The 288,358-nt window shown below is 37.0% G+C and overlaps 5 protein-coding genes and 2 long non-coding RNA genes across 13 annotated transcripts in view; 3 read left to right on the forward strand and 4 right to left on the reverse strand.

Annotated features, from left to right (window-relative positions):
• Positions 1–1,556: 1,556 nt before the first annotated feature.
• Positions 1,557–7,165, reverse strand: si:cabz01093077.1 (C-C chemokine receptor type 4). Its single transcript, XM_056474981.1, has 2 exons — positions 7,079–7,165; positions 1,557–3,295 (listed from the first exon to the last, which is right to left on the reverse strand). The coding sequence occupies exons 1-2, from the start codon at positions 7,099–7,101 to the stop codon at positions 2,260–2,262; spliced, it is 1,059 nt and encodes a 352-aa protein (XP_056330956.1). The 5' UTR covers positions 7,102–7,165; the 3' UTR covers positions 1,557–2,259.
• Positions 7,166–40,647: 33,482 nt separating this feature from the next.
• Positions 40,648–43,587, reverse strand: LOC130242978 (C-C chemokine receptor type 5). Its single transcript, XM_056474980.1, has 2 exons — positions 43,528–43,587; positions 40,648–43,115 (listed from the first exon to the last, which is right to left on the reverse strand). Exons 1-2 carry the CDS (start codon positions 43,553–43,555, stop codon positions 42,070–42,072), a joined length of 1,074 nt encoding a protein of 357 aa, XP_056330955.1. The 5' UTR covers positions 43,556–43,587; the 3' UTR covers positions 40,648–42,069.
• Positions 43,588–46,907: 3,320 nt separating this feature from the next.
• LOC130243812 (C-C chemokine receptor type 2-like) lies at positions 46,908–48,391 on the reverse strand. Its single transcript, XM_056476109.1, has 2 exons — positions 48,370–48,391; positions 46,908–48,017 (listed from the first exon to the last, which is right to left on the reverse strand). The coding sequence occupies exons 1-2, from the start codon at positions 48,389–48,391 to the stop codon at positions 46,975–46,977; spliced, it is 1,065 nt and encodes a 354-aa protein (XP_056332084.1). The 3' UTR covers positions 46,908–46,974.
• A 5,549-nt stretch (positions 48,392–53,940) lies between these two features.
• Positions 53,941–201,486, forward strand: cobl (cordon-bleu WH2 repeat protein). 5 transcript variants are annotated; one of them, XM_056474974.1, is made up of 16 exons: positions 53,943–54,239; positions 54,573–54,708; positions 121,390–121,584; positions 124,783–124,993; positions 136,399–136,627; positions 139,504–139,548; positions 142,607–142,692; positions 142,964–143,041; positions 151,093–151,263; positions 164,100–164,637; positions 180,248–180,530; positions 188,730–188,848; positions 191,317–192,989; positions 193,148–193,267; positions 195,950–196,219; positions 199,771–201,486. In XM_056474974.1, exons 2-16 carry the CDS (start codon positions 54,671–54,673, stop codon positions 199,852–199,854), a joined length of 4,140 nt encoding a protein of 1,379 aa, XP_056330949.1. In that variant the 5' UTR covers positions 53,943–54,239; positions 54,573–54,670; the 3' UTR covers positions 199,855–201,486. The 5 variants fall into 5 exon arrangements, with proteins under 5 accessions (XP_056330951.1, XP_056330949.1, XP_056330950.1 ...); XM_056474975.1 differs by having other exon boundaries at positions 188,733–188,848; XM_056474976.1 differs by lacking the exon at positions 139,504–139,548 and having other exon boundaries at positions 53,941–54,239.
• A 12,535-nt stretch (positions 201,487–214,021) lies between these two features.
• LOC130243487 (uncharacterized) lies at positions 214,022–219,505 on the reverse strand. The gene is made up of 3 exons (XR_008839150.1): positions 219,428–219,505; positions 218,263–218,357; positions 214,022–214,282 (listed from the first exon to the last, which is right to left on the reverse strand). It is a non-coding gene; the product is annotated as an uncharacterized LOC130243487 (long non-coding RNA).
• An 819-nt stretch (positions 219,506–220,324) lies between these two features.
• Positions 220,325–224,594, forward strand: LOC130243783 (uncharacterized). The gene is made up of 3 exons (XR_008839168.1): positions 220,325–220,369; positions 223,060–223,114; positions 224,287–224,594. It is a non-coding gene; the product is annotated as an uncharacterized LOC130243783 (long non-coding RNA).
• A 6,288-nt stretch (positions 224,595–230,882) lies between these two features.
• Positions 230,883–288,358, forward strand: part of grb10b (growth factor receptor-bound protein 10b) — a 209,107-nt gene continuing 151,631 nt past the window's right edge. For 2 of the 3 annotated variants that reach the window (XM_056475182.1, XM_056475184.1), the window contains exon 1: positions 230,883–230,949. The gene's annotated coding sequence lies outside the window, so the exon portion shown is untranslated. Of the gene's footprint in view, positions 230,950–233,550; positions 233,682–288,358 lie in introns of those variants that run through there. The other variant, XM_056475183.1, reaches the window with a different exon arrangement.

Genomic DNA, 288,358 nt, shown 5'->3' on the forward strand with positions numbered 1-288,358 from the left:
ACTTCATTTATTCATTACTTGTACATTCATTACTTCTATTTCAAAGGTTGCCAAAGTGGAATGAACCGTCAACTATTCCACCATATGTTTTACACAGTGGATGCCCTTCCATCTGCAACCCAGTGCTGGCAAACACCCATACACACTCATTCACTATGGCCAATTTAGTTTATTCACTTCAACTACATCACAATTATTTGGACTGTGGGGGAAATCGGATCACCCGGAGGAAACCTATCACTGGGAAACACCCTTACACTCGTATTCACACACATACACTACAGACAACTTTATGGCCCGTTTCCACTGAGTGGTACGGTACGGTTCGGTTTGGTTTGGTACGCTTTTATGGCCGTTTCCACTGTCAAAAAGCGTACCGAACCGAACCGTACCGTACCACTTTGTCGGCACCCTTTCGAAAGGGTACCAAAGACGAGAAAGGGTACCAAAAGGCGGAGCCACACGCGCAGCTGAATGCTATTGGTTTACAGAGATACGTCATTCGCTTACGCAACAAGCCAGAATGAAAAAAAAAACCCGCCATGTTTGAAAAACACAGCAAGAGATTTTAGCAGAATTATAAATACATATAATAACGGGCCATGGTCGATCTGGGCTCAAACAAACCTTGTCGTCATTTTGATGGACAGCCACAAATCCAAGAAGAAGAGCAGATTTACCCTGTGGCCCGTAGTTTTTTACGAGCCGGTCTGAGGCGCGAGCGGTTTCGCTTTCTTGCTAGCGCTCGCGCGCGTCTAACATTATATCTGAAATAACAAACTTCTTGAGCTGATGATAATAACCTGCGCTTGATTATTGACGAGCTTTAGAAACCCGATCCTGTCAGACACTGACAAACGCGAGAGTGAAGCGTGAAGAAACAAAGGAGAAGCCGGAAAAAAAGGAGCACATTATTTTTCAGCAAACGCGAACAAAATTCCATGATTAACTAACTTATTATCTTCACCTTTTGGATTAATATGAACCGGGAATGACGGAATTACTCTCTAACAGAGGCTACATGTGCTGCTGAAGCTTACATACACAGATAAGAGGTTTTCACTGATTGTAGGCTATAATTTCTGTTGTTTTGAACCTAAATACGGGCGAAATGTCTGCTGTGTGTAGTTCTTCTGTATTTGGTAACATATCGGAGACTGTAAGGGGCTGTATGTGTTTATATGTTCATTTATTTAGTTATTTAATATAATTACAGACGTTACAGTCGGCTGTTTCACACGGTCATTGATCTGCAGTTATAATCAACTCATGTTCCTAGAAAAGTTAGTAATAAACATTTCTAAACAAGTATTCATGTGTGTAAAGCATCTGTTTTGTGAGAAGTGCTCCTCATATGATATGTGAATGACCTGTACAGCTTTACTGTAGACATTTCCTCGAGCTAGAATGACGTCGACTGATACTCTCTGTCGTACACCACGCCCACCAAAAGGGTACCCTTGTTAGTGGAAACGCAAGCCTGATAAAGGTGACCCGTACCAAACCGAACCGTACCGTACCGTACCGTACCAGTCAGTGGAAACGAGCTATTAGCTTACCCAATTCATCAGTACTGCATGTCTTTGGACTTGTGGGGGAAACCGGAGCACCCGGAGGAAACCCACGCGAACACAGGGAGAACATGCAAACTCCACACAGAAATGTCAACTGACCCAGCCAAAGCTCGAACCAAAAACCTTCTTGCTGTGAGGTAACAGCACTACCTACTGCACAACCGCGTCACCCACGTTCACAAATTCAGAAATAAGCTGTTTAACATGTGACATTGACCACATCCTCAGTTTCCTGTTTGGTTAAATAGAAAGAGAGAAACGCCAAAGATTTTAACAGAAGCCTAAATGTATTTAGTATGGGGTACAGGGATTCTTCTCCCTGTGATCACCTATAAGATAGCGTTTTGAATAGCTCATCCATGATCATGATTTCTGCAGTAGTCCTGTAGGATGTAATGAAGATGACAACTCCCATGATTCCACACTCAGTCACAGCATCATCAAACTTGGTTTTTGTTTGTTGTGAATATGTGCCCTCTAGTGGTGAAAACAACAGTATATGCCTTTCGAATGTTGCACTTGGATGTTGTTGCTCTTTAGTTAGTTCGATTTCTTCAGTTTCTTCTCATTTGGAAACTTCTTTGAATACAAGTGCCTACTGTGGGTTTAAATGTAATCACAGTATGTACAAAACACAAAATAACAATGCTAACACCAGCCATATCTGGAAATAGTATCAAAAAAGTTACACTTGCGTACTTTTCATGGGAGATGTAGAGAAAATAGCTGTGTTGGAAGTGTCGTTCTCTGAAATTCTGGATTGCGATGGAGTTGATTGGTAGGTTTTCAGGCAACGAAGATATTTCGAAAACACACTTGCTAAGTATTTCCTAAACTTTTCTCCAACGAAAGCGTAAATAAATGGATTTACACAGCAGTGTGTGAGAGCAATTGTCTGTGTCACATCCATGGCCATGCTGATTATCTTATAAGGCTCACAGCTCGATAACACTTCAAATTCGTACAAGATTTTCAGGAACACCACCACATTGTAGGGCACACAGAAGACCACAAACATGATAACAATGCCCAAGATGAGCTTTATGGCCCGATTCTTCTTAGAGTTTTTTGTCTTCTTTACAACCATCAGTACCCTTAAGTAGCAGTAAGCTATAATGGGCAAAGAGATGAACAGTCCAACTGCATTTTCACCAAAGTTTCGAAAAAGCTTCCACTTTCTGGCCGACTCACTGGAATAGTCTCTCTGACAACTGGTGGATTCGCCTTCCTTGACCATCCCTGCAAAGATGACCTCTGGAAGGGCTGCGCCAATGGAAACCATCCAAATAATGACACTTGCCACAATACCGTAGTGCAGCATCTTCGCTCCTAGCACTGCGACGGCGTGTACGATGACAAGATAGCGATCCACGCTCATGAGAGTCACAAAAAAGATCCCGCTGTAAAATCCCACTTGGTACGCACCCGCCATAGCTTTACACATTGCGTTGGCTTTCAGGTAGTGGCCTTGAGCATAGAGAGCCCAGAAGGGCAGTGAGAGTACCATTAATAGATCGGACAGGGCCAAATTCAGCAGGCAGAGGTTTGTCATATTTTTCACATGCATGCTTTTCAGGAGGACCCATAAGACGATGATGTTGCCAACAAGGCCGAGGACAAAAACCATGTATAAAATGGCAGCCTTGACATGTGGATTCAGGTATCCATCTTCTGTATTGCACATGTTCTCTTCATAATAGTAATCAGTTGAGGGTTCCATACTGTAAGAAACAATAAATGTAATTTAGTGACAAATTTTTAAACAAAATAAACTGCATGACATCCTGATTAATTGATTACACAGGTATTATTGCTGACTATGAGAGATTGCATTATACTGTTGCAAAAAAGCAGAGTTGAATATTATCATTATTAATTATGTAGAAAATTCTTTGAATTGTTTAATTTTAATATAATATCATAGATGGGAAGTAACGAAGTACAAATACTTTATTACTGTACTTAAGTAGATTTTTCTGGTATCAGTACTTTACTCCTCTATTTATTTTTCTGACATTATTTTTTTCTATTTTTCTCCTTACATTTTTACACAAATATCTGTACTTTCTACTCCTTACATTTTTAAATCTGTATCGTTACTTTCGTTTTCATGTGTTTAGTGGCACGATCTATATTATTTCTTGTCATTGCGCAAATTGAACGTCTTTTGTCAGTCACTATATTTGTCATTTCACACCTGCGCGCTGCAGTGCAAGGTTATTTCAACCTCTGATTACGTACCGTAGGCTTGTTTATTTAAGCTACCATAGGAATGGCTAACGTGGATGAGACAGAGTCTGCGATGTAAACATTACTGATTTCGGGCTCTATTTTAACGATCCAGGCGCAAAGTCTAAAGCGCATGGCACAAAAGCATTAGGGGGCATGTGACAATTCACTTTTGCTATTTTAAGGATGGAAAAATACGCTCTGCATTATAGGTGTGTTTTGAGAATAATATAATCAGAGTCTCATCTCCCATTGCCTTTAAGAGTCAGTTGCTTCGGCGCATTTTGTATTTACATGACGGACTTTGTAAGTGGAAAAACTGAACGCTTCAGTAGCGAGAAAACAGTTAAACAGAGCATCTGCAGCGGGAGGATATGGAATAAGCCTCCTCCAATCGGCCTTTACTTTCACTTTCACTCTTTCGTGGATTAGGAAATGTGTTGTACGCACACACATCCACTAGCCTACATAATTATTGTTCAGCACAAAGATTTGTTTCAAAACTATTTCTAATTTTCATTTTTTTTCAATTCACCTTTCTTTGTATAGCGCTTTTACAATTTACATTGTGTCAAAGCTGCTTCACATTAAAGATCATAGTGTTTAAGTTCAGTTCAGTTTAGCTCAGTTCAGTGTGGTTTAATAATCACTACTGAGAGTCCGAACACTGAAGAGCAAATCCATCGATGTGCAGCTCTACAGATCCCAAACCATGCAAGCTAGCGGCGACAGCGGCGAGGAAAAAAAAAAACTTCACCAGTTGGCGAAAGTGAAGAAAAAAACCTTCAGAGAAACCAGACTCAGTTGGGCACAACCATTTTAATTTCTCCGCTGGCCAATTGTCTTGTGCAGAGCTGCAGTCTCAATTTCAAAGTGACGCAAATAGATTTGCTATTTAAACAACATGGAAAACAGGAAAATTAAGGTTGCGCTGGTTTGAAAATAGCAACACGTCGGGGCAAACAGATCTTGCGCCTTATTGCGCCAGGTGTATGATAGGGTCCTTCTTGTTTATTTTTCATGTTTATACCGGTTAATAAGATGCAGGTCGCAGGATGCAGGTCGCAGGTAAACAAGACACATTCCTATTCAAATCTGGCATTTAAATGGGGTTAAAATCTATTGTCCACTTCTGACCATGATGTACTGTACTTCTCTGATCTTTTTATCTAATACAGCAGTAAAAAAAACTTTCAATCGTGCTTTTTTTGTTAACGTTTAGTACAGTTAGTACTAAAGCAATTAAAAACCTATGAACACGTTATGCAATGAGGTTTATTTCCTTTGTTTCCAACGAGTTCATATTTCTTAGTGCAGAATTTATCCTGTTTTATAGGTTTAACATGTATATTATATACACTGTATTCTTCATTTAAATTGGTTAGATTGTTAGATAAAAATATTTGGAACATCAAAAGTATTTATACTAGGTGATTTCTGAATAAAATATAATGAATTGATAACTTTATCTGCTAAATAAAATATTACACAATACTACATAACCAAACAAAACAAAATCAAATGAAATCATATGTGCTGTTTGAAGACAATAAAGCAGCTTTAGCATTATGCAAACAATTATTTGTAGTAAAATACATTCTGTTTTTTTATTTTAATCAAAATAAAAAAAGTATGTTTAGACAAAATGAAGTGTTAAAGTTAAGACATTTATTAGTTATACAGTAAATACAGTACAGTATATAGGCCGAAGAATTGCATTTTACAATATATGAATGAGTATGCCAGCTGTTGTTCTTAAGCACTATAAAGTTTTTTGTCCAGGTAATGATACACAGGCCAACGTTTTGAGCAGTGTTGTTGGACAACATTGTAGAGTGATGTTGCTTAGTTGCTTAGAGTGATGAAAAATTGGTAACAAAATATTTACAAAAAAAAAGAAATGTCCATTATTTTGTATAGATGTATACATGATGTGTGATGTAGTGAAACAAAAACAGGTAGTAGTAATTACTACTTTTTAATTTATTAATTATTTCAGGCCATACTTTTTTTTTTACTTTTACAAGAGTACAAAACTGTAGTCAGTACTTCAACTTTTACCAGTCGTTTTAAACATGAGTATCTGTACTTCTACTTGAGTAAAGGATGTGTGTACTTTTGCCACCTCTGTATAATATGAATTTGTTTGTTTTACTGCACAACTCATATTGTGAAAATTATTGTTGAATGGTTCTAATGCATTTAATGTATTAGCAAACCTTTATCATGGGCTCTTCACTCTAACATCAACAAAAATTGGTTGTTTTAACAAAACTTGCATTAAATATGAACAAACCTAACATGGAGTAAGTTTTTTAAATAAATAGTTTCATCCAGTATTTGAGTTTGTCTATATTTTACCCAAATTTACCTTGAAACAACCCAGCAGTTTTAGAGCGCTCTGTGTTTCTGGAAAAAGAGTCATTTATTTTTATGTACATGTTATACATAAATTATGCACAATAATTTGTTTAGTACACTCTAAAATGAAGCATTTTAAAACTCAAATATAGGTGAATTTAACCACTTGGTTATTTTTTAACATTTTAACTTAGCATAATATTTTTTTAACCCAGATGTTGGGTTTGTCCACATTACCTCAATTACATTTGACCCAAATTTACTTTAAAACAAGCCAGCATTTTTAGAGTGTTCTGTGTTTCTAGAAACTAAAAGTAAGAAACAAAGACGACGATTTACTTATACATTACATAAATTATGTATATTAATTTGTTAAGTATGCTCTATAAATTATGTTTTATTTTCAACCCAAATATAGATTAATCTAACCACTGGTTTATTTTGAAAACTGTAAACATTTTTAACCCAGATTTCGCAGAAAACATTGGGTTTGTCCATATTTAACTGACATTTGAGTTGAAACCACTGGCATTAAATAAATTCCTCTAATATTTCAATATATTTAAAATATGAGAGTACTCTCAAATATGAGAGTCAATACAGTTTAAAAGCACTGCTAAATCAAAGCTCAAAGCAGCCACATACAGACCTCTTACTTTCAAGGAGGTCGTAGTGATACTGAATAACCACAAAGCTCAGAAAGATCCCACCGCAATCCCACTATCATGCAATCGGTGTCTGTGATCTCATATACTGTTACAATTACAGTACTTGTACAGTACAATTATAAAGGAAGTTTTCATTTTACATGCGATTATAACCATAAAATGTAATATATTAAGCAGTTCAAAGAACATCTCCTGCTTTATTGATGGATCATAAACAATTAGAATATTAAAAAAGAATCTGTTTACCTGGTCGGATGCGCTTCAGTCATGATAACAAATTGCTGTCACTCTGGTTGTTGAGATCCTCAGACTTTGTTGGAGTACATTTCACCCCTTTCTGTACACTTGCCTTTGGCAAATTTCCTGTAAAATGAAGCATGTTCATGTGTGAGTGTGCTTTTCTGCATAACAGTATCTTGCAATGCGAAGCGAAGATCTGAACACGTTTCCTGTCACTGCACTGATGTTAGCGAGTTTGGATGCACAAAAGAAATTCCAGCGGAATAGACAAAACAATAAATCTTAGTCATTTGAGTCTTTGACGGCTACTGAATGAACGCTAATATCTCCCCCCACCCACTATTTTTAGATAATGTTTGAAAAACAGTGCCATCCCACACTGATGAATGTCTGGCATGCTGGAAATAGCAATATCTGTGCTCTTTTTACCTTTAGCGATGAGTCAGTTTACAGCAATATAAAAAATAAAAGTGAAACTGATGTATTTTAGAAAATTAAGTATGGCTGTCTTTCAGGAATTTGCCTCTTTTCAGTGCTTGCCATGATTTAAAACTCATCATTTGAATGTAAACATTTAGGCATTTTGTGCTCAAAGCAGTGTATTAAAAAATATTCACTTACGATATGTCAGAATCACTTATACCATGTTAGAAAATTTCCGATATTAATTAAGAATTTGTCATTTTCAAAAATGCTGCTAAAAACATTTTACTTTCAAAGTGATGTGTGTGTCTAAATTTTTCAGTTAGCCACAGAACATCATGTTCAGGCACTCAAGATTGTTGACTTCCTTCTTAACATGACATTTTAAATATTCCTTTAGTGTCTTTGGTTCCTTTAGATCCATGTTGTATGATGCAGTGCACTCATAGGTCAAGTATCGATCTTAGATATACTACATTCAGCCATGGATACCAGATTCTATCAGAAAATAGTCCACGTTTATAATATCCAAACAACCAGTCTTGCACTGCTTCACCTTTTTGTCTGAAGGAAGAAGGAATCTATGCTGCATAGAAAGTCTAAAGCATGGGTGCCGCTCAGGGGGGGGGGGGGGGGGGTGGATGGGGGGGTAGGACAATTCTACGGACCGTACCGACCACAACATGCCATATGACTAACAGGTAAATAAACAATCGTGTTTCATTTTTTAAAACATGTTTATTGTCATTTTAATCGAGATGCAAACAATCTCCACAATATCAGAATGTTATAACTTTTGACCTTTTGACTACAACAAGCAGTTCTGAAGAACCAAACAGGAAGACAAAATCCTCCAAATGTTATTTCAGCATCTGTTCTTTCATTTTTGCACACATATGCTATCAATAGGGCTGCAACTAACGATTATTTTAATAATTAATTAAACTGTCGATTATTTCTTTGATTAATCAATGAATCGGATTTTTAAAAAAAACAAGCATTCATTTCCAACCCTTTATTCAAAAAACCCCATCCCTAGGCTGTTATAATAATAATAATAATATTAATAATAATAATAATAAAACTAAGTAGTTTTGTCCTGTTTTCAATCCAAATATCTTAAAACATCTTAAATCAATATACATGCCCGACAGTTTTCTGTTTTCTGAATAATTTGCCACTGGGGTAAGAAAAATAATCTTAATGAGATATCTCAAACAAATGTTTTAAGCCTCACTTCATTTTATTATGCCATTTTTCTGTCTAGTCTTGATTTAAGATTTTTTACATATTTGGACTGAAAACGAGACAACATTACTAAGTAAGAAAAGCTTTTCTGTAGTGTAGCTATACATGACAACAGATAAAAAAATGAATGATCCAAAAATAAAGTGAGTGAATAAAAATGTGTCTTTAGTCTTGCAAAGTGCAAAGTAACTATACAACCACTGCTTTACTGCTATTGTTAACCCTTTTGCTGTTGGGTTAAAATATTCTGGAACCGGGAGTGAGTTTTTATTTTAGAACTTTCACCCTTAATATTTCCGTGGCGACGCGTCATGTTTGTCACTTAACACACCGCAGCCACAATTGCGCTGTATGACAGATGTATCCCTTTTATTTTTTTTTCAACATATTCACAGGCTTGCTGATCATGTCATCAACTACCCGATATTCCAATTCACATAAACGTGTAAGTGATCGATATCTATAACGTGAGATGGGTGTCGCCATGTTTACTTGCATTTACTTGCGAGCTTGCATGTATTTTGGGAGTAACTTATGAATTTACGCGCTGAATCCTGCGTGTTCTACTTTTATGAATGAGACAAACGGTCTCATTCATAAAAGTAGAACACGCAGGATTCAGTGCTTAAATTCATAAGTTACTCCCAAAATACATGCAAGTAATTGGCTGGTGAACTTAGAGGAGAATAGATTCAACTTTATAGTTTCTTTCACTCTATGTATCTGATATGAATAAAACACATCGGCAAATTATATTTGAATGGATTGTTAGACCTCCGTAGACTTTCTTATATGTTTTATGAACTCTAAATGTATTGTTTTACTAATACTTGTGTGTATTTAAATGTCTAAAACATAAAAAAGCATTAAGCGGTTAAAATGCTGCATAATTGTGATAATATGACATGTCTTTCTCTGGCTCAGCACCAGCAAACACATCAAAGCTCAGTTTTAATTTTTCAGTTGCCGCTCTAAAGGTAAACCAGCTAATGTTACCTTGTCATGCTTGTCAAGTTGGATAACGAGTAAAAACACCTGCACCAGGGACTTTACAGTCCTCACTTCAAAATGGAACAAAAGTAGGATTCTGTAGTGATTTACCCTGCTGTTAAACTCCCTTCCTCCCCATCCCTATCTATAAAGCTCCGAACTCTGTATCATTGCGCGAGAGACCGTGTTCACTCCGCTCCGTGCTGAACTAGTGTTTTTTAATAATCAAATGTCCCCGTGTCGCGTGACACAACAAATTGATTATGAAATTCGTTGCCAAGGCTTTTAGTAATCAATTTTTATTGATTTAATCGATTCGTTGTTGCAGCCTCAGCTATCAATATCCCCTTCTCACTTAGATATTACCCTTGATTTTTCATGTGTGAGAGCCAATCAAGCAATCTTCGTATAAAAGAAGTCTAAATTTGGGCTGTCAATGAAAATCTAATAAACGTCAAAAAAAATTTTATTCAATTTAATTCATGCGCTTTTACAATGTAGATTTAAATCAAAGTTGTAATATAGATGTTCCAGTACATTGAAATGGTGTCAGTCCAGTTTTCAGAGTTGAAGTACAGTTTAGTTCAGTTCAGTGTGGTTACATTTTCACTGCTGAAAGTCCAAACACTAAAGAGCAAATCCATCGATGCACAGCTCCACAAGTCCCAAACCAAGCAAGCCAGTGGTGACAGTGGCAAGAAACAAACTTCACCAATTAATGAAGTGAAGAAAAAAAAAAAAAAACAGAAACCAGGCTCTGTTGGGTATGACAATTTCTCCTCTGAGCAAACTTCTTGTGCAGAGTTGCAGCCTAGGCACTGGAGGCTGGAGATGGTCCCAAAAATATAGTCATCAAACAAACAGACTTTACATGTGTTGTCATTCATTCTTGTCCTTGACTTGTCCATTTTTGGACTGTTAGATGTCTATTAGGTTTACACTGAAAGCCTAAATAACCATACAATCATAATACTAAGAATCCACAAATTCTTCAACTCATAAGAAGAACAAATCTGATAAATGTTTAAAAGCATCATTAACAACTTTAAAATCAGTTTTAAACACTGAATAGAATTTTGTAGATGCTGTTTCATAACCTGCATTTGTCAAGATTAAACAGGATGTTGAATGCAATTGTCACTTCAAAAAACTGTGTTTGTACAGAACAGGGTTACGCCCTAATGGAGATTTTCCACTGCACAGTATGGCTTGGTTCATCTCAGTTTGCTTTTGCAGTATTGCTGGACATAGTGTTGCACTGCCTCTACTGCCATGGCAATCTGAATCGCCCCATTCAGCAATAGTGGCTGACTTAATTTCTAAGAGCGTTCATTTGCTCTAAATGTATGTGTATTTTTGGCTTGAGTCGTACACACCAACTATGAAGATATATGAGACTCTTAAGCCTCAAGTCTTTTCTTATTGCCTCACATCGGCAAATTATAAATACTTGGACAGTCATTTCACATGAAAGGAACATCTGCACCTCATCTACTTGATAATTTATTCAAGTGTATCATGTAGCAAATTCAATGATCCATTGGCCAAACAGTATCTGCAATGTTTACTTCACATTTTGATATCGGTATGGCTTGATTGGATCATCAGCCAAGGTGGTGATAAAAAAAGTGCAATGTACTGTAGACCCCCCAGTAGAAACCCCCCCTCCCTAAAAGTTAGATGTACTTAACCGAAAAGTAGCTACTGTTCAGTGGAGAAGCATCTTATGGCCGGGACACACCAAGCTAATGATCGGCTGTTAGGCTATAAATGGTGTCTGAATGGTAGCTACCAAACTGAGGCAGGTGTTGGTGCCCACCTCCAGCTGTCAGGGGATCATAAGCTTCCTGACAGACAGGCAGTGAAGCTTGGAAACTTCATATCAAACTCCCGCACCAAAAGCATCGGCGCCCCACAGGAATGCGTCCTCACTACTGCTCTTCTTCCTGTACACCAACAATTGTACAGCAGGGGACCCCCCTCTGTCAAGCTCCTGACATTTGCAGATGACACAAAAGACATCCAGGATGGTGGTGAGTCTGCTTACACACAGGAAGTGGAGCAGCCGGCTGTCTGGTGCAGTCATAACAGGCTAGAGTTGAATAAGCTGAAAACAGTGAAGATGGTTGCGGACTTCAGGAGAAACCCCCCTGCTCTCTCCTCACTCACCATCATGGGCAGCGCTGTGGAACCTGAAGTGGGACACTTCTTATGACCTGAAGTGGGACACTCACATTGACCCCTTGGTGAAAAAAAGACCCAGCAAAGATTGTACTTCCTTTAACAGCTGAGGAAATTCAACCTGCCACAGGAGCTTCTGACACAGTTTTACACGGCTGTCATTGAGTCAGTTCTGTGTTCGTCAATTACTTTCTGGTTTGGATAAGCCACCAAGTTAGATATAAGAAGGCTGCAGCAGACAGCCAAGACAGCTGAGAGGATTATTGCTGTTTACCTACCCAACCACCAGGACTTGTATATCTCCAGAATGAGGAAACAGGCAGGTAACATCATTTAAGTTCACTTGCTCACAGGCCACCTATTGTTCACACTTCTCCCCTCAGGCAGACGCTACAGATCTTTATGCACTACGACATCAAGGCAAACATTTTTTTTCCTCAGGCCATCTCCAACTTTAGTTGCTATCTATTTTCAAGTGGTCATAAACATACAGGACCCCTACTGTTTATGGCTTTTGTAACCAATAAAGGCACTTAATTGTAAATACAACCCCAAATCAGAAAAAGTTTGGACAGTATGGTAAACACAAATTTAAAAAATAGGGATTTCTACCTTTACTATGAGAATACAATAAACATTATTTACAGCGTTCCTCATGGTTTTTATCGTTTTGTTTTGTTTTCCAAAATAAACACGTATTCTAATTTTGGATCTTGCAACACATTTAAAAAAATGGGACAGGAGCAATTTAGGGCTAGTAATCAGGTAAATTGCTAAAATTATAATATGATTTTAAACAGGTGATGTCAACAGGTGATTGTAATTAGCACCCAAGAAAGGTGTTGTACTTTAGGACCATAGATACATACTTTGGCAACCTTTGTCAAGTACAATGATACATAGTTACATCCACAAATGCCAATGAAAACTGTACTGTGCCAAAGAAAGCCCCATGTTAACAATGCCATTGTCTTTTCTGGGATCAGAGGCACCTGAGATGGACCATCATACAGTGGAAACATGTACTGTGAACAGATGAATCAGTATTCCAGGTATTTTTTTGGGAGAAATGGACGCTGCGTGCTCCAGACCAAAGAAAAAAAGGATTATCTTGGCAGTTACCAGCAACAAGTACAAAAGCCAGGGTCTGTCATGGTCAAGTGCCCTTGGCAAAGGTAACTTGCACTTTAATGTTGGCACCATTAATGCTGAAAAGTACAGAGATTTTAGAGCACATATGCTTCCTTCAAAAAGACATCTGTTCCAGGGACGCCCCTGTATATTTCAACAAGACAATGCAAAACGCTACGGTTACTAAAGTAACCCTTCGTTCCCTGAGGGGGGGAACGGAAATGCTATGTGGAAACTTCCACTATGGGGATTTCGTCAGAATCCAATCATCTGAAAGAGTATAAAAACGGGCCAATGAAATGCCAATGAGTTGGCAGCGTCAGCGTGCACAGCTGGCGTCAATGACAATCAGTCATGCTATAAAGACGCAGCGAGTGCCATGCTCGACATCCTTTTCTAGCTGAAGAGACTTTTGCGCTCAACAGTTAAGGGACAATCGTTGTGGCGAAGGAACATAGCATTTCCGTTCCCCCCCTCGGGGAACGAAGGGTTACTTTAGTAACCGTAGCGTTCCCCTTCGGATGGGGAACTCCAATGCTATGTGGAAACTTCCACTATGGGGAAATCTATGGAAAACGCCACAACGAAAGAACCTTACTGCGCCCCTGGCGAAGGGTGTGCCATGCAGTAGAGCGAGCGCACCTACAACGCCCCGAGACACAGTCTTCCAACGTGTCCCCTGGCCCTCACTTACCTGTTCAGAAACGGTTATATTTTTCGGGGAGTCGCAATAACCCAGTAAAAAGGTTTTGATACGACAGTACGTTGGGAAAGCGTTCAGTCCCGATAGGGAGGACGCTGCGGAGCTCACCTGCTACCCAGAGGGGAGACCTGGTGACAATCTATGGACCAGCCCAGAGATGGGGGGGTCCTAGCATAAGGATGGTTAGCGGGGAGGGAAGACACGAGCCCGCCTAGAAGGGGGGACTAAACCGTGGCTGAGTGAGCGTATGGGATCGCCAGCGGGGATCACGCATAGCAGGCACCTATACCCAGAACGCGGGCTGACCAGCGGGCATGCCAACAACGTAACGGGCCAACACCTGACTCCTCCGCTGAGTCAAATGCTGGGGGCCTCGGAGGAACTCTGCAGGGTTCGCCAAATGGGGAACAGAACTGACAAAGCTGAAAAGGCGCACGTATCTCCGGGTTAGGGAAAAAAGGCGCAGCAAGCGTATTTCGACACCTCAACCGAATTGTTTCCTCAATCACCAAGGGTTACCTAATACCCTTGAGGAAACCGGCTCCACTCGCAGATTGTAAAACCTTGCAAATGTATTAGGTGTCACCCAACCCGCAGCTCTACAAATGTCCGTTAGAGAGGCGCCGCGTGCTAACGCCCAGGAGGATGCGATGCTCCGAGTGGAGTGCGCTCTCACCCCCGGGGGACACGGCTCACCCTGGCTCTGATAAGCGAGGGAGATGGCATCCACTATCCAGTGGGCCAACCTCTGTTTAGATACGGCACTTCCCTTCTGCCGACCACCGTAACAGACAAAGAGCTGGTCAGAGGATCTAAAGCTCTGAGTGCGGTCCACATACACTCGCAAAGCGCGAACAGGACACAATAATGAAAGGGTTGGGTCTGCCTCCTCCGCGGGCAGCGCTTGCAGGCTCACTACCTGATCCTTAAACGGCGTGGTAGGAACCTTGGGCACATAGCCGGGCCGGGGTCTCAGGATAACGTGAGAGTAGGCCGGCCCGAATTCTAGGCACGAGTCACTGACCGAAAATGCCTCCAGGTCCCCAACCCTCTTAATCGATGCCAACGCGACCAGCAGAGCTGTCTTCAAGGACAGAAATCTCAAGGATACTGAGTCAAGTGGCTCGAAGGGATCCCCACGTAGGCTCGTTAGCACTGCCGCGAGATCCCAAGAGGGCATGAGAGGGGGGCGGGGTGGAAACATCCGCCTCGCACCTCTGAGGAACCGGATGATGAGGTTATGCCTCCCCACGGTGCCGCCATCCACCGCATCATGATGAGCGGAGATGGCGGCCACGTAAACCTTCAGTGTGGAGGGCGACAGCCTCCGCTCCAACCTGTCCTGAAGGAAAGAAAGCACGACACTGATCTGGCAAGATCGGGGGTCTTCTCGGCGAGAAGCGCACCACTCAGTGAATAGACTCCACTTCAGGGCGTAGGCATGCCTCGTAGAGGGTGCTCTAGCCTGAGTGATGGTATTAACCACCGCCAACGGTAGGTTACCTAAGTCTTCCTCGATGCGTCTAGGGACCACACGTGGAGGTTCCACAGATCTGGGCGAGGGTGCCAGATGGTGCCCTGTCCCTGAGAGAGTAGGTTCTCTCTCAACGGGATCCGCCAGGGAGGGGCCGTCGCGAGGAGGGAAAGTTCTGATAACCAGGTCCGGTTGGGCCAGAGAGGCGCAACTAGCAAAACCTGCTCCTCGTCCTCCCTGACCTTGCACAGTAACTGCGCGAGTAGGCTCACTGGGGGGAACGCATATTTGCGCATGCCCCGAGGCCAGCTGTGGGCCAGTGCATCCGTGCCGAGGGAGCCCCCGGTCAGGGAAAAAAACCACTGGCAATGAGCGTTCTCGGCGGAAGCAAACAGGTCGACCTGGGCTTCCCCGAAGCGTGCCCATATCAGCTGAACAGACTCGGGATGGAGTCACCATTCTCCGGGGGTAAGGAGCTGCCGTGAGAGCCCATCGGCCGCACGGTTGAGCCCGCCCGGAATGTGAACAGCATGCAGTGACTTCAACCGTGTCTGACTCCAGAGGAGCAGACGGCGAGCGAGCTGAGACATGCGGCGGGAGCGTATACCCCCCATACGGTTGATATACGCTACCGTCGCCGTGCTGTCCGTCCTGACCAGCACGTCTTGCCCCCTCAGCACCGGTAAAAAGCGGCGCAGGGCGAGAAACACTGCCAACAGCTCCAGGCAGTTGATATGCCAATGCAGCTGGGTTCCCTTCCAAAGGTCCGCAGCAGCATGCCCGCGACACACGGCCCCCCAACCCGTACTGGAAGCATCTGTCGAAACGACAACATGCCTGGACGCCTGACCTAAGGGCACTCCGGCCCGTAGGAAAGAGGGGTCCCTCCAGGGGGTGAGGGCGCGGCGACACAGCGCAGTGACAGTCACTCGGTGTGTGCCCGCGTGCCATGCGCGTCTGGGGACCCGATCGTGAAGCCAATGCTGTAGTGGTCTCATATGGAGCAATCCGAGCGGCGTGACCGCGGCTGCGGATGCCATATGCCCCAGGAGCCTCTGAAATAATTTCAGGGGGACCACTCTTTTCCTGTCGAACTCTCTCAGACAGTTCAGCATTACCTCGGCGCGCTTCCGTGAGAGTCGCGCCTCCATAGTGATCGAGTCCAGCTCCAGCCCGAGAAAGGAGATGCTCTGCACGGGGGCGAGCCTGCTCTTTTCTCGGTTGACCTGAAACCCCAACAGGTGGAGGTGCCGGAGCACCTTGTCTCTGTGCACAATCAACTGCTCCCGAGTGTGGGCTAAAATCAGCCAGTCGTCGAGATAGTTGAGTATGCGGATGCCCGCGAGCCGAAGGGGGGCGAGGGCACCCTCCGCGAGCTTGGTGAAGACCCGCGGAGACAGAGAGAGCCCGAAAGGGAGGACCTTGTACTGCCATGCTCGACCTTCGAACGCAAACCGCAGAAACTGCCGGTGGCGTGGAAGTATGGAGATATGGAAATACGCGTCCTTCAGGTCTATTGCTGCAAACCAATCCTGAGGACGGACGCATCGGATGATGCGCTTCTGCGTAAGCATTGTGAAGCGCAGCTTGTGAAGGCAGCGGTTCAAAACGCGCAGATCTAGGATTGGCCGTAGCCCACCGCTCTTTTTGGGCACGATGAAGTACGGGCTGTAGAACCCGCTCTCCATCTCGGCTGGAGGGACTGGCTCGATTGCATCCTTCGCCAGGAGGACAGCAATCTCCCCTCGCAAGACAGGGGCGGACGCAGGGCTGACCCTGGTGTAATATACGCCCGTGAACCTGGGAGGCCGTTTCGCGAACTGAATCGCATAGCCGAGTCTGATCATACGGATGAGCCACCGCGATGGGCTGGCCCGCGCTAACCAGGCAGGCAGCGCCCTCGCAAGTGGTCCCCCCCGCGCGATCGCTGACGTGCCAGTGGTGGGGCAGCGTGGAGTGAGTGGGCTTGCCCGGGAAGCGCTGGGGTCCCACGGGAGAGCAGGAGACGAGAGACTCGCTCTCGTCTCGCACCCAAACTCCAGAGGAGGGGCTGAGAGGGGGAGAGAAAGGAGACCGTTCTCTCGCGCTCCGTGAGCCCTTGGCGAAATGCACCGATCCTGCGAGCTGGAAGGCATAGCGTCCCAGACTGGCAGTGTTCGGGCTGTCACATCCGGGGAAGGAGAAAAAAGCTCTTTCATTGGGTTTTGAGTGGCGTTGAAAAACGCCTTTGATGTTATTTGTTGAGCCCGGCCCCCCACCGGGGAAAGAGCAAGTTCTCTCTTCTCCGGATGGCCCGTCTCAGGGACGCTTCACGGTCCATTTACCGGACTTAACGGCGCCCTGGGGCGGGGGCGCTGGCTGCCTGCGGGATGCTCGGCGCGGCCGCTTGGCCGGAGGCGCGGGCGGGGGCACCGGAGCAGGTCTTGAAGCCGCAGGCGGGCGCCCTCGGCGAGGAGCAGCGGAGGTGGATGGCTCGGCGGGGGGAGCGGTCTTAAGTACCCGCCGATAGATGACTTTGCCCATCGCATCCGACTGCTCTCTCACCGCGGTGAACTCCTGGGTGAATTCACCCACGGTGTCGCCGAACAGGCCAGCCTGGGATATGGGCGAGTCAAGAAAGCGAACTTTGTCAACTTCGCGCATATCTGCCAGGTTAAGCCAGAGGTGGCGTTCCTGGACCACTAGTGTGGCCATCGACCTTCCCAGGGCACACGCCGCTGACTTGGTGGTACGCAGAGCATAGTCAGTTGCGGTGCGAAGCTCATGGAGCAGGCCTGGGTCGGAACCACCCTCGTGCAGCCTGGCCCGCCGCTTTGTAGGCTCTGGCTCCGAGGGAGGCAGAAGACCTGCATGCTTTGGACGGGAGCTGAGGCGGACCCCGCCAGGAAGAGGCGCCACGCGGACATAAATTGACCGCAATGGCGCGCTCGATCTGAGGAATCGCCTCATACCCCCTGGCTGCTCCACCATCGAGCGTGGTGAGGGCGGAGGCGCACGCAGATCGGGCAGAGAAAGGTGCCCTCCAAGACTGCGTGAGCCTACTGTGCACTTCCGGGAAGAAGGGGACGGGAGGTCTAGAAGGCTTCGCCCTCTTAGCATCCTCCACGTAGCACCCATCTAGTCGGTCCGGCCGCGGAGCTGGGGGATAAACCATCTCCAACCCCACGGCCGAAGCAGCCCGAGAAAGCACGGCTAGCATATCCGCTTCTGGATCCGTGACCGCGCTAGCCACCCCAGAGGGAGGGAGCGGGTCCGGATCCTCGTCGGATAGTGATAGCCCACCCTCCGATGCAATGATGGACATCTGGTCCTCGGTGTCATCAAGCGAGAGGGCGACCATCCCTGAGGATGGAGCGCTTCTCTCGCTCAAAGCTTGGATGGAGCGCGCTGAGGAGTGGGAGGTCCGCGAGCCCGAGGGTGGCGGATTTACTCCTACTGTGACCCTCAGATCTGCCCGAGTGCCAACCGCAGAGCGGGGGACAACTGGGGTGGGTCGCCCTTTTGCAAGGGCGAGCCGCGATCTTAGCTGCGCAACAGACATGACGTCGCAATGACGGCATGAACTGCCCGCGAGCACCGCATTGACGTGCTGGACCCCCAGACATGCCACACAGTGCTCGTGCCCATCATCCGGGGACAGGGAACCACCACATCCAGAAACGCACGGCCGGAACGACATCTTTAAAAAGACGCGCTGCTCGGCCGTGTTGCTCTTTTAGGAAACTTGTTTCCTTATACCAGCCGCTCTTTGAGGACCGGAGCCAAAGAACGCCAGGCAAGGGCGAAGAACCCAGCTCGACCGACTGCCGATGCGTATACACGCTCTGGACCGGGAGAACTGCGTCCCGAACTCTCTCTGCAGTACAGCTTGGAGAAACCCTCAGTAACTCTCTCAGAAACTCGCGAAAGGCTCTGAAAGCGAAAGGATGTCGAGCATGGCACTCGCTGCGTCTTTATAGCATGACTGATTGTCATTGACGCCAGCTGTGCACGCTGACGCTGCCAACTCATTGGCATTTCATTGGCCCGTTTTTATACTCTTTCAGATGATTGGATTCTGATGAAATCCCCATAGTGGAAGTTTCCACATAGCATTGGAGTTCCCCATCCGAAGGGGAACCACATTCTGCACACATTACAAAGTCCTGACTGCAGAGGAAGAGCATACAGCGACTTGACTGGCCTGTCTACAGTCTTGACCTGTCTCCAATAGAGAATTTGGAGGAGCAGGAGAGTTGAGGTGCACATGTAATCTTGCAGTGAGTTGTGCAGCTGTGGTTTAATGCTTTTTTGGATACAATCCGGGTTACCATCCAGACCTCCCTTTCGGACAGCTTCCTCTTGCTTTGCTGCACCAGTACACATGTTATAAGAAGGCAAACAGCTGCCTGCAGCTGGATATTATTGTGGGGATCTAGGGCCTGACCACACCAAACATGTTGTTATAAAGTTGTTTTCTTTAGATAATGAGCATTTTGCATGCTGCTTATGTGTCCCCGGGCCTCACATTTTTCCAAGCGTATTCGGAGCACCTGCACTTTTAGATGTATCCTGTGTAAGAAAAAACAGTCAATTCTGAGCAGAAAAGGTGGGTGAGCAAACCTGCCTATTCAGTGGTTCCCTGGCAACATGAAAAGTGCAGACATCAAAGTAAACCAAAAAGGCTGTGCGGCCTCAAGCTTTCATAACTCTGTTGCGGAACCGACAGTTCTATCCCAAAAATGATTACTCTGTCGGATGAAGAAGAGGCGGGGTCAGAGAGTCAATAAAACAAAGAATGATTCAAATTTTATCAAGCAGAAGCCAGCTTTAGCACTGTCACAGAGTTTGTATGCTGTTCTGCTCACAATCTCAAATTAACAACAATTATACTCTCACAAAACGTCATTAACTGTGTAATACATATAGATGTTTTAACCTGATTGGTTAAAACACAGATAGACAAATAGTAAAAATTTCCATGTGTGTGTGCATGCAATTCCAAACAATATCTTCCAACGAATTACAATGATCACACCTGAACAAGCTAATCAGTGACTTCAAGATCACTAGAAATCTATAGGCAGATGTGTTTGATTAGGGTTGGAGCTAAACGCTTTTATACAAAAACTTTGCTTAAAAAGAATTAACACATAAAATAGTAAATAACTTAGGAAACAGTTGTTTCCAATCCACCATGAGTCCAGTTCTACTTAAGAGGTCTCCATGAACTATGACCTGGCTTGGTAGATACTTGGTAGATAGGAAACAAATAATTTGGGATACAGAAAAAAGCAATGACACACATCTCAATCTAGTTGTACTCTGAAAAGGGATGATACTAATGTTTCATGAACCAGAGGTGACCCCACTCACTCAGTTATTGACAGAGGTGATGGTGACGATGGGTTGGCCATCATAAGCGAGGGTAGTGACAGGTGATTTGAGAGGTAAGATGGTTATTCCTATAAAATGAGCACAGTTCTCATTAATAAAAATTCCCTCTTCCCTATAGTCACACCTTTTGATTGCAAGAAGGACAGACACAACCAGATAAGCACTTGAACCCTGAGCTGGGGAGGTGAAGGCACTGCTCCAGAAGGCTCCCTGTCTACCTACGAGCATTTAAAGGACAGGCAATCTATGTCTGTCTTTAGCAGTCAGTCGATAGGTCTATTAGTTGGTTCCCAATATTACTTTTTAAATTTACCCAAACATTACCACAATTACCAAAAACTGAATCAGTGGTGGGTCAGCTTTTACTGAACTAATAGTGAAGTGAGGCATTATCTTTTTTTCTTTCTCTAAATGCGTAGAATCCACATTTGCTATCTGGAATTTATAAGCCCAGTCTCTGTGGTTGGATTACTGTCCTTCCTGAATATGTTTTGTATGCTATGTGAGCTTTGACAGTTTGAGCTGTCGATGGATCTACGGAGTGTTCCCCTCTTCTGTTCCCCACTTGCTGCTGAAGGTCTACATCCCCTCTAGGAGCCTCTGGTCCAGGTGTGAGCACCGCCTTGTGGTACCATCACAGAGAGGCTATAAGTAACATTCCAAAACCTTTTCATTCGAAGGAAATCAGAGGAGACAGGTAACAGGTGAGGTGAGGCATGCAAGAATAAAAAAAAAGCAGAGAAAGGAAAAAAAGGAGAAAGAGGGAGATCAAACGAGTGTCCTGATACTCTCTTTATTCTTGTTTTCTGCTTATTCAATTTATTCATTCATTTTCTGTTTGGCTTAGTCCCTATATTAATCTGGGGTTGCCACAGTGGAATGAATCGCCAACTTATCCAGCATATGTTTTTCGCAGCGGATGCCCGTCCAGCTCCAACCCGCCACTGGAAAACATCCATACACTCATTCACACACGGACAATTTAGCTTACCCTAGTCACCTACACAGCATGTCTTTGGACTGTGGGGGAAACTGGAGCCACGCCAAGAAACGGAAGAAACCCACGGCAACATGGGGAGAACATGCAAACGCCACACAGAAATGCCAGCTTGACCTTCTTGCTCTAAGGCAATCGTGCCACTGGCACTGCACCAACGTGACGCCTTATTCAATTCAAGTTTATTTGTAAAGCGCTTTTCACAAAAATTATTGTTACATAGCAGGTTTACAAAAGGTGCACATTACTGCATTACAATCAAAATCATAAAAGTTGTTTGTTACTTTAATTGTATTAGTTACTAATAACTTTAACAAATTAACAAATAGCTTATTGCTATTTTGCTTATTGCTTTATCAGCTAAAGTTATTACAAATAAATGTGGTTAACATGCAGTTATATAGTAAATAAGTGATGTCAATGTGTAGATGTCCAATGAAGTTGTAGAAGTCAATTTATTAGCCCAATGACAAAACTAACAGCATGCACGAAGGTTAAATGCATATAAGTCTTTTTTAGTGCTTCTGAAAAGAATTCTGTTATTTATTAGAATTTATTCATATTTGTCAGCTCCGAATTTTATCTGACTCCAATTTTAAGTGACAGTCAAATTTGTACTGTATTTCTAATTGTAAGAACAGATCACATTCATCATTTATGACTCAATATACGGTTTTGATTTATATCTGATCCCATACTCTTCAGTTATACGTTCATTAGGGACCAAACGCCGCTTAGAGTTCCACGCCCTGGGATTGCGTTTCTTCTCACGGACATTATCTCGACACTCTGAAGTTAGTCAGAGGATGTAATGTTAACTAATACTTAAATTGTCTGATGCCTCCTGTTCATTTATCCTAAAAGAGTAGTTAATTTAGTGATTTAAATACAACTTGCTAATATCAGTGATTAAATGATTAAATAGCATATTGTAGGTTAGACACCCCAGTGAGTCAATGTGTTTAAGAGTAAAGTAGGAACTAGATTTTCCTTAAAATATAGGTTAATGTTTATAATTAAGCCATCTGGAGTCTTTTTTAGTCATGGAAATTTACTTCCGCATCTGAAAAATCACCAGACCGGAAGTGACGTCGGATGAGGCAGATCGCGCATATACACAGTATAAAGACAACTGATCGCTTTGCGCGTTTGGTTGCCGAGATAAGATATTCTGAGAAATTCACACAAACGACAGACCACAGCCATACAGTTATGAGCTTGTGGAAAGACCAGCAGACAGAACAGCAGTCAGAGAAGTGTAATTAAGCAGTATTGAGTAGAGAACAGAGCAGGTTCTCAATGAGAGTCCAGTGTTAGCTTACAGATAGATATGTAAGATAACGAAATCTTATCTGGATATAGCAAAGCTAGTATTGATCATCTATAAGTGTTAATACTTTCCAGTAACAGAAACTAATGAGCATTTAACAGAGTTATGCCACGTTGACCCTATTTTTTTAATTGTAGATAAGTGAATACAAAACACAAATAACACAGAACATCTGGAATAATGCAGAAACATGTAAACAAGGTACTTGAAAATCTTTTTATTATACAAAAGGTTTTCAGAGCTTTTGTATTAAAATAAAAATACTAAAAACATCAAATATTAAAACAATTTAAATAAGTTTTTAAATATGTGTCTTTTTGTCAGTTTTTTTTCATTGGGTATAAGATGATCCGTATTGGATCGCATTTTGGCAAAAAATACAAGTACAGTTGTTACTGTATAAAATATTTACAAAGATTTGATCAACAGATCTGATCTGCATTTATGGTTAAATAAACTTTTCAACCCTAATTCAAATTCTAATTCAACTCAAGTTCAAGTTTAATTTATATAGCACAAAATCATAAGCAGTGCTAATACCCAGCATTTTTACTCTTTATATATGTATAAGTATCTGTGTGAGTGTGTATGAGTAGGTAACAAACATAATACTGAAAAAAGTATATATTATCTGACCCATTTAAAAGTAAACTTTATTAAAATTATTTTTTCAGTAAGTGGGCCAACATTTATGTGGGTGCCACACCATCATGTCTTTAATGAATGCTAAATTGTGAATGCTGTGTAAAAAGATGCCGACAGCTTCATCCTTGTAAACCCGCTGGAAGGATCTAGAAAGGAGAGCAAATGTAGTGGACAACTCTGCATTCTCGTCGAGCCTGTGATGACCTCCAGTATTTCACCATCAGAGACGCCGTAAGAGCTGATGCATATATGCAGGGAAAATAATGCAACAGTTTAAATAGAGAATATTAAAAAATATTCTAGTAATTATTTCCCCTTCTAGTTTTTGTTATCAAATAATACCATGTATAATTAATTCACAATAGGGGTCATAATAATTTACCCGATGACGAGGTGAAGGTCTGAGGTTACATTGAGGTAAAGTTGATTTTATATTTACACATTCTGACTTTCTCCCTATTAATATAATTTCAGAAAAGTATTCTTTGCTAATTCCTAATAATAACAATATCAAATTACAGCCAATGACTATCAAAGTACAACATTGTTCACTCTCAGTTTAATAGTGCTTGTGCTAAAGTCATATTTATGTGTGATTTCAGTCATTATATTCAACGTACCATGGTAAACAATACAGAGAGTGTGTCACAAGCTGTCACTAAACGAATATGCAAATATAAAATCAATTTTACCTTAGTTGAGGTTACTCTGTGAGCCAAAGTGAAGCACAGTTGAGCGAGAGACCCATGGAGAGAAAGCCTTCAGCTCCGGGTCAGCGTCACTGTCTCCCAGATAGAGGTAAAGTAGGTTTTATATTAGCACATTCATTCATTGAGCTAGCAGCAGTGTTATAGGTTACTCCAACATAAACACGTCGCGTTCAAATAACTCAAATAATAATGCTTACTGACTTCAAAGTTGACAATCATAAAAGAAAAATGAGTTGTCTCACCGTGTACAGTTCTCGTTTTCATTGAGCTGCATCTCCGACTGATCCAGGAGTGTTTTTCGCCGTTTTCGCGTCAGCTTTCAGTCTTATCTGATTCATCTCATTTCATGAACCAAAATAGCTACGGGAAACTTGTGGACTTGATATGCTAACAGGCTGGAGTTTGTGCAGTTCCCATAAACGCAATAATATACCACGATAATGATAAATTACGCCAAAACTAACAACCGTTTCTGCGATATGCTACTCTGCCTCAATGTAAACAGTGCGCGCCTGTCAAATAAGTGCCCAATCTGACGTCAACGGGGTGGTTAGAAAAAAATGCAGATTTCCGGAAGTGGGAAAACAGACACATTTTCTTTAAAGTCTGTGCCCTTGCACTTCGTAAAACATTTTAATATAGTATTTTATGGTATTATAGAGTATTTTCACAAACGAAATTGTTTTTTAACCTACAATATGCTTTTGAAATGCATCTTAAAAATCGATATAATCATGTCACAAACATAATGGAAGAGCAGACCACTTAATCTACTGGACATAAAAGATTTCAGGATAATTCAGAATGAATCAAAACTTAACACTTTATTTTCCAGATTAAAGTGTATCATGCCAATTACAGAATCAAATAATAAAAAGCCAATTCAGAAATGTAGAACATCAATTATTCAAAGATAAATTTAAGAGTTATAAATGTATAAAGTATGTTGCAGTATAAAACCCAGGTAGCAAAGAAAGAGGTGGCACCGTCTTACAGGCAGTACTCAAGACTTGGGCCAGATTTCAAATGTAGTATTTGGTCCAGATGTTAAAAATTTACATGTGGGTCACGTAAGTTTGGCCTATCTTGACCCACTTTTAAAATACATTTAAATTTTTTTGAGTAAAGAAAAAAATCTATCAATCAGGTCGCTTCAAGAAAAGGAACAGCCATAAATCAAAATGCTTCATGGGTTTATTAACTTTAATTAATAAATTAATTATTAATGGGTCATTAACTTAGCTGAGACTTGGCTCAAATATGGTCCATGTTTGCTTCTTGTATGGAAGCTAGACTTGGTCCAGTCATGTACCGTAATTCACTGCAGCATGTGGGCCATGCAAATGCTGATGGTGTGGGCCAGATCTGGGCCAGAAAATTTTTGCTATGGGGGAAGTCTCTGATGCGAAAGCTCAGAGGCTCACAACTCTGCATTGGGGCATCTTGTCTACAAGATTCCAATGACCCATTTCAGCTTTCCCTTAAATACTCAGAACAAACAGCCATAAATTCAAGACAACAAATGCGTCACCAAGACCCTTGCCTGGTAGTGAGTTTGAGGTGTCAACCATTTGCTAAGGTGGAGCAAAAAGATGGCAAAATCTCTGGCAAGTGAAATATTTCAGTGGAAATAAGACCATTTTACCAATCACACAGATACATTTAAAATGATACCAAACATGGATATAGAGCTACAAAATACACCATATTAAAAACGTGGACATTTTATGTAAAATGTGAGTGATCTGCTCTGATGGAGAAGGTAAAGTAAAGGTCAGGAAGGGGGGCTCAGGGTGAAAGGAGAGGAGTTAGCTTACCTGCATTCCCACCTGGTGAGGTGTGGAGCCAATTGTCTCTGTGTTTGCAGACCATGCTTGTATTGCCAAAGACATCAAAGTATCTGTGGTATCTCAAATCTTACAAAGTATATAACTCGGATAGTTGGTATCATACCTTCACAGGTCTTGGATTTAATCAAGTGGTTTTTGTCATTCAAAATCATCTTATTCCTTGATTGCACTATTTCATGTATTACCTGTATTTGTCCAGAGATAAAAAGTGAGCTTGATTTTGATGTAGATCAAACTTCCCAGACATGCCTGCTAGCATAACGAGCCAGCGAAAGCTATTGGCTTCTTTCACTGTTACTGTCTTGTGCTCTTCAACTGTACAATGTCACTTGTGTCACATGAATGCTTTTTTTTTCCACTCCGGACCATCGCAGCCCCTGGTGCAGCGGTAGCAGACGTGATCCAGGACCCAGTGGAGGGTCTGCCACTCCTGCCTCCTGTGCTCGAGATCTCCATGGAGAACCGATTCGCCACTCTCCGCAAGACGGGACGTGACTGTCAGGGTAGGGATAAAGAGAAAACTGGTCAAACACAGGTGCAGGTCTCAACAATGTGTATTATGCTAGCCAGGACAGTCTCAAAGGGCAAAAAGAGAAAAATTCAAGCACTGATTGTGTTCAAAAAACTACTCCTTAGAGTCTAGAAAACGGCCTTCCAGAGGGTGCAATACCAGGGTACCCGACAGGGGGCGATGACTTCGGCTGCAGCTGTCACAACCAGTGCAGCCACGAAAAAAACAGAGACTTTGAGGCCGGCGAGTGCGCGATGAAGGCCGGCTGAATTGAGACAGACAGTCTGATGGGCAGTGATACACCAATTGACAGGAACAAGCTTGAAGACAGACAGGGAGAAAAGCAACTTTTAGGATACTTCAACACAATGATGCCAGACACAACAAAACTCACAGGACTCAAGGAAACAGGACTAGACCAGGAGATCGCCAGACATGCAGGAAGGGAAAATGACGATCTGACACAGAACTACAATAAAGGGAGGAATAAATAGGGAGAGAAATCAAGGAAAGCAGAAGAGTTAAATTAGCTTGATAGAATAATGGAAAGTAAATAAAGTGGATGGGCGGGGAAGCGAGAAGTAAACAAAGCATGAAGCGAGTGATCAAAACACAACAGAACGAGTAAAGGGAAAGACAAACAAACACAACAACAATGAATGAACCGGTTATCAGACCGAGGGTATGATAGTAACATTGCAATCTTCTGAGGTTCCATTGACACACATCCATGCTGCTTCCATTAAAGGTAATAATGCATGCACTCACTGCTTTCCTGATGCTCGTGTTAAGGATGTCTCTGCTAAGGTACCCTCTAGCTGGAAAGAACTTCTGTGCTGTCATCCTACACATGGGGACAAATGGCACCGGGCTGCAGGAGACAGAGATCCCGAAGTAGGACATCAGGAGCTTGATCAAGATGGTCTGATGCACTTCGCCCACAATGCAGATTATTGTTTCTGGACCTCTGCCTACTTACCGAAGAGGAAATGAAAGGTTCCGTAAACTTTCTGCTCTAAATGAATGGCTATTAACATGTTGTGAAGAACAGAAGCTGCTCTTTGCTAATAACTGGAATATTTTTTAGGGAGTGTCTTAAGCTTTTCCGTGCTGATGGTCAACATGTCAAGGATGCTTCGGTCTGTTTGACCAGTAAGTGATAATTTACATTTTAGCCATATAGACTTTTCCTTAAGTCAAATAAAAGGCATTTCCAGTTCACCCCATTGAAACTGTTTCTGTTCCTCGTATTATAAGATCAAGAAGTAAATGTACTATGTTTTCTAGAAAAAATCTAATAAGAATCAAACCAGAAAAACAGCAAATAAGTGAAAATAAGACATTTTGTTTTTATAAAGCTTGGTCTTCTAAACTGGTCACTTGCACCTAAAGCACTTTTTGTAAATTAAATAATAACAGATAATAATCTTAATGCGCTCTGTCTTAATGAAACCTGGCTCAAACAAAATGACTATATTAGTTTAAACGAAGCCACTCCCTCAGGATATAATTATAAGTTCAGACTGGTCGTGGTGGTGGAGCTGCATCAATCTTTCATGATATTATTAATGTTAATCAGAGAAACAGACTTATGTTTAATTCTTTTGAAGTATTGAAGCTTAATGTTATGTAAAAGTCTATTCTATTGGCCCAATGATGGAATCTAATGAATGGTCGAAGTTTAAACGCGTATAAGCCTTTTCTAGTGCTCTGAAAAGAATTCTGTTATTTGTTAGAATTTATTTATTTCCAACTCCAAATTTAATCTGACTCCAATTTTAAGTGATCATTAAATTTAGACTGTTTCTATTTAGTATCAGATCACATTCATTACAAGTTAATAAATTTGGATATTTAATTAATTCAGATACACTATACTTTCAGTTATTCTTTCAGTAGGGACAAATTGTTGTTCTGAGTCCATGCGTGGCCAATTTTACATGCTTTCCCCATTTGGGCTTGCCAGCTTGATTCTTAGTCAGAGGTTTGCAGGCGACTGGTCGGCCACCTACTACTTGCTTTGTGACAGAAAAGGTAGTCTACCCCATCTTTTACCATGCAACTTTTCAGATCAAAAATGGTCAGAAAGCTAAAGGCCTATGAATAAGTGATATCTGCTTCTTTATTTGTGATCCTCTAGTTTGATCCACACTGGCCGTAAAACACCAAAGGTCAACAAAAGTGTCCACACAATTTACTGGTAATAATGATTTCAGTCGAATTGAAAATAAATCAAATATAACATTTTGTTTGTCAGGTAAACGTGTGTTATGCCAATTACATAATAAAACAACCAGAAAGCCAATTGAGAGATCATACTGTAAATATACAACATCCATTACTCAAAGATAAATCAAAGATTTAGAGATGCACACCTCACCAGAGAAGTACGTTGCAGCATATAAGTCTTAGATATGCTGCAATGGGGTGTCTTGGCTACAAAATCCCAATAATATTTTTGCACATTTCCATTAAACACTCAACTCAGAACAAAGAACCACAAATTAAAGATAATAAAAGCTTCAGAGATCTCTGTCTGGTCATATGTTTATCACCACCTAAAGAGTTCATAATTGACAAATTCACACTTTAGCACTTTTCCCAAACTCAGACAATAATTATCATAATAAGTGACTACTGCAAAATTGAGACCATTTACCAGTCACACAGTGACATTTAAAATGATACCAAGCACGCAAGTTAAAGTTATAGATTCACAAGATATACCATGTGAAGAGGATGAAGATTAGGTGTGGAATGTCAGTGACCTAATCTTTGAGTGAAGAAGTGAAGGGGGTGGCAGAGAGGGGGGCACATGATGGGTAACTGACGCAGTTTTAAAAACTTGCTTTCTCGCAGATCTTCTGCTTAGACTAGAAAGTTTATTGTTTTATTGCATGGTAATTCTCCAGGACTGAAGGTCAGTTTGCTAAAACAGTTTTTTGTTTTTATTTCTGACTTACTAGTTAAAACGGATAATATACTAATTGTAGGAGATTTTAACATCCACATAGATTACACTAATGACACATTAGGGCTCTCATTTACAGATTTATTGCAATCACTTAGGATAAAGCAACACATCGATGGTCCAACCATATTGCAAACTTAAAAGCAAACATTAGATCTAATTTTGTCTCATGGAATTGAGGTCATTGATGTAGATATCACACCACAAAGTGATGATGTAACAGATCACTGCCTCTTATTATATAAGCTGTGTATATTAACAAGCACCTGAAATGACCAGATCTGCATAGATATATCGCCCTGGTAGATCGTTCCTTCCACTAAAGATAAATTTACGAATAACTTAAATGATCTTTCTCTATTTGTAAGTGCACTTACAAACGCAAATGACCTTGATGTAGTAACTGGCAGTATGGATGTTATCTTCACTAACACGCTGAATACTGTGGCATCCATCACATAAAAAAAGGCTAGAGAGAATAAAACTACACCATGGCATAACAATCATACTCATTCTCACAAAACAGCAACTCATACCCTTGAAAGTAAGTGGGGAAAAAAACAAAACAGGGTCTTTGTAATTGCATACAAAGACAGTATGCCAGGGCTGAGCACCTACCAAACTGATATAAAAAAACCATAACAATCCTAGATTTTTATTTACCACAGTTGCTAAACTAACAAATAATTGTTCATCAGTGGAACAAAATGTTTAACTGCAAATTATTCAAAAGTTCACAGTTAGCTGAGGATTTATAAATAAAGCGTGTTTGGCATGCTGTCCTGGGAGAGAGCCCTGAGCTCAGAAGATCCTCGAGCATGAGTATGAGGAGGCTCTGAGCTCAGGTGGGTCTCGTGAGTTCATTCATTCGTACATTTTCCTTTAGCTTTATTCCTTTGATTATCATGGGTTGCCACAGCAAAATGGATCGTCAACTATTCCAGCTTAAATTTTATGCAGCGGATGCCCGTCCATCCTCAAAGCAATACTAAGAAACACCCATACAGACAAGCCAGAATCTCTGTCTTGAACACAGCATAGTCCTTATGAAGTTCAGGATGGAGGGAGTGATAAGCCAGTTGGGCCTCCCCCGTCAGGAATGGGGTGAGGTGATAGACCCACTGCTTCCTATCCCATGCCTCTTTGTTTGCCAGCACTTTGAAGCTCCACAAGTAAGCCTCGACATCATCCAGGGGGCTGTTTCATAAAAGTTGTTTAGAAAAACGGGGATTAAAATCAAAAACCTGACTTCAGTGAGCCGAACTAAACGTCCATGCTTAAATTGGTTCCATAACAGTTAGTTAAAGATCATTTGATCAAACTAATCTGAGTTCAGATTTAATAATCTAGAACTGCTCGTGCACATTACTGTCATGAAACCTTAAAGGTCAAGCATAGATGCATCGATTATGTTGTGTGCTACCATGGCAACTGCGAGAACTGAAAGAGCTCTGAAATGAGACGGCTACCTTCACAGCGAGTGAGTGTTTTTAGAGTTCAAATATATAATAATTTAAACATAATAATCAAAAACTACGGCTTGCAACAAAGCAAGAGAGACAGAAGGTTTGCAAATTGTCTCAATAGGCTACATATGTAGCAATATATTTTAAAATATAGGTCATTGTTTAGGGCTATTAACATCAAATAAAATATGTCACAATACATTGAAATTGTGCTTGACCACGCGCATGTGCAAGAGAGAGAAAGAAAGAGAAAATACGCGCTTACTACCAGTTTTTGCTTGCAAGAAAAAGTTTTAATGCATTGCAGACTCACTGTAATATACAAATGTGCTTAAAATAAGCATATTAAGTTAAAATAATGGAAACAAAGAGTCGTGCACGCAGAAGTGGCGAGATTTTTTATTTGCTGCCGAAACCGCTGAAAATAGCTGTTTTCTGTTTGACACTTGTGTGGCCGCTTCCTGTTGCAAAATATCTTTATATTAAACTGAAGCGACTGCTCAGCCCGGATACATCTCCTGATTATTTCACTTCGGGTTTAATGCTTTAAAGTCATTCTTTTAGAAATGTCAGTGCTTTCTTAATATTATTTTCTTTATTAAATTTCTGTAATTCATATACTCCTTATATAGCTACACCCAAATTAATATGTTGAGAGAAATGATTAAATAACATTTTTATTATCAGGGGAAAAAATTTACGTAACCATTAAAATATATTTAACATTTTAGTTGAAATGTTTTAGTTTGTATTTGTTTTGTATGGAATAACTTGTTTGAATTGAAATGTATTATCATTATTCTTAACAATGTTTGGTGTGTATATGTATAGTATATATATATATATATATATATATATATATATATATATTGTAAGGAGGAGGCTGACACAGAGGGATCCATCTGCAGTATGTTTATTAAACACAATTGGTCGTTTGAACAGGCAAAAATCGGGGTGGCGGCGTGACTCAGAAACGGAGAGGAAAGCAGAGGTTCAAGGCAGGCAGCAAGGGAAACAAGGTCAAAAGCAGTCTGGGTCAGCAACAGGAGATCAGGCAGTAGATATGTAGAAAACGCTCATAATGTTGACTGGGCAAACAAGACTTTGCAATGAAGTGAGCGTGTGTGCTGCTTATATGTGTGTGTGTGTGTGATGAGAGTCAGGTGTAGCTCAATCAGTGACAGATACGGGGCTTCTGGGGGATGTAGTGCTTAAAGTCCGGTGAGAGAGACCTCTGCCGGCCAGAGAGGGAAATGACTGGGACCGAGCTGGTGACAGCCCCCTTCCCGCAAGCGGCTCCTGACGCGAGGAGGCAACCGGCGCCGGGGTCTTCCACGGGGGCAAGGGGCCGGCATTTCCGGGTGTCGTTGATGAAATTCTCTTAGTAAGTTGGGATCAAGGATGTCTGTTCTGTTGATCCAGGATCGTTCCTCTGGACCGTACCCCTCTCAGTCGACCAGATATTGTAGATTTCCGCCCCGGCGTCTGGAACTCAGTATGTAGTGGACTTGATACACCTCCTCGCCGTCAATGATGATGGGTGCTGGGCTCTGTTCACCAACTGCCAACTCCCTCTCCATCTCAGTTGGACCAACAGCCGGTTTTAACAGGGATACATGGAAAGTGGGAGAACTACGATAATGGTTAGGTAGGTTCAGACGATAAGATACAGGGGTTATTTGTCTTTCAATTCTGAATGGACCCACGTACCTGGGACTGAGTTTTCTGCACGGGAGTCGGAGGCAAAGATCACGGGTGGATAACCAGACCCACTGCCCTGGTGAGTATTCTGGGTTGCGACGACGAAGGCGATCGGCTTGTTCCTTGAAGCGTCGTATGGCTCGTGATAAATGAGTATGGGCAGAATTCCACGTGATTTCACTGCGCTGAAGCCAGTCATTAACTGCTGGGAGTTCGGTGGGTTCTCCTGACCAGGGAAATAGTGGTGGTTAAAATCCTAATGTACATTGAAATGGTGTTATACCTGTAGCTGCTTTTCTTAGTGAGTTTTAAGCATATTCTGCCCACATAAGAAATCTGCTCCACTCCTCCTGATTCTGATAAAAGTACATGCGAAGAAAGCGAGTTATTTCCTTGTTCAAAAGTTGGACTGTGGGTGATAACCGGAGGTTAGGCTGACATTAATATTAAGACCTTTGAAAAAAGCTAACCATACCCTGGATGTGAATTGTGGTCCCCGATCAGAAACAATATCTTCTGGCATCCCGTAGAAACGAAATACATGGTTACATAGTAGCTCCGCTGTCTCCAGAGCAGTGGGTAGTTTGGTGATGGGTATGAGTCTGCAGGCTTTTGACAATCTGTCGATTACAGTTAGATTGGTGGTTTTACCTTGAGAGGGAGGAAGATCCGTAATGAAGTCGATCGCTATGTGGGACCAGGGTCTGTGTGGAATGGGTAATGGTTGTAATAATCCTGCTGGCCAATGGCGTGAGTGCTTGTGCATATTACAAAGAGTGCATTTATTTATAAATGTTGTGGTGTCGGTCTGCATAGTGGGCCACCAGTAACGATTCTGGATGAGATCAAGGGTGCCTGTGATGCCTGAATGACCGGAACTGGGGTTGGCGTGTACTTGTTGGATTAGTTTCTCGCATTGCCGGAGGAACAAAAGTCTTTCCTACTGGGCAATCCAGAGGAATTTGTTGATTAACTAATGCCTGAGATATCTCAGTTTCTACATACCATATTATGGGAGCCAGGATAAGGGATTCCTTTAGAATAGGCTGATCCATTTCCTCCATTAAATTCTCTTCACATAAACGTGATAGCGCATCTGCTTTAATGTTTCTAGAGCCCGGAATGTACGTGACAGAGAAGTCAAAGCATGTGAAGAATAATGCCCATCTAGCTTGTCGGGGATTGAGTCTCTTAGCCAAGTGAATATACTCAAGATATAGCTCCCTCCAGCCAATGGCTCCACTCCTCCATCGCGGCTTTCATAGCCAGTAGCTCTCGATTCCCCACATCGAAGTTGCGTGTGGCCGAATTAAGTTTGCGTGAAAAAAACGCACATGGGTGAAGTTTCGCTTGATCTCCTTGTCTCTGAGATAGTATTGCCCCGATGCCTGTATTGGATGCGCCAATCTCTTCAATGAATGGTAAATTGGGATTAGGATGACAGAGAATGGTTGCTGTGGAGAAACGAGTCTTGAGTTTGGTGAAAGCGTAATCTGCTGCATCTTTCCACTGAAGTTTTATTTGCCCTCCTTTGACGAGGCTTGTAAGGGGTGCTGCTACAGTAATAAAGTTTCTAATGAAGCGTCTATAGAAATTGGCAAATCCCAGGAATCTCTTTAACTCTTTCAGTGTCTTTGGCTTCGGCCAATTGAGTACTGCATTCACCTTGCTCTCATCCATAGCCACGCCTTCAGTTCCGATTACATATCCCTGAAATGAAATGGAGGTTTTGTGAAATTCACATTTCTCTAGTTTAGCATAAGAGTTTGTTCTCAATTAATCTTTCCAAAACTGCTCTGACATGTTTGATATGTTCCTCCAGTGAATCTGAGTATATTAGGATATCATCAATGTAAACAATCACCCATTGATTTAACATATCTCTTAATATCTTGTTGATAAAGGCTTGAAACACGGAAGGACTGTTTGCTAGTCCGAAGGGCATCACAAGATATTCATAGTGACCATTGGCCGTGGAGAATGCCGTTTTCCACTCGTCTCCGCTCCTTATTCTAATGAGGTTGTATGCGTTACGCAGATCCAGTTTGGTAAAGTATTGAGCTGACCGTAACTGCTCTAGCGCTGCTGGAACCAGAGGTAGCGGGTAACGGTACTTCACCGTGATTTCATTTAAACCTCTGTAATCAATACAAGGGCGTAACCCTCCATCCTTTTTCCTCACAAAAAAGAATCCGGCAGAGGCTGGTGATGTGGAGGGACGTATGAACCCTTTTTTTAATTCTTCCTGAATGTACATCTTCATAGTTTCAGTTTCTATTTGAGACAGAAGAAAGATTCTCCCACGAGGGGGTGTTGTGCCAGGTAATAATTCAATGGAACAGTCATACTCACGGTGAGGAGGTAATACAGTTGCTTTCTGTTTGTTAAATGTTTCTGACAGATCCGAATAACTTGAAGGGAGATCTTGGACTGTTAGGGGAGTGACTGAACTTGAAATGGCATTAAGCTGGATTGGGACAACATGAGATAAGCACTTTGTTAAGCATTTATCTCTCTATCTCTCTATCTCACCATTTTTCCATGAAATGTGGGGGTTGTGATCCTGTAAACAGGGTAGTGAGAGTATTACTGAATGCTGGGGAGAATTGATGATGTGAAAGTTGAGTGTTTCCTTGTGAAGGGAACCTGTTATGATAGAGAGTCTGGTGGTGATGTAACGTATAGAACCCTCCCCTAAAGGGCGTCCGTCTACCGCCGTGACTGCCATGGGAGAATTACATGAGATTAGTGGTATGGCATTTTCTAGAGCAAATTGGTGATCCATGAAATTACCAGCTGCACCCGAATCCACCATTGCAGAAGTGTAAATGGGGATCTTGTCAATATGCAGGGTTATGGGTATTTCTAAATTTTTATTATTTATCGAAAAAATGGTAGAACTCACCGATAAGGATTTCTGAGATGGTCGTATGGGGCATTGGGCCTTTACATGACCAGGTTTGCCGCAGTATAGGCAGTCTCTCCCGCTCTTCAGTGGACAGTTGAGTGCGGCCGATTTGCATGGACTCATTCATGACATGGACTGAGGATGATTCGCTATGTGTAGGAGCAGGTAAACATGCCTGTAGAGGTTTCCGTGTGCGGAGTAGATTGTCCAGACGAATTGAGAGGTTAATTAGTTGGTCTAGAGACTTTTCATCATCCTGGCAAGCCAGTTCGGTTTGTAGTTCAGAGTTAAGAGCCTTTCTGTAGAGGGTCTTTAAGGGACCATCTGCCCACCCAGCTTGTGCAGCCAAAGTGCGAAAATGTAAAGCAAACTCAGATGCGGGTTGATCTCCTTGTCGTATAACCAACAGTTCCTCTCCAGCGTTTTTCCCTCCTTCTGGATGATCAAATACCACACAAAATCCTTTCAGAAAATCTTTGAAAGTGGTGAAATTGGGAACGGAATCTGGCCAGATGGCAGTGGCCCAATCGAGAGCTTTTCCACAAAGTAAAGAGCACACAAAAGCGATCTTACTGTGCTCATTGGCGAACATGTGAGGTTGTTGAGTGATGAATAGTTTGCATTGCAGCAGGAAGCCTTTGCATTTAGTTGGATCACCGTTAAACTTTTCCGGGAATGCCAGGCGTGGACTAGCAACATTGAATGCAGTACCTGGTAGAGGATCAGTCGGGAGAGGCATGGTGGGGTTTTGTGCGGCTGGTGTAAGGTTGAATCCTTGGAGAGCCTTTACAAGTTCTTCGGTAAGGTGAGTGAGGTGAAAGAGTTGTTGTTGGTGTGTGGCGAGTACTCGGGCTTGTGCTGTGAGCTCAGTGGTTAAAGCTTGCATGGCTGCTGGATCAATGTTAGACGAAGTCTTGTTAAACGAGGAGGCTGACACAGAAGGATCCATCTGCAGTATGTTTATTAAACACAATTGAATCAGTAACATACACAAAGTGCTGTTAGAGACACTCAAATGAAGATAAAGCGTAAGGCTCGATAGGTAGGTGGATAACACTCATTGGTCGTTTGAACTTGCATAAATCAGGGCTGGTGGCGTAACTCAGAAACATAGAGGAAAGCAGAGGTTCAAGGCAGGCAGCAAGGGAAACAAGGTCGAAAGCAGTCCGGGTCAGCAACAGGAGATCAGGCAGTAGATATGTAGAAAACGCTCGGTAATGTTGACTGGGCAAACAAGACTTTGCAATGAAGTGAGCGTGTGTGCTGCTTATATGTGTGTGTGTGTGTGTGTGTGTGTGTGTGTGTGTGTGTGTGTGTGTGTGTGTGTGTGTGTGAGATGAAAGTCAGGTGTAGCTCAATCAGTGACAGATACGGGGCTTCTGGGGGATGTAGTGCTAAAAGTCCGGTGAGAAAGACCTCTGCTGGCCAGTGAGGGGAATGACTGGGACCAAGCTGGTGACATATATACATATATATATATATATATATATATATATATATATATATATATATATATATATATATATATATATATATATATATAATTTTTTTTTTTTGGTGTGTGTGTGTGTGTTTATATATATATAAGTGACTCTACAGTTTTAATTATTATTAAGAGATTAAGTGAATTAAAATGGCATCAAATTACAGCAAGCGAATGTTAACATTACCTTGATAAAGCCGTCCCAGGTGGTGCTGTTGTCTCGACTCAGCCTTATTGAGAAGCTGCATCATCTCCTCCATCTTTGCTTCGTGCAGTCTGAAGAGTAGGGGGAAAAGAGAGAGAGAGAGCGGCACCCTAAACCTTATATTCTTTGTTTCTCTTTGATTTTTATATACATTTTATTTATTATGACCATTTTTATTTTAGTTTAATGACATTTTTCCACTTTGAACCTACAGTACGAGTAACTTTTTTTTTTTAATTGATGCACAAGGGTACAATTCATTATGTAGTTACTGACTGAAAATGAACATGGTGATATCTTTATCAAAATTTAACATTAAAATGCCAAAAGTAAAAATAAAGCAAAAAAGAAAACAGCAGTTTTCACTATGGACATAGATTATTTGTTGAAAACTAACAGTCAGAAACATGTAACATCATTACACATTTTTATGAATGAAGGGGTAAAGTTTAGATGGCATCTACCAAGTCTACCTTCCTATTTAAGTTTCATTTTGCTTACAACACCAAGCAAGGAAGTGCTGCTGTCCCATTATCGCCACCTACTGCCTGAAAGCAAACATTTTCATTTTCATTCAGATCATGTTCGTTCATGCAGCATGTTTCATGTTATGTATGTCTCATGTAGTCATTTAGTAATTTTACAAATCAAGAGTCAAACCGAGAGTCAGATTATATTTGTATAGCTTTTCATTCATTTTTACATATTTTTAATAACTCATTTCTAATATAGCATATTTGTTTTGATCATCAATAAAGTGCAGGTTACCTCTAATTTTAAATACCCTGATAGTTTAGCCTGTGATAAAACTAAATAAATATCTTACTAATCAAATTGTCATTCCATCTTCTCACTTAAAATATACATTAAATAAATATCATTATTATTATCATTATCACACTGTTGTTGTTATTATTTGTATTATTATTATTATTATTATTATAAGTATTAGAATTATTATTATTATCACATTATTATTATTATTATTACATTATTATTATTATTATCACATTATTATTATTATTATCCCATTATTATTATTATTATTATTATTATTATTATTATTATTACTACTATATTATTGTTATTATTATTACATTATTATTATTATTATTACATTATCATTATTATTATATTATTTTATTATTATTGTTATTATTATTATCATCATCACATTACTATTATTATTATCATTATTATTATTACATTCTACCAGAAACGTACATTATGTGTCCCTGAAATAAAAACATAAATATAGTAAATAAAAGTATTTCATTCTAAAAATGTCTAAAATGGACTGATGGTTGATTTCTGTGAGTTGTTCTGTAAAGGAATATATCGTTCATTTGGTTCTCAGATTTTTGTTTTTCTATTAAAATCACTTTTGCGAATTTACAAACCCTGTCATTGTCCTTGCCCTCAGCCCAATTGAACCTACAGCTTTAATAGTTTTGTTATTCTAAAAATGCTGAATATTGCTAAAAACTAAAATTCAGAAGTAGCAAAGTTTAAGTTGTTATCATTCACATCAATTAAGTAAAAACAAGAAATTATAATTTTATATTATATAAATAAATACTTCAAATATTTAATAAAGATAAATTTACAATTATCCTCATGTTTCGGGTAAGTCCTGTCACATTTGCATTAAATTAACATAAAATCAGTGCAATACACCTTTTTAAGGCTATGGAGAAGCTGACGGTGATCAAGGATGCATTCTATTATTAAATAGGATGATTTTATGCTTGTTTTTGTATGATTTTTTTTGAGGAAGACAAGCTTAAAGGTCAGGCCCTGTCACATTTTTTACGAGTGAAATGTATGTTTATGGTAGAATGTCCCATTATTAGAAATCAGAATCAGGCAATTTGCTTTTGGTCACAAAAAATTAGACCATTGCGCTATGATACTGATAAATGAAATAATAAATATTAAACTTAATAACCCCTCCCAACTCCCCACACCCCAAAGATAAAAAAATTCTTAAAACGGTACAAAAAAAGTGAATAAAAATAAAATATTTCTTCTCTTTTTATTTGAGTAAAACTTTTTTTTTTTTCCTCCCACTAATGAAACCCGTGAACTTTATTTTCCGACACAGAAAAAAAAGCTATTTCCTGTGAATATACGAGACTTAAGAGACTTTTGCTAAAAGAGTAACAAAGTGCAGTAAAAGGTTTACAAACTCTGCACATACAAGTTAAAAACAACCATGTCTGCATTTACTTTAAAAATAGAAACTGGGTAAAATTATGTTTTCCAAATGCTTCCAAGTTGTATTTCTAAATTACAAGTGCTATTTTTGTGAATGGGTTCATGTGATGTCATTTGTGTACCATCTCTCTCTCTCTCTCTCTCTCTCTCTCTATTCTTCACTTTGATTTTTTTGTACAGCCTTAATGGTCTGCTTTCGAGAGTGTTGGAACATCTAGTGGTTGATCCTACAAACTGATCTACAGTAATCCAACAGAAGAATCTGATCTGATTCTATATAATAATGCACACTGAAAAAAATTATTCAAAGATGATTCCTTGGATTTACTAAATTTTGTTTTTTTACGTTGAGTGGTTGTAAACTATTTATTTGGGCTGAGTTTAAACAAACAAATTAAGTTGAACATTATTACATTTAATTTGTTTGTTTAAATTCAACACAAATAAGTTGTTTGCAACAGTTTTGCATGCAACACTTTTTTTAGTGCAGCGACTTGCAGAATTACAATTAATCAGAATTTAATCTACCATGTCCTCGTGTTTTTTTCACACAATTTTTTTTTCATCAGCATCACAGTGCATCCAATTACCAGTACTTGCATTTGAAATGATTAATTACCCTCCAGGGAATCACGGTGGCGCAGTGGGTAGCATAATTGCCTTACAGCAAGACGGTCGCTTGTTTGAGCCTCGGCTGGGCCAGGTAGCAATTCAGTGTGGAGTTTGCATGTTCTCCCCATGTTTGTGTGGGTTTCCTCCGAGTGCTCTGGTTTCCCCCACAAGTCCAAAGACATGCGCTATAGGTGAATTGGGTAAAGTCTGAATTGTCTATAGTGTAGAGTATATGTGTGAATGAGTGTATGGATGTTTCCCTGTAATGAGTTGCAGCTGGAAGGGCATCCGCTGCGTAAAACATATGCTGGATAAGTTGGCGGTTCATTTCGCTGTGGTGACCCTAGATAAATAAAGGGATTAAGACAAAAAGAAAATGAAGGAATAAATTACCCTCCAAACTTCTTCTGAAATAAAATATTTTTTAATGGTTATTTGCTGAGAAGACAATAAAATGGACAACATAAAAAAATTATTATAATTTCTGAAAGGAAGTGGGTGCAAAGACAGACAGATATCACAGAATGATAAACGTTTACGCACATGTGGTTTACAGATATGTGTCAGACTTTGGTATATGAGTTTGAATATACACAATCACCCAGACAATGGATTACAATATTTTTAATAGAAGCCTTTAAATACTACAAATAGCAAAAGCAAACTTTTAATATTGTAAAAAGAAACATGTATTTTAAAATATTGCCTGAATGTATTTATCAAAACGTCACAATCACGATTTAATTCACTGAACCGAGAAATCTACAAAAAGGAATAATTCAGACAAAACATTTACTCACTATTTACTAAGTAGTTCCAACGAGTTTCTTCTGAGTAACACAAAGTAAAATCTTGAAAAAAGGGGAATATATTTTGAAAAAAACTTAAGGATTTTGAAAAAAGCTCAAAAACTGTAACCACAGTATTTGTTTTGAACAGTCAGACAGGATAGGAACAAGTGAAGGGTGAATAGGCTAAATGATGACGGAATATTCCGTTTTGGGTGAACTATGCCTTTAGTTAATATCAAAACTATTATTTGTCTCATTTGTATATTTGTTTCAAATCTATTATACAGCATATGAGCAATATACAAGTACAGCATTAAATTCAGCATTTTCATACAACCTTATATAATCAAAATCGGCACACTGTAAAACCTAAAAAGTTAAGGTAACTCAAACCGTTTGAGGAAACCGATTGCAACAAACCATTTAAGTTCAAAAACTAATCCCAGTGACTACTTTGAACTTAATCCGTTTGAGTAAATAAAGCAATTTGAGAAGAGTAAAATCCAGCAAATGAAGAGAACTCAAACCAACTAAATACTATAAAACCCAATGAGTTAAGGCAACTCAAACCCTTTGAGGAAACCGATTGCTACAAACCATTTGAGGTAAAAACTAATCTATATGAGTACTGTTAACTTACTCCATTTAAGTTGAAGTAATGAGGTATTTTATTAACTCTTTACCTTCAACGCTGAGTTCAAAACTCTTTTCAAATGAGCAGAATTAACTTTCACTGAATTCTGAGTTAACCACGCTCACTTCATTTGATAAAGTTTACTGTTGGTTTTCACAGTGCACAAAAAAAGAACAAAGACTACATAAAAGATGAAGCAGATATACATTCATTGCTAATAATAATTCGAGAATCACTCAAGAATATGTCTTTTGCTGCTGCTTGTTGAAGTTGAGTTGAAACAACAAAATTCTGAAGTTTTTTGGGAAAACATAATTGTTTTACATTCAATCCACTTGAATCGGTAAAAAATCGATTTGTGTTGGGACAACTGCATGGAACCCAGCATTTACAGTGTTGGGTCTCTTGAAAATAAGATTCTCTAGAGGAATATGTTTGCCTTACGCAATTTGTGTGCTGGAAATTTCAGAAGATCTGGAGAACATTGAGCTTCTCCTCTCAGATAACTGATGAGTGAAAGATGCACATTGCTTAAAGCACAGTGGAAACTGATCTTTGAAGACTTTAAGGACTGCTCTTCTGAACTTCTGTCCGGCAAACGCGTAGATGATTGGGTTGAGGCAACAGTGGCTCAAGGCGATGGTTTCCACCCACTGCATGGCAAGACTCAAACCATTATGCCACTCGCAAGAAAGCATGAAGCGACATCTCTGCAGGAACATAAGAAACATGACAATGTTGTATGGAGTCCAGAAGAGAAAATAAACTGCTACCACAGCAAGGATCAGTTTGACCACTTTGTGCTTTTTCTGTGATTTCATGCTGAGCAGAGTAGGGATAATCCGGGAATAACAAAAGCTCATGATAATCAGAGGGAAAACCAAGCTCAGAAGGTTCATGTTAATGTAGGTAAAGGACATCCAGGATGTATTATTAGGAAAATCAGATCCGCAGGATATTTTGCTGTTTGTCTCATTTTTATCTCTGGCAAAAATTATATTAGGTAGCGATGCAAACAGGCTGATTATCCATACCAATGAGGCCAGAGCCAAACCCATTTTTGGAGAGCGATTTCTGGAGAACGCACTGTGGGCATGGACGATGATGGCATAGCGATCCAGTGTCATGAGAACCATGAAGAAGATGCTGGCGTAGAGACCAATCATGAAGAGACCTGTTATGGTGTGACACATAAACCTGCCAAAAATCCACTCATCCATGGCATTGTGAGCCCAAAACGGGAGTGACACAAGGAAGAGTAGGTCAGCTAGGGCTAGGTTGAAGAGGCACACATCTGTCATGTTGGATTTTTGACGGTATCTGACAAGGACCCACACGACCAGACCATTTCCAATGAAGCCAATGATGAACACTATGCTGTACAGGGTGGGAAGGAACACCTCACTGAACGCCTTTGTTTGGCCATTGTTGCATGGTTGTTCATAACCCCCTGTATTGTAGTAATCACTGTAGTCAGTTGTTGTAACTTGAAAATCACAGAAAGTTACATGTTAGGTCGTATAGCAAATTTTGTAATGTTTAATATATGTATATAAACTTAACAATGGCTCAAAATGTATTTAGATTTGAAAGAAGATCAAATTAGATCAGTAGTTTATAGTTTAGTTTGTGTTCTCATGACATCTACTGGTCAGCATTCATATTTTTGTGGGTTGTAAACTGAGATGAACAGATGCTTAGATTAACCATATAATGTTTAGTTCATGTTTAAGGTTATTATAGTATATTATGGGGAAAAAAACACCACAGTTTTGTATAATTATATAATCATTTACACATAATTATTTCAATTGTAACAAATGCTGTAACAAAAATCACAAAAAAACAAAACATGATGCCCTAAATAATAATAATAATAATAACTTATAATCACCTACCAGCCACAGAACTTTGCTCCTCTGTCATGTCTATAGGTGATGACAGCTGAATGTTTAAAACTGATGTGATCCTGTATGTCAAAAGCTTCACAGTTTCACACAAACACAGGAGGTGTTATTTCCTGAACCTCCCAGGGGCAGAACTTCTTCTTACGCAAAAAAAAAAAAAGTAATTTTTTTATTTGCAAGTTTTCACACTGGCAAGTTTTTATGTTTATTTCATGTATGAAATTAAGTCTTTTACTCACACACGCAATGATAAACCAATGTAAGGCCAAAATACAAAGCGGAAACAGGGAAAATGGTAAACACCAGTAATAAGGAATTTGCTATTTCTGCAAAGAAGAAATGTAGTTAAAAATAGTTTAAATATTCTCATAAGTTCAAGCTTTCATTTCTACAAGATTAAACTGATTACTAATATAGAATTTTTCTTTCATTCCTACCTGCATCTGAGTTTTAAAATGTGGAAATGTATTTATTTTTATTTACTTCACTTTACAGGCATTTAAAAAAAAATCTTCACACGGCTGTCTCTGTATTGTTAAATTAATTCATTTAATTGTGTAAGCGGTGTTAAAATTAAACTTTCAAAACCCGAGAAATCACTGAGGCGTTTCAGCATCAAAGAAAAAAGGCAAACAGTATAAAGTGTAAGTGCTAGGTGATTTTATCGATATATATTAGCATATAAACACACACACATACATAGATATATTTATAATCTGCTTACAAAAGCATTGACAATACAATTTGTATTTGAAATTTCTTACACTGAGTCAGTTTACTCGATGTAGCTACACATTTACAATATTTCAAATGTCTTCACACACAAACAACAAATGTGCAACAAAAGTGCATTAAATTGTATACAAACCAGTATGCTTAAGATTACAATAATAAATGTAATCAATATTAAATGCCTAATCAAGAGCATGGAGGACTATTGTTGTACAGCTAAAAAACAAATTAAAGCAACAGATGTAAGACATTTTTGCACATTCATTACAATAAAAATGGTCATGTTTGCTCATGTTACAAACGAAGTGTATCAGAGTAAGTGTGGCTGTGCTATTTCTGTTGTGGGCATATGGTGTCATTTGTGTTCTATTTAAGTCTCTGTTTTTTTCTCCTTCTTCTGAGACGGAGTACAATGTTCTGATAATGAGTGTTTGAACATCATCTAGTGGTTGATCGTATGCACTGATTCAGTATCTGTAGACACCTTTGGTCTGATTCAATATATCAAACAGGAAAGGAATAACAAAAAGGAATAGTTCAGACAAAACATTTACTCATTATTTACTAAGTGGTTTCAACAATTTTCTTGTGAGTAACACAAAAATTTTTTTTGAAAAAAAAGGGAAAATATATAAAAAAAAAAAAAAAGAATTTTGAAGAAAGCTCAAAAACTGTAACCATTGACTTCCACAGTATTTATTTTTTCCTACTATGAAAGTGAGTGAACAGTCAGACAGTATTGGAACAAGTGAAGGGTAAGTAGGCTAAATCATGACAGAATATTCTGTTTTGGGTGAACTATGCCTTTAGTTAATATCAAAACTATTATTTGTCTCATTTGCATATTTGTATCAAATATATTATATATGAGCAATATACAAGCACAACATTAATATCAGCATTTTCATACAACATTACATAATCAAAATTGCCTCAAAAAGAACAAAGACTACATTAGTAGATATACATTCATTGCTAATAATGACTTGAGGTTGACTCAAAAAGATGTCTTTTGCTGCTGCTTGTTCAAACAACTTATTTCAAATGAGTTATGAATGATTAGGCTCTATTGCTAAAACTTATGACAATATTTTAAATATATATATTATTTTGTTGAGGGCAAAAAAGTAAGCAACTTAAAAGGATAGTTCACCCAAAAAATGAAAATTCTGTTAGAATTTACTCATCATTTACTTGTTTTAAACCTTTATGAGTTTCTTTCCTCTGTTGAACACAAAAGAAGTTGAAAACCTTGCAACCATTGATTTTCATAGTATTTCCCGATGGATTTGCTCTTCAGTGTTTGGACTTTCAGCAGTGAAAATAAACCACACTGAACTAAACTAAACTGAATTTCAACTCTGAAAACTGGAATGACACACTTTCAATTTACTAGAACCTCTGTTAAACTGCTTTGACACAATCTACGGTGTAAAAGCACTATAGAAATAAAGATGAATTGAATTATTTGTTTTTATCTACTGTGGAAGTTAGTCAATGTTTACATATTTTCATTTTTCAATGGAAGAAAGAAACTCATTAAGGTTTGAAACTAGTAAAGGGGGAGTAAATTATGACAGAAGTTTCATTTTTGAGTGAACTACCCATTAAAAAATTCCCCTTTAAAAATTTGCAACATGCCGTCTCACCCCCACCCCCACCCCCAAGAGGTGAACGTCTTTGCTTAAGCTCACCTTTTTACATATTTATGTAGAGTATATAGCATATGTTTTATTTACTTATTTACAGTTTATACAGTATTTGTTTTCTTTATTGTGTGCTCTTCCTATCGTCTAAATTGTTAAATTACTATATTTTTAATATACTGTACCTTAAACCGTCCTTGGCATTCAGTGTGTACAGTCAGAATCTCATTGTTAAGGGAACCCACTTCCTTACTGTGCATGTGACAAAAAATTATTTAATCTTAACTTAAAACATTTATTGTTTCTTAGAAAGATGCGTTTACTGATCATCTCCACATGTTTCATAGATAGCACAAAAAGATAACTCATATGCAGATGTGGTTTACAGATATGCGTCAGACTGCTTCCCGTCTGTGAAAGACAGTCCCCCTCCTCACATGCATAAGTATTTTAAGTATCTTAAGTATTTTACGATGAGATTTTAAGAAAGTGTTTTAAGAAAACTTATTACTATATTTGATGTCAAGTATCAGCGATTGTGTTTATTATTTTGGCTATATGGCACATAACACAAAGAGATTGATTTTATTAAAAATATATATACAATATTTTAATAAAAGATTAATGCCACCTAAAATGCTAATTTTAAAACCAAAACTTTAAATATAAACAATGTAATTCTTCAGGAAAGATTTCAGAAAGCCACTTGAAAAGATAACACAATTTAAATCAAACATAACACTATTTTAACCCTTAAAAAGTAGGATTGTTTAAAACTGCTTATGAAATAATGCATATGAAAACTAATATTTGTACCATATTTGTAACAAAAGCAAAATGTATATGTACAGAGAAGAACAGTTTTGCAACAACAGGTTTTAAATTTTCATACAATCCTGTTATTAACACATCAAACAAAAAAGAGAACAAATGCAACTTTTAAGTTGAACTGAATATGAATTCATGAAAAAGGAGAACATTGAAAATGGAATAAAGGGCAAACGTGAGTGGTAAAAATATAAGCTACAGAAAATGAAAATAATAATGTGAAAGAATTTGTTTATGCAATTTGTGTGCTGGACATTTCAGAAGCTCTGGAAAAGGTTGAGCTTCTCCTCTCAGATAACTGTTGAGAGAAAGATGCACATTGCTTAAAGCACAGTGGAAACTGATCTTTGAAGACTTTAAGGACTGCTCTTCTGAACTTCTGTCCAGCAAACGCGTAGATGATTGGGTTGAGGCAACAGTGGCTCAAGGCAATGGTTTCCACCCACTGCATGGCAAGACTCAAACTAATATGCCAGTCGCAAGAAAGCATGTAGCCACATCTCTGCAGGAACATAAGAAACATGACAATGTTGTATGGAGTCCAGAAGAGAAAATAAACCGCTACCACAGCAAGGATCAGTTTGACCACTTTGTGCCTTTTTTGTGATTTTATGCTTAGCAGAGTAGGGATAATCCGGGAATAACAAAAGCTCATGATAATCAGAGGGAAAACCAAGCTCAGAATGTTCATGTTAATGTAGGTAAAGGACATCCAGGATGTGTCATCAGGAAAATCAGGTCGGCAGGAACTTTTGTTGTTTGAATCAGTTTTCTGATTGGTAAAAATGATGTTAGGTAGAGATGCAAACAAGCTGATTATCCATACCATCGAGGCCAGAGCCAAACCCATTTTTGTAGAACGATGTCTGGAGAACATACTGTGGGCATGGACGATGATGGCATAGCGATCCAGTGTCATGAGAACCATGAAGAAGATGCTGGCATAGAGACCAATCATGAAGACACCTGTTATAGTGTGACACATAAACTTGCCAAAAATCCACTCATCCATGGCATTGTGAGCCCAGAACGGAAGTGACACAAGGAAGATTAGATCAGATAGGGCTAGGTTGAAGAGGCAAACGTCTGTCATGTTGGATTTTTGACGATGTCTAATGAGGACCCAGACAACCAGACCATTTCCAATGAAGCCAACAATGAAAACGATACTGTACAGGGTGGGAAGGAAAACCTCACTGAACGCCTTTGCATTACCATTGTTGCATGGTTGTGCTCCTTGTTCAGTTTCATTAAAATTGTAGTAATCATCGAAATCTGTACACAAAGAGCACAATTTTACATCATATAACATAATATAGACATACTTGTAATATGAGTATATTATATGTTTATAATCTATCCTGAAATATTAACACTGGTTATCGATATTTCTTTAGGTTTATAAGACTTTTTTAAATAACAACTTAAATTTTACATTGTGTTTTTTGACATCCACTGGTTGCGAAAGAAGTTTGCATGTAGTAAATTGATGCTTACCTGTTTACATATTTTTCACAAATAATTATTTCCATTTTAATTTTGACAAAAAGCACAATAAAAAGACCAAAGTATAAGAAAGAATAACCTTTAAATATAACATTATTACATTAAATGTTTAATCACCTACCAGACTTTGGTGTCCCCGTCATGTCTCTTGGTTATAACAGCTCAATCTGTGAAATTCCTGTGACACTCATAAGGCTTAACGCAGGAAGTACAGTATTATTTCCTGAACCTCCCAGAGGCGGTACTTCTTTACACAAATAAAAATAAGAAAAATTAAGTCAACAAGTGACATATGAAGAGATCATTTGCAAAAACAAATAACTATTTTAAAAAAATACATTTGCAGAAATCATGTTTACCTTTTTGCACAATACTACACATTTAATGCACAATAAAAACATGATTTAAGAAAAGGTATAAGTTAAATGTTTATATACTTAAATATTGTTTACCGCAGTCTTCGATACAGACCAGTGTTTGTGGTATACGTGTTTATTAAAAAAAAACGGAAAGCTTTCAAACAAAATGATTCACTTGTCACAAGCAACTACGACACTATAATACTAAGCAAAGGTGTAACGTAAGTAAAGTTTATTAGTACGTGTTTATATTCTGCAATATTCTGCAATATATCACATAATAAGAAACGCTTAAAACTCACAAAGTTTCTGCTGCAAAGACAGACGACAAAAGCAAAGAAGTTGCGAGGTCAATTCTAATATGTGTCCACCAGGCAGCGCCGTTACCGCGCTTCTCGAGCCCGCGAACGTCCACTCTTCTTTCAATAAGCAATAACTGATACAGTGTGACAATAATTCACTTTTACGTTCAAAAAACGTCTAAAATTCTCATTAACACTCGTAAACCTTTGTGAATAGCCTTAAATTTCCCGTGCGTCTGAAGACAGATGTCCCAACATTTGGCAATATGGCGTTTGTGTGCTACATTTTCATATAAAGGCCAAAATTGTTCATTGACCGCATTCTCACAGCTGAGTATTTTCAGTTACTTCACAGCCAACAACAGTAAAAAAACAATCCAACAAATAAGGTTTAATTTGACAAGCACTGGATGTATGAATCAAACACTGATGACACAACCACTTATATATCTAAATTTCATTATTTTATTTAACTTTATTTTAATTGTTAACCAAAATAAGGGACGAAGCCGAATGAAAATAAACGAATTATGATTATGCCAATTGAGAATAGTGTCTTTTAAAATAATGTGGATATACAAAAGACAAGAAAAAATTAATGGGTTTAAAGATTTGAACCACGTATAAGTCTGAAAACATTAAATTGTAAAATTGACTGGCTTCAAAAGAAATACATCTGATTTGCAAATAAGGAATGAGTAAGAGTCCTCTGATAAAACATTTAAAAACTGTATTTGAAAAAAGATAATAAGGGAGATATAAAAAAGAAGCCATATGTGCTACAATATGTGAACGGCCCCTTATGCTGCATGTTCACCAAAGCATTTTCCCCCCTACACAATTGTATTCTTCAGTTGTTTTCAACGAGAGTGCTGCATTTTTGAGAAGTTTGAGAATATTCTCAGCTGAACATTTCAGAAGTGCGGTGGCAGTTCATTAAAAACACTGCCTTAAGAAGACTGTCTGATTTGAAATTCTGTCAGTTACATTTTAAATTCTGTATTATAAACCTTGTATATAGGACAGTATAAAGAGGAACAGACAATAACAATCCCACTTGTGGGGATCGTACTGCTCAAAGGGTTCAAATTATTTACCTGGAAACATAATTAATTTCATATATTTATAATTATTTATTTATATTTATACAAATAATTAATTGCAAGTATTTAATCTCCAATCTTTATGATGTCATATTTTAGATTATACACTCACCGGCACATGGCAGCAACTCAATGTAATTAGGCATGTAGACATGGTCAAGACGATCTGCTGCAGTTCAAACTGAGCAACAGATTGGTGAAGAAAGGTAATTTAAGTGACTTTGACCGTGGCATAGTTGTTGGTGCCAGAAGGGCTGGTCTGAATATGTTAGAAACTGCTGATCTACTGGGATTTTCACGCACAACCATCTCTAGGGTTTACAGAGAATGGTCCGAAAAAAAGAAAATATCCAGTGAGCGGCAGTTCTGTGTGTACAAATGCCTTGTTAATGCCAGAGGTCAGAGGAGAATGGCCTGACTGGTTAAGTAACTCAGATAAGCACTCGTTACAAATGAGATATGCAGAAGAATGTCTCTGAATGCACAACACGTCAAAGCTTGAGTCTGATGGACTACAGCAGCAGAAGGCCACGCCGGAAGCCACTTCAGTCAGCTAAAAACAGGAAACTGAGGCTACAGTTCACACATGCAGGCTCACCAAAATAGGACAATAGAAGATTGGAAAAATGTTGGCTGTTTTAATGAGTCTTGATTTCTGCTGTGACATTCGGATGGTAGGGTCAGAATTTGGCATCAACAACATGAAAGCATGGATCCATCCTGCCTTGTTTCAACGGTTCAGGCTGGTGGTGATGGTGTAATGGTGTGGGGGATATTTTCTTGGCACACTTTGGGCCCATCAGTACCAATTGGGCGTCGTGCCAACGCCACAGCCTACCTGAGTATTGTTGCTGACCATGTCCATCCCTTTATGACCACAGTCTGATGGCTACTTCTAGCAGGATAACAAGTTATGTCATAAAGCGCAAATCATCTCTGCCTGGTTTCTTGACCATGACAATGAGTTCACTGTACTCAACTGGCCTCCACAGTCACCAGAACTCAATCCAATAGAGCACCTTTGGGATGTGGTAGAACGGGAGATTCGCATCATGGATGTGCAGCCGACAAATCTGCAGCAACTGTGTGATGCTATCATGTCAGTATGGATCAAAATATCTGAATATTTCCAGTACCTTGTTGAATCTATGCCACAAATGAATAAGGCAGTTCTGAAGGCAAAAGGAGGTCCAACCTGGTACTAGTAAGGTGTACCTAATAAAGTGGTCATTAAGTGTATATACACATGAAGTAAAAAAAAAAAAACGTAAAAGCGTGTTTAGTGTGATTGGCCCCTAACTGAACTGAATGGCTAAAAGAAATTTTCACCTATTTTGTATATATAACAATATATATAATTTAAATGATGATTATAATTTTAGTTAAGGTTACTTTTTTATCAATAATAAAATATAATAATGTTTTCTGGAAAAAGAGTCTCATATTAGTGTATTTGTCAGTGTATTTTTTCCATTATGTATCGTTGTATAATCAAAATATTCACTTTTCTTAAGGCAATATTTATTTTTTATATTTATAAAAGCTCTAAATGGTAATTTTCCTAATTCTACACCAATACATTGTTAAAAATAAGCTTGATCTAAAAAAATGTGTGCCAGTAAATATTGCATCAATTCTACTACCATATAACCCTGTTTCCACTATACCACTCAAAAATCTGATTACTGCTGCTTGTTCAAACTACCTGTTTAAAATGAGCTAAAATAACACAATTCTTGTCATTTCTTTGGCCAATTTATTTGTTTTATGTTCAGTCCACTTCAATCTGTGAACCATTAAGTTAACAAGCGTTTTGTGTTGGGACAACATGAAGGAATTGTGTTGGTCCAACTACCTGGTTAGGTGATTTGTAGTTCCCAGCATGCTTTGCGTGGGATTGAATTTAGAGAAGGAAATGTTGACAATAAAAATAATCTTAGGTGATTAAAGTTAATAGAAAGATTTGTTAGAGTTTGATCCTCACTTTAGTTTGAGGAGTTAGAAGAGTTTCATGTAATGTTTTAAGTTCTGAGATTAACACCTTGCAGAATGCTTTGGGTGTTGGCAGCTTAATTAGCAAAAATGCAATTTGTCGCTTTGCTCAGTGAACAATAACTGTCCTAAAATGATTTCTGAGATCAGTCTCAATCAACTGTATTTGTAACTCATAAAATATGCTAAAAAATGGCTCTTTTAGTTCATTTAGGATAACTTCAAATAAAATTAAGAGACTTCGAAATGTATGACACCTAATAGACATACATGATATTATCTGACCTTTCAGTTAAGGTAAATAAAAATACAAATATATTTAAACTTTTATTTGATAAAATCACGTTGAACCACGTCAATTGCATTTAATTGTGTAAATAGATTTTTTTTTTTAGTTGGTGCTAAATAAATTTATTGGATGGAAATCCTGCAATTAAAATCCCTCAATTAAATTGAGTTCATCCAATGAGTTATTTTTTGAGTGTACTTTGCCTTTTAGTCTGTGACAGATAATTAACAGATAATGAAGTCACTTTCACTTGCTGATAAGATGTCAAGTACTAAAAGGTGTGTGTGCTCTCTCTGAGAAAAAAATATATATAAAAGGTTTGATTTTAAAGAATTATTTTATAAATGGTCAATACTGTTACCACAATTTCAAAACGAAACAGAAGATTTTACTATTGTGCCATGTGCTTTTAGCATTTAGTGAACTTAAAAAGTTAAACAGTTGAAGTCATAATTATTAGCCCCCCTTTGATTTTTTTTCTTTTTTAATTATTTCCCAAATGATGTTTAACAGAGCAAGAAAATGTTCACAGTATGTCTGATAATATTTTTTACTTCTGGAGTAAGTCTTATTTGTTTTACTTCGGCAATAATAAAAGCAGTTTTTAATTTTTAAAACACCATTTTAAGGACAAAATTATTATTATAAGCAATTTTTTTCGATAGTCTACAGAACAAACCATCGTTATACAATAACTTGCCTAGTTAAGCCTTTAAATGTCATTTAAGCTGTATAGAAGTGTCTTGAAAAATATCTAGTCAAATATTATTTACTGTCATCCTGGCAAAGATAAAATAAATCAGTTATTAGAAATGAGTTATTAAAACTATTATGTTTAGAAATGTGTTGAAAAAATCTCCCCGTTAAACAGAAATTGAACTTGTATCTTATTAAACTGACTTAAAACAACTTGGGTAACTTCTAAAATTAAGTTAGAACATGATTACCTTAGTTTAATAAGTAACAATGAATTAAAAACATATGCTGTCATTACTAATTGTTCATATAATTATTTACAGTGTAGTGTATATCTAGTCTAAATCTATTAAAAACTAAACAAAAAACTTTAAGCACTGAATTATTAAAATTACGCTTCAATAAGATACTGGAAAAATTATTTTAAAAAGTTTGCTTCACTTTTTGACATGCCAATTGTAGGCTTTCCTACAATTATATATAATCTCTAAAAAAACTCTTTTACTCTTTATTTGTGCATTACATCATAAGACCTTTTCCCTCTTTTTATAGACTTATCAAGGTTAGTTTGTTACGTAAATGTATCCGTTTTCTCTATGCATAAATAGAAAAACATATGCGTCCTACTCCTACAAACTGACAGTGGTGCAGCAGTGCTGACTGGCGCAAGGGATCAGAAGGCTTTTTTTGGATGCAAGAAGGATTCTCCTGCTTAAATAGCCAGAGGGCGGGACGTGCATACGGCTATCCAATCAGTCAGCCCGCACAAGAATAATAAACGCTAAGAACGACGGGAGTAAACACAATTTGAATATTAAGGGAAGCTTTTGTTGCAGCTCAACGGTTACCATGGTAATGTCTTTCATTCACACGTGAGATTACAAGAATCCTACTAGTAATTGTGTAGTGAAATTTTCAAATTATGTTAACTATGAAGACAATACAGTAAACAGCAGCAAGACAATAAACGTTTGGTTGTTATCTAAAGTGAACGGTACTTTACAAAGACGCTTTAGGTAGCGAGAGCCCCTTTTGTATGAGAACAGTCAGTGTTTACTGCAGTGCAAAGGCTCCCGCGGCTCGTTGCCTCGTTCTCGCAGGCGCGCTCTCGCGCCAGAATTCCAGGCTTGGGCTTCCGTTGAGCGCGGGCTCGGGAAGCAGAGGGAACGACGCTGCCTGCTGGACAGATTAGAATAGAACTCAAAACTCCCGTGCAGTGAGTTGTCGTCTATCCATACAGCAGAATCCACGTAAGTATTTTAAGCGTTTTATGGTGATATCTCAGTGCGATATTCCTTTTACTTTGACTCGCAACTTATTTGCGGGAATAGCTGAGTTAAACCGACTGTATAAATTCGTAGTATCTATTGTGACAAGTGAATCATTTTGAACGCTTTTATTTGTTTTTCCTTTAAAAACCATAAATAACGTCATGTACCTGCACAACAAAAACTGGACTGAGCTGAACGGATAATTCATTCCAAGTAACTTACTGACTGTGACACTTGTTGCTACTCTTAGTTACTTGTAACATTTTTGGTCCTCGCTCTGCTAATGTATATTTCCATGTGCTTTCTTTAAAGGTGACACTTTACGAATGTCCTTTGAACTGTATCCCAATGTTGTCGCCTGGACGTACGAGTGATTTGCCTTGATTCAAAGCGGATTCAGTTTATGACAGATGAATTTGGGAGACGCAACGATCAGACCTCCTGTAGGGTAAGTGTATAGAACCCTAAATATTATTGGTCACACATTACAAAGGTTCTTTTGTTTTAAAGTTTTAGCATATTTTTATGGATTGAGGTGTTGCTTATCTATCTATCTATCTATCTATCTATCTATCTATCTATCTATCTATCTATCTATCTATCTATCTATCTATCTATCTATCTATCTATCTATCTATCTATCTATCTGTATACTTTATGTTCCAATCACACACCAAATCTCTCAAATCACACACCAAATCACACATCAACAATTTTTTTTTTAATGCAGAAGTACATGGAAATGAGTTCGGAGTTTAATTAAATCAGAACTGTAATTCAAAGAATAAAATAAGAACAATGTACAATCACATGACTTGCATAAGTTAGTATACAGAATTCTGATTTTAGATATGATGAAAGGTGCTTTCACTTGGCATTATAGATCTTATCTGCTAGCCTGTAACACCAATTAACAAAAACAGTTTACATGGCATTGGGCTTGTTTGGATAGAAGCTCTGTTCTGGCAGTTACATGAGAGAAGAGTACACAGGTAATGAAAACAAACAACTCCCTGTTCATCTGCCAGTGATGCTTTTGTATTCCAGCCACACAGCTTTTGCCACCTCTGCTCTTTGCTCAATAGCTTATAATTAGGGCCAGATGGAATCTGCGGACGGTTTTTGCTATTTCTGTGGAGAATTTTGGTAAAAATCTGCGGATTTCTGCGGAATTATTTTGGGAGTATCATAACTAAAACCTTATTATGTGAAATAAAAAATAATATCTTTTTACTTTTATTTAATGTTTAAAATGCATTCATTTGGGAAACAAAGCAAGTCTCTCATATAATTGATCTACTAAAAGACAGAAAATATTACTGTACATACTGCATTGTACATAAATCAGATTAACATTTTCATATTAGTCAATAATATTACTGTACTTAATTTAAAAACTGAATAAATTTAGATTTAAACACATTTTTTTTATCAATATATTTTTTATTATTTTCACATCAATAATTTACAGAGTCATTTCAGTATACATGTAAACATTCTTTTCTAACCACCCTCCACCCCTTTCCCACCCACCCAAGACAGAACACTTAAACAGACATACTTGTGATTTAAACACATTTACTTAAGTAAATAAACAGAATTAACGATGGGCTAAAAATCTGCAGAAATCTGCTGACAATCTGTGAAAAATCTGCAGAAATCTGCGGACAATCTGTGGAAAATCTGCGTGCACAGATTCCATGTGGGCCTACTTATAATTCAGTTTCACTGGACAACATGTTAGCAGAGCTTTTAAATATTATTAAGCAATTTCTATTTTATTTTTGTACAAAATAAATTATCTTAAAACTAAAATTGAACTCCAAAACTCAACAGCACAAGTGTGAGATAAATTCCTCCACACTGGATTTGCTTCTGGTGATGGTAACATATCTCAGTAGCCATTTAAATGTTAGCCAGTGTCCCCTTTTTGAAAGCACAACAGTCTGCTTTGTGGATCTTAGTTACCCACACCCCCCTTTCCATTTATGTAATCAGACCCCATTGCATAGCTAAAGCAGTGGACGATTAAGGGTATTTTAAATCTTGAACAGTAGTTGAGCTGCATTCCCACTGCTATCATTCATTAAAGAAGTACTCATACATATCAGAATGCTTTTAAATGTTAAACAGAGGGTTTGCACTTAGGTTTGGTCAGTGGACTCTGATGTAAACAACAGCAAGGATTGCATGGTTAATGTATTACTGAAGAAAGTGTTCTGCATATTTATGCTGTCTAACTATGGGGAAAAATGTGTGAAAAGCTGCTGAATCATATACTGCAGATAAGGACTTGGTAAGCAAGAAAGGGTGCAATATTGAATTTAATAGTAGGTAAAAGATAAATATGAGAAATATTAAATTAGAGATTAGCCTAATATTTCACCTACTTTATCAGAGATGGTAAGAATGTTGTCAAACTTCTTGCCCTGGAAATGATGGTTCAGTTTGACCAACCACAAAAACCTTTTGTACCTCAGACATTGTTTCCTTTTGCTTGATTTGTTATAACTTCTGTCAGTCTATAGTGCATTTTATACCATATTCACGTTTGACAATAATCAGGCAGGCAGTCACAGCTACTGACTGACCATAAATGATGCTCAAGCTCTGGTCATGTATTTAATCACATTTAATTTTAGCCTTAAAAAAAGTATGCTTTACTTCATAAGATTGCTAGAATTATGAAAAAAGTGTTTCAGGTAGCAAAAAAAAATTATGATTGGGATTCTGGATCTGCCCCTATTGAGACATATTTATATGTTAAAAAAATATGGCTGATCAGTTAGTACAGCATAAACATGACAACATTATTGATAATCTATGCGGAATGATTTTTAGAGCATGAAATAAAATAATAATAACTTTTTAACATTTATTTAAGGTTTACAATGTAAATCCAATTAGTTCCTCTTGTTTGGTAAACTAAGTAAGTCTTTCATATAATACATCTAAAGACAGAAAATATTATTTTACAAACTGTATTGTAAATAAATCATATAAACATTTGCATACTGTTCAATAATACTACTGGAATTAATATCAAATATTAATAAATATATGTAGGCTTGTCACAATAATCAATATATCGACTTCTCACACAACATGTGAACTTGTAATTTTTGGTGCTGTAATATCTATAGCCAATACATAAAAACCAATTCTAGCCACATTTTAGCTGATTACGCAGCCTCAATGACGTGTCATTGTTAGTGTGGCTGAAAAAACACAGCAGTATTTACTATAAATGACTATAGCATGCTCATGTGGGTGCCTGATGAATGAAAATAGATCTCTTACTTTTTTCTAGTTCTTTTAAGTAAGTGCTTTTTTGTTAAAATTTATTATTATTTATTTGTTTAGGATATACGTTTTCACATTCAGATTGCTAATTATTAGAATTTTAAATGACTATAATTAAATGAAATATTCTTAAGAATAAAATATTATGTGTTCTTTGGAAGAGTGTACTTGCATCATGATGCTATTATTGTGTCTTAAGATCACAATAATATTGTTTATCACAATACATATTGGTGCTATATATCTTACTACAAAAATAGATATTGTGACAGACCTAAATATATATTTACACTCAATTTACATAAGTAAATAAATAGACTCATTGGACTAAAAAATTTAGAAAGGCTGGTAATAGTAAGTTGTTAAAATTGGAGTATCGATTTTATATTTGGTGAATTACAGAGATAGTTCACCCAAAAATGAAAATTACTTCATCATTTACTCTCCCTTATGTGGTTTTCATCCTTTATGAGCTTCTTTCTTCCGTTTGACAGTAAACACAAGAAGATATTTTGAAAAAATGCTGGTTGCTGGACCCCATCAACTTCCATAAGAAAAAAAATGTGTTACAATGTGTCACAGCAACCAGCATTTTTCAAAATATCTTTTGTGTTCGACAGAAGAAAGAAACTCATTTGAACAGGTAAAGGGTGAGTAAATGATAACAATATTATTTGCTTTTGGGTGAACTATCCACTATATATATATTAGGCATGGGCTGGTATAAGATTCTGACAGTATGAAAACCTTGGATAAAAATATCACGGTTTCACGGTATCACGGTTGTTATGAAGCGGACAGGAGACAGAGGTAAGGAAACGTTAGGGTGTTTATTAAATGACAACAAGGAGCACATGAAGGATAGCCAGGAGGATCAGGAATGATGTTGGGGTCTTTTCCTCCGTGGCTGGGTAACAGGAATACACGAGGATGGACAGCACACACCAGATACAGCTGACAGAGGATGACACAGACTTGGAAGGACTGGAAGACAGGACGATTCGGGAGGACCAGGAAGACTAGGAGGAATACAAAGAGAACAGGTAAGTAAATCGTTTGTTTTAGCTGAGGATGACTACGCTGAGTGGTCGCTCAGTTGTCCGCTTTCGTCGAGACGAGCCCGGACAATGAGCGACTGGAGTGCTGTGCTTTTATCTGGTGCTCGTGAATGTGATGCAGCTGTGTGCTCATTAGAAGTCAGGTGATGGTGATCTTCGTGAGTGGGGATCGTGAGAGCCTGACCAATCCGTGACAGTACCCCCCCTCCCCAGGGCCCGCTCCTGAGGGCCGACACCTCCGACGCCGTGGTGGTCTCCCTCTGCCTCTAGGCGCTGGGAACTCAGGGTGGCTCTCATGAAACTCCACCATGAGACTAGGATCGAGAATATCAGCTCTGGGAACCCATGTCCTTTCTTCGGGGCCGTACCCTTCCCAGTCCACCAGGTACTCCAACTGGCCACCACGACGTCGGGAACGCAAGATCTCCTTCACTGCGTAGACGGCTCCTTCTTCTAGGAGCAGTGGAGGAGGGGGTTCCTCTTCGTGGTCAGGCTCTGTGGAGGGAAGAACAGGATCGTGATAGGGTTTCAGGAGTGATACGTGGAATGTAGGGTGAATACGGTAGTGAGAGGGTAATTGTAGTTTGTAGGTGACGGGGTTAACCTGTTCCACGATGGTGAAGGGACCAACAAATCGGGGACTTAACTTGCGAGAGGGCAGTCGCATGCGTATGTCCCGGGTGGATAGCCACACCTTTTGTCCGGGTGTGTATCTGGGTTCTTCAGACCTTCTTCTATCGGCGGTTACCTTGCTTCGACGGACTGCCCTCTGCAGATGTTGATGAGCCTCGTCCCAGACTCTCTCGCTCTCCCGGAACCAGTGATCCACTGCGGGGACATCAGATGGTTCGCCATCCCAGGGAAAGAGCGGTGGTTGGAAGCCCAGGACGCACTGGAATGGCGTGAGTCCGGTGGAGGGTTGCCGCAGTGAATTTTGGGCATATTCTGCCCAGCCCAAATACTGGCTCCAGGAGCTCTGGTGACCACTGCAGAAGGTCCTCAGGAACCGTCCCACCTCCTGAATCTTCCTCTCTGTCTGCCCGTTGGTTTGGGGATGATATCCAGAAGAGAGGCTGACGGCCACACCTAGGAGCTTGAAGAAGGCTTTCCATAGACGTGAGATGAACTGTGGACCTCTGTCCGACACAATATCTTCTGGAATACCAAATGACCTGAAGACTTGATTAAAGATATTGTCGGCTGTTTCAAAGGCTGTGGGAAGACCTTTCAGAGGGATTAGTTTGACAAACTTTGAGAATCTATCTACGATGACTAGAATACAGGTATTACCTTCTGACGAGGGGAGGTCAGTGATAAAGTCCACTCCTAGGTGTGACCAGGGACGGTTCGGAATCGGCAAGGGATGGAGCTTTCCAGCGGGTAGATGACGTGGGCTCTTGGATTGGGCACAGTCCTTACAGCCCTGAACATATTGCCTCACATCCCTTGCCATGTTTGGCCACCAGAATCGTTGGGATACTAGCGAGAGAGTATTGTTGATCCCTGGATGTCCAGTGCCTAGCGAGGTATGTAAGGAGTGGATCAGATCTACCCGGTGTTCAGGTGGTATGAACTGCCGATGAGGAGGGCATCCCGGCGGAGCAGGGGCTTCCGGAGTGGCAACGACTGGAGGAGCGTTCCAGGTGATCGGACAAATGGAGATGTGTTCGGGAAGAATCTTCGTTGGGAGTTCTTCATGATCGTGATGCTCGTGTAAACGAGAGAGAGCGTCTGCTCTTAGATTCTTGGGTCCTGGACGATAGGAAATGGAGAAATCAAAACGTGAGAAGAAAAGTGACCATCTGGCTTGACGTGGACATAGTCTCTTGGCCTCTTTGATATATTGGAGGTTTTTGTGATCTGTGATCACCTGGAACGGATGTTTGGCTCCCTCCAACCAGTGACGCCACTCCTCCAAGGCTAGCTTGATTGCTAGAAGCTCCCTGTCTCCTATGCTGTAATTCTGCTCCGCCGGGCTCAACTTCCGAGAGAAATAGGCACAGGGATGCAGTCGGGGCGGTGTATCATGATGTTGGGATAATACTGCCCCGACGCCGGTGGTGGATGCGTCCACTTCCACCACGAAAGGAAGATTTGGGTCAGGATGAGTCAGGAGTGGGGCCCTTGTGAACTCCTTCTTAAGAAGGCGGAAGGCTGCGGCTGCTTCTTTGGTCCACTCCAGTCCTTTGGGTTTACCCTTGAGGAGATTAGTGAGAGGTGATGTAATCCTGCTGTAGTCCTTGATAAACCGTCTATAAAAGTTAGCAAACCCAAGAAACCTCTGGAGCTCCTTAATGGAAGTGGGTTCTGACCAGGATAGAACAGCCTCAATTTTCTTCCCATCCATACGTATACCGGTTTGGTCAATGATGTATCCCAAGAAATGAATCGACTTCTGGTGGAATGAGCATTTCTCCGCTTTGAGGTAGAGGTGATGTTCTCTCAATGTGTGTAGGACCTCCGCAACGTGTTGGCGATGTTCGGCCTCACTCCGGGAGTAAATGAGGATGTCATCTATGTACACTATTACAAAGTGGTGAAGAAACTCCCGGAGGACTTCATGAATGAAGTTTTGGAATACGGAGGGGGCGTTGACCAGACCGTAAGGCATGACCTCATATTCATAGTGGCCAGTAGGGGTCACGAATGCTGTCTTCCATTGGTCCCCCTCACGTATTCTTATCAGATTATACGCGCTGCGGAGGTCCAATTTAGTGAAGACTTTAGCTTCTCGGAGCTGTTCCAAAGCGGCTGGTACCAGAGGAAGGGGATATCGGTATTTTACTGTACCGTTATTTAGGACCCTGTAGTCGATGCATGGACGCAGCCCTCCGTCCTTCTTGGCCACAAAGAAGAAGCTTGAGGCGGCTGGTGATTTTGAGTGACGTATGTACCCCTGACTCAGAGCCTCCCTTATGTAATCTTCCATTGCCTGATTCTCTGGAAGCGAGAGCGGGTAGATCCTACCTCTTGGCAACTGGGCATCTGGAACTAGGTCGATCGCGCAGTCCCATGGCCGATGCGGCGGTAGCTGGGAAGCTCTCTTGGGGCAGAAGACATCATGAAAGGAGCTGTACTCCTTAGGAATGTGGATAGACTGCTTCTCAGGAGGACTCTCGACCGATGTTGTAAACAAAGAAATGGGGTTCCGACCTTGAAGAGGGAGATTTGGAAAACAGGTAGGTGTACATCCAGATCCCCATTTCTTTATCTCTCCTGTGCCCCAAGAGATGATGGGATCGTGCTTCACCAGCCACGGGCGCCCTAGAATGATGTCCATATTTGCACCCTCCAGAACCAGAAATTGAATCCTCTCTTGATGTAACAACCCCACTTGAAGAAGGATGTCTTCGCATTGTCGATGGATACGGGTCGAAGATCGAGTGCACTGGGTTATCGGTTGTATCTGGTATATATGCGAGGACGCCTCAGTACGTAGGTGGAGTTGACGACAGAGGGATTGGGAGATGAAGTTCCCTGCTGACCCGGAGTCGATGAGGGCTGTGACAAGGAGAGAAATAGAGGCAGTAGTTATTTGTACGGTGGTAGTAAGTGGTTTACATTGTTCAATATTCGTACTGAATACACTCACTGAAGTCCGAATGGGACGAAGGGGACACTCCATACGGGTGTGTCCACTGACACCGCAGTATAGACACAGACCCCGGGTCAGCCTCCTCTGTCGTTCCGCTGATGTCAGTCTTCCAGACTCTATTATCATGGGTTCTGGTTCTGGAGAGGCTGTTGACTCAGGCGATTGGAGGAGTGCAGACGAGGGGGTGATGGTGTCCTGTTGATAGGAACGGAGACGATCGGAACATCGGAGAGAATGTTGGATGAATCTCTCCAGACCCATAGTATCATCTAATGTGGCCAGCTGGATTCGGAGAGTGGGTTCCAAGCCGAGCCGGTACGTGGTCAACAACGATCTCTCATTCCATCCACTTGCAGCTGCTAGAGTGCGAAACCGGAGAGCATATTCCTGTGTAGATAGAGTACCTTGCTTTAGATGATACAGCTGCTCTCCAGCGGCTACTTCCCCATCAGAACGTCCAAACACCTCTTTGAAATACTCCGTGAAGGTAGTGATGGAATTCATGACCGGCCCGGCTTGGTTCCAGATCGTCTCAGCCCATTTAAGTGCAGGCCCAGAGAGTAGTGATACGATGTAGGCGATCTTTGACTTATCTGTGGGATATAGAGAAGGTTGCATTTCGAATATGAGGGAACATTGTAACAGAAAACCATTGCACTCCCCCGCTCCGCCTGAGTAGGGCGCTGGTCGGGCCATGGGACTGGAAGGAAGGGCCGAAGAAGAAACTGTGGAGGCGGAAGTGCTCGGTGCTGGTGGTGCGTTGGAAAGTGGAGCTGGTGGCTGTAGAATCCGCTTCAACTGGTCCACCAGCTCTTGAAAGTGATCGGGGGTGCTCATGTTGTCGTCGTTATAGGTCCGGGCTTCTGTTATGAAGCGGACAGGAGACAGAGGTAAGGAAACGTTAGGGTGTTTATTAAATGACAACAAGGAGCACATGAAGGATAGCCAGGAGGATCAGGAATGATGTTGGGGTCTTTTCCTCCGTGGCTGGGTAACAGGAATACACGAGGATGGACAGCACACACCAGATACAGCTGACAGAGGATGACACAGACTTGGAAGGACTGGAAGACAGGACGATTCGGGAGGACCAGGAAGACTAGGAGGAATACAAAGAGAACAGGTAAGTAAATCGTTTGTTTTAGCTGAGGATGACTACGCTGAGTGGTCGCTCAGTTGTCCGCTTTCGTCGAGACGAGCCCGGACAATGAGCGACTGGAGTGCTGTGCTTTTATCTGGTGCTCGTGAATGTGATGCAGCTGTGTGCTCATTTGAAGTCAGGTGATGGTGATCTTCGTGAGTGGGGATCGTGAGAGCCTGACCAATCCGTGACAACGGTATTGTGTTTACTGCTCTAAAATATATTCTTTTTAAATGTCTTAGCAAAAAACTAAAACCTTTTCTACTTTGAAAACAATATATTTTATTTTTTGAAAAATTTAAAAAATTTTGGAGCAGTAAACATGTCAGGCTAAATAATTCTAATGAATCATTGACTTCTGCTGTCTTCATTACTTTCAAAAACACAGATTTCATTATTATTTAAATGACATCTTTGGATATTTTTTTTTCTGCTGGAGATACTGATGTAAAAAAAAAAACATTTTACAACCAATTACAGAAAATTTTGGTGGTTTTAAAACCTTGACATTTCCAAACGGCGGTATAGCTTTAAAACGGTTATCGTCCCATGCCTAATATATATATATATATATATATATATATATATATATATATATATATATTGTAATGTCATCTAAGAAATGTGTTCAATATGTTAAGACAATACAATTATATACCATATTGTTTTAATCGTATTCTATCTTTAGTTGTAAGAATTGTGTTTATAGTATTGAGTTTGTATTGATTAGTCCACTGCTTTTTTAGACGGTAGACTGTTGTTAATATATGTATATTGGCTTATGCTGGATGCTGAAAATCCATAATAGAAGACAAGCATATGCACCAAATCTAAAAAAAAACAAACATGCATTATTATTATTTTTTTTTTACAAAGCTTGTGTTATTTGAACTTTACACTCGTTCCTTTATCGTTCCTTTACAGTTTAGGAGATCCAAACAAAAAAACTAAAACAATGATCAAAAACGATTCTTAAACAATGTTGTTACCCTAACTTTTATTATCAGAATTTCCCCTAAGATAATCATACCTAGTATTCATTAAGTGCTTTTTTATTTCCTTTATAAGCAAAGGTCAGCAATTAACAGCTCTAAGGATTTTCCCCATTGCTTCCGTCTTCCTTTTGTAAGTGGGTGCTTCATTTTTAATTAGCAGCTAATTGTTTTCTTACTCTAAGGAATTCTTACTCCTGCTGGATCTCACAGTACAAATAATTGTTTTCCACCAATATACACAAGACATCAGAGTGAAATCAATTGTACACACAGAACAACAAAACAAATTAGAAAAACTTTTTTTTTCATCACATGATATGAGAAGGCCAGAGTGAAGTTTTTAATCTTATTTACTTGCACATTTAGTGAGAGACTTTAAAGGTCCTTTCAGTCCTGGCACTTATCTCTGGTTGGAGTTTTTGTATGTTTAACCATGAAGGTCAAACAGTATTGCACCAATGCATTGAAGGGCAATATTTAACAAGAGAAAGTAGTCAAACTAAGGTTGGGTTTCACCTCACATACTTTATAGTGAGATTCAGATGAAGAAAGATTACCTGAAGATTAAAGATTACCTAAGAGTAAAGATTACAATTGGTTGTCTGAGCTGAGAAGACTTTTGTTGAATTATTGAAATTTGCAAATGGATGCTGTTAGTTTTCATTTTTAGTCAGTGCAATTATGTTATACATGGCATTAGGAACCATATATGTTGGTAATATTATATGGTAAATATTACCGATAAATTGGTAAAATATCTCTGCTGAAATTAATGCCAGTTGGATGTCCATGTGGAAACACCGATGCAAAACATCTGGGTAGGAAATAGCTAAAGTGTTTTTAATTTTAGAGTGAGCATAAAAAGCTTCTGAAAATGGTGAAAAATGACTTTCAGGCGAACACATTTAGAGCTTTATTAAATAAAATCCTGCCTCTTGCCACCTTTTTATTGGCAGTCAATGGCGATACAAAACAGCTATTCTATTCATAATAAAATTCCTATGCCTCCCAGGGATGATTGAATGCCTTCTAATGCAAAGTGATATGCTTTAAAAAGAAAAAAATATATACAAATATATTATGAGTTGTTAATAGTAAGTTATTATGAGTAAATTATGCAAATATTGTTTTTATTTTTGAGTATTTCTTTAAAAGATATTTGATTTTGTACTGTAAAAATGGATGCATTAAATGTATAGTTATGCCAAAAAGGGAAAATTCTGTTATCATTTGCTCACCTTCACATGTTCTTAACCAGTTTGAGTTTTGTTGTTCTTTTGAACACAAAAGAAGATATTTAAATAATGTTAAAAACAGTATTGACTTCTTGACAGTATTGATTTGTTTATCCTAGTATGGATATCAATTTATAACTTAAAACAGGAAGTTTAAACCTGAAAAACTTGAAAATAAATTAAATTTAAATAACTTAAAGTAGAAAAAAGTTTTTGTCAAAAATGTTTTTTTTTATTGATGACACAAATTCAGAAATAAAAGTATTCTCTGTTTTACATATTCTGGCCACATATAACATAGGCAAAGCAAAGAAAAAAAGAAAAGGAAAAACAATATGAAAATTATAATAATAAATAAAAAACCCACCCACATAACAAGCCGTTTAAAAAAAAAAAAAGCCAAACTGTTTACAAAGACCTGTTTGAACAACAGAGACAAAGCATTACAGAACATTACAGAAATTATGTATTATTCCTCAAGGATTTTTTTCAAGGTAACAGATAAAAGGATGTTAAATTTTGTCAAATTGTTGGAATTTTCTTTTCAAATAGCACCTAATTCACTCCAAATGTAACATGCTAGGTAATTTCTCCAAGCCACAGTTTACATGTAGGGTACTTTTTTCCCAAAACAGTAGCAGTAACTTCTTGGCAGTAGTTAAACAGTATGAGAGCAATATTTGACAACAAATGCGTGTGTTCAGAGAATCCCAGAATTAAAAGCATTGGGTCCGGTTGTAATTGCAACTTCTCAGAAAGCTCTTTAAAAATTCCGTTCCAATAATTCTGTATCTTAGAACAAAAAATAAAACTGTGAGATAGATCCGCATCTGATGAATAACATTTGTCATCACTTTTTGATCGTATAAATTTTGTTGTGATCTTAAAGCCCCATTCTCTTCTTGGTCTTGAAGATTTTCTTGACTGGGAATAGGATGACCCATGTGAATCACAGGCTCACTCAAGAATAACATGATGCTCGATCCTCTAACATTACTGACATCTTATTAGCATCACATGTACTATTGACATTAGACATTTAGTTAAACATCTATAAAGTAAATATTTCAAATCTAATGTTGCCATCCCTTAGCAAACTGCCAGATAATGAGTAACCCTCTGAAGTTTGGTTGCATACTCATTCTAAGATCCCTGTATAGTACTAGGCAGCTTTTACACATTGCCCAAAACATTAGTAGCTGCAGCTCTCATCATCTGTCTGAGGAGTTTATCCTGCTCCCTTCGGGTCGAAGGTTTCAGATGCTTTTTAGTATAGGACAAAATGGTTCAGGGATAGCTTGGACCCATCATCTATTGTCGCTCTGAATAAATTGTAATCTTTTATAAGGTACTTTGTATGTGCATATGTGGGTATGTTAGATTAGATTAGATTAGATTCAACTTTATTGTCACTACACATGTACAAGTACAAGGCAACGAAATGCAGTTTCGGTCTAACCAGCAGTGCAATAGCAGCAAGTGCAGAATATAGGTATAAGTTATAAAGTGCAGTTATAGAAAAACTATGGTAATATTTACAGATGGATGTACTATGAACATTATATACAGGTTGTATATAATGGTTGTATATAATTATATATGTGTGATTTAATTGTTTGTATCAAATGCCAAACTAACTTGCTGCAAAAAGAATCTACCTATGGGTACTAATAGAGTAAACTCAACTCAACTCATTCTGCACTACTTTATTAATTTTGACACTTCATAGTCAGCAATGTCAGTTGAAGTCAATTTTAAATGACAAATAAAGATAAAACAAATTGTGGTTGGTTGCTTTGCATGTTGGTCAGACAGTCGCTTCAAGTTGAAGTAGGCAGTTTGTGGCCAGAATAAACCACTGGTCTAGTTAAAAAGGTCTAGTTATGGAAGATTAGATTCCCTCTGAACGCTTATGGTTAAACCTGTTGTCCATCGCACTTCCATTGATGTATAAACCTCATCTGTTGAACTCTGTACTAAAGCTCATATTTATACTGTCGTATGTTAACCTCCCTGTCACTGGTGCTTAAAATAGAGCCCACAATAGATAACCCTGCCCATCAGCTGCAAACCACTGCATCTCTACACCCTTCTCCCTGTTCACACCCACCACAATCCTCACTGGAACTTGTAGACACACCCTGCATATAAACCATGACTCCTAGATCTAATTTTATGAAAGCTAATGTCTCTATTGTTTGTTTGGAAATGAAATTCCAAATTCCTCTGACTATACTTTGCATTTGGAGAGGTAAAAATGCTCCCAAAAATTTACAACTGAGAGTGTCTCAGAGGTTTGAAATATGAGAGCCAAGCTTTGCATATCTGGCAGCAGTACGTGGCGTCTCTTAATATTAGCTCAACAAATATACCAGTTTTATTTGGAACAAATATATCTATCTGCTCTGGTAATGCAGCACCAAATGTAACCAGCATGACCAACTTGTTTAGTTTACGTGAATATTTCTTCGTTTTCCGAATGTCCCCTTAATCCTTCATTTTTGCAGTAGGTCGGAGGCAATGTCAGGTCACAGTGTAAAGCTAGGATATTTTTAGATGGACATTGCAAGTGATCTTTACTCAGTTCCCTTTACTAACCTGTTTAACTCTCATGGGTACTGTATATGAGATGTAGTACTGTCAATAGAGTCTGTGTAATGTCGTCTTTGGGCTGAGCTAATTGTCCTCGTATTATAGCCTCTTATGCCATGTCTATTTTGGGAGTGGGCTGTCTGACACTGTTTTATTTTTGCACCCTTAAAGGGCACTGTTGAAAGGTACAGTTGTTGCATGACAAAATTTAAAAAGAAGGTTCACGCATGCACAAAATCACACACTCATAACCCTACCCCTAAACCAGGGGTGCCCAAACTCTGTCCTGGAGAGCCGTTGTTCAGCATAGTTTAGCTCCAACTTCCTTCAACACACCTGCCTGGAAGTTTCTAGTATACCTAAAAAGAGTTTGATAAGCTAGTTCTGTTGTGTCTAATTGGGGTTGGAACCAAACCCTGCAGGATATCAGCCCTCCATGATTGAATTTGGGCACTCTAAACCTAACCCTTAAAGGAAAAAGTATCAGTGCTCAACATTTTTCTAATGCAAAAAAAAAATCTCTGGCCCCGTCAAAAAAAGGAAAAAAGAAAACTAGCTATTTCTTAGCTACATATTAATTATACTGTCAAAATAAGCCAAATATAATTGTATTCACATTAGTACTTACTTAAAATAAATATAAATAAAAGTTAATCCTGCACTTTTTTAGGAACATGACTAACAAAGTTTTCATGTCATTTCACATCACAAGACGTTTGGCCAGCGGAGAAATTAAAATGGTTGTGCCCAACTAAGTCTGGTTTCTCTCAAGATTTTTTTTCTTCACTTTCGCCAATTAGTGAAGTTTTTTTTTCCCTCTCCGCTGTCGCCACTGGCTTGCATGGTTCGGGATCTGTAGAGCTGCACATCGTTGGATTTGCTCTTCAGTGTTTGGACTCTCAGTAGTGATTATTAAACCACACTGAACTGAGCTAAACTGAACCGAACTTAAACACTAAAAACTGAACTACACTGTTCCAAGCGCTATACAAATAAAGGTGAATTGAATTGAATTGAATTGAATTGAATTGTCATTTAAATTTTTACCTCACAAAATGGCTAGCAGCTTACACATGCACAAATACCCACATGAAAAAATACTATAGTAACTAATAATGTATAATATATTTCTTTTAATTTATACTATAGTAGTGAACTGATAAATTGTAATAAATACTGTAGTATACTTCAGTGTTTACTACAGTAAACTTGGTGTAGTATAACTGTGCGTTCACACCGCCCTGCACTCTGACGATCCAATATGTTTTCATATTTTCTAAAGAAAAACATCAATTTAAAGCCATTTGTGTAGTGAGGCGTTTGTGTTCATGTTCAAAGACTAATTTCAACATGCTGTCTAAAGAAGACGTTTAATAGCCTTGGGCTTTATGTTAATGTTAATTTGTGCACATCTTACATTACAAACTGGAAACCCACCATAGCAATAATCAAACTCTGTGCTTTGTTTTGCATGGCAACTAATGTGGCCAGAATCAAAGTTTAAATTCATTCAAATCCATTCAAATATTTTGAAGTATACTGTAAGTTAAGTACTTTACTGTATTTTTCGAAAAAACACTAAACTATATTTACTATATTTATTATTATTATACTAGGGTCGGACTAGGGTTTTTTTTCAAGTTGGTGTGGGATTTTTTTATAGTAGAGATTCCATTACATATACTTAATTATAATGTTTCCCCATAGGGAATCTTGGAGACCAAAAAAATGTCCCCACAAGGTCAAATTTTATTGGTATTGCTTAGGGCTGGGCAGTATGGCAAAAATGCTATCTCGATAATTATTTTACATTTTGAACGATAACGATATATATTTCGATATAAGTTGTCAATGCTTCCAGATTTAAAAGAGTACCCCAACAATGACTGTAGCCTCAAAAAATAGAGGGCCCTTTAAACGGCATAACATATTTTCAGCCGATAAATTTTCAGTGGCCAAAAATTACACCTCTAATATCAATACACTTTTAGATTCTCATTGTTGCACATTTCTGCTGTGTGAGTGGCTCTTAGAGCAATATAGAATAAAAAAGTTCAGAGCTTATTATTGTTATTGACATAAATCTTATCGTGATTCAATATAATATCGCTTATCGGCCCAGCTGATATTCGCTGAACACTTAAGTGTACTCACCTAAGAGGTTTGCCGTCTAAAGTAAATAGGGTATTTTGATGTTTACTTATGAATGGAATTCACTGATTAAATATCAGTGTTGAACTGTTAGTAATCCACTGTAACTATTCAGACTGATTCAGAACTACTTCAACATCTAAAATGCACACATTTGAATTTGAATTGTTTGTGCAAAATTTTTAACAGGGCTGAATATTATAGCAGTTGCAGGATTAAAAATCTGCTAAATATCTGATGTTTATCCTATATATTATAATATCAGTCAGTGGCTCAAAGTTTTGAAATTGATATCTGTCTGTCTGTCTGTCTGTCTGTCTGTCTGTCTGTCTGTCTGTCTGTCTGTCTGTCTGTCTGTCTGTCTATCTATCTATCTATCTATCTATCTATTCATTTATGTTTTGATGAGTAAAATTGTCTGAGAATATCATGATTCTTGAAGACTGCTGTTTAAAACCAAACACTGCAAATTTCAGTTGCCAGATCACACTCTGGATAATTTTATTAAGTGTAATCTGTCCTGGTAGCATATTGTAACTGGTGTCGGGGAGAGGAATATCTAGTTAAACGAATTATCCAATTGTAATCTCTTAGAGGCAGAAGAACACTCCAGAAGCCAAAGCTGTCACATAAATACTCTTGTGTAACTCATGAGTGCCAAATGGAATCTGTGCCCACGTGTATAGGTTTGGGGAATTTCTGCAAAATTGTATTGTCAGTGATTCCTAAGGTTCTATAGGAATTTTAAAATCTCTTTAGAACATATCTCTATTCTAATGAAAGTTTGGTGTTAAGGTGATAATCCTCTATTTTCCCTATTATCACTTTATTATTATCATGTTACGCAATATTTTTTTAAATAGAATAAGGACACATCAAATATGGTAATGGAAATCATTTTAAAGTCAGTAAGACTGCTGAAATTATTACAAAATTTGTAATATTTAGGTTATAACTTGTGGCCTTTTGCATTTTATGTGATTTAAATGTAACCATCTTTTCCTTTGAGCTTGTTTATCCCTGCTCTACACTGTCCTATCAAATATAAGATGAAAACCCATCACAAATATATTAAAATAATAAGGTGTATGTTGATTTCATCTTTGATAACCTTTTTCGAAAGCAAGAGGAAACATTTATGCATGCGATCATGCTATAATTGTGCATTTGTTGATTCTGTCTTATCTTATGTGATTGTATTCTTACATGTATTGGTGCATGACAGAGCAGCTCAGTCTGCCCTTTGTATAAATAGTAAAAAAACAAACATTTTGTTTGTGCCACTGGATTTATAAAAGGCATTTATAAATAGAACCTACTATTTTAATATTTTTCATAATTGTAGCTTTTTCAAAAATGGGAAATTGGTATTAGAAATGGTCAATTAGCTTTAAACAAAATTGCCAATTGGAATCAGCTATATATAAAACAAAATTGGCTTCACTATTTTAAAGGGTCAAGGAAGATTGATAGACAGGCACAGCAAAGGGAAGTGCTGACGTGATCTTGAATTTAACAACTTGAGTATTCATACCTTACTGCAAACTATCAAATGGCTACAATCAATACCCAGGTAAATACATAACTTCAAATTCATAAATGCACAGTGCAATTCATTATTACACACAACTAAATGAATGCATATTCTGCAGGGATTTTTTATTGATTTTTTTACTTTTACCTTTGTTAAAAGTTAAGATAATATTATAATTAGTTTTTTATGAGGCACTAAAGGCGAATAAAGGCACTGAAACAACAGCAGTACTCTATATACATGTGCAGTATTTCTCTGTTTTTTTTTTGTGTTTTGTGGGGACATGAGGCCAGCTATCTTCTCTCTCTCTCTCTCTCTCTCTCTCTCTAGTGTGTTGTGTTTGGGCTGTTTCTCTGTGGTTGCGTCGCTCCATTCCAATCACTGAAAAGACACAGGTGTTAGTCATATGTAGGCCCATCATCATATGTATAGGCCGCAAATTTCCACAGAATTTAAGCCCATCATTGAGTCTATTTATTCATGGTTTCTTCTACATTTATTCTTTCATGGCGGGGCACCACACCAAAATTCATCCCACCACGGCTACATTACAGCTTCTCATTCAAAACATTCAGTAGTTTTTAAAATAGCGGGTTATAATCGCACCAAAACGTATTTAAAGGTAAGTGAATTATAACAGCGCAAACTTTTCTGTAATCATAATAGTCCTCTGCAATAATTGTTTAACCCTTTAAGGTGACATGCTCTCTCACTGACTGACAGGTGCGTGATGTGTGAGGCCAGCAAACACGATGTAGCTTTCAGTTATGATGAACCCATTTTCCATAATTATATTTTTTATTTATAGTTAACGGCCTATAGCTCTGCATACAACGACTTTATCTTGCTGGAGTTTATAACCGTTCCACTTTACTTCAGGGTGCATAAATGCCGCTCTCTAGATCTATTAGAGACATTCACAAATATTCCTTGCTAATTTGTAATACTGCGCTCACGACATTTGTCAATGAAATAAAGCCACAGGTAGTTGTTAGATCTGTGTAAAAGGCCCAACAGAGTCTGCCACCAGAGCTGGAAAAAATACTAGAAGAAACAATGTTATTTACTTGTGTAAATGTGTGTTAATTATATTCATAATTAAAAAAAATATATTTCAGTAGTATCATTGACTATGAAAATGTTCATATGATTTATTTACATTACAGTTTTGTACAGTAATATTTTTTGTCTTTTAGTAGATATATGGTATGAGACTTGCTTTGTTTACCAATCAAGTGGATCTAATTGAATTTGCATTGTAAACATTAAATAAAAGTTAAAAAGGTATTATTTTTATGTCACATATTAAGTTTTTATTTATGATACTCCCAAAATCATTCCACATAAATCTGCAGATTTTTTTTTTTTACAAAATTCTACGCAAAAATAGCAAAAAATGTCCACGGATTCTGTCTGACCCTTGTCATAAGGCAGCTGACCTACTTACAGGCCGCCGTTCTCCCAACCCACCTTCCCAACTTTTAAATATAGCTATTGACAGTGGAATGGCTATTGAACCTCATAAGGATGATGGAATACAATATTTATTTATGTTCTGACATTATAGGAACTATTACCCAGCGCAATGCGGCACAAGAAAAAACACAAGTGTGTTTTGCTAGTTTCCTGTGCCATGTTGTTTATACATTTAGCAAATGCATTTGCCCTCATTTGTGTACCCATGAGCATGCTGGTCTGAAAAGGAGATGTGTTAAGACACATTGTTGGGACGTTGTCATTTTAAGGCAATTGAAATAGACTGATTCATTGACCAGCTAAAAGCGGGTCTAAAGTCAGTGTTACATTTTTAAATTGTTTTATTTAAAGAACTTACCATTATTGATAATCACCTTTAGGCAAGTCCAAGCATGTACACATTGCTTAGGCTATTACACGAAAAGGGATGTGCAGCAGCACACAAACATATTTGAATACGAAAAATTAAAAGTTAAAAGATATTTTTGTCTACATAAAAATAAAAAATCGGCCTCCTCCAAGGCCTTCTTCACCTTATGGTCTTTGATGGAATCCAGCTCGTTCAGTAGATGGTGTGCTAGTGTGTTTTAATTTCGTGCCTGAGCAGATTCGTTTTCTCGCTAGTGTAGCATTCAGTTGTACAAAGTCTCCCATGTAAATAGTGAAACAGCCATGGCATGACCGCAACTAGCTCTTAAAGGGAATGGGAGATGAGACAGAGATTTGTTTAATGAATGTTACACCCAAAATTGAGAACAACACTTTTCAGATCATGCCCCCAAACGTGCCAACTGTTTTTCCAAGTCTGTAAAATAGCAAAAGTAGATTTGGACATGCCCTAATAGCACCTGCATGCCATTTGCTTTAGAGCATGCACTTAGATCTATGCTTTGGGTTATTTTGCTTTAGAGAGGACAGTAAGCTACATTAAAAAATACTTTTTTGTGAAGTAAAATCTAATAAATTAATGTATTAATTTAAAATGTTATTAAAACGTATTGCCAAGAAATGCAGTGAAAGCCCAGGCAGCAGCTGAAATCTCTGAGTAGTTAAGCAACACTCTGCCCTTTGTCATTTTAAATGAGCATTAGCTGATTCAGTCCAACATCTACATTAGCAGGATGATGAAGATGAAACTAGAGTAGACATTTCAGCAAGACAAGAAAACCAAGCTGAAGAATGGCCCAACCAATCACTTGACTTAAATCCAATAGAAAATACAAAATAAAGTTCAGATTGAATAGGCGAGACTCACAGAACCATCAGGATTTTTACACTCTGTTAGTGAAGTTTGTAAAAGAATGTAATGTAAAAGGTTGTAAAAGAAGCAATGCATATGACTTCAATCTCCATATGAGAAGCGCCTTTAAGGTCTAAGGTGCCATCACCAAAAAAGCATGTATATAAACTATTAATTACATTTCAGTAGTTCAGTATTTTCTCCTTGTGTCATTCCATTGTTATTACACAACTAGTTTTTATGTGTTACACATAACTAATTTTTCAATTTTCTTTAAAAGTAGACTAGTAATTTAGTTACTTAAAGAGTTGCAGCAAGCAAAGCAGCTGTGTTTCAGTTCCCCTTTTCTACAGTAACATGAATAAGTAAATACAGTGCAGTATGAGCTTGATGTTAGAAAGATCACAATTTATCACACAAAAAATTGTGCTTTTGCTGACTGACACACACTTGAAGCTTTCACACAGAAAAAACTTTTTCACACTCACCATGCAATCCAAATTCAGTTCTTTTTATCAGCATGTTGCAGTGCACACATAATAATATTTCTTAATATCCATATTTATGTGAACATATATGTTGTGTGTGTTTTTGATGTCTGATGTATAACATTATAACAAGATTATAGACATTATATAGGATCATTAACTCACAAATGATGGTTTTTTTCAATTCCATTATTATTGTTATTATTATTTGCCTGAAAACTTCTCTTAAGTTGTACATTTTTTTATTGAATTTGCTTTGAATTTCGATTTTGATATATCATATTAAAAAAAATGTTCTACTACATTTAATAACAAATATAATAGATAACAATATTGTATTTGCTTTACTGTTTAAAAAAAGGATAAAGAATAACAACGTGTTTATTATACTTTATTTATATACTGTAAAATAGTAGATTTAAAAATTTAATTTAATCATTTAATATTATATATTTTATTTTTGTTAAAACTAGTTTCCATAAGTTACATTCCTGTTTGTTTTTAACACCACGTGTTGTTGTAAATAAAAAGCAAATATATATCTGCTCATTTTTTGTGATCTTCTGAACCTTACATATTCATAAAGAATACTGTAATCTTAATGATTCTCTCGATATTGTTAGACAGCTACACAATACTCTAAGTCTCCGACCCTAATTAGAGCATATGTGGACAGATCATCCTGTGACGCACTGCAGTGAGTGAAGCTCTGGCTAAATCCATTCAGGCAATAGATTAGGAGCTGGTTTAAGACAGAGGTAGAAGAGAATGCTTGAGAATCGACCAGTTTATTTAATTAAAATATATGTCCAGCCGTCCTTGTTGTATCATCTGTATTTCCTCCAGGATCCTTTTATATTTTAAAGTTAAATGCATGACTATTGTGCATTTTGAAAGTTCTACAGTTGAAATCAGAATTATTAGTCCCTTTAAAAAATTTATTTTTAATTATTTCCCAAATGATGTTTAACAGAGCAGGGAAATTTTCACAGTATGTCTGATAATATTTTTTTTCTTCTTGAGAAAGTCTTGTTTGTTTTATTTAGGCTAGAATAAAAGCAGTTTTATATAAAAAAGTTTTAAGGTCAATATTATTTGCTGCTTTAAGCTATATATATCGTTATACAATAACTTGCCTAATCACACTATACTGCCTAGTTAACCTTATTAACCTAGTTAAGCCTTTAAATGACACTTTAAGCTGTACAGAAGTGTCTTGAAAAATATCAAGTAAAATATTATTTACTGTCATCATGGCAAAGATAAAATAAATCAGTTATTAGAAATGAGTTATTAAAACTATCATGTTTAGAAATGTGTTAAAAAAATCTCCTCTCCATTAAACAGAATTTAGGGAAAAAATAAACAGGGGGGCTAATAATTCTGACTTCAACTGTATATAATACTTACTTTAATTTTCTCACTTAATGTAGTTTTTTTGCTGAAATGATTATTCAGGTTTAAACAGCACAAGTGCATTGACTGGGTAGAAATAGCAATTTTTTACTGAATTTAAGCATGAGAAATGATTTTCCTTAAAAATCCTGAGACTGATGCCTTTCTTGTTAAATTTTATTGCTGAAAGAAAAATTTTCATGTGTTTTTGTTTACAATCTTTCAGTATTTTTCCAGTAAATTAGATGAAATCTTTTAGGGGTGCACAATATATTTTTGGTCAATATCGGCTAATATGTTTAATATAATAAACAGCCGTTTACTTTGCTTTTTGTTTTTGAAATAATGCAGAAAAATGTAACAAAATTAATTCATCTGTCTGTATTGTGGCCTATCTGCCTCCAAATCTAAAGAGTTATTGGTATCGATATCAGTAAAAAAAAAAAAAAACATATTGGTGCATCTCTAAGATCTGTTCAGCATGACTAAGTAAAGTTGCCTTCCCATAGGTGCATAGATATACAGAGCACATTCCCAGGATGGATGATGAGTAAACTGACTTTCCTTAAAAAAGGACTCTAATTATAGTCTTAAAATTAGGGATGCACCAGAATGAAAATTCTGGGCAGAAATCAAAACTGAAATTTCTTGATGTATTTGGCTGCAAACTGAAAATGATTTGTAATAAATAATTATTAAATTATTAAACAATATGAACAATGAAATCATAAGTCCAAGACACACAAAAAGTAAGTGACAAAAATTAAAAAGCCTTTATTAACATGGTTATTCTAAAAATCAGCACCTACACATTTCGACAATACTTGCCTTTATCAGGGTAACACAGGGCAAGTGTTACAGAAACATGTACTGTATGTTGCAGAAGTATATTTTTAGCAATAGACAAAAATACATGGTGTGGGCCAAAGTATTTGATTGTTCTTTCATTCCAAAATCACTAGAATATTAAGTAAAGACGACATTTTGTAGGTTTACTACTGTAAATATATGAAAAGTAAATTTTTCATTAAGCTTTGAAAGCGATTTTCTGAATATTTAGATTTTTTAAAAATCTAAATATTAATATTATATTGTTGAAATAGTTTTCTCAGCCAAATATTGTCTTATCCAAATAATCCCTACATCAATGGAGAGACGTCAGTTTACTGGCATTGCCATGACCGCACAGTAGCGCTATTGAAGAAGCAGGAACAAGTACTGTGTAACCATCATGTCTGTGAGTTTTTTGAGTGGCCTTTTTTTCGGGTGCTGTTTATGCATAAGCAGATAGAAAAAGAGCGGAGTATTAGATTATTTTAAACTCTAACCACAGTGCTCTTGCACTTAAGAGTTGATGCAGCAAAACTATCTGGCCTTTGCATAGTGTAATGAAATGTCTGGTTATATAGTGCAGTGCTTTACATTGTAGACAGTGTCTACAGCTGGAGAGAAAGTGAAAGTAGCTTGCGGGGCACAGCATATCCCTATTTTTAGTTCATGTTTTCTGCCATTTTTCTCTTTCTTGAAAAATGACATTTCGGCAGCCAAAAATTTGGTGCATCCCTATTTAAATTTTATTTGATCATTTGACAGGGCTTGAGTTGTTCAGGTTATGCGGTACAACTCCCTAAAAAATCTAGATGTTTAGAATTGAAATGACTTTTTCTTTTTTTTTGTAAAACATTGTGGAACTAATATGAATAAACTATACATGTACAGCAAGAGCTAAGCACTTTGTTAGATTGTCCCAGTTTTTGTGAACACTATTATATGCATCTAAGTAACATCTGCAACATCACACATTCTGCATCTGCAAAATCACACATTCAAAATGACTTTTCAATTCAGCTGGGACCATCCACCATTACCCCATGTAGTTCGGTTAGGAATCTTGAAGTGATCAGTTGTCTGTCAAAGAGCATATTGCTAATATGCTCCATCTTGCAGATTTGCACTTTTCAACATCCAAAAAAATTAGACCCATCTTAACAGATCATGCTGCTCAACTTTTAGTCCAAGCTTTTGTCATTTCAAGGCTGGACTACAGCAATGCTCTTCAAGCTGGTCTCCCATTCTGCACTCTCAAGCCTCTACAGATGATCCAGAACACTGCAGCTTCTCTTCACCATTTAACACCAAGAGAGTCCATATAACACCTCTTTTCAGCTCTCTGCATTGGCTACCGGTTGAAGCATGAATCAAGTTTAAATCACTGATGCTTGCTTACAGGACAGCCACTGGCATAGCACTCTCTTACCTGAAGGTCTACACCCCCTTTAGGAGCCTCCGGTCAGGTTGTGAGCACCGCCTTGTGGTACCATTGCAGAGATGCTAAGTCACTTTCCAAAACCTTTTCATTCAACGTTCCATGTTGGTGGACTGATCTTCCCCTTCCCCTTTAAACGAATAAAAACCCATCTCTTCCAAGAACACCTGAACACCGATGAATAATACCAAAACCACCTATTGAAGCACTTTCTCTCTCTCTCCTCTTCTCTCTCTATAAAAACCTCATACTCTAGCACTAAATTCTCTGAGTACAAACAAGTTACTTTGAATAAATAGCACTTCTCCTTCTCATATGTATTGCCTCTTCTTGTTGAATCACTGAATACCTCCTCAATTGTAAGACAAAAGCGTCTGCTAAATGACAATGTAAATGTATTATATACAACTGAGTATTGGAGAACTAACCACAGCAACAGTTTAATATAACATTTTTAGTAGTGTGACAAAGTCTTATCCATTTTCAGAATGGAAAGAAGAAGAAAAAAATCCAACAAGCAGAGGTGTGACAAAATACAACCTCAAGTCTAAAATTAATTCTGAACTGCAGACATAAAAATACATTCTCATTTACTATATATATGTACTTTTGTAGATCACATTTGCCACTTTAAGTGCTTCAATGTCTTGACTTCAAACTGTAAGGAGTGGGCAGATGATGGCAGAATTGAAATTTTTGGGCGAACTATGCCTTTAAAGTATGAGAGGCCTTTTTAGGCAGCTTCTTTAAAACTACTCTATTCTGCATCACAGGCTCATTGTGAAAACGTACCCCCTTATACATTTCTGGAGAGTGTGAATTATGTAGCCAGATCTACGTATGGCTGCATTTCGTCTTTAAAACAAATGCTAAATGACGCCACCGACAGCTTCTGTTTCTTTTCGCATTACCAGATGACCACTTACCTCCACTTGGATGGCTTTTCCACTGTTACCAGTTTGCTCAGTAGCTTGCCAAGTAAATCGATGGACTTGAAACGCAGAGAGGAGTTGACAGCGATGATGGGGTTGGGTTATGTTAAAGAACGGTTCTAGAAAGCAGGAAAACAAAAACAAAATGCAAAAAATAAAATAAACAAGTAAATAACAGGGCGAGAATGTGGTAAGATCTGAAAATGTGATAAAAAATCAGGCTTTTCGGTTGCTTTTGAAAACATTGTCGATTGGGTTAAGGGAAAGGGCTGATCGGGTCAATCAGTACTTTTGAAAACACTATCGGTTGGGTTTAGGGAAGGGGGTAGGTGGGGGTATAGGTCGGTCAGTCAGTCAGTCAGTCAGTCAGTCAGTCAGTCAGTCAGTCAGTCGACAGCAACCTCTGGTGGATTTACGTGAGAACAGCAGGTGTGAATAGCACTTGCGACAGAAATTTGAGATCTGAAAAAATGTACACAGCGGTCTCTGGGGAATTTGCAAAAACAAAAACTTCAAAAACTGCAAAAAAACTTACCTTCTGGGATGTATTTTCCGATTTCTAGAAATTTATATAGCGGTACGTATTAGGGCTGCAAAATATAGTTTCGGCATCAATATCGCAATGTGTCAATCTGCAATAGTGACATCGCAGGATATGCAATGTCAATTGGGATTATAGTTGATCAGCATCACAGTTCAGACATGTAATTTGTGGAGTCATCACACAAAGTTTAACCCTAAAATAGAGTGAACGATTTTCATTTGCATTTGTTTTTAAGACCTGTGACTGTTTACGATCTAAGCAAACTTAAACCAAGAGGTTAAAAAGGTTTATAAACCAAAATTAATTGTACAGGGCTCGACAATAAGGACTGCCCGATGGCCCTGAGCCAGTGTGCGAGATGCTCAGGACAGTATAGAGAATGGTTAGTGCTGCCTTATCACTAAAGTTTCATTTGGCTGTGACTGTCAATTGCGTGCAAATACAGGGTGCTTTCACACTCAGACGTTTGTTTTGGTACCTGTCTCATTTGCCCAGTATGCGTGGTTTGTCTGGCATATGTAAATACTGCAATTATGTGGGATCCGCGCCAAATCAATCATTCCGAGATCGCCTGAATGAGGTGGTCTCGGCTTGATTAGGCGGATCGATTGTAATGAGAAAACAAAACGATCTAACAAACTAACGAACCAGGCTAAATCACAGTGTAATATGGTTGTGTAATAGACATACGAAGAGAGAATTATGAGCAGGGCGGGATGTCATTTCTACCGGCAAATGCGCTTCATGTCTAATACGAAACTGAAAACATGCTGAAATATTACCTATTGCTGTTTATCCATTAGGAAAATTGACCGAAGTTACCATCTGATAATTTTTTCCGTATTTTAATTTTATAATATTTTGTATTAGGCCTATTGTTTTGTTCATTTATGCACCGCCACCTCGAAAGAAAGATCAACATTGATCTGCTTCATGGCCTGACTGCAATCTCAGTGTTGTGACGAGAAATGCACCCCTGCGGTAAAATGCAGGCACCCCCTTCTTAGACTTTCATTAACATTCTTAGTCTACATTTTAATTAAAATCAAAGGCCATAATTGATTAAAATGTAGGCTAATATGGTTATAATTTTGATAGACCAAGCAAGAACAAGTAAAATGCATTTTAAAACTAGGTTTACAAATAAATGAAAAGTAAAAATATTGTCTGTAGTATAGACTGATGTGATGAGCCTGTTTCTAAAATTAGGCATTTTGGTGGGTTTTGAACAAATGAAAAACATAAAATTGTTGTAGTTTTCAACTAAACCACACATTAAACAATTCACTTTAATTAATCTAATCTGTATTGTATTTAAATTAAATCTATTTATTTAAATAAATATCTTCTGTAAGATGAAGGTTTTATTCATGAAAGTCACCTCAGTCACTTTTATTAGTTGTCATAACTTTATTATTAATTAAAAAAATAAAAATAAATTAAGTTAATAAATGCACATTTCAGAGGGGGTGCAATTTACATCAGGGGTGGATTTCTTGGCTCAACACTGGTATTCCTCTACAAAATAATCCCAATCAATGTAAAACTATGAATTTATTCAAAATAGAGTTATACAAGATCTTGTGAAATTATATTCATATCACAATATATATTGCAGACAAACTAAATATCGCAATATCTGTTTTTTGTGCAATATCGCGCAGCCCTATAGTAAGTATCTATAATAAGCCCGGGTTGCTTTTCTGTGCATTGATTTTTTGCCATGAACGGCTGGAATATGTGATTTTCTTCCTTCTTTATTCACTGCTTTTTTAACTGGGTCAGGTTGTCTTGAGATTCTGTAGACATAACATTATACATTTTCAGCTCCATTACAAATCCTGCTGGCTTGTTCTTATTTTCTCTCTTTTAGACTGAATAGCACCTATTCTCTCACCTTCTTTCTTTCCATCACCTTTTTCTATTCTCTGTGGAGAGTAAGTAATTGGCCCCAGAATCCCAGTGTGTGTTTGTACCAGAGGGTCTGAGTTTTCCGTCTCCCTGGAGAACTGACTGTGTTTGTTCCAGCAGCCATGGAACTTAAAGATCGCCTGCTCTCTCTTCCCATCTGTGGGTGTTTGGATAGAGAAAGAATGTCATTGTGGAGTAGACTGAGGGAGTGAGGAGTGAGGCGTGTCCTGTTATGTTGTATTGTGAAATACCCAAGCATTTTATATCATATAATTTTTGTAAATAATTTACTTTTACGTCAAGTGTTGAAGAATTTATTTTAATAGCAATGAGACTAGACATGGACCAGGATAAGATTCTGACACTATGATAACTTTGGAGAAAAATATCATGGTTTCATGGTATCACAGTATTGTGATTACGGCTCGAAAATAAATGTCAGGGTAAAAAACAAATACGCTTTTTCTCACTGAACACAATATATTAATTTTAAGAAACCATTAAAATATTTTGGAACTGTAAACATTTCAGGCTAAATAATTGAAATAAATCATTGACTTCTGCTGTCTTCATTTGTTTTAAAAATACAGATTACTTTACATCAGTCACAATCACCAACGATCTAATCCTGGCTGATCGCTGGTAAACACACAGATCGTATAGAACTACAAATCAGCCAAGTATATGGACTACAAGATCCAGTCATACAACACACACTTTAGCTCACTTTGACACTTTCTTATTTTACAGTTTTGTGACATTATGACGGGTTTTCCTTGCCTTGTCTTACCGTGTTTTTGACCCTCACCTTGTTTATTTGTTTACGTTGCCTGCTGCCTGCCTGTACTGACTATCTCCTGTGAATTTCACTACGATTCTGGATTTGCCTGCATACTGGTACATCTGTTTGCCCCTGTGTTGACCGTTGCTTGCCTGACCATCTCTGTATAATAAACACTGCGTTTGGATCCTCAACTCCCTTGTCAGCATCTGCTTCACATTACAATAACTTAAAAAAGGCATCTTTGGATATCTTTCATTTTTGCATATAAAGTAAGCTACTGCACTGTTCAGGTCCAGACTGACATCAATGTTCAACGTTGGACAGACATTGCAATTTAGTTACTTTCCAAAACACCTTAAAAACAACAAAATATCTATGTCTAATGATGTTACAGCTTGACGCTGTGTGGACATTGCCAGTATGACGTCTATCAGGCATTGGATTTTGGTTGCCATACCTGACGAATAAATGTCAGTATAGGACGTCAAAATGACGTTGGTTTAATATATTGGCTCAACATTGGATTTTGGTCACTTTCTAAGACAACCTAAAATCAACCAAATATTAACGTCATTTCACGTCATTATTGGCCTTCAAAATATCATTGTCCTTAGACACTGATGACCTGAATCTAACCTAATATTAACGTCTTATGACGTTGTGTGTCAGCTAGGATGATGGATGTTGTTGAATAGGTGATGTAGATATTTGCTGAATTGTGAGCTGACCTAACCTGATCTCTCGAGGAAACATAACTAGTTTATGTTTTGTCAGTTTAGTGGCTAATTTGTATGAGTTTGGACAAGTTCAGTCATATGAAAATGTAGGATTTAAAAAGGAGGCTTGACACCCAACCCCGCCCCTAAACCCAATCGTCATTGGGGGATGAGCAAATCATACTAAATTATATGAATGAGATCGTACGAATTTTTACAAATAAGCCACTAAATCAAACTGTTACAAATTTCTGTGAAATTGTGTATAATTTTAAATTCTTGACCTTTCCAAACCGCAGTATACCTTGAAACTGGTTATTGCCCCATACCTAAATGGCTACATTCACACTTCAGGCGAACGTGGCCCAAATCGTATTATTTTTTTGCCCATATGTGACTCAGATCTGTTTCTGTCATGACCGTGTGAACAGCCCAAACCGCATGGAATCTGATCTTTTCAATTCAATTTGTGCCACTTTCATATGTGGTATTAAATCAGATAGGGATCTGATGTTTTGCAATCTGACCACAGTGTGAATGGTTATGTAGGAATTTATGTGACTTTTGATCGGCACACATCATTATTCTTCACTGGTTCATGCTGCAAACATCTTCTACTCCTCAGCGGCATAGAATGGCACACAGCAAATACTTTACTCCAAAAATTGAAGGTTGTTTATTTTGAATATTGTTTCAATGACAAATGGCGCCCGTTAACCAAACATTAACCATTAGCCTGTAATGTCTCCCAAGAAAGATTATTCAGTTAAATTTAAAATACCACCATAGCAAAATTTAATAAATAAAAATACAAAAATATATAGGCTTACATGAAAGTATTTCACTTAAAAATGAATAGATTAATGAAACCAAATAAGAAAGAAAATCTGTGTGACAAGTCTAGCAACAGGTTAATGTTTATTTTTTTATTTTATCTTTTTACTTTCTTCCTTGTTAGGGACAAAATTCTTCAATATTAGAGTAGGCAACGCTTCAGTTTCACTTTGAGTTTTGACTGGATACAGCCTATGATGTTTATTCATTCATTCATTCATTCATTCATTCATTCATTCATTTTCTTTTTGGCTTTATTAATCTGAGGTCGCCACAGCGGAATGAACTGCCAACTTATCCAACAATATGTTCTACTCCCCTTTATACAGTAAGTAAAGCATAATTGAAATAAGCAGTTAACAAAATAATGAAACCATGAAAAAATAACTTGACAAAAATAATAGGATCTCCATTGTTCAATGTACAGTACAGAACACTGTGCATGCACAAACAAGTTTTATTTTCATATTCAAAGGGTGCTATATGCATGCAAATTTGTTTGGTTCAAGTTTTCCTTAAAAGGAAAAGAGATAGCAGAAGTCATCACAAAAAAATCACTCAAAGTCATGTTTTGCAGTTCTTCTGTGACATCTAGTAAGTGTGTTCACTTTAACAAAAGGGGCATAAATTGCACTTGGTTTAGTTTCTTTTTTGCTTTTTCCACAACCTTGATATAACTACTGAAAAGTCTCAACTCTCTCATTCAGTCTGGCTGTGGTTCACATGGCACGCGAGTAACATGCTTTTAAATTTAAATGACTTTTCAACTTAGTTTATGGTTTAACAACTAAATGAATGCTTAGTTCTATAACCAACTATATTCTGATTGTAAACTAAAGTATTACACTATCACTGGAAGAGAACACAACAAATTTTCACAGGAAAATTTCAGCTGGCTTAATGTGACATCCACCAAGACCAAAATTTTGTAATTTAAAAACTTTAAAATATAATCCTATAAACTAGAAGTATGTGCGCTGACTTTTCCTAAATATGCATATATTTAATTCTCTAAACATAGGTCTAAGTGTTGACAAATTTAGAAGCTTCCAGTTAAATTCTGATTCTAGTTACTTTTATTTCTATTTCTACAAATTGCAGTAAATTGATTCTCAATACAGGGCGGCACAATGGCTCAGTCGTTAGCACTGTTGCCTCACAGCAAGTAGGTCACTGGTCCAAGTCCTAGCTGGGCCAGTTGACATTTCTGTGTGGAGTTACATGTTCTCCCCATGTTCGCATGGATTTCCTCCGGGTTCTCCAGTTTCCCCCACAGTCCAAAGACATGCGCTATAAATTGAGTGAACTAAATTGGCCATAGTGTATTAGTGTAAATGTGAGAGTGTATGGGTGTTTGCCAGTACTGGGTTGTGGGTGGAATGGCATTCGCTGCGAAAAACATATGCGGGAATAGTTGGCAGTTTATTCTGCTGTGGCAACCGCTGATGAACAAGGAACTAAACCGAAGGAAAATGAATGAATGAATGATTCTTAATACAATAAATAAGGCATCCGTTGGGGTCTGTTGGTAGCTGTGACTGCCTGCCTGATTTTTGTCAGAAGGCGGAGGTGGTACAAAATGTGATGGTAATTCTCATAATTTTCCATGCAGGAAAAACCCTGATATAAGTTTGCAATACCCCAAATTGACAAGTTTTCAAAACTCAACAAATTTGAGTTAACATCTCACATTTTTAAAGCCAGCTTTCAGTTTTATGTAAACAGAAGCCTCAAATTTTGAGTTTATTGTGTTCATGCAAGGCAATTTTTCTTTAAATACTTCAACTTTAAATACTGAGTTACCCAGCTCATAAATTTTGATAGCAGTTAATGTAATTTTTTAAAATTTCTTTTCACTTTATATACTTAGTTACCCAGCTCATACATTTTGATTAGAAATGAACATTTTTTAAAATTCACTTTTCTATTTTGAGTTCATTGAATGAAATGAGCCATAAATCCTATAATGGTATCAAAATGCACCTGTTCTTTAAAACAAAAACACACGCTTAATACCATTTTGGACATTTATTTCTGAACAAGGAATGTCCAACAGGTCACAGGCTCAGTAATAATATAACAAACATGCAATGCAATATATAGTGAAAATGCTGCTCTTTGAAGTTATTTCCTTATTGCCTCCTTCTGTGTTGGTCTTTCTCTTATGTTGTACAAGCAAACAGGCGAGCTTGTACATAGGCATGGTATGATAACCGGTTTCAAGGTTTGCTGTGGTTTGGAAAAATCAAGGTTTAAACCCGCAAAAGTTTTCTGTTATACTATAGTATATGTGAGGTTTTAAAAAAAATCTGTTATTGAAACTAATGAAGACAGCAGAAGTCAATGATTTATTTGAATTATTTAGCCTGACATTTTTACTGTTCCAAAATATAATAAATATTTCCAAAAAAAAAAAAAAAAAAAAAAAAAAAAAAAAAAATATATATATATATATATATATATATATATATATATCAACTTATTTTTGAGTAGTAATCAAGTTAAGTATTTTCCCATACCTCATAATGTATTCACATGTATTACTGGCTTCATTAGCAATATGAAGAGGGGTTCTTTAACCCCTCTGCTAAAGAAACCCAACCTGGATCAAACGCTACTTGAAAACTACCGACCGGTATCCCTGCTTCCATTCATGGCCAAGATTTTGGAGAAAGTAGTGTTCAATCAAGTCTTAGACTTTCTTACTCAAAACAACCTCATGGACAACAAGCAATCAGGCTTTAAGAAAGGCCACTCAACTGAGACTGCCCTGCTCTCGGTCGTGGAGGATCTCAGACTGGCTAAAGCAGACTCTAAATCATCTGTCCTCATCTTGCTGGATTTATCAGCTGCTTTTGACACTGTAAACCACCAGATCCTGCTATCTACGCTTGAGTCACTGGGCGTCACAGGCACTGTTATTCAATGGTTCAGTTCCTACCTCTCGGACAGGTCATTCAGGGTGTCGTGGAGGGGAGAGGTGTCCAACCCACAGCATCTATACACTGGGGTACCTCAGGGCTCTGTGCTTGGACCACTTCTCTTCTCTATCTACACGGCATCTTTAGGAACAGTCATCCAGAAACATGGTTTTTCCTACCACTGCTATGCTGATGACACCCAGCTATACCTCTCTTTCCACCCTGATGATCCCTCGGTTCCAGCTCGCATTTCAGCCTGCCTGTCAGACATTTCACTCTGGATGAAAGATCATCATCTCCAGCTTAACCTCATGAAAACGGAAATGCTTGAAGTTTCTGCCAACCCGACTCTTCACCATAACTTTTCAATCCAGATGGATGGAGCAACCATCACTGCATCCAAAATGGTAAAAAGCCTTGGAGTTACGATTGATGACCAACTGAACTTCTCTGACCACATTTCTAGAACTGCCCGATCTTGCAGATTCGCACTCTACAACATCAGAAAGGTCCGACCCTTCCTATCTGAACATACAGCTCAACTCATTGTTCAAGCTCTTGTGCTCTCCAAACTGGACTATTGCAACTCTCTGCTAGCCGGGCTACCAGCTAGTTCTATCAAACCTCTTCAGCTGCTTCAGAACGCAGCAGCACGAGTGGTCTTTGATGAACCCAAAAGAGCACATGTCACTCCGCTACTCACCCGTTTGCACTGGCTTCCAGTTGCTGCCCGCATCAAATTCAAAGCTCTGATGTTTGCTTACAAAGTGACCTCTAGCTGTGCTCCTTCGTATCTGCTCTCACTTCTGCAGATATATGTGCCCTCCAGAAACTTGCGTTCTGTGAATGAACGTCGCCTCGTTGTTCCATCCCAAAGAGGGAAGAAATCACTTTCCCGAACTCTCACATTCAATCTGCCCAGTTGGTGGAATGAACTCCCTAACTACATCAGAACAGCCGAGTCACTTGCTGTCTTCAAGAAACGACTAAAAACGCAACTGTTTAGTCTCCACTTTTCCTCCTAATCTGCAATTGCCTCTCTGGCTATACCACTAACTGAGCCCTCTTTCTCTCTCTCTCTCTCTCTCTCTCTCTCTCTAAAAAAAAAAAAAAAAAAAAAATTTCTACTAATGTTTTGCTTCTTAGACTTTTACACGCCTGAAACTTGTCTATAGCGCTTGTTCACTGCTGCTCTTATAGTTGTGTAAATTGCTTCCTTGTCCTCATTTGTAAGTCGCTTTGGATAAAAGCGTCTGCTAAATGACTAAATGTAAATGTAAATGTAAATGTCATTAATTCATATTTTAAGGTCATCTGCTTGCCTGAATATTTTTCATTAACTGTACACCGGATTAATCTTTTATTATGACCTGTATTGATGCCTGGAGCTACATTAACTAAATACTTTTGTGTGTGTGAGGAAAATCTAACTAGGAATTTAGTGTATTTTGAGGATTCACTATTCATCAAGAATACTGTTTATACTGAATTTAATCTATTACACTGTAAAAAAATGAATCTTGAGGCTTGTAATTTTCCTTAAATAAATTGATGTGTTCATTAAAAATAATGTGCATATTTTCTTTAAAAAATTAATATTCTGGATTTATTATAAAATATTGAGAAGATTTCGCTAATATAACTAAGATTTAAATTTCACTTATTTTTTTAAGCAAACTAGTGCAATTACTGAGCTTAATTTGAGAAACCAATTAAGATAATAATATTGAGGAAAGATGGCTTCACGTTTAATTTAAGAAAATTCACTCAATTATGTGGATTTGATTTGAAATAGATTTGTTTAACATATCGTACCATTTTGTTATCAGTGTAACATGTAATAAAATGATATTTGGCCTAAATGTATTGTGTATGTATTTCATTATACATTATATATTTTACATTTTATGAATGAGTAATTTTCCTTAATAAAATTGAGTAAATGGTGATTTATTTGCATATATTATAAAAGCACATTCCACTAATAATATTAAAATCATCATCTATCACTCACAAAAACTAGTAATTTTCACATGATTGGTTGAAGTGGTTTTTGTTAAAAAAAAATAAATAAGAGTAAATGGTGGTGGATTTGCTTAAATTTTAAAAGCACATTCTGCTAATAATATTAAAATCTTCATCTATCACTTTCACATGATTCATTCAAATGGTTTTTGCTAAAAAAAAAATCTAGTCTTAAAACTTACTTAAAAATAATACGTGCAATAGTGTTACCACAATTTTTTTTTAGTAAATAGCACATAAGATTTTTTACAGTGTACTATGGGTATCTTAATGCTTCAGGCCACATTAACGTAAGTGTCTTAATCTGGTGGTTTTTATGGGGAAAACCATGTAATGACAGACCATGTGTTGTGTTCATATTCTGCTGTTACACTTACACTGGCTGCCTGCTAAGTTTCGTATTGATTATAAAATATTGCATCTTACCTGTAAATCTTTAAATAATCTAGCTTCTGTTTATCTAACCAACCTTCTGTCTCACTGCAATCCAACTCACTCTTAATAAACTCAGAATTCAGCGCCTCTAGTAGTACCAAGAATTTCAAAGTCCACTAAAGAAGGTCGAGCTTTTACATATCTGGCTCCTAAACTCTGGAATAGTCTTTCCTAATAATGTCTGAGGCACTTACGCACTCTCTCAGTTCAAATCTAGATTAAAGACTTATCTTTTAGTACAGCATATTGTGAAAAGTGCTATACATATTATAGGGGTGTAAAAATTATTTGTTTCTTTGATGCACTGTGATGCAGATGTGGACAATTCGGTATCGATTTAGTAATAATAACCGGTTATTATGCACTCCACTCCCACTACCACTCCAACTATCTGTAAATCCTATAATGGTATCAAAATGCACCTGTTCTTTCAAACAAAAACATATAGATATTAGCATATTTAGCACATATTTAGTATGTGTGTGCTATATTTTTGTGCTTTATTTTGTCTACAAATGTACTATAAATAGCATATTTAGCATATGTTCTTCACCATCTTCAACTTTCAATATGACCTATATTGATGCCTGGAGCCACATTAACTGAATACTTTTGTATGTGTGAGGAAAATCGTACTAGCAATTGAGCATATTTTGTGCAGTCACTGTTCATCAAGAATACTGTTTATATTGAATTTAAGCTATTAATATTAATAAGCATTAAGATCTTAATGCTTTAGACCACATTACTGTAAGTGTCTTAGCTTGGTGGTTTTCTATGGGGAAAGACCCTGTAATGACAGACCATGTGTTGTGTTCATATTCTTCGTAGCCACAGACTTGTGGTTATTTTTTTCCCTCACCTACATAATACTTCCAGGGCTTGACTGCAGTGTTTCCCCGTTGACAAAGTGAAAGATTTGTGTCAATAGTAAGTGACATCCTGTAGTGTAAAGTGCAGGTGGTGGTTATACTGTAAGTGATGTCACATGCAGAGGCACAAAAACACATTTATTAGACAGGCAGCAACTGTTTGGATACCTTGATATGATATTGATCTGTCTCATTGCAATGTTCAACAGTTTTCCCACGATCGTCTGAAGCTAATGCATACAGTAACTGTAAAATAACATTGCTGTGTGATTGCATTGCGCTAACACAATTTAACTTCACAAATAAACTGATCTGTTTGAGTACTACTTACACTACTTTTGACCTTTTTAATTAAATTGCGATGAAATCATGTTAATTTAAACAATAAAATTGCAATAAAACTTTAAATTATCACATAATCCAATAACACAATGTATGCCTCTGTCTTTGACATTTGAATGCTTCAAATTTAGGCATGGGGCGGTATAAGTTTCTGACAGTATGACAACCTTGGATAAAAATATCACCTTTTCACGGTATCACGGTATTGTTATCACTGCTCTAAAATATATTCTTTTTAAATGTCTGGGTAAAAAATTACAACTTTTTTCCCCTTTGAAAACAATATATTTTATTTTTTGAAAGATTTATAATATTTTGGTGCAGTAAACATGTCAGGCTAAATAATTCAAATGATTCATTGACTTCTGCTGTCTTCATTTGTTTCAAAAACACAGATTTATTTACAATTCAAAATGAAATCTTTGGATATTTTTTTTTCTGCTGGAGATACTGTTGTCCTAAAAAAAAAAAAAATGTAAATAAAAAATCTTACACATACCTTAGGAACGGTATTACAGAAAACATTGTCGTTTTTAAAACCTTGACTTTTCCAAACCACGGTAAACCTTGAAAACGGTTATCATCCAATGCCTATTCAAATTACTGTAAGTGACCTTCTAAAAGATACAACACACCCTCAGATTTAGATTTTAGATGTTGCTTACAGTAAAAGCACACATGCAGGTAGTTTTGTTACTCACTGTAATTTACAAACACACATATATACACTGTGACCACTCAGTAATTCAATATGAAAAGCAAAAACCATCACTCACTTTTCATTCATCTACTCATTTGTTCCTTAGTGCTTGGTCTCAGAGATTGAACTGACAGTTAGGAAATCAATGTATGCTATCATGAAAGATGTATTCATTTCTTATAGAATATTGATTGCAGAAAATAAATGCATCGATTACTGGTCATTATATGATAGATGTGAATGTTATTCTGAGGGTGGATTCATACCAGCAAATGGGTTAATGTACTTGCTTTGTGTTAGTTTACTTGCTTTGGTCAGGACCATGTTTTTTTTTATTTGCTGCACTTCGCTTTTACACTGCCCTTTATGCAAGTGAACCATAACAAAATCACGTGTGCTAACCATTGTAGACGGCCAACCAAATGTAGTCCCTGCCCAATCAGGGGTCGCCACAGTGGAATGAACTGCCAATTTCTCTGGCAAATGCAGTGGATGGCCTTCAACCAAGCCAAACCCAACCCAAACGCCCATGTTTTCTCCCATCGACACACAACGGACAATTTAGTTTACCCAATTCACCCATACTGCATGTCCCTGGACTGTGGTGGAAACTGGAGCACCCAGAGGAAACCCACGCAAACACTGAGAAACATGCAAACTTCACACATAAAGACCTCCTGGTCCTGGACTCGAATCAGCGACCTTCTTGCTGTGAGGCAACCATTCTAATGCTAAAGCCACCATGTGACCTGTATTATACACATTTCAGTTATACACATAACAGTAGAGTAGTTACCTTAGACAAACGCAAATCAGCAAAACATTGCAACACCTTTTCTTTTATCCATGAATAAAGGTCTTATCAGGGTTGTGGTTCATTGGAGAGCATGGTAGACGCCACGTTATCAATGGCAGACACCATGGGTGCACAACTCATACTTTGGGATCCTGATTACTCAAAAAGCACAGGAAGTTCTTACCAGGTCAAGAAAATACAATTATATAACCTCAATTTCATCTTCCTTACAATGGCTGATAAGTTCTGTATTGATTATAAAATATAGCTTCTTACCTATAAGACTTTAATAATCTAGCTCCTTTTTATCTAACCTTCTGTCTTTTTAATTTCTCAAAACTCAGGGCTTCTGGTAGTACCAAGAATAACAAAGTCCACTAAAGGATGTCGAATGTTTTCATATCTGGCTCCTAAACTCTGTAATGCTGTGTTCACACCAGATATTGAAGACGCGTCAAGCGCGAGTAATTTACATGCTAAGTCAATGCAAATATGGGAATAGACATCCTGCGGTGCGATACGCGTAAATGGTGTGGCGCGAATTGAACGTTCGACACGCTTAATACACAAATCGCACAAATTGCTCAAATTCAAAAACGTGAACTGTAGCGGACATTCGCGCCACGTTAACCAAACAGGAGCTTGCTCTTGTGGGGGCATGATTATGACGTAGTGCCTGTTATTGGTGTCCCAGGGAAAAATCCTCCTGCCTACACCGACAACAGTTCATCAAACTGGGCTCAGGTAGAAGCACCGCTGAAAGCTTCCATCATCCAGGTATAGTTTCTGGAGGAGTTTATTAACTCACAGAGCTGGGTGCACCTCTGAAAGCATCTAGTGGACTCAGACACGGCTCCAAACGAATCAACGCTGTTTTTCAGCCTTCATAAAGCACATAAACACAGTTATTTTCAAGCTACAGTCACCGGGCAGACAGAAGCCCTGCCCATGACGCGAATCCGCGTCTGTTCTGAAGTGAATGTGACACGCCATTGAAGCGGATTTGACGCGCGAATGAAGCGGATTTTCATGTGTGAATGAAGTGGAATTTCACGTGCGAATGAAGCAAGTAAACTTAAATGTTCACGCATCTATTTACGTGCGATTCCATGTCTGGTGTGAACACTGCATAATAGTCTTACTGATAAAGTCCAAGACTACAACACACTCAGTTCAAATTTAGATTTAAGACTTTTCTTTAGTGAAGCATATACACGATGCATCACATACTTGTAGGATGTGTGAGTTATGTTGCATGCAGGTGAGTGGGCTTAACAAACCACCTGTAGGATACACTCTTCCTCTCTCTACACTTTGTTAGAAATACTTATATGTTTGCTTGTTTAGAGGCATGGGATGATAACCGGTTTCATGGTTTACCGTGGTTTGTAAAAGTCAAGGTTTTAATACCGCTAAAATGTTCTGTTATACCAGTCCCAAGGTATATGTACGTTATACAATGATTTGTCAATGATTTATTTGAACTATTTAGCCTGACATGTTTACTGCACCAAAATATTATAAATGTTTCCTAAAATGAAATATATTGTGTTCAACATACTTCATTTAAAAAAAAGAATTAATTTTACAGCAGTTGTTACAATACTGTGATACCGTGAAATGGAATTTTTATCCAGGGTTATCATACCGTCAGAAACTTCTACCGGCACATGCCTACTTGTATAGCTAAGCTTTTTTTAGATTAAAGACTTATTTTTTTAGTATAGAACATTGTGAAAAGTGCATATTGTGAAATAATCTTGAAGTAAATTTTAACAAATGTGTCGGATTGAGGTTGAATTATATTCACACCTCGCCATACCATAACAGAGTTCTTTTAGGAGCACACCAAAACCACCTCTTCAGCTGACCAAGCATCTGCAGTTGGTTCACATAGCCTACTTCACAAAAAATAAATAAATAAAGTAAAATAAAAATCTTTAGGTGAAACTAAACAGCACATTCTCTGAGCTGTAGAGGCATGCAGGAAAGACCGATTGTCACTCATTTATAATCTTACCTTTTTGTATTGTAGTGGGAAAATTTTTTTTAGAATAGAATGTTCTTTTAACAGTCCCGATATGTTTAATCTTTTTCTTTTTGAAATTCATTGCCATTTTTCATCTGCAAATTATGTTTTTTAAACCGAAAAACACTGCTTAATTTTTTTTAAAACCAAAAGCCATGCAGCGCCTGTCAATTGGTGTTTTTCCATACAATACATTGTGGATGTTTTATTTCATGTGTATAGTCTTTAATGTGCTTTTAATCATTTATTATAATCAAAGCAGCATTCACAGATGTGAATTTGTCCTCGAAAACCTCCACATTAAAACTGTAGAACAGAATAAAGTTTTGGTCTAATAGATCGGAAATAAAGGAAATCGTTTTCTATAATTTCATTATTTAGTGCATAAAATACAGTAGTCTTTTCATAATGTGTGTTTAATTGATTTTACACTTTTAATTAGATTTTTTTTCTTGTAAATTATAAAAGTTTCTTCAGATCCATGAAAAAACGAACCTGAATACTCGCGTAAATAAGGCCAAATTACATATTTTTTTACATTGGAATCTAAACTGAAACAATAAGAATCAGAATTGATGTTAAACCTTGTTAAAGATTTTTGGCTAAATACGCAAACCTGTCAATTTGACTAAAATGAGTAAAACAGACACAGAGAGCTTTCTCTTTTGTGTCTTCTGTAAACATGACTGGCAAACGTGTAGGAAAAAACAGCTGAAACTCTGTGAATATTTAGGCTAGTTCATTTTGAAAACAAATGCTGTCTAGTTAAGTAAAGTTTGTTTGCCTGATGTGTATAGAAAAATGTAAACCAGAATTCTCCTGAGCTCATTATCCCGCTGATGACAGCCGCTTTGTGTGCTTTTAAGGTGGTTAATGACGTTTGTTGTCTTACCTTACCTAAGCTTACAATTTAGTAACAGTCAAATCATGCTAGTGATAAGGTACAATCTGTAAACTTGGCTCATTAAAATAACGGCTTGGTCTTTATACTGTAAAATCATTATGATATTTATTTACTGATCGTGGGTCACAAATATCGATATCACCAAGAAGAAAGTGTCATTTCGTCATAAGATCAGATATTTTGAACATTATGAATTAAATAAAAAATGTTACAATAAAAAAACTGAATGGATAAATTGTTCACACTATGATTTCATATAGAAATAATATAATGAATGTTCATGTAATTGTGTTTTTTATTGTTGAGCACAGGCACAACAGGCCAGCTTTGAAAAGTTTTAAGTGTCGTCAGTACGGTAGCATTTCTTTGAGCTGTTTATAGCTCTGCAAAAGACTGTAGAGTTTTACCCTCAGCAGTAAAAGGGTGGGGCTTTCTGCCAGGGAAATGGCCCTGTAACCAGAGATCAAGGGCAGATGCAGTGCCAGCAGGCTTCATGCTTAGCAACGGCAAACAAACGCTGCTAATAGTTGAAAGTCCCTGCAGATTCACCAATCATCTGGGCCATTCACTCTTGCGTGAGGCTTCAATCATAAATTTACAGCTGCTTGGGTATAGGCTGTCTCTCTCTGTCTCTTCTTGGGTGTAAAAATAGGTTGCTATGCGAGCACCATGACTCCCCAGAGGCATGTGCCTGTTGTTACGCCCTGCTGATCTGCTGAGGGTGAGGGAACTTGTTTTCTCAATGGAGCAACACACACTAAAACTCAAGGGGCAGGTGGTGAAATATAAAGATGTGGACAATGCATGAGGGATTGTAATCTGACAAAGCTTTTTAATTATTTTTATAGAAGTCTAGCTTTTTAATATGATGTATACAAAACAAACTGTCAGACATTACTTAAGGATAAAACAGTCCTTAGTGGGTATATTTAAGGTACTTAACTTATTTTAAGCAGCCGGTTGTGTTTTGCATTAAACATTACTGAAGGAAATGGCAGGTGGTGAAATATAAAGATATGGATAGTACATGCAAAAGAATTAAATCTGACAAACCTTTTTAGTCATTTACAAAGATGTTTTTACTCACACTTTATTTTGTTACAATTCTGGCTATTAATAAACCACTAACTAAGACTTTGAGCTGAGTAAACTCCTAATTTGCTGCTTATTAATAGTTATTAAGGTAGTAGTTGGGTTTACATTTACATTTACATATAGTCATTTAGCAGACTCTTTTATCCAAAGCGACTTACAAATGAGGACAAGGAAGCAATTTACACAACTATAAGAGCAGCAGTGAGTAAGTGCTATAGACAAGTTTCAGGTGTGTAAAGTCTAAGAAGCAAAGCATTAGTAATGTTTTTTTTTTTGTTTTTGTTTTTTTTTGATATTGAGATTATGCTGGGCGATTAATCAAAGAGTAATCAAAATCGACTTTCAGAACCTATCATCAATGGATTTTTCCAGATCAGTTTTTTTCAGTTTTTTAAATTATTTTCCTACAATTTGTCGAGTCACGTGACACTGCTCTGGCTGGTTCATACTTCTGCGTCGAGCGCATGCATATGGTCCGCCGCAATCACATACTAAAGATACCCTATACCTTCTACTTTTAATGTTGATGTTCATTAAATGATCATAGATAGTGTCATGTGAATGGGAAGCTGAACAACAGAGTGCAGATCCAAATGCAGGATTTATTCAACAGAATGGTCAGGCAAGTAACGGTCAACACAGGGGCAAACAGATGTATACAGGCAATCCAAAGTCGGGGTCATAGATATTTATATTAGATGTCGCCTGCCCTGTTGTTGTCTATTGGAAGGAATTCGTCAATAGAGCCGCCATTTTAGTACAGGGTAGCACTCCTTTGAAATTAATGCAGGACCAAGCTGCAGTGGAGGACTGTGGCCATCCAGAGCCAGAGATATACACACATACACATATATCTATCATCAGTAGTTTACCCGGTGGTCAGTACGCAATTTTTTTTTTTTACGAAATTTTTTATTTTACATAACTTTTCTACATTGATGGATCAGTGACCGCACGGGCATTGCTGACAAAGAATCTGTGTTTGTGTGCATGTAAATGTATTATCCTTCCTCCTGTTAGATTTGATCCTGAAACACACCCCCTCTCCTGCTTTCACTGCTCATACTGATGGAGGGAGTGATTCGTTTGTGAATGAATCTATGTTATGAATGACTTTTTCACTTAGCTGGCAACAATACAAGTTTCTGCCACCTCTGCTTTTGCATTGTTTGCTTATTTTATTCAACAAAACTAGCATAATCCCAGTATTTAGTGCAAGTTGGTGCTACTTTGCCTTATGGTCAGTGCAGTAAGAGACTGTATCATCATCAATAACGTTACTTGTTGCGCACAAAAGTTCGTAACATATAAAAACGTAAAAAACGAAATCCTACCTAGAAAATGTTTTGTGCTTTGTTTTCTTTGTTTCTCGTTACACCCGTACACAACCCTAAAAGTCCAGCATCTTCACATCTTGACTAGTGCGGTTGAATGACAGTTGTGCTGGGAGCCCTGTACAAATGTGGCGGTGCTATAGGCGCATGCTCAGGATCCGTATGCGATATCTAGTTTATATATCTATGAGTCGGGGTCATATAACAGGCGGATTGTCAAAAGGCAGGCAGCAGGCAACGTAAACAAAGAAACAAGGCGAGGGTCTAAACACGGCAAAGCAAGGCAAGAGAAAACACGTCGTAATGTTTACAAAGACAGTATGACAAGACTCAGCCAAGAGGTGTGTGTGTGCGCGCTGTATTTAAAGTCATTCTAATCACTCTTTCAGCAGCTCCCAGCTGTTTAAGTCTAATCAATCGTGATCTGGAACAGGTGTGTCTGTGGTGCATGACTGGAAGTTGTAGTCCATATAATGGCAGATTTGTAGTCTGTTTCGATCTGCATGTTTACATACTATCTGATCACAACAGATAGGAGGTTGTGTGTGCTTCCTTCAATTATTTTAAAATCAAGTAATGCACCCTTCATTCATAAATCTCGCACCTGTAATATGTGAGTATATTTACTGTACAATACCTTTCAGTGTACTATAATGGCTCGTTTCCACTGACTGGTACGGTACGGTACAGTACGGTTCGTTTTGGTACGGGTCACCATTATCAGGCTTGCGTTTCCTCTAACAAGGGTACCCTTTTGGTGGGCGTGGTGTGAAAGTTTAAGTCGACGTCATTCAAGCTCGAGGAAATGTCTACAATTAAGCTGTATGGGTCGTTCACATATCACATGAAAAGCACTTCTCACAACACAGATGCTTCATACACATAAATACTTGTGTATAAATGTTTATTACTAACTTTTCAATGAACATGAGTTGATTATATCTGCAGATCAAAGACAGTGTGAAACAGCCTACTGTAACGTCTGTTATTATATAAAATAAATAAATAAATGAACATATATAAACACATACACCTTACAGTCTCCGATATGTTACCAACTACAGAAGAACTACATATAGCAGACATTTCGTCCGTATTTAGGTTCAAAACAACACAAATTACAGCCTACAGTCAGTGAAAACCTTTAATCTGTGTCTGTAATCTTCAGCAGCACATGTAGCCTCTGTTAGAGAGTAATTCCGTCATTCCCGGTTCATATTAGTGCAAAATGTGAAGATAATAAGTTAGTTAATCATGGCATTTTGTTCATGTTTGCTAAATAATAATGTGCTCCTTTTCCGGCTTCTCCTTTGTTTCTTCACGCTTCACTCTCGCGTTTGTCAGTGTCTGACAGGATCGGGTTTCAAAAGCACGTCAAAAAACTACGGGGCACAGGGTAAATCTGCTCTTCTTGGATTTGTGGCTGTTCATCAAGATGACGACAAGGTTTGTTTGAGCCTAGATCGACCATGGCTCGTTATTATATGTATTTATAATTCCGCTTTAATCTCTCGCTATGTAATTCAAACATGGCGTTTTTTTTTATTTCATTCTGGCTTGTTGCGTAAGCGAATGACGTATCTCTGTAAACCAATAGCGTTCAGCTGCGCGTGTGGCTCCGCCTTTTGGTACCCTTTCTCATGTTTGGTACCCTTTCGAAAGGGTGCCGAAAAAGTGGTACGGTACGGTTCGGTTTGGTACGCTTTTTGACAGTGGAAACGGCCATAAAAGCGTACCAAACCGAACCGTACCGTACCGTACCACTCAGTGGAAACGGGCCATAAGGGGAAAAAATAAATGAAAGAATTGTTCATTAATTGAAATCAAGTTAAAATGTTAGCATAAACAAGATTTAAATTTTAGGCCAGATGACCCAGTCTTAATTAGGGATCTAGAATACGAATCATGCAGAACACGTACTTTTTAAGTATTAATAAACAGCCAATAATCATCATAATTATAGCCAGATAAAAAAAGTCATTAATTAATAATAAAAATCTGTACTTAAAATAAAGCTATGGACTTAAATTTTTTTTTGATAAAAAACAAAAAAAATGTCTGAACATTTATTTATACATTCAACAACCCCTTTATTAGATAAACCTGTTCAACTGCTTGTTGAGACAAATTTTTAATCAGCCAATCACATGGCAATACCTCAATGCATTTAGGCATGTAGACATGGTCAAGACGGTCTTCTGCGGTTCAAACCAAACATCAGAATGGTAAAGAAAGGTGATTTAAATGACTTTGAACATGGTATGGTTGTTGATGCCAGACAGGCAGGTCTGAGTTTTTCAGAAACTGGTGATCTACTGGGATTTTCCGGGAGATATTTTTGTTACACTTTGGGCCCATTAGTACCAATTGAGCATCGTGTCAACGCCACAGCCTACCTGAGTATTGTTGCTGACCATGTTCATCCCTTTATAACCACTGTGTACCCATCTTCTGATGGCTACTTCCAGCAGGATAAAGTGTGAATAATCTCAGAATGGCTTCTTGAACATGACAATGAGTTCACTGTACTCAGATGGTCTCCCCTGTCACCATACTCAATCCAATAGAGCACCTTTGGGATGTGGTGGAACGGTAGATTCGCATCATGGATGTGCAGCAACTGCATGATGCTATTATTTCAATATGGAGCAAAATCTTTGAGGAATATTTCCAGTACCTTGTTGAATCAATGCCAATTCTAATTAAAGAAGATTAATGCAGTACTGAAGGCAAAAGGGGGTCTGTCACCGTCAACCCCATCCCCCATTCTGGCGACCCCCCCCACCCCCCCACACACCTAGTACGATTTCCGGGCAGGTCTTTTTGCATTTCAGCGGGTCTTGGATAGTTAATGGGCTGGAATCAGCCAGCTACATCTGGAAACACTGTGTATGAGCAGGGCAGTACAATTGAGTACCATTATCAGTCTCACACATTTTTTTCTTTTTCTAAAAGTCTTGATAACACCATAGTGGAGTTATTCATTTGTTATTTCAGCCAATAGGATTGTAAAAAAAAGGCTTTTGTTGTGCTCTTCCATTCATTATGCCCTAGGTTTACCCAACTATGACGACTTCCGCTATTGAGAAACCCGGAAATGTAAAAAGCGTCCATTGTGCTATCAGTGGAAATATTTTAAGAACTTATTTTAAGCAGCCAATTGTGGCACACATAAAGCATCACTTAAGCCAAATGAACGCTATTACCTTTGTTGTCTTTTTAAAAGGCAATGGTCAACATGTTTGGCTACTGATCTCAGGAAATAATGACTTAAATAGATCCTCAGTCACAAAGGCCCTGCTCAAAGAGAACAGCAAACACTCTGGATCCTTCAGGTTGAATCCCACTGTTTGCATTTGGGATAAAACAGAAAAGGGCCAAACAAAAGCAGGATTAATGTGGCCTAATAAAGGTGCTATTGTTTGCTCTGCTGTTTAGTTCACTAGAGCATGCGCTTAGGTCAGATCCCATGTCCCACTTACATTCATGCATTCATGTGTTTAACAATGCAGTTCATCCACTGAAAGTCTGTCAGACATCTCTAATCGATTAAAATTCATATAAACACTCTTAATCTGTTTTTAAGTAACATTTATGTGGTAATGCTTTTGTATAAGTACCAATTCAGCGTATTACCTGGCTATTATTAAGATATTGGGTGTGTATTAGTATTTTTGAAAAAATTGCATGATTATTATTCTACATCCCTAATTCTGACTAATACCTAAACCTTAATAACTATTAAGCAGCAAATTGGGAGTTTATTGAGGTAAAAGTCATAGTTAAAGGTTTATTATCTTTTTCTTTTATTATTTTTAATCAGAATAATGTGGGTTTCTTTGTTTATATGAAATGTCCAGATTTTCAAATGCAAGAACATTTGAAAGAGGTCTGTGAACATTCATGTGAGCAAAATGACCTTTATTTCAGAATTTAACAATTACATTTTTAACTTTCTTAATCTATATGCACCTTTTCATTATTTTTTTATTTACTCCAAATTCCAGCATTTTAAAAATAGTTTTTCTTACTTAAAACACACTACAATCTTAGAAAAAATCTGTAATTTATTCCCCAAACAGTTATTTTTTTTAATACAATTAATCAAAGATATTATTTATTTATTTATTACGTATGTGTGTAAATGGTGTGTAAATGTATATTTATTCAGTTCTTCATAAATAATATTGACTAATATAAAAATGTTCGATTTATTTGCAATACAGTTTGTTAAGTAATATTTTCGGTCTTTTAGATATATTATACTTGTTTACCAAATAAGTGGATCTACTTGAGTTTGCATTGTAAACATTAAATAAAAGGTATTATTTTTTATTTCATATATTAAGTTTTTAGTTACAATAATCCCAAAATCATTCTGCATAAATCCGCAGATTTTTTTTTCAAAATTCTGTGCAGAAATAGCAAAAAAATATTTGCAGATTCTGTCTGGCCCCAAGTCATTAATTAATACTTTTAAATTAATCGGTACTTAAAATAAAGTATTACCATTTTTTAAAAAAATAAAACGCAAATAAAAATGCTTGTTAACGCAAATTTCATGCTTTCATGTGAGCAAAATGACATTTATTATAGAATTTAACATTTACATTTTTAACTTTCATAATCTATATATACTTTTTTATTAGATTTTTTTATATTTACTTCAAATTCCAGTGTTTTAAAAATAGTTTTTCTAATTTAAAACACACTACAATCTTAGACAAACGTAGTAATTTATTCCCCAAACACTTTTTAGTACAAATAATCAAATAATAAAAATATATTATTTTATTCATTTATTTATTTATTTTTCTTTATTTCAGATGCAATTTTGGTCTTTATAAAATATTTTATTTCATTAATTTGCTATAGTGAAAGCTGTGTATTGTTTTCTTTTCTAGAAGATCGTTATTTTATGTAGAGCACAGAGAATCTAATCGACAGGATGGAAAGTGAGGTGGAAGTTTGTTTGGGTCCAGATTTGGGTCACGTCTTCCCTTAGTCTAGCTAATCCATAAATCAGGCTGGAACTGAAGCAGTGTGTTGAAATAATGATTCATGAGCTCAACAGCAGAGCAATGCACCTGTTGTTTCTGAATATATTGAATATTTAGTTGTGTATTCTCTGTATAATTAAATTGTATTTGTGTAACTCTTGACCACTGCTAAGGTTTCCTTAAATTGGACCTAAAAACAACAAGGGGTCATTGAAAAAGCATGTTGCTAACACCTATTTTTGCAAAATTAAAAAATGTACTTATAGTTCATTGCAGTTTACGGCTGAAATGAACATCTGTGGCTGGAAAATCTTATCTTATTGCTGTGATAACATTTCAGTCAAACACTTTTACATTGTAAACGAATGTTGCTTGAATAACAAAACCAGCTCAATATTTATGGATGATGTAGCAAACTTAGAAATCGATGAGTCCTTTGAAATACAAATCACAATGCAAGAGCTTAAAAGTTAGTTCACACCAAAATTTTAATTCTGCCATCATTTACACTTGAATTGATCCAAACCAGTTGAGTTTATTTTTTGTTATTTAACACAAAAGAAGATACTTTGAAGCATGTTGGAAACCTGTAACCATTGACTATGGATGCCAATGGTTACAGGTTTCCAACATTCTTTCTGCTCAGCAGAACAAAAGTTCAGAAGTTTTTAGTTTACACTAAACAGGCTCCCTAGTTTTTCACAATTATTTTTGTGATTTTTTTTTTGCGATAGAAATAACAGATTTTTCGGTGGTAATTCCCAGAAATTTGCAGACAATTTTGTTTATTAGGTAGCCTTCTATGTTAGGTGTGCAATCTGACACAATAACAATGACACAAATCATAAATATAAAGCTTTTTTATTTTGATCTCTTGTCAAGACAAGATCTTAAACAGATCTAAAACAGTAGGGATTAAGCCAAAGTAAGGTTGTAAAACTCTTATTTTTATCCACAATCTTAGTTTCTCTCAGAGGTCACTCCCCGGAGCATCTGACATCATGTACCTCACTCAGGACATGCGTTAGGGCTTCCCTTAGCGTAAAACACCTAAAACATGGATTAGCTTAGAACTCGTCAATGGCAGGGAAGCGTTTTCTCTTGTTAACTGCAGAGCAAAGAGTTAAACCAAATCATTTATTGATTTTACGCAGATTGTAATACCAGCCATACATGTAAAGCACAAATAATGTCCTTCAATTGGGTCACATCTCGTCATCCTTGAACCAATCTCCATCATTGTAAGCTGCTTGCTTTTCTGCCTGCTCCATTTGTTAGATGTTTGCTCCCACTTTCTTTTGCAGTCTGAAGCGCATCAAACTTACAAAATGCTTAATTCGCACCATGTTATTCACTCGATTTGCACCACAGGATGTCTAATTGCATCTTTGCATTGACTTAATGTAAATCTCTTGCGTTTCATCCGTGTCAGCTTACTGCACTGGCTGTAAAAAACTATTTCCCCCCAATTCCATGTAATGTAATGATTGTGAGGGCGCAGATGAGATGTCATTTTTCGAGAGACACTCAAATATATCACGTGCTCTGCGTATGCAACGTCTATAAGTTATGTAAAACAATTAATTGCAAACTGAAATAAATATAATTTAAATATATGGTTTGGAATTGGATGTTTTATGAAATTATTTACATTTTTGTGTATTATTATGCCTTTAAGAATTTTGCGACTTTTTGTTGATTTTGTGTCGATTGCAAAAAACTAGGCGGTCTGACTAAAAAATAATGAGCTGAAACATGCTAAATCTGCAAAATATCTGCAACATTCTAACACTGTGTATCTATGCAGTGGATGCATCAAAGTAAACTTTCTAATTATCAATTTCTCCTATTGCTGGTAGCTCAAACCTTTGGAGTGCATCGGAAATGGCATTTGTTTACTGTGAGCAAGTGTCAGTTCAATGACTGCTATAATTAAAAGGGTTTCTGTTTGCTTTCATGTGACTGTTGCACATTTAGGTTTGGGGCAACTGGTAGTTTACACAAATGTGACTAGAATAGGAGGTGTATCTTTCCATAGCAATGACTCTTTAGTTTAGAGTTTATTCAGCTTTCTGTAGCCAAGCTGCTGAACAACCTGTCAAAATGACAGCATTCAGACATAATGAAGTATGACTTGCTGTGAACAATGTATTTGTTTGTATTTGCCAGTCTTTGTTTGAATGCTCAATTTTTAAACAGATTATTTCATACTGAAATATATTACCCCTATTCACATGGTTTTTGTTTTCGTCTTTGAAAAATGAATACTGATGTATTTGATGTATAGTATTATTAAGTGGGGGATAAAGTATATTATGTTTTTTCCTGGACCGGTTGACAGGGAATTGAACCAGATTTTGATAAAAACCCAAACAATACAAACATAAAAATATTTAAAAAATCTTAAAAACCATAAAAAATGAGTTATGTGTAATAACAGTGTAATGACACAAGGATAATGTACTGAACTGCTGAAATGTATTTAACACTTTATATAAAGGACTTTTTTTGGTGATGGCAGTTTTAAGACGCCTCTCATATGGAGAAGTCACATGCATTGCTCAGGTGTGATTCTTTCACAGACTTCAACAGAGTGTAAACATCTTGATGGTTCTGTGGGTCTCGTATATCAAATGTGATCTTTAATTTGTATTTTCTATTGGATTGAAGTGAGGTGATTGGCTGGGCCGTTCTACAGCTTGATTTTCCTTCTCTGAAAGCGTTCAATAGTTTCCTTGGCTGTGTTTTGGATCATTGTCTTGCTGAAATGTCCACCCTAGTTTCATCTTCATCATCCTGCTAATGTCAATGTTGGACTGAAGCAGCTAATATAACTTTACGATGACGAAGGGCAGAGGGTTACTGTCTTTCTGCACCCCCTTTTCCTCATGTGTTCAATACTTTTTTCTTGTGAAATTTCATTTTATTACACTTAACTTCATTTGTAAACTAACTTGTTTTGTTTTCTTTGCAGTTATATATGGATATCTTTGGTTGTTATCAATGTCTGGCGAAAAGTCAACATGGTCAAAAATGGTGACGTGTATACATATAATTATCTGTTCAAATGGTCTAAACAAATGCATTTCATAATATAAACCATCAAAAGTACCCCCCCCCCCTCCCGTCATGCTCGTCACTCCATTTTTCAGTGCCACATGATATTTAAGTTTCATGAGTATTTTGGAAGTTTAAGCTTGAGGGAAACAGGTTAACATAGTCAAAATTGTAACACTGAAAATTCAGTATGCTTAAAATGTTTTATTTGAATAGTATTACAGGGCTTTTCTATTTAGTGGATCCTTGCTGAAAGATAGTATTGATTTAAAAAAACCAATGGTATTAAAAAAATGAATTGAATATAATAATTAGTCTAAATTAGGGCTGCGTGATATTGGCAAAAATTGGCATAGCGATATTTTTATTTTCTGCAGTTTATATTGCAATATTTCACCAAATAACTTGAATAGCTCTATTTTGAAATATTTTATATATTTATAATGAATAAAATATTCAAATATACTATAAATTTGTATAGTCTGCATTGTATAAATAATTAAATAAAATAGATCTTTGTTAAAGCTACAAAATGCAATAATTCCTTGTGCCCGAAATGCTTTAAACTCACGTACACAGTCACAGGGCTTACACAACTGATAAACATTTTTTTATGGTTAAACTGAAATTACTCTACCTGGTTAAATGTAATCCGGACACCTCATTACAGATTCTGTGATGTGAATATTGCACATTCACACAGTGCGATATCGATGCCAAAATGATATATTGTGCAGTCTGAATGGTATTATGGTTAGTCACAAGGAGTTAAACATTGGCAACAAACAACCTGTGTTCACGGGCCTTTAGACTATATTTTGCACAGTTGTTGGTCATGTAGATATTTCATACATACTGTACATTCATATAATTTGCACATTATAAACATTAGAACCTGCAGTAATTGTTAGAGGAGCAAAATATAGAGTGAAAATGTATAAATCAGTGAAAGCCAAGTCATCTCTAATGGACAAAGTCAATTCATTAGTAATCTGTCGCAGTGAAGGCTGTGTGTTTGGAGCTGCCAGCTGAGAAGCTGAGAGTTTCCTGCTCTCCCAGGGAAGTTGGCTCAGGCCTAAAGGGCTCTTTGTTGGACAAGGTGTGCAATCTGAGCAGCCACTGAGCTCAGTACAAAACCACACTTTTCAAACCTCCTGTTCCTGTCAGCACCGGAGCTGTGTGCTTCCACACTTACAAAGCATAAAAACACACACACACACACACACACACACGCACACGCGCGCACACACACACACACACACACACACACACACACACACACACACACACACACACACACACACCACACACAGGTGTTAACGTTGTTATACGGATATGCTGTACATGGGCATAACTTTAAACATGAATTATTAATAGTAGCACTTTACGTTCAGTCTGTATATTACATTTTTATAACTAAGTATGTTTTAAACTTCATCCAGCAGTTTGATTCAGTTCTTGAATCTGATTGGTTGAGAGGTCTTTGCATTATTTTTTTAGTATTGCCATCTTTCACCTGCAGCATTCCTCAAACTAAGTGTCCTTGTGAAGGACCAACCTACTACAGTTTGGCAAATAAGGTTGTTGGATGACGTAATGATTGTTTAAGAGATGTGAATTCCAGGGCTTCAATGGGCGTTTATCACACACACATCCTGCCAAGATGTCACACATGACCTCACACGGGTTCCTGGTTGCAAAAAAAGATCGGTTGCAATAGCAAACATGTAGTGTTGTGCAGTAGGATGCCAAATTCGAAATAATAGTAACTTAACTTTTACCATACACCACACTGCTTTTAATGCCAACCTCAGACATCTTTGGATACAAGGGAGCTGAATGGAGTGAGGACCTTATTAAAAATGCTCGACTCTCCAGTTCATTTCACACTATGCTGAATCATACACTTTGCTCATGTTTGATTGCAGCAATGATTTTAGCAAAAGCAGTCAAATATGGTTAATTAAACTGTGGACACTGAATGCTTAAAATTAAATGTTAAAATCTAAGTTCACATACTCTGCCATACAGGTGTAGTTCGCTGTCAGAATGCAGTTTTTTTGCTTGTTGATGATTACCCAGGCCTTGTACAGTTCTGTCTTCTTTCCTTGTCTTTGGCTAGGCAGAACCTCGGTTTTTAGCACTGCAAAGTTTTGAATCTGGTAATCATGGAACATTATTTCTTGCACATGACCACACAGAACAATATTGTTGGCATCCAAAGATTTGTAGGCCTTTAACTTCTCTCTTGTAAAAACACTTGAAGTTTTTAATGAGTTAGTTGTATATTTGGGGCACGCATCCTGAATGTTTACAAACATGTTAATTCATCTATTGAACACAAAAGAAGATATTTTGAAGCATGTTGGAAACCTGTAACTATTAACTTTTATAGTATTTGCTTTTTCTACTACACTCTAAACCCAAATAGCTGACATACTAACATGTCAGCTATTATGTCAGAAAACTGCTATTTGAGTTTAGAAAAGTGTCCAAATGATGTCTTTTAGACATCTTTAAAAACCCTAAAATGACATCCTCTGAGAGTTTTGACAAACATTACCTTTCATATTGTCTATAATTTATATAGTCTTATTTGGACATCAGTCACAGACATAGATGAAATCAACTGAAATAAAACCAACCCAGGCTCATTCTGATTACGTACTATCAGAATACGTTCATAAAAAGCACCGATTGACCCACTCACCCCCTTCCCTAAACCCAACTGACAGTTTTCAAATGCAATCCAGAAAAAGAAAAGCCCCCTGATTTTTTACCACGTTTTCAGATTTTACCATATTCTCACCCTGTTATTTACTTGTTTATTTAATTTTTTGGCCTGTTTTTTGGCCTGTTTACCGGCTTTTTGGAACCGTTCTTCTCTGGACTTGAACCCTATCGTCGTGGTCAACTCCTTTCTGCGTCTCAAGTCCACCGACATTTATGGCGAGCTACTGGACAAACTGGTAACAGCGGGAAAGACAACCATACGGAGGTAAGCGGTCAGCTGGTAAGCGCAAAAAGGAACAGCGTTATACTGTGTTGAAGCGTTCCTGTTAAAGAAAAAAAAAATGCAGCCATGCATACTTCTGGCTACATAATTTGCGATTTCCAGAAATATATATAGGGCTACAGAATAGTGGTTGCTGCTTTTATTCTTAACTCCTCATGTTGACTTATCTCTGTTTGCTGAACCTCTGTGTTATGACAAGACATTGTTGACTCATATTTTAGCAGTTTTGATTCACTAATCTTGTCATTGATTTTAATCTTGTATTATGATGATAATCCTGTGCTGATTTCACTGACCTAGTTCGTAATAGAAACCATGTGGTTTTGCATATTGAGAACCAGCAGTACTTTGGTCAAGTTTTAAGAACACACTAAACATCTGAATTAGGGCTTGGACAATATGACCTAAAATTAAAACCTCGATTAATTGAATACTTTAGCTCGAGTTTGATTGATATTAAATGATTACTTTATTTTAATGTAATTATTTTTTAAATTATTATTATTATTACTCTTATTATGTAATCACGTTTAAAGGTATTTTTCAAATGAAACAGCACATTTCTATTAGTTATGATATTAAAATAATTAAAAGAAATGAATTATTTATGGTTATTTGATAAATACTTAATAAATATTGATATTTGATAAATAGTGAAATCAAAGCTATTTTGTAAGAATTCTATTGTATGTATGATTTTATTTTAATGTTGTGTGTATATGATTTTGTAATTTCATTTGTGTGTATTATTGTTCATTTGTAACTGTAATTTAGCATTTGTTTTAATGCTTAAATTGTTTTGTCATTGTCTTTTTTTTATTATTATTATTATGGTTAGATGCTCTAAATAAGCCTTTTAGGCCTCTTGCCTCTACCTGCACATTTTGGCTTTTTTCAATTTTATTCTAATATTTTTGTATTCTTGTGCAAATAAAAAAGCACAACTTCTTTGAACTTGATGTTGTCCTGTGAAAAAAGGGAACATTTCAATTTTAATGTAAAAGACAAGTTTAATTTCAAAACAGAAAATAATCTTATTTTTTGCAAACAAAATAATAACATATTTTATTGTCAAAAATGGGAAATAAGCAGCATTTTTTGCAAGCAAAACTAAAGAAATCTGTCACCGTTGTTGAGATACATACTCTGAATCTTGATGTCTCAATGTTTTGAGTGATTCTGATGTTCAGTGTGTTTTTAAAACCTGACCAAAGTACTGCTGGCTATCAGCAACGTAACCACAATTATAAAGCATTAAAATTACTGACTAGATGTGTCAATCAAACTTTTAGTGCACAAAGAAATATAATCAAATTTCTTTTTGTTTGTCTTGCCAAAACATGCACTCACAGCAATATAAGATAAGCTAACGTTAAAGTGCCAAGATCCCAAGTGAAGCACAGCCACTTCTGAAAATGCGTATTTTCAAAGAAACAACTAAAATGTTTAATTCTCAATAACTCTGACTGAGGCCTTTTGTAGACATCTTACTGAAATAAAGTCAAACAAGTAAGTAGTACGTGAAGCTGCTGTAAATGTTTGTGGAGTTGTATCAAGATCCTCTGCTGAGATTTTGAGAGATTGACTGTGTTTCGTCTGAGACTATGTCTGAGGTCAGTTGTAGTTCTGAACCAATGTAAAGCTTGTTTACGCACAATTTTTTAGTAAAATCGGCACTCGGCTATTTGGGTTTATAATGCACAACTTTGCATAGTGGTAAGGGTATAACTAAAGTCATGGTTCGATTCTCGATTTAAAAAAGAAAATTTTGAAAGCACAAGCTATGCCATTTTAAGACTTTTTATGCAATATAATAATATCTGACCTTTGTGCGCTGTGACAGTCATGAAGCTCTGTGTTGCTCTGGAGATCCAGTAACCTGTAGTCAAGGCTACTAAATGTGCACTGCTAAGACCTTCAATAACTTTCTCCTTCACATTATTGTACATGGAGGGTATTACCGTAGCTATGAAATGCGTTCTACTTGAGATTTCGTAGCGATGTTCTAGTACGCTAATTAAATGTCCAAAACCGGAGTTTTCTACCACTGAATAAGGTCGCATGCCCGCAGCTATGAATACTCCTACCACGCTTGTAATTGCCTTTGCACGTGTTGATTTACTTGGAAATTTTATTCCAAATGAAGATGGGACCGTAGTTTGTGTTACACTTGTTAGTTTAACAGATAAGTCTATGTTTTTGTGGGGCCTGCTGAGATGCCCTGCCTTGTTAGTCATGCTGCCGGTGGAATAATGGTATACGTGCATAGCAGTGCTTGCAAACTGTGTTTTTTTGTCGACAACACGAATGTTGTCAACATAACTCACTGGAAATCCAAAACACTTTCAGACTGGTGACTTCAGTGAAACAGGAGGGGTTCACGTTTTGTCGACGGGTCTCCTGCATCTGCAGTTGCCATGCTATCTTTTGGATGTTTGTTGTATCTGTTAGGTTGACTCGCAGCACTTCAACAAGCATTATTTTTTCTTTTTCCACTTGGCAAGCCAAGCTGACGTGACATGGGGGCGTGTCAGCATTGACGATTCCATTTTTTTTATTTGATAATCGATTGAGCATGAATTTCGATTGATTTTGATTTAAAGCCGAAATAGTGAGACGCTTACTTAGTGGGATGTTAATTTAACTGGGTTGTTTATTTTCAACTTGTGTAAAAATTTTAATGGTTTAAAGTAGGGATGTGCAATTAATCGAAAATCCGGTTTTGATTTTGGCTTCTAACAATTATGAAAAACCAATGATCGAGATAAACGATTATTGCATCATATACCACCCCCCTTTCCAGTTGTACACATTGACTAAAAAGCATGTACTGTAATGTAACGTTTACAGCACGGGATGCACATCGTTCCATCATAAAATTCCTTGCTCTGTTAAACATCACAGAAAAAAAAAAAAATATTAAAAAACTCACAGGAGGGCAAATAATTTTGACTTTAACTGATAATCGTTTTGAATAATCGTAATTACAAATATGACCAAAATAATCGTGATAGATTTTTCCCAAAATCGAGCAGCCCTAGTTTAAAGTAACAGATTTCCACACAAATTTCTTATAAAGTGTCAGCTTTTTTGGTTAAGAGTATGTAGCTATGTTTATGGAAACAGCAAGATGCGCACAAGTTTTGAAAATGTGAAAAAAAAAAAAAAAACATATGCGCATAACTGAATTAAGGAAACTTTTTATTTGATAGAGAAAAAAATTGCATAAACTACGATGGAAACACTTTTACCAAACAAATTCCAGTATGTGCATTAAAAAAGTCATGTGATTTTGTTATAAGAGATCATGTGATTTTCAGACACATTTCTAGTAAAGTTAGCTGTTTGTATGTCAATGGTTACATGTTTCCCAACATTCTTTTAAACATCTTATTTTAACAGAACAAAAGCTTAAAAACGGGCAAGTTTACTCTAAAAATGTATGAGATGAAACTTCCTGCACCATCCTACCACTGTGTATGCAGTGGATGCATCAAAGTGGTGATGGACCAACCTACTAGCAAATAATGCTGTTGCGTCATGTAATGATTATTTAAGAGATGTGAGTTCCAGGGCATCAGTGGCCATTTATCACATACACATACAGTACACACACACACACACACCTGGCAAAAATAATTTGATCTTTTACCACAAACTCTTTACCGTTCAACAAACCTCACTGGTTCTTACATGTAAAACAAACTTTATTTCACTTTTTATATTCACTTCTTTAGAACACAAATCAAGATATAAATTATATGACGATTTCTGTTATAGAGATAAACGAGTAAACAGTTTCTGTATTAAGAAACCTTTGAAAGAAATCCTTTAGAATCCATTCAGTTAAGTTTCATACATGTTCATTGTTTTGTCTAATTGAAATTCTTGCTTTAACAATCATTTGTTCTTTGGTTGGTCATCCCATCGAAGGTTCCGGGGCAGAGGCCAGTCTTGGTTGCATAATCAGTGAATGACATAAACAGCGTGTTGATAGCAGGCATTTTGGCAGTCTTTATTAATCATTAACCGGAGGTGCTCGAGGTCCAAGCATTTTGGCATTCTCACATGCTCTACACATTTCAGCTGTCCAGAGGAGGTGTCTTCCAGAATCACAGACGCTCCATGTTCCAGTAGTTCTCCCTACGGTGTGGTTCCTGGACTCCAGACAGACTCTCACGGCTGCTGTGACAGTTGTACGTAGGATGGCTTTATCTACTGCTAATATTTGCACTGCAGAAAGGGAATTTGCTTGACCGATCAGTTGAAATGAAAAGACCATTTATCAGTTCTCACTGTGTTTGGGTGCCGATGCTGCACACTAAGCGAGAGACGTTTTGTTATTTAAAGTTTGAGGGATACTTTATATATATATATATATAATATAGAGTGCTTCATTTTTGATTTACAAATTCTCACTCCTTCATGTCAGAGATTCTTACTGTTTTGAAATGAGATCTGTAGCTGTATGCCGCTGTCTGTTTGTACATACATAGTAAAAAAAAGCTGACTTCCAAATAATTGATTTGTATGGTGACAACATCAATAATTAAGCAACATAGGCTCATTCTGAAAACGTAGCCCTATATACATTTCTGGGGATTGTGAATTATGTAGCCTGAAGTACGTATGGCTGCATTTCATCTTTAAAGCAAGCGTTATGGGTTGGTATGATGCCATTCCTTTTTGCGCTTACTAGCTGACCGCTTTCCTCAGTATGGATGGCTTTACTGCTGTTACCAATTTGTCCAGTAGCTCGCCATGTACATCGGCGAACTTGAGATGCAGATAGGAGTTGACCAGAATGACAGGGCTTGAGTGCAGCGAAGAACGATTCCAGAAAGCGGGTAAGACAAAAACAGAAGCCAAAAAATAAAATAAACAAGTAAAAAACAGTGGTAAAAAATGTGGTAGAGAATGTGGTAAAAAAAAAAAATTAAGTAGATTGAAACTGAAATGAAATAAAAAAAGTTATATTGAGTAGTTCGAACAAACACTAAACATATTTTTTTAGGGCATTATTAATAACACATTTGAGAAATATGATTCTAGAATGTAAACCGTTTTTTTTTTTTTTAAGAAACAGTTGAAAGACATGCGCTATAGGTGAATTTGGGAAAGCTTAATTGACCGTAGTGTAAGTGTGTCAATGAGAGTGTATAGGTGTTTCCCAGTGATGGATTGCGGCTGGAAGGGGATCCGCTGGGTAAACCATATGCTGGATAAGTTTGCAGTTGATTCCGCTGTGGCGACCCCTAATTAATAAAGGGACTAAGCGGAAAAGAAAATGAATGAATGAATATATATATATATTTTAATGTTGTTGATTATCTGAATGTATTTCTATGATTGTGTTTAGATCGCCAGTTCGCCAGTATTGACATTTACTTCATTTATAGTGTGCTATATTGTATGTATTGTATTGTATTGAATGTATGTTAATGGTTTACAAAATATTCCAAGTTCATGTCAGAGATTACTGTTTTGAAATAAGTTCTGTAGCTGAATGTTGCTCTCTGTTCATACATGAGGATAAATAATTTTGAGAAATTTGATATGTAAATGCCAAGTTTTTAAAGAAATATGAGCCTCTTATCGAGAGAGAGAGAGAGAGAGAGAGAGAGAGAAAGAGAGAGAGAGAGAGAGAGAGAAATTTGTTTTCATTTTGTGTTTAGATGTCTAATTTAAAGACTATTTCACTATATTAGTTTTTGAGTTGTAGAAGTTTGAACTTTTAAAATTATAGAACTTTACTTTTTGTCATTTTTTAGAACATCTAGATCATACATAGTAATAGATGTCTTTACAGTATTTGTGGTTGTTGGTTATCTACAAGCATTCCTATGATTGTTTTTAGATTGCCTGTCTTGACGTTTACTTCATTATGTAATAACCAGAGAGTCTATAATGTTGTGCTTTTATGGTCAGAAAGGAGGATTTGAGTCTTATCAGCCAATGCAATCTTGAATCGGTTTTGAAAGAAAAGATAGGCCTATGTTTTATTACTGCAATATGACGTAACAGGATATTTTCGTGTTGACTTGTTGGCGTTGTGACTATAATCCAAACACTGATTGTATTTCTTTAAACATGTCCTTGTCCTTGTTATGATTCTAGAGTACATCGTGTTAAAAGATGATAACTGATCATTTTGGCACATGCTAGAGGAGTAGTCTATTTTTGCTTTTGGATTTTTTGACTTTATGCACACAACACACACACACACGCACACACACACACACACACACACACACACACACACACACACACACACACACACACACACACACACACACACGTGGGTACATTGTATATAGGTTTCCATAGTTTTTTTACTGTACAAACTAGGGCTGCACAATATATTTATTTACAGGTAGCATCGATATTGCAACGTGCGCATCAGCAACAGTCACATCACAATGATATGCAATGTTGAGTCTGAATTATAATTAAGCAGCAGCTACAGAATTGCATTTAATTACTGTATTTGTACAGATTTTATATGATTTATGAAACAAAAAGTCTTACTTAGAATTTTTGTCTTGTTTCTAGTTCAAGAAGTTTTTAGTCCAACAACTAGTGTCAGTGGTGTAAGTGAAATAATCTGATAGTGAAATTCTGATTATTTTACTTACCCCACTGACAGATAATTTAGTTTGTTTTAAGGAAAAATCTTAATTGTGACATTTCTTCTGACAGTGAAAACAAAACAATATTTTTACTTGCTCTAAGATTTTTTTTGATTGATATTTTAACTGGAAACAAGACAAAAAGTAAGAAAAGCATTTGTTTCTATTGTGGTTGTTCAATTTCTGTACCTGAATACTGTTAGACTCCCCAGAAAACTATTCAAACCTTGTGAAACGCTGTTCATAACGCAATATTTATTGCAGAAAAATAAAATATTGCAATATCAGATTTTTCCAATATCGTACAGCCTTACAAACTGTATTTTCTATTGCACAACCCCAACCCTAAACCCAACCCTCACAGGAAACTGTGTACAGTTTTACATTCTGAAGTAAAACAACTAATTTTGTATGATTTTTAAGCCTTTTGAGAAATGAGGACAGCGGCAATGTCTCCAATCAACAGTCACACACTGAGGCATTGAGCTGAAACATTTGTGATTATATTTCCCAAAGAATGTGAAATAAAAAATATACCACAATTACTCAATGAGCGAGTGTTCCAGGTGAATCATCCCTTCTGCCAAAACTGCATCAATGTGTTGGGTAGCATTAGTAGCCTATGGCCCAATCCCAATTCTACTTCTTAGCCCTTCCTCTTACCTTTATGGTGTCCAAATTTTCTTTAGCTTGAAGGCGTAGGACTAAAGCGAAGAGCTAGATAGCCCTTGAAACTGAAATTTTTCAGGATCACACTTGAAACCAAGTTGTACAAAAATTTCCCACAATACACCTTCTTCAACAGCTAGCAGCATGGCTGCACATGGAAGTCAGGAGATGCACAAATTACAATTTTTTTGTCATTATTACAAGTTTTTACAACAAAAAAGCAAATGTCTTAATACATTTATAACAGTGTTTGTGTTTTACCATCACGCTTTTTAAAAAACGATAAAAAACACAAAATTTTGCAAAATAATTCCTAAGAATAACGTCTTTTTAGCAGTCCCACAACACACCTTCATATCTGTCACTCGAATACCCTGTCAGAAAAGTCTAGTGGCTGGGAAAGACATTTTCTGGTAGAATGTTAATGTTGTTTTTGTGTGTTTACAAAGATGAATATGGCCATGGTGTAAATGCACAGAACAGTTAGGATCTTATTACCACATTATATTGTTATGATAATATGACATACGGTGATTTCATAAAGATAAATACCAAAAAATACACAGCAGTCGCACACCAAGCACCCATACACATTAATTCACACACACTCATACACTACGGCCAATTTAGTTTATTCATTGGCTGGAAATTCATTGCGGGAAACCAAAGCACCCGGAGGAAACCCACGTCAACATGGGGAGAACATGCAAACTCCACACAGAAATGCCAACTGGGCCAGTCAAGACTCAAACCAGTGACCATCTTGCTGTGAGGCGACAGTGCTAACCACTGAGCCACCGTGCTACCATGGTACCTTATTGTTTTATTTTATTTAGTACCAACTTGGTATCAAAGTACCGTTTAGTTTTTTTTTGACAACACTATTTGGTGGTACTGAAAGGGGTGTGTGATTAGGATCAAACTTCTGTAATAGTCACAAGTATTTAGCTAAATATTTTTTTATTAATAATCCTAATTCTGGGTAGTGCTGTCATCTCACTGCAAGAAGGTCGCTGGTTTGAGCCTTGGCTGGGTCAGTTAGCATTTCTGTGTGGAGTTTGCATGTTCTCCCTGTATTCGAGTGGGTTTCCTCTGGGTGCTCCGGTTTCCCCCATAGTCCAAAGACATGCGGTATAGATGAATTGGGTAAGCTGAACTGTCCGTAGTGTATGTGTGTGAACGGGTGTGTATGGGTGTTTCCCAGCGATGGGTTGCAGCTGAAAGGGCATCCGCTGCGTAAAACATGTGCTGGATAAGTTGGCAGTTTATTCCGCTGTGGTGACCCCCCATTAATAAAGGGACTAACCCAAAAAGAAAATGAATGAATGAATGAATAATAGTCCTAATTCTCATTTGAGAAATGTCTGAGAAAGAGAACAGCCAGGGGGAATTTACCATTGGTAAAGTATTAAAGTTAATGTAAAAAAAGGCAGCATTTGTCTGTTCTTTAGATAACAATCAGAAAATGAGACTGTGGAAATTGAATGTGACTTCTTGCGATGTCTGGTTTTGGTGCGTGTTTTGTAATCTGTCATTTCTGTAATTTTTTTCTTGACACAATTTGTTGGAAATAGCACAAACCACAGACCAGATCTCCCCACAACTGCAAATTCACAGACTGCAAAGAACGATACTTTTCTTTTTCAATCACCAAAACAGACAGCGACTATATTTTTTGACAGATTTAAAAAAAAAAAAAAATTTGGCAGTCATTATAAAAACTGGTCAAATTTTAATGTTTTTCTTAGAAAGTAACTCTTAGAAAACTTAGAAAGTAAGTTTGTCAGTACACTCTAAAAAAATCTAAATTAACAATTATTATTGTTTATTTATGCATTTTTATTGCAGTGTGGGGCCTTGATCTTTCCTCCAACAACTTTTGATGTTCAAAAGTGTGTAAAAAGGAATTTTATTGACATTTTTAATAGTTTGATGTGATACTTTGTCTGGTTTGGTTTTGTAAAAGTACGATACCTGGTAATAAACTGCCATTAAATTTTTTCTTATTTTACAGACCTAAATATCTCTATATTATTTTGGTTGGATCAGCTGTGTTTGATTAAGTTTAAAGCTAAACTGGGCAGAGCTGCGGCCCTCCAGGAATTGAGTTTGAGACCACTGGTCTAAAGTCTTGCTTACAGGACACACCATTACTCTTAGTCCTATAAGCGCCACCTGCTGGAAGAGAATGAATTTTTTAATCATACTTTGCACCAGTATATTGTATGTAGCATTATTTCACAGTCAGAGTGTTGTTGTATTTTTCTCTTACACAATATATTTTAATCACCAACTATCCAATATAATGTATGTTGCTCATTTGTGTACATGTGTTGAAAGCACTGCAGAATCAGCAGGGATAACGCAACCAATTTGTTTTTGTATTGGTTTCTAGTTAAAAAAAAGTATTGAGTTACTCCCCAAAAAGTAACTAGTTGCATTAATTAGTTACTTTTTATAGAAAGTAACGCATTACGTTACTTTTGAGTTACTTTTGCGTTACTTTTTATAACCTGGCTGAGACTTGATCTCTTTCAGAACTTGTTTTTATTCTTTTTTAATAGAGGAGCTCTGCAATTAACAATGCACTGTTTAACCTACACCTACCTACATTTACCTTTGAAAAAACACATTAAAAATATATATTTTAGGATGATGTAATCTGAGAACTTCCTGACCCCAGAGCTCTACAGGCCGTATATACAGATTATTGAAAGTATAAAGCAATGTGTTTGCTACTTTTGTTCTATTTGTCTCAAGTAAAATCACTGTCCAATGGACAATCTCATTTTCCTTTTCTTCGATGCGATGAGCATTCTCTCATTGACTGCGTGATTCATTGTGACTACTTAAATTTTAATTCAGCAATTTATTTTTTGAAAGCTAATTATTTACATTTTCAAAAAAATAGCTCAAATATTATGTTTTTTTTTTTTTAAAGCAATGCGTTACTTTACTCATTACTTAAAGTAATATTATTACATTACCCCAACACTGTGTTTATATATATTCATTTATTCATTTTCTTTTTTGGCTTAGTCCCTTTATTACTCAGAAGTTGACACAGTGGAATGAACTGCCAACTTAGCACATGTTTTACGCAGCAGATGCCCTTCCAGCCACAACCCAACACCGGGAAACACCCATACACTCCTGCATTCACAAACATACACCACGGCCAATTTAGCTTTTATGTATATACAGTTGAAGTCAGAATTATTAGCCCCCCTGAATTATTAGCCCCCTGTTTATTAACGGAGAGAAGATTTTTTCAACACATTTCTAAACGTAATAGTTTTAATAACTTATTTCTAATAACTGATTTATTTTATCTTTGCCATGATGACAGTAAATTATATTTTACTAGATATTTTTCAAGACACTTCTATACAGCTTAAAGTGACATTTAAGGGCTTAACTAGGTCAATAAGGTTAACTAGGTGGGTTAGGGTAATTAGGCAAGTTATTGTATAACGATGGTTTGTTCTGTAGACTGTTGAAAAAAAAAATTAGCTTGAAGGGGCTAATAATTTTGACCTTAAAATGGTTCATAAAATATTAAAAACTGATTTTATTCTAGCTAAAATAAAGCAAATAAGACTTTCTCAGAAGAAGAAAAATATTATCAGACATACTGTGGAAATTCCCTTCCCTTCCTCTGTTAAACATAATTTGGGGGAAAAAAATTCAAAGGGGGGCTAATTATTCTGACTTCATATATATATATATATATATATATATATATATATATATATATATATATATATATATATATATATATATATATATATATATATATAATAGAATTTTTTATTATAGTTAAATTGTAAAATTATTGTCAAATCGACCATTTGCTTGTAACAATATTGTAATCAAATTCAAACTTTTTTTGTCAGATATACAGTCTTCCACAGTACTATGTGCAGTGAAATGCTTAAATGACCAACCAGTTACCTTTAAAAATACAAATATAATAGTATCAATAAGAAATAAATTATGGTATAAAACAACAGATAAGAGAAAATAGGAAAACCTTATAAATAGAAACAAAATGCTATAGAAAATTATTACAAATATAAAGTATTTTTTTTTTAAATCTTATATGCAATACAAAAAATTTGAAAAAAAAAAAATAACAAACTGGTGTTGATTAACACAGTGTACACTGATAAAATAAAATAAAATACAATATCCAGGGAGTGTTTAAACATGCATGAACATTGTTGGAAAAAATAAAGAGAACCCAAACCAGGAGACTCGACAAGCAGAATTTCTTTATTGAGACATGTTGGGTGGTCTGCAGTCAAGCAGCGTCTTCAAGAAGTCCACAAGTCTGCAAGAGTCTACAGGAGCCTCTTACAAATCTGCAGTCTGTTTAACAAGTCTGATATTTGTTGAAAATGAAGATTCAAACTTGATTTAGGTGAATTTTAGTCTCTATCCGGGTCTCTGCACCAAAACTGTTGTGAATAAAGAGTTAAAGCAGGTGAATTTTTCGGGAATATTCAAAGCAAAATTATTTAATGAGAACTCACCATTGATGTGTCGTTCATCAAAAAATCTCGACTACTGCAGCCTGGCACTTAGTAGAAGCACAGGTTTAGTAGAAAAATCTTGTTTTCCATGCCTTGCCTGAAAGTATCACCCGGCCATTTGTTAGACAAAAACACAGCTGTGCCTGGAACTTACAATATGCATTACTTTAGAGACATGATATTATATTTACACATAGGCAGTCACACCTGACGTGCCTAGAACTTATAATTTGCATTACTTTGGAGAAACGATACTGTCTCTTACACATAGGCAGTCAAACCTGATCCCTCAGAATGCATCTTACAATGTACAAACATACTTTATAAATTTAAAGAAATGTGTAGTCTAACAATGTGCAGATGTGCAATGTTAATAAATATCAGTAAATGTCTAGATAATGTGAAAAATGTTCAGATGTGCAATATCCATAAATGACCAGACCATGTGCAAAAGTGGATGAATGAAAAACTGTCCTTAAACGTCTACCATGGAAAAACATGATTGATGCATCACTAATATTTTCGTTACATAATCGCCAACCAAATCCTTATTTATAACTCTTCTGGATGTTTTTGACAGGAGGAGAATGAAGGCCCAGGCTCCCCCTCCACCAAGGCCGCCCCAGCCTGCCCCCCGCAGGATTTTCCGTAATGCTGTTCCTGACGGAGGAGGATCTTCTGGGGGAGACAGCAAGGAAAACATGCTTCGATCTTCTGTGGATCTTCATATTAGTCTTCCCACTGGGTACCAGACCACCATCAATGTGGATGGCAGGTGTGTACGCCCACTGCACTGATATTAGCCTAAACATTCCATTATATTTAATACTGGATGCTAGATTAGCATGTGGTACGTTTGATTGAATAGAGTTGAGACAGGAAATGCACTGTCACATTGTGCACAATAACCTTTAGACAAAATACAGCTGGTGGAACGAACGTAGCACAGAGGTCATGAAAATATTTTTTTACTTGCTATTTTTATAATACATTATTTTTTTTTAAACATCGCACATGAACTACAGATAACAGTCTCTAAAGCCACATCAGTGATGGATATAAAAGTAAAAACTCCATAACCAACTGTAAAATGTCTGTTAAATGTCATCTATGTGTTAACTGTTATGCACACATTTTAAATCAGTCAACCAAATCAAATGTAAATCACTGTTTCACTACCAAATTCACACACAACATATGCCATACTTTGACATTGAACACGGTGATCTTAAGAAAAAGCTAGACAAAATACAGCTGGTGGATAGAATGTAACACAGAGGTCATGAACTGATTTTTTACTTGCTGTTTTTATAACACACTATTTGTCACACACTGATTTTTTACTTGCTGTTTTTATAACACACTATTTGTCACACACACGCACACACACGCACACACGCACACACACACACACACACACACACACACACAAACACACACAAACACACGCACACACACACACACACACACACATTTATAAACATCACACACTAAAGCTACATCATTGATTGATATAAAAGTAAAAACTCTATGTAATTTAAAGATATTGACTTACAGTTATAAAACCAACAGTAAAATGTCCAGCTACACTCACTGTCCACTTTATTAGGTACATTTTACTAGTACCATGTTGGACCTCTTTTTGCCTTCAGAACTGCCTTAATCCTTCGTGGCATACAGTGGATTCAACAAGGTACTGGTAATATTCCTCAGAGATTTTGGTAAATATAGACATAATAGCATCACACAGTTTTTGCTATTTGTTGGCTGCACATCCATGATGCGAATCTACCATTCAACCACATCCCAAAGGTGCTCTATTGGATTGAGAACTGGTGATTGTGGAGGCCATTTGAGTACAGTGAACTCCTTGTCATGTTCAAGAAACCATTCTGAGATGGTTCGCACTTTATGACATTAGAAGATGGGTACACTGTGGTCATAAAGGGATGGTCATGGTCAGCAACAATACTCAGGTAGGCTGTGACGTTGACACGATGCTGCATTGGTACTAATAGGCCCAAAGTGTGCCAAGAAAATATCCCCCACACCATTACACCACCACCACCAGCCTGAACCGTTGATACAAGGCAGGATGGATCCCTACTTTCATGTTGTTGACGGCAAATTCTGACCCGTATACCATCCAAATGTCACAGCAGAAATCAAGACTCATCAGACCAGGCAACGTTTTTCCAATCTTCTATTGTCCAATTTTGATGCGCCTGTGTGAATTGTAGCCTCAGTTTCCTGTTCTTAGCCGACAGGAGTGGCACCCTGTGTGGTCTTCTGCTGCTGTAGCCCATCCACCTCAAGGTTTGATGCGTTTTATGTTCAGAGATGCTCTTCTGCATACCTCGGTTGTAATGTGTGCTTATTTGAGTTACTGTTGCCTTTCTATCAGCTCGAACCAGTCTGGCCATTCTCCTCTGACCTCTGGCATCAACAAGGCATTTGCGCCCACAGAACTGCCGCTCACTAGATGTTTTTCCTTTTTTGGACAATTCTCTGTAAACCCTAGAGATGGTTGTGCATGAAAATTCCCATAGATCAGCAGTTTCTGAAATACTCAGACCAGCCCGTCTGGCACCAACAACCATGCCACATTCCAAGTCACTTAAATCACCATTCCTTCCCATTCTTTTTTGAACTGCAGCAGATCATTTTGACCATGTCTACATGCCTGAATGCATTGAGCTGCTGCCATGTGATTGGCTGATTAGAAATTTGCGCTAAGAGCAGTTGGACAGGTGTACTTATTAAAGTGGCCGGTGAGTGTATGTGTCAGCTATTGGTTAACACACAATATTTGCCATGATTTTAAGCCCGTTTGTTAGTGTAATAGATTTGAGTTTTTAGCTGGGATTAAATAGATAATTTTGATAAATGTCAAAAATCGAATAATACCAAGAAAAAATTTTTATTATTCCATGATTTTAAAATAATAATGATATATCTTATTTAAAAATACTAATATTTTATTATTATTATTATTATGGGTTCCCAGGCTTCTTGAAAATACTTAAAAGTACTTAAATTTCAGACATATGGATTCAAGGCCTGGAAAGTACTTAAAACAAACATAGGTCTTTGAATGTTTAAATTTAAATCTTGGACAATAACACTGACAAATAATGCACTTTTTACCAATATTTCAGAAACCGTATTTGAATACCACCATCATTGCATTCATTAAATTTTATTAAAGTTCTTTGAACATAACTGTTTAAAACGATCAAAATTGTTGAAAAATGTAAATTAAATAATAATAATATATTTAATATATAACAATATTTAAATGATTGTATATTGCTACATGGACACTGAATGCTATTGTATATTGCTACATGAATACTAATACTAATACAAAAGCGAATATTATACCACAAGACCATTAAATGAAACACAAATTATAATAATAATGTTAAAAAATGCAAATAAAATTGATTTATTTGACATGTTTAATGTAAATATTAAGTGTAACTGAAAGTGTACGTACAGTAAGGACTTTCATGGCTCTACATATGCTGGGGTATGAATTACAAAGCTTAATTTACACTTACTGGTGCTTTAAAAAGTTCTTAAAAGTCTCTGAACATGCTGCTCATGAAAGCATGGGAACCCTGATTAATAATAATAATAATTAAAATAACATATTTAATATATAACAATATTTAAATTATTATATAATATATTTTACACACAAAAAAAAGTTTCATGAGGGTCTGGAGAGCTGTTATTTTGTTTGGCGTGGCGTGGGTTTCATTGCTGACAATGAGTTGGTGAAGCCAAACATTGAAGACCAGCGTTCATGTAGCAATTTGCTGCAATTTACGTAACACCTGTAACCCAAGCTGACTTTCTCTCCATCGTCCTATCACAGGCCTGTCTGCGTCACATGATGTAATTACAAGTCTGAACCGTCAAGTAACTCTATCCTTCTCTGTCCTTATGTCTCCTCCGGTCTCTTCAGAAAAGCTCTGATGGATCTGCTGGTGGATCTGTGCAGTCAGTACCATCTGAATCCAGCATATCACACTCTGGAGCTGTTGTCACCCGAAGCTCAGCCTGTCAGCTTCAAGCCCAATGCCCTGCTGGGTGCCCTGGATGTCTCCTGCGCCCTGATCAAAGAACGAGTGCTGGAGGACAAGGTGATTCGGAAGCCTCCACCCAAAGTGCCAGAGGTGAGTGTCTGTAACACAATGTTTAATAGGTTTTGACCTCGTGCCATACGGTGATGTCATTTTCAGAAGGTCTTTACATTTAGAGGCATGCAACAGAAGCTGGTACTACACTGCTGTGGACATCACTACTGTTGAAAATGTTGTATAATTACTGTGGTTTTAAGGTTAGCTTTGTTCTTATATCATTTGTGTTAGCCATATTGAATGCTCTTATTGTGTGAGCAACTGTTGTCTTCATTGCAGTAGTTTTCTGCATTAACAAGATCTACAGTGACACATGTAATACTTTGCAACTGTTTAAAACAGTCTTGGTTCTTGTATATCTTTAGTGTATGATCTCCTTTTCAGGAAAATACTAACTCTAAAGTGAATATTTGGACCACAAGACTAATAATTGAGCCAAAAAAGTTATAAATCATGGTGAAAAATACAAAAATATAGAAATTCTTTGTTTTATGCCTACATTTTTTCTTCATTGCAGTAGTTTTCTGCATTAACAAGATCTACAGTGACACATGAAATACTTTGTAACTGTTTGAAACAGTCTTGGTACCGATTTTTGTATGTCTTTAGTGCATGATTTCCTTTTCAGGCAAATCCTAATACTAAAGGAAATATTTGGACCACACAATCATTAAATGAACCAAAATAACTTAATGGTGAAAAATACAATAATATAGAAATTATTGCCTACATTTATTCTTCATTGCAGTAGTTTTCTGCATTAACAAGATCTACAGTGACACATGAAATACTTTGTAAAATGTCTTGGTACCAATTCTTGTAAAGCTTTAGTGTATGATCTCCTTTTAAGACAAATACTAATACTAAAGCGAATATTTGGACCAATAAATGAGCCAAAAAAGTGACTAAATAGTAAAAATTTATTTTATGTCTACGCTTTTATTCTTCTTCAAATACTCATATTTGTGTTTTTCCAAAGATATATAGCTGAACAAAGTAATATATTCTTAATCTCATTGATATACTATATACTATATATAAATGTTGTTCAATGGTGATGTCTTGTTCGGTTTAAATGCATCAGGAGAGCCGAGTGATCATAAAGAGGGTTCGAGCAAAGGTACAGTACAGTGAGTCATTCGTAGACTCTGATCTGAGTTTGTGTTCTCTCTCTTTCTCGAGTGTCTCTTTCTCCTCCCCCATCATGTGTGAATATTTGATGAGAGTCTTACCTTTAGTTACCATGCATTATTTCTTCCTCAGCCTGGCTTGCTGGCCTCTCTCTCTCTCTCTTGTCTCTGACCTCTGGGAAGAAATAGAGGCTATGACCTCTGATTCTTCAAGAACAACAGTACAATCTGCTTCAGGCAAATGAAAGCACACATAGGTAACACTTTACAATAAGGTTGTATTAGTTAATGTTAGTTACTAACATTAACAATCTATGAACAATACATTTATAACAGTATTTGTTTATGTTATCTAATATTAGTTAATGAAAATACAGCTGTTCATCATTAGTTCATGTTAACTCGGTGCATTAATTAATGATAGCAAGGATGAATTTGGATTTAAATGATGCATTAGTAAATGATGAACTATGATTAATAAATGTTCTTCATAATGCATTAATGTTAGTAAATCTAATCTAAATGCATTAATTAGCAATAAATATTGAAACCTTATTGTAAAGTGTGACCGGTACATACAGTGCAATCGAAAAGTATTCATAGCGCTTCACTTTTTTCAAATTTTTTTATGTTACAGCCTTATTCCAAAATGGATTAAATTCATTTATTTCCTCAAAATTCTACACACAATACCCCATAATGACAATGTGAAAAAAGAGTTTTTTTAATTGTTGCAAATTTATTAAAAATAAAAAACCTGAAAAATCACATGTACAGAAGTATTCACAGCCTTTGCTCAATACTTTGTTGATGCACCTCTGGCAGTAATTGCAGCCTCAAGTGTTTTTGAATATGATGCCACAAGCTTGGCACACCTGTCTTTGGGAATTGTTGCCCATTCCTCTTTGCAGTACCCCTCAAGCTCTATTAGAGAAGATGGAAAGTGATGGTGTACAGCCATTTTCAGATCTCTCTAATAGATGTTCAATAGGATTTAGGTCTGGACTCTGGCTGGGCCACTCAAGGACATTCAACATGTTGTGAAGCCCCTCCATTGATATTTTGGTGGTGTGACTTGGTCTCCCCAGTCTGAGGTCAAGAGCACTTTGATGCAAGTTTTCATTCAGGATGTCTCTGTACATTGCTGCATTCATCTTTCCCTCTATCCTGACTAGTCTTCCAGTTCTCCTGCTTCTTAAAAACATTCCCACAGCATGATGCTGCCACCACCATGCTTCACTGTAGGGATGATATTAGCCTGGTGATGAGCGGTGCCTGGTTTTCTCCAAACGTAACGCCTGGCATTCACTCCAAAAGTTCAATTTTACTCTCATCAGACCAGAGAATTTTGTTTCTTATGGTCCGAGAGTTCTTTAGATGCCTTTTGGCAAATTCCAGGCGGGGAGTGGCTTCTGTCTGGCCAATCTAACATACAGGCCTGATTGGTGGATTGCTGCACAGATGGTTGTCCTTCTGTAAGGTTCTCCTCTCTCCACAAAAGAATGCTGGAGCTCAGATAGAGTGACCATCGGGTTATTGATCACTCAGCTTAGATGGCCGGCCAGCTCTAGGAAGAGTCCTGGTGGTCCCAAACATCTTCCACTTACGGATGATGGAGGCCACTGTGCTCATTGGAACTTTCAGAGCAGCAGAAATTTTTCTTTAACCTTTCCCAGCCTTGTGCGTTGAGACAATCCTGTCTCAGAGGTCTACAGACAATTCCTTTGTCTTCATGCTTGGTTTGTGCTTTGACATGTTAACCTTGGGACCTTATATGGACAGGTGTATGCCTTTTCAAATCATGTCCAATCATCTGAATTTACCACAGGTGAACTCCAATTAAGCTGCTGAAACATTTCAAGAATGATCAGTGGAAACAGAATGTACCTGAGCTCAATTTAGAAAAATCTTTTTTGAAATCTTTTGTGAATCGCTATGAATACTTTCCTGATGCACTGTATGTACAGAAATGAAGATACATTTTTTTTAAGGGGGTGAATCATTTTGCCCAACCTCATATTAATCTGGAGTAACTTTTAGAGTAGATCTTTGGTCTTTATGTTGGTCGTTATGTTGTCTCTGGAAAAAAACTTGCACTTGAAAAGTCGCTGAGACAAAGTCACTGTGAAATCTGCTGAGTCAAAAGTGTGCAAGCGCAGCAGCTTTTACTTCACGCTCGAATACATCCTGTGATATTGCTGTAAATATAACAGAGGAAGAACTTTTTTAAAATCATAACCTTTTGATGCATACAACAGCAGTGCGATGAGTCTAGGCTGGGTTCTGGTGCTAACGATCACATTGGTGGGGTTAGAACGTTTAGTACATCATTGATCAGTGTTTTTTTAATGCTTTTTGAAATACATGCTAATGTCTATGGAAGATGGCAATAACAATCATCTTCCAAATACTCTGAAAACATGTGTCATTCACAGATACATACTGTTTGTATAACTGGAATGTTTATCACACCATTATCAAAAAATATTATCTTTTTTTGGTAATACAGCCTATAAATATGTAGTTAAGATACTAGAACACGCAAAGGTCTGGGCCTCGCTTTCATTTTCACTTTCAAACAGAAGCTATTTCGGGGCACAGAATATGCTGTTTTGAAAGATATATCTGAAGTAAATGTATGTTTTTGCAGTCAGAAAGTTTGTTTATGTTAGCAGGAAGTTGCTAGGCAAAAAGCACTTCAGCAGCATTTATTTGAGAGCGCACAAGAAGATCTGCGCTTAGTGTTGCCAGATGATGCTGACTGTTTCCAGCCCAAAAGCTCACAAGCGTATATACACTGTTCTAAGCATATGTATGCGAAGAACGGGGGCTATGGCATTTCTTTGGGAGATCAAAACAGGTTTATGAGGGCAGACCGGGGCTGGCGGGCACTCCGTTGCAAAACCGCCTAAGTTTTCACTACCCGTCTATGTCACCTTTTACCCGCAAAAATAAATTCAAAACCGCCCAATCAGGCAACACTGTCTGCGCTTGAGCAGCGCGTATTTGAGGGCGTGCAAGAAGCTTTCTGCACAAGCAGAGGAAATCGGCGCGGAAGCATAGAGATTCGCATGCTGTAGGCTATTAGATGAATGCAATCTCGACTCGTAATACTGCGCTGACGACATTTGTCATTGAAATAACGCCACAAGTAGTTAGTACATCTGTATAAAAAGGCCTGCCACCACAACGGAAGAAATCCTAGCGGAAACACTGTATATGCTTTATATGTAATGTACATATGCAGATTTTTGATTGGACTTGTGGATATGTGCAGGTATAGATTACTCATGGAGGAATATGATTAAGTATCTGTACAGTTGTGGATGTACATGTGCATATATATATATATATATATATATATATATATATATATATATTACATATGTTTATTTATTATTATTTGCTGGCATGGGAGGGATTTGGGGTTTGTTCTTTAAAATGTGAAAAACTTTAAATACAATATTTAAAAAATAAATAAATAAAAATAACTCTGAAAGGCAACTTACATGTGGAAAGGTTAAATGAACTATGGCTGAACAAGATCTGCTTTTTCTTACATCCAAAATCATATTTCTTGGGGAAGTGCAAACAGAAGAACTTTCGCCCTTGGTTATGCAACCAAGAGCCACGGTCAAAAAATGTTTGCAAAACTACACTTTTAAAAAAAGCTGGGTTCCTTCCATCTTTCATGTTGTCCCAATTCAAATGAATTAAGTTGACTTCATTCATTCACATGGGGCGTCAGCATCAACACTTCCAATTCATTTTGTATGGGAGATGTCAGGCGTTGCCAAACTGCATTGTGGATTCATCAGCACTGCTTCAGTGGTGTTGCTCGCTGCAGAAGTTGGGAATTTCTCAACTTTTCAAGTGCCAATGGACGCGTCAGCCAATCAGATCGCTTTATGCAAATACACCAGCTCAGACAGTAGTCAATTGCAGACTAATTTCATTGGGTGATGCTGCTATGATGATCGTGTCAGCCCCAACTTCAGACATGCCCTCTGTCAAGCGTTGACGCTGAAGCCCTGTGTGAATCGGCCGTTAAGGCAAACCGTAGTTAGTAGGTCATAAGCTCTCCGTAAAGTCATGCGTAGTCGCATTGAATGACGCAATATCCAATAAAAAGAATTTAAATCGTTAAACTGCTTTAAAATTCTGCAACTAATGCATCCATATATACTGTAACTCTCCTATGAAAATGAAATTATAAATCACATTTTTATTGCTCATTAAATTATAGTCAGTCACTAATAACAGATGATGCGAATGCACGGGGAATACACATGACGTTATCAAAACATTAAACTTGATTTTTTTTTATATCCTACTCATGAAAGAGAAAAGAGCAGGGAGAAGAACTCAGTCGTGAAGAAATTCTCGTTTTAATTGGTGGACACAATTAACACAAAACACTCCTTTAAAGATAATTAAACTCTTCTTTCACAAGCCGAAACAAATTCGAGATTTGGGAGGAAATTAAGGCTGTGAGTAGAGGGAGATCATTCTTCATTATCATCGTGAGCTCTCCAGTGTATACAAATCTCGCTGTCATCTCTACTCTACCGTTATACATGGCTGCCGTAAATATTTAGTTGGACGTAGAGTTACGTTTAAACTAAGTATTGTGGTGCAACACAGAAATATTTAGTAATGTGTAAGTTGTAACGTAGTGTCCCTTTAAGTCACAACTATAGGCTGTTTTAACTAACGCACTGCTGGTACCTCTGAACCACATCTCTTTGGACTGTGGGGGAAACCAGAGCACCCAGAGGAATCCCACGCCAACACGTGGAGAACATGCAAACTCCACACAGAAATGCCAACTGACCCAGCCAGTACTCGAACCAATGACCTTCTTGCTGTGAGGCGACAGTGCTAACCACTGAGCCACTGTGTCACCCTGTTAACTTAATTGTTTTTACAAATTTCAGTGGATTGAACATAAAACAATTAAGTTGTCCCAAAAGACGTAAGAATTGAGATGATTCAGCTTAAGTAGTTTGAACAAGCCACAAAAAAGCCTTTTTTGAGTGTAGTTATAACCCCAAGGTAAGCTTATGGTAAAAAGAAAAACTGTGTGTTACGTCCAAATAATTTTTCTAAGCTTGACCCATACTTGAACATGAGAGTCTAGCATTATAAATGACATAAATTAGCACAAAACCACAAATGTTTATCAGGATCGCAGATATAGGCCACATGCTAGCTCAGAAGTATTTGACTGTAGTAGAGAAGGGTTAGGATGGGTCACACTTATGGTTATTTACAGTAAGAGCAGGATGTTATAAATGTTAAACCGTGTCAGCACACTTAACCGCTTTCTGAGAACTTCATTCTGTAAGTAAATGCCAGTTAAAGCTCCACCAAAATAGCTTTGAACACCAAACATTAAAATCACTTTCATTTGTATTCATTTTGAAAAGTCTGAAGTTAAGCAGTTCACAAACTCGGAATACAACAAAGTTTTACTTTCTATTAATGACACATTAACATGAGAATTGCTGAAATGCACAAAAACATTCAATGCAGTACAGGCAAAACTTTTGTGCAACGTAATCCAATTACATTTCCCCCCAAAACAACCATAAAGATTTGTGTAGATTTCAAAAAGACTATTCGTTGCTGTTAAGTACATGGTTTACTTGTCATGAAACAGGAATATCTGACTGCAAAAAGCTGCAGCTGACCATCTATTGTCACATACACTCAATGGCTACTTTATTAAGTATACTTTACTAGTACCGGGTTGGACCCCCTTTTGCTTTCAGAACTGCCTTAATCCTTCGTGGCATAGATTCAACAAGGTACTGGAAATATTCCTCAGAGATTCTGGTCCATATTGACATGATAGCATCACGCAGTTGCTGCAGATTTGTCAGGTGCACATCCATGATGCGAATCTCCCGTTCCACCACTTCCCAAAGGTGCTCTATTGGAATAATTCTGGTGACAGGGAGGCCTTTTGAGTACAGTGAACTCATTGTCACGTTAAAGGAACCAGTCTGAGGTGATTCGCACTTTATGACATGGTGCATTATCCTGCTGGAAATAGCCATCAGAAGATGGCTATACTGCGGTCATAAAGAGATGGACAGTCAGCAACAATACTCAGGTAGGCTGTGGCATTGACATGATGCCTAATTGGTACTAAATGGGCCCAAAGTGTGCCAATAAAATATCCCCCACACCATTACACCATCTCCACCACCACCATCACCAGCCTGAACTGTTGATACAAGGCAGGATGGATCCATCTTGCATGTTGTTGGCTCCAAATTTTGACCCTACCATCCGAATGTTGCAGGAGAAATTGAGACTCATTAGATCAGGCAACATTTTTCCATTCTTCTATTGTACAATTTTGGTGAGCCTGTGTGAATTGTAGCCTGTTTCCTGTTCTTAGCTGACAGGAGTGGCACCAGGTGTGGTTTTTTGCTGCTGTAGCCTATTCACCTCAAGGTTGGACGTGTTGTGCATTCAGAGATGCTCTTCTGCATAACTCGGTTGTAATGAGTGGTTATTTGAGTTACTGCTGCCTTTCTATCAACTCGAACCAGTCAGGCCATTCTCCTCTGACCTCTGGCATCAACAAGGCATTTGTGCCCACAGAACTGCTGCTCACTGGATATTTTCTTTTTTTCTGACCATTCTCTGTAAACCCTAGAGATGGTTGTGTGTGAAAATCCCAGTAGATCAGCAGTTTCTGAAATACTCAGACCAGACCGTCTGGCACCAACAACTATGCCATATTCAAAGTCACTTAAATCACCTTTTTTCCCCATTATGATGCTCAGTTTGAACTGCAGCAGATCGTCTTGACCATGTCTACATGCCTAATTACATTGAGCTGCTGCCATGTGATTGGCTGATTAGAAATTTGCGTTAACGAGCAGTTGTACCTAATAAAGTGACCGGTAAGTGTATGCCAGCTAGATATTTAGCATATTTTTCTTATCAGTATCTGTCAGTTGCGCTTTATAGCCACTCAGTCATATGGACCAGCCACCAAAAGCACTTTGATTATTACAAAATATACACACAGGTGATAAATACATTACTGTCTAATTAGCCTTTTAATTAATTTACAAATGAGAACATGAAGGACAGTTTAAATACTGCATGTTTTTTTATCCAAAGAAGTATAAAATAGCAGAGTAAGCTTTTCTTCAAGCGTGATTACACTGTAACTCATATGCGACACAAAGCAAACAAAGTGTTACTGTTTTATGACAGCTCAGTCATCTCTGGTGTATTTTTTGATTGCATGATAATGTTCAGGAACTGCCACAAGTTACGTTTCTATGATGAAATTAGCTATAGGTTTACTGTAGATAGTTTGGTTTCATGAGAAAAAAAATGGTATTTGCATTTGAGTAACTGTATTAGGTAATATGATTTATTGGTTAAAGTACCTCAAGTGTAATTCAGGTCTCAAGAAGATATTTTTTTTCTAAGCAGTATATTGTGGTTGGAGAAACTTCCTCTGCAAAACACTGCAAACTTGCATTTACGATCTAAATTGCCCACTGCTCATGCGAAACTTCAGATATCTGGGTTGCATCTTATCTTACCTCGATCGTGCATATGATAATAGCTAAAAAGGGGTGAGATTGCTGTACATTTACAGGAAGAGAGCATTTTAATTAGGTACCATTTGTGTTCACACTTTTTTTCCAGTAAAACTCTTTCCTACAGAGTTGAATCATAGTTTAGTTCAGTTTAGCCTTGATATTCGACTACATGAACATTTGCTTTCATATTCTTTATAATTTCCTTCAAGATAAAGCATTATATTTTTAAGTAATATTTAAATAGGGTAGTTCACTCAAAAATGAAACTCCTGTTATCATCTACTTACTTTCATATTGTTTCAATTTGCATCGTAGTTGTCCTCAACACTTTTTGGCTGATAAGAAAAACAGAAAAACAGAATAAAAATCGGTTTTGTTTTTAATTGTCAAAATCTATAACAAAAATGAACTGACATTCGTCATCAATGAATAATGACAAAGCAAAAACGCTTAGGGAAGGACAGTTTGTTAAAACACCTCCTATAAGAACTAATCTCAGTAATGTAGCCTATACTCTTAAGCAGGGGTGACCAACCCTGTTCCTGGAGATTGACCTTCCTGCAGATTTCAGTTGCAACCCATACCAAACACACCTGCCTGTAATTATCAAGGTCTGTTCAGGTCCTAATTAATTGGTTCAAGTGTGTTTGATCAGGGTTGGAGCTGAACTTTGCAGGAAGGTCAATCTCCAGGAACAATGTTGAGCACCACTGCTCCTAAGCAATTTTTACTACATGTGTCATTAAAAGTCCAAAAATCTCAGTGTGTATGAAAAAAAATCTAAGATTTAAATATGGGTGACGCGGTGGTGCAGTGGGTAGCGCTGTCGCCTCACAGCAAAAAGGTCGCTGGTTCCATCCTTGGCTGGGTCAGTTGGCATTTCTGTGTGGATTTCCCCATGTTCGTGTGGGTTTCCTCCGGGAGCTTCGGTTTCCCCCACAAGTTCAAAGACGTGGTATAGGTGAATTGGGTAAGCTCAAATTGTCCGTAGTGTATGCGTGTGAATGGATGTTTCCCAGTGATGAGTTGAGGCTGTGTAAAGCATATGCTGGATAAGTTGTCGGTTCATTCCGCTGTGGCGACCCCAGATTAATAAAGGGACTAAGCCGAAAAGAAAATGATTGAATGTTCAAATATATTATAAAAATATTATACACAGTAGGAGACATAAGACCCAATCCCGGTTCTACTCTTTAGCCCTTCCCCTTACCCCTCGTTTTGCGCGTTCACCTGAAGGGGTAGGGGTGTCCCAATTCTCTTTAGCTTGAAGGCGTAGGGCTAAGGGAAAGGGCTAGATAGCCCTTGAAACTGAGATTTTTCAGGACCACACTTGAAACCAAGAGGTACAAAAATTTCATTTTGCTGCACATGGAAGTCAGAAGATGCACAAATTAGTATTTTTTTGGCATTATTACGAATTTTAAAACAAACTAGCATGTTTTAATACACTCATAGCGGCATTTGTGTTTTATCGTCATGCTTAAAAAAAATGAAACGGTAAAATAAAAGCTTTTTTTAATCCCTAATAATCACTCTTTTTTTCGCAGTGCCACATTATGTTGTTAATGTTGTTTTTGGTGTGTTTACCTAGATGAATATGGCCACGGTGTAAATGCACAGTACAGTTACGATCTTATTGCACATTTTATCGTTATGATATCATGATATTGTTGCTATCAGTGATTTCCTGACGATAAATACCAAAAAATATCCCAACTGGAATAACTACAGCAGTCACGATCATCGATCTCATATGAAGGAAGAGATCGTGATGACATATGGTGACGTGTGCAGGTGCTGTAGTGCTGTCCCATTTCTTAGGGGTACATTTTTAAGCCCTTCCCCTTCACACTCTTTCAAGGGCCAAGGGGAAGGTGTAGGGGTACAAAAATAGTATTCACATTGACATATGTAAGTTTTCAACACGTCACCATTTTTACACCAAAAAAGTATTGAACACATGAGGAAAGGGAGGTGCAGAAAAACAGTGAAACCAGCTGAACTCTCTCAGTAGTTCTTCAGCAATCCTCTGCCCTTCATCATTGTAAATGAATATTAGCTTCTTCAGTCAAACATCTACATTAGCAGGATGATGAAGATGAAACCAGAGTGGAGATTTCAGCAAGACAATGATTTAAAACACAGCCAAGGAAACTCTTAAATGCATTCAGAGAAAGAAAACCAAGCTGTAGAATGGCCCAGCCAATCACCTGACTCAAATCCAATAGAAAATACAAATTACAGATCAGATTTGAATAGAAAAAACTCACAAAACCATCAGGAATTTTACATTCTGTTGAAGTAAAAAAACTAGTAAAAAACTCACACCTGAGCAATTCATGTCATTCTCACTTCTGAGCACTTCATTTTCCACACGAGAGTCGTCTTTAAGCTGCCATATATAAACGCATACTGTATATAAAGTTAAAGCACATATTTGTAATTCCTATGGTTGAAAAATATATTTGAAAGTGTCAATTTTTGCAGTATTTGCTAAATATAAATATATATTTGCAATATGTGTGAAGTCCAAATTTGAACTTGTATGCCATAAATGTAATTCGCATATATTGTCATAAAACAGATTTTGATATGGGACAAATTTTTTTGAGTGAACTAACCCTTAAATATCATTCATGTTGATGGGTGCATCAGGGAACAGAATTTTAAATAAACTGTTATGAATGAACTTGTCCCATTCTTCACACGTCTGTTTCTTTTTCTCTCATCACAGAAAACCGTGCGCTTGGTAGTGAACTATCACCGCAGTCAGAAAGCTGTGGTTCGAGTAAATCCATTAGCATCCCTGCAGACCCTGGTGCCTGTGATCTGTCAGAAGTGTGAGTTTGATCCAGCCCATGTCCTGCTCTTCAAAGACAATATCAGCCACCAACAACTGGACTTGGACAAGTCTCTGAGCGATCTGGGTATCAGGGAGCTCTATGTCCTGGATCAAACATTAGGTATGGGATACACAATGTTACATTAAATAAAGCTCTACATTTATAGGTGCAGTATGTAAGGTTGAGGTTCAATTGTCCTAGTGGAAGTAAACGGTATATTGCAATCCATATTCCAAATATTGTATATTTTTTTCACCTGGCCCCTCCTCTATGTTCTTGAATGGGTCAACTAATGAAAGCTTTCTGTGGAGTTTTAGTGGAGGGCACACAGAAAAAAGGGTTTATTGGATTAGCATTTTTTAAGGTAACTGGTTGAAAACAATTTATATGGGCTGAATGCAAACAAACAAATTAAGTTGAACATTACTACATTTAATTTGTTTGTTTACATTCAGCCCATGTAAATTGTTTGCAACCAGTTAACATTTTAGTATGGAGATTCTGCCCAATGTGTAAAGTGCTTAGAGTGACTAGAAAAGCGCTATATAAATGTAAGGAATTATTATTATCATCATTAGTAGTAGTAGTAAATCCAATAAATCATTTTATTCAGTGAATAGGTCAACAAGTTGTTTTTAGAAATATGTGGATGGAAAAATGATTGTCTCATACTTAAAACTGAAAGGCCTGAGGTATTTAATAATTTATACATTTTTTTGATCTTTTTAATTTATAAGAATGATAATTTATTGAATTATGCTTGAGTTAGTTACAAGATAGGTGAGTTTTGAAATTTGGCTCAAAAAATGTAATGTAAAAATTTAAATGTGAAAATGTAATTAACATTAGCAAATTTTTTTTTTAACAAGAGGTTTATGGAAAACAAAGAAATATTTAACCATTTAACCAACAGTTTGTTTCAGAATTATCTAAATAATGTTTTTAAATTCTCTTATGCACTCCAAGGCTGCATTTATTAGATCAAAAAAACACAAAATAATATAAGAATTTGTATATACTGTGATTTAAAATTACTGTATTTTAGAAAATATAAAATGTATTTATATATATATATATATATATATATATATATATATATATATATATATATATATATATATATATATATATATACATAAAGAGGTCAATTGAAGCCAAACAAACATTTGAAACATTTAAACATTAACAATTAATTTCATTTTGACTTATCACAGAACTAATTATATTCATTTTTGTCTTGTGTGACAGTAAAAATGCAATTTCATGTCAACTGTTCATATATAAGTTTTCCTGGAACCCAAAAAATGATATATATATATATATATATATATATATATATATATATATATATATATATATATATATATCTATATATATCTATATATATCTATATATATCTATATATATCTATATATATATATATATATATATATATATATATATATATATATATATATATATATATATATATATATATATATATATATTTTTCACTTAGTACTACACTCTCAGAAATAAAGGTACGCGAGCTGTCACTGGGGTGGTACAAATTTGTACCTACAAGGTCCATGTTAATACCTCAAGGGTACAAATTAGTACCTAAAAAGTACAAAAATGTTCCTCCTAAATTTTTTAGGTAGTAATATTTACTTTTAGTTCAAGAGCAACTCATTGTTTCAGAATGATCTGAATAATGTTTTTAAAATCTCTTATGCACTCCAAGGCTACATTTGTTAGATCAAAATATTAAAAAAACACACAAAATTTTTTTTTTTTTAAATAAAAAAGAGGTCAGTTGAAGCCAAACAAACATTTAAACATTAACAATTTATTGCATTTTGACTAATTACAGCACTAATTATATTAAGTTTTGTGATGTGAGACAGTAAAAGTGCAATGTCACGTCAACTGTCCATGTATAGGTTTTCCTGGTTACAAAACCAAATAATGATATATATTTTTCTTTCACTTAGTAATAGTAAGGCTGAAGCTAAGTTCAAGAGCAACAGATTGTTTCAGAATTATCTGACTAATGTTTTTAAAAGTCTCTTATGAACTCCAAGGTTGCATTTATTAGATCAAAACAGTCAAAAAACACAATAATATTTAGAATTTGTATATATTGTAATTTAAAATAACTGTATTTTAGAAAATCTAAAAAAAAAACATGAAAAGGCTGAAACTAAGTTCAAGAGTAACTGATTGTTTCAGAATGATCTGAATAATGTTTTTAAAATCTTAAATGCACTCTAATGCTGTATTTATTTGATCAAAATAGTCAAAACATTAATATTCAGAATTTGTAAATACTGTAATTTAAAATAACTATTTTAGAAACTATTTTAAAAACATTTTTAAAACTTTTTTCATAAAAAGAGATCAATTGAAGCCAACCAAACATTTTAACATTAACAATTTATTGCGTTTTGACTCACAATACTAATTATATTCATTTTTGATATGTGTGACAGTAATAATTAATGCAACATCACGTCAACTATCCATATATTCGTTTTCCTGGTACCAAAAAATGCTATATATTTTTCTTTTACTTAGTAATAATAAGCCTGAAACTAAGTTCAAGAGCAATTGGTTGTTTAAGAATGATTGTTTCAAAACAGTCAAAAAATGACTGTAATGAAATATAAAATATAAATATAAAATACTCTAATATAAAATAACTGTATTTTAGAAAATGTCATTTATTTCTTTGGTGGCAAAGCTTCAATTTCAGCTGCCATTACACTGGTCTTAAATGCCTCAGAAACTTCTTGTTGAGAGAAGTATGCACTTTCCATATCTGAGCTGAGGAAGTGTCAGTGCTATTGGTACATAACTTAAAAGGCACAAATGTCACAGCCTTTGACATTTGACTGTTCTTTACTGTCTGGTAGTCAAATGAAAAGTCAAAAATAGAACTTCTTTCTGCTCTTCCTTATTTGCCTTCAAAATGTTTTTTTGTTTTTTTTTTTTTTTTTTGGTTTGATTGTTTCCAGTTCTCCAGCCTAAAATGGCTTCGACACCTGCCTTGAACTACTCAGGTACTCATGCCGTGTATGCAACTTTGGCTAAATAGTTGTTGTGGTGGCTTAACCCTACATATTGAACTGTTTTGAATGTGCTGAGAGTCTGCTTCCTGTCATAGAACGTGCTTGAGCTCTTATGATTATCATTAACCAGGTCACTAGAAAAAAAAAAGTAAGACATGCTTATGCTTTAATATTCACCTCTTACGCTTAGTTTTATTGTGGTGCTTACATTCTTTATGGTGCATTTGTGTAGTATTTAGAAACCTGTCCTGCTTATTCTTTGTTTAAGTTTTTATTTTTATTTTCAGCTGCTTTAATGTTTTTGTTTTCATCTGAATGTGATGGCATTGTAGAGGCTTGCAGAAGTGTAGCGCCATCTAATGTTGGACTTCTGTACTGCTTTGTGTTTATTGTGCTCACACTGAGTCTAAAGGAATTTAAAACGCTTGCTTTTATATTTGATGGTAAAGATTATACATGTATAGATCATATATTTAAGATTTATATACAGTTTATTTAAGATAATATACCTTTTTAAAATAGTATATATACTTAATCTGTTGAAAAGGATTTAGATCACCGTCTCTTAACGTAAGCTATGCTCAGACTGCAGGCAAATCAGATTTTCAGATCAAATCTTTTCATCTTGCTGAACATAAAAACTGTTATTCGGTTTTGTTCAATCCTGTAGTCCGTTATGAAACTTTAATCAATGGTCCTGATTAGGGCTGCACGATATTGTAAAAGTCTGACATTGCGATATTTAGTTTTTCTGCAATATGTATTGTGATGTGAACATAATCATTTAAACAGATGATTTGAATAGCTCATTTTGGAAAGGTCTCATAGTTTTATGTTGATTGGGAGGATTTCGTAGGCTAGATAATCTGCATAGATTAGTTTTTTTATTTTTTGGTGAGTCTAACCGTATTCAAGTATAAGTTAAATAATAAATTGTAAGCAAATAAAACTGCATATTCTTCACTGTATAAAAGTTAAATGCAAACAATTTCATTGTTATAATTTCTTGTACAAAAAAGAGGATTTTTCTCATTAAGAGCATTTTCGAAACCACATTTTTTATTTTATGGATGGAAAGGTACGCTCAGCACTTTGGAGCATGGTCTAACAGAGTTGTGCTTATTCTCTTAATGAGTTATACTGTAGGTGTGTTTTGAGCATAACATGCATTAAACCAATCAGAGTCTCATCTCACATTCCCTTTAAGAGTCAGTTGTGTCGCGCCATGGCGCATTTGCTATTTAAATGGCGGAATTTATGGGCTCTATTTTAACGATCCAGGTGCAAAGTCTGAAGCACAGGGCGCAAAAGCATAAAGGGCATATCCGAATCCACTTTTGCTATTTTAAGGATGGAAAAATACACTTTGCGCCATGGCAGAGTTGAGCTTATTCTCTTAATGAGTTATGGGTGTGTTTTGAGAATAAACCAATCAGAGTCTCATCTCACATTCCCTTTAAGAGTCAATTGCACATAAAAAATGGTACATTTGCTATTTACATGGCGGACTTTGTAAGTGGAATAACTGAACGCTTCACCAGCAAGAAAACAGTTATGAGAGATAATGAGAGAATCGGCCCAATCGGCCTTTACTTTCACTTTCACTTTCTCTCTTTTGTGGATTGGGAAACATGTTTGTTAAGCGCAAAGACTTGTTTCTAAATTCAGTTCTAATTTCCAGCAAACGAATAAATTAACAATGATAACGAAGTGTGTTCAAATAACTGAGTTATATCCAAATACACATGCTATGCCCCATATGGTCCAAAACCTGACAGGTGGACAAATCTAAGCTTGTTTTTAATAAAACAAATATAAATATGAATATAATAAATAATACTTCTAATAATATTAACATTATACCAAAGCAAATTGTCATGAATAAACGATGAAGATGAAGAAGGCATCAAGATGGTTTTTATATTTATATAGAAAGTAATATTTTTAAAAAATATTTTAATCCTTTCATTCTTTTTTATTTGTAAAGATGTTTGCGTACTGCTGTACATCCAGCGTGTTTTAGGCAATGTGTAAGCGAGGCGCACATCTAACAACTGGACCTTAGACCTGCTTTCAGCTGGTCTATTAAACAGTCTATTTTAGTTCCTCAAAATAGCAATGCGCATCAATGCGCCTAAACACACCTCTTTTCTAGACCGAAACACTCATGAGTCTACAAAGTGGCGCAAATGGATTTGCTATTTAAATATTGTGGCTGAAAGCGTGAAAATTAAGGTTGGGTTGGTCTGAAAATAGCAACACGTCATGGAAACATGTCTTGCGCCTTATTGTGCCGGGTGTATGAAAGGGCTCTATAAGTGGAACGCTTCACTAGCGAGTAAAACAGTTAAACCTGTGTGAAAATAAAGAACGAGTCTCCTCCATTCGGCCACTTTAGTTCTTCTTTATTTTACTTTTACTCTTTACTTTACTCCTTTACTTTCATGGAGTAAGGAAATGGTTGTTTCTCCAATTTAGTTTGCTAAGTACAAAGATCCAAACACGTCCTATTCTTATGCCCCATATTGTAATGCAGAAGTCCCCAAAACCCCTACAGGTGGTCTATAGCAACAATGCACCTTAACACACCTCCTTTTCAGACCAGTGCACCAATGAGTTCACAAAGTGGTGCAAATGGATTTGCTATTTCAAATTTTAAAAGGTTAAAAGGTAAAACGTGAAAATTAATCCTGTGCTCGAATGTAACTAGCAACATATTATGCCATACACGTCTTATTGTGCCGGATGTAGGATAGGGCCCTAGAACTGTAACCTCTGTGCAAGTCCAAACCATCAATTACTCAACACTGAATAATGTTAATGAGGTTTAACATTAATTCATTCAGTTATAAAGAGTGTAGTTCGTTATTCTGCTCTTCTGAGTGACTTGTATTTAAAGTTTTTTGTTGTGTTGTGTTGTGTCTGGTACAGTCAGCCAAATTGCTTGTTGCTTGAATCTTGTCATGTCGTGTGTTGTTAGACTACAGTAGTGGCTGTATTTCTGCATGTTTGTTTAGATACTGAAGAGATCTGTTTTTTTTTTTTACAGCTGAATCTCTGCGCTCCAACAGTCTGAGTGGATCAGAGAAAAAGGGTCTTCTGGGCTTCCTCAAATTTAATCGCAGGAAATCAAAGGTAGAACATGTGCAAAATCTTACAGAATTGTTACACATTCATATTATTGTCTATTTCAATTTTGACAATGCTGTATGCTTCAATGCTGCGTGACTAAAAGCTCGAACATATTTTACCATGAAGGCAACAACCCATGGCCATGCTTGAAGAAACATTTAAAAAGTGTTATTAAGATACAACTTTTGATTCCTTTTGTAATGATTAAGCATTGAAAAGTTTTCAGGGATCTTACGAGTGTACCTCCCATCCTAGTGTTACATTCCCATTTCAGAGCGAAGATCAGTCCTCTGAGGACATGGAGAGTGTTGATGATGATAGTGTTGTTGACAATGCAGACACTAATAGTAATGTAAGTACTAACCCATGAACTCCGCTGTCCCTGACTAACACTCTCATCTCTTCATCTGTCAGTTTACAATCTTTAAAGTCTGTGTGAAATCAAAATCTACAATGTTTATTATTTTGCTAGTGTACATTGGTGAACCATTAATCCGTGCAAGTTAATCCACTGAAAATTATGCTTGTTTTGGTAATCTTCAATTAGTGTCTGAGCATTTGCTTCTGTTTTTGGATGATGTCTTAGATAATGTTAGTTTGACGGCTTCAACAACACTATTCTTGACCACACCCAACTAACCGTTAGTTTGCCATACAGGAAAGATGCGCAAAAAAGAAAGCCCCATCCCTACTCCATAGAGGTTGTTTTTAATCACGTGGTTCTGCTGACGCGCGAAATTCAGATGGAGGACATGAAGTAAAAAACTGAATGGGCGACAGAGGAAAGTCCGTATTTTTGTGATTTATACCATATTTCAAAGAAGATATAAATAGAAAATAAGCACATATGTTGGGCATGATCTTTATACAGGGCCTGAAATTGTGACTATTTTGGTCGCATATGTGCCTGAAATTTAATCTATGCAACCTCATAATATATTTGGCAGCATTTGTGTGACTGCATATAATGGTTGTAGTGTGACCTGTTTTGATTTTTTTCTAAAAATGTGCTGAATCGGTCCTCCCTGCCGCTATATTGTTTAATATTAGCTGTCAATCACTCAAGGCTTTCCGCTTTTGTGACTGCGGGAAATGCAAACTGCGGAAAAGTGAAAAGTACAGAGGTTTGCAAACCTCACCTAAAGTTAAAAATAATGGCGCCGATGACAGCGATCATGACATGTGGTGAATGTTGATCCGCCAGCCGAGATCAATCGAGTGTTTTTGGGGAAGGTGCCTGAATCTGGATGCGTTGCATTCAGCGCAAATGTCCGCTAAGTAAAAAATCTAACACTACACATCATCGTCAAAAAGCTCGCCTTTACTGAGTTTAAACTAAATCTACGGCTCATAACAAAGAACGTTATTGCGCAGGTGGTCATTGCGAGAATACTACTCTGCCTGCTCATATATTGGTCCGGCTGACTCGCCTACTTTCCACAAACACAGAAAATTGAAGATCAGCTCATAACGAGACTGAGCATTTAAAATGAAACAAACCGAAACCAAGAGTGATAGAAGTGAGACTTTTCTTACTTTCCTTTGTCCATTCTTTCTTGAGATGCATGTTATTTTTCTATTTAGTTACTAACTAAAAAAAGTTTTGCAGCTTTCAGCCTTGAATTGAATGATTTGTTATATTTCGTATGTTTTGTAGCAGAAATGTTATTTATTAAATTGACATGCATATAAAAACAATAGTGCAAAATAAATATTTCTGCAATGCTTCATTTTAGTTTGATGCAAACCATAATTTTTTTTTTCATAAAGTTACAGACTTTTTATAGCAGATAACTCACTTTCAAGCACATTCAAGGCAGCTTCATAATGAGAAATGTCATTTATTGTTAGTATTATTGTCATTTTCGTCATCATTAATATTTAATAATTATTAGACATACATTTTGAAATTATTGCACACAAATATCAATAAGTCATCTCAGCATTAGTTAGATAGTTGTTTCTGGGTTTTGTTAGTCCTAATTGATGTTGTTTTCAAATACAATAAATCCCTTAAAATACAACTTGCAGTGGTGCGCATTCATTTTTGGTGGGTGCTCCTACATTTTTTCTGGTGCTCCTAAATATTTAAAGTACAAAAGTAAATTTTTAGCCCTTTTATATCATGAAGAGATACAGTTATTAGTTTATCAGTTCTGTCGATGAACTTACCATCAACAAACATTCACAGCTGCTGCGCATCTCGATGTTCACATTATGGATGTTTATTCTGCTAAAACGCCAGTAAAGATATGGATTATTGCAAAACAAGATGGAGATTTCATTGCATCGATTACATGGCAGGGTACGTTATTTATATTCTCCTGGATTTTGTGTAAGTGTGGTGGTTTTTGTATCTGATTTCTATATAACACATTAACATATTTATACACATAGACAGGCCTGTATATAATCTTTATTGGTGCTTTCAAACGGATTATCGCGTTCAAAAAAGTTTGTACACATAGATGTATTGAAAAAATGTTTATTACATGCCACCGTTTCTTACGTTTTTCAGCCAGTTTCTTGAACTTTCCCCGCTTTATGAGCAAAAATGTTTGGAGTTCTATAAAAGCTGTTCGGTATTTCTTATTTTGGTGGGTTTAAACAATTATAAACAACATAAACTAGAAATATTTTGACGTTCTGATAGCGATTCCTATGCCCTCCATCTGAATTTCATGCATCATCAGTGACGTCATGTGAAAACAACCTATTCAGATTCAGTTGGAGATATATCAACATACTGAAATAAAAGTCTCAGCAACTTCCAAGTCACACAGACTTTAACACAATTCTGCTGTCTGTTGGTTAATTTTACCTTATTTGGGGTGTTTTCTACTTGTTTAACTTCTTTGCTTAATAGCATCATATCTAGTTCTTTTTTTCTTTTCGTTTGTGTCTTGTTTGATGGGTTTCATTAATTTTATTTGTCTTTAATAATAAATGAATTGAACATTAAACAAATTTTTCTAATAATATTGTTATTATAATAATAAATGAAGCAACATTTAATAGAATTGTGTCCTTAATTGTTATACATTTTCAAAAGGCCACAGACTAGTAATAACATTCGACTATAATAATAATACATAATGATAACAATAATAATTTCTTCACAAGATCTTCTGGTGCTATACCTATAGGCTGGTATGTGTATTATCTAGGTATTTATTTATTTAAATGACGGACTTATAATAATAATAATAATAAAACTGTGTTAGCATTGTCGTCTCACAGGAGAAAGGTCGCTGGTTCGAGCCTCGGCTGGGTCAATTGGCATTTCTGTGTGGAGTTTGCATGTTCTCCCTGTGTTCGCGTAGGTTTCCTCCGGGTGCTCCGGTTTCCCCCACAGTCCTAAGACATGTGGTATAGGTGAATTAGGTAGGCTAAATTGTCCGTAGTGAATGAGTGTGTGTGTGTGTGTGTGAATGAGAGTGTATGGATGTTTCCCAGTGATGGGTTGCAGCTGGAAGGGCATCCGCTGCGTAAAACATATGCTGGAATAGTTGGTGGTTCATTCCGCTGTGGCAACCCCTGATAAATAAGGCACTAAGCTGAAGAAAAATGAATGAATTATATTAATATTCAAATTGGAATTAGAAATCTTTATTGTCCACACATGTGGAAATTCCTTTTTGACCTCCCAAACATCACAAATACAAAAACACCGCCACAGAGCACAAACACAAGGCTTCATAAACCACAGATTTTTTTAACACACAACCCTAGCTATAAAACCACAAAATAACATACAAACTATTTCATGGTCATTTATTCAATATAGTAATAGCAGACTGGATAAAAGATTTCTTAAAAATATGTTTTTGCTGTGTTTACCAGAAAAAAAGCTTTTCAAATTCATTATAAAAGAGGATGACTGGAGTGGAACTATTTGTGAGAATTGTATAAACCTTCCGCAGTATACCTTTACTAACATTAAAACGATTTAATTTCCTTAAGAGTCTCTGTGTTGCCTTTTAGATGTAGTCTGAGTGTTCACCAAACTACCATCTAAAATAATCCCTAAGTACTTAAAACTGTTTACAATCTCATTGTGTTGACCCTCAATAATAACTGGATGATATATAGGCTGCCATTCCCGACTAATAATTAGTTCCTTAATTTTCAAAGCATTTAGTGATAAAGCACTCTCCTCGCACCATGTCACCAGATGTTTTATGTGCTCAAAGTAGGTCCTCTCTAGCTCCTCCTTTCCTTCATAAGGATACTATCTATTGGCAGGGATGTGTAGTATCTAGCTATTTGTTTAATTAAATGACAGACTAGTAATAATAATAAAAGTATGTTTTAGATATGAAATGTATTTGTTTTAGTTATCACCACAAGGTGTCAGTAATCACTTAGATCATTGACCCAGATTGCTGAGACTTTGTATCAACATGTTCATAGTTGTTATACAGTTGATAGCTTGTATCATCAAGTCAATTTCAGATAAATGATTTTGTGATGGATGAGTTGTATCTGAGCAAAATCTTTTTCTGCTGGTTTTAAGCTGCTTTTTTAGGAGACACTGAGTTTCAGAAAGTAGTGCTAAAGGGTCCATGAAACTATTTGGGAAAAGGATAACAATGTAAAAATAAGTAATAGATTATTTTTAAAAAAGGATGATAATTAAGATTAGTAAGATAAGTAAATGATAGCATGAACAAAAAACAAACAATCAGAATTTGATGTGTGAATTTGAAGAATACAAATGTGTTCAGAAAATAATTCATTCATTCATTCAATTGGCTTTGTCCCTTGTTTATCAGGGATCACCACAGCAGAATGAACCGCCAGCTATTCCAGCATATGTTTTATGCAACATTAAATGTGCAATAATAAATGTGATTCAAATAAGTGTTCTTTGTAAATGAAGTTGAAATTTATATATATATATATATATATATATATATATATATATATATATATATATATATATATATATATATATATTCAGGGATTGACATTAACACCCGCCAACCGTCCAAATGCAGGTAGATTTCAGCTGTGGCGAGTTTGACTGCCACTCCCACCAGCCACTTTGGCTGGTTAAAATTTTTTTTTTTAAATGCCAGAGCTGCCTCTTGCCTAAAGATTATAATTTTAGTTTAAGAAAGTTTGTCAATATGCGTGCAAATGTACTCTTAGAATCAAGAAGCCAGTGCTACTGTTTGCGAGAGCAAAAGAAAGCCGGTGAATACCGAACTAGAGTATGATCAGGCGCACGGTGAGACACAGGCTATCCTCCCTCACTGAAGTTGTAAGTAAGGCACAGCTGATGTGATGTGAGTGAGTGCTTAAAACCTCTTGTTTCCTTTGCGCAAAACAACCGTGCCTGGAAACGCAACTTGTGTGATCGTTTCTCTTTGAGATAGATTGGAAAAAGCCGTGCTCATGCAGAGTCTCCAGATTTTTTGTATGTAGCAGCTGTTGCCCCTTTCGCTTTTACCATTCTTTGACCAGATTATTACTAGGCCTAACGTTAACCGTTTGCACGTGATCATCCTTTCACTATTGCAAACAGAATGTTTTTCACCTGCTTTCTTTTGCTTGCAGTTATTTTTGTTAAGATGGTTAAATTATCATCTTTTACAATAGCATTGCTTTAATAGGAGATAACTCTCTGTTTATCCATAGTTACCTGATGATCTGGAACCTTTAGCCTGAACAGACTACTGTGTATAGTTTAGATAAATGAGAAAAAAAAAATTAAATGTCAATTTTTTTAAAGAATATTTTTGTTGAACAAAAAGTGCATGTATACAGCTATATTTAGCTTGTTTTTACACTTTATATAACATTTGTGGCAAGTTTTTATTAGTTTGGGCCAGAGAAAAAATTTTAAATCCTTAGTGTTGAGCCCTAAAGAGTCATGTGAAATAAAAAAAAAAGTTAAAATTAACAAGGAGGCATGTGGACATAACATAAAATTGTGACTAGTGAAAATGGCAAGTGGCTAGTAATGTTGGAAAACTACTAGCCACCGTGGCTGGTGATTAAAAATGTTAGCCAAGCCCTGTATGTATGTATTAGTTTTTTTCCACTATTTTCCCACAATTTTCCCACAATTTCTGTCTAACGGAGAGAATATTTTTAAACATAATAGTTTTAATAACTCATTTCTAATAACTGATTTATTTTATCTTTGCCATGATGACAGTAAATTATATTTTACTAGATATTTTTCAAGACACTTCTATACAGCTTAAAGTGACATTTAAAGGTGAGCTAGGTTAATTAACTAGGCAGGTTAGGGTAATTAGGCAAGTTATTGTATAACGATGGTTTGTTCTGTAGACAGTCAAAACATACACACACACACACACACACACACACACACACAAACATATATATATATATATATATATATATATATATATATATATATATATATATATATATATATATATATATATATATATATATATATATATATATATAAACACACACATACACAGTTGAAGTCAGAATTATTAGCCCCCTTTGAATTTTTTTTTTTTTATATATATTTCCCAAATTATGTTTAACAGAGCAAGGAAATTTTCACAGTATGTTTGATAATATTTTTTACAATTGTTTTATTTTGGCTAGGATAAAAGAATGAATACAATTTTTTAAAACCATTTTACCATGCCAAACAGCCTTTTTCACAGCGAGCTGTTTCCAAATCTCAGTGCCTTCCGCATGTAATTACCCAAGCTCAGGTGCATGCTATTTACATTATCATCACAGACAGAGCCAAGGCCCATTTTCAACACGTCGCAGTAACTGATTTCTGGTTATATAACACACTAATAGCCATTCCCACTTTGAACATTCCGTTCTAAGGGCAGAGAGGGGTGAGGGAAAAAAATGAAAGAGAGAGAGAGAGAGAGAGAGAGAGAGAGAGAGAGAGAGAGTGCTGAACTTTTGCAAGGAGGTTGAGTAGTATAATGAAATCAGTCATGATAGTGACCATGATATGAGGCCTGTGATTATTTTGTCTCTCTGCTCGTTCCAGATGTTACTGTTTGTTTGTGTAGGTGTTTATGTGTCTAGTTTGGATCATATGTCTGTGTTTGTCATCAAGTCAAGCTGCAAGACTGTATACTATCACTCTCTCATTCACTAGCATTGTTTGCCAGGTCTTGGTTTTATCATAAAGTAATTTTGCCAGTGTCCATATCAAATCTCTGTGTGTGATTGTGATAGTACAGTAAGTGTATTTCTCTTCCGTAGTACATTTTGTAGTTTATGCCACCCATTCAAGTCAAATCCTATCCTCATTTATTTGATTCAACCAGTAGTTGTATGTAGGGCCATTCAAACAACATTTACATTTAGCAGACACTTCTGTCCAAAGAGATTAACAATTGAGGAGGCATTCAACAATTTAACAAGAAAAGGCAATACACACAAGAAGTGCTAATTATACGAAGGAACTGTTAGCAGGGTTCACACAAGTTGATTAAAGTGCTGGAATTTGGCTTTTAGGAGTTCAAGTCTTGAAAAACCTGAATAATTGGCTTGTTTTGTTGAAAAGTGCAATAAAAAGCTTAAATTAACAAGGAGATTTTGCATGCAAATGCCAGAAAATGTAAATGTTTGTGAACTTTCATAACTATTTAATGCAAAAATGCCAGCACATACTGCAACCCAGGCTCATTCTGAAAACGTGCCTCTATATACGTTTCTGGAGGCCTGATTTGAAAATATTGAAAATATACTCATGCAGATTAGGCATTGATAATTACATTGTGATTTATTCCTTAAGCTATTAAAGTCCTTTCCTGGTAACCGTTCACTCTGGGCAGCTGTTTTATGGTGTGTAAAATTAGGGTCATGGCCAGGGTAAAGCTCTCAGAAGTCTCAACCCACAGGTCATGACATTTCCGGCCCAAATGTTATTGATTTGCTGTCCTCTGTTAAACCTGCTGCCCTTTAAAAGGCATCATTTTCATGTCTGCAGCTCTGTATTAACAGTCACTTTCTTTCTTACCTTCCACCCTTGAGGGCTAAATTGTAGAATTACTGTCTCCTAAAGCCAATTCAAATGCCATGGTCAATTTTGTATTCGGTTAATTTGTTTCTTATTCTGTTCGATCTAACAGTAATCTTTCTACAACTTTCTTTGCATATAATTAATTACATTGTTTCTTTTTCTTTCTGTGTTTGTACACATTTTAATTTGCATTAAATGTATCTTTCCTTACTCCACCCCATGCTTTTGCTTATATACAGACATACTGCTATTTGCACTGGTGTGATTTTTATCTCTGTTACTTGTATTCTGCACAATGAAGTTTAATCAATTCCAATCAATCTGGCTGCAAACACAATCATCTATTGTGTTAAATATGTTCTGAAATGTGTATGTGTGTATCTATTAAAGTGTATTTCTTTGATTTTTATGCTCAGGGTATGTCTGTGGTGGCAAGTGGTCCATGTGTGGAGGCCCGTCCCAGCACTCTGGGTCAGTCTCAGTCTGTGATGAACATCTCCAAGATGTCCCCGAAAGTGGAATTAAAGAAACGCAGAGCTCCAGCACCCCCACCAGCTCCCACACAGACTCTACCACCAACATCGCAGGTGTGAGCAATTACACACATGTAAATATATAACTAATATATATGACTAATAGTTCTTTGAATTAGCTTTCATTTTAGGTCACTATCCCCCCATTAGTGCCTTCATATGGATGTTTGTATTTCTTAGTTTAGGTGAGGCGCCAAACAATTACAGGAAAAAAAACTATGAGATTAAAAAAGTAGATAATCTGTAAAAAAAACAGTAATTTCTTGTTCCATAATTACAAGTTATTACTGTAATTTTACAGATTTTAACTGTAATTGTATAGGTAATTACTGCCATTTTTCTAATTATTACTGCAATTACACAGATTATTACTGTCATTTTACAAATTATTACTGTAATTAATCAGGTTATTACTGTAATTATACAGATAATTAATGTGATTATAAGGATAATTACTGTAATTATGCAGGTTATTTATGTAATTATACAGATTAACTTATATAATTATGCGTGAAATCTCTAAATATTCCATAAAATTTTCCCCTTTTAACATACCTTTAAAACTGGAAAAGAAAAACTTTTCAAGAATGATTGGAAAAAGCTTAGGTACAAATAATTGCTGTTGTCATAAAACACTGTAAATATAACTATAAACTATAATATAGTTTAACAAATATTTTAAGGATGTATTTATGTAGGTTAAACTCCAAAACAATTTTCTTGGGAAAATACAAAACTGTTATCTAACTAAGTTTTTATTTCTTTTTTACAAATAACACATTTGGTCATAGTTTAACAACAAAAACAAGGTTAGTGTCATGAGAGGACGCCTGTACAACAAAGTTGAAAGTCAAATAGCAGTTTATTAATAAACTCATCTTGCAATTAAAGGTTGAATCAGGAACAAACAGGTGCACAGACAAGCATAAACAAACAAAATAACAAAGTAAAGGAGTCAAACATGGCAAGGTAAGGGAAAACCGCATCGTAATGCTCACTAAACAGTTTAAGACTCAGAAACGATGTGTCTGTGTGTGCTGAGTCCTTGAAATCAGTCTATAACGAGCTTCTGAGTGTGTGTGTAATCAGTCAGAATTAGGAACCTGGGTGTGCGAGGTGCATGCTGGGAGTTGTAGTTCGTTAAAGTAATGAGTGAAGTTTTCCAGCGATCCACAGCCACAGCCACAGTTTGTAGATCACTGGTGATCATGACAGTTCGCATAGCAACATGGTTAGAGTAGTAAAATAAACATTTGATAGTTTACAGTGCATGCATTATATGCAGCCTACAAACAATAGGCTATTATTTGACTTTATTACCCACATATTAATCATATGTCTATTATCTTCACTAAAAACAATTTGACTGAATTTTTGTTTCCTTATTTTTACAGGAATAATCTGTAAATATTAACATAAAATTATGTGTTACTCTCTAAAAATACATAAAATTTCTTTTAAAAATCAGAAAAATAACGGAATACCAAATTAAGCAATAACTGTAAATTTAAGGTTAGAATTTTTTATTACAGAATAACAGGTGTTTCACTGTATAATGAAAAAACTGAAAAATTCTGTAAAAAAATACAGACAATTGCCTGCAAAATAATGTTTATTTTTTTACAGTGTATACAAAAACACTGAACTTAAAATCCTGTTCATTAACTCATTCATTAAAAAGGAGCGATCAGTATTTTTAGAAATTCCTGTCTTGAAGATGATCTCTTTAACCACTGTAAAAAAACATTTAATGCAGATTTTAAGGAATTTAATACTATATCTCTCGATTGAGAAAATTGCCACCATCTCTTTAAAAAAAGTCTTATTTTTCACCATTTTTTGCTATTGAAATCTTTAATACTCGATGTAAAGTCACGTTTTTCTGAAAACTGCTAAAATTTCCAATTTCCATAAAGTTTTTTGCAATTGAACTCTTCAAAACACAAATATAAAACACGATATCTAAAAAAACATGGGAGTTTCTGACCAGTAGACTATTATTTATTATTTTTGTCTCATACTAATTAACTATGTAAAAGTTTGTAATTAACTATAAAGAGCACCTGCAGATCAGCTACTGGCATTAGAAACAGCCAATGAAGTATTACTGGTATGATGTTGTAAGATGTTGTCTTATTTTCCTGTATTTTGACCTGCTTCCAAATCTACCCCTGCTATTTGTCTGCTACTTTCTTTTTTATGTGATGCATAATTTCCATCCATACTCCAATTACTGATCAACTTCATTAATATCAATCTATTTTTTTAACCTGATCTCAAGTCTTGGCAAATAACTAGGGCCAGACGGAATCTGCGAACGTTTTTTGCTATTTCTGCAGAGAATTTTGGTGAAAATCTGCGGATTTCTGCGGAATTATTTTTGGGAGTATCATAACTAAAACCTTATTATGTGAAATAAAAAAATAATATATTTTTAACTTTTATTTAATGTTTACAATGCAAATCCAATTAGATCCACTTTATTTGATAAACAAAGCAAGTCTCCCATATAATATATCTACTAAAAGACAGAAAATATTACTTTACAAACTGCATTGTACATTTATCAGATGAACATTTTCATATTAGTCAATAACATTACTGTAATTAATTTAAAAACTGAATAAATATAGATTTACACACATTTACTCAAGTAAATAAACAGAATTAATGATAGGCTAAAAATCTGCAGAAAATCTGCGGAATTCTGCGCGTGCAGATTCCGTGTGGGCCTACAAATAACTGAGAAAACCCCACTAATAAAGGCCACATTTTTATGAAGTCATCATGTAGACATTACAAAGTATTTTAAAGTATTTTAAAAATACAAGACACTAAAGTATTTTCACACAAAATATTCAGCTATTTTCATCAAGCCTATCAAATACAAATTACAAAATACTGTTTTGTATTTAAAATACATATTTGAAATACTTATATCATAAATACTTCCCATCCCTGCTGATAACGGCCATTCGAATCGGCTAACATCATGTTGTATTTTTCCTAAAATAACGCTATTTTGCTAAAAACTAGGACACTAAAAAGTTTATAGAAGGTGATGACAGTCATTGATACCTTCTGGCTATTGTCACACCATTTAGCCTTTTTGCAAAGACTACTAACAGTTACACATTGGAAAAATCTAGAAAGGCCACAAAGCGGTTTCTTGCTCCCACATCCCTCCTCCTTCCTAAACAGATCTGACTCTGTGCCCCTGTAATGTTGACTGACATGCTAGTCTCTTAGATGTGTTTTCTGGGCTTTTCTCAGCGGTGGCTGGATTTATGACTGATTAGGCAACACTGTGGAGGTCTAAATGTGACCTGGAATGGGCCGATAAAAATAAAACGGTCCCAACAAAGAAGCGTGGCACTGATGCGAGACCACACTGTTTACAGCACAACTCTCTTTCTCTAAGTTCTAAAGGAAGGAGACTTTGTTTTGTGTAAATGACCCCTTTTTGCCATAAAACCTCTTTATGGATGTTTGTTTAGGTTTGTTTTGAGGATTAAGAGTCCGTATAGTTTAAGAATTTTTTTTTTATTATTCGTATTTACATGTTTTTGGTTCTTGTTGCTTTTCATGTAAGAGCATGAAAAACAAAAATAACAGCAAATTTAGAACAAAATACGTTAAGTTGAGATATGCAAAAATGAGATGAACGCCATGACTTGATGAAAATTAAGCATCCTATATCTGATTTACTAGGGCTGGGCGATAAAATGGGTATAGATATTTATTGACCAAATGCCATGAAGCGTTATAGTCTTATTAAAATGTGGCTGCTGAGCGTGCGCTTTAGAAGCAATGCCAATAAGCTTAGGGTGTCAGTTTGTCATTTCCAATGGAGGTGCACGACGTGATGCGCGATGCGCACATGTTGTGCAAGCGGCCCGCACGTGAACCATGTGCGTTTTTCAGCCGTACCTAGTTGAAAACATCTGAACTTTTCCAAATGCCACAAGCGCACCGCGATTCATGTAAGCAGAACTAACCAATCTGCTTCACACTTTGTATGGAATATACACATTTCAGTAATAACGGTAGACTAATTACCTCAGACAAACACAATGCATCCAAACACTGCAGTGCTTTTCACTTTTCTCCATAAACCTACATTGGAGCTGGAGCAATGATTTGTCCGTTTGTCATCCTCTGAGAAAACACTTGATGGTCACCTTGTTTATGAGAGACGCCAGGGTAGCGCGAGTGCAAAGTCCATTGTAAATGGTCAAAGAATCCACAAGCGCGTCTCTTCAGATTAGAATAACAACACGTGAAAATGAGTGCCGTATAGCAGCAGTGAATAGAGATTGTTAAAAAAAATGATGTAAGGATAGCGCCAGAGTGGCTTTTTGGTTTCTTTTTTTGTGCATCCCAGCCACTAGATCCCCATCTAAAAGAGTTTTTCATTATTATTCACACCTGACAGTTTGTTTTGATTGTTCAGCATTTACGCTTTACCATTGCACACACTTTGTAACATTTTAAACACATTAAAGACATTAAAGTCTCTTTAACACTAATGTTTATTTTATTATAAAGAGATGAGATTTTTTGTTTAAATATTTTTGGTTTTGTATTTTGGTTTTGACTTAGTAATGTTGGTAAATTAAAATAAAGTGGTTAAATAAAAAAATCCTGATATTCATAATTGTATTGTTAAAAAATATTCAATAATTCTCGATATCGAATGAATATTTTTTGCAATATCGCCCAGCCCTATGATTTACTGTATGTAAAATGACCTCTTTTATGTTAATTGTCAAATGAATAGCTTTTGTCAATAAAAAAGAAAATAAAAATCAATGATCCCTAAAACAGTACAGCAACAAACACTTCTCACCCTGAAAACTGACTGGTCCCAATTCATACTTCTAAAAAAAAACTTGCTACTGAAATAGAAATATCCAACACAGACTCATTGTGAAAACGTACCCCTTTATATATTTCTGGGGACTTTGAATTATGTAGCCAGAGCTACGTATGGCTACAACTCATCTTTAAAACGAGTGCTACGGGGTGGTATGACGCCGTTCCTTTTCATGCTTACCTGCATGTGGATGGCTTTTCCGTAGGTACCCATTTTTCCTGTGGCTTCCCATGTACGTTGGTGGACTTGTGACCTGGAGCGGAGTTGACGCGATGATGGTTTGAGTCTGACGAAGAGCGGTTCTAGAAAGCATGTAAGACAAAAGGACAAAAAATAAAATAAACAAGTAAATAGCAGAGTAAGAATGTGGTAAACGTGGTAAAAATCAGGCTGCAGTGAGGGCTTTTCTTTTTCTGGATTGCCTTTTAAAACACTGTCGCTTGGGTTTAGGGAAGTGGGTGGGCGGGTCAATTGGTGCTTTTAAAAACACTATCGCTTTGGTTTAGGGAAGGAGGAGGGTGGGTCAGTCGATCATTCAGTCAGTCGACAACAGCGTCTGATGGATTTACGTAAGAACATCAGGCACTCTGGAGAGAAATTTGAGATCTCAAAATGCATACAAAGTGTCCTCTGGTGGATTCACGAAAACAAAAACGTCAAAAAACATACCTTGTGGGACGTATTTGCCGCTCTCTAGAAATGTATACAGGGGTACATTTTCAGAATGAGTCAGGGTTGGCAATGTCACTTGACTGTTTAAGTTTCTTATCCTTTAATTAATAAACAAATAAATAAGTAGATAGATAGATAGATGGATGGATGGATGGATGGATGGATGGATGGATGGATGGATGGATGGATGGATGGATGGATAGATAGATAGATAGATAGATAGATAGATAGATAGATGCAATACAGTACGTTTTCAAGTGTGTGTGTGTGTGTGTGCGTGTGTGTGTGTGTGTGTGTGTGTGTGTGTGTGTGTGTGCACGATGAACTGTGTGTGGTCCCACCATAAAGACGGGTTAAATTGAATGTTCCAGCTCATGACCAGAGCACAGGACAGAGTAATTAAATACTTCAGGGTTTAGCGGGCGACCTCTGAAAATTCATCACAGGCCCAAAATTCCTCAGGATTAAGAGGGGAGGGTCCCGAGGTTTGATACATATATCTATATAAATCTTAATAATTAACATTCGCATGTGAGAGGCTAAAATATTGAAATAAAGATTACAGGAGACAAAGAGCATGGTGATACAGTTCAGTCATGGAAACTGTGGAATCACCTCAGATTTAATGAGAAGTAAAAAAAGTTATGTTGTATTTGTTTTATAAGGTTTGGGATTATCATGAGTGATTCTGTTGGGTCTGACATTTTTATTCAGAACTTTGATAAGTGCTCGATCCCAAATTAAAGGTATAATTCACCCCTAAAAAATTTATTCATTCTCTGCAGACACATGTTTGAGTTCTGACACAAAAGAAGATATTCTGAAGAATGTTGAAAATGGGTAAAAATTACTTCCATAGTTATAGTTAATCTATTCTCAAAGTTGAGTTGGGAGCTGGGTCTGTTCTACACCAGCTATGATGACTTTCACCTTCATATTTTAGCACGGATGTATACCTGGCCAAATTGCACTGTAGGGTGCGAGAACGAGTCTTCGAACCTGTGTGTATTCCTACTGTGAAATTACCACATCAGACGTGCTAACATGGATACAGTTCACTACAGTGAATATGATTAATGTTAGCTCCACATCTAACTGTCAGGCACAAGTAGAGTTTATGCATTCCAGTAAAACATACAAATAAAATGGACCGGGTGCTTTTTAAAATGAATGACGGTGAATGAAAGTCAAACCGGTGAGCCGTCTGACAAAAAAGTGCCCTTCTGAATCAAATCAGCAGGATGCCCTTCTGGATCTTTCACTTACGTCGAAGAAATTTCTGACTACGCTTACATGGACATCTGTAATCAAGTTATTTGCCTTAATAGACAATAATATAATTAAGGTGTTTACGTGAAGTGCTTTCATGTAAGAGTTTCCTGTATTTTTTGGTCACTTTAAGTGCAGTTCGGCAGTTTGACATTCACTCATGAATATTTCATTCATGCCCCCGTGACAAACTGGGGTAATTAGACGCAAATAAGGAGTAAGGACTGGTGAGAGTGTTATGGAATTTTATAACGCATGCCGAATAAAAAGAAAAAACTTCCGCATTTCACGATGTGTGTGTTTGTTTGTGTGTGTGTGTTTGTGTGTGTGTGTGTCTGTGTGTGTGTGTGTGTGTGTGTGTGTGTGTGTGTGTGTGTGTGTGTGTGTGTGTGCGTGCATGCATGTGTGCGTGCGTGCGTGCGTGTGTGCGTGTGTGTGTGCGGTCCTTTACTGACAGAGTGTGGATCTTGTTGGAAAATATGGTGAAAAGTCCTACATGACGGTAATAGTTTGATTGCGGTGTTTACTTCGATAATGTCAGCATTATATGCAATACTCTACGTCTTAATTCCTTTTCTGTTTAGTTCAGTTATGACTTTAGTCAGATTAAGGTAATCAAAAATCACTGTTTGGAGCTTATGGAGGCCTACAGTTCAAAATTCATGTTTAACTGAATAAACAGTTAATAAACACAAGTACATCTTATTGAACATCATTTATTTTCATCACCAATTATCATAGTAGAACATTTTCTCAAGCAGTTCGTGATGCTTTTTGGAAACTGAAGATGAGCCCCTGGTCTAATGTTCTCAAAGACTTACTTTTAGTCATTATTTGGGTAGCACACAAATTCTGAATGCCTTCGACAGAATTCAAATGAGCCATTTTATTCGAGATTAATTCCTAGATTACAGTGAGATTAATCTAGATTTGAAAAATTAATCTATACCCACCTATAATAAAACTTTATAATTAGGAAACTGTATATTAAACTTTCAAAGATTAAGCTCAGCCCTCTCCTAAAACAACAGAGAAACGTTAATTGTGTATTAAATTTAAGATTCAGTAAGATTCAAAACTAAAATCTCTTTTAATGAAAATGCTAACACTGTGTCCATCCATAAAAGCAGGTGCAGTGGACAACAACTTTATGTGTTTGCAAAGAGAATGGACTCACTCACTCACAGACTGACCTACGTGTGCACAAGATGATACAGTATCCTATTTTCCATTGTTTGACGTGAGATGCGTGAGAGTTATACACTACCATCTTTTGTAGCACCGCATTTTTTAGATTTCAATTGTCGTACTGTCAGTTCCAGAGCAGTGGACCAATTAGAAGAACTCAAAGGAGGGACTAGTGTTGCGAGACTCTGTTTAAGGTAGCAAGTTTACATGACAACAACAATATGTCGAAACCAATCCTGATCACTGCGTCTTGCATTTTCAGACGCAAAGACACATTCTATGGGACTATGGAGCTAAAAATATGCCAAAACTATCTGAATTTGAATTGTGTTAATTTGAATTATTGACAATTGTAATTTAATAAATCAGAATTTTTAAATGCAGTTAAAAATTTTTTGAATTAGAATTTTTTTATTTGAATTTGAATGTCATAACTTGAATACTGAACATCTGAAATTTAAGACAACTGAATTTTTCAAGGCTGAATTTTTTATAGACGCGCTTTCAAACTTCAGATTTTTGTGTTCTGAATTCACAGACTGCAGATATCCAGTTTGTTTAAATACAGTTTCAAATTTTCAAGATGAAGAAATTTAGAATGTCAAATTCTAAATTCTAAAATTCAAAACCATAAATTCAGATTGTGAAATTAAGATTCAGCAAAAAGTAGGTCAGGGGTCATCAACAGGGAAGAGTAGACAATCACTGAAAAGTCAAACTAAGCATTTTGGCCAATCACAGAGCTGTGTAAGTTTACTAGTGTATGTGAGGCTCAGGAAGACACAATTCTTCTGCAAACTGACTATCGGGGGTCAGCTATTTTCAGTAGTGTGTGTAATAAATAAGTAAATACATGCTTCAGTAAACTAAATTCATATATTTAATTTAATTACATCTCATTGGTTAATCAAACTTACTTAAGTTTTCAGTGTTTTGAGGGATAAAGAGCTGATTGTGACCTATACTGTAACCTCTGATGAGTTATTTTAGTAGACACAGGGCTCTTACACCTTTAAAAGTCACAAATAAGGCCATTTCAAGCTCTGTCCAGGTGCATTTTCAAACTGTCCCTGCATTTTACAACTGTGTTAAAGTACATATTTGCATGCACACACATTTTTATAAAATTATATAAGATGCTATTTATTACAATATTCTATTGTACACCATAGCATATAGTATAGTATTTTAAGGAACATTTAATGGTATGTTTGCCCAAAGCCCATTATTAACACTGAAATGCTGCCTCTTTTAAATATCATCTATTATTATCTGTCATAATTAACCTTACATTTATATTTATTTGAATGATCTGATTTTTCCATATATTTAAAAATATTACATTTATTTGGCTAAAATACATTGAAATCAAAATGGTCAATAGGTGGCGGCAAATCTCTCTCTTTGTCAAAGAGTTGTTCATTCAGATTCGTTCAAACCGGCTCATTTCTAAATGAATTAAGTGACTCACTATGAATGACTCGCTCCGAGATTTCTTGTTAACCTTAAGTGCTTAACACTTTGTTTCAAATGGTAACAACATAAGAGGTGTTAAAAAGTCTATATTGTTCTGAATAGTTTACAGGGAAAGCCACTTGATGAGTTTTCAACATAATGTTTGTTATGTTGAATAAACAAACAAAGAAAACTGATCACACACTTCAAATCTGTAGAGACAGGACAATCAACACCAACTGGAAATGCGTATTTTTAAAAAGAAGACAAGAGGATTTCGGATTTCACCATTTCCAGATGCGAAAAGCTCTTGGGTAAAATGTTGCTTACAAACATATTTCTGTTGCGTGCATTGTATTCCACACATTAGTTCAGCTACACTCTCTTTGAGGGGAAATGAAAACAAAACCTTCATTGCAGCACATTTATTGTTTTATAAACGTTGCTCAGCAACCTAGACACCTCCAAATGGTGTTAAAATTGTTAATATGGTATAATGAAATTACATTTTTGCGGCCGTGAAATCACACATGAACTGACACACTGTTTGTTTACATAGCGTTGACACATAGCATTCATTTTACAGACAAAATGCAGCCAGAAGTAGCTCCAGGTACCTATTTGTGGTTTTCCAGAAATGTAGACCGGGTTACATATCCAAAACGAGCCTGTGTTGACTTTTGATCAGGCCCTGAGAAAGAGGAATACGATTGTGGCAGGGGAAATCATACTATTTAAACTAGTAGTAGCTACATAAAGGTGTACGTTTTCTAACATTCTTCTATGACACATGAACATGTCCTTGCATACATGCATGTGCACGTGTACTTCAGAAGGACCTGGAGCACACAGTGAGCCTGTGTGTTCAGCACTCTAAGCTCTATGTAGGGGAAAGTTGAAGCAGCACTTAATATTAGGAAAGGAGCAGGAAGATGAATGAGCATCCAGCCTGCTGTTAAGCGCAACGCAGCAGCTCTGTGTGAGCGCGGCAAGACCCTGGGCTTCGTAGGCTGTAATTAAAGACTCCTTCCGTCCCTTCTCTCCTCTGCTCTACATTAAGTGCTCAACATGCCGGTGGAGTGAAATCATACATTGTGCTTCTCTGTTGTGGATTAAAGGTCAGAGGTTAAGTTTGTGGTACACACACAGATCAAGGGTCCCTTTTAAGCGTACATTAAATGCATTTAAAGACTTTGAGGAAGAAAAGAAAACACATAATGGCTTTGAACTGTTAACCAGTGAAAGTAAATCTTCATGTAATGGGGCCAGAAAAAACCAGGGTCCATGTATCATGCACACATATCATACGACATACAGTATGGTAGCTTAGACTTCATTTTGATTTGACAAGGCCTAAAGTGAACATTTCTAATTGATATATTTTGACTCAAATGATCTTGAATTCAAAGATACAATGAAGAACTACAGTAGTTCAGCCAAAAAAAGGAAAAAAATCTGTCATTAATTACTCAAACTTATGTTGTTTAGACGCAGGCACGTTTATCTTCACAAATTAAGATAATTTAGATGAAATTCTAGAGCTCTAAGTCTAGCAAAAATTGTGTCAAAACATTCCATGTGACTTTAAAATTTTATTTTAGGCCTTAAAAAGTCTTAAATTCACTAAAATATTGTGTTGTGTGTCTTAAATGTTGTCCTTCACTTCGTCAATTGGGGAAGTTTTTTCCTTGCCACTGTTGCCACTGGCTTGCTTGGATTGGGACTTGTGGAGCTGCGCTTCGATGGATTTGCTCTTCAGTGTTTGGACTTTCAGCGTTGAAATTTAAACCACGCTGAACTGAACTGAACTTCAACTCTGAAATCTAGACTTTACTAGAACTATGTTAAGCCGCTTTGACACAATCTATTTTGTAAAAGCGCTTAATAAACATGAATTGAATTGAATTAAAAATATTTTAAACAGGTCTTAATTTTTAAGTACAGCTAAAAAAAATGGGCTGGCATCCATTCAATCACCAACAATCCATCTTATTAAAACCTTTTTTCTATTTAAGTTTATATATAAGTTTTTTTATTGCAAAGAGATATAATTTACATTAGCTGTTAGACATGTTTACAGCAATTTCTCAGAATTAAATTCTCTAATTCCCAGGGAAAGAGAACTAAAAACGATTACACAGTTCCTCATGATAAAAACAGTGCAATATATCCCTTTACATTATACTCTGTTCATGCAAAAACTCTTTAAAGAAGCAAGGGGGAGTAGACATAATATTTACAAATAGGCATGAAACTTAAGGTTTTATACCTGAAAGGAATTAGGTTTAATAGAAGTTATAGTCAATCAATTTGTACCAAAAGCCAACAAATATATATTTTTGAATATTTACGTAATTGTCTCCACAATAAATATACTTTTAACAACGTTAAACTAGTCATAAAAAAAGAAGTATTATGTTAAAAAAAAGTATGTTGTGTGTAATGTAAAGTATGTCGCTAAGAAATAATAACATTAGGTTTTTTTTGGTAGCAAAAAATGATAATAATAAATACATTTCCATTGGCCCAACCTGGCCATTAGAAACAATTATTAGTGATTAGTCCTGCATAAGTCTAAAATTTCATTAATAAAAGTCTTAAAATGGTCTTAAAAAGTCTTAAATATGGCTTGATAAAACCTGCAGAAACCCTGAATCATATGAAGCTCCAAGAACACTTTTTAAATAGAACACGTTTATACTTCAGGCTCACCAACGAACGGTACTCGATGCGGGTGGCAGCAACACACTAGCTGACTGATGGTCACCATTGCTGTTTTCACAGAAGCAGCCTCAATTAATCTGCAACAGTCAGTTTAAAAAAAAAAAAAACACAACATGAATAATTACAAAAGAGGCACATGTTAAACAAATGCTGTAATTGTCAGTGCTGACCCATTTCCTTTGTCTTCAACATACAGAGTGTGAATATCATTTAGTTCAATGTTTTTCTCACCTCTGACCCACATTTCAGCATACATGTACTCAGGAACATTCATCATAGTCTTGTTAATTTACAACATATGGTAGCTTGTTTTTGATTTCATGGTTCTACATGGAACTGTACAGTATTGGTGCTCATTCATTCATTTTTTTTTCCCGCTTAGTCTCTTTATTACCCTGGGGTCGCCACAGCAGAATGAACCACCAAGTTATCCAGCATATATTTTACGCAGCGGCTGCCCTTCCAGCTGCAACCCATCACTGGGAAACATCCATACACACTCATTCACGCACACACTACTGACAATTTAGCTTACCCAAGTTACCTATGTGGTGTCTTTAGATTTGTGGGGGAAACCGGAGTACCCGGCGGAAACCCACTCCACACAGAAATGACAACTGACACAGCCAAGGCTTGAACCAGCGACCTTCTCGAAAATGTCTAGAAAATTCTAACATTTCCAATTTTCCACTGTCTCCATCTCTAGATAAACCTTGGCTCTCCGTCCTCACATAACCTGCTTAAGAAGCGGAAGGCTCCAGCACCTCCACCTACACCGCCACCTAGTACACCCGAGCCAGATATTTCCACCTACCTGCCTACTGCACCTGTGCAGGAACACTACATCACAGTGTCAGTTGAAAGGACTCTGCAGCCAGCTCCCCGAGCCTCAACTCCAGCTGACGACTCTGATCTGAGCCATAGCATTGAGGATTCAGAGCCAGCTAGGTCCATCTGCAGTAGCTCCAGTGGTGATGATGCAGCAGCTATAGGATCCAGCAGTAGCAGCCTAGCTGAAGAACCTGTGACGCATCGAGCTGATGTGATAGCTCCATTCACCACCTCTACGCCAGAACCCGAACCCAAACCAGAATATGAACCTGAACACAAGAAAGAAGCTAGTCCTCGCTCTACCCCAGAACTAGAACCGGGTCCACGTCCAGAGGTTCTAGCTGCAGGAGACCTAGAGGTAGAGATGGAGCTAAAAATGGAGGAGACGGAGAATAACCGTCATAGTGGAATAGGTAATGTAACATTATCTTTTTAATCTGCTAATTGCTAATGCTTATTTGCTGGCATTTTAACAGCAAGTTCCTTTTCAACACATGACCTAAAAATGGAAAAAGAATTCCCGCCAGAAGCTGTATGTCTAAAAGTGCATGCTGAGTTTCATATAAACCCACCGTCTCCTTCACTCACTCTGCCAGACTAAATCAGTTTAATATCGAATCTACAGTGTGAGAAGGACAACAAGATCAGTATATTGACTATTTATTTTTAGCTCTAAACCAACAGTGGATGCATCCACTTTCAAAGACAATGTTTCTTTTAGGATTTTTTTCCAGCTGTGGTGGCAGGCCTTATACACAGATCTACCAACTACCTATGGCTTTATTTCAAAAACAAATGTCATGAGTGCAGTATTACAAGTCGAGATCGCATTTATGTAATATGAGCATGCAAATCTCTTTGCTTGTGCGCTGATTTCCTCTGTTCGTGCACAAAACTTCTTTCACGCCCTCAAGTATTCGCTGCTCAAGTGCAGATTTTGAAGTGTGATTTAGTGCGTTTATGTAACGGGTATGTCTCCAACATTTATTACATTTGCTAGTAATATTTATGAATGTCTCCAATAGACCTACAGAGCGACATTAATGCCTCCTGAAGTAAAGTTATAAACTCCAGCAAGATAAAGTCATTGTATGCAGAGCCAGAGACCTTTACCTATAAAGGTCATGCAAAGGTCACGCCTCACGCACCTGTCAGTCAGCATGTCACTTTAAAGGGTTAAACAAATAATGCAAAGCACTACTACGGTTACAGAAAAGGCTGCGCTGTTATAATTCACATACCTTCTATTTGGCTATTTAACAAAGCCAACTGAACATTTTAAATGAGAAGGATGAATTTTAGTGTGGCGCCCCGCCATGGAAGAACGGATGTAGCGGAAACCATGGAAGTGATTTTTCAAAAATGGCTACTAAGTTGAATTACTTGCCTTAAAAGGACTTAAATAACACTGTAACAAGCACAACCCACTTATATTTTGTATACTATGGTAACACATGCACAGTTAAGTATTCCACAAGCTGATAATTCTTTATCAGGCGGTTTTTGTTTGAAAAAAGTGTTTGAAAGCCTAGATGTTTGGCTCTCTGCCTAAAAAAATATTGTTTGTGATTCAAATCCAAAGACAACAAACTACATTGTATGTGATTTTCCAAGTACAGAGTTTAACGATGCCACTTAAAAAGCATGTTTTTGGGCAAGCTGTGACATAACCAACCCATCCTTTACACATGATATCTGCTTTTTTAATAACTGAGAGGTTTTAAAGATACATATTCTTGGTGTGCCAGGAAAGATACTTTTACAAAATGGCCCCCATTTCATCTCTTGCCCTGTCATCTCTTTCACAAATATTTGGTATCACTTTATTTTCATGGTCCCTTTTATGCATTTTGTTGAATTTAAGTTGCATTGCATCTGCATACCAACTAATTCTCAATAGATTATAAGTAGACTGTTAGGTTGGGGTTAGAGTTAGGGTTAGTATAACTTGACATGTACTTGCAAAGTTTCTTCTAGTCAGTTAAATGTCTGTTGAAGGAGCATATCAACAGATATTAAGCAGACAGTCTCCTAATACTCAAGTGAGAGGTAATTGGCATGTAGTTGCAATGCAACTTTTGGTCAACAAAATGTGTTATTATAGGGAACATCAAAATAAAGTGTTTCCAAATATTTCAATTGATAATAAACCTAAAGCTTTGATCAACATAGGCTCATTCTGAAAATGTAGCTCTATATACATTTCTGGAGATTATGTAGCCAGAGGTATGCATGGCTGCATTTCATCTTTAACATGAACGCTACAGGGCAGTATAACACTGTTCCTTTTCACACTAGCAGCTGACCGCTTACCTCCGTATGGATGTCTTTCCCGCTGTTACCTGTTTGTCTTGGCTCCCAATTTGCGAGACTTGAGACTCAGAGAGCAGTTGATTGTAACAATGGGGTTCGAGTCTGGCAAAGAACGGTTCCAGAAAGCAGATAAGACTAAAACAAAAGCCAAAAAATAAAATAAACCAGTAGATAACAGGGTAAAATCTGAAAACGTTGTAAAAATTAGGCAAGGGCTTTTCTTTTTCTGGATTGCTTTTAAAAACACTGTCGGTTGGGTTTAGGGAAAGGGGTGGGCAGGTTAATCGGTGCTTTTTAAAATACTATTGGTTGGGTTTAAGGAAGGAGGAGAGTGGGTGAGTTGATCAGTCAGTAAGTCAGTCAGTCAGTCAAAAGCGCCCTCTGGTGGATTTACGAGAGAACAGCAAGCTCGAATGGCACTTGCTAGAGAATTTTGAGATCTGAAAAAATGTATGCAGCCGCCTCTGGTGGATTCGCTAAAACAACAAAAACTGCAAAAAAAAAAAGCTTAGCTTCTGGGATAGGGTTGGGTGATGTTGACCAATTGGGCATCATACTATGTTTAATGTGAAACAATGCGATGGACGATGGTCTCATCGTTGTAGGTGGCAGTGAATTAATTATTTGTAGCCTACAGTTTCAACTACCTGACCCGCATGGTCTTTGTTTTACCCATAACCAAATCATAAATAAATAAAAATAAGTTTACACACAACATTACACTCAAATTACCACCTGTCAATCACTTTTTCCACAGGACTCTGTTATGAATAGGCAGAGTGATCTGTGTCATTATAATGTCGTTGACAAACTTGGTTATTAAAAAAGGTGCACAACCAACAGGAACCAATCAACAGTATCTGAGGTTTACAAGCGTGAAAGCGAAAGATTGAAGCAGTGTACTAATGCTGTGAGTCTGTGACTGACTGCTGGAGCTCAGATGCGTGCATACGCTACAGTATGATAGAGTGTGTGGGTTTGTGTGGTCACGTGGTGTGCGTTTTCAGCGGTAAAGTGTAGAAGCAGGGCTTTTCAGAAATGCTAGATAAAGCGCTAGTGTGGATGTGGATCGTTTTCGTTCCACGTGCATTTTTTGAAATGTCCTTTTATTCTTATTCTTATTCATTTTGCTGTAAAAATATACAATAAAAAGGTAATTTTAATTGTATATTCAATAGGAAACTGATTTTTTTATTAAAGAGAGACAGCTGGAGAGCCACATATTTTTGGTCAAAGAGCCACATGTGGCTCCCGAGCCATAAGTTCCCTACCCCTGATATAGAGGGCGTGGGACACCATTTATTGATTTCTTGATGCTCTGTGTTTCTTCAGAAGCCAGTTATAGGAACAAGACTCATGTCCACCTGTGAAACAGCCTCAGTAATGAAAAATCTAATATAGTATGAATATAGAAATGTTATGAGACCAGAAATGTGATGGATCTATGTAATATACATCTTTTTTATCACAGGTTTTGACAGTCCTAATTTATCCTATTGCTCAATTCTCAGCTTTATGCTTTAATCCAGAGGATTGCTTAATGTGAAAAGCCCTTCTTAAGTCTTATATCTCCACTCTCACTAGTAGGGGTGTCAAAATTAATTGTTTCTTCGGTGCACCGCAATGCAGACGCGGAAAATTTGGTATCGGTTCAGTAATAATCATAACCTGTTATTATGTACTGACGTCATTTATCTCATATGCGCTTTGTCGCGAGGGAGGAGAGCGCGAGTATTTACAACACTACAGGCGCCAACTACTTAAAAATTTCACTGTGTGTGTGTTTTCTGGAAAGTCTTTCATTGGCACTTACAGCAGATTTCTCCTATTTCTCTGCGATTGAGGGAATGAAAGTACTCCATTTCTCTCTCTCTCTCTCACTGTGGCCCATTTCACCTGCTGGAGTGACTTTTTCTCTTGGCTACTGGCGTGACTCTTCCTCCCCTCTCTTTTCCTCTCGGCTGTATGCATTCCCGTTGCTGTACCTATGCATTGTCGCGGGACTGGACCAGATTTTATGCGGCGCGGGAATAAATTTCCGAATAAAGCGCAGCAGCGGTCGGTAACTCTGGTGTAATTTTAAAAGGAATAGGCGGTCTCACAATATCGCTCCCGAGTGAGCGAGCAAGCAAGCAGGCGTGGCGTGAGTGCGCGTGTGTGTGTGAGTGCGCGTGTGTGTGAGTGCGCGTGTGTGTGCTTGCGTGTGTGTTTGTTTGGTGCTGTCTATGTTTGTGTATGTGTGTGACTAAGAGACAGTGTGGTGCTGTGTGTCCATGTGTGTTTGTGTGTTTATACAGACCGCTTGTTATAGCCACCCCCCCCAAAATACAACACTGTATGGAAAGCATCGTCAATGCACCGTGATGCACCGAAATATCGAATTGAACCGAATCGATGGCATGATAATCGTAACTGAACCGAACTGTGAGACCAGTATAGGTTCACACCTCTACTCAATAGATTGAACACCGTGAGATATATTTAACAGCTACTTTTTATTTCTTTCCCAGGCTAAGTCCTGCATATTGCAGACATTTTATCCTTTTAATCCAAACAGAGGAATCGGGCAGTAATAAACAGGATATAATTCAATATATCTGTAAAAATCTCTAAAACATTTTTGGACAATTTTAAGGAGTTTAGTAAAAAAAAAGTTTAACAAAGTAACTTACATGTATGTCCATTTACATTTAGCTTTTTTTTATTTTGCATCGTTGTCTTACAGAAAAGACAATCAGAATACCCCAAAGTGGCATAAGGTCTGTTTAACTGATTCATTTGATAGTTTAACATGTATAATGTGAAATTTGCTCCATTTGTTTGTAATGAGGCAACAGACAGATATAAAGTATTAAATATAAGCGTTTGATAATTCTTTGTGCGTTGTGTCATATCACTCAGCTCTTAATGTGATTGTGGAAGACTAACAGTATGTACTCTATTGTTTGCCATGTGGCCATTTAATTGCACTACACACCATCCAGTTTTTCTTTACAACCAGTCCATTAGTAAGCTCTTTAAACAGGCTTTCCATCATTCTTAGATTAATGGTTTCTTTTTGTCTTTCATTATGCAAGCAAGTGTTGTGCTTTTGATGGTGGACCTTGCTGCTCTTTTATTGAAATCTGTGGCTTTGTCAGTGTCTTCTCCTTTCTGTTTTCATTTTAGCATTCACCCTGATTGAACACAGGAACTGAATGCTTAAGCAAACAACATATTTCAGATTTGTATTTATCTTCAAAACATTAAGGGGGAAATTAAGAAAGAGAATGCATATTTACAAAGATAATTATGGTTTAGGTTCTGCATACTTTTCTAAAGAACTTTGAATATTGTAAAGCCAGCACTGGGAAAAAATCCTGGCTCAATGGCTTTGTTTTCAACCCAAAACTAACCCACAGTTTATTTATTCGATGAAGTGCTTGGTAATTAGCCCAGTATTCTAATTAGGTGGGTTACTTAAACCGATGAGAAAACAATCAGTGAGTTTTTCCTTGACTAAATCGCATTGATGTTGGAATAAAGAATGCTGATATAGAAGCAGAGATGCATATAATTTTTTTCTCACCATAAAATTATTATTTTTTTTCAATGCATATGTATGTATGTAATGGAGGCCAGCTAGCGAAGGCCTTATGCAGGTAAACCTCATTCCTCTGACCTCAAAATGTGCTCTAGACGCTAGAGACCATGGTCTTTAGCCTCCTTCTTAGAGCAACCGAATCACATGCGAAGAATTACTGGTTCGATCCCAGCTCAGACCGGATGGATGCTGTAGGACTGCTGGGTTACATGTGGGGGCTTGTGCGTGATGGGATTGAGGTTTAAGGGGTGATTGTAACAGAGGCAAGTTATCGAAGTGCTATGCAGGTAAACCTCACTATTCTGACCTCTAATGTTGCTCTAGCGACAGACCTTAGGGGCCATGGTCTAGAGGCCTATTCTATTCGAGCAACGGACTCATATACAAAGAATCGCCGGTTCGAAACCAACTATGACCAGGTTGGGTAAAGTAGGACCGGTGGGTTATATTTATATATGTGTTATATGTGTGTGTGTGTGTATATGTTGATGTCAGAATTATTAGCCCCCTTTGTAATATTGTAATTCCTATTAAAACATTTCCAGAGTGCTGTTTAAAAGAGACAAGATTATTTTAACAAATTAAAAAAGGTTTTAATATATAATATATATAAAGGCATAGTTATATTAATTAGGCTAACTAGACAAATTAGATTAATCAGGCAAGCCATTGAACAACAGTGGACAATCTTTAAGGGGCTAATTATATTTACATTTTTAACAATAAAACTCCATTAAACATTACTTGGGAATATATATAAATATATATATATATATATATATATATATATATATATATATATATATATATATATATATATATATATATATGTGTGTGTGTGTGTGTGTGTGCCTGATACTGCTGGTTCAATTAGGGACTAGATCTCAAAGCAGAAAGCAGATGTCACAGTTGACAAGAATTCAGCCAAATATTGAGCTGTAAAGAGCAAAATTTATTTTAACTTGTCTATTACTTAGCAAATGACCATATATAATGACCCCCCCCCCTTGATTTTTTTTTATGTCCTTGCTCTGTTAAACAAATTATGTTTAACAGAGCAAGGACATTTTCACAGTATGTCTGATAATTTTTTTTCTTCTGAAGAAAGTCTTATTGGTTTTATTTCGGTTAGAATAAAAGCAGTTTTTAATAAAAAAAAAAAAAAAAACATTTTAGGATCAAAATTATCAGCTAATATTTCTGACTTCAACCATACATATATAATATATATATATATATATATATATATATATATATATATATATATATATATAATATAAATATATATATATATATATAAATATATATATATATATATATATATATATATATATATATATATATATATATATATATATATATATATATATATATATATATATATAATGTAATAGATAGTTAATAGTTACTGTGCATTAAAGGATGTTAAATGCAAAACGTGGAGACAAATAACCGCCCGACGAAAAAGCCTTCTCGAAGTGCATTTAAAGTCCTTTAAGACACAACAAGCCATTAATTATCCCATTTATTCCATGGACATTTGCTAAGTAATAGACAAGTTAAAATAAATTTTGGTTTTTACAGCTCAATATTTGGCTGAATTCTTGTCAGTTATGACATCTGCTTTTGAGATCTAGTCCCTCATTAAATCTGCAGTGTGAGGCAGAGAGAGCGTTCGCAAGAGAGATCATGTGTGTGCATGTAAATGACACGGGCATAAGCTAACAGCTGCTGGCTTTTTCGAAAATAAAACAATAATAAAGTAATAAATACACTTGTGCACAATCAAAAGAAAGTTGTACACAACAAAGTTATCTATAACGCAACCTATAATGAGCATTACTAAAACACTGCAGCTGTTGTCAATGGTTCATTTGAAATGTCTGGCTACTCTGGTCAAAAACAGCTTCGTCAAAAATGATATAATTTTGGCTGTTTATTTGCTTGTTGCATGAATATTGTCATTTTATAACAGCTAATGTTTGTCAGTTACTTTCCAACACTTTTAAAGGATAACTAAACTCTAAAATGCACTAGTTTAAAGTAATTATTACAATATAATCAAGTAGAATTTGCTTTCCCTTCTCTTTTTTCCCCTCTGCAGTCTACTGCTGTGCACCTGTCTCCCTTCGCTCTGGACGACGGTGAACTGACTTTCATCCCTTCTTCATCTTTTTCTCTTTCTCACCTTCTTCCACCTGATGGGTTTCTATTCATTTGCTTCTCCCACAATCCTGTTGCTTGTTCTCTGTGCTTAGTTTCCTAAACCTTAAAGAAAGCCAAGACTCAAATATTCTATTTGTCTGTAAATATGCGCCTTTTTGTATTGCAGCAAATTAGATTAAAAGGTGGAATGATGAAATGGAAACGTACAGCAAGATCAGAGTTATGTGCGCATCAGTCCTGAAACATTGCTGTTGATTTATCTTCATTTAAAGGCCATGTGATATAAAAATTTACAATGTTTATTTTGCTAGAGCATATTGTTATCCTTAAGGTGAACAATGAATCAGTGCAAGTAAATCCACTGAAAGAAAAGATTGTTTTGTTCATCTTCAAAGTCTGAACATTTGCTTTGTTGACATCAGCTTAGCGGTTTCAGCCACAATATTTTTAACCACACCCCCTTTTACCGTTAGTTTGCTATGAGGGAATGATGTGCAGAAGAAAGCACCATCTCAGTGTTCAAATTCAGTTGGAAGTACATCAATAAACTGAAATCACTTGGACTTTAAGGAATTTAGTGGCTCTTTGGAAAGTTTGAGGGATATTAAAGCATGTGTTGTATAGGTGAAAGCCAATGATAGTTTTCAAACCTCATGCATGAGGTTTTGCACTGGACAAGAAAGTTTTGTTTTATACCATTCAATAGCATGTCGGTTTGCTCCAGAAAGATATGTTATGTTCGGTTGTGTTTAAAACAGTATTACTTGCTCCTTTTTACCACCTTGTTTATCACTGTGGATATGGTTATATAAAACCCAAATTAATGAAAGGCAACGAGGAAAACATCCAGATTAACAATGTTTTGTTTACATGTGATCAGATTTGAATTAGCATGAATGAAGTGCTAAATGCTGTTTTGATTGATGGATTGCACTTTATGTTTGTCTTTAAGCGACTGTGTGATTTTCTCTTATTAAAATATTTGAGATATACCTGCCTTTATGTTTTTCAGATTTCAGGTAATTTAAAGATTATTCCATTTTACACAGGATTAGTTGGGAGTTTCCTGACATTGTATGATGTGTTATGCCTTTTTTTTTTTTTGGAACATTTTTAGGAGGTGGACTACACATTGCCATGTATGTGAAAAAAAAAAAAGAAAAAAAAAAAAAAAAAAAAAAAAAAATATATATATATATATATATATATATATATATATATATATATATATATATATATATATATATATATATATATATATATATATATATATATATATATATATAATTATTATTATTTTTCCCTTACAGTACTCAACCTCAAGTGGTCCCAAACCTTAACATGTTTCTATTTATGGTAGGAAATAAAAATAAATACTATGGAAGTTAGTAGCTACTGGTATCCAACATTTTCCAGAATATTTTCCTTTGTGCTAAACAGAAGAAATGGTACAAGTGAAGGGTAAGTCAATGAGAACATAATATTCATGTTTAGGTCAACTATCCCTTTAAATCAGGGGTGCCCAATACGCAGATCGCGATCTACTGGTCAATTGCAAAGGTAGCATGAGTAGATCGCATGGCATTAAAAACAATAGATGTCAGCCTATCATGCGGTTAATTGCAAATATCATTCCACCATAACTGATGATCATTTGGTAGTGTGCTTGAGAGGCTGGCTATCAGCAGCTACTGTCCGGACTATGCTTAACTGGTTGATTCCATTCAGTGCAAATCATCAGAGTAAGGAAATGACAAAAATATGTAGAGTTGTAGGCTATTGCACAATATGGGTTCATACAGTTATGCAAGGTACATCAAAATATATTGTACAAAATCAGAATTCTCAATATATTTGTACATAAATATGTTTTGCATTTTTATATTAAGTAGATCATTTTGATTTGGTCATTTTATAGGAAGCTCGCATGCTGTGAAAGTTTGGCCTTTAAATGATCTAGGAAATTCACCAGAAAGACAACTTTTCAAGTGTTCAAAAAAGTTTTCTGTTAAAATTTTTGTTGAAATGAGATAATGACATTGAGTAAATGCTTTAGGCACGTAGTACATGTTCAACAAATAGATTTGCTTCAAATAATCTAAATGCCAGCGTCAGCGCATTTAGAAATTACAGTTTTTTGGCAAAAACCGCTAAACGTCACTTGCCTTTGACAGTAAAAGCCGCTATATCCCGAGAATCAATCAGAAGACCGGAATCAAATCATATGTTTTCAATTTAGTAGCTCGCTGGTACACCAGATTTTATGAGGAGACTGTTTGCAATGTTTACATTGTTCTACTTACATTAAATCTAAATCCCAAATATCAGAACAGATTGACAGCAGATTGGTAAGATTTAGTTAATAAAAATTTTAATGTTATTGATTAATGCTTTTACTTGACATACTTTATTCATTCATTTTCCTTCTGCTTTTTTCTTGGTTTATCACAGTGGAATGAACCGCCACTTGACAGATTTCTGTATTTTTAATTTTAGGTGGTTTGTGTATGTGTTTTATATTTTGTAAAATAATTTCTAATAGCATCTTTAGGGATTTGTCAACCAATTGCACTCTCTTGTCTCAATAGGTGGATTTAGAGCTTTTTGCAAAGAAAGCACAAGTGGATTTAACTTGTTTTGACCCAAAAGAAAATCTCCTTTGTTAAAAACCAAAGAATTGTCTGAAGTGACATTTTTGAAAAAAATATATTTTATTTACCAGCTAATAACCTTTTCGTTATCAATAAAATGAAACTTCTATACCTAACTATAGGAGCCTGATAATGTTCTGAGCAAATGTTCTGAAAACGCATTGCTTCATTGCTTATTACACACAGAGGGATGCACAGCATTGCATTTTTTTTATATATATATGAAAAATAAAGGTTTTCAGTTTTCTGTTTGCAAAGTTCACCATGATAAGACTGCTCTTAAAGTAAATGGGACATGAGACTGATTGGTTTAATGCAAGTTACACCCAAAACACACTTATAACTCGTTAAGAAAATGAGGACAGCCCTTTTAGACCATAGATTTAAACACAAGTGCACCTGCGCCATATGCTTTAGACCGTGCCCTTTGATTGTTAAAAAAGAGCCATAAAAATTACGTAAACCTAATGCTCATTCTGAATATTGTAGATGTAAAAGGACTTTCTTAAAATCTAGTCAGTGGGAGTCCTTAATCCAGGACGTTACATCCAATTGCAACAGCTATTTTTTAGGACTTTAAATTGTTCTGACCAGTTTTAAAGATAAAAGTAAGACTTGTAAGACTAGTGGAGGCAGTTTATGCAACTGGCCCAAGACCAAAAATGCATTCAACTGTGGATGCATTTATTGAAATCACTGAAACACTGCTGGTGTGCGTGCGTGCGTGCGTGTGTGCGTGTGTGTGCGTGTGTGTGTGTGTGTGTGTGTGTGTGTCTGTGTTTTTAAAATTATTATTATTAGTTGTTGTTTAAAACAATGTCTAAGGGTGCTTTCACACCTAGATTTTTGTTTCGGAACCTGTCTCGTTTCCCCAGTTAGCGTGGTTCATTTGGCATATGTGAAACCAGCAATCGCGCTCGGATCTGTGCCAAATCAATCGGTCCGAGATCGCCTAAATGAGGTGGTCTCGACTAGATTGAAACGAACTCTGGAGCAGATCGATTGTAGTGAGAAAGCAAAACGATCCGAGCCCGGCTATATCATTTCATGTCAAATACTAAAGTGAAAGCATGCTGAACTATTAACGAGAGCCGTTTATCAGTTAGGAAAACTGACCGAACTGCAGTCTTGGTTTATCTGTTATTTCTCCCTATAGTGTAAAGGCTATAATGCATAATTCTAGCCAAGGGCTCTGTATGAGAAAGTCTTACCTCTGATTTATACTTGGTGACGATGTCTGTGGGTGTCGCCATTCAAAATTAAAGTGCAGCTTTCCGCTTATAATGTCTTATTGCTCATCGTCATAAATTAAAATAAGGACGCATGACAGCTGAGCGGGACTCTGCAAAATAAACAGTGAAACTCTGACCAGTGTGAGGAGATTTTATTCGCGCATGACTTGTTTTAGCTCTTTTGGTCCATTTAGAAACTTTGTCGTGTGAAAGCGAACCGCACCAAGTACAAAGTGTAACATTGTAACAATTTTAATCCATGTTTCGGAACAAAAGAGGTGTGAAAGCACCCTAAATGGCTATCTGGCTATGGATTATCATTCTGATTATTGTAGATTTGTAAGGATTTTCTTGGACTCTGTTGTCAGTGGGAGTCCTCACTGCGGGATGTTACATAACTACAGTTATGTTATAAGCCATTACTTAGTGCTATTAATTTCTTAGGAATTTTTCATTAAAAATATCTTATGGCTCCTGTTGCAAGTATGCACCTGATGCCAGATTGGTCTGGAAATACACCAAAGATCGACTACCGCGGGACACCACGAGGATTTGTCACCTGGGAAGATCTCCTCGTGCGGTTTGCCACAACGTAAGGTTGTTTGTTCAATTGTGCATGGTGGTTTGTTGGTGACATATTTGCATGGGTGTGTATGTAATCAAGATGTTAACAATATCAGGCTTAGTGGTGTGGCTGGGATTTCAGTCTAATTTTGCAGACGTGACACTGTTTACTCATGACACAAGATGACATGTGCCACTAATCGATAGTGAGTGTGCGCGCACATGCACGTAAACTCTCTCTGTGGTTGCAGCTGGCGTATATATGAGCTCTGCTGGGAAAGGGTTGGGAAAGAGAGCTGAGTCACAGTGAATCCAGGAACAGAACAGGCCTCTCTTGAACTTGACTACCAAACCTGAACACATACACGCACATTCACTCCTAGAGTTCATCAAGAGGTTCCTCTGTTAAAAACCCTACTTTCCTCGGTTTTCTCTGTTTAAATATCTTGAAAAGGGCAAATGCGTTTATTGTAGTATCAGATTATTGTGTGAGGGATTTTAGAGTTTAGAAAGTGAGAGATAAATCAGCAAGAACGGAATAGCAGAAAGAGATAGATAGAGAGCAGTATGAAGAGTAGGATGGTGTTGGGACACACGTATTTGCACAAGTGGTTTCTCCAGAACAAATGAGTTATGTTGGGTTTGTTATGTTTGGCTTTTATCCATGACCCACATTCCATTTGATTTTATTCACCATCTCATTTTTCATTTACAAGACACAGAGAAAATGCTGTTTAGGTTTAAAAGAGCAGCTAAATTAATTTAGCTTTGTGTTTGTAGAGATGTTTAGATATTAGGATATTCTAAATAATTCTGATTGTATTATTCATGGATACAGTGCATCCGGAAAGTATTTATATCGCTTCCCTTTTTCCACATTTTTTAATATTACAGCCTTATTCCAAAATGGATTAAATTTATTAATTTTCTCAAAATTCTACACACAATACCCCATAAAGACAATGTGAAAAAAGATTTTTTGAAATTTTCAAATTTATTAAAAATAAAAAACCTGAACAATCACATGTACAGAAGTATTCACAGCCTTTGTTCAATACTTTGTTGATGCACCTTTGGCAGCAATTACAGCCTCAAGTCTTTTTGAATATGATGCCACAAGCTTGGCACACCTGTCTTTGGGAATTTTTGCCCATTTCTCTTTGCAGTACCTCTTAATCTCTATCAGGTTGGATAGGAAGCGACGGTGTACAGCCAATTTAAGATCTCTCCAGAGATGTTCAATGGGATTGATTGACATGTATATTGTGTGTAGAATTTTGAGGAAATAAATGAATTAAATGCATTTTGGAATAAAGCTGTAACATAAAAAAACGTGGAAAAAGTGAAGCTCTATGAATGGATGCACTGTATAGCTTTTTTTTTTTTTTTTCAAATCATTTTTATTGTGAACCAGGAAAAAATATACTTGAAAAACATAAAGCACATTGCTCCTCAACAAACAATAACAAACAATTCATGTCCAGTTCATGCTCTGAATTAAAACTTTTTGGTTCAATTATAAATTATTTTGGGCACAAATGTGCCACAAAAACCAGTCTTGTGTTTCATAAACGTATTATTGGCAATAACCAAAAATACATTGTATGGGTCAAAATAATTGATTTTTTTTTTAAAGGTCAAATTCTTCATAAAATGCCATATCCTAAATACTATTGATAGGTAGTATGTAATAATAAATCAATAAATAGTTAAACTAGCACTAATTGTTAATATTATAACTATTATAACAAGCATGCAATTGTTATTTAAGTGTTAGTTTAATCCTTTCTGTCATTTTTTAAAAATTGGGATATGTTTTCTATATATATTTTTATATATTTATGATATTATAAAAGCTTATTTATTATGTTATGTTTTTATAGTGTTTGATGTTTTTTATGTTCTTGTTGGGTCTGATGCAACGTAATTTCGCTCTGCATTACAATTTATTTTGATGTTTTAAATGACAAAATTAATAGAAACTGAAACTGAATAAAAATAATCATATATTTTCTACTGTAAATATATCAACATTTTTATGTTTATTTAATGTTCATTGCTAAGCACTTAATTTAGAAAACTTTAAAAGTTGTTTTCTAGGTATTTTAATTTTTTAAACCCTCAGATTCCAGATCTTCAAATAAGCCAAATATTGTTCATCTTAACAAACCATACGTCAATGCAAAGTCTATTTATTCCGCTTTCAGATGACATACACACTACCTGACAAAAAGTCTTGTCATCGATCCCAGCTGTAAGAGCAGCAAATTGTAACTTGATTTCTTGTTGATCATTTGGAAATGTGGCAGAAGGTAGATTTTTTCCCGATGAATCATCTGTTGTTGAACTGCATCTCAATCATCACAAATACTGGAGAAGACCTATTGGAACCCACATGGAACCAAAATTCTCATAGAAATCAGTCAAGTTTGGTGAAGGAAAAATCATGGTTTGGGGTTACATTCAGTATGGGGGTGTGCAAGAGATCTGCAGAGTGGATGGAAACATCAACAGTCTGAGGTATCAAGACATTTGTGCTGCCCATTACATTACAAACCACAGGAGAAGGCAAATTCTTCAGCAGGATAGCGCTCCTTCTCATACTTCAGCCTCCACATCAAAGTTCCTAAAAACAAAGAAGGTCAAGTTGTTTCAGGATTGGCCTGCCCAGTCACCAGTCATGAACATTATTGAGTAAGATGAAGGCATTGAAGATGAATCCAAAGAATCTTGATGAACTCTGGGAGTCCTGCAAGAACGCTTTCTTTGCCATTCCAGATGACGTTATAATAAGTTATTTGAGTCATTGCAGAGATGTATGGATGCAGTCCTCCACGCTCATGGGAGTCCTACGCAATATTAATTCTTCTTCCACTACTCCATGACTTTATATTCTATACTGTACATTATTTTTGTTAAGTGACAAAACTTTTGTTTAAGCTAAGTCAGACCTTACTGTCCTAATAAAATAATTAAAAATCAAGTCATAATCATATTTTATTTTGGTACAATAAGCGTAATCTAGAGGCCTTTGCCTTTCATAAAAGCCACTTCTGATACCAAATGATCAACTAGAAGTCAAGTTATTTGTTGTTCCTAAAACTTGGATATGTGACAAGACTTTTGTCAGGTAGTGTATATATGTTGACAGCCAGGACTTTTTTCCCAATTATCCCATTGGCACCCAAACAGATATTCTCTCCTGTCTTTACATCCTCCAATATTAATCTCAGGTGGACAAATCAGTTTAATGTGAGCATGACTGTAGAGGTTTGTTTAAAAATGAACAAATCAAATGTTGATACCGCAGTCATTTTGATAGTAAATTGTGATTCACTTAAGTGTTCACAGTCTTAAGTGTGTTTATTAACAGAAAATGCATGACAGTGCATAGAATGTTTATTTTGACTTGACGAAGCATGTTACATAATGACCCATGGACAGTAGTGACCCATTATAGCATGAACTCTGCATTATTGCATCAGTGAGAGTAACATTAATTTTCCTGTTTCAGCTTGGCTGCATTCAGCTCATGAGTCTGTGTCAGAGAGGACAGTACATCAGGAAGTGGAAACAGTGTCTGTGGCCAGCAGTGAGAGTTTTGCAGACCATGGCTATGCTGCATCAGAGGACATGGCAGAGGAGTCTGGCCCGGTCTCTCCCTCTGAAAGAATGCAATCTGTTTCACCCATGGACATCATGTCTCTAAACAGTGACTCAGCTCTGCCTGTGAAGCAGTCCAAAGAGTCTTCCAGCGATAGCGATGAGGGATGTGCAACTTGGGGCTCTAGACAGAGGTATGCACATATACACGTTTATTCTAGCTATTGACACCACAACAAACAAGAATTCTCTGGCACAAGCTGTAAACTACAACTCTGCATTTACTTCTACAAAAAACAGAAAATATATTGTAATAATGATCTATTATCACATTTCATACACAGTGGCAATTCAAAGTGCTTTACATAAACAGGAATAAAAGAGACAAGTATAAGAAATTAAAAACAAATAATAAAAATGATAAAAATAAAGTATTCAGTAATATAAATAAAGCAATTTTGTAAGACTTTTTAATTAACCCAATAACATAAGTTAAACCGATTTCAAAAAACACACAAAACAATTAACCAGATTTTATTGACAAACAAGTTGAGAGGTATCATTGTTGCCATTTATAGTACAGTATCTCTATTTTAAGCAACAGGAACAAGTATACTACACAGAAACATCTTGTTCACATGTTATTTTAGAGCACTTTACTTCTCCAGTGAATATGAGCTGTCATAGATGATATGGTTACATGATTGGAATTTCTACAGAGTGCAATATTAAAGAGCCCCTATTATGGGTTTTTAAAAATTACCTTCCATGCAGTGTGCAACACAGCTCTAGTGAATGAAAACATCCAGTTGAGGTTTAGATATGCTTAGATACAACTCAGAGTTATTTAAAAGATTCTTTGGTCATACGGATCTTTTACCTGTTCATATCGACGTTGACGTGAAACAATACCAAATATGTTCTGTGCCGAATCCAGTAAAACGTGAAAGTGCCTTTCCCTTCAAATGCTAGCAGAGTGCGGGTGTGTGTGGGACTGATCATGATGATTAATGCAATAATCTACCCTGCAACGGGGGATTCGTAGGTCGTTTGTTAAAGGAAGGATCAGAAAAGACTATTGATGTATGGGACTGTGTCAGAGCTTGACAGGAACTTTATCAGTACACAGTTCATGGATCAGTTTTTTCCTCCATTTCACAAGTGTCTGTTTAAAATGGTTGCATCCTTGTTTTTTTCTAACTTGCAAAATATGTATTTAATTGGGTTTTGTTACTTGTAATCGCTCCACATGGCTTGTATTGTATCTGGTTAACTCTTTATATTCTCATATCGCATCTAAAAGCGTGCCGCTTTGTTAGGGATTTAAATGCGTTAGTGAGCTTGCGATTCTCTGCCGTTTGTCGTTGCTATGGCCACAGTCAGCTATTCCTAAGTGTGGTGGTCAAGTTTCGAAATAGTTCAGCTTTTGCCACTGTGTGGATTAATACTGAATGTGTGTCATGGTTAAGAGTAGAGTAATATACTGGTGTTTACCTGCATTTCTTTAATGCACTCCTGCATTTCTAAACCAATTCCTACTTTTTCTGCCAATGCAACAACAAATTAGAAAGTCATAACGTAAATGTTCTGATGGTTAGATTGTTTGACCTGTGACCCGAAGGTCACACTTTTTAGTATTAGTACCAGCAGGGATTGTAGGTGGGAGGAGGGAATAACCAGTGCTCTCTTCCACCCTCAATACCACGACTAATGTGAGACCCTTGAGCAAGGCAGCAAACCCCCAACTGCTCCCACATGGCTGCCCACATCTCAAGTTGTGTGTTCACTACATTGTGTGCACTTGAAAGTGTAAAGTGACACTATGCTCGCCCTTTGTACCGTTCACTCATTGGCATATCTGTCTATGGTTCCTGTGGTAAGGATAGGGAGGACTGTGTGTACCAGGTCACTCACCCAAAGAAGATGTGTGATTTCAGGCAACTACGTACAGAGAGATCTAGCTGCAGCAACAGAATTTGTGTAGTTACAATTTATTCTACGACTAATTTAATTTTAGACTTTATTTAGTGTAAAAAAAACTTGACGCAGTGGGTAGCACAATCGCTTCACAGCAAGAAGGTCACTGGTTCGAGCCCCGGCTGGGTCAGTTGGCATTTCTGTATGGAGTTTGCATGTTCTCCTCATGTTAGCGTGGGTTTCCTCCCAGTGCTCTGGTTTCCAAGTCCAAACCCATGTGGTATAGGTGAATTGGGTAAGCCAAAATTGTCCGTAGTGTATGTGTGTGAAAAGAGTGTGTATGCGTGTTACCCAGTGAAGGGTTATAGTCAATTGAAACAGTGTCAGTCCCGTTATCAGTGTTGAAGTTCAGTTAAGTTCAGTTCAGTTCAGTATGGTTTAATTTTCACTGCTGGAAGTCCAAACACTGAAGAGCAAATCCATCGATGCGCAGCTACACAAGTCCTGAACCAAGCAAGCCAGTGGCGACAGTGATGAGGAAAAAACTTCACCAATTGGCGAAAGTGAAGGATTGAAGAACACCGAGAGAAACTACGCTCAGTTGGGCACGACTACTTCTTTTCTGGCCAAACGTCTTGTGCAGAGCTGCAATCTAGACCACCACAGCAGCTGCTCAGGATACGGCCTGGTCCAGGATTATGGAGACCTCTGGAATTATAAAAAAAAGCGCAGATGCCGTTCAAATTAAAATGTCTTTTGGGAAGTGTTCCCGGCTCCGGTTGCCCTAAATAATGCAGACTAACAATCTTTTAGAGAATTTGGATTTCAACTTCATTTTTGTTTTATGTGTATGCTAATGGAAAGAGATGTGTCTTTATTCTAGTTTTAAACTGACAGAGTGTGTCTGCTTCCCGAACTGTGCTAGGAAGGCATATACGTAGGAAGGTTTTTTTTTGTCCCATTTGACAGTATATTCACATTTACGTGGTATTGTAATACTGCATAATGCTTCATAGTGTGTAGCCTTAGTATTGAGGTTGAAATACATTTTCACATAAAGTATGAATAGCATCTAACTCGGCTTACTGGAGGGAAAATAATTCTGTTTTGACATGCAGTTTAAATAGATCTTATCACAGCACATCAGCACTGCCCTTTATTGTACCATAACTGACTTAAAAACATTATTGCACACCTTGATCAAGTAAAAAATATCTAGATGACTGACTTGTAAGACTAGTTTAAGCAGTTTATGCAACTGGCCAGAGACCAGAAAGCAAATTTGCAGTCAACAGCAGATGCATTTATTGAAAACACTTTTTGTGGGATGTTTATTAATATCCTAAATCAATAAAACTATGGCTGAATAGATATTTGGCTACTCACGATTAATTGATATGAACTAGTTAACAATAGCCTGTGTGATGTCTGCAGAAAAAATGTCCACAAAATACAAATAAAAGATGAAAACGAGTGTGCCAAGAAAGTGAATATGTTGAGATTTAACGTTTTAATGTTCGGGATAAAAACATTGAATTAAACTGCTGTAAAAATGCAGTGAGATAAATATTCTTTTCAAACTTTTTTGCATTTTATTTTTAATCAAAACTACCAATTGTTTAGAAAATTACTCTTTAATTATCAAGTTCACAAATGATGTCACTTAAAAAACACAAAATGACGTATTTTCAATATAAAAAGTAATTGTGGACTGAATTTTTTAACCTTTTATCACATTCTTGATCGGACAGGTCATCACCTTTATTGGGAGAAGACAGTGGAGATTTTTTTTTCCTTTTTTTTTATAATTATTTTTTCGGGGCTTTCACCTGTAATAGATAGGAAAGTGTAGAGTATTGACATTAAAGCATGGGGAGAAGAGAGAGGGGAAGGATCGGCACAGGACCACGAGGCAGGAATCGAACTCGAGTCGCCATGAGCACCGGAGGGCACGTGTCAACGCACTAACCAATACACCACTGGCGCCGACAGACAGTGGAGATTTTACAGACAGGAAAGTGTGGGGAGCAGAGATAGGGGAAGGATCGGCAAAGGACCTCGAGCCGGGAATCAAACGCCGTGAGCACCTTAGTGAATGCATTGACGCACTAACCACTAGGCTATCGGCGCCGACGTGGACGTCATTATAACGACACAAATTGCTCTGCATATTCAGTCCTGTGGAAAAGGTGATTGACAGGTGGTAATTTGTGTGTAACTTCTCTTTATTTATTTCTGATTTGTTTATGGGTAAAACAAAGAGCATGCGGGTCAGGTAGTTGAAACGGTAGGCTACAAATAATTAATTCAATATGAATTAATTATTCATAAATAATTTATTCACCGCCGCCTATGATGACGATGCCATCATCCATTGCGATGTTTCACATTAAACAAATTGGTCGACATTGCCCAACCCTATTCGAAATGAGTTACTAAAACTATTATGTGTACAAATGTGTTGAAAAAATCTTCTCTCTGTTAAACAGAAATTGAGGAAAAAAATAAACAGGGGGACTAATAATTCTAACTTCAACTGTAAATGTGTAAAGGTCACTCTCAAACTCTCACACACACATACACACACTTTGATTTGCTGTTATTCTCCATATAAAATCCAGAAACTGTGCTTTTTTTGGACAGGCCTAAAGGATTAATAGTGCCAAATGATGATCAACAGTAAAAATTTTACCTCTTCCCAACAGGAAAAACACAAACAATCAGAAATGCATGAATGTCATGGTTTTGTAACATTGGAATTGGAAGTCAATGGGGCAAAAACAGCCACCAGCAGTAACTTAGGCTGAAAAAAAAGTTAAAAAATTTACAAAAAAAACAAAACAAAACCAAAAAAAAAAAAACAATGCATCAAAGGCAATGTTGTTTCACATGTCCAAGACTTTGATAAAAGGTAAAAAAAAAAATCCAGTCCACAATTACTGTTTATATTGAAAATGAGTAATTTTGTGTGGGTTTTTTTTCACCAAATCAGTGACATAATTTATGAATTTGGCAATTAAAAGTTGAAAGTAATTGTCTAAGCAATTTAGTTGTTTTGATCAAGACTGAGGTTGATGAACAGATTTATGCAATAAATTTAATTTATCAGATGCATTTTTACAGCAGTTTAATTCAGTGGATGTTTTAATCCCGAACATAACAAAAGGGTAGTAGATTTGCTGAGAGTGTATTGTTGAGTTTTCTTTTAAGCATTTTTTTCAAAATATGTATCAAAATAAGATTTGTCACCAAAATCATTCTGCTAGCTGAAACACAGAAAAAGTTATGGCCAAATTAAGACTTAAAATCAGTGTGGATGAAAACATCCCCAACAGTGCATAAGGGTTAAATTCATGCAAGTTATATCTGGTTTTAAGAGCAAGGACTAATGAAATAGAAAAAAACAGAGCTCTGAAATATTCTAGTACACATAATTGAGGTGGATTTATTAGCATTCTATTAGAGGTTCAGATATTTCACAATTACAGATAAAACAAGTAATTTTATACAGTATTCACCACACCTTTACCACAAAATCTACCCTCATAACTCCAGAAAACCGGTCTTTTTATTAGACCTGTGCTTTTTTTACTGGACAGGAATCAAAAGCTCTTCCAGGCAGAGTGGAGACAGATCAGACAATTTATCTCTCTCGTTCACTCTGTTTACCACCATCAATTCATTCCCACCGTTCAGCCAGTCTCACATTTATCCATTTCCAGCCAGCCGATGTTTCTCTGGGGCCAACTGAGGAGCCTGGCTTTTTAAAACGTAGCTTTATAGAGCTGAAAGTGCTGACTGATATCCAGATGTATGTGTGCAGAGTCTCTGCCAAAACCTGCAGCCTCACCTCCAGCTCATTTCTCCAGTTCTGTCTCCACTCTATGACTCCATACTGTCTTCTCATGATTTTTTTTTCCAGGAAAGAGCTATTAGTTCTTCCACCCGGTCATCTTTTAAAGCAGCCTTTTCGAAGGGTGTTGAAAGACACTTTTTTTCTAGACTTGTTTTCCTGTCTTTACACCTCACTAAATTGTTTTGCACTGCCTGGTGAATGCATTTAAATAATGGGAGCGTATTTTGCCAAGTGCAAACTAAGAAAGCTTAGTGGTTGGTTTCAGAATAGAGGATAGAGGAGAAGGTGGAATCCTTTTTTTGTTAATACATTCAACAACAATATGAATGCAACACCTTTGTTTTTGCTCCCTTTTTTCAACTCAAAGATCTAAAACTTTTTTTATGTACACAAAAGACCCATTTCTCACAAAGGAGAAGTGCTCACTAACACAGATTTAATCCTTATTTGGATGGGGGGTTTTCCAAACAACATTTGAGTTACATTTTTTATATGACTGTCAGTAATTCCATCTGTGAATTTAGATGGAACTACCATTTTTGTGTATATCATGGAGGTAGGTAAAACTGCCATTGCACACAGTTTATGAAATTTTATCAAATGTATTTTGAAAAGTATATTTATATTTAAGCACTTTAAAATGTAAAGTAAAACATCCTAACTTGTTTAGTGTCAACTTATTACATTTAGCACATTTTGTAAAAGTTTTTCATTTTCATCTGCTTATCCGGGGCTAGCAGTCTCAGGAGAGAACCCTAAACCTTCTCCAGCTCCTCTTGGGGGATCCCAAGGTGCTCCCAGGCAAGCCAAGAGACATAGTCCCTCCAGCAAGCTCCTCCTGAGCTCCTCCTGGGTGACAGAGCTCCTCACCCTATCTATAAGGGTGCACCCTGCCACCCTGTGAAGGAAACTCATTTTGGCTGCTTGTATCTGAGATATTGTCCTTTTGCTCATGACCCAAAGCTCATGACCACAGGTTAGAGAACGTAAATTGACTGGTAAATCGAGAGCTTTGCCTTTCGGCTTTGCCTTAATAGACCAGTACATCATCCGCATAACTGATACTGCTGCACCGATCTGTCTGTCAATCTCACGCTCCATCATTCCCTCATTCGTGAACAAAACCTCAAGATATTTGAACTTTTCCACCTGGGGGTAAGGACTTTCCTCCAACCAGGACATGGCAAATCACTTTTTTTCTAGTGGAGCACCATGGCCTCAGACTTGGAGGTGCTTATTCTCATTCCAGCCACTTCACACTCAGCAGCAAACCATCCCAGTCTATGCTGAAGGTCCATGTTTGAAGCCAACAGAACAACATAATCTGCGAATAACAGATGAGATCCCGTGGTTCCCGAAGCGGGCCCCCTCCGGCCCAAGGCTGCGCATAGAAATTCTGACCATAAAAATTAACAGAACTGGTGACAAAGGTCAGCCCTGCCGGAGTCCAACTCGCACTGGAAACAATTCTGACTTATTGCCGGCAATGCGAACCAAACTCCTGCTTTGTTCATACAGGGACGAGACAGCCCTTAACAAACCTCTAAGGATCGTCCACAGAATGCCACGAGGGACATGGTCGAATGCCTTCTCCAAGTCCACAAAACACATGTGGACGGGTTGGGCATACTCCCATGAACCCTCGAGCACCCTGATGAGTGTAAAGAGCTGGTTCAGTGTACCTGTATGAAATCCGCATTGTTCCTCCTGGATGGGTCCGAGGTTCAACCATCGGCTGATCCTCCTGGGAGGCTGAGGAGTGTGATCCTCCTATGGTGGAAACACACCCTTTAGTCCTCCTTCTTAAAAATTCTTTAAATACGTTTTAACTTATGTAAATTTCACGTTATGTAATTGACTGCAGAATGGAAAGTTCTCTTACCTGAAACTAATATTACAGCAGTCTTAACAATTTATGTGATTTGGCTCTTCTTGTTGATTTAATTTCTTTTTTTTAATTTTTTATTTCTGTATACGGTAGCAAACACATCTACATCAGTATTGGTGCACAGAAAGCAAAAACCTGAATACAGGTGCACTAGAGATTGTACAGTAGCTTATGTTGACCAAAACAAACAAGAAAAACATTTTCGGATATCCCAGACATTTGCATCTAATGGGATTACATTTTTCATAGGTCTGCAGAGTTTGCTGAAAAACAAATCATTTGTTCTGAAAGCTTTACAGTGGTCATATGAGAAAAAGAAAAAAAATTCTCTAATGTCCTCAGTACAACTAAGCCCATCCAAATAGGGCTTTTGACAAATGTGTAAACATTATTTGATAGAAATAGGCCTTTTGTGTACGTAAAAGAAGTTTTAGATCTTTTAAAAAATTGGGAGCAAACACCAAATTGGGAGTTAGTGCGTCACCAAATTGGGAGTTGCGTTTTTATTTTACTTTAACAGTCAGTGATTCCTTTTATTTGTCAGTTGATATTAGACCCTTACTTAAGTTTTGTTTGTGGGATTGTGTTCTTACACTAAAGGCTAAATTAATGTAATAACTAGACAAATTGTTTATTTCTTACGACTTCTTATTTTATTTTATATGTACTGAAGTCACTTATTTTACTTGTTACAAAAGCACAGTAACCAAAGATGACTATTTGATTTTTCAGCAGTGGACATATTCAGGATGGACAAAAGTCAATCAAGAGACAAAATGGATATGAAGAAGATCCAGATATTACAGCTCAGATCCACCTCACCCTGGCACACTTAGATGCAAATTTGGCAGGTAAATTACTCATGGTTGAAGTTAATTATAACATTTCAATCACTCAACTGTGCTTTCCCATTAATACTTTAAAGAGTTATGTCGTTCACATTGTGCTATCTTCAAATTTGTCAGATAACAATTGTTTTCACACTGCATGACTCTCTGGGATAGCATTGGATCAATTTCAGTTTTTTTTCTATTTAATATTATTGTACAGTTTATTTATTCTAAGACTGCACTCTATATGTCTTCCCTGAACTGCCCTGTATCTTGCTCTCTCATTGGCTGTAGGTAATAACTGATGAGTTTTTCAGTCAGAACTCAATTCACACAGCATGATTTTGATCACAGACAGGTTCAGATATTAAGCATGCCAAATATTTTACTTGTCAGTTATTCTCTCAGATCATGTCTTTGATGAAAATTCACACTGCGTGATGTTTGCTCTTGTGAACGAGCTCAGATTTGTCTCCGATTTTACACATTTGTTGCTGATTTCACAAAATTCGTCAGTGATTAACGCTAGAGGCCATGATCTTTAGCCTCCTTGTTAGAGCAACCTACTCCCATACAAAGAATCACTTGCACGTGGGGGCTCGTCCGGGATACGAGTGAGGTTAAGAGGGGTGAGTGTAACGGACGACAGCTAGCGAAGTACTCTGCAGATAAACCTCACTTCTCTGACCTCTAAATGTGCTCTAGCGACAGATGCTAGAGGCCATGGTCTTTAGCCCTCTTGCTAGAGCAACCGACTCTCGTGCAAAGAATTGCCGGCTCGATCCCAGCTCAGCTCAGGGTGCAGTAAGACTGGTGCGTTACACTAGGGGGCCTGTTCGGGAAGGGAGTAAAGTTTAGGAGGGTGAGTGTAATGGAGGCCAGCTAGTGAAGTGCTATGCAGGTAAACCTCAATCCTCTGACCTATAAAGGTGCTCTAGCAACAGACCCTAGAGGCCATGGTCTTAAGCCTCCTTGTTAGAGCACCCGACTTTCATACAGTACAAAGTATCGCCAGTTTAATCTCAGCTCAAACCGGGTTGAATGCAGTAGGACTGGTGGGTTACATAAAGTTTATGGTATACTTTTTAACAATTTTATGTATCATTCATGGGTTATTGTTTTCAGGTTAATTTACAAAGTGTAAAATTTATAAAATACTGCATTGCTACTGTGTTCACACACATTTTGTATTAATACAGTGTAGTGTTTATTGAAAATCAGTTTTTTTTATTATTATTATCTATAGAATATTGCTTACATTTTTGCTTACACCTTTTATGCCCTTACGACATTGCGCCACTGTTTGGTGGAGGAACTGTATTTGTGAAAGCTGATCATTATAATCGAATATAATAATGATGATCCTCTGCTTATAAATGCGATGGCATTTTTCTGATGCTAACAAAACAAGTATCTGACATACAGTTGAAGTCAAAATTATTAGCCTCCCCTGAATTATTAGCCCCATGTTTACTTTTTCCCCTAATTTCTGTTTAACTGAGAGAAGATTTTTTTCAACACATTTCTAAACAAAATAGTTTTAATAACTCATTTCTAATAACTGATTTATTTTATTTTTGCCATGATGACAGTAAATAATATTTGACTATATATTTTTCAAGTGACATTTAAATGCTTAACTAGGTTAATTAGGTTAACTAGAGAGGATAGGGTAATTTGACAAGTAATTGTATAACAATGGTTTGTTCTGTAGACAGTCGAAAAAAAATTGCTTAAAGGGGCTAATAATGTGGACCTTAAAATTGTTCAAAAAAAAATAAAAACTGCTTTTATTCTAGCCGAAATAAAACAAATAAGACTTTCTCCAGAAGAAAACATATTATCAGACATACTGTGAAAGTTTCCTTGCTCTGTTAAACATTATTTGTGAAATATTTTAAAAAGAAAGAAAATGAAAGGGGGGCTAATAATTCTGACTTCAACTGTATTTAGCTTACTTGCATATGTTGCACTGACTAATGCACAAATGTGGATTGAAATAACACCAACTCTGTAGAGAAACGACGAGTGTGATGGACCCAAACACTAAACCCAGCAGTCTAAAAAGATTGAGTGTGATAATGATATTATTATAGATTTAAAAGATGGGGATTACATTCAATTTCACTTTTTCTGTTGTTGTCATTAATCTGGCAACTGGCAATGAGAATGTCTCGATGGGGATGGTGTTTTTAATTTGCTCTTCCTACTTCAGCTGCTATTGTAGCTGTCAATATTACTCACTGCAACTTTAAACTTAAAGTGACTAACATTGCTTTCCGTGAAGCTAAATGTACTTTAGCATTTCATAACCCTTTCGAAATCTTCCTGTTTTTTTTTTTAACCAGTTATCCATCCTGAATATTGTCAAGAAATACTTCTGTTAAGTGCATACTGACAATTTAGTTGTCATACTGTGCATGGACATGCGCACCCCTATCCAATAAATGACTAATTTTGTCTGTTAAAATGTTTCTCCTGTATATTAGACATGAATCACTCAGATGGAGCGACTGTTTTTGTGGATGATGAAATACCTGTGTCCATTGTCGATATGGACATTCCAGTAACAGCCATTGATGAAGTTCTTGATGATGACGAGTGCAGCACAAGCGAGTGTGAGTCAGCATTGTTGCGCAGTACTCAAAGCATCACTAGCCAACCGTGCACACCATGTGAAGTTATCCAAAACAAAAACAACAATGCCTGTCTAACAGAGGAGAAACACAGAAGTCTATTTCCAGACATAGAGAAGCAGCTACAAGCGGCTACGCTCACAGTTATCGACAAACCCACAATACAGTCTCCGACCAACAAAAAGCCTTCACAAGATGCTAAGATCACGGATAATATGGAACAGAAGGCAATATTCAACACTGAGGCTAAGAGTAAAGCTGAAACCGTAGAACTAACGAGTCAGAAAGACACTGTATTACAGAAGTCCCAAAGTTTTGTGCGTCCTGATGTACAAAGCGTTCAAAAGGAAAGGACATCTAGTACCAGAGTCCTGCCAACTCAGGGTAAGATTACCCAGAGCTCTTTCTCTCGCTTTGGAATGAAAACCTTCACAGTCATCCCTCCAAAACCAGCTGTGTCCCAGACCAAGCCCGCAGGCTCTCTAGTCACAGGTGCCATTAAGATTGATGAACAGGGCAACATGGTTACACAGAGACAGATTTCCTCTGGCCCAGAGAAAAATGTCAGTGCCAGTGTGGATACTACTAGAGCAGACAAAACCCCACTGGTCAAAGCCAAAGCCTTCTGGAGCACTACAGAGAAGCAAGAGAAATCAACTTCAGCCAACACAGGACCCATCGTAAACAATGGAGATAGTGATGTGTTCAAACCCTCGACTGTGACTGGAAGCTTTAAACTTTCACCTCCCGAGGAACCACACAAAGAGGTCATTATAGTGGAAAGGAAGCCCATATCTGTAGTGGCAAGTAAGTCTTCGTTCTCAGAGAATCCGTCTTTCACATCTGAAAAGCGAGACCTCTCGTTTCTTATACCTTCCAGAAGAACCTCCAGCCAATACGTCGCTTCCGTCATCGCTAAAAACAATAAAAACAGTAGCATTCCTAAAACTAAAATAGATAGCATGCAGGCATCGTTGTCTATAGGTGGTGTTCAAAACCATGTCAATCAACTGTTAAATAATGATGTTAAACCTATAAACATTCAAAAACCTGCTATCACCATCAAGCCCACTGAACATCCAGTGCCTTCTTTTAGACCTAAATGCCTACAAAGTTATGTTGCAGAAAAGCCGACAAGTTCTGAGAGGATAAGCACTCTGCATGGGGGCAACAGAACCAAATCTGTGGATTCACAAACCTTAAGTAACAAAATCCAGCCTTTCACACATGTGTCTGCTCAAATTAAATCCATGGAATCCTTCTCTGAAGAAGCCACATCAATCAATAATTTCCCAGACACCTCCTCTGCCCGACAGACGCCAACAGACACCACACATCCACCACTTGCAAAAAAGCCAGAGTTACACAAATCTGACATTCCATCTGAACCAAACCAGGGCAATGTGTTTGGGCCGGTTAAGAAGTTCAAGCCGGTTATTTTTAAGCCTGTCCAACAGGAAACTTCTATCCATAGCTCGCTGATGGAGGCCATTCAATCTGGAGAGGGCATTGAACGCCTCAGAAAGGTAAATTACTGTATATATATCAGCATGAAATAGACTTACCAGCTTTTTAAAAACATTCTCTTAAGCTAGTATAGTTATATCACTCTGACTCATTATAGATTTTCACAACTTTGGGGAATGGTAAAGGTATCTAATGCCTTGCTTTTTATATTGCCCAGGTGTCTGACTTGCCTACCAGCTGTACAGTTAAGAAGCCATCATACAATGATCCAGAGAATGAGCGTTCAGCACTTCTTTCAGCAATAAGAGCTTCAAGCACCTCAGCTAAACTTAAGAAGGTACATTTGTAATGTTCACAATTATCGCAGTCACATCAGTCACATCATTTCCATTTTTTGGAAAAAATAGATCACTTGTCAATAGTTAAATGATGCACAAAGCATCAATTAAGCCCCATTCACACGGGGCATCAGCGTCAACGCTTCCCATTCACTTTGAATGGGTGACGTCAGGCATTGCCGAACTGCATTGTGGATCTGTCGGCGCTGCTTCAGTGGCGTTGCTCGCTGCAGAAGTTAAGACTTTCTCAACTTTTCAATCGCCGATGGAAGCGTCAGCCAATCAGATCGCTGCATGCAAATACACCAGCTAAGACAATAGCCGATTGCTGACTAATTTCATTGGCTGATGCTGCTATGATGATCACGTCAGCCCCAACTTCAGACACGCCCTCTGTCAAGTGTTGGCGCTGAAGCCCCATGTGAATCGGGCGTAACACATAATTTCCTCACTTTCTGCTTATAACCCACTGCAGAATTTCAGGATTCTTTCACCTGCAATTCCAGATTTCATACTATTTCCTATAGACCATTTCAATGTGGTCCATGCACATGTCCTGCTTGTTATCAAAGTGTTTCATAACTGTAACAATTCAGTCAATAACTGTAACAATTCAGGCAATTCAGTCGTAACTTCATGTTAAAATAGCTATCGTAACATTATTTATCAATATGTGGCTCTTTTTGGATTAACGTAAGCTATAGAAATAAAAAAATGTAAACAGGAAGTACGCTGGGACCATTGTTTTTGTTTACATCCCTCAAAACGGTTTTTAGAAATATCTGCATTTTTATCTGAAATTTCACTGAGCAACACAAACTTCACTTTTATGCCACAATAACACTAAATTTATGAATGCTCAGTGAAAGGCACCTTTTCAAAATGGTTTTCCATTGGCACCAAGCATTTTTTGTGTTGTTTATGCTCCCTTGGTGCCTCGGGTTCTAATTGCCTGCTGCGCCCCATGTATTTGACAGGGTGCTCTGTGCGCTTGAAGTTAAAAAATAGTAAACACTAGGCATGAGCCGGTATAAGATTCTGATGGTATAACCTTGGATAAAAATATAACGGTTTCACAGTATTGTGATGACTGCTCTAAAATATATTCTTTTAAAATGTCTGGGTAAAAAACAAAAAACTTTTCCCCCATTGAACAGAATATATTTTAAGTTGGGAAACATTTAAATTATTTTGGTGCAGTAAACATGTCATGCTGAATAATTCAAACAAATAATTGACTTCTGCTGTCAATTATTTAGTTTCAAAAAATTTCTTTACAATTTAAAACAACATCATTGGATATTTTTTCAGCTGGAGAAACTGTTAAAACTAAACCATAGGAATGGTATAGTAAAAATAAATTTTGGCGGTATTGAAACTTTGACTTTTCCAAAATGCTGTATTCCTTGGAAATGTTTATCGTCTTATGCTTAGTAAACACTGTGCGAAAAAATGCCCAACGTCATGAAATGTCGGCACCAAGACCACTAATACAGTGGTTGCTTAGCAACATAAAACGCACAGTGCACTGCTCTTTTTTTAAAGTCAACAAAAAGCCAGTGCGGTGCACCTTGAATTTTCAGAACTGTAAAGATGACTTAAACATAGTCACATTTACCTTTGCTCATGACATACATTGACATCAAATATTAACTCATAGGTAGAGTTGCACTCATGGGACATGCACTTATTCATAATTTTAAAACATATGAAAAGCGCTATATACATACTGTATATATACTGTACTGTATACTGCGCACTACAGAGCCTCTGAAACAACATAGAATTATGGGACTAGGTTACTTTTCATGTCTGATCACATGAAAACAGTTAAAAAGATTTGTATATAAACAGTTGGTGGAAAATAAACTGAGAAAATTGATTATGTGATTGTTTACTGGTCTTAAAGTGGTTGCAGGCTAATAGACTTGACTAAATTGTCAATAACTGTTCGCTCTGAAGATGTCCCAAATCTGTATTAACCTCTTGAACTGAACAGTTGCTAATTGGCACACACATGTTTAACAGGAGAACAGTTTAAAGCAACTTGAGAGTGAGTAAATGTTGACAAAATTTTCTTTTTTGGGTCAACGACCTCTTTTATGGTAATAAAACAGCTAAACATTTAGGCCAATTTTATATTTATTATAAATATCATACATTTTTAAATGCTAATGCTAAATATTTCTACTGTACCTAAAAAAAAATGTTGAAAAAATGTTTTATTTATTTATTATGTGTATTTGAATCTTTGTTATAAATAAAAAATGACAAATATTTTTATCGTTGCTCACTTTGACGTAAATATCTGCCATACATTTTTAATTTTACTTTGTTTATTTTAGTGTTACAGTACTTGTTAGTTTTTTTTTTTTGTTTTTTTAAATAAGGAAATTCATTTGGCTGTACTGCTTAGACAAAATAGTAAAACCAACATCACAAAGAATCATAACTAAATTGTGAATAGTGAGTAAATGATAGAATTTTCATTTTTGGGGCAACAATCCCTTTTATGTTAATAACACAGCAAAACATTTAGGCCTATTTTTTATTTGTTCATTACATACTTTAAGTGCTACTGCTAAATATGCATACTGTACCTGAAAAAATGATTAAATCGTGAATAGTGATTTTTTTTTCCCATATCGCCCACCCCTAATGTAATATCTTTGTGCTTCTAGACCAAATCAGTAGCATCGAAGGAGTTGGAGCAGCTCAGGAAGGTTGAAGAAGACAGAAATGTCCAAACAGAAATCATCTCACCTCGTCCCACTTCTCCTGATTTTGTGCCACCTCTACCTCCAGCCTTTAGTCCTCCTCCCCCACCTCCTCCACCTGTAGCTCCAGCCAAACCCCCTGTAGTGCTGCCTGCTGGAGGAAACCCAGAGGCGGCCAGGGAGGCTCTTCTGGAGGCCATTCGCTCAGGCTCTGGGGCTCAACGGCTGAGGAAGGTAAGACTCTCAATATAACCCTTATTTTCATCAAAGGGGCTGCTTACACCTGGTCACTTCATGCGTTTTTATGATCACACAGCTATTTGGATTGTGAAAAGGACAGGTGTAAATGTCCTCTTCAAAACTCATTCAAGACAAGATATAAATAAATCTAATCGCTCAAACTACTTCAGGAGGTGGCCTAGGACATATTTCAGATAAAACTGAACAGGTATAAATGCATTTAATTGTTAAAATCGCATTCAGTCATTCATACCCTTGGCAAATCCTGACTCACTCAAATGTAAATAAAAGCTGAGAAATATATTTTTCCACAATGAAGCATCTTGTAAATCGTCTTATTATCTTTTGGGTTAAGCCTGTGTCATTTCCAGTCACAAAAACTTTCTGGTTGATTAAAAGTATCTTTAAGTCAGAATTTGGGCTTGATTGTCTGTACATTTTACTCCCAGAGTATAAAAACATTATTGACCTTATTCTTGATGTACGAGCCAGTGAACATTTTTTGGCTCAAGACTTCTGTGGCGCATTTCCACTAAGTGGTGCGGTACGGTTCGGTATGGGTCACGTTTATCAGGCTTGCGTTTCCACTGTCAACAGGTACCCTTTTGGTGGGCGTGGTGTACGACAGAAAGTTTCAGTTGACGTCATTCTTGCTCAAGGAAATTTCAAAGTAAAGCTGTACAGGTCGTTCGCATATAAGTAGCATTTCTCACAAAACAGAGGCTTTATATACATAAATACTTTTGAATAAATGTTCATTACTAACCGTGTATGAACATGATTTGGTTATAACTGCAGATCAATGATAAATACGAAATGCGAAATAACCTACTGTAACGTCTGCAATTACATAAAATAAATAAATAAATGCAACATGTATGAACCCATACAGACCCTTACAGTCTCCGATATGATAACAATTACAGAAAAACTATACACAGCATACATTTAGTTCTTATTTGGGTTTAAAATCTACACGCAACATATAGCCTAGAGTCAGAGTAAATCTCTCATCTGTATCTTTAATCTTCACCAGCACATGTAACCTCTGTTAGAAAGTAATGGGCTATATGCACATGGACTTTTAAAAATAAATCGAGAGATATCTGTTTTTAAGAGAGTAGCTTATACACAAATTGATGTAAACCCTATATAATTTTGTAAAAAGTTGTTGTAAAATATTAAGACAAAAAATATTAGTTATTAGAAATTAGTTGTTACAACTATTATGTTTAGAAATGTGTTGACAAAATATTCTGTCTGTTAAAAGCACTTGGTAAATATTTTTAAAAGAATTCAAATTTAACAAGAGGGCTTATCATTTTGATTTCCATTGTGTGTATCGCAAAAATAGATATTTATTTAGCCTATAGTGACAGTAACCTTGTATTATATATATTGCCCGTATTGTATAAATATAATAAAGAAAAATTGCGGCTATTTATCTGCTGCAAACACAGGTCTGTGAAGGTGTACAGCACAGAGAATACAACTAGCCTCTGCTGGAGTTGAAAGAAGATCATGTGAGCTCTACTGGTGCTCCTATTGGCTGTTGCTCAAGAAAGTCGTTCTTCATTAGCATAAAGTTGAAGGATTCTAAACTTTGTCACGTCGCTCGACACGGCCACCTTGTCACCAATGGTCGCTTGAGTAGATGGAAGTCGCCGGAAGTCGCTCGCTCTCCGTCGAAATGAACAGCTGCTCGTAATGTGAATGCAGATTAAGATATATAGCTTATGTTTTTGTAACAAACTAGTATAATAATTAAATAAAATGTGATGCATGTGCTGCTTAGTGTGAGTACGCCCTAAGTCAATGTAACCTAGTTTAATTCACATATAGTGCAGGATCCGAAGATTGTAATCATATCTATTTAGCAAAGACATATTTAGAGTGCATCCGGAAAGTATTCATAGTGCTTCACTTTTTCCACATTTTTTGTGTTACAGCCTTATTCCAAAAAGGATTAAATTTATTTATTTCCTCAAAATTCTACACACAATACCCCATAATCACAATGTGAAAAAAGATTTTTTGAAATTGTTGCAAATTTATAAACAATAAAAAACCTGAAAAATCACATGTACTTAAGTATTCACAGCCTTTGCTCAATGCTTTGTTGATGCTCCTTTGGCAGCAATTACAGCCTCAAGTCCTTTTGAATATGATGCCACAAGCTTGGCACACCTGTCTTTGGGAATTTTTGCCCATTCCTCTTTGCAGTACCCCACAAGCTCAGTGTACAGCCATTTTCAGATCTCTCCAAAGATGTTCAATAGGATTTAGATTTTGGCTCTGGCTGGGCCACAAAAGCACATTCACAGAGTTGTTGTGAAGCCACTCCATTAATATTTTGGGGGTGTGCTTTGGGTCATTGTCCTGCTGGAGGATGAACCGTCGCCCCAGTCTGAGGTCAAGAGCACTCTGAAGCAGGTTTTCATCCAGGATGTCTCTGTATATTGCTGCATTCATCTTTCCCTCTATCCTGACTAGTCTTCCAGTTCTTGCTGCTGAAAAACATCCCCACAGCATGATGCTGCCACCACCATGCTTCACTGTAGGGATGGTATTAGCCTGGTGATGAGCGGTGCCTGGTTTTCTCCAAACGTAACGCCTGGCATTCACTCCAAAGAGTTCAATTTTAGTCTCATCAGACCAGAGAATTTAGTTTATTAAGGTCTGAGAGTCCTTCAGATGCCTTTTGGCAAATTCCAGGAGGGCAGTGGCTTCAGTCTGGCCACTCTACCATACAGGCCTAATTGGTGGATTGCTGCACAGATGGTTGTCCTTCTTTAAGGTTCTCCTCTCTTCACAGAACAATGCTGGAGCTCAGACAGAGTGACCATTGGGTTATTGATTACCTCCCTGACTAAGGCCCTTCTCCCCCAAACACTCAGCTTAGACGGCCGGCCAGCTCTAGGAAGAGAGAATTCCTTTGTCTTCATGCTTGGTTTGTGCTTTGACATGGACTGTCAATCCTGGGACCTTATATAAACAGGTGTATGCCTTTTCAAATCATGTCCAATCATCTGAATTTACCACATGTGAACTCCAATTAAGCTGCTGAAACATCTTAAGAATGATCAGTGGAAACATGAGATCCTGTACCTGAATGTACCTGAGATCAATTTAGAGCTTCACGGCAAAGGCTGTGAATACTTTTGTACATGTGGTTTTCTGGTTTTTATTTTTAATAAATTTGCAACAATTAAAAAAAATCTTACATTGTCATTATGGGGTATTGTCTGTAGAATTTTGAGGGAAATAAATGAACTGAATCCATTTTGAAATAAGGCTGTAACATAAACAAATGTGGAAAAAGTGATGCACTATGAATACTTTCTAGATGCACTGTATATGACTAAATGATTCATCCAATCAGAGAAAAGGCATGAAGTGATCAGATGTGAACATGGCCACTGGTAGCTATAAACTACATTTGACATTTACTCATGTTTCATACATTCATGTTGCAATGAAAACACAAAGAATGTGTCTTCAATAAACGACTCAAATTTAACAACTTGATGCATTTAATTACGCAGGTCCCTGTCACACAGACAAGAAGGCAAGTGAATGGGAGACTTGGCACCATTCAAGCAACATCACCCCTCTCTTACGGACACTAAACCTTCAACTGGGATCACCATTAGGGTTTTCACAAACTCATTGCCAAATCTGAGTAGTAGTATTCATGCTAACGCTGTTGCAACAGCCATCATAGCCTTATTTATTTATAGTGATATGCTGCTTCACATCCGTGCCAATACTAATTAGCTTAGATTTCCGGGAGTTTATGTCCAACTGCTGACATGTAATGATTTTTTTTTTTCCATACGTCTGCCTGACTTCTATACTTTATATCAGTATTATACCTGAATATATTATACAGGTATTTTCTGTTGCATCAGAGTATAAGTTGGTGGGCTGCATTTTTGTATCCACCTGCCAATCACAGCAGCTTACTATTTGTTTTTATTATTATTATTATTATTTAAAAGAACACTAGGTGGTAAATTGGATTCTGAAAGATTGTGTAAAAACTTATTTCAAGGGCATTTCTTTAATGAAGTTTAAGGAGTTCAAGTATCTTGGGGTTTTGTTTATGAGTGAGGGAAGGATGGAACGTGAGGTTGACAGGCGGATTGGTGCAGTGGCAACAGTAATGCGGTCTATGTACCGGTCCGTTGTGGTAAAGAAGGAGCTGAGCCGAAAGGCAAAGCTCTCGATTTACCGGTCAATCTACATCCCTACTCTCACCTATGGTCTTGAACTTTGAGTTATGACCGAAAAGACAAGATCTCAGATACAAGTGGCCGAAATTAGTTTCCTTCGCAGGGTTGCAGGGCACACCCTAATAGACAGGGTAAGGAGCTCTGTCACCCGGGAGTAGAGCCGCTGCTCCTCCATATCGAAAGAAGTCAGCTGAGGTGGCTCGGGCATCTGTTTCGCATGCTTCCAGGACGCCTACCTAGGTAGGTGTTGCAGACATGTCCCACCAGTAGGAGGCCTAGGGGAAGACCCAGGACACCCTGGAGGGACTATGTCTCTCGGCTGGCCTGGGAACACCTCGGGGTATCCCCCTGAAGGAGCTGGAGGAAGTTTCTGGGGAGAGGGAAGTCAGGAATTCTCTTCTAAGACTGCTGCCCCCGCGACCCGGCCCCAGATGCGCGGATAAAAAAAAAATGACATGACATTTCTTTAAACGTTTTACTGTTATTTTAAAGAATATTTAGAGAATGATATTTAAATCCGTCGATTTTTATTAGAAAAGTGACAATGTTGTAGCTGTAAATTTGACCTATGCTAATGCACTTTTTGTTGTGCAAACTGAATAATTGGAAAACACAACATTTGGAAATCCTTATATACACTTTATATGATCTAATCAAACCTTTTCACAAAGCTACTGAGCCACTGTGATGTAGAGCGGTGCTTCAGCTTTAATTTATTCTATTGGGGAAATCATAGAGTAAAAGTGTTTAATATATTTGCAGAAGCTGTAAATATTTTATATTGTGTTGTTTAGAATTATAGACTATATACGACATACCTGTATGGTTGTAATTTTATTGAATCAGAGACTTGGCTATGTACAAGTTGAGCATTTTGTAAATTCACACTAATATAGTACGTTTCAGACACTAAAGCATCGTAATGAAAGACGTTTAAATAATGTTTTGTAATGATTTTTTTTTTTGATTGCAGCACAAACTGAATCAAAATTGTAAATCAATAAACTTTGTAATTTTACAATCTCATATGTCTTTCTGATGAATTATGCATACGACAAAAACAATATGGAGAAGGAAAACTAGTAATGTGTCTTCAAATGATGCATGTTTTAGTCTAGTTCACTTTATTTTTGGAATGGGATTATTTTACATGACCCCTGGTTAAACAGTTTTACAATTTTTTTTATTCATTTAGCCAATCTCTTAAGTCTGGCACTTTTAGCTTAGCTTAGCATAGTTCATTGAATCCGATTAGACCATTAACATCCCACTCAAAAAATTCTAAAAATAATTCATTTTTAAAGCTTGATGATTCTGTTGTCAAATTGTGTATTGAGACTGATGAAAAATTAAAAGTTACTATTTTCTAGGTTGATTTGGCTATGAACTACACTCATCGGCTACTTTATTAGGTACACCTTACTAGTACCGGATTGGAGCCCCTTTTGTCTGGCTTAATCCTTTGTGGCATAGATTCAACAAGGTACTGGAAATATTCCTCAGAGATTTTGGTCCATATTAACATGATAGCATCATGCAGTTGCTGCAGATTTGTCAACTGCACATCAATGATGCGAATCATCTGTTCCAACACATTCCAAAGGTTCTCTATTAGATTGAGCTCTGGTGACTGTGGAGGCCATTTGAGTACAGTGAACTCATTGTCACATTCAAGAAACCAGTCTGAGATGATTTGCACTTTATGGCATGGCGCTTTATCCTGCTGGGAGTAGCCATCAGAAGACGGGTACACTGTGGTCAACACTCATGTAGGCTGTGGCGTTGACACAATGTTCAGTTGGTACTAATGGGCCCAAAGTGTGCCTAGAAAATATCCCTTATACCATTAGACCACCACCACCAGCCTGAACCATTGATAGAAGACAGGATGGATCCATGCTTTCATGTTGTTGATGCCAAATTCTGACCCTGCCATCCGAATGTTGCAGCACAAATCGAGACTCATCAGACCAGGCAACGTTTTTCCAATCTTCTTTTGTCCAATTTAGGTGAGCCAGTGCAAATTGTAGTCTCAGTTTCCAAATTTTAGCTGACAAGAGTGGCACCTGGTGAGGTCTTCTGCTGCTATAGCCCATTCGCCTCAAGGTTGGACGTGTTGTGTGTCCAGAGATGCTCTTCTCCATACCTCGATTGTAACGAGTGGAAATTTGAGTTACTGTTGCCTTTCAATCAGCTCATACCAGTCTGGCCATTCTCCTTTAACCTCAGGCATCAACAATACATTTGTGCCCACAGAGCTGCCACTCACCGGATATTTTCTCTTTTTCCGACTCTCATTTTGGAGTTATAATCAAATAACCTTTCTGGCATACCATCGCTGCAGCTTTATCTCCAGCTAGGTAACTAGGTAACATTGTTGCGTAATAGCATTGTGCCTCTTGCAGCAAAGTTTTTTCATTATTACATCAGAATGAGAGTATTGTTCCTATAGCCATACTGTATAAATCAAGAAAATATAAACTTACACAGTATAACTACTGAAGCTTTAAATAGGAAAATTAACAAAACTCCATTTTTTAAAAAAAATTTCAGCAAAACGCTAATGGTCTAATCCGATTCAATGATTTATGTTAAGCTAAGCTAAAAGTGTTGCCGCCAGAGCCAAAGATCGGCTGAATGGGTTTAAAAATGGTAAAACTTAACTGTTTAACTCTAGGGCACTTGTAAAATTAGCCTATTTCAAAAACAAACAAAAAAAGTGAAGTGTTACCTTAATTAATTCTAATAAGTGCTAAAATGAATTCCAGTTTAACATTAATTTGATATTTTAGACTGACCAAAGACATTGCTTGATATACAGTGTGGTACCCACAATTACAGATAGATTTTCAGTATATAGGACATTTTAAAACACTAATGTGTGATTTTGCAGCTTCACCTCCTGTCTGGAAAAACTAGCTTTTCATGCCAGATTATATACCTCTTGCACCATGTCTCCGTTTATTGCTCAACTTGTTGATCTTGTTTTCCAGCCGTCTCAGACAACGGTTCTGGCATATTTTTGGACTATCTCCATGAAACCAGTGCTTCTCTATATACAATAAAACTGACAAATAGGCTTTATGGGGTATTAGTAATAAAAAGAGTGAGCAACTTTAAAGCTGATTGAAATGATGAATTTTAGCTACAAAATAGTTTGATAAGATTATTTTTTTATTTAAATCTTAGTGCTTCCCATGGTTAAGAGATTTCTCATTTTTTCAAGCACTTTGAGTGGGAGAAAATGTTAATTTCATCAGATGAAATCTGGATATATTAGGCATATCAGGTAATTTAAAGTGTTAATGAACTGAAAAATCTGAAAAATTTGCTTGATCTTCTGTCTTATAAAACATCCGGTAAATTTTAGAGCTCAAAACTTTCTCATTAGTCTAAAAATATGAAAGCTGATCTGCCAAAAATGACAAGTTGATTAATGTGCTGTTTTTTAAATATCGAATAACGCCTGCCTATTTAGCTCCACCCAATTATTTGCATATGTAGCAGGAAAACAAATCCTTGGCCATAAGATAAGGCTGTGTAGTCAGTCCCTGTTAGTGTTGCGTGTAATTAGTTACTTCAATTAAATTACTTTTCTGCTGAAAAATTTAAGTAAGGGGTTGCGTTTCAATTTTAGGTTATTCAATTATACACTGTAAAACCTGATAAGTTAACTCAAACTGTTTTAGTAAACCGATTGCAGCAAACCATTTAAGTTTTTAAACAAAATCGTTTGAGTACTGTAAACTTATATATTGTGTCACATACACATATATCGTTTGTGTTGCTATCAAACTTTTAGAGTATTAGTAACTTAAACAGTTTAAGTTCAGTTTTCAAATCACTATTAGTTCAATTAACTTAAACTGGTCAATTAACTTAAACAAAGTCCAAATAACTATATAGCTACTCAAATGGTTTGGTATTCCTTCTAGCATTAGAGTTAACACAATAAATATAAATAACTAAATCATAACTCTGTCGATTAGAGTTCTAATTAATAAAATAAATTTATGAGTTACCATAACTCTTTTTTATTGAGTCTAAGCAACTTTAAAAAAAAAAAATTATAAGTTAAACTAACTTATTTCATTTAGTGATTTTCACTTTCAGGTTTTGCAGTGTAGTTACTTAATATACTTGCCTAAAATATGGTTTATAAAAACAGTTCTGCATAAATAAGTTCAAAGAGCCAGAGTAATTGCAAATCTTTTTTACACATACAGTTGAAGTCAGAATTATTAGCCCCCTGTTTTTCCCCCAATTTCTGTTTAACAGAGAGAAGATTTTTTCAACACATTTCTAAACATAATAGTTTTAATAACTCATTTCTAATAACTGAATTATTTTGTCTTTGCAATGATGACAGTAAATAATATTTGACTAGATATTTTTCAAGACACTTCTATACAGCTTAAAATGACATTTAAAGGCTTAACTGGGTTAATTAGGTTAACTAGGCAGGTTAGGGTAATTAGGCAAGTTATTGTATAACGATGGTTTGTTCTGTAGACTATTGCAAAACATATAGCTTAAAGGGGCTAATAATGTTGACCTTAAAATGGCTTTTAAAAAAATTATTACTGCTTTTATTCTAGCTGAAATAAAACAAATAAGACTTTCTCCAGAAGAAAAAATATTATCAGACATACTGTGAAAATGTTCTTGATCTGCTAAACATTTGGGAAAATTTTTTTTTAATTAAAAGGGGGGCTAATAATTCTGATTTCAACTGTAGATTTGCTGTACAGGATTTTTAAATTAAAATTTACACACAAAAAAACTGCATGTTCAAACTACTTATTTAAAATGAGTTGAAGCAAAAATTCTTAAGCTTCTTTTGGGACAACCTAATTATTTTATGTTCAACCCCATTAAAAATTGTAAAAACAATGAACTTAAATACATTGATTTGTGTTGGGACAACATGAAATAATTGTGTGGAACTAGGCATTTTTTATTGTCTTACAATAAAATTTTAATTACAATTACAGATTTGTCTGAGGATTACAGATGCTTAAGAAACAATGAATTGAGTAGGAGAATGATGTCAAAATAATAAATGTACAAAATATGGTATCATCACATCGAAACATTTTGTGTTTTGATACGTTTAATATTTCTTACGTGATTTTTTAAATAAAGCTAAAATAATTAAACGAGTTTGTTTGCAGATACATTTGAAGTCAGAATTATTAGCCCCTCTTTGTATTTTTGTTTCTTTTTTAAATATTTCCCAAATAACGTTCAACAGAGCAAGGTAATTTTCACAGTATGTCTGATAATATTTTTTACTTCTGGAGAAAGTCTTATTTGTTTTATTTCGACTAGAATAAAAGCAGTTATTAATTTTTTAAACACCATTTTAAGGACAAAGTTATTAGCCCCTTTAAGCAATTTTTTTTCTCGATAGTCTACAGAACAAACAGTTATACAATAACTTGCCTAATTACCCTAACCTGCCTAGTTAACCTAATTAACCTAGTTACGGCTTTAAATGTCACTTTAAGCTGTATAGAAGTGTCTTAAAAAATATAGTCAAATATTATTTACTGTCATCATGACAAAGATAAAATAAATCAGTTATTAGAAATGAGTTATTAAAACTATCATGTTTAGAAATGTGTTGAAAAAAATCTCTTCTTCAAACAGAAATTGATGAAAAAATAAAAAGGGGGGCTAATAATGCAGGGGGGCTAATAATTCTAACTGTATATGAACATAATTACAAATTTATAAATACAGTGGATATGTACAGTACATTTTTTTAAACATGTCTCGATGCATACTATAGCATTTTTAAATCATCTTAGACCAGATAAACATGCAGCTCAGGTTAAGATCTACTAACTGATTGCATCCCAAGATAGCTTTAACTTGATGCCCACCCAGACCACTATCAAAAACCACAACTAAGCCAAATGGTTATGAGATGCCTTTACTGGCAATGATCAGATCAGTGTTCAGATGGACGACCACATCAGAACTCACATGACTTACCAAAACATCCTAGTCAGTTTGTTTCTTGTAACTAGAATTAAGTTCTGGAAGAATTTCAGACTTCTGTAAAATTGTGTTACTAGAATGAAGGATTTATGAACAAACTATTAATAGTCTTTCAGTCAACTCATGCCAAAGACTCTCCACTGTTATTATTTGGAGTTTGAATTTGTCAATGTGTTTTGGGAATTTATTATATTAAGTTTAACAGATTTATATATATATATACTTTCTAGTTCTAGAAGCAACAAATAATAGCTTGACTTCTAGTTGATCATTTGGAAAAGTGGCTGTAGGTAGATTTTTTAGAATCATCTGTTGATGCAGAAGAATGGGAACTGCAAAAGACCTACTGGAACCTGCATGGACCCAAGTTCTCATAGAAAGCAGTCAAGGTTGGTGAAGGAAAAATCATGGTTTGGGGTTACTTTCAGTATGGGGGCGTTTGTGCTGCCAATTAAATTACAAATTCTTCAGCAGGATAGTGCTCCTTCTCATACTTCAGCCTCCAGTTCCTGAAAGCAATTATATATATATATATATATATATATATATATATATATATATATATATATATATATATATATATATATATATATATATATATATATATCCCAGTATCAGCAGATTCTGAAGAACAATGTTCAGGAATCAGTCAAGAGGCTGAAGTTACGGCAGCGTTGAATGTTTCAATGACCCAATGACCCAAAGCACAGTTCCAGATCCACAAAGGAATTTATGCTCAGACAAGATACAATGTTCTCGAATGGCCATTCCAGTCCCCAGACTTCAACATCATCAAAAATCTATGGATTAATTTGAAAAAGGTTGTTCACACTCGGCACCCGTCAAACCTGACTGTTGTGGAGACATTTTGCAAGGATGAATGGCCCAAAATGCCTTCAGCAAGAATTCAAGGACTTTTTTTGTGGCTATACGAAGTGTCTACAGGCTGTTATTTCAGCAAAAGGTAGCTGTACAAAAGATTGAGGTCATTATTCTGCGTCTGTCTGATTTTGTTATGACTTAAATTACATTGCATCTGTTGATTAAATAAATGTAATGTCAAAACTGAAATATTATTTTTTTCATAAGGTATAAAATATGTACCAGGCTATGGCTTGCAATTGTTTTCTGTAGTTTTGTTTTTATGTGTTATCACATATACATAATACATACATAAAAAAAACTTAATAAAATTTTGTTTTATTTGTGTTTTTACACAATCATTAAACTTTAAGAAAATTAAAGACACTAATACATTTACAACCGCTTTAATCATTAAAAACATAAGACTTTAAATATAAAAAAAACCATTAATGAGTTATAGTAAATAGTGTTTTTGAACCATTCTATAGTGTATTATATTAAAGTGTTTACAACAGATTGTTAATAATATATATAATAATAAATAAATAATGTAGCATGTTTACTACAGTAACCTGGGCTGTATCCTACTATAATATAACCTATCATTTTAGAAATCGACAACTATCATAAACTTTCCTCTCGTTCCTACATTAATGTGTTATTTCATGTCTTTGGCAAAGGCATCTGTAGGGCTGTGTCTGTGTCAGGCCAGGCTCCTCCTCATCTTGATGGGGTAATCCCCTCTATGGCGGATGGCAGTAAATTCTTCTCCTCCCACAATCCCTCTGTTGGTCAGAATTCCGGCTCGTTTGTGGCCATTCTGATATGTGTTACGAAACTGCAAAATGACTGTTTGCTTCCAAACCAGGGCAGCCATTAGTAAAGGAAAACAAACTCCAGAGAAATGAGCTCAAAGGTCACAGCATTACATGGGTAAAGACAGAGGTATCGATGTATCATTTACTGAATCAGCAGGTATGAGATGTAATGTTGTGAACATTTCATATAATAAATACACTGACCAAAATTATAACAGTTATCAATATTATCATGGTCTTGTTAAAATATATGTCACACTCACTTATTACACTTATTACAAGTCTGGTATGTGAAAATGAACAAATGCAGCCATATTTTGCAGCTTCATGCATTTTTTGGACAAAAAACGTAAACACTGATCCATGAATTAGAAATTTGTTTATTTATATTTGTATTATTTTGTGAACATCAGAAGAATTCATGTTTGCGCTGTTTTTCACAAAATTGCATTAAGCTGATTAATAAAAGCCAAAAACGTAAAAATATCTGATTACAATATTTCTGGTATACTGATATTACTGATATTGCAATTTGATTTGCAATTTAATTTTGTCAAGCTTTAGTCCTGTCTTATGTTTTAAAAAAATCGTATCTCAGTTAAACAGAAATAGGGGAAAAAATAAACAAGGGGGCTAATAATTCAGGAGGGCTTAATAATTCTGACTTCAACAATATATATATATATATATATATATATATATATATATATATATATATATATATATATATATATATATATATATATATATATATATATATATATATATATACACACACACACACACACAACAGTTCTGTCTGGTTCTCGAATCTGATTGGCTGATAACAGTGCGATATTCTGCAATTACAGCGCTCATACTGCCTCCTCACTCTTCTCACCGTACTCCGTCCACATAGAGTGATAGCAGATCAATAAACTCACAACAGTTTGACAAATATTGCAGCTATTGGACAACATAATACTTTTGGAGCTTTTTATGCAAGAATGTGGTAATTTAGATTGCAGCTATGCAGTTTATTTATAAGGAAAGTTCCTATTTTAAATATTCTATTATACTATATACTATTTCGGAGATTCAGCACGTCGGCATCCATCAGCCTGTCACACTGATGAGCGCAAAGCCCTTGGAGGAGAAAAAGCGTAATTTCCAACTACAGCTGATCAAATCATTATAAATCTAGTAAGTGACATTCTAAGTCGATCTCTCTCTTTAGTATGTTGTAGTGCTGCATTTATACCATAGTAATCTGGTAGTGATTCCGTTGCTTTGGTTCTTCTGGGTTATTTATTGTGATATCCCGATTGCAGCAGAGAAATACTGGGAAATGTCTGTAGACTGATGGCATTTCATGCCTTTCAGCCTTTTAATCTTAAAATGTGAGCAAAATCACCTGTTTTGTCATTACTTTAGTCATTATGCAAGAGAATCATGCAAATACTAGCTCTAAAGTGACGTTTGTGGAGTAGCAACAGTTTCTGCTGTTATGACGTCAGCTGCAGGAATGGTAGAAGAAAGTAGTTCCTCGTACAAAAGGATTTTTAGACTTTCCGTGTTTGATTTTCTTTTTTATATACACAATTATACAGTCGAACTGTTGTATAAATGCAATATCACACTTGTAGCAGTGTGATAAGGCTGTATATCGTCACTGGTGGGACATTTACGCCCTGTTTACATTAATAAGTTTTAGTTTTAAAACGGCATTTTAGAACGAAACCGATCCACATTCACCCTGCCATTTTAGGTAGCGTTTCTGAAATGTTCTCCATCCACACAACACCGCTGAAAATGCACATCACATGACCACACAAACACTCTGGCATGCGCTGCAGTGTCTGAGCTCCAGGCAGTACAATTAAAACTGATATTCAGAAAAAGAGATAGGGTATGTTTTGTCTTTTTTAATGAAAGTGGAAGGAGGCAGTTAATTTATAGGCTTTGGTTTGTTATGCCTACAGTGAAGAAGACGGTCATATAAATATGTAGTTACACGACGCCTCAACATTTTTGGTGTCTGTTGTTAATATCAAAATAAAAATATTATTTCCTTATAGCATGTTTTCATTTTATTGTTAAGAAAGTGAAACAATGTAGCCAGGGTGATGTGAATGATGTTATAAAGTACACTGTTGCCTTTGAAGATTTACCCGACGTGTCCTCTGGAGTTTGTTTTCTATATCAAACTTTCAGGATGCAAGACTGAACTTTGTGCACTTATTATTGAGGGAGAAGCCCCAGTCAGGCAGCGAATGTCTACAACATTTTAAAACCAAAACGGCCTCTTCAGCGTTTCAAAATCTCTGGGGTAGTGTGGACGGAAGGCGTAACCGTAGCAAATCTTATGCATTTTAAAACTAAAACATATTAGTGTAAACTCGGCATGCAGCCTCATTCCAACGCACACCTCCCACCAGTGCTGATATACAGCCATATCGCACTGCTACTCGTGTGATATTGCTCATATTAACACTCTGTATAAATGCATTTGCATTGCAGCCTTTCACAATTAGCTAATGACAATGCTACAGGATTTAGATTGAGTTATCAAAATCACAATAATCTCATCTAATGATAATTACACTTTTTAAATGGTAACACTAACCACCAAAACATTTACCATGGTTTACCTTGAAACTACTGCTACTGATTTTATAAGAATCCCATAAAAAGAATTTTATTTCAATCAGATATAGAAATGGTCCTAGATTGCAGCTGGAAAGGCATCCACAGCATAAAACATATAACTGAATAGCTGGCGGTTCATTCCGCTGTGGTGACCCCTGATAAGGGACTAAGCTGAAGGAAAATGAATGAATCTATTGATCTATTCATCCATCCACTCATCCAATTACCATTTCATCCATCCATCTATTTATCAATCATCCAACTATCCATCCATCATTTCATCCCTCCATCCATCATCCATCTATTTATCATTTCATGCATCCAACCATCCTTCATTTCATCCGTTCACCCACCAATCCATTTATCATTTCATCAATCCACCCATTTATTTATTATTTTATCCATTTAGCCATCCAACAATCCATCATTTTATCCATCCATCTTCTTTTAAAAATAATGTCTGATGGTTAAAAGGGTTTCAATGTTTTTAAGGATGCCATTCGAATAATCTAAAACAATTTTTAGTGTAACGAACAATCTGAAGAACCCTTTTCCATCTCAAACAACCTTTTTTTAATTCAGTTTGTAAAGCTCATTCGTTGCCATCAATGCTGCCCTACAAAAGCAGAAGAAACTCACTCAAATGTGAAATGACTTTAGACGTTTTATCCTCTAACAAAATCGATTATTGTTAGGACACTACAAATCTAGCAGTAATAGAAAAACTACAAAATCAGCTCAAGATATACATATTCCTGATAAAGGAGGTCCTGAATATCCCAAAAATTATCAAGAACTCATTTTAGGCCAAAAATGAAGTTACTACCTTTGTCATTTTGCCTTGAAGAACATAAATAGAACCTTACTTAAATGTTCTTCACATTTTGGAATCTCTGAGAAAAACCCAATTTTGGGATGTTAGTTTTTACGCTATTAGGAGAAAAAGTTCCTTGGGTGGTCAAGGTTCTTTAGTGAACCACAGATGCAAACAAAGCTATTAAATGGATAGTTCATCCAAAAAAAACGAACATTTACACACTATTTACTCCCCTCAAGTGGTTCCAAACCTTTACGAGTTTCTTTATTAAGCTGAACTCAAAAGAAGATATTTTGAAGAACACTGGAAACCTGTAGTGGCGCAGTGGGTAGCACAATCGCCTCACTGCAAGAAGGTTGCTGGTTCGAGCCTCAGCTGGGTCAGTTGGCATTTCTGTGTGGAGTTTGCATGCTCTCCCTGTATTGGTGTGGGTTTCCTCCAGGTGCTCAGGTTTCACCCAAGTCCAAAGTCACATGCTATAGGTGAATTAGATAAGCTAAATTGTCTGTGTCTATGAATGTGATGGGTTGCAGCTGGAAGGGCATCTGCTGTGTAAAACATGCTGGATGAGTTGGCGGTTCATTCTGCTGTGGTGACCCCTGACTAATAAAGGGACTAAGCTGAAAAAAAATGAATGAATGATTAAAAACCATAACTTTTTTGGAAAAACAAATATTATGGAAGTCAATGGTTACAGGTTTTCAGCTTTCCTGAAAATATATTTTTTTGTGTTCATCAGAAGAATGAACTCATAAAGTTTTGAAACAAGTAAAGAGTGGGAAAATAATATAAATTTCATTTTAATGTGATTTATCCTTTTACCATAAACAAGCTAGCTAGGTTAAAGGGTAAGCTAGCTAAGGACTAAAGGGGGCGCCAATGAGCCCCTCAATGACCCTATGAACACACATTATAGGATATAAGAATTAATTTAAAAGAATGATTTCTGCCTGTTATCTGCTTCAAGTAAAAACTGTAGATGGCAAGGATGTAAACAGATTTTCCTGACAACATACATGCACTCATTAAATAATACCATGGGGTCTTCGAAAAAATAAGGGCTCTTATTTAAAGCAAATAGCATCTTTCAGCTTGATATGTGTTTTCTGTTTTTTTTTTTTTTTTTTTTTTCTTTTGTCCATTTATATTGAAGTTGATATTTAGCCACACCATGTTGGTGTTTCGTAACATTTAAGTTTTATGATGTGGGTCGTTAGCCCACTGCTCAACCCCTAACCTGGAGGACTCTTGTTTCATGCCTTTTCATAGATATCTATGTATAGAAAGAGAAAGAAACTGACAATCTTCAGGACAAGGAATGTCCTTCTTCTTTAGTGCCTGAATATGAAATAGCATTCATATTCATATATTCAAAATTTAGTGGCTCAGTGGCTAGCGCTGTTGCCTCACAGCAAGAAGATCGCTAATTCGAGCACTGGCTGGGTCAGTTGGCATTTCTGTGTGGAGTTTGCATGTTCTCCCCGTGTTCGCGTGGGTTTCCTCTGACTGCTTCAGTTTCTCCCACTGTCCAAAGACATGCGCTATAGGTGAATTGAATAAACTAAGTTGGCCGTAGTGAATGAGCGTGTATGGATGTTTCCCAATACTAGGTTGCAGCTGGAAGGTTATCTGCTATGTAAAACATATGCTGGATAAGTTGGGAGTTCATCTTGCTGTGGCGAACCCTGATGAATAAAGCGACTAAACCACAGGAAAATGAATAAATGCATATTCAAAATATCTGTATTTGTCATGCACAGCTTGCTCATAATAATCGTTAGGCATGGGCCAGTATAAGATTCTGACGGTATGATAACCTTAGATAAAAATATCTCGGTTTCACAGTATTGTGATGACTGCTCTAAAATATATTCTTTTTAAATGTATGGGTAAAAAAACAAAACCTTTTTTCCACTTTGAACACAATTTATTTTACTTTGAGAAACATTTCTAATATTTTGGAGCAGTAAACATGTCAGGCTAAATAACTCAAATAAATCATAGATTTTTGTTGTCTTCATTCATTTAAAAAACACAGATTTCTTGACCATTTAAAAACGGCATCTTTGAATATCTTTTCAGCTGGAGATACTGTTGTCTTAAAAAACAAACAACCCACCAAGCAAAGTTACGTCCAAAAGACGTATTTTCTACGTCTCTGTCTGACGTTGAAATTACGTCCTCTGAAGAGCCAGAATGAAAGTTTTTATGACGTCTTTTATTGACGTCTTTTCGACGTCTTTTTTCTACGTCCTTTCGACGTCTTTTCGCCGTCTTTTCGACGTCTTTTCGCCGTCTTTTTGACGTCCTTTCGCAGTATTTTTGACGTCTTTTTTCTCTATTTACTTTTATTTATTTGTATTATGTATTTTTGTGATTCTTTTGAATGACTTTAACACCCACAGGACAAATAAACAGACAGTGCACATTAAATTGAAACATATTTATTTAAATAAAAAACAAACAATCCAATTCACAATAAGACCAGAAACTTGCATTAAAGGGACAGTTCAGCCGAAAAATTAATATTTAAACTCTCAGATGAAGGATTTTTTTGGAAGTATTGCACAGAAAAATTATTTTCTGTGTCCGGCTCCTCCCTTTCTTGCTGGTGCATGCTTCAGGTGCTCGGATGCATGATTTTTTATATTTTCTTCTGTAGCATCCTTGCTCCATTTCATTACTGCAGCTGTAATTTAAAAGACAGAAACTTATAAATAAGTTACAACAACAAAAAATAGCTTAAAGCCATTTATCAAGTACATGTTTTCATATAGACAATAGCACTGTTTGAATCTGTTGTTGGCATAACCATTACATCATAATCGCCGAATATACTCATTGGGCTCTATTTTTTACGGTAAGAATCTGAAGAAGGAAAGTAAAAATGTGTAGATTTCACTGATTAAAAGATCGTGGTTGAATCTCAACAGATGCTGAGCTCGGTGTATGTTGTAAATATTCTCCCTGTATACACCTACTTGTGAGGACGAAATTGAAACTAAAGCTAAACTGGAAAGGAAAGGAATTAAAACCCTGCACTGCAGCTCCCTGACTCGCATTTTTTTTTTATTATTATTGTTATTTTTTTTACTATATTTGAATGTTCCATGACAAAAGTTTTTTTTTTGCAAGATTGCGACAGGCCATACTCTACACAGCCAAATCCTTTATTACAGCTAAATGTATTATATAAATTTACTATATAAATTTACTTGGCACAATTTTATTTAGACCCACACTAAATTGAATTAAGATACTCAAAGACAATAAAAAGATTAAATAAGTGATGATTTACTAAAAATTTAAATGTTCTTAGTCATTTTAACAGAAAAGCAAGAAATATTAAATGGATATAATAATGTTTATAATTATTTTAACAACGAGATTTTGCACACATGGTTGGAATGGTTTTGCGAACCAACTATCCCCTGTGGCTTCTAAATATTTATTATAACAGTATGTATTATTAAGTATACTTATTAAAAACCCACACATCAATACCCTGATTTTCCCTAAATGTACACATGTAATTCTAACATTGTTATTTTATTAAAATTACAAAACACAAAAGAGTTCTGATTATTTCTACCTTGAACTACCGCGGTCAGAATTACCGCATGCATTTCAGTGTCTTACTTTCCCCATGTATTTGAATATGCGTGCCTCTGTTCCCAACAACTTCCTGCTTACATAAACATAACTTTATGATAGGAAAAAATACTTTACTTTAGATATGTCTGCAGTAATAAGTTCCGCGAAAAGTAACTTGCTCTCCCGATTGTAAAGTGAAAGTGAGGTGCGCCGGCAGTCTTGTAACTCATACACACATTTAGAGGCTACATTGCCAAACAGATTACACTTTCAGGGTAATAAATGACTTAAAAAATATTACGACAGACATTCAATGCTTTATTCTTATATCTCAGTAGAAGCTTTAAATACAAATATGATGTGACAATATGACGTCTTATTTGAAAACAGAACTAGCCATTCTAGAATTCTGGTTCAAAACCATATTTTTAAATAAATAAATAAATAGAGTGTGACAGGCGATGCATCAAAGCTAGCCCTTGCTTATGCAGGGGTAACTGTTGTTTCTTGTTTTTATTTAGTTTAATAATACTTGTGTATGCTTTATATGCTTTTACTGGTTTTTCGTTTGTTTTTCTATACGGGCGTGGTAATAATTTTTATAATTTTATATTTCTATTGAAAAAAATTCTCTTATTAGAACAAATTTCGTTTACTATAATTTGTATATTAATTTTATTACGTTTTTTGTCGTCAGTTATCTCCAAAATAAACAAGAACGAATACCATTTAAGGAGAAATTAATTGTCAAAATCATCCATCATGCCATTGCAGTTTCATTCTGATTAATTTATTCAAGTCATTTTACCACAATATGCCAGGAACGCTTTCTAAACTTAATTTCAGCACTAAAATCGCGTGTCCAGTGGTCATTTTAATTAGTGAAATTTATTCAGAAAATTGCTGGAAGAATAAAGATAATAAATAATAAACTAAACTCATTTTGCGCTTGCCACTGAGCACAGCCTAAACAATTTGGGTTATTTGTAAATTGTTTAAATTCGACCATTAACCTAATTAATATATTGTTCAATTTGATTTAAATGACCAATACAAACATTATAGTACTATAATCCATTAAATCCTTTATAGGATAGCTTTAACAATTCATTAAAACCAAACCAAATTTAAAATAAAAATAGGTTGACAGACTTGCCTCAAAGCGCACCATATTTGCTCCATCTGAAGACAAACTGTTTTAGCCATTTTTTAAATAGTGTATTTTTATTTAGTTTGAATGTTGCTTGCCTGTATTTTGTCCAATTTGTTATTTATAGACGCATAAATGCGTGGTAAATAAAAAGACAGTGCTCAGGCAAAAAAAAAAATGACAACTTAATTTTTTTTATTTTAAATTAAATGTAAATAAATGTAGGCTATACTGCTTTAAAATAAATATTCAAAGAAATAAGCTACAACATAAACACTTGATAAACACCAGGCGCATCATCAAACTGGCGGCGGTGCTGAACGGCTGGTTCTGGTAGGCAGAATTAATCGAAAAAAAAAAAATCGTTTATTCACTCCTGATCCCACGATCTGAGTGTCAGAGAGCTGCTGATATAGGGGTTTTAATTGGCGAGTTTCGATATCGTCAACACATTCTTTGAGAATTAAACGAAGTGAAAGGCCTACTGTGGTTTCTATAAAGCAGCAAGTACACTTTTTCTTTAGGATATTTGGCGATCAGTAAGTTGTAAGTAAGTTAAAAATGAATAAATTTGCTTCAAAAAAGATTAGTTGAAGTTACTTTTGAAAAGTTAGTTTTAAGACCACTTTGCTTTTAAAGCATTTAGTTAACGTTAACTTTAAAAAGTGAGGACACATATTGTCTTAAAATTAAGTAAATGATCACTGTAAAAATTTAAATAAAAGTTAAATAAAATAAAAAATAAAAAAGCTAAAAATATTTGTTTATTCAGTGATTAATTTATTTTGTTAAACAAAAACTTTTTTATTTGCTGTTGAACTTAATCTCAATTCTTTAATCAGGAATTTGTCTTATTATGTTCTCCTAAAAACACAAGATACAAAGATTGGATTTTTTTTATTATTGAAAATCAATATGCATAAAACAATTTAGCAATACAATTACAGTCTGCTGTTAACAAGCAGAATAACTGAGAAGAAACGCAAATCTACACCTGATTCAGTCATAGCTGGATGAAATCAGCTGAAATAAAACTAATGTTAACAGAGGTGCGGATCCAAATGCAGTTAATTAAAGATTAGTCAGGCAGGCAATGGTCAAAACAGGTGCAAATGGTAGCATGAAGGTATCCAAAAGAATAGTAAAAGTCACAGTCAAAGAGGTCGGGGCAGGCAGCAAAACAACATAAACAGTATAGACAGGTCAGACAAAAGATCACTGCAGATAATGCCTAGTTCAGACTGCATGATTTTAGCCCCGATTTTGACTCGCTGACAGGTTTTGAGAAATCGGCGACAAATGCCTGATATCACAGGCAAATCAGTATGCTGGAAGAGTTGGCGTTTCATTCCGCTGTGGCAACCCCAGATTAATAAAGGGAATAAGCCAATAAGAAAATAATGAATGAATGAATGAATGAATGAATGAATGAATGAATGAATTAATGAATGAATGACTATATTATAAATTATTACAACCCCAATGAGGAAGTCTAATGCCACCTCTGATATACACACACAGTAATAAAGTCCTGTAAAAATGGCATAATCTATAGTAAAATACTACGCACTGTCACTGTGGAAACGACAAAAGAAATTAGTTATTAAAACAATTATTTTTGAAATGCTTTGAAAAAATTCTCTGTTGAGCATCTTGGGAAATATTTTTTGAATAATTAAATTCTCACAGGAGGGCTAATATTTTTTACTTGAAATGTAAAATAAATAACTTATCAAATAATAACAACCTTATAGAATAATCAGCCATGTGTTTCACAGGAGGACACATTATTAGATTAATTATTTAAAACATTATTTTTTAATTGTATTTATTTTATTTGTTTAAATGTCCATAATGATTTGAAGCAACATATTTGTTTGTGTATATTTTGTATAATTTTTTGCAAACTACCAATGTGTGCATACCTTTCATTGCTCTGTAAATGTTGGAGGTCTCAAGGGCCACCTTGTCCCCCTTTCCCTTCATGTTGAAATGGGACATGAGACGATTACTGAAGAGCCTGTAGAGATGAGTACAAATTTGTATTATTCACTGATTATGGTGTTAAGCGATTCTTGTGGTCCTTATATAGTAAATTAGTAAATAAATGAATAAATAATAATAAGTAAATAATGAAATTGCATTGGTGAATTGTTTGGAGTTGGAGTTCCCTTTCTCACACTGATAACAACGTTTTTAAGGAAAGCAATGAATTATGCATCTTAATATTTGGGAGTCTTTCATACTAATTTACACCAAGTTGGGCCAGTGTTTGTACATTGTAATTAAATTTTTGCTGCTTGCCTTATTGGAGTAATGAACGTTATGAAAATAATATAGGCCTAAACCAACAGTTGCAGATTTTCAGTCAATTCTGGCCCACAGACAACAGCAAGAGATAAGTACATATGATTTTTTAAACTATCCCTTATTCCTTACAACACTAGCACAGAAAAATAAACAATTCGTTCTTTCATCTTAAACAGTCAAGTCTTGTTCAAAACTATTTTTCCTGGAGGAGTTGTTTTACAACAGTATAGTTTGTCACCATTACAGTACAAGGGGCATTTTGCAAACACTACTTGTGTTACTCAGGCCTAATGTTAAGAAATGTTCAAGGTGAGGCTAGCATACAATATGAGTTTGAGGTACCCTCCGACCCCGGATAAGCGTGCACAAACATCCAAGGTAATACGTCAGAGGCGCCGGCCATGCGACCAAGCAAGATATGTGAACGCCTACAGTGGCACTGAGAAGATAAAACTGTTAAATGAAGTCGTTGTTTTTGTTTAACGTCCAGAAAAAAAACATTCTCGTAGCCTAAAAATATTCTAAACGAAAGACACGTGAACTACTTTGAAGATATTTTTGGTGAACCTCTGGACTTTGAGTTGGGTAGCCTACCTTGCTGTCTCAGGGAATTGGAACGACACGAGGGTAAGTGATTAATTAATTACTTTTTTCATGTTTTGTGTGAACACTTTAAGTACACTATATGTGGAGAAAATGAATGAATAAATTAATGAATGAATGAGTAATTTTGATTGTGTTATTACATGGTCCGTGTACCGCTAATACTTTAAAGCTTACCTGTCAAGGACTTTATATACGCAGTCCCTCACATCCTTTCCTCCGATTCGAGCCAATTGCAGCACCTGTTGAAAGTTTATACAAAGTCTTTAAACAAACTCAGAGTCTTTTTAAAATTCCACAAAAATAATTATGCTAAAATAATAATTAGTGTTCTTTCCTACAATATTAAAAAAAACAGTGCATGCTGTAAAGTTATTTTGATGTTTGATATTTTATCGGTTTCAATTCAATAAATCTCTTTGCGACTGTTATATTTTGAGTTCAAAATATGGCAAATAGACAGAAATGGGTACCCATTATTCTGCACAAGCCCTAACGTCTTGAAATAAATTAACCCTTTGAATGAATTAAAAAAATTAACTATATCAACTTATCCAATAGCAGTAGCAAATTATTCAGATAAGCATCGCTTTTGTGTACAAGACTCATTATGTATTTTATTATATTGTTTTTATTCCTTTTATAAAATAATACAAATCAATTAAACAACACCAACTGAGATAAAGGTAGCAAAATATTCACAATATTATTAACTGTAATACACAAACCCTTTTTTTTTTACAGTTATGACATTTAGGGCTGCACGATATTGGAAAAATAAAGCTATCTGACATTGAGATTTAAGTTCACCAAAGCTCTATTTGGGAAGTTTTCATTCATTTAGATCACAGGTGTCAAACTCAGTTCCTGGAGGGCCACAGCTCTGCAAAATTATGGATTAAGTACCATATATAAAAACAATAGATGCATAACTGTAAAAAGACAAAGCTTGTGCAAAATTTAGTGGGCTCAAGGGTAGTTTGTGCTCCTGTTTTTGACCCATATTCCTAATCAATAGGTGGCAGTAATACACCTATAGTAAAATAGCCTAACTGTGCGAATTACAATGCGAAGAAGAGAAGGAGGACGACGACGACCACGAGCTTCATGGGTTTATAGGTAATACGAGTTACTTTTTCGACAAGGTGCTTTATTTCTTTTCATTCATAGCATTATTTTATCACATAGTAAATTGCGGCGGGGGGGGGGGGGGGGGGGGACGCGATTATAGCCCGTTTTAGTATTTAATGCTGACCATTACTTCTCGCTCTCTCTCACACGCACAAACACTCAATTTAACTTATAATAGCATTTTGAAACTGGTTACTAACTAACTAATGCAGTTAACGTTAGTCCTCAGGGATGGAGTGAGTCTTATGATTATATCATGTAAAGTCTGTTTCTTGCTGTAATGCTTATTCAACTTAATTTAATAACTCATTTAACGTAACGTGTTACTTTTCTCAGCGCTGATGGCCCAAACCAATCAGACACATTAATTTTTTTCCCGCTCCAACAGCTGATAGACCACGTCAGTTAACTTTTTCGATAATTAACCATGGTTTACTACAGTAACATAAGTACATAAATATTTAATAACATTCGGTTAATGTAATTAAGCCACGGTCGACACAGATTAACGGTTTTTGGTAAAAAAAAATACAGTTTAAACATTTGTAACGTAACATTTGGTAATGCGCCAAAAAGTTAGGGTTTTACGTAAAAAATCCTTAAAGAGATGGCACATGCGTAAAAATAAATTAATTAATTCTAACGACGTCGAAAGGCTAACGTTAGCGTCAATAAATGATACTTACCAACAACTGACAAATGAACCTTGAGCTTAAAACCGAGCAAAACAAGTAAATATGTAAACAGACGTATAATAACAAGTGTAAGAAATGTACAGGGTTGTTATGTACAATATTTTTGGTATTTACAGATTAATATTGAGTTAAATCGCAAACTATTATAAAAAAAAATGACGTTGAGGGTGCACTATCATCATCTGTGTACAAACAGCCGGTGGTCATGTGACGTGTCAACATGACCAACGGCTGTTTGTAAACAGATGATGATAGTGCACCCTCAACATTATATAATAGTTTGCTATTTAAATCTATTCTCTAAACACAAAAAAATTGTACCTATAATAATACTTTTATTTACAGGTTTGTCCATAATTGTAAGAATATTTTTTTATTAATTTAATAAAAGAATTACAATACATTACATTTTGTACATTTACTACTTTTATTTATATTTATACAGTATTATAATGTTTGTTTTCTCGTGTATGTTGTTTAAAGCATTAAAACAAATAATAAAAAAAGACTACAGCACATAACTTACTGGAAAACTGGTTGTCTTACAATCAATTATTGTAAAATTAATTTTAAAAATAATAAATGATAAATATGTCTAGCATATTTTTATATTAATGCAACAGAGTACAGTATTTATGATTTTTGCTTTAATAATGATTGATTTTGGTGTAATGCATTTATTTTTATAATTGCATATCCCAGCATGTCATCATTGATTTTAGCACTTAACAGTTTTTTTTGTGTGTTGTGGAATCTGAAGTCAGTCCTTTTTTCTTGCTTTTCATGTTTGAATTGTATATACTGCATGTTGAACTAAATGTGAAATGCTGAATACATACATCATACAGGTTTTTCCATGGTGTCCTCCACTGATGGATATTCTGTTCAACTTAAAAATAAATTGTACTATTAAAACATTACAGCAACACACCATACATATTCGTAAATAATTTCATTACAACTGTTAAAGGGACTGTTCAGACAAAAATCTAAATTTCCCATTAATTTACTCATGCACAGCTCATCAAAGATGTAGTTACCCTTTTTCTTCTGTAGAATATTAAAGAAGGGTTTTGGCTGAATCTGTGCTCAATGCTGATTCATATAAATGGCAGCCAATAGTGATTTTTGTTTTTTAGATTTAAAATACACATACAAACAAGTCGAAATCAATAGCCATTGCACCTGGTGACACCAAAGTTCTTGTGAAGTAAAACTACTGGTCTGTGTAAGAAATTGAACATTATTTCCTATATTATTAGCTTTAATTTAAAGTCTCCTCAAACAGTACTCATAAATGTCTGCCGTTGAGTGTGTAGCTTTTTTTTAGCAAGGAGTGTGCCCTTGCAGAAACGTGACAATACTACAAATGCAATGCAGACATTCGTGAGTATTGTTTGAGGAAGCTTTTGATCAAAAGCCATTAATATTGTAAATAATGTTCAATTTCCCTAATTAATGGTAGATTAAATTTTTGGGAGAACTATCCCTTTAAATCTACAACTGTTCTGTCACATCTTTGGGAAATTTGAGGAAAGACACTTACTGTACATAATATCAGTATCAGTATGCTAATGTATTTTAATATTAAGTGGAAAATCATCCAAAGCAATATTAATTATTTATTTGTGTGTAATTTAAAATGTTGTTTTATGAGATTTTTTTATATTTTATGTTTATTAGTAAATTGATTCAATAATACAAAGGCTCAACTTTCTGATGTCAGGAAGAATATAATTTATTATTATTAAAAAAAATTTAATTTCACATGTCTTTGGTTGTTTCTCATAGTATAGCAATTGTCCCCATTGTTTGGCAATGTTATGAAAACACCTGAGTGTATTAAGTCCCTAAATTTCATTTATGTATACATTAATTCATGAGAGGCTATGTGCTTGTTTAATTGAATATTATGTTTATTTACAGCAAATTATGTTCTGCTCACCTGACTCATGCAGAGTTCTGTTCTGTTCTTTCATCTAGATACTCCTTGGCAGCCAGTCTTTGTATGGAGTCCACCATGATCTACTGTATAGAGGTAAAGTTGTCTCTTTTCCCACAGACTATCAGGTACTTTTTAGTATTATTTTCTGGCAACAATGTTTACGTTGTTTTTGATTATGCAGTATTATGCGATATCTCATTGCCATGTACAATGTGAAATTCATCTAAAATTTTAATTCTCTTAATTTTTTCACGCACAGCCCATTCAAGATGTAGGAGCCTTTTTTTTCTTCAAACTGTGGTACGTTTACTACTAGTGGTATGCGGACTTCCGTCTAGTGGTACGCAGAACAATTACTAAATAATAAAAGAAAAAATGTTTAAACCTTTGACGTGTACAATAACACCAATGTGACCAGCTCCGGCTGTTTTCTGAAGTGTACAAGCACACTGCTATGCTTAGAAAATTTAGTGCATCGGGTCATCAGATGCTAAAAATAATGTGTTTAAAGTGTGTTTTCGATATATATAGTTATTTGTTTTGTAAAGCTGCGTGGCTTTCATTTTCGTTTGTTACCTCAGAATTAGGCTAATTTGTCACGAGACTTTCCATGCTTGAAGTTTGGAGCTAGAATATAATTAAAGTTAGTCTCTGTGTGCGGTTAATGCAAACTCCACTGTGTACTTATTAAGATGTGATCTTAGTCGCACCTAATCACGGTAGGCTATTGCCACTCGTATGAATGGATAAATCACGTAGCCTATGAATTGGTCAAGCACTGTATTGATGCGTTTAATCCATACCTGTCAGCCCTCCCGTTTTTTACCAGGATTCTCCTGGATTTTACAATTTTGTCCAGCGATCATTCCGTTTAAGTATTTCCCCTATTTCTAATCTTTCTATGAAAAGTGAAAGTATCAATGGGCCGATTACAAATGTGCTATAATTGCAAGAGCTGTTCAAGAGAATTATGCTTTCGCTTTACTTAGGCTTGACAACACGTTGAAATTATTATTAAAATAACCACATTATTATTCACATAAACATGTATGTTCACTTGACATGTTTATTATGTTATGGAATTTTTATGCTTTAGAAGAATCAAAAACTTACATACAGCACCTTTAATTGTTTTTTGTTTATGTTGGCGACCAATCATTACTTGTGAGTAAACAATACAGCAAGATTGTGTAGACAATCTTGTCATAACCAGAATGGTATTACAGCCCAACACTATGATAGTTTTTTGTGTTCATCTTTACTAGGGTCCAGTGACTACTAGGGGGTCTCTGCAAACTTTCAATGAGGACCATTAGACTTCTTGAGAAGGATTGGCTCAGGGAAGGAGTGACTGCAACCATCTCACCCCAACCCCTGGGTGCATCAGCATTGGATATTATGGGTTAAACCTCCTGTCTATTGTTTAGGGTCACTAATGGTTAAAGAAGTGGACTTGTGTTCAGATGGATGAAGATTCAGTCTCAGTACTAGCAGGGATTGTACATGTTGGGATTGAATAACCAGCACTCTCAACACACTCTATACCAGTGGTGGGCAAACTTTTTAGACCTGAGGACCACATTAAGTTTGCAAACTAAGTGAAGGGCCACTTGTCAAATTCTTCAAAAAATAACTTTATTTATAGTGGCAGTATGCATGAAACCTGTAATATCAGACAGCAACATGTCACATTAACACAAAACAGACTTTTTTATATTATTAAGTCAAATTTACAAGTCAAATTAATTTGCACTGCTATTTATATTTACTTATCAATTATCATAAAACAATAAAATAATCCCTTATAAAGTATAATAATAATAATAATGTAATAATTTTTACTGTGGAAAATAGAAAAGATATTGTCTGATAGAAAACAAATCTCATATTAACACATTATAAATAATTCTTAAGTTTACTATTCAGTCAAGTTTACAATAATCTAATTTGCACTGCTTTTAGAATATATCAATCATAATAAAACTTGATAAAACCATAAAACTTTGATAAAATAACTTTTTAAAGTGGATGTGTGCATGGAAAATATATTCAATGACAAAAACTCATTTAACCAGCAATTATTATATAATTTGAGTCAAATTTACAACAATCTGATTTGAGCTTGTGTTAATATGCTCATATCAATCATAAAACTATGAGATAAAATGAAAGAAGAATCTTAGTCTTTTTTTATTCTAAGTCAAGTTATTATGAGTGTGTTAATGTGAACAATGAGCCTGGTCCCCTCTCTTCGCAAGGGTGTCAAAGTCTGGAGTCGGCTACGATTAAAAACGTGAGGCGCAGCCGGTGGTTAAAACGCGAGGTGTGTAGAGCACATAAGCAGCGCGCAAAACCGTCGCAGCCGATAGTAAACCGTTCAAAATAGGCACCTCTTAACGCATAAATCGCTTTCCGTGTGATCATCCTTTTAGATTGTAGTCTTTAAAAACAGCAATACTTTCTTGGCATATTAGACCTACTGCTTTCTGTCCGATATTGGTGAAGTATTTTGTTGTTCATTCTTCCTTAAACACACAACATACAGAGTCAATTTTTTTTATTTTTGCCTGACTCATTTTCAGTCATTGACGGTTAAGTGCATTTTAATATCCGAGAGTGTGTTCCAGAATTAGACTAACTTTACCGCTTGCAATACTGCCATCACTTCACCAAACTGTTGTTCGGTTAGGCTCGGACACACTAAGGTTGTAGTGTGACTGCAAATTGCGAAATTTAAAACGTGACATAATTTTTAAGGGATGTCAGTTTCATGTGGATTAATTATTCATTGTTACTTTTCAATGAATGTGAACTGTCATAGTTTATTAAAGACGCAAACCCCTCACTGCACGTCAGCTGCACCTTCAGCAACCTAATAGCAACCTCCCAACCTCCTGTGAGCAACAGTGCTTCTCTTCCTAACTAAACAGTACCATCATCGATGACATAAGCGTGTTCTGGCTTGGAAAGTAAAATTGCAATGTGAGTGCGAGCTGAGGGGAGGGGGGAGAAGCGCGTCCTGGCACGATTTTAGTGAAGCGTGCCTAGTGTGAGTACACCCTAAGTTTACTGGACACACCATTGAATTGAATTAAAATATACTTTTAATACACTACCTATTTCGAAAAATATATTTGATAACACTTTTTATAGAATGCTAACCATCTTTATTGCACTTTTAAATATACTATCTTTACAAATAAATACACTTATAAATTATTTAAAATATTTACAAGTTTGCCTTTACTTGTCCACTTAGAGCACTTTTATAATATACTTGTAGTTCATAGTAGTTAAGCTCAAGATCAAGTGTACTCAACTGTGCTGTTTTTTTTTTTTAAACTAAAATATGCTACAAAATAATTTTTTTAGCATTTTAGTACAATTCAAAGTCTTCTATGCACTTTTAAACTTTTAAAAAATTTTACCGGTACAAAAATACACTTGTTATTCATTCACAGTATAAAATTAACATACAAACAAAAATATGCTAGCTTTTTTTTTTAATCTCACCTTATTTTGGACACACATTGTCCAAAAACAAACGAACTATGAAGACACAAAAGTTAAAACATAGAATTTCACAAATTAAGTCACATACTTGCATACAGATTATGACACCAATAGTTCCACAGGCTAAAGTAAAATCAGATTTTTTCTAGAGTAAAATTTAAGACAGAATTTAATTTTAATTTGTTAGTAATTTTTTGTTATTGTCCGACTCTGTAAACAGTATAATCTACATACACCTGTACATAATCCACAAGCTGCTCCTCTGTTCTCATGGGCTCCACACAGAAGTCATGATCAGTGTTGGGCATCTCTGTGACAAGGAGATTGAGAAACAAGTCAGATAAATTGAATTTACACACCTATCATATGCATGGAGGACAAAACCTGTAAAAACCATAACTAAGTAAATAAATCCATTTTAAAATAGATAAAATATGAAAATGAATGTTTTTTCTTCGTTCAACATTTATTCATTTTTGAACATTAGTTCCGTATTTACTTTTTCTTTAGCTCAACATGATAACAAGAGGGGTGGCTATCAGTCATCAAAAGGCAGTCTTTATGCCATCATTAGCTTATCTTTTTTTTTCTGGCTTCTGATGATTGACAGAAATATGCTGACATTCAAATAAATTATTAGACAACAGGCTAATATCAACAGTAATGTTTGTACATAAATGCAATTTGGTTACCTGGAAGGTCAGTCCTAGGTCGTTTCTGATTTCAAAATCCTCGCTTTCTGAAGTTCTGTCTTCCAAGGAGAATTTGTTATTGGATGTATTCTCTTTATTTTGACGATTAGACCGTGATAGCTGACCCCTCACAGCGCTGCGTTTTTGACTCAAAATTGCCTCAGTGCATCACAGAATTGGGCAGGGCTCCTTCTGCATACTTTGCTTCAGTTTATTGTGAATAGTGCCATTCAAGCACTTGAATTCAACTGCACAATTACAAAAATAAAAGAAATCTACTATATTTTTTAACAATGTATTCTTTAAAAGTAATTAAATACATATGACATTACCAGTTTATGAGGCAATGATTACATTTTTATCAAATCCAAGAAATAAAATAAATAGCCAACTTTGCAAAAAAGAATTAAGTACATCAACACTAGACTACTACTAACCAAAAAGTGAATTAAAATACATATATAAATACACTTACATCTTGTTCTTAAAGTGCTTTATTTTTGCACACTGATTTTGTAGTTAATTTGCAGAGTATTATTTTAATACTACTGTAAGTGTCACATTGGGGAAATGCAGTTAAATTTATTTTATTTTTATTTATTTTTTTATACCTGCTCCGGGTGTGTGGTTAGTATGTTCACTGCTGTGTGTGCACTTGGACGGGTTAAATGCAGAGAACAAATTATGTTTTGGTGTGGGTCACCATACTTGGCCACATGTCAGGTCATTTCACATTTAAAAATGTAATTAGATCAAATGCCTTATTTTATTTTATTTTATTTTATGTATTATGATTAGGTTACAACTTACAACACCATTTCCAGTAAGTATTTAATGTGAAGTCATTTTAGAACTTGACTAACTATTATGATGCCAACTAAACAACATCAAACATCAAAGCTGGCAACATCCTTACTGCAAAAGTCTTAAAACAATTGATGATGAGTGCAGTTGAGGTGTAACCATGTCAAAATTCTATCAACAACAGCATTTAGAGTAAATAGGATTATTTTATTCAATCTCTTTAATTTGTCTTGTTTTTTTTATTTGAATTTGAACTTGAAAGGAGCATAGAAAAGCTATCAAATAACCAAGCATATAAATTGAGGTTTTGCCTGTCTGATGCTTCAACAGTTATATGTGGACTTGAGACTGTGTGCTCTTATCTTGAGAGGAGCATCAGAGAATGGAGCACCATAATCCTAACTAAAATAGCAATTTGCTATAATATTTTTTAGATATTATATTTTTAGATTTTAATATTCTATTTTGAAATTATGAAAACATAAATTGTAAAAGTTATATACATAATTACTATAATTGTTACATATAAAACAAATTTGAATAGCAATTTATTATATTCAAATGAGTAAATGCAATACGTTCACAGTGTGCAATTGTTTTGTTTAAAATAGTGGTCAAACAAATTTATTCTCTATATTTTCTAGAAGCTTCATTAAAATAAGTCATGTACATGTGTCTGATTTCTTTGGCTGTGCAATCTGTACAATAAAAACACCAATACCTTGACAGCATTGTGTGCAAGTTGCTAAATGTTTTGTTGCAATAATTGTTTTGCTACACTTTATTTTTAATGAGACTAATATTGTGAATAATGCTTTAAAATGTGATTATTTATTCAGTGAATCGTTTTCTTTTGCAACAACATATAAAGTTGGTTATATATGTGTAGAGTTAGTAATAAAGTGCATTGAGTTGTACCATTTGTATAGTGTAATGTTTTTATTTTACTCAATTCGATTACATTTATCAGGTATTTATTTATTTATTTATTCATTTATTTTTTTGTAATTTAAGCAATTGTCACTTTCGCCACGTTTATTGGAGATTTAATTTGTTTTAAAATATAAAAATAGTTAGATGTGTAGTACACTTCAATCAGTGACTTGGGGTCAGATCTAAATGTCAAAACCTTGGATCACCCCTCATTATAAACGGAATTACTAATTGTCAAGCTTGTAAATCAGGCTTAAAATAATTTAGCAGTAAACATGTTAAGCTATTCTTTCACCAAAATAGCAGGCAATAAGCATCAACCAGTAATATGCAGATAAAAATGCTGCTTTTCATTTTGCATATATTTGTGTGTGGAGGCCCTATAGGCTACTGTTTTTTCATTAATTCGATATTTTGTTCAATAGCGATCTATGCTTGCATTATTTCAACGTTTTCTATATGCACAATCTAAAAAGAACTGTCTAAATTGTGCTCTTTAAATCTGTCCTAAAAGATAATGCAGCATAAATTGCATTTGATCATTAATGCAAAACCTATTACCAGTGAAATTTTCTCTTTATTACATTTGGCTATTTAAAAAAATCTTTTGAGAGTTGGCAATATATTTATATAGTTTTTCGTCTGATTTGCTGCTGCTGTGATCTGAGTAAGTGTTTTAATACTTTCACTATTTTGATCTCTATTTTGGTCTTTACTTTTCTAATACATTTGAATAAAGAGTTTGCAAAAAAAACATTATTTTATATATTATTTCATATGCATTATTATTTATAAATATGTATGTATACATACATACATACACACACACACACACACACACACATATACATATATATATATATATATATATATATATATATATATATATATATATATATATATATATATATAATTTCCTCAACAAAATGTATTCTGCGCTAGACCTTGTGCTGACTTAAATAAGGGAATCGGACTTTCACTCAAATACAATAATGCATTAATTTTTTTTTTAAATCAACCGTATACGTCCAAAACAGGTCAGATTTGAACGTTGAATTCATGTCCAAAAGTGGTCGTAGTCCGACGTCAATATGTCGACCAGATTTGCACGTCGAACCGACGTGCAGATATGGTCTCGGACGGACCGACGCAAAATATACGTGATCTGCACGTCCACACAACGTCTAGTGTTTGGTGGGAAAAAAGTAAAAAAAAAAAAAAATCTTACATCTACCGTGTGTGATTTTAAAACCTTGACTTTTCCAAACTGCGGTGTACCTTGAAAGCAGTTATCGTCCCATAATAACGGTCACAAAAGACGTTTCAAGATATCCACAAAATTATTTAGAAAGACATTGACGGTTTTTGTTCCTCCCAACATTCACTATAACTTCCCTTGTGTTCAACAGAAAGAAATTTAAAGAGGTCTGGAACATGAGTAAATATTTGACACTAATTAGTACTAATTTTGTTAGTAAATCCGTTTCACAATGAATGAATGAATGAACATGAGCTGAAGGGAAAGTTACTCACTACCATTTAAACACCCCAAATATGTTAAACTGTAACCATGTGAAACTTTAAAATAAACAATATATCAGTTGACAAGTACATAACATTGCTAGCATCGTTGTTTTAACGAGTAAAATGCGACTAATTCAGCGTTAGACGTGTTTTTCTCTGTGTGTGTGTGTGTGTGTGTGTGTGTGTGTACACACAGCCATGTTGTCAGTAATGCTTTAACCGTGTGTGCTCAGATCCGTGTCACGCGCTCAGCTTATTCAACGCGCACATTGGGTCGCGCGGGGGTCTGGCCAGAACGCGCAACGCTAGTGGCTGATGACGGGGTGGTGTTGCCCTGGAGTGGGCGGGGTCTTCGTCGAATGGGCGGAGACTTTAGATACTGACAGCGTCCAGCGCGCACACACAGTCACACACATACACATTTACAGTGAATAAGACACCGTTCATCTCCGCTATAGAGAGGTAAGCGAATCATTTCAATTGTCTTCGAAACGAGCCGTTATCCAAAAGGTAAATCTGTGAGTGTGCACTGAGAGAGAGAGAGAGAGAGAGAGAGAGAGAGAGAGAGAGAGAGAGAGAAACGGGTGTAGGTTGCCCTAAAGAAGAACTTGTGAGTAAATAAGAGCAGTGGGCGAGAGAGAGGGCTGAGAGGTGGGGCTTCGGTGCTAGAATCCTAGAGAGTAAAGGAAACTTCAGTGTTGCTGCAGCACAACCAAATATTGTAAAGCAATAATAATACAGTAATACAAATGATTCCACGTGGTAACAACTAAAGGAAGTGGTCTTCCAATTGAATGAAGAGGCACGAGTGTGATAGTTTTACCCTACTAAAACAAACCTAAAAATCATAATTATGTACATTTGACACGTAAGATATGTAAAAGTGATGAAATTTACTTGGCAATCTTAACGAGAGTGTTGTTATAGAGTGTAATATTCTCCTATATAAATTTGCTAACTGTGTGCTTACAATACTACAAAACCACCAAACTATTATTAAGGTTAAAGATAATGCTTATTTTTATGGTAAACCATTGTATTAAGTAATCTAAAATAAATGTATAGCCTATATTAAAAGTTAAAGTTCTGGAAAAAACAGTACTTTAAAAAATAAATAATAATAATAATAAAATAATAACGTGAAAAAAGCTTAACGTGGCTTAATGTACCTAAACATCAACCAGAGAAACCCAAATTTCTGTCAAATTGTACTTGTAATTAACCCTACTACTGTAGAAAGAACGAGTCCCTAATTCCACAGATAAAGTGAAAAACATCACATTGTTTTCTCCCCTATTGAAGTCTATAAGAAAAAAGCTTAACATGGCTTAATGTACCTAAATGTAACAACAAGCGGAGAAAATCAAATTTCTATCAAATTTTACTTGTGATTAACACAAACTTTGATTTTATGAACAGCCTTTTTAACATTAGGTTTCCCTCGTTTTTTTGTAAAGTTATGTTAAGACTTTCATTATTATAGACTTCAATGTGGTGAAAACGCTTAACGTGATATTGTTCACTTTATCTATGGAAATAGGGCCCGTTCTTTTGACAATAGTTAGTGTTAATCACAAGCAAAGTTTGAAAGAAATCTGGGTATCCCTGGTCGGTGTTAAGGTATGTTAAGCCACATTAAGCTGTTTTCTTATAAGAGACTTAAAACTTAAAAGTTTTCACTCACTAAAATTAGAGCTAATTTTTTTTGACATCAGAAAGTGTTTGTCATGAGCAGGGGCGCGGCTAGGTGGGTGGGGGGTGGGTTTTGGGGAGTTAGTAAGATTCTAAGGGCCCATGCATTTATAGGGGCCCGCGCCAACTACACCCCCCCACCCCGCTCTTCACTTTTAGCTGCGATACCAAAATTCGATAGAAATTAGATTTTCTCCGCTTGTTGTTAAGGTACATTAAGCCACGTTAAACATTTTCAATGGGGGAGAAAACGCTTAATGTGATGTTTTTCACTTTATCTATGGAATTGGGACTCATTCTTTTTACAGTAGTTGGGTACTACAAGTACAATTTGACAGAAATTTGGGTTTCCCTGGTTTTAGGTACATTAAGCCACGTTAATGTTTTCACGTTAAGCGTTTTAGAACGTGCCATAAAAATTGAATTCATACAAATTTTTGTATATCTATCTTTTTATGGTACAGATATTTAACAGGGCCAAACTGAAAGCAGCACCACGCATTTAGAAATATAAATTCCTTTCACTCTGTATGACTTTCGTTTTGTGGAACATAAAAGCGGATATTATTAGACATATTTGTCATCTGTACAATCAAAGACCACCAAAACAGTTTAGTTACAAACATTCTTCCAAACATCTTATTTTGCGTTCCACAGAAGTAAGGATATTACATAAGTTTGGAACAGCATGAGGGTGAGTAAATGATTAATTTGAATCAATGGATAACATTTGGGTGAACTATACTGTATTGTTAAACCTATATTATTATTTCAGAGGGCCAAATTGGGAATAAAAAGTATTCCCACATAATTAGAAATATAAATTTCTTTTACTCTATATGACTTTCCTTTTGTGGAACATTATTAGACATATATTTGTCATCTGTACAATCAAAGACAATGGTCCCCAAAATAGTTTAGTTACAAACATTATTCCGAACATCTTAGTTTGCGTTCCACAGAAAAAAGGACTTTACATAAGTTTGGAACAGCATGAGGGTGAGTAAATGATTAATTTGAATGAATGGATAATATTTGGATTGGACTGTACTGTATTGTTAAATCTATATTGTCTGATTATGTGAACATTTACATCAATAATCAGCCAAAATATTCAATGAAATCAAAACTGTTTACATTTTTATTCATAGCTAACAACTGTATAAAATACTAATACAAATATTACTAGTGTGAAAACCTTGAGTATTAGAAGTCTGAGGAATACCACAAGGTTCTGTTCTATGCACTGTTTCATTGTCTAGAGTGAGACTGAAGACAGGGTTCAGTCTGAGAATGATGGAGCTCATAAGGGTGGGGCTTCTGGAAGAGGAGGAGTGTTTTAGTGTGTACTGAAGAGAGTCAGCTGAGAGATAGATACATTGTGGACGCTTGCATTAGGAAATTAGATATCCAGAAGCAGCAATGGTGCAGCAGCCTTGTAATACTCTGTGTGCATTTAGCTCTCTGTGACTGGGCAGACGCAGGACTTCAAACAGATACCGGTAAGTCTTGGTTCTTGAATGCTTTTAAATGGGTTAACAATGATTTAAACCTCAGTTTGAAGAGCATGACTAAGTTAAAAGCTTCCAGTGGTGATTTATGCCTGGTGTAGTGCTGGAGGAGTGTGGAAGTGTGGTTTGTGTTCAACTTATCTGGTTGTTATTCAGGATTACACGGAGGAAATTTAGGCGAATTTAAAAGCATTATGTTCTGAGTTACCATCCACTGGATATTAACATGTTTTTAACTTTATGTGGTTAATAAGTTAACTATGGAGTAATTGCTTTCTTAAATGTTATATTATCATCATCAAATGCCTGTAATACTGTTATCATTGCTGATGTTTGCTTAGTTAATCATCTCACTATGTCACACTTCTTATAAGTGTTTATAGTATCAGGTGTCAGCTTTTATTGACATTTTTTTTTCCTTTGTGGTAGGGCGGCATTATTACAGTGTCCATAATACACATGTTTAAATATTTACAGTAGCATTACTGCTTTAAAACATTGCAGATTAAAGTAATAGTTCACCTTAAGTTAAAAATGATGTCATCATTTACTCACCCTTTACATTTTACAAACATTTTTTGACTTTCTTTCTTCTGTAAAACGCAAACAAGATATTTTGTGGAATTAGAGTATATGCGGAAGTATGCGGAAGGACTTTTAATTTGTCAGTAGTATGCCATTACAAAATTGGCGCATTTATGGTCTGTTTTCATTAAAAATCAGCAATCTCCACTGGATGAGTGATATCTGATATAAAGTGGGTCTTATATTGTACAAGAAGCACTGCAATTAAATTACATTTCCCCCTGTCATGTCTTTAAAATATGAACATTTTTCTGATGGGCACGTGCGAGTAAACAGCTTTTCATCTCGTTTTACGTTTGAGTAACTAAATTAATGCCAAAGTCTATTTACTAATTGTATTTTAATTACATTACAACATCGATGCTGTAAAAGGAACCGTATAAAATGGAAAAAAGTCACATTTACCACTCACCGGAAGTTTATCAGTATGGGAAGAAACACTAGCTCTGCATATACCCTATTAGCTGGAAACCGATAGCCACTGACTTTCATAATATTTATTTTTCCTACTATGGATGTCAGTGGTTATCGTTTTCAGTTTTCATCAAAATATCTTCTTGTGTGTACAATAAAGAAACTCCTAAAGGTTTGGAAACACTTGAGGGTGAGTACATTTTGAGCTATCCCTTTAAACTAATAGTTCCATATCCATCTTATTGTAGATAAATAACAATAAATGATGATGAAGTTTTCATTCGTTTTTAAATATTAAACACTTTATCTACATAAACATTAATCAACACACATACAAAATACAAAGACTGTTATCTAATATGGGAAACAGGAGCTCAACTGATTAATGAGCAAGTAATCTATGTCCATTGAACGATGTTTATAAATCTCACAATGAATCTGTTCATTATATTAAGCAGGGTGCCCAAACCTTTTCGTAAAAAGGGCCAAAAACCAAATATCATTATAGGTAAATATACCAAACTATATTACGATAAAGTTGCCATGGGTAATTTCCTAATTTATTAAAATAATATAATCGCCTCACAGCTAGAAGGTCGCTGGTTTGAGCCTCGGCTGGGTCAGTAGGCATTTCTGTGTGGAGTTTGCATGTTCTCCCCGTGTTCGCGTGGGTTTACTCCGGGTGCTCCGGTTTCCCCCACAAGTCCAAAGACGTGGTATAGGTGAATTGGGTAAACTAAATTGTCCGTAGTGTATGTGTATGAATGAGTGTGTATGGATGTTTCCCGGTGATGGGTTGCAGCTGGAAGGGCATGCGCTGCGTAAAACATGTGCTGTATAAGTTGGTGGTTCATTCCGCTGTGGCGACCCCAGATTAATAAACGGACTAAGCCAAAAAGAAAATGAATGAATGAATTAAAATAAGATTTAAAAATAAAAAAAAAAATATTAGTAATCGTATTAACTAATGCAGTATAACATTTAAAATAAAAACTTATTGCAATAAAAACATAACAGTGGAGTTAAATGCTGATTACACTGGTCAAGCAGAATCTGCCTTTGCCTTGATTTGCTCACCAAAGTCTCTGCAATGTCCTCCATCCATCAGGTATGTACATTTAATTGTACATTATGCATTTTAATTTAATCAATGTACATTAATTTACAATATTTAATTGAAACATTTAATTTCAATTAGCTTTTAACAATAAAACAAATAAACAAACAAACAAACAAAGGATTACATTAGATTTAAAAAGACAATATCTAAACAGTCTTCCATCATCCCCCCTCCCCTCTCAGATGGGATGGCGGGCCAATTCAAAGGTTGCCATGGCCCAACTTTTGCCCGCGGGCCCTAGTTTGGGCATCTCTGATGTAAAGCAATGTCTTACATTTTCTTTCAATGGAGGGACTCTCAAGTTTCAACAAATGTATCTTCTTTTGTTTCGAAGAAGTATTAACCTTGTACTGTACATCTTATGGTTTTGAAAAATTGTAAATAATCAGCAAATTACATTAGCAAATCACTTAACCCTTTACGGTCATATTTAGGCATGGGATGATAACTGTTTTCAAGGAATACTGCGGCTTGGAAAAGTCAAGGTTTTAAAACAGCCAAAAATGTGTACGATTTTTTATTTACATATTTTTAGGACAACAGTATCTTCTTCAGCGGATAAATATCCAAATATGCCTTTTTAAATTGTAAAGAAATCTGTGTTTTTGAAACTAATTAATTATTTAGCCTGACATGTTTACTGTTCCAAAATATTATTAATCTTTCAAAAAATAAAATATATTGTTTTCAAAGGGGACATTTTTTTTTGTTTTTTACCCAGACATTTAAAAATAATATATTTTAGAGTAGTCATCACAATACAGTGATCCCGTGAAACCGTGATATTTTTTTATCCAAGGTTATCATACCGTCAGAATCTTATACCGGCCTATGCCTAGTCATATTGTTCATGAATATATTACGCTAATGTCAGAATTATATCATGGATAAGGTAATGTTAATCATGATTATTTGTTGCTGGAAGGTATTTAGAAGCTTTAGAAAGTTTATTCCTGTAAGGTGTAGGTTCTGAAAACAATAGATTGATGAATAAAAGTGATTTAAGTGTAGCTCCAGTTCCACGGAGGTCATCTTGTTTAATCTGGTAACAGAAAATATTGGATGTACCTGCTTTGGCATGTTGTTTTTTCGATTTAGGCTTTGTATCTTAAAGCCAGTACTGTAAATATCTGATTAATCACATAGTGTTTGAACAGTACACTGTAAAACCCAGCTTTATCAAATGAAATGAGTGTAGTTAACTCAAAATTTACTGAAAGTTAATTCTACTCATTTTCAAAAGAGTTTTGAACTCAGTGTTGAAGGTAAAGAGTTAATTAAATACCACATTACTTAAACTTAAATTGAGTAGGTTCACAGTATTCATAAATATTAGTTTTTTGTAACTCAAATGGTTTGTAGCAGTTGGTTTCCTCAAACGATTTGGTTGCCTTAACTTTTTGTTTTTTACAGTTCTCAGTTGGTTTGATTTTTTTTCATTTATTGGGTTTTACTGTGCTCAAATTGCTTCGTACTCAAATGGATTAAGTTCACAGTACTTATTAGGATCAGTTATTAAATTTAAATGGTTTGTTGCAATGGGTTTCCTTAAATGTTTTGAGTTACCTTAACTTATTGGGATTTACAGTGTAGGGTTCTGAATAGTAATTGTACCATTCCAGAGTGTGCGTTTTGTCCCTCTTTTAGTACAAACCAGATCTAGTGAACAAAAAGTTCTTGACCTAAGATCTGCTGCAGAGCAAATTGATTATGAACTTCAGTGCCGTCACTCTCAATGGCCAGTGGACTTAATGGACACATTCCATTCTATCATGCGTCATTTTGCTATCATTCATAGTTTCCTATACAGTGTTAATACCCCCAGACTGAGGCAGGGTCGTGACAATATAGACCCGAGACTGGACACCACAGTTCAGCAAGTGGAAATCCCTGCTGTTCATCCATTCAGCTTTTATGTACATTGAGTTAGTGACTCATAAGGCAAGATTCTGCGAACTGTGGTCAGAGCGATCTGTCCTAGAGCTTAATGAGCCCACGTTTTGCTGGTTCAGGATGTCCGAGTGAAGTTTTATGCAACTCATAATTGCTGTGCTGCTTATGTCTTTCTTTTTCTGGGTTGTGCTCTGTATTTTATTCCAGTACTGGATGAGCTCCTCTCCTGCAAGTCTGTTTTTTCCAGCCGCACATGTTTCATTCTTAACCAGGCTAATTTTCTTATATCTTTAGTGTCAACGTTTTATAATCTCACAGTTGTCATGGTGAGTTTGACCCAGAATTAGTACTGCTGTGATCATGATTCTGATACATGGAGGTTCACTGTGTCTTATTTTGTGGTTTTGTTGTTTTGGAATTACTGTAATTACAAGATAGCAACTCAGCAATTCTTCTTAAGAGGAACGTCTTCAAATTTGTTTCTATGGCAACTGACATAATACCTAAATGGATGCACATGTGACTTGGCTGTGATTGACAATAATTAATTTAATTACTATATTAGTTCACTTCTATAAAGTGAGTGCTGTTAAGAAAAGCAATCATTAACTATATATATATACAGAAATATGAGGAAGGAACTAATTGTGTAGGCCGCTGCTGCTTTTTGTAATTGTTTATATGACATTTGAGAGAAATCCTTGGTCATTCACGATTCCAACTTTTAATTATAAGTGATGCAAAAGTTCTAAATGGTTCCTGGGGTATGTTTACACAACAATGATGTAATAAAAATAGAAACATTTATCCAGTTCATTTTTGAAATTGCAAACACAATTGATCATAACTGCAATTGTCATAGACATCTTGTCAGGGAGACACTGTGTTGTGTTAAAGGGCACCTATGATGAAAATCATCTTTTGGAAGCTGTTTGGACAGAACTGTGTGTAGGTATAGTGTGTGCACAGTCATATAAATGACTGATATAAACACAATAATTCTCTTTTTTAAATTTCCTGACGTTAAAATAAGATCCAAATCCCTCCCATTTTTAAGCCCACTGCAATGCAACTTAGGAGTGCAGTTTCAATGGCCACCAAATTAATTGACAACCATGTATTAACATGTCTCCGCTGTAACACATACAGTATAATCATATCAACAAGACAGGACGTGCGCAAAGCAGCAGGGATTAAAAGATCTGTTCAGCGCTTTGTAATCATCAATCATCATCAAATGTGATCAAGAATAAATTTTACAAGTTTAAAACGTTTTTAAAACAGTGCATGTTCGAAATAAATTCAAGACGTAAAATTGCTGTAATTCATTACCACATAAACACATCTGCTGTGTATGTGTCCTCTGTGTGTGTGTGTATGTGTGTTTGTGTGAACTTTGTAACGGCATTGTGTTTGTGTGTGACTTATCGTTGCAGAAAGGCTTGAATTAATTCCGCAACACATACATCAAATAATCATTGGGAAAGTTCTTACTGTAGTATTTCTCACAAACGTTACTTGAGATCTGCTTCCTTCATGTCTGTCACTGTGCTGCTTATCTGACGTAGCTGGAGATTGAGGTACATTCTGATGCTGTGTTCACACCAGACGCCACTGTTCACAGATCTATTTACGTGTGAATAGCGCAATTTATTCCCACATAAGTAGATCTGTGAACATTTTGCAATTACTCGCTTCATTCTCACGTCAAATTCCCTTCCCAATAGATGCGGATTCGCGTCATGGGCAGGGCTTCTGTCTGCCCTGTGACTCTAGACTTTAAATGGCTAACATGGATTTTATTGAGAAAATAGCTGTGTTTTGTGCTTTATGAAGGCTAAAAAACATTGTAGATTTGTTTGTGTCTGAGTTCACTAGATTCAGAGGTGCACTTAGCGTCGTGAGTTCATCAACTCCTCCAGAAACTATTCCTTGATGATAGAGGCTTTCAGCGATGCTTCCAACTGAGCCGAGCCTAGTTTGATGAGCTGTTGTCTGGTGTCTGCAAGAGGATTTCCCTTCGGGGCACCAACAACAGGGGTTACGTCATAATCACACCCCTATAAGAAAAAGCTCCTGATTGGTTAACGTAGCTTAAATGTCCGCTAAAGTTCAAATTTTCCAACTCGAGCGATTTGCGCAAATAAAGTGAATCACTCGAGTTCTTGTGAAATGTGCTGCAGGATGTCTATTCTTGTCTTTACATTGACTTAACATGTAAATCCCTCACGCTTGACACTTCATCCGCATATGGTTTGAGCGCAGTATGACAGGCATGTGGAAACGTTAGGCTGGGAGAACTAGCTCATTTGCATTAAAGGCACAGGCAACAAAAACAGCTACAATGTGTTCAGAGCAGAAATTCCAATATTCTGAAAGGTATAACAAAATAATCTGATGCATGTTTTGAGCTGAAACTTTACAGACACATAATGTACACAAAAGACTTATCTTAAATTTTGAAAAAGGGGTAAAATAGGTGCCCTTTAAGTATTAAATCTCCTTTGAAGGCAAGAGGGCGCTCTTGTTTGGAAACCCTTGTTCCCTGTAGTTTTTCAATGACTCATCTTGAATAATTTTCACACTGTTGTGGAATCATTTTACGTTCATCACTGATCACAAAGCCAGCTTTACTGACAAATGCAGTAAATTTATTACTATTTACTACACACCATAGTTCATTAAGTGTTTGGATATTTTAATGAAAGAATTGTATATATTATAGTATATAATAGAAATATCTTCTGATTTAAAATGACCCACACACACAAAACTTCGGCATATGACTGCTTACAGCGTACACTCAAAAAAATGACTTTATCTGCTTGTTCAAACTACTTATTAAAAATGAGTTGAAACAACACAATTTGTACATTTTTTGGGGGGACAACATAATTGTTTTATGTTCAGTTTACTTCAATTTGTAAAAAAAAAAAAAAGATTAAGCTAACTTAATCAATTTATGTTGGGATAACATGAAGGAATTGTGTGGTACCCAGTATTTCTTACAGTGTAGGAAGAGCATTCCCTGTCTAGCCAGCAGCTGATTTTTATATATGAACTGAATTAACCTGTAAATTCAACCGGAAAACCTCAGCTAATTGTGAAAACTGGTATGGACATGTCCAATGGCAGAATTAAAGTGCAAACAAATTTAGCCCACCCATACAGCAAACATGTGCACAACCATAAGAGCTTCAATCCCATTCATCATTCAGATTGCATAAGAGCCTATTCCTCATTGCCCAATGAATCTCTCATCCAATTAGCGATTGTCCATGTTTCCAAAAGCTTTTCTTCCTGGTTGCCCATTCAGCCATCCCGATGACATGAAGCTTTCTTATTGCGTCCTCTTGCGCAGTGGCTCCAAAATAATGAAATTGCCCATAAATAAAGAAACCAGGAGGAGCAACTGAGGTGTGACTGTTGTGCTGTCGACCAGTGCCTCATTTGGGAGATCCACATAAAAATCTTGGGGCGTACCAAAACATGCTCATCTTCCTATAACATTTTATGATTCAACAACACTGATACTGTATGTTCTGTGTTCTTATTGTAAGTGGTGTTAGATTCATTTAAAGTAATAAAAAGTTTGTTAAGGTTTCCCAGTACTGAGTTGCTGTTTGAAGGGCATCCGCTGTGTAAAACATATGCCGGAATAGTTGGTTGGTTCTGCTGTGACAACCTCTCATAAATAAGGGACTAAGCTGAAGGAAAAGGATCAAATGTTTGTCAGGATGATTGAATATGTTTAATTTTGTATTCATTCCCAAGGAGTTGTTGGAATTTGCAGGTAATGTCACTCCCACTTGACCTTTATCGGGTCACTTAGCTCCGGGTCCAAGAATCTTGACCTGTCTTCTGTTAATTAAACAAAATAGTACTTGTTTCCTCTCTTAGTATTCTCAGAAAATCAGTCTTGCCTACCTGTTCTCTCAGTGGCCATATCAGCACAGTTGAATAACATTGTCCGTCTTGCCTAAGTGTACCAAATATGTATAATTATTCATTTTTTTCCTTCATAAAAATAATCGGTCACACTTTATTTTGATGGTCCATTTGTTGAATTTAAGTTACATTGCATCTACCTGTACATGCCAACTAATTCTCATTAGGATAAGTAGACTGTTAGGTTGGGGTTAGGGTTAGTGTAAGTTAAAAGTGTACTTGCATAGTTTCTTATAGTCAGTTAAATGTCTGTTAAATGTCTGTATCAACATTAAGCAGACAGTCTACTAATACTCAAATGGACCATCAAAATAAAGTGTGACCAAATAATCTAAAAAATTAGTTTGTACCTAAGATTTCAGACACCGCCTGTGCTGATCTGTTAATGTAATGGTGTACAACTAACACGCTCTGCGCTGGACTTCAGACTGGCTTTCAGCTGGTCTTTCAGCTTTCAGCTGGTCTAATATCGTATCCAAATACTTTATAAATAATTTTTCATAACTCTTTTGTTGGTTATTGTTTATTGTTGTTTATTGTTATTGTAGTAAATATCTAAATCTTTTTTTTCAGATAGGCCTTTGTAAAATGAAAGTAAATGTAAATGGCTTGAAATCGTTTAATTTATTTGTAACAGCCGTTCTCGGCATCAACAGAGCTGTGAAGTTAGCGCTCTTTCGCCCAGTCTCTCACACACACATGCATCAAAACACACCATTTAAACTTGACAAAAACTCTTGACAACTAAAAATTACTGGCTACTGTGCTTTTAATGTGGTGTAAAGATTATTATAGGTTATTGAAACACTGATGACACAGCAAAGAAATATCACTTATAAATTAAAACTACTTCAATATTTTATGATACACCCTTTCATTTAAAAGGGAAACATAAGGGCGATCATAAGCAAAAAAATCCTAGCCTATAAGGTGTGTTATGAAATCTTAAACTAATTAGCTATATGCTTTCTTTCTTTTCTTTTTCTTATTTATTGATTTTTTTGGCGCACGCACTCCTGTGCTATCGGAAAACTAATGTAATGGTGACACGCCATCTTTATGTATACTCGAGCAAAGTTTGCCTCTCCTTTTACTCCACCCCGAAGCTCCAGCTGGCCCTCTTTGGCCCAAGGTATTCGGTGGGCTGAAAAGGCTGGCCGTTGGCCCTGAGGAAGCCCCACTTTGGCCCAGTCACGCCCTGGAAGTGACAGTGGAAATGCGACTGGCCCTGGCTCGCACGCTTTAGGCGCGATAGTGGAAATGCGGCTATTGAATCTATGCCACAAAGGATTTAGGCAGTTCTGAAGACAAAGGGTACTAGTAAGGTGTAATAAAGTAAATTGCATGGTTCCCACTACATTCATTGTTTCATGGTGGGGCGGCACACCAAAATTCACCCCGCCACTGCTACATTATTCTCATTCAAAACATTAAGCTGTTGTTTTTTTTTAATAGCGGGATATAATGTCACCAAAATGTGTTAAATGTAAGTGAATTATAACAGTGAGACATTTTCTGTAATCGTAGTAGTGTTGTGCGTCATTTGTTTACCCTTTAAGGTAACATGGTGACTGACTGACTGAATGACAGGTCGTGATGCGTGACACTAGCAAACACTGCGAAGCTTTGAGTTAAGATAAACACGGTATCCATTTCACTTTACTTCAGGACGCATTAATGCTGCTCGGTAGGTCTGTTGGAGACATTCATAAATATTCCTAGCAAATCTAATAAATGTTGGAGACATACTTGTTACATAACACACTTCAGCAGCGTTTATTTGAGAGCGCACAAGATAATCTGCACTTGAGCAGCGTATATTTGAGGGCGCGCAAGAAGTTTTGTGCACAAACAGAGGAAATCGACTTCAAATACTGCGCTCACAACATTTGTTATTGAAATAACGCCACAGGTAGATCTGTATAAAAGGCTGCTGCAGTCTGCTGCCACAGCTGGAAAAAATCCTAGAGGAAACACTGAATTATATATACAGTATAATACACTTTACGATCAAAAACACTATGGCATTTACTAAAAATTAATATAATATTTTTGCATGTATCTTGAATACATCTATTTTGTATTCAACAAAATAGCAGTCTCACACAATAAATGATGATTTCGTAATGATTTTACGTATTACAATACATATAATACTTGTATGTATTTATTAGTCTGCAACTGTGTGCTGTTGTGTGAACATTGCAGTGTAACACTAAGAGTCACTGCTGTTAAACGGGCTTGTCAATCGCAATTGAAGGTGAAACGAAGCCAGATATCATCACTCCGTTGCTATAGCAAAGGGTGTTTGTTTTGGGAGATAAAGTTGGCAAAAGGCCCGATTTTTGTTCTCTTCGTTTTTTGTCTTTAATAGCCTACGTGTATGCACAAGTATCTCGACAGCTTGGTCTTGTCTTATAAAATATTTGATTAAGACTGAGTATAGGGATCTTGTCAAAAAGACTCTTTCAGAAAATGTAAAATTGTACTTCAAGAGATTTTGACATGTGGTATCTTCTTTGTCTCTTAAAAAAAAAAACGTTCTTCTGCCGTATCATAAAATCATGAATATGAAATATGAGATACTAGATGAGATACACATATACATATATAACATTGCAATATTTTCATTTAATGCAACATATTTTGTGATATAAATGCATATAAATGCAAATATAAATGCGATATAAATACAAATATAAATGCGATAAAAATACAAATATAAATGCGATATAAATACAAATATAAATGTGATATAAATGCAAATATAAATTCGATATAAATACAAATATAAATGCGATATAAATGCAAATATAAATGCAATATAAATGCAATTTCACCAGATGACTTGAATAGCTTGTAAAGAATTAATAATTTTTGGATGATTCTGTAGGGAAGCTTATCTGCATAAATTATAATTTAAAAAAATGACAAGCATGGTTAAATACACCAGACAAAAGATGCAAAAAAACAATAATTTATAATTTTCTAGGGATTCAAACATTATTTACAAGCAGAAATTAAACCCAGTCCATATTAGTTACCAGCCTGGTTCGCAACTCTGCTATTCAGACACCTCACAGAGACAAATATTGACAGATATAAAATAATAATAAAAATAAATAATAATAATTGTAATAATATCATTTATTTGAGTAAATAATTATATAATGTTCAATTAATCTTTACGCTAGAAATGTTTCATTTATTGTGCCCAAATGGCTAGTTTGCTTCAATTTCTTACAGTCAGGCCTTACAAACACACGAAAATTATAAACTTTCACGTTAAGGTTAGAATTTAAAATTACTCCACTACTGTATGGTGTAACTGTAATGTCTAGTCAACTATAATCCCAACTACTATACATTGCAGATCCCTGCGATGTGACTATCGCAGACTCGCATATTGCGATATCAATGCTGAAACCATATACTGTGCAGCCCTAATATATATATTTATTTACTGTGACTGAAAAGTTATTTATTTATTTGAAATAATTTTTGAAATCCCTATAAATATCAATACATAGAGAATAGAAATTTTACTTAATTCTTTAAATTTGAGCCAAACAGGATATTTTAGCATTATTAAAAAGTAAAATTTAAGAAATAATAAACGTTATATTTATCAAAACACAAAACTTTTCATATTTCATAAATACCATATATCCACATAAATTTCTGACTCTTTTTGAACTTAGGGCTAGGCTATTTGGCCTAAAATCAAAATCTCGATTAATTGAACATTTTAATTCGATTACGATTAATGAACGATTATTTTATTTATTTATTTGATTTATTTGCCCTCATAGTTCACGGACAGTTTTGTACAGTAAATATGCTCACATATTACAAGTGGGAGATTTTTGAATGAACGGGTCTATAATGTGCAGTTGGACGCTGACAACAGGCGTGCGGATCCAAATGCAGGTTTTATTTTACAGAGATGGTCAAGCAAGCAACAGTCAACACAGGAACAAACAGATGTATATGGGCAATCCAGAGTTGTGGTCAAGAAACAGGCAGATGGTCAAAAGGCAAGCAGCATACAACATAAAACAAACAAATCAAAGCAAGGTTCAAATACGGAAGACAAGGCAAGGAAAATGTGTCGTAATGTTTACAATGACAGTATAACAAGGCTCAGCCCAGATGTGTGGGTGAGTGCTCTCTTTATAGTCCATGTAATTAGTTCTGAACAGCTTCAGCTGTGTCTTTGTGTGTCATCACCGGAACTCAGAACAGGTGTGTGTGAGCGGTGCATGACTGGAAATTGTAGTCCATAATGGCGGATTTGTAGTCTGTTAGCAAACTGTGTGTTTACCAGCGATCTGCAGCCACGTGATTGCTGGTGATCATAACAGGGGAATTACTTGATTTTTTGAAAATAATAGCTTGCAATTTTGGAAACAATTAAATTATTTTCAATGTTTTTCATATTAAAAGTAGTAAATGAGCAGTATCTCTTTTAAATAAAATAACCCTTGTATATTCTGTAAATAATATATTAAACAGTGCATTTCTTGTATCTTCTATAAACAAATATTTTAGTGGAAATCATAATTTTAATTTAATGGAAAATATGCCATCTCAAATCATCTCTGGCCAGCTTCCAATCATCGTCAAAGTAGTGCAAAGAAAGACTCAAGTATGGGTCCATCGTCCTACTTGACCAGAGATCAGATGTGGCTGCAAAGTGGCTGCAGAAGTATAAATCAGCCTTAGCTGGTTTATACTTCGGCGTCGAGTGATCCCCGTGACCCATGGAGCATGCCTTGCACGTAGCCATGCATTTATATTTCTGTGTGCTGTTTGTGTTGCTCTGCAATAACACTTCCGAAACTCTAGCTGGCAGGGGAGTTTTATGTTCCTCTGTGTCGAGTTTCTTCGCAGGTGTTTTGTTTTTTTCTGAACGCTACCAAAATGTACAAGTATCTCAAACTCGCTCATTTAGATGCAGGAGATAGTAGATGTGCAACAACTTTAGTCATAAGGTAAACACAAAACAAAAGTTTCCATTTGGAGTTACTTCACAGGACTCCAAACTTGCTCCAATAAGCTCTCTGCTCTCGAGTGGCGTTCTGTGCCGCTTATACTCGTCACCACTATCAAAGGCAACCAATCACAGAGCTTGTGCCATGCGAAGGCTGCGTTTGACCATACGCAAGAACTGAACGCAGAAGTATAAACAGAGTGGGGTCACGTGACTTCAAACGTGGTAATCGAAAAAATCTACCTGGAAAAATTACATCGATTATAGGTTCTGAATGTCGATTTCGATTACATTTTAAATAATTGCTCAGCCTTATTTCTGATTTTATTGTTCCTTAGGCATGATTAACATAACTGTCTTTAATTGAAAACATAATAAATCTGTAAAACAGAATGTAATGAAAAGTAATTAAATTACCAAAAAAAAAAATTATTTTGCTTTTTCAGTAGAAAAGTAATCTAATTACAGTAACTAGTTACTTTGTAGTACGAAGTAGTAAGAAGAGATTGAGGGTATTTTTGAAAATGTGTTTATTTTTCGATATTTATTTTTATTCGGTTCAGTTTGTTTTAATCTTAAAAATCAGTAGTTTTATTTTAGTTTTCAGAACTATTTTAGTTTTAGATTTTTTTTAGTTTTCAGAACTCAAAAATGATTACCCCAATTTTTCATTCACCAAGATTACATTATTCAGTTTTTCTACTTTCAGTTGTTAATTTTACTTGTTAAAGAATGTTTGCTATATTTTGATCTTGATTACGGATCGTTAGGAACACTGAATAGCTGAAACGGCTCGTATGCTAATCTATAATGGAACGCTAAGGGAAATGAAGATGCCCAGCAGCAGGATTGAGCACTCCTGGTGTCCGTAATCATGAGATAAACTGTTCCTGGCAGCACATAGGCTAGTACATTTATTGCTCAACATGCTGTATCCATGTCGCTATCTGTTTTTCCAGTGTCTGCGCTCTTGAGGAATGGAACGTGTTTATGTACAGTAACAATGTTCTCCACTTCTTCCATCTTTTCCTCAATTTTTATGCGTTTTCCAGACCCTGACATAAGGAAGCATCCCGAAAACAGCAGGCTTCACTGTGGGGATGTTCTGGGTTAGGTTTGGCTACAGTATGTTACACTTCTTAGCAGCTGTCTTCTTCATGAACAAGTTGTATTTATGAAACGCTTGTGTGATTTTCTCATATAACATTTCGGTGAGCTGGCGAAATGATGGCTCAGTGGTTAGCACTGTCACCTCACAGCAAGAAGGTCGCTGGTTTGAGTCCCAGCTGGGCCAATTGGCATTTCTGTGTGGAGTTTTTCTCCCCGTGTTCGTGTGGGTTTCCTACAGGTGTTCCGGTTTGTCCAAACACATGCGCTATAGGTGAATTAAATAAACTAAATTGGCCATAGTGTGTGAATGTGTGTGTGTGAATAAGTGTGTATGGGTGTTTCCCAGTAATGGGTCACAGGGTTGCAATGGGTTGGATATTATTTTAGGAAATGTTTCTGAGCTTTGATGTTGAATGTACTTTATGAAGCCCTTCAACTGCACATACAATGAAGATTAGAGAAACAATTTAATCTTCATTGTTCAACATTTCAAGGAATTTTAGTTTGGGCTATTAGGGCAATGTTTTACAAAATAACCAAGGCATTTCCACAACAACTCTTGATTTCAACACAGCCTCATTGGAAAGACGTGCTTCAACATACGCTGATACTGCTACGGGGCAGTAGGATGCCAAAAGCTTTTGTTCCATTTCACACTAATGACATTTACAGGGACAAATTATCGACAAATAAAGGATTATTTTCATGCAGTTCTTTGCAATACAGCCAAATAACTATCACAAAGCAACTTAACGGCGTCTATGATTTGTACAGTCACAGAAAAGAGCTCAAAATCATAGAAAAGCGCTTACTTCTGCACCGAAAAACAAAAGTGACACTTTAAGAAATGCATTTTGTAACATGCAAGTGTGTGGCACGACCATTTTGTAGTTTCCATGAAGGCAATAATGGCGTCCTTTTCTAGAACAAATAAAAATCTACTTAAAATGAGGCAATAATCTACTTAAAATGGGTCAATTGAACGTGTTTGAACAGACATATACACATAATTAAAAATAATAATAATATCTGATGTCGATCTTTGTGGGTTTTCTTTCAAACACAACCAATTTTGTCCTAAATGAGTTACGAAAGCAATCGAATGCTTTCATTATAACGTTAGATCTGTACACCTATTATTTAATGTAATCAAGCAAAAAATCCAAATAAATAAGAGATTCATTGGTTGCTCTTTAATCAGAATGAATCGATTAAGTTTGAAAATCTGAACTTCAACAGACATTCTCACTATGTTAACCCATCAGGAGCTTTCTCTTGTAGGGACGTGATTATGACGTAGCACCTGTTGTTGTCCCGGGGGGAAATCCTCTTGCTGACACCGGACAACAGTTGATCAAACTGGGCTCGGCTTACCCTGAAGCACCGCTGAAAGCTTCCATCATCCAGGTACAGTTTCTGGAGAAGTTGATAAACTCACAGAGCTGGGTGCATCTCTGAAAGGATCTAGTGGACTCAGATGCAGCTGCAAACGAATTGACGCTGTTTGGCATCGCTAACAATTTAGCTACAAATTCATATTTATCAGTCAAACCGCTGTAAACACCCACAAACTTCAACAGCGCTGCAGTGTCTCTCTATGCGGCTGCTTTCCGTGCGTTCTACATCTCAAATAACAAACTCGCATGTTCATATATTTCGCATGTAAATGTTTCATATTACTTACACATGCTTATTCCGAATTCATGTGAAAGACACTTGTCAGATTTTATTTTAAAGAGCAGGCGTGAGGTTCAGCTGTGTGCTCTTCATTTTCTGTCTGATTCATTCATTCATTCATTCATTTTCTTTTCGGCTTAGTCCCTTTAATAATCTGGGGTCACCACAGCGGAATGAACCGCCAACTATTTCAGGATATGTTTTACACAGCGGATGCCCTTCCAGCTGCAACCCATCACTGGGAAACATCCATTCACACTCATTCACACACATACACTAGGGACAATTTAGCCTAAGCAATTTACCTATACCGCATGTCTTTAGACTTGTGGGGGAAACCGGAGCACCTGGAGGAAACCCACACGAACATGGGAAGAACATGCAAACATAATCCACACAGAAATGCCAACTGACCCAGCTGAGGGTCGAACCAACGACCTTCTTGCTGTGAGGTGAACGTGCTACCCACTGCGCTACCATGCAGCCCTGTCTGATTCAGCTACTGTTTACACAACGCTAAAGCGCATGCCTGTAGCAGCGTGCCGTGGAGTCGATCCGCGAATCACAGCAAATTATGTTAGCTGACCAATCAGAGCCTCTTAAGGAAGGGCCTTTCAGAGGAATTAGGAGATATGACAGTCTTTTTCATGTTAGCAAAGTAGCTGTATGTAGGGACGATTTTAGGGTTTTAGGGGGGCTCAGCTCATTATAAGGTAAAAATGTATATATATAAAGCCCAATTTAAGCCTTGTTTGTAAATGTTTGTTTAATATGGGTTGTATACTAGTATTCCACTGTATTACATAGACAGGCATAGTTCTGAATAATCAACCCACCTGTTTACTGTAGTAAAAACCACTTTCTTTTTAAGTGCAGTTTTTCTTTCATGTATTAAATAAATAAACTGCCACTTTTCTAATTAAATGACATACATTTAAATATATTTTTAAACTTACAGGCCAATTCACATATTTCACGATCTAAATGATGATAATAATAAATAAGAAGTTTTTTTTTATACTAGACAACACTTGATGTTTGTATCTGTCAGTGACAGTTATAACGAGTACATTCTCTAAGTGGTTCTGTCACTGTTTAATCCTTTCTGTGCAAGACTGTATCGTATATATGGTATACCACACCAAATGTAAAGTGTTTAATATTGGTAGTTCATTTTGAAATAAAAAAAGCGAAATGTTCATTAAGAGTTACATTTTTTCGCTGGAAGAAACAGCACGACTGCTCCTTCGTGACATTGAAATACAGGTGATGCAAGATTATCTATATCAAAGAACTGCAAATAAGCAGATATTATAACAATTTATCAATAAACGCACATCTCGTTTTCTCGCTGTCCATGGCTGTGGTTTGCTGATCAAATGAAAAACAAAAGACGGGGAGGAGCCAAATTCTGTCACCTTTTTTTATTAAAATGTAAAGGAGACTGAGGCCATAATTTAGTGTACAGTTTATAAGCTAATCGCAAAAGTTTTAGGGGGGCTGAGTAGAAATATCGGGGGGCTACAACCTCCCTACAATAGGCCTAGCAACGCCCATGGCTGTATATAATCAAAGTAAGATATATGAAAAAAATAACGAGATTTTATACAAATGAAGCATGAGCACACATTGCTTTGCATCTTATAAACACAACCAAGCCTTAAACATACACTCTGGACCACCCCTTTAATAGTTTACAGGTTTCTTCAAAATATCATCATTTGTGTTCAACATAAAAAAGAAAGTAATAAAGGTTTGTGATGACTTCAGGGTGAGTAAATGGTGAGTAAATGTTAATCTCTGCGTGAACTATAACTATGTCATTTCAGGGAAAAGACTCATGTGCTCATAAAATGTTTTGTTTTGTTTTACTCAGAGAGTAGACAGCATTTTTTAGTTTTTTAATTTTAACATGTCCGATAGATTATATTATAGACTTATCATGCCATATTCCATAAGTCTGAGAACCAACTGACTCATTCATTCATTCATTTTCTTTTTGGCTTAGTCCCTTTATTAATCAGGGGTCGCCACAGCGGAATGAATCTCCAACTTATCCAGCATATGTTTAACGCAGCGGTTGCTCTTTCAGCTGCAACCCAGTACTGGGAAACATCCATACACACTAATACACAAATAAAAAAGCACACCGCACTTCTTTTTTTCTTTGTCAACATAAAATGGCAGTGTTGTGCACCTCGCACACCAACCCTAATGGAAAAGCGTGTTCGGTGTGATCAGCCTCTAAATGTGCAGTGGGAGGAGTCGGAGAGGAAGGGTGTGTTAGTAGCAGCTAATAAATATTCATGAGGAGATTGATGTGGAAGGCCCCTTTACTTCAGGACACACAGCTGGACAGAGCAGCTCACATTCCAGCAGGCGCTCTCTCTCACTCTCTCTCTCTCTCTCTCTCCCTCACTCTTTCTCCTGCTATCTCTCTCTCTTTCTCACTTTTTATTGCTGTCCTATTTTCAGCATGTCTCTCTCATCGCTGCACTTTGCTCTACAAATCAATGCTTGCCATTTTGTGGCTCTCCTCCCAGTACCCTATGTGGAAAGAATGCGCTCCCAGCATTCCTGAGGAGATGGTGCATTTCGGCTAATGGTCTCCAGAGAACTACTAGGATGTTGCATGGGAATGTTGGCGTGGGCTAAAACTGACATGTTTCACTAATGTTTTGATATGTAAAATGATCACAGAGTGATGAGTTGATCATATTTTTTATCTCCATATTTTTATTGGCATTACTGCACATGCAAACAAAGGTAAACTATTTTTGGAGTAATCAAAAAGCACTAACAGTAACAAGCATAATAATAATAATAATAATAATAACAATTATTATTATTATTATTATTAGGGACCGAGCACCTACGGTGCGTAGGCCCTATTGTATCTGTAATGTTTTTTATTATTATTATTATTATTATTATTAGGGACCGAGCACCGAACGGTGCAAGGCCCTATTGGAATTGCTCCGTTTATTATTATTATTATTATTATTATTATTATTAGGGACCGAGCACCGAACGGTGCAAGGCCCTATTGGAATTGCTCCGTTTATTATTATTATTATTATTATTATTATTATTAGGGACCGAGCACCAAACGGTGCAAGGCCCTATTGGAATTGCTCCGTTTTTTATTATTATTAGGGACCGAGCACCAAACGGTGCAAGGCCCTATTGGAATTGCTCCGTTTTTAGGGACCGAGCACCGAACGGTGCAAGGCCCTATTGGAATTGCTCCGTTTATTATTATTATTATTATTATTATTATTATTATTATTATTATTATTATTATTATTATTATTATTCTTCTCCCGAATGAATCGCGATTTTGAGGGTCTAAACATGCCCGAAAACTCACGAAAATTTGCACACGCCCCAGAAGTGGCGAAAATTTACGTTTATTATAGGTTTCGGAAGTGGGCGTGGCAAAATGACTCGACAGCGCCACCTAGAAAATTGATACGGACAAGCCCCCGAGCCACGAATCACGCACATGCACGAAAATTGGCACACACCTTAAACATGCCAAGACCTACGAAAAAGTCTCAAGGAGCGATATCTCAAACCCAACAGGAAGTCGGATATTTACAGCTTCCTGCGGCGAAAAAGTGGCGTTTTTGCCATTTCCAGGCGTTGTACTTTAACGAACTCCTCCTAGGGATTTCATCCGATCGACACCAAAATTTGGTTATGTCATCTAAAGGCCTTGGCGATGTTAAATTGCGAAGCTTTAGAGTTTTCGGCGATGGGCGTGTCCGTGGCGGCCTCGCAAACTTTGACGACTCGCCACGAAACATCAAGTTGTTATAACTCAGGCATGCATTATCTGATCTGCCTCAAAATTCACACGCTTAATAACCGTCCTGACCTGAACACGATTACATGCCAATATCCCGATACAGTTATAGCGCCACCTGCTGGCTACAGGAAATGACATGATTTTACGTTGTAACAAACTCCTCGCACAAATTTGGTCATATCAGCACCAAATTTGAGTGGTGTCATCTGAAAGCAGTATCGATGATATATTGTGAAGGTCTAGAGTTTTCGTTGATGGGCGTGTCCGTGGCGGACTCGCAAACTTTGATGATTCGCCACCAAACATCAAGTTGTTATAACTCAGGCATGCATGATCCGATCAGCCTCAAAACTCACACATTTGATCACCGTCCTGACCTGAACACGCTTACATGCCAATATCCCGATACAGTTATAGCGCCACCTGCTGGCGCCACCTATAAAAATTAAACGGACAGGCCCCCGAGCTACGAATCTCGCACACGCACGAAATTTGGCACACACGTCAAACATGCCAAAACCTACGAAAAAGTCTCTTGGAGCGAAATCTCAAACCCAACAGGAAGTCGTATATTTTTAGCTTCCTGCGGCGAAAAAGTGGCGTTTTTGCCATTTCCAGGCGTTGTACTTTAACGAACTCCTCCTAGGGATTTCATCCGATCGACACCAAAATTGGGTTTTGTCATCTAAAGCCCTTGGCGATGTTAAATTGCGAAGCTTTAGAGTTTTACTCGATGGGCGTGTCCGTGGCAGCCTCGCAAACTTTGACGATTCGCCACAAAACAGGAAGTCATTATAACTCAAGCATACATGATCCGATCTGCCTCAAAATTCACACAATTGATAACTGTCCTGACCTGAACATGTTTACATATCAATATCCAGTTAAAGTTATAGCGCCACCTGCTGGGAACAGTAAAATTGCCTATAACTCAGCCACACAATGTCCCATCGGCCTGAAAATTCACATGGTTGATTAAAATCCACTCCTGAAGACAACTACATGGCAATATTGAGTCACAGTTATAGCGCCACCTGCTGTCAACAATAAAATTGCCTATAACTCAGCCAAACAATGTCCGATCTGCCTGAAACTTCACATGGTTGTTAAGACTCATCTCCTGAAGACATCTACATGCCAATATTGAGTCACAGTCATAGCGCCACCTGCTGACAGTAGGTAGTTTGGCTTATAACTCATCCACACAATGTCCGATCAGGCTGAAACTTCACATGTTTGATGAGTTTCCACTACTGAAGACATCTACATGCCAATCTTGAGTCACAGTCATAGCGCCACCTGCTGACAGGAGCAAGTATGGCATAAATCTGTGATTTTCTCAGATTTTTTTATGTATCGGCTTAAATTATTATTGTTCGCGGTTCTCTGTCGTCCTACGGCCACCGGGCGGCGGTGAGCCCGGGTGCGAGGTCCCTATCATCGCTGCTTGCAGCTTTAATTTATTATTATTATTATTATTATTATTCCGCCCCTAATCGGGGCACTTTTGAGGGTCTAAACGTGCTCGAAAAGTCACGAAACTTTGCACACACATCAAACGCGGCGTAAATGGTAGGCTGATATGGGTCTCGGAAGTGGGCGTGGCAAAATGACTCGACAGCGCCACCTAGAAAATTGATACGGACAAGCCCCCGACACACGAATCACGCACATGCACGAAAATTGGCACACACCTCAAACATGCCAAGACCTACGAAAAAGTCTCAAGGAGCGATATCTCAAACCCAACAGGAAGTCGGATATTTACAGCTTCCTGCGGCGAAAAAGTGGCCTTTTTGCCATTTCCAGGCGTTGTATTTTAACGAACTCCTCCTAGGGATTTCATCCGATCGACACCAAAATTGGGTTATGTCATCTAAAGGCCTTGGCGATGTTAAATTGCGAAGCTTTAGAGTTTTCGTCGATGGGCGTGTCCGTGGCGGCCTCGCAAACTTTGACGACTCGCCACGAAACAGGAAGTCGTTATAACTCAGGCATGCATTATCCGATCAGCCTCAAAATTCACACGTTTGATAACCGTCCTGACCTGAACACGTTTACATGCCAATATCCCGATACAGTTATAGCGCCACCTGCTGGCTACAGGAAATGACATGATTTTACATTGTAACAAACTCCTCCCACAAATTTGGTCATATAAGCACCAAATTTGAGAGGTGTCCTCTGAACACTCTAGCGATGATATATTGTGAAGGTCCAGAGTTTTCGTCGATGGGTGTGTCCGTGGCGGCCTCGCAAACTTTGATGGTTCGCCACGAAACAGGAAGTTGTTATAACTCAGGCATGCATGATCCGATCAGCCTCAAAACTCACACATTTGATCACCGTCCTGACCTGAACACGCTTACATGCCAATATCACGATACAGTTATAGCGCCACCTGCTGGCGCCACCTATAAAAATTAAACGGACAGGCCCCCGAGCTACGAATCTCGCACACGCACGAAACTTGGCACACACGTCAAACATACCAAAACCTACGAAAAAGTCTCTTGGAGCGAAATCTCAAACCCAACAGGAAGTCGTATATTTTCAGCTTCCTGCGGCGAAAAAGTGGCGTTTTTGCCATTTCCAGGCCGTTGTACTTATACGAACTCCTCCTAGGGATTTCATCCGATCGACACCAAAATTGGGTTATGTCATCTAAAGACCTTGGCGATGTTAAATTGCGAAGCTTTAGAGTTTTCGTCGATGGGCGTGTCCGTGGCGGCCTCGCAAACTTTGACGACTCGCCATGAAACATCAAGTTGTTATAACTCAGGCATGCATTATCCGATCTGCCTCAAAATTCACACGCTTGATAACCGTCCTGACCTGAACACGTTTACATGCCAATATCCCGATACAGTTATAGCGCCACCTGCTGGCTACAGGAAATGACATGATTTACAGCGAAACAAACTCCTCGCACAAATTTCATGATATCAGCACCAAATTTGACTGGTGTCATCTGAAAGCAGTATCGATGATATATTGTGAAGGTCTAGAGTTTTCGTCGATGGGCGTGTCCGTGGCGGACTCGCAAACTTTGATGATTCGCCACCAAACATCAAGTTGTTATAACTCAGGCATGCATGATCCCATCTGCCTCAAAACTCACACATTTGATAAGTGTCCTGACCTGAACATGTTTACATGCCAATAACTCGATAAAGTTATAGCGCCACCTGCTGGCAAACTTAAAATTGCCTATAACTCAGCCAAACAATATCCGATCTGCCTAAAACTTCACATGGTTGATAAGATTGCTCTCCTGAAGACATCTACATGCCAATACTGAGTCACAGTCATAGCGCCACCTGGTGGCAACAGTAAAATTGCCTATAACTCAGCCAAACAATGTCCGATCTGCCTGAAATTTCACATGGTTGATTAAAATCCTCTCCTGAAGACATCTATATGCCAATCTTGAGTCACAGTCATAGCGCCACCTGCTGACGGGAGCAAGTTTGGCATAAATCTGTGATTTTCTCAGATTTTTTTATGTATCGGCCTAAATTATTATTGTTCGCGGTTCTCTGTCGTCCTACGGCCACCGGGCGGCGGTGAGCCCGTGTGCGAGGTCCCTATCATCGCTGCTTGCAGCTTTAATTATTATTATTATTATTCCGCCCCTAATCGGGGCACTTTTGAGGGTCTAAACGTGCTCGAAAACTCACGAAACTTTGCACACACATCAAACGCGGCGTAAATGGTCGGCTGATATGGGTCTCGGAAGTGGGCGTGGCAAAATGACTCGACAGCGCCACCTAGAAAATTGATACGGACAAGCCCCCGACACACGAATCACGCACATGCACGAAAATTGGCACACACCTCAAACATGCCAAGACCTACGAAAAAGTCTCAAGGAGCGATATCTCAAACCCAACAGGAAGTCGGATATTTACAGCTTCCTGCGGCGAAAAAGTGGCGTTTTTGCCATTTCCAGGCGTTGTATTTTAACGAACTCCTCCTAGGGATTTCATCCGATCGACACCAAAATTGGGTTATGTCATCTAAAGGCCTTGGCGATGTTAAATTGCGAAGCTTTAGAGTTTTCGTCGATGGGCGTGTCCGTGGCGGCCTCGCAAACTTTGACGACTCGCCACGAAACAGCAAGTTGTTATAACTCAGGCATGCATTATCCGATCAGCCTCAAAATTCACACGTTTGATAACCGTCCTGACCTGAACACGTTTACATGCCAATATCCCGATACAGTTATAGCGCCACCTGCTGGCTACAGGAAATGACATGATTTTACATTGTAACAAACTCCTCCCACAAATTTGGTCATATCAGCACCAAATTTGAGAGGTGTCCTCTGAATACTCTAGCGATGATATATTGTGAAGGTCCAGAGTTTTCGTCGATGGGTGTGTCCGTGGCGGCCTCGCAAACTTTGATGGTTCGCCACGAAACAGGAAGTTGTTATAACTCAGGCATGCATGATCCGATCAGCCTCAAAACTCACACATTTGATCACCAACCTGACCTAAACACGCTTACATGCCAATATTCCGATACAGTTATAGCGCCACCTGCTGGCGCCACCTATAAAAATTAAACGGACAGGCCCCCGAGCTACGAATCTCGCACACGCACGAAACTTGGCACACACGTCAAACATGCCAAAACCTACGAAAAAGTCTCTTGGAGCGAAATCTCAAACCCAACAGGAAGTCGTATATTTTTAGCTTCCTGCGGCGAAAAAGTGGCGTTTTTGCCATTTCCAGGCGTTGTACTTTAACGAACTCCTCCTAGGGATTTCATCCGATCGACACCAAAATTGGGTTTTGTCATCTAAAGGCCTTGGCGATGTTAAATTGCGAAGCTTTAGAGCTTTACTCGATGGGCGTGTCCGTGGCGGCCTCGCAAACTTTGACAATTCGCCACAAAACAGAAAGTCATTATAACTCAGGCATACATGATCCGATCTGCCTCAAAATTCACACAATTGATAACCGTCCTGACCTGAACATGTTTACATATCAATATCCAGTTAAAGTTATAGCGCCACCTGCTGGGAACAGTAAAATTGCCTATAACTCAGCCACACAATGTCCGATCGGCCTGAAAATTCACATGGTTGATTAAAATCCACTCCTGAAGACAACTACATGGCAATATTGAGTCACAGTTATAGCGCCACCTGCTGTCAACAATAAAATTGCCTATAACTCAGCCTAACAATGTCCGATCTGCCTGAAACTTCACATGGTTGTTAAGACTCATCTCCTGAAGACATCTACATGCCAATATTGAGTCACAGTCATAGCGCCACCTGCTGACAGTAGGTAGTTTGGCTTATAACTCATCCACACAATGTCCGATCAGGCTGAAACTTCACATGTTTGATGAGTTTCCACTACTGAAGACATCTACATGCCAATATTGACTCACAGTCATAGCGCCACCTGCTGACAGGAGCAAGTATGGCATAAATCTGTGATTTTCTCAGATTTTTTTATGTATCGGCTTAAATTATTATTGTTCGCAGTTCTCTGTCGTCCTACGGCCACCGGGCGGCGGTGAGCCCGTGTGCGAGGTCCCTATCATCGCTGCTTGCAGCTTTAATTATTATTATTAGGGACCGAGCACCAAACGGTGCAAGGCCCTATTGGAATTGCTCCGTTTATTATTATTATTATTATTATTATTATTATTATTATTATTATTATTATTATTATTATTATTATTATTATTATTCTTCTCCCGAATGAATCGCGATTTTGAGGGTCTAAACATGCCCGAAAACTCACGAAAATTTGCACACGCCCCAGAAGTGGCGAAAATTTACGTTTATTATAGGCTTCGGAAGTGGGCGTGGCAAAATGACTCGACAGCGCCACCTAGAAAATTGATACGGACAAGCCCCCGAGCCACGAATCACGCACATGCACGAAAATTGGCACACACCTCAAACATGCCAAGACCTACAAAAAAGTCTCAAGGAGCGATATCTCAAACCCAACAGGAAGTCGGATATTTATGGCTTCCTGCGGCGAAAAAGTGGCGATTTTGCCATTTCCAGGCGTTGTACTTTAACGAACTCCTCCTAGGGATTTCATCCGATCGACACCAAAATTGGGTTATGTCATCTAAAGGCCTTGGCGATGTTAAATTGCGAAGCTTTAGAGTTTTCGTCGATGGGCGTGTCCGTGGCGGCCTCGCAAACTTTGACGACTCGCCACGAAACATCAAGTTGTTATAACTCAGGCATGCATTATCCGATCTGCCTCAAAATTCACACGTTTGATAACCGTCCTGACCTGAACACGTTTACATGACAATATCCCGATACAGTTATAGCGCCACCTGCTGGCTACAGGAAATGACATGATTTACAGTGAAACAAACTCCTCCCACAAATTTATCATATCAGCACCAAATTTGAGTGGTGTCATCTGAAAGCAGTATCGATGATATATTGTGAAGGTCTAGAGTTTTCGTCGATGGGCGTGTCCGTGGCGGACTCGCAAACTTTGATGATTCGCCATGAAACATCAAGTTGTTATAACTCAGGCATGCATGATCCGATCTGCCTCAAAACTCACACATTTGATAAGTGTCCTGACCTGAACATGTTTACATGCCAATAACTCGATACAGTTATAGCGCCACCTGCTGGCAAACTTAAAATTGCCTATAACTCAGCCAAACAATATCCGATCTGCCTAAAACTTCACATGGTTGATAAGATTGCTCTCCTGAAGACATCTACATGCCAATATTGAGTCACAGTCATAGCGCCACCTGGTGGCAACAGTAAAATTGCCTATAACTCAGCCAAACAATGTCCGATCTGCCTGAAAATTCACATGGTTGATTAAAATCCTCTCCTGAAGACATCGATATGCCAATCTTGAGTCACAGTCATAGCGCCACCTGCTGACGGGAGCAAGTTTGGCATAAATCTGTGATTTTCTCAGATTTTTTTATGTATCGGCCTAAATTATTATTGTTCGCGGTTCTCTGTCATCCTACGGCCGCCGGGCGGCGGTGAGCCCGGGTGCGAGGTCCCTATCATCGCTGCTTGCAGCTTTAATTATTATTATTCTTATTATTCTTCTCCCGAATGAATCGCGATTTTGAGGGTCTAAACATGCCCGAAAACTCACGAAAATTTGCACACGCCCCAGAAGTGGCGAAAATTTACGTTTGTTATAGGCTTCGGAAGTGGGCGTGGCAAAATGACTCGACAGCGCCACCTAGAAAATTGATACGGACAAGCCCCCGAGCCACGAATCACGCACATGCACGAAAATTGGCACACACCTCAAACATGCCAAGACCTACAAAAAAGTCTCAAGGAGCGATATCTCAAACCCAACAGGAAGTCGGATATTTATGGCTTCCTGCGGCGAAAAAGTGGCGATTTTGCCATTTCCAGGCGTTGTACTTTAACGAACTCCTCCTAGGGATTTCATCCGATCGACACCAAAATTGGGTTATGTCATCTAAAGACCTTGGCGATGTTAAATTGCGAAGCTTTAGAGTTTTCGTCGATGGGCGTGTCCGTGGCGGCCTCGTAAATTTTGACGACTCGCCACGAAACATCAAGTTGTTATAACTCAGGCATGCATTATCCGATCTGCCTCAAAATTCACACGTTTGATAACCGTCCTGACCTGAACACGTTTACATGCCAATATCCCGATACAGTTATAGCGCCACCTGCTGGCTACAGGAAATGACATGATTTACAGTGAAACAAACTCCTCCCACAAATTTGGTCATATCAGCACCAAATTTGAGTGGTGTCATCTGAAAGCAGTATCGATGATATATTGTGAAGGTCTAGAGTTTTCGTCGATGGGCGTGTCCGTGGCGGACTCGCAAACTTTGATGATTCGCCATGAAACATCAAGTTGTTATAACTCAGGCATGCATGATCCGATCTGCCTCAAAACTCACACATTTGATAAGTGTCCTGACCTGAACATGTTTACATGCCAATAACTCGATACAGTTATAGCGCCACCTGCTGGCAACACTAAAATTGCCTATAACTCAGCCAAACAATATCCGATCTGCCTAAAACTTCACATGGTTGATAAGATTGCTCTCCTGAAGACATCTACCTGCCAATATTGAGTCACAGTCATAGCGCCACCTGGTGGCAATAGTAAAATTGCCTATAACTCAGCCAAACAATGTCCGATCTGCCTGAAAATTCACATGGTTGATTAAAATCCTCTCCTGAAGACATCTACATGAAAATATTGAGTCACAGTCATAGCGCCACCTGCTGACAGGGAGCAAGTATGGCATAAATCTGTGATTTTCTCAGATTTTTTTTTAGTATCGGAATAAATTATTATTGTTCGCGGTTCTCTGTCAACCTACTGCCACCGGGCGGCGGTGAGCCCGGGTGCGAGGTCCCTATCATCGCTGCTTGCAGCTTTAATTAGGGACCGAGCACCGAACGGTGCAAGGCCCTATTGGAATTGCTCCGTTTATTATTATTATTATTATTATTATTATTATTATTATTATTATTATTATTATTATTATTATTATTATTATTATTATTCTTCTCCCGAATGAATCGCGATTTTGAGGGTCTAAACATGCCCGAAAACTCACGAAAATTTGCACACGCCCCAGAAGTGGCGAAAATTTACGTTTGTTATAGGCTTCGGAAGTGGGCGTGGCAAAATGACTCGACAGCGCCACCTAGAAAATTGATACGGACAAGCCCCCGAGCCACGAATCACGCACATGCACGAAAATTGGCACACACCTCAAACATGCCAAGACCTACAAAAAAGTCTCAAGGAGCGATATCTCAAACCCAACAGGAAGTCGGATATTTATAGCTTCCTGCGGCGAAAAAGTGGCGATTTTGCCATTTCCAGGCGTTGTACTTTAACGAACTCCTCCTAGGGATTTCATCCGATCGACACCAAAATTGGGTTATGTCATCTAAAGGCCTTGGCGATGTTAAATTGCGAAGCTTTAGAGTTTTCGTCGATGGGCGTGTCCGTGGCGGCCTCGTAAACTTTTGACGACTCGCCATGAAACATCAAGTCTGTTATAACTCAGGCATGCATTATCCGATCTGCCTCAAAATTCACACGTTTGATAACCGTCCTGACCTGAACACGTTTACATGCCAATATCCCGATACAGTTATAGCGCCACCTGCTGGCTACAGGAAATGACATGATTTACAGTGAAACAAACTCCTCCCACAAATTTCATGATATCAGCACCAAATTTGAGTGGTGTCATCTGAAAGCAGTATCGATGATATATTGTGAAGGTCTAGAGTTTTCGTCGATGGGCGTGTCCGTGGCGGACTCGCAAACTTTGATGATTCGCCATGAAACATCAAGTTGTTATAACTCAGGCATGCATGATCCGATCTGCCTCAAACCTCACACATTTGATAAGTGTCCTGACCTGAACATGTTTACATGCCAATAACTCGATAAAGTTATAGCGCCACCTGCTGGCAAACTTAAAATTGCCTATAACTCAGCCAAACAATATCCGATCTGCCTAAAACTTCACATGGTTGATAAGATTGCTCTCCTGAAGACATCTACATGCCAATATTGAGTCACAGTCATAGCGCCACCTGGTGGCAACAGTAAAATTGCCTATAACTCAGCCAAACAATGTCCGATCTGCCTGAAAATTCACATGGTTGATAAAATTCCACTCCTGAAGACATCTACATGAAAATATTGAGTCACAGTCATAGCGCCACCTGCTGACGGGAGCAAGTTTGGCATAAATCTGTGATTTTCTCAGATTTTTTTATATATCGGCCTAAATTATTATTGTTCGCGGTTCTCTGTCGTCCTACGGCCACCGGGCGGCGGTGAGCCCGTGTGCGAGGTCCCTATCATCGCTGCTTGCAGCTTTAATTATTAGGGACCGAGCACCAAACGGTGCAAGGCCCTATTGGAATTGCTCCGTTTTTTATTATTATTATTATTATTATTATTATTATTATTATTCCGCCCCTAATCGGGGCACTTTTGAGGGTCTAAACGTGCTCGAAAACTCACGAAACTTTGCACACACATCAAACGCGGCGTAAATGGTCGGCTGATATGGGTCTCGGAAGTGGGCGTGGCAAAATGACTCGACAGCGCCACCTAGAAAATTGATACGGACAAGCCCCCGACACACGAATCACGCACATGCACGAAAATTGGCACACACCTCAAACATGCCAAGACCTACGAAAAAGTTTCTTGGAGCGATATCTCAAACCCAACAGGAAGTCGGATATTTACAGCTTCCTGCGGCGAAAAAGTGGCGTTTTTGCCATTTCCAGGCGTTGTATTTTAACGAACTCCTCCTAGGGATTTCATCCGATCGACACCAAAATTGGGTTATGTCATCTAAAGGCCTTGGCGATGTTAAATTGCGAAGCTTTAGAGTTTTCGTCGATGGGCGTGTCCGTGGCGGCCTCGCAAACTTTGACGACTCGCCACGAAACATCAAGTTGTTATAACTCAGGCATGCATTATCCGATCAGCCTCAAAATTCACACGTTTGATAACCGTCCTGACCTGAACACGTTTACATGCCAATATCCCGATACAGTTATAGCGCCACCTGCTGGCTACAGGAAATGACATGATTTTACATTGTAACAAACTCCTCCCACAAATTTGGTCATATCAGCACCAAATTTGAGAGGTGTCCTCTGAACACTCTAGCGATGATATATTGTGAAGGTCCAGAGTTTTCGTCGATGGGTGTGTCCGTGGCGGCCTCGCAAACTTTGATGGTTCGCCACGAAACAGGAAGTTGTTATAACTCAGGCATGCATGATCCGATCAGCCTCAAAACTCACACATTTGATCACCAACCTGACCTAAACACGCTTACATGCCAATATCCCGATACAGTTATAGCGCCACCTGCTGGCGCCACCTATAAAAATTAAACGGACAGGCCCCCGAGCTACGAATCTCGCACACGCACGAAACTTGGCACATACGTCAAACATGCCAAAACCTACGAAAAAGTCTCTTGGAGCGAAATCTCAAACCCAACAGGAAGTCGTATATTTTTAGCTTCCTGCGGCGAAAAAGTGGCGTTTTTGCCATTTCCAGGCGTTGTACTTTAACGAACTCCTCCTAGGGATTTCATCCGATCGACACCAAAATTGGGTTTTGTCATCTAAAGGCCTTAGCGATGTTAAATTGCGAAGCTTTAGAGTTTTACTCGATGGGCGTGTCCGTGGCGGCCTCGCAAACTTTGACGATTCGCCACAAAACAAGAAGTCATTATACCTCAGGCATACATGATCCGATCTGCCTCAAAATTCACACAATTGATAACCGTCCTGACCTGAACATGTTTACATATCAATATCCAGTTAAAGTTATAGCGCCACCTGCTGGGAACAGTAAAATTGCCTATAACTCAGCCAAACAAAGTCCGATCTGCCTGAAAATTCACATGGTTGATAAAATTCCACTCCTGAAGACATCTACATGAAAATATTGAGTCACAGTCATAGCGCCACCTGCTGACAGGAGCAAGTATGGCATAAATCCTTGATTTTCTCAGGTTTTTTATATATATCAGCTTTAATTATTAATGTTCGCGGTTCTCTGTCGTCCTACGGCCACCGGGCGGCGGTGAGCCCGTGTGCGAGGTCCCTATCATCGCTGCTTGCAGCTTTAATTATTATTATTCTTATTCTTCTCCCGAATGAATCGCGATTTTGAGGGTCTAAACATGCCCGAAAACTCACGAAAATTTGCACACGCCCCAGAAGTGGCGAAAATTTACGTTTGTTATAGGTTTCGGAAGTGGGCGTGGCAAAATGACTCGACAGCGCCACCTAGAAAATTGATACGGACAAGCCCCCGAGCCACGAATCACGCACATGCACGAAAATTGGCACACACCTCAAACATGCCAAGACCTACAAAAAAGTCTCAAGGAGCGATATCTCAAACCCAACAGGAAGTCGGATATTTATGGCTTCCTGCGGCGAAAAAGTGGCGATTTTGCCATTTCCAGGCGTTGTACTTTAACGAACTCCTCCTAGGGATTTGATCCGATCGACACCAAAATTGGGTTATGTCATCTAAAGGCCTTGGCGATGTTAAATTGCGAAGCTTTAGAGTTTTCGTCGATGGGCGTGTCCGTGGCGGCCTCGCAAACTTTGACGACTCGCCACGAAACATCAAGTTGTTATAACTCAGGCATGCATTATCCGATCTGCCTCAAAATTCACACGCTTGATAACCGTCCTGACCTGAACACGTTTACATGCCAATATCCCGATACAGTTATAGCGCCACCTGCTGGCTACAGGAAATGACATGATTTTACGTTGTAACAAACTCCTCGCACAAATTTGGTCATATCAGCACCAAATTTGAGTGGTGTCATCTGAAAGCAGTATCGATGATATATTGTGAAGGTCTAGAGTTTTCGTCGATGGGCGTGTCCGTGGCGGACTCGCAAACTTTGATGATTCGCCATGAAACATCAAGTTGTTATAACTCAGGCATGCATGATCCGATCTGCCTCAAAACTCACACATTTGATAAGTGTCCTGACCTGAACACGTTTACATGCCAATAACTTGATACAGTTATAGCGCCACCTGCTGGCAAACTTAAAATTGCCTATAACTCAGCCAAACAATATCCGATCTGCCTGAAACTTCACATGGTTGGTAAGATTGCTCTCCTGAACACATTTACATGCCAATATTGAGTCACAGTCATAGCGCCACCTGGTGGCAACAGTAAAATTGCCTATAACTCAGCCAAACAATGTCCGATCTGCCTCAAAATTCACACGTTTGATAACCGTCCTGACCTGAACACGATTACATGCCAATATCCAGATACAGTTATAGCGCCACCTGCTGGCTACAGGAAATGACATGATTTACAGTGAAACAAAGTCCTCCCACAAATTTCTTCATATCAGCACCAAATTTGAGTGGTGTCATCTGAAAGCAGTATCGATGAAATATTGTGAAGGTCTAGAGTTTTCGTCGATGGGCGTGTCCGTGGCGGACTCGCAAACTTTGATGATTCGCCACGAAACATCAAGTTGTTATAACTCAGGCATGCATGATCCGATCTGCCTCAAAGTTCACACATTTGATAAGAGTCATGACCTGAACATGTTTATGAGCCAATATCCTGATACAGTTATAGCGCCACCTGGTGGCAACAGTAAAATTGCCTGTAACTCAGCCAAACAATGTCCGATCTGCCTGAAACTTCACATGGTTGATAAGACTCATCTCCTGAAGACATCTACATGCCAATATTGAGTCACAGTCATAGCGCCACCTGCTGACAGTAGGTAGTTTGGCTTATAACTCATCCACACAATGTCCGATCGGCCTGAAACTTCACATGTTTGATGAGTTTCCACTACTGAAGACATCTGCATGCCAATCTTGCGTCACAGTCATAGCGCCACCTGCTGACAGGAGCAAGTATGGCATAAATCCTTGATTTACTCACGTTTTTTATATATATCGCCTTAATTTATTATTCATCGCGGTTCTCTGTCATCCTACGGCCACCGGGCGGCGGTGAGCCCGTGTGCGAGGTCCCTATCATCGCTGCTTGCAGCTTTAATTAGGGACCGAGCACCAAACGGTGCAAGGCCCTATTGGAATTGCTCCGTTTTTTATTATTATTATTATTATTATTCCGCCCCTAATCGGGGCACTTTTGAGGGTCTAAACGTGCTCGAAAAGTCACGAAACTTTGCACACACATCAAACGCGGCGTAAATGGTAGGCTGATATGGGTCTCGGAAGTGGGCGTGGCAAAATGACTCGACAGCGCCACCTAGAAAATTGATACGGACAAGCCCCCGACACACGAATCACGCACATGCACGAAAATTGGCACACACCTCAAACATGCCAAGACCTACGAAAAAGTCTCAAGGAGCGATATCTCAAACCCAACAGGAAGTCGGATATTTACAGCTTCCTGCGGCGAAAAAGTGGCCTTTTTGCCATTTCCAGGCGTTGTATTTTAACGAACTCCTCCTAGGGATTTCATCCGATCGACACCAAAATTGGGTTATGTCATCTAAAGGCCTTGGCGATGTTAAATTGCGAAGCTTTAGAGTTTTCGTCGATGGGCGTGTCCGTGGCGGCCTCGCAAACTTTGACGACTCGCCACGAAACAGGAAGTCGTTATAACTCAGGCATGCATTATCCGATCAGCCTCAAAATTCACACGTTTGATAACCGTCCTGACCTGAACACGTTTACATGCCAATATCCCGATACAGTTATAGCGCCACCTGCTGGCTACAGGAAATGACATGATTTTACATTGTAACAAACTCCTCCCACAAATTTGGTCATATAAGCACCAAATTTGAGAGGTGTCCTCTGAACACTCTAGCGATGATATATTGTGAAGGTCCAGAGTTTTCGTCGATGGGTGTGTCCGTGGCGGCCTCGCAAACTTTGATGGTTCGCCACGAAACAGGAAGTTGTTATAACTCAGGCATGCATGATCCGATCAGCCTCAAAACTCACACATTTGATCACCGTCCTGACCTGAACACGCTTACATGCCAATATCACGATACAGTTATAGCGCCACCTGCTGGCGCCACCTATAAAAATTAAACGGACAGGCCCCCGAGCTACGAATCTCGCACACGCACGAAACTTGGCACACACGTCAAACATACCAAAACCTACGAAAAAGTCTCTTGGAGCGAAATCTCAAACCCAACAGGAAGTCGTATATTTTCAGCTTCCTGCGGCGAAAAAGTGGCGTTTTTGCCATTTCCAGCCGTTGTACTTATACGAACTCCTCCTAGGGATTTCATCCGATCGACACCAAAATTGGGTTATGTCATCTAAAGACCTTGGCGATGTTAAATTGCGAAGCTTTAGAGTTTTCGTCGATGGGCGTGTCCGTGGCGGCCTCGCAAACTTTGACGACTCGCCATGAAACATCAAGTTGTTATAACTCAGGCATGCATTATCCGATCTGCCTCAAAATTCACACGCTTGATAACCGTCCTGACCTGAACACGTTTACATGCCAATATCCCGATACAGTTATAGCGCCACCTGCTGGCTACAGGAAATGACATGATTTACAGCGAAACAAACTCCTCGCACTAATTTCATGATATCAGCACCAAATTTGACTGGTGTCATCTGAAAGCAGTATCGATGATATATTGTGAAGGTCTAGAGTTTTCGTCGATGGGCGTGTCCGTGGCGGACTCGCAAACTTTGATGATTCGCCACCAAACATCAAGTTGTTATAACTCAGGCATGCATGATCTTATCTGCCTCAAAACTCACACATTTGATAAATGTCCTGACCTGAACATGTTTACATGCCAATAACTCGATAAAGTTATAGCGCCACCTGCTGTCAAACTTAAAATTGCCTATAACTCAGCCAAACAATATCCGATCTGCCTAAAACTTCACATGGTTGATAAGATTGCTCTCCTGAAGACATCTACATGCCAATACTGAGTCACAGTCATAGCGCCACCTGGTGGCAACAGTAAAATTGCCTATAACTCAGCCAAACAATGTCCGATCTGCCTGAAATTTCACATGGTTGATTAAAATCCTCTCCTGAAGACATCTATATGCCAATCTTGAGTCACAGTCATAGCGCCACCTGCTGACGGGAGCAAGTTTGGCATAAATCTGTGATTTTCTCAGATTTTTTTTATGTATCGGAATAAATTATTATTGTTCGCGGTTCTCTGTCGTCCTACGGCCACCGGGCGGCGGTGAGCCCGTGTGCGAGGTCCCTATCATCGCTGCTTGCAGCTTTAATTATTATTATTATTCTTATTATTCTTCTCCCGAATGAATCGCGATTTTGAGGGTCTAAACATGCCCGAAAACTCACGAAAATTTGCACACGTCCCAGAAGTGGCGAAAATTTACGTTTATTATAGGTTTCGGAAGTGGGCGTGGCAAATTGACTCGACAGCGCCACCTAGAAAATTGATACGGACAAGCCCCCGAGCCACGAATCACGCACATGCACGAAAATTGGCACACACCTCAAACATGCCAAGACCTACAAAAAAGTCTCAAGGAGCGATATCTCAAACCCAACAGGAAGTCGGATATTTATGGCTTCCTGCGGCGAAAAAGTGGCGTTTTTGCCATTTCCAGGCGTTGTACTTTAACGAACTCCTCCTAGGGATTTGATCCGATCGACACCAAATTTGGGTTATGTCATCTAAAGGCCTTGGCGATGTTAAATTGCGAAGCTTTAGAGTTTTCGGCGATGGGCGTGTCCGTGGCGGCCTCGTAAATTTTGACGACTCGCCACGAAACATCAAGTTGTTATAACTCAGGCATGCATTATCCGATCTGCCTAAAAATTCACACGTTTGATAACCGTCCTGACCTGAACACGATTACATGCCAATATCCCGATACAGTTATAGCGCCACCTGCTGGCTACAGGAAATGACATGATTTTACGTTGTAACAAACTCCTCGCACAAATTTTATCATATCAGCACCAAATTTGAGTGGTGTCATCTGAAAGCAGTATCGATGATATATTGTGAAGGTCTAGAGTTTTCGTCGATGGGCGTGTCCGTGGCGGGTTCGCAAACTTTGATGATTCGCCATGAAACAGGAAGTTGTTATAACTCAGGCATGCATGATCCGATCTGCCTCAAAACTCACACATTTGATAAGTGTCCTGACCTGAACACGTTTACATGCCAATAACTCGATACAGTTATAGCGCCACCTGCTGGCAACACTAAAATTGCCTATAACTCAGCCAAACAATATCCGATCTGCCTAAAACTTCACATGGTTGATAAGATTGCTCTCCTGAAGACATCTACATGACAATTTTGAGTCATAGTCATAGCGCCACCTGGTGGCAACAGTAAAATTGCCTATAACTCAGCCAAACAAAGTCCGATCTGCCTGAAAATTCACATGGTTGATAAAATTCCACTCCTGAAGACATCTACATGAAAATATTGAGTCACAGTCATAGCGCCACCTGCTGACGGGAGCAAGTTTGGCATAAATCTGTGATTTTCTCAGATTTTTTTATGTATCGGCCTAAACTATTATTGTTCGCGGTTCTCTGTCGTCCTACGGCCACCGGGCGGCGGTGAGCCCGGGTGCGAGGTCCCTATCATCGCTGCTTGCAGCTTTAAATATTATTATTATTATTATTCCGCCCCTAATCGGGGCACTTTTGAGGGTCTAAACGTGCTCGAAAACTCACGAAACTTTGCACACACATCAAACGCGGCGTAAATGGTCGGCTGATATGGGTCTCGGAAGTGGGCGTGGCAAAATGACTCGACAGCGCCACCTAGAAAATTGATACGGACAAGCCCCCGAGCCACGAATCACGCACATGCACGAAAATTGGCACACACCTCAAACATGCCAAGACCTACAAAAAAGTCTCAAGGAACGATATCTCAAACCCAACAGGAAGTCGGATATTTACAGCTTCCTGCGGCGAAAAAGTGTTGTTTTTGCCATTTCCAGGCGTTGTATTTTAACGAACTCCTCCTAGGGATTTCGTCCGATCGACACCAAAATTGGGTTTTGTCATCTAAAGGCCTTGGCGATGTTAAATTGCGAAGCTTTAGAGTTTTCGTCGATGGGCGTGTCCGTGGCGGCCTCGCAAACTTTGACGACTCGCCATGAAACAGGAAGTTGTTATAACTCAGGCATGCATTATCCGATCTGCCTCAAAATTCACACGTTTGATAACCGTCCTGACCTGAACACGTTTACATGCCAATATCCCGATACAGTTATAGCGCCACCTGCTGGCTACAGGAAATGACATGATTTACGTTGTAACAAACTCCTCGCACAAATTTGGTCATATCAGCACCAAATTTGAGTGGTGTCATCTGAAAGCAGTATCGATGATATATTGTGAAGGTCTAGAGTTTTCGTCGATGGGCGTGTCCGTGGCGGAATCGCAAACTTTGATGATTCGCCACAAAACATCAAGTTGTTATAACTCAGGCATGAATGATCCGATCTGCCTCAAAACTCACACATTTGATAAGTGTCCTGACCTGAACACGTTTACATGCCAATAACTCGATACAGTTATAGCGCCACCTGCTGGCAAACTTAAAATTGCCTGTAACTCAGCCAAACAATATCCGATCTGCCTGAAACTTCACATGGTTGGTAAGATTGCACTCCTGAACACATTTACATGCCAATATTGAGTCACAGTCATAGCGCCACCTGGTGGCAACAGTAAAATTGCCTATAACTCTGCCAAACAATGTCCGATCTGCCTGAAAATTCACATGGTTGATTAAAATCCTCTCCTCAAGACATCTACATGAAAATATTGAGTCACAGTCATAGCGCCACCTGCTGACGGGAGCAAGTTTGGCTTAAATCTGTGATTTTCTCAGATTTTTTTATGTATCGGCCTAAATTATTATTGTTCGCGGTTCTCTGTCGTCCTACGGCCTCCGGGCGGCGGTGAGCCCGGGTGCGAGGTCCCTATCATCGCTGCTTGCAGCTTTAATTATTATTATTATTCTTATTATTCTTCTCCCGAATGAATCGCGATTTTGAGGGTCTAAACATGCCCGAAAACTCACGAAAATTTGCACACGCCCCAGAAGTGGCGAAAATTTACGTTTGTTATAGGCTTCGGAAGTGGGCGTGGCAAAATGACTCGACAGCGCCACCTAGAAAATTGATACGGACAAGCCCCCGAGCCACGAATCACGCACATGCACGAAAATTGGCACACACCTCAAACATGCCAAGACCTACAAAAAAGTCTCAAGGAGCGATATCTCAAACCCAACAGGAAGTCGGATATTTATGGCTTCCTGCGGCGAAAAAGTGGCAATTTTGCCATTTCCAGGCGTTGTACTTTAACGAACTCCTCCTAGGGATTTCATCCGATTGACACCAAAATTGGGTTATGTCATCTAAAGGCCTTGGCGATGTTAAATTGCGAAGCTTTAGAGTTTTCGTCGATGGGCGTGTCCGTGGCGGCCTCGTAAATTTTGACGACTCGCCACAAAACATCAAGTCGTTCTAACTCAGGCATGCATTATCCGATCTGCCTCAAAATTCACACGCTTGATAACCGTCCTGACCTGAACACGTTTACATGCCAATATCCCGATACAGTTATAGCGCCACCTGCTGGCTACAGGAAATGACATGATTTACAGCGAAACAAACTCCTCCCACAAATTTCATGATATCAGCACCAAATTTGAGTGGTGTCATCTGAAAGCAGTATCGATGATATATTGTGAAGGTCTAGAGTTTTCGTCGATGGGCGTGTCCGTGGCGGACTCGCAAACTTTGATGATTTGCCATGAAACAGGAAGTTGTTATAACTCAGGCATGCATGATCCGATCTGCTTCAAAACTCACACATTTGATAAGTGTCCTGACCTGAACATGTTTACATGCCAATAACTCCATAAAGTTATAGCGCCACCTGCTGGCAACACTAAAATTGCCTATAACTCAGCCAAACAATATCCGATCTGCCTAAAACTTCACATGTTTGATAAGATTGCTCTCCTGAAGACATCTACATGCCAATTTTGAGTCACAGTCATAGCGCCACCTGGTGGCAACAGTAAAATTGCCTATAACTCAGCCAAACAAAGTCCGATCTGCCTGAAAATTCACATGTTTGATTAAAATTCACTCCTGAAGACATCTACATGCCAATCTTGAGTCACAGTCATAGCGCCACCTGCTGACGGGAGCAAGTTTGACATAAATCTGTGATTTTCACAGATTTTTTTAATGTATCGGAATAAATTATTATTGTTCGCGGTTCTCTGTCATTCTACGGCCACCGGGTGGCGGTGAGCCCGGGTGCGAGGTCCCTATCATCGCTGCTTGCAGCTTTAATTATTATTATTATTATTATTATTATTATTATTATTATTATTATTATTATTATCATTATGATTATAATAATGTCCCTCCCGGGATGTATTTCGTGGTCTCCAGAAACGTCCATGGGACCACGTTTTCAGAATGAGCCTGGGTTGGTTGGAAAAAGTACCAAAATAGGTTGGATGTTGGACATTGATGTTGGCCTGAGGTTGAATTCTGATGTCAACCTGATTTTCATTTCCAAATAAAATGCAACGTCCCCACGACGTTGGGGTACAATGTCAGTCTGATGTCAAGTTGACTTCTTGTGCCTGCTGGGTGTTTAAGGCCATTTCGGTCATCATACAGTAAACATCCGTCATCTTCTCATCAGTGACATGCATCTAAACAGTGTCTGGGTCAATGTGTGTAAAGGTTATGGACATCTTCTTGGACACTTTTATTGCTTCCAAGCAGTTTGCTGATATTATAAATCGCCCATGTCTTGAGATAGTTCAGTATGATACGATTTACCTTTAATTGAACAGGTATCACAGTACTGATTTTTCTAATCACCATAGACAAGAAAAAAAATAAAGTAGTGACTGCAGATTGAAGGAAAGTAGTGGAGTAAAAGTACCGATACAGCACTAACAATGTACTCAAGTGAAAGTAAAAAGACACAATTTCTAAAAACTACTTAATAAATTACAATTCCTGAGAAAAACTACTCAATAACAGTAATTTGAGTATTTGTAATTAGTTACTTTACACCACTGAGTTTCACCAAATTGATTCTGAATGATATTTCAGATCACTTTCATTTATTTATTTCATAAAGATTTTGTGTTAGTTGTTTATTGTTGCTAGTTTTCACACTCAAGCTGTGAAGCAACATGTTTAAGGGTTATATACAAACTTTTATGATGCTGAAGAGACGTTAGTTTTTGCTTTTTTTGTTTCTAAATATATCATTCAGCTGGTTTGTCACACTGTGATTTTTATTTTTTTATTTTTGTTTTTATTTTTTCTTGAACATGTTCTACACAGTCTTCACAGATTAAGCCAGGATACAGAGTTAAAGTTAATTTAATTTGGCGAACTAATATCCACACTATCCAGTTTATGCTAAATCTTTATTAAAGAACAAGTGAACTAACTGACAATGTTTTTAATTAAAGGGATAGTTCATCCAAAATGAAAGATTACTCCAATTTACTCAAGTTCCTTTCCTCTGTTGAACCCAAAATATGATATTTTGAAGAAAGCTGAAAACCTGTAACCATTGACTTTGTAGGAAAAACAAATAATAAGAAAGTGAATGATTACAGGTTTCCAGCTTGCTTTAAAATATTTTATTTTGTGTTCAACAGAAGAAAGTCTAACATGTTTGGAAAAAGGCAAGGCTGAGTAATTGATGACAATGTTTAGTTTTGGGTGCTATAAACTAACTAACCCCACAACACTCTCTCCAGTCTCCCATATTTGTTGACGCAATTATTTTCTTTCCGACAGAAACACTTTCTTTTATCTTTGCTATTTGCAGATGTAAAATTAACCCAATGAAATGATATGATAGGCCTATATATATATTAATATATACTGTATTTTTAATAAGACAAAAATGGTTATATGTTCTAAACATATAGTGCAAGCATCAATTGAATAACTTGGCCCCCCTCTAAAAACTGTGGCCCTGGCGTTTAAAAATTCCTAGAACCGCCACTGCAATAAGGGCATTAATGGGAGTTAAAAAAAGGGGTGTTCTTTGGAAAAGTAACTCAAAAATTACTTTTAAAAGTAACTCATTACTTTTTGGTGTGAGTAATCAATAAAGTAATTGAGTTACATTTTGAAAAAGTAACTAGTAACTGTAACTAGTTACTACTTTTTAGTAACATTGATCATGACTAACTAATGTTTTTTACAGTGAAGTAAACTATTACAGTATTTCCAGTTTTACAAACTCTTAATATGTTACTTAATATATCATACTAAGCACAAACATTTGAACAGTAGTGTATACTGATCTGTTTTAGGAAATGATAATTCGGTTTTGGGTTGCTAATGGCTTTGGGATGGTTTTAGATTGAGCAGCTAAGTAAAGCTCACACTATGCTCGGTAACTTCAATGAAGTGTGTGTGTACCTCATGGCTAGCTGTTTTTATACTCGACGGTTTGTCGGCTCTATAAATAACCCGCATGTTTTGATGTGCGCCCCATTTAGCAAGAAGGAGAATTTTTAGCTTGGAGAATGCAAAGAATTTAGGAGCTTGTGCCAAAGCGTCAAAAGCGTTCTCAAGTCAACATACAGTATATCCCAGTGGAGGTGAAGCCTAACTTACTTATTCTTTATTTGTTTACCTGGAAGGTCTCGTCGAAATAAAATAATATCTTCCTCTAGGGAGTCCTAGCCAAGACGGCTTTAGCAAAGTTTCACATAAGCACAAAACAGAAAATATACTACCTGGTCAAAGGTTTTAGAAAAATCTCTTCTGCTCACAAAGCTTGTATTTATTTCATCCAAAGTACAATAAAAACAGTAAAATGTTATATATTTTGTTTATTTAAAGTAATCTGTTTGAATGTAAATGGCAGCACGGTGGCTCAGTGGTTAGCACTGTCATCTTACAGCAAGAAAGTTGCTGGTTCGAGTCCCGGCTGGGTCAGTTGGCACTTCTGTGTGGAGTTTGCATGTTCTCCCAGTGTTGGCGTGGGTTTTCTTCCACAGTCCAAAGACATGTGGTATAGGTGAATTGAATAAACTAAATTGGCCTGGTGTATGTGTGTGAATGCATGTTTATGTGTGTTTCCCAGTACTGGGTTGCAGTTGGAAGGGCATCCGCTGAGTAAAACATATGCTGGATAAGTTGGCAGTTCATTCCTTTGTGGCAACCCCTGATGAATAAAGGTACTAAGCCGAAGGAAAATTAATGAATATTTAAATATATTTTAAAATGTCATTTAGTCCTGTGATTTCAAAACTGAATTTTTAACATCATTACTCCAGTCACATTCTTCAGAACTTGTTATCTTATCTACTAAATTGCTTTTAAAGAAACATAATTTAATTATTTAATTTTATTTAATTTTATTAATAACAGTAGACATTCTTTGATGAATAGAAAGATTCAATTGTTTAAAACGGGTCTTAATTTTCTTTTTTTTTTATTAAGCTACCCAATCAATCTGACACACATCCAATCACCAACAGTACAGCTCAAAACTGTTCATATTTAATATTAGTTAGTTAGTCTGTTGTGCATACATTTACCTTTTAAAGATTTTTTTTGTTATGTTAAAAAAAATGTATGTATGCAACTGAGGTCTGCTTGTTTTGACACATTATTTCAAATATGTGGCTAAGAAAGAAATAATTAGATTTTTTTTCTTCTGCTAGGCAATTAAAAAAATCCTTAGCATTTCATTCTTCATGGTCTTAAAAAGGTCTTAAAACATCTTAAATTTGACTTGGTAAAACCTGCAGAAACCCTGTTTTTAACATTATAACTTGACCAGTCAGTGTTTATAATTTGTATTATTTTTTTGTAAAGAAAATAACACTTTTATTTAAAATAGATGCTTTAAACTGATCAAAAGTGTCGATAAAGAAATTTATAATGTCACAAAAGATTTGTATTTCAGATAAATGTTTCTCTTCTGAACCTTCTTTTCGTTGAAGAAAGCTGTTTTCAACATAGTAATAATAATGTTTTTTTATGTAGCAAACCAGAAGAATGATTTCTAAAGGATCATGACTAGAGTAATGATTTGAGTAATGGTTTTGAAATCAGGAATAAATTACATTTAAAATATATATTTAAATATTTTACAGTTATTTTAAATTGTACACATTTCAGAATAGTATTTCAGAATTGTACCGTTTTTTTCTGTACACTGTAAAAAAAAATCTGTTATTTTACTTTTTTCCCGGCAGCTAGGGTGCCAGAAATTGTTTTAAAATAACGGTCAGTACATTACAGACATTTACTGTAAAATAACTCACTTTAAATTACAGAAATTCCTTAAATTTATATTTTCAGTAAATTTTTGTAATTTGTGTGTGGGCGTCGGCAAGAGTTCAGGGGAGAAAGAGGGGAGTGAACAACTGTTGTCAGTTGGCTCACAAAATGAGATACAAATCGTAAGGAGACATATGATTTTAGAGTTTACAAAGTTAAAATGCAACAAAATAAACAGTAAGTAATTTAATGTCCTGCTACATATTTTATTTGTAATTTCATATGCACATAACCACAATTTGTTATATCATCATAAAGATAATAGTGTTTATATAAGCACTATAAAATCGCTGGATCTGAATGCAGACACAGTAGGTAACACTGCAGTAGGTCTCTTTCCCTGTCTATTTCAACCATTAGCCCTGTGGTAATCTGGAGGATTTTAAACATAGGCGAACACAGCAGCACGGATAAGCGATGTGTCTGAATAGGAACAAACTCAATTGATAAAAGACAATGTTTCACCATTCTTCAATTCTCGTACAGCTCTGCTGACAAAAATGCTTGATGCACACAAACAGCTTTGCTGTTTCGGCTTTAACAGCGAGGAAAAATATGCAACAAACACATACAACCCTTCATGAACGGCTAAATACTGTGTGCCGTATGCGGAGTCCGCAGACGCGGTCTTAGCCAGTCATTGGGTCTCACAGTTAAGAAGCAGGGTCTTCTCATAGGCTAAGAAAACTCAGCTATGAATAATAATGAGAAACCAACATGTCATCACTCAACTAGCAGATTCGCGCTACGTCACCGATTTTGATCCTGCCCCAAAAATTATTTTAAATGTGGAAGATTAAATTAGCTGACAAAAGCTAAAAATTATCCTGTTTTCCCCACAATTAAAGCTGACAAGTGCTAACATTGTCTTAACTGATGCTCAACACACACAAATCTGTTAAAACCTCAAAAAAGTTGAGGGTGTCTTGAACCTTTAAAAATGTTACAATGTTTTAGATAAAACTTTCTCTAAAGCTCCTTAATGATTATAATGATCCACCAATCAGGCCTGTACAGTAGAGTGGCCAGACAGAAGCCACTCCCAGCCTGGAATTTGCCAAAAGGCATCTGAAGGACTCTCAGACTATAAGGAAGAAAATTCTCTGGTCTGATGAGACTAAAATTGAACTCTTTGGAGTGAATGTCAGGTATTGCGTTTGGAGAAAAACAGGCCCACTCATCACCAGGCTAATACCATCCCTACAGTGAAGCACGGTGGGGGATGTTTTTCAGCAGCAGAAAGCTGACGACTAGTCAGGATAGAGGGAAAGATTAATGCAGCAATGTACAGAGACATCCTGAATGAAAACCTGCTTCAGACGGTTCATCTTCCAGCCATGACCCAAAGCATACCGCCAAAATATCAATGGAGTGGCTACACAACAACTCTGTGAATGTCCTTGAGTGGCCCAGCCAGAGCCCAGAACTATTGAACTATTGAACATCTCTGGAGAGATCTGAAAATGGCTGGACAGCGTCGCTTCCCATTGAACCTGATAGAGCTTGAGAGGTACTGCAAAGAGGAATGGGCAAAAATTCCCAAAGACAGGTGTGCCAAGCTTGTGTATTGAGCAAATGCTATGAATACATGTGATTTGTCAGGTTTTTTATTTTTAATAAATATGCAACAATTTCAAAAAATGCTTCTTTTAAAATAATAAATTAATTGAATCCATTTTGGTTGTGCGCTGTGAATACTTTCCGGATGCACTGTACTGATCACATATATACTGATCACGTCACTGATTACAGAAAGTAATAGGCCTACATTTTTCAAACAATATCCCCATTACTATTACTTATTCTATGTATTTCACCAAATCCTAGAAGTTTTGAAAGATGTTTTTTCTTTAGGTCATCTCATGTTTAGTGAGTATTTAAAAACGGCTTTTGTGGCATTGAAGTGCCACATTCCTGTTCCTTGTGTGTTTTCTCTCTAGCACGATGAATCTCTGTGCATATTCTAGGGCATAGTTGTGATGTTTTCTGAATTAAAGGATTTACTGTTCCTTTCCTACTCCATGTCATGGACGAATACAAGCAAGGAGATTTATTTCATAATGTGAGAACTCTGGGCATTACTCAGAGACACGCTGTGAATGTGCAGATGTGTTAGAGAAGAGTTGAGTCGCAGCCAGGTTCTCTCACTCTCTCTCTGTAGCTGTAGATTGCGTAATATGGCATGCCGTCTCCCTCCCTCCTTTCCCGCTGACAGCCTTGCATTACGCAGTGGTTTTATGGACTCTAAAAACCACACAGAGAAGCTGAAACTCTCTCTTGAGCTGAAGGCAGCCCTTGTGGAACTGTGTCACCAGTCTGAAGGTAGAGCTGCTTGTCTGAAACACTTGCTGTGATGTTTCACGAAATAGCAGCAATCAGCCTTGAAAGCATTTTTAACTGTCTGCCAGAAGCCAAACGTGTTATGTGTGGATAATTCTTAAATAAAGGATCACAGAAACAATGTTTTAGTTTTAGGCGTTTATAAAAGAAATCCCAAACAACAACAAACACCATTTTATGCTTAGTCAGCGCAAACTACTAAACACTGTGAAAAATTATTACAGGAACACTACACATTTTTGTGGGAGAAATAGGCTCGGTTTTAACTCCTCTCGAGTTAAACATTTGAGGTTTACCTTTTTTGAATCGATTCAGCCGATATCTGGGTCTGGCAGGAGCAATTTTAGCTTAGCTTAGCTTAGCTTAGCTTAGCATAAGTCATTGATTAGACCATTTGCAGCTTGCTCAAATAAGTTTTAAAAAGAGTTTAGATAATTTTTGTATTTAAATCCTATTTAAATTTTCCTACTTATTATTTTGTAGTAACATTTTGTACTTGATGGAAAATAAAAAGATAGCTAGAGAAACTTATTCATGCTTTTATCAGCAGCAGGGCAGATTACTGTAATGGACTCCTCACTGGCCTTTCTAAAAAGACAGTCAGACTGTTGCGGCTCATCCAGAACGCTGCTGCCAGGATTCTGACCAGATCCAGAAAATCAGAGCACATCACACATGTCCTCAAGTCTTTACACTGGCTCCCAGTTACATTTAGAATAGATTTTAAAGCATTATTACTGCTCTATAAATAATTACATGGCCTAGAACCTCAATGCACTATAGATTTGCTCACTGAATACAAACCTAACATATCACTCAGGTCATTAGTATCCAACATTAGGTACATTCAAATCAAGACTGAAAACACATCTGTTTAGCTGTGCCTTTACTGAATAAGCACTGTGCAATGTCCCACAGATCGCACTATTATGTCTTTCTTTTTCATTTTAATAATATTTTAATCTGTTTTTAATTATTTTAATTCTTTGTTTTTATTTCTTATACTTGTTTCTTTTATTTCTGTCTATGCCTAAACTTGCCTTGCCTTGCCTATTCTCTAGGTCAATATAGTTGTAGCTGGAGATACCAGGTGTGCCAGAAAAGCTCCTTGATTATTAGGCTGGAATGAGACTATAGTTCCTAGTCATATTGGCCAAGGAAAAAATCAGGGGTCACCAATCATGGTCCTGGAGGGCCGGTGTCCCTGCAGGGTTTAGCTCCAATTCGCCTCAACACACCTGCCTGATTGTTTCAAGAATACCTAGTAACACCTTGATTAGCTTGTTCAGGTGTGTTTGATTAGGGTTGGAGCTAAAATCTGCTGGACACCGGCCCTCCAGGAACAAGTTTGGTGACCCCTGATGTAAATACAGAAATGTCCAGTTTTAAATAGAAAAATATCAAATTGTTTTTGGAACTTTTTAAAAATTGTTTTGAGCAAGATGCTAATGGTCTAATCCTATGCAATGATTTATGCTAAGCTAAGCTAAAAGTGCTCCTGAAGATTGACTGAATCATTCAAAAATGATACTATTTCCATAAAGTGAAGTTCAAATATGAGTGTTTTTTAATGTTTATCAATTGTATCAGATAGATAGGTAGGTAGGTAGGTAGGTAGGCAGGCAGATAGATAGATAGATAGATAGATAGATAGATAGATAGATAGATAGATAGATAGATAGATAGATAGATAGATAGATAGATAGATAGATAGATAGATAGATAGACAGACAGACAGACAGACAGACAGACAGACAGACAGACAGACAGACAGACAGACAGACAGACAGAAAGATAGATAGATAGATAGATAGATAGATAGATAGATAGATAGATAGATAGATAGATAGATAGATAGATAGATAGATAGATAGATAGATAGATAGATAGATAGATAGATAGATAGATAGATAGATAGATATTGTAGAACAATATAAGGGTGAGTTTTTATCTTCAACCCTTGAGGCCTACTGAAGAAGAGATCTCTTCACAGAAGAGTTTCAATAAGGATTTACTTTAAATAGCTGGTGGCTGGTGGAGATCCCACAGGTTTGGCCTTTGCCTTTGCTTCAGGGCTAATCGCTGCTAGAAATTAAAGCTCTCCCTTTACTGTGTAAGCACACATGAACTTCTTACCACAGTGCCCAACAAACTCAGCTTTTGTGCTCGGACAATCTGAAGAACAAACAAATAAGCCACCCACAGCACTGTAGGGGTCAAGTAAAATGTATATTGCTATTTACATTCCTATGTTTCTACTATGCTCTGTAATAGAATACATAGAGCAAGGCTAATATCATAAATAACTGAATGAATAGTAACAGAACTGAAGAAAAAATATCACTGCTTACTCCTGAGGAGAGTTAGTTATGCTAAAAGGAATAAACAAGCAGATTTTTAAAATCATACTTTTTATAATATGTGCCTCACCTATAATATGTGCCAAACTATATTTGAAAAACACACAATATATTGCTCCGGGTACATTTTGTTGCACGTTTAGGATGACAAATCCACTAGATGGTGCTGTCTACAAATCTGAAATGCAATACTCAGTGTATGTTTTGTTGTATGTTTCACATACACATCTTTACTGTACACATCCACAAAAAGGTGGAGCTTGTTGTACAGATCACAGAACAAACCACTGACCTAAACTCTTCCCAAAACACAACCAATAGTGTTCTCAAAAACAAATTCATGAGAAATTTCCACTGCTACCATGTAGTTTTACATTAATTTTACAATGCCTTTATCTCTTTTGTGAAACCGTGATTCACCAGACTCAAACCACATGGATCACAATTACAAAACCACACAAAGTGAGCTATCGAGCAAACCGACCACACCAAAACAGTTGTCTGTATGAAGATAGATAAAGGCAAATGTATTTGATTACAAATTACAGACATTGCTAAGTTGTTTAGTGGTATTTAATTGGTTTCGTGCAAAGAACTGCATGGAAATAATGATTTACTCAATGATAATATGTCCCTGTAAATGTCATTGATGTGAAAAGGATCAATAGTTGCTGGCATATTAGCATATTAAAAGGAATAATGTCCCTATGCAATCATGACTTGGACTTGTGATCCATATGTCTCAGGGATTATAGATGAGTGGAGTAAAAGTACAACACTCTCTTCCAACTTCAGGATGACTGAGGTGAATGAACAAGGTGAACACGGTGTGTGTGTATGTGTGTGTGTGTGTGTTCACTTCTCACTGCTGTGTGTGTGTGTTTGCATATGTAAAATGTAAAGCACAAATTCCAAGTATGGGTCACTAGTCTTGTCCTCTTGACTACTTTCCTTCTTTTCCTTAACGAGACTTAATTAGCCTGAGCTGTTATTTACCCCAATTTACCCCATGCACGTGCTAAAGCTGAGCAGCCCATATGGCCTAATTGAAATAGGTCTCACAAAAGCAGTAAAAGAAAATAAAAGTCATAAGCCTATTACTAAAAGACACTCAAAGTGTTCCTAGAAACAGGGTTAGTAGTGTTATTTATATGACTCAAATGTGTTTTACCAGATAGAGAATGCTGAAGAAAAGACACACAGAACTACACACACACAAGTGCAGAGAGTGGCCTTCATGCCAAGCAGTGCATCTTGACAATAAGGAACATTAAAGATCTAAATAATTATACTAACCTTTTTTACTAAAGACCTGTGATGGCTTATGAGCAGAAGAACTGCAAGTCAAACATGAAGGTGAGGCGGCTTTGATAAGGTCGGACACACCAAGCTGATGGTCGTTCTTTTATCTTGTTTTTGTCAGTCTGGCTAGTTGGTTTGTTGTGTTCCACACATTACCTCTTGTAGGGTTAACGTCGGAGCTCGTTGGCCTGATTCAGCATGTATAATTGGCGTCGGTTGAAGAGAGCGCTCTGACTGGTTATTCAGCAATGAAGTTGATGCATTGAAGTGACGTAGCAAGTAGAAAGTCAAGGAGGAACACAAACAGTCCAGTTGTAATTTTGCTACATTTCTCAAATATTTGCAAATGATTTGAATTATTAAATTATCAAAAGGTCATGATTCACACTCATTAAATAACTGCTTCGTACAGTTTTTATTTTACTTTCTTCGGGGAATACAAAACACAAACACAATGCCTTCCTCAGTGTGTGACACAACCCTCTCACTCCATCCTTTTGTCCCACAATCAATCACATCAATCATTAGTTAGACGTATAGTTCCCTATAAGCGAACTAAGCGGCTGCTTAGGGCCCTGCCGCCACTAGTGGTGCGAGCCGCTTTTTTTTCCTTGCTGAAATCATTTTTATTTGCATTTTATAAATTATCTTCATTGACAGTGCTTTAGTGCAGTAGGTGATTGTCTTCAGAAACATTTTTGTTTTGCTGGTTGAAAGTCTCTTCACAGTCCAATTGTACTGATTAAAGTAAATGATCTAAATGTGTTTATATGTTTTTTTTTTATATATATTCTGGATAAGGCATAAGACTAAATCTTCATCCAATTAAAATAATGTCGGGCTGACATCTCCCATAATTCTGATACGTAGCTCAAAGTGTCTGTCAGAAAAAGCAGATTTGAGTTACTGCGCACCAGTTTGTATGCAGCTCTGCCGTTTGTGCGTTCACGAGAGAGAGAGAGAGAGAGTGCGAGAGCGAGCTACAAAAACATGTTGAATCGAAACTTTTTAAAATCCTGAATCAATATTGGAGTTACTTTTGCACGCTGGAGAAAGGATGACACCATGGCTGAAGTATTTCTCTTAGACAGGTAATACTATGTTTTAAAACTATTTTAGTCACGCAGAGCTGATGTAGATTGGGTTGTTATGAATGGGTTAAATGCACAGAAGTGTTGTTCAGCTACTGAAATTTCCTGGCGAAAGATTGATGTGACTAATTTCAGTTTCATAAGGGCCTTTTACAGCATCGATAATGCAGATTTTTATTTAATTTAACAAAGAAACATGAGTAAACAGCGATATTCTGCCTAGCCTGCTTTACTAAGCTGAAGTTGCTTTTATATTCACACTGGTTCATTTTTGAACAATGACAACCTGTGACACGCTCCCTATATTGTTTACCGCTACTCTGAATATTCGGTCAGAAATAGCATGTAAGTGTGGCTTAGAAATAAGTGTAATAGTTAGTGTAATTCCTGCATGCCGCCGGCCAAGCTTTAGTTTAGCTCAACACATGAGAGAGGGTTCTGCTGTCATCTTTAAATTACGAGCGCTCATGTTGTCAGGAGGCGTGGCTTTGGATGGCAGGGGAGGGACGGTGTTTCAGAGATTTATGCTAACAGGCTAGCTGTTTCACTGAAAAGAAAAAAAAAACCACAGCTTTATTAAAGTTGAAATTGTTTTCGTGTGAAAGTCATGTGATCAACAGGAAGCTCGCAGCATGTCATTTCTCAGATTCACTGGGTTCTCGCAGTTCGAGTTCAAACGACCAGTCGCCACAACGTGAGCCCGTGCACAGACACAGTCATGGCCTTTGCTTCATTGCCTGCCATTATATACCTGATTTATTTTGGAAATTGGACCGCAAAAATGAAATAAAACTAACGTTCTTCTTCAGAGGTAGAAAAACTGAGGGGGAAATTGATGATGAGAAGAGACGAGCACAAAATCATTTTTAGCATCGCTTTTAAATGCTAATGATGATGTTAAAAACATAATCTAGTAATCACATTTATTGAAAATAGGCAATTACAGATTAGTAAACATCATGTACTTATATGAAATATTTTATTTTTTCCTGGTTTTACAGACCCGTTTTCTAGTCTAAAACATATTTTACTGAAATGCAATATTGAAGCGTCTTTCACTGACATATTTTGCACACTATTTTTTCCTAAGACATGTTTATACAAGTTATGTCCTAGTTGAATTAATCATAATTTAATACAAGCTCTGGACCCTGCATCACAAATGTAAGGAATAGGGAAGGAGACTGAAGGAAATGATAAAGTTTGTGTTTGGGTATCAACATTAACCCAGTATTTGTTGCTTCCCTTTTTCTCTGTTTTTTTCTATGAATATTTTTCATATTTACTTTATATTATTTGCTTATTTGTTTTATTATTTATGGATCAATCTTTAAATTAATGTTAATTGTTTTGTTGTTGTTTTCTTGAGTTTTTAAAGAGTTCAGAATGTATATTTTATCACTAAGTAGTGCATTTTCACTTTTGGCTAATTATTGCTCACTCTTTCATTGCAGGGATTTTACTTTTGGAATTTATAAAAAAAAAAAAAAACTCAATTTAGAATCGTTTATAGAATTTTCAATCTGTTTGCCAAATCAATAAAATATGTTTTAAACACTCCAGAAGGATGCTAAGAAGGAATGGCTGGTCCATTTATTAAAGATGCATTAATTCTTCATTTTTGAAGCTGCTAGTTGACAAAAACAGTGCTGTTTAAAATGTCCAAGTCATTTAGACAGTTACTAAGTGGAAGAAATCAGGCTTTACTTTTCTGTTTCATTGATTGTATTTAATAAGCAATAAAATAATTGTGGGCCGGTTTGCAATGGCAATACTCCACTATTTAGAGCAAGGTAGGGCCCCAAAATCATTCTGCTTAGGGCCCCCAAATGTCCAGGGCTGGCCCTGGTTAGACGGCCAGTCAATGAGTAAAAACAATCTAATTTTCATTTCAATATGCCATAATTAACCACACAAGAAATATTTACCTTCACTTTCAAAAACATTATTTCACAGGAAAATAGCATATCAATTATCATCATTCACTTATTCATGTCTACATCAATGCAATAAAATTCTGACAATCCAAAACATAAAAAAATACATCTCCATCTCATTATACAAAATCCATGATTCACAATATTATAGCTGAACAACAAACCGTTAAAGAAACAGAAAGGTCCAATTCCTCATTCATTCCTCTTAGTGCAAGTGATTATAATTTATGAATCTAGAATGCTTCTCTTTGTAATAATCTTTTATTCAGATTACCTGCTCTATGTGACTCGAACTCTTCTTCTTACACTTGCTGGGTGTGGCAAAGTACAAAAATCCCAGCATGCATTGCAGTATGAATACATTATATAGCTTATTGATGCTACAGTTTTCATTATTTGCTGTTGATTCTGTTGTTTATGTTGACGTTGTTGATTTTCATCACTTTTAGGCTCCTGTTTGTGAGTTTTGTTCATTTTGTTAATTGTCACTGTTGTTGAGGTTCATACGTTGATTATTGATGTCTCTGTGAGCAGAAGTTGAACCATAGAATTTTTTTAGCTTATAAACCTTAATAATTCTGTGGCATGTGCAAGCATGTTATTACGTTACTTCTAACAATGGATAAAACATTGGTTAACATCAGTGAATTATATTATTTCATCACAGGTTGTGCCTCACTTCATTGTATTTTTTTTTTACTTGGCTTGTTTGCTGTAATGAACAAACTTTTCAAGAAAAGTTACAGAAGCCCAAATGAAAATGTATATTAAGAGGTTCAGGGCTATGAGCCCAACTAAAGCAAACACTTTTCTCCATGATGGTGACTTTAGTCTATGTGGCCCACATATGTTTTAAGATAACTGGGCCACATTTGCCATATCTTCTCTGGGCCTAGCCAGAGCTTACTGTGCCAAATATTTGCCACAAGAAGGCAACATATGTTTTAAGATAACTGGGCCACATTTGCACTTACACGTGTGAGCCACTTTAGGTTTAGACCCAGATTATCCTTAAATGACTATGCCACATTTTTGCCAACTGTGGCCCACATTTGTCCTCCATCATTTGGGCCAAATTTATCATTTTCCACAAGGGCCACATTAGGTTTAGCTTCAGATGACATTTTGCCATAGGTGCCAATTCTTTGACTTAAATGGTTCATATATGAATTTGAATCTTTGGCCCGCCTTTGTCATTGTAAAGGTGGGCCACTCCAGGCTCACATTCTTTCGTCTGGGCCGAAGGAATACCACCAGTGACGCATAACTGCCTAAAGTGGCCCACATTTGTATGCTATCTGGGAACACCATTGCGATTTGTCGACACTAATTGTGTGCCGATGACTTGGTGTGCCTTTATCTTTATGAAGGACTGCATATATTCTTTAAAGTAAACAGCCAGATCTTGTTGCCGGTGGTCCACAGACTGAAGTTTGATAATAATGTTTAGCAGGACTGTCGGTCTGTTCAGTCTCCAGGTTTTAAAGAGCCCATATTATGGGTTTTTGAAAATTCCCTTCCATGTAGTGTGTAACATAGCTCTAAGTGAAGTGAAATATCCAGCTAAGGCTTAAATCTGTAAGTGTACAGTGTTTAAAACTATTGATTCATCTATAAAAGAGTCGACTCATAGTGCTTCAAACGAGTCGTCTTGATAACGAGTCATTAGGTGTTTCGCGATGACGCAGCTACGAAACACAAGTAGTTGCACGCGCAAACCCGGGAGATTTGAAACCTGCGGCCCCGCCCACTAACACAGAAAAAAAGCCCCACTCACACAAACGCACACACACACAGAGACACACACAGACACACACAGACACCGGTGGAATGAAGTCAGGCTGTGCAGATGGATACTATCGACAGCCTACCCAAAGATGAAAGCTCAGCATTATAACATTCTGGAAACTACATGCTTACAAAGAAGACTTCATCAGTTTGTTAAAGGAAGGATCAGTAAAGACTGTCAGAACAAGGATCAGTGGATCATGAATCAGTTTCTTCCCCCATTTCACCAGTGTAAGTACGTGCGATTAAAACTGTTGCCTCGTTTACTCTAGCTTGCAAATGATGTATTTAGTTGTGTATTGTTACTTGTAACCGCGTGTACTGTATCAGGTTATCTCTTTATTCTCGTATCGCGTGTAAAGCCACGTTGAAAACGCGACGCGTGCCGCTTTGTTTACGGATCGTCAGCTGTTCCTACACACATGCAACG

The sequence above is a fragment of the Danio aesculapii genome, chromosome 16 (assembly GCF_903798145.1).
Source record: "Danio aesculapii chromosome 16, fDanAes4.1, whole genome shotgun sequence".
In the NCBI taxonomy this organism is placed as follows: domain Eukaryota; kingdom Metazoa; phylum Chordata; class Actinopteri; order Cypriniformes; family Danionidae; genus Danio; species Danio aesculapii.

Bases quoted from the DNA above. Each gene is read 5' to 3' on its own strand.
- si:cabz01093077.1 (XM_056474981.1), bottom strand. From the start codon at position 7,101: ATGACTGAAGCGCATCCGACCAG. The intron at 3,296-7,078 runs GTAAACAGATTC...TGTTTCTTACAG, and splicing joins ACTGAAGCGCATCCGACCAG to TATGGAACCCTCAACTGATT.
- LOC130242978 (XM_056474980.1), bottom strand. From the start codon at position 43,555: ATGACAGAGGAGCAAAGTTCTGTGGCTG. The intron at 43,116-43,527 runs GTAGGTGATTAT...GTGATTTTCAAG, and splicing joins GGAGCAAAGTTCTGTGGCTG to TTACAACAACTGACTACAGT.
- LOC130243812 (XM_056476109.1), bottom strand. From the start codon at position 48,391: ATGACGGGGACACCAAAGTCTG. The intron at 48,018-48,369 runs GTAGGTGATTAA...CTTTGTGTACAG, and splicing joins GACGGGGACACCAAAGTCTG to ATTTCGATGATTACTACAAT.
- cobl (XM_056474974.1), top strand. From the start codon at position 54,671: ATGAATTTGGGAGACGCAACGATCAGACCTCCTGTAGG. The intron at 136,628-139,503 runs GTATGGGATACA...GATTGTTTCCAG, and splicing joins TGTCCTGGATCAAACATTAG to TTCTCCAGCCTAAAATGGCT. The intron at 180,531-188,729 runs GTATGCACATAT...TTGATTTTTCAG, and splicing joins ACTTGGGGCTCTAGACAGAG to CAGTGGACATATTCAGGATG.